The sequence below is a fragment of the Chroicocephalus ridibundus genome, chromosome 2 (assembly GCF_963924245.1).
Source record: "Chroicocephalus ridibundus chromosome 2, bChrRid1.1, whole genome shotgun sequence".
Taxonomy (NCBI): Eukaryota; Metazoa; Chordata; class Aves; order Charadriiformes; family Laridae; genus Chroicocephalus; species Chroicocephalus ridibundus.
In genome coordinates, this window is record NC_086285.1 from 101,573,017 (window position 1) to 101,861,374 (window position 288,358).

General features: G+C 40.5%; 3 protein-coding genes across 7 annotated transcripts in view; 2 read left to right on the forward strand and 1 right to left on the reverse strand.

Annotated features, from left to right (window-relative positions):
* Positions 1 to 136,442: 136,442 nt before the first annotated feature.
* Positions 136,443 to 180,831, reverse strand: ANKS6 (ankyrin repeat and sterile alpha motif domain containing 6). Of its 4 annotated transcripts, none has more exons than XR_010069980.1 (18): positions 180,341 to 180,831; positions 176,616 to 177,115; positions 172,435 to 172,479; positions 168,111 to 168,315; positions 162,778 to 162,884; positions 161,146 to 161,294; positions 157,754 to 157,964; positions 157,113 to 157,162; positions 155,859 to 156,062; positions 155,546 to 155,711; positions 154,733 to 154,902; positions 150,270 to 150,459; positions 148,744 to 148,860; positions 145,662 to 145,729; positions 144,246 to 144,362; positions 143,211 to 143,307; positions 141,572 to 142,025; positions 136,443 to 137,232 (listed from the first exon to the last, which is right to left on the reverse strand). XR_010069980.1 is itself a non-coding variant. In XM_063326319.1 (17 exons), the coding sequence occupies exons 1-17, from the start codon at positions 180,685 to 180,687 to the stop codon at positions 137,183 to 137,185; spliced, it is 2,793 nt and encodes a 930-aa protein (XP_063182389.1). In that variant the 5' UTR covers positions 180,688 to 180,831; the 3' UTR covers positions 136,444 to 137,182. The 4 variants fall into 4 exon arrangements, 2 of the variants coding, with proteins under 2 accessions (XP_063182389.1, XP_063182390.1); XR_010069981.1 differs by having other exon boundaries at positions 136,444 to 137,232; positions 141,572 to 141,958; XM_063326319.1 differs by lacking the exon at positions 141,572 to 142,025 and having other exon boundaries at positions 136,444 to 137,232.
* An 8,696-nt stretch (positions 180,832 to 189,527) lies between these two features.
* GALNT12 (polypeptide N-acetylgalactosaminyltransferase 12) lies at positions 189,528 to 240,652 on the forward strand. 2 transcript variants are annotated; one of them, XM_063326321.1, is made up of 11 exons: positions 189,528 to 190,045; positions 192,231 to 192,266; positions 205,265 to 205,434; positions 206,138 to 206,327; positions 209,614 to 209,799; positions 211,973 to 212,090; positions 217,250 to 217,426; positions 220,092 to 220,223; positions 228,559 to 228,672; positions 234,356 to 234,511; positions 237,209 to 240,652. In XM_063326321.1, exons 1-11 carry the CDS (start codon positions 189,669 to 189,671, stop codon positions 237,344 to 237,346), a joined length of 1,794 nt encoding a protein of 597 aa, XP_063182391.1. In that variant the 5' UTR covers positions 189,528 to 189,668; the 3' UTR covers positions 237,347 to 240,652. The 2 variants fall into 2 exon arrangements, with proteins under 2 accessions (XP_063182391.1, XP_063182392.1); XM_063326322.1 differs by lacking the exon at positions 192,231 to 192,266.
* A 6,208-nt stretch (positions 240,653 to 246,860) lies between these two features.
* GABBR2 (gamma-aminobutyric acid type B receptor subunit 2) overlaps positions 246,861 to 288,358 on the forward strand; it is a 491,662-nt gene continuing 450,164 nt past the window's right edge. The window contains exon 1 of the mRNA XM_063326323.1: positions 246,861 to 247,652. Coding sequence (XP_063182393.1) covers positions 247,338 to 247,652 — 315 coding nt within the window. The 5' untranslated portion in view covers positions 246,861 to 247,337. The remainder of the gene's footprint in view (positions 247,653 to 288,358) is intronic.

Consider the following 288,358-nt stretch of genomic DNA (forward strand, 5'->3'; position numbering starts at 1 on the left):
ACAAACCTACTGCCAGATCACACCTCCTGGGAAATGCAGGACTTGGCATGGGATTTGGCACAAGACTTTACAAATGTCAGCTTTCCTGTAAAAACATCAGGTCTGTTGTCATGAAAACATCAGTTATGAGTAATTTCTTTTCTTAATATTACTAGCCAATACAAATAGAGAGGGGGTGAGATGTCAGTCATGTGCAGCCATGCACTCAGAACTGGATTTTTGTAGCACAATTGCCCAGAATAGAAATATGAATTTGGGATTTTGAAATGGATGTCCACAAGTTGGCTCAGTACATGTTGTATTCAAAAGGTATCTGCCGTGTACTTCAGAATACCTGTCATTATGAAATAACTGACAATTAGGAGGGAAACGGCAAACCGTATGAGTTAGGTACTTATGTTCAATCCAGAGTTGCTGGGGTGTCACTCTATTTCATTTTCTTTGAAGATATTTGTCACTGAAGAGTATGGATATATTATTTTATTATTATTCCCTAAGAATATAAAGCACTAGAGAAAAGTTAGGATTTGAACAAGATAGTCATGGCAATAAGTTCAGCAGTCTGTGATATTATTTTTAACAGTCTGGCAAGCAATGAGCTGTATGAATGTTTTACTGAATTAGTACACATAAACTAAGCTCCTGGCAGGTCCAAGCCTTTATGTGGTTAATTAGTACCTCATTGCAAATATAGTGCCTAATCTGTGGGAAAGCAGAGAATACCTGCTCCAAGCAAATTCAAGTTAGTCATCTTTTGGAAGACGGCTATTAAGTTTGAGAAGCCAGAAAAAACTTTTTGTCTAAATGGACATCTCACTACATGCTGCCATTCAATAGACCTTATTCACTCCTGTATGTATCAACCTGTCAACACAGAAACATTCAGCCCTCTGAGTCACGTTAAATTTGCACTGGGATCTCCTCAGAAATCTCATATTGATAGCAACAGCAGTTATGCCTGAAAGTCAAAAAAATACACTGCTGAGGAACCCAAAATTAAACTTTGCCCTTAACGCCATCTTCTCTCATATTTTAATACAAAAGAAATTTGAATGTATATTTATATGTCCAGCCCTTGTGTAGAACAGTTATCCAGGAAAAAGTACACAGAGCAAACCTCAGAGGTAAAAGCTTCAGTATGGAACCAGTGTCAAAGTAGGTCAATTTTTAGGACTAACAGCCTTGACAGTGTCCCTTTAATATGTTGATCTCTTTCTGTAAAGCACATTAAGAAAAGTTTAGCGTGAAAGAAGCTACAAATGTGTTTGATATGATATGGCAATAAGTGTACATTTTGAGCATACTAAAGCTGCCCAAGTACATTTTAAACTGCTTTTCTTTACTAGCTACGGGCCCCATTCAATGAAAAAAAAATCCAGACTTCTGTACACTAGAAGCTGCAGAAAATCTTTTTCTGTGACATCTGTAACACCCTGTACATATTTTCGAGGTGGAATCTACATCTTTCTTTGAGAGATAATGAGTATTATTCGTCTGCTCAGACCCCTGAAAAACCTCACATTGAGATCAGGGCTGGGTGTTGTCCATACAGAGTTAGGCAAAATCACTCACCTTGAGGATTTAGAAGTTCCGAGTACTTTGTTTTCAGGAGTACTGCTGAATCACCTCACCTGCTGCATAGTATTACTACTGATTTGCTTCTGATGTCCATTGTACACATGTGAATCTACTTGATGAGAATTTGGTGCTGCAAGAGACATACAATCTGCATCATATTTACAGGGACTGCTAAGGAAAGCTCACTTGCCAAAGAAAGTTTTTTTCGGCGAGATCTTATTTCCAAAGACATCTTACTAGTTTTTCTTGCTTTCTGCTTTGATTAAAGCAGATGTTAATTCAATGGTAAATGTAGCCAGAAAGTGTCTAAATAACACAGATAATTCAGGATTACTGCAAAAAGGGTAAAGTTTAAAAGGCGGTCTCAAATTTTATGAAGAACCCTTCTTAAATAAACTTCAGTGAGGAAATTCCAAGCTGCCTTTATTTTTGAAACGTCTTACACAATCTCTTTCTATAGGCCCATCTACTATCAATTATTACTCTTATGAAGCACTTATTGATGCTTTACAATTACACCATGCTGGCCTCTTCATCATTCCCACTGTTGCACATTATTAAAATAAGCTGGAAGTACATCCAGTAGTTTTGTTTTATTGCTTTCCTTTTAAACAAGTTCTCCAGTAGTATTCACCACTTTTGTATCATCTGCAGTAAAGGATATAGTAATCACAGGATCTATTTTAATCTCTTTTATTACACTAACCGATGCAATTGAAAAAGCAGACAGGTTTTCAAGCACACAAGCCCTTCTTCAGGTCTGAAACGGAAACAGACAAACTTGAAGCACAGGAGTTATACACACATACAAGCCTGTTAAGTGAACACAATTAAATACATTTATTTGGATAGCACTGCATTCAAACCGTTTTCTAGGAACATTTCTGGAGTTGCTTCCAAAATATTTTCAGAAGTGTAAACATTTAAGGAAAAAGCATTTAAAAATACGGCGAAGTAATCTACTAGTGGGAGATGCTTTAAAAACTGAAATCCAATCACAAAGCAACTTCTAAGGCTTAATAAAATGAGGACTGACATTCTACAAAATATCAAAGAATGAAAAGACATAAAATATACATTAACACAAAAATATCTTTTCAAGGGATTTATGCGCAAATGTGAATTAATGGCAAATGAGGATCAAATAATTTTCTTGTGCAGAGCCACAACTAACAGAGTGTAAAACATGACTCACTGTGCAACGTCAATATAAAAACAATCAGATCAACAGTAGGTGCTTGATATCTCCAAGCGAACAACTCCCAAGATCTCATCTTCAACCAAAATATCCTTTTACCAGCTTTGATTTCTGCCAATGTATTTTTTCCTTTGAAATGCAGGGGGAAGATGTTTCTACAGTTTCTTAGTTTTACAATCGAGCTTCATCTCCTCGTATTCTCTCGTAGCAGAAGTGGGTAGATAGCAGACAACAATAAGTTAGCTGTCAACATTTAGTGTTTAAGTGATTTTTTTTCCTCCTAAAATTATAGTGATTAGAAATGTATCCCTGCACTGTTTCTTTATTCTTCCCAGAAACTTGCCTCCTGCATTTGACACAATTTTTACATTGCTGCCATGATGGAATCTGAAACAATCATTTTTTGCAAGAAAAAAAGGAAAAGGATTGATTCATAAACTAGTTTCTGAATCTAACTATACACTGAGCAATCCACACATTCCTTCTGAAATTCTTGTTACCTACAGAAACAATGATGGCAGGGCTAGTTGTCACAAATTCTCATTTTACAATGCCCCTCCTTCTTCTCTTTAGGATTCTGTTCTCCTGGAAAAGTAAGCATTACCTAGCCTTTTCTTCTTTATGTACTTTTTTATATTTTTTCCACATTTATTTGTTTTAGCTGGCATTCCCTCTATTTCATTGCTCCTTTCTGCTAACATAACGTATCTACAGGAACTTTTTGTTTAGAATGATCAAATTAGGATTAGAATTTATTACAAAGAGTCATTTCTCTAGAATTCACTCAGCAACTTCTTAATTAGCAACAAGGGCAAAGATCTGGTAAGATTCCTGTGCTTCAGGGCATCTCAAAACAGCTGCCCGATTGCCTGCTATTTCTTTCACATCAGACCCCAGTGCACAAAAACATCAGAACAGAAGTCTGCACTACTCTGATTTAATGCAGGGCAGCAGAAAAAGAGGTGCCTCATCCTCACAACAAAAATCCTTCTTCACTGAACATCTTTGATAAGAAACACTCATAAGTAACAAGTCTACATATATTGGTTTTTTAAGTTTTGCCTAGATGCCGCTCTCTGGTTCTTCTACAGAACAAAAAGCTCTCCATCAAAATTAAGAACTGGTGCTCTCAACCACTGCTGGCATGTAAGAGTCAGTCCTGAAGCTGAGCATGCAGTGAGAGAAACTGCAAGGCTACAGCAACAGTCTGCTGTATACACCTCTTCCCTACAGCTTTGTTAATGTGCAGCCAAGCAAAAATCATAAATCAACCCTACCTACCCTGAGAGCCTAGCTTTGCATATGGCTGCGTTCAAGGACTGGCAAGGTGCAGTCACAACAGACTCAGAGGAGCAGGAGAAACAACTTGAATAGATGCTACATCCCAACAACATGCCTGCCAAAGCAGAAACACGGCTACTATTCATACCACACTGTCAGGCAGCCTTGGATGGAGCAGGGAGGAGGATGCCATAGCCAAGTGTTGTTTAATTAATAATGTCAACGAGGTATCTGAAGTGTCTCTACTTTCCTTTTTTTTTTTTTTTTGCTAGCAATCACATACTGTCAGAGTTAAAGTTTTGTGCAGGCATTAACAAATGAGGTACAGAGAGGGTAACTGCTGGGAAGCTGCGGAGGGCTCCGAGTCTGGTATCAGGGCAGCCTTGCTCTAGGGACCATACACCTCTTCCTCTCATACAGGAAATTCTGCGTTCACAGTTTGAAGAAAGGAAGGTCAGATTTAGCGCAAGACCCGAATGCAACAGGTCTTGTTGGATAAACCACCTGTGCTGAAATCACATAAATTGGTGTAAAAATAGCTTTGTGCATTTGGCAGCCAGGAACCATGGGGGAGAATCACTAAGTGCACCTTAGGAAATATAGCCAATTAAGTGACAATCACCAGAACTTTAAAAGAACTTTTTTTTTCTGTTTCTAGGCACCATATCTTAAGTATTGTGTTAACTTTACATTCATTTAGTACAAAGTTAACCCATTCGTATAATTTACAGTAAACAGGGAATAAGCTCCTTACAAAGCAGATCAGAGACACTATGTACATATTTGCTAACTGCTACCCCAATCCCATACAAAATATAAGAAGTAAATGTGTTTCTTATATAACATTGCACATCCTCAGCAAAAAGGATATGACTGAGCCTGGGCAGACAAGAAAACAATCCCTCCTTCAGGGCGCCGCATTGCAGAGTTTCAAGCACAGAAGAAATAGCATAATGTGAAAAGCAATTCCTAAGAGGTAGCGCTATCTCAGAACCCAATACTGAATATTTGTGCACACAGAAGTACAAATAGGAAAAAAGGAAGAACAAGGTAGCCATGAAATAGCATTCAACAAAACAAAAAAAAAAATCACAGTGAATGACAGCAGCAGCAAAGGAGTGGGATATTCAAGACTAAGGCACTGAAAGAAAACCTTCCCATTTATAGCCAAATTTATACAAAGACAAAGTATTTAGGATTAGAGAAGATAAAAGATCAAAAGGCTGAAATTATGTTTGTTTAACTGGGTTTATGAAAGGGTATACTAAGAGGTGAGCTGCACAAACAAATTAAGTTTATGTAGTTTTGACATATCGAACAAAGGGTAATGAAAACCACAACTACCACCGGGAAACAACAGCGGGTAACCAGCTCCTGCAAGGGAGTGGTTCAGAAGATGAGAAAATTATAAAGATCACTTGATAAAAAGATATTGGGAAGAGCAAAGCCCTAATGTGTTGTATCTTCTGATACTTCAGACTTCATCCTTGTCATGGTTTACTCTAATCAAAATGCAGGTAACAACATGACACAAAAATGGAAAGCAAGCCTGAGGTTATTTTCACTTGAGACACAGGAGCTGCCATGTAAATTGCTGAGAACTATTTGGCCTCCAGAACTTACCTGGCCTCTTTTCACTCCAGGAGCTAACAAGACAAATATAATAACTCAGGCTCCCGCCAGGTGTCTGGAAGTACCTGCTGGAGTCAAAGCTGCAAATACTTGGTAACTTCTTGTTTTCACACTGCTGTAACTACTTGAACTCCTCTCTCTCATCCCATCCTGGCATCCCACACACACACGCTCTCCAGGTGATATTTCACTTACCTGAAAAAAGTAAAAATGTTTCCTAAGATAAAACCCCTTCAGCCCATCTCCCCGGCTACCGGTCAAGAGTACTGCTGAAGAAATTCCAGTGTGTGCTAAATTCTACACGTAATCCCACCATTTCATACAGTACTGGTTTAAGAATACCACTGTATTGCCCATTAATAGTACAAAACGTTATTGGTAAAAGCTCACATGCATTTCCCGCAGCAGATTGATTCAGTTGTGTTGGCAATTCCTAGCATTTTTAGTGATCTCAGACTAGATCAATCTCCCTGTTAAGCGATCTTTTTGCATGGCTTTACAGCAAACTTCTCCAATTTCTTGTTACACACATACTTAGGCACATATATTGGCATGTTCATTTAGCTACTCTGAGATACAACATGCTAATTTTGATTTTCATTCCTTAATTCTGTCATTTCTAAACTTATAGCTGCTTAGCCTCCAGACAAGACCATATTCAAAATTATTTTTAGTGTGTATAATATTATATATACTATTCAGTTGAAATAATACAATTTCATGAACAGAAGGACGACTGAATTTATTGAAAAATATGTAACAAATAATGCTGCCACTAATACAGCTGATTTGGTACAAAACATTTATAAATAATGTCATAGCTTTAAATGCATGCACTGCAATTTTCTTCTATTTTGAATATTCTGTAGCTACAATCAAGGCTTAACAAGGTTGGCACTGAACAAAAAATTTTGTATGTCCTTACAACATTTTTATAGACTAAAAATAATTTAAGGACTTGTAATTAGCTAAGTTTATGGTCTTGTTTTAATTTATGCTTTTTAATGCGATCAGTACAATCTTGGTCTGAGGTGTAAGACTTAAAGACTTCGGAAAAGCTGCAGAAGGTAAATACAAAAATGTTCTTTACCATGTTCTTTTCACCAAAATCTAATTTTGGAAATGGTTTGGGATTTTATCTGGTCCATGTCCATTCTCCAGCTGTGAATTCCTCTATTTCAAAAGATGCTTTTTCAATGTGTGTCATAACAAAACAAAAGCAGTCGAGTTTTGTCCTTTTCTGTGTTTTTGGCATTTTCACTTCAAGGAAATGCTTCAAGTGGTTTCACCTGGCACCTCTGCCTAAATCAAGATTCTCTATCACAAAAAAAACCCATATATTCTCAGTGTGAATTTTGCTAACAGGAGACAGAAAAGGCCCAGCTTGGTCTGATAAAAATTAGAAGCACAAATCAAAAATAAAAACTAAAAAAAAGTATGGCTACAAAGCTATCATATCATATGTATGAGGGATAGCACTTGTAACCTAGTAATGTTTATGATATTTTGAGTAGTTTAACAGCGTAACACCACTTTTGCTTTTGCTGCTGTTGAACACAATGACATATAAATAGCAGGACCTATGACTGGGCCATGTTTATGCTACCTTTAAATTTTTCATTCATCTTTCTGTTTCTACATTTGGTATGTACAAAAAATTCTACAATCATTCCAGGACTTCAACATAACAATGCTTCAATATTGCTATAGAAAACACTTTTATAAGCAGAGATCATGGACATGTCTGCAACACTACAGTCTGCGTTATCACACAGCCATTAATTATTAAAAGTGCTCTGAACACTGTAGCTCTACTTAGAGCTTCTGGATATTTCATTAATATTTTCAGTGGAAATAAGAGCAATTATCTTTATTACTTTAACGTCAGCATTTGCGACTGATATTTTCCACTAAAAGATGCATCCTTTAGGTCTGGAGAAAGGAGACTAGAGACACTAAGGGGAAAGGGAGAAACACTGATACCTATTTATTGCATTCACTCCATAAGACAAGACAGCAAATTTCTGATAGGAAAAGCAGCACTTGATGTGAAAATGAAAAAGAAACAAAAAAGTAAAACCTGAGAATCAGGAAGAGTGTTTCTTTCTGCTTCAGATATGATACAGGAGTTAGCTGCCAGCAGTATGAAATATCTTCTGTTTTAAGATCTCTGTTTCATATTTACATTGCACAGTATTATGAGATTTTAACTTTCTCCTTCAAAATTACTTGCTCTTTTAAAAATGAGATACAACTAAAACTTATTTTGTATCACAATAGCTTCTGTGGGATAAAATTAATCCTGGAATTGCAGTAGAAGATGGAAACAGGCATGGAAAACTATAAAGTGTTGGTGATATAGTTTTACGGCTCAGGAGAACTGCATAAATACCGCTAGAAGGTCTAGAGAAGAGTTGCAGGATTTTTTTTCTCTGGTTTTGTCTGACTCTTAAACAATTAGTTTGATTATTTTTTCCTTATCATATTTCCTATAATTAGCAGCTATATGAGAAAGACCATTAAACAGGAAATTATTTTTTCATCAGCCATATGGTCACCTCAGAGATTTAGGAGTCTAGTTTAGGCCCCATCTGTGCCCGTAAGAGTTTACTGGCAACGTCAAGAACTCCATGCTGTACACAAGTGGACATGCAGCAGAGGAAACCTAAATCTGAGATGACACGGTGCCACAGACAGTTTGTGTACAGATCCGATCTCACATGCTCAAATTCTGCCCTGGGTCATACACATGAAGTCTGACATATTATGGGAAAAAGGAAATTCATAACTTGGTTGACGTAAGGTAAGGAGAGAACTTCTAATTCATATTAAAATTTACACCAATGTAAAATGGTCAGCAGAAAAAAAATGCCTTTTGGATGGCTATGGTTCCATGTCTTGGTATAAAGAAGTTAATTATATAGCACTATCAGCTGAAAAGGAGAATTGACTGAAAAGGAGAATAGTCTTTGAGGTGGCAAAGTTGAAATCAGAACTCCCCAATTTGCAGCATCTTGAGAATCTAACCACAAAAATTCTCTTTTAAAATCACGATGACGATTGATATGACAAACTGTATTGCAGGTAAGTTTCTAAATGAAACCAAAAGTTTGGGTGATTACCTGAAATCATTAAACTAGAAATTAACTCTGAAAGGTTGGATTTCTGTCTGAATCTGTCATTGAAGGAAGTGGTTAGGAGTAATCTTTGTAAACAAAAGCTCATCAGCACCTTCGTTCTACCTGATCAGGTTTGCAGATAGGCATGTAGATTTTATATAAGCCTGTTCCTTTTGTAAAATTCTCCAATTGTTCATGCTTTTCATTACAATCTAGAAGAGAAACAGTTTTTATGCTGCTCATGATTGCTCTCACTGATTCGGGCCAGGCTGAAAATAAGAAGTAAAATGTAAGAAGTTTTTGTCCTACTGGGGTCAATAGGAAAATAAGCTTTAGTTTATTCAAAGTAGATCATAAATGTGCAAAAAGATCTCTCTAACACACAAAAAAAAAAAAAAAGAGAGAGAGAAAACTTAAAATGTCTCAGTTTCTCCTTTTTTTTTCCACTGAAACACTGGGAAATCTGTACTATTTTCAAAAAAATTTTAGAAAATCAGGAAAGAATTGGTCAAATTACAAGTAAATAATTTTGTATAAAAATCAGCTTTTCTTTTTTATTTATAAGTTTAAATGAAAGACCCATTGCACTTATTGTGTAACATTCCATAATGAAATGTGTCGGGCAAGACAGCTAGGACAAGATTTTTTGGAAGTGGCTGTAATTTCCAAGTGTACATTTTAAAGCACTGAATATGAGAAAGAGACCTTCTTTTAATTATTTTTTAAAGAAAGCACATGCTTTCAATTTCCATGCAAAGTTTATCAAATGGGTAACCAAATTTAGGGAGTGGAGTCACTATTTTCAGGCCACTAGTATAGTCACTAGTGGTACGGCAAGAGTAAAGGCAATAGTATAGTCAGTACTAGTAGTGGCACAGAGTTATTGATATTAATGTACAAAAGAACAGACTTGAATGTTTTGCACTTCCCTGTAGGACATACCTTGGCTGAAACAAGTTGTGACCCTACCAAAACCAGCTGGGTTGTTGTGATATAAATTAGTACAAAAGTTAGCAATATCATACTACAGATTTAGTGAGAACTAGCTGTTTACAGGGTTATAAGATTTTTTTTCCACGTCTCTCACAAAAAGATATTAAGGGGCAAAGGAAATATAAAGAAGCGTCACACTGTCTTTTCAATCAAGGGCTCAATTACAACCTGTGGTCCCAGCTGGAGCAAATGGGGCTGTGCTCTAGGCCAGGCCCCCTTCTCTAATTCCCTTTTAAAACTTCATACAGCAACATAGCACAAGTAGAATCACTGCTGTCCCTAAAGCACAAGAGCAATATGTGTCTTGCAAAAGGATTAAGAGTGGGTAGCCCTCATGCATATATTTATAGACAAAAATTTTCCACCATTCTATGACCACATGCAGATGGAAAATATACTGCAATGCTATACTCACAGAAGCGAAACCCTGAGAGTTCATACACAGAGTATGCATTTAAAGATTATTTCAGGAGGGTTATCATGGTCTCCTACAACGTGAAGCCATAAGGTTTTGAGTTTTAAATGTGGCTGACCACAGATTGACTTTTACATGATCTACTTGTCATCACATATCACACTTAAGGAAAAAAAAAAAAGTCAGAAGTAGGCTTCTATCTCTTTTTCAAATTTTTAAAAACAAAAATATATTCATGCTATGTGCATACTGACAGCTGAACCATCAACAGTCAAGAAACAGTAAACACAGAAAAAGCAGAATATCTGCAAATAAGTTTGGACCAGCTCTAGGGCTGCCGCAATTTCAATGTGCTGTCACAATGAGCAGGGGAGCCCTGCTTCAAAAAGCAGACAAAAAAAAAAAAAAGAAACCCCAAATTGACAAGGCCATTGGTGAAGCTTAGAGTGCCTTTTAGGTGAAAGTTCAGAAGCACTCCTCTGAACTGGGCTGATCTGGGAGATGACTTTATTGCTCATGTGTATGAACCATTGCCCTGGTGAAAGGCTCTTCTAGTTACATACTGTTAATTCAATTAGCCAGACACAGTGCTTCAGGATAAAGAGTGATAAAGCTACACTTTAAGTTGGGAAGAGCAATGTGCAAAAACTTGCATACTTTTCCATTCACAAAAGAAGGAGCATACCTGAAGAGGGAGAAGTCCTTTGTCTCCATCTCCTTTGGGAATTACAGTAAGGACATCATCAGACTTTCTGACATCCTAACAACCCTAGAAGGTGTGTTTTAACAATGCAGCTTACAACAGCCTGTTGCTTGCCCTTTCCCAAACCATTTTGTGATTGCATGTCTCATGCCTCTCACGTAAGTCCCTAACTTAAGCCATAGGAGACAAAAAAATTATTGTGATTCTATGATCACAAACTGTCTCACATACTGTGTTCAGGACACTCTTATTACAGAGTGGTAGCGACTGTTAACGCTGAAAATAAATACATGCAAAAGAAATTGTATCTAATATCCATCTGAATGTTTTGGATCTAGTCTGAGTGGTCTACACTGCCTCACTAGGCAATGGTAGATTTATCTCTAGCATCTTTGACCTTTTCCTGAAACAAATCCCACTCTATCTCCTGATTGCAGAAGGATCTTAATGAACTTAAATTCGACAGAGGACTCTAAATGTGTTAGATAAGTCCCACCCATGCACAGTACAGTTTCCTTACTCAAATTCTGGACCTTGTTCAGTTTTCCAAAGCTGCTACACAGCAGATTTGGTATCCTGAGCATGATGCTCCAGGGCTTCTATGTCAAACACTTTGAGAAGAGAAGAAAGAGGAACAGAAGTACTTCCTTCATTTACGCCATATATACAAATAAAGACAAGTGGAGATGATCTTATCATTTTAACAAGTGAAAACAAACCTCAATTATGCTAGAGCAACTAAAAAAAAACAATCTTTCCCTTTGATACAGCAATATGCTTTAGGCCAGTTTTTGAGGGCAAGTTGAAACTTTTGAGACTGTTCTCACTGATGAAAAGTTTTTCAAGACCTTGGACTCCACTGAGCTACGTACTGGACAGACGCTGCCTACTCCAGATCTCAGAAAAGGCAACATAAAGTCTAACCTGAAATGAGATGCAGTTGTGCTACAATTGTGTTTTGCCAGCTTTCACCAAACTGATTAAAAACAAAACCTTTTTTTTTGTATCCTTTTTGGATGCTATAGTTGTTACCTCGCTTGTTTTAGTTCTCTTTCATGTTGAAGAGTATGGGCACTGTAAATTTATTTAGTATGTAAGTACACTGTAAATGTACTATTTACTAATTTAAAATTATTATTCAATTACGATTAAAAAGAAATTTTTAAAAAAGTCAAAAAGGCAAAAGGCATTTTAATGAGTGTTTAAAAATTAATCATGAATTGGTATTCACCCTTAAATTGAAAGGAAGACAGATAGATGGAACTATGTCACCCATGGATCCAACAGCAATTGTCACAGTTTTCCTTTCCTCTTTATTTGCCTAGAAAGGTTACACTAGAAAGGAAAAATATTTGTAGTAAGCGGATCATAAAATTTACCCTCTTTTAATGAGCATCAAAACTGCACAATGAAAAGCAATCACATACAAATATATTCGGGAGCACTGGAATGCTACTAAATGCTGTATTTCAGTGAGTTAGGTGGTAACAAATACAGCGTTGCAATAAGGGTGCCTTTTTGTAACTGAAAGGTTACCAAGAACTTTAAAGCTTTATATCCGCAGTCCTGAGATCCGAGGAGAAAATAAACTAGACTGATCTTGATTACTATTGCTTTGATGTATCACTTTCTACTAATTGAAGTAGCAACAGTAAGTTTATCTTCTCAGCTTTGTTTCCGCTTAAAATGATAAGGCCTAAGCCACCCACAGTTTTGAAAAACTCATTACGTTACAGCCTCAGACATCCAGATGCACAACTCACCAGACCTCCAAAGCTAAAAATCTTGAAAAACCCAAACCTTCAAGAGTAAGACGTTCCCAAGCAAAACTGAGAAATGACAGGCCTGGAAATTATATGCAAAGGCAGATCTTCAAGCAATGGTCACCCCAGTAAGGGTTGGATAGCTGAGTGTCGGCACTGCAAACTCTTTATTCACAAAAATCAAGGAAGAGATACAATTTCATAAACAAAGAATCTGGTCATCACACCACTCTGGATGGGATTTCCCTCTTCTTTGGGACTACATTCAGGCTTTGACATTTCATTATGAATTCTTACCAAATACAGGTGTGAATTCCGACGGGGAAAGCAGACTACCCACCCAGAGCACCTCAAGATGCATGCCAAAGCAAATGCATAAGAAAACGCAACTGACAGAGCACAGGCTCTTTGCACGTAACTGCAGGTTTTATTTCATCACTGGTGCTCCACCTAATTCACCTTTGCCTGGGTTACTGCGGGGGGTAACGGGGACAAGGGAGAAAAATAAGCTCTCTGTCATGGTAACAGGGCTAGCTGCATCCCTCTTCCCTTCCTTACTTCTCTGAATACACCTTGCCCTCTCCAGAGGTTTAATTCTCTAGTCTGTCTACTTTGGATGGACCACTGCGCAGCTTCTCTCCCTCCTCTGCCCGTGCTCTGTGCTGGCTGGACACAAACAAGTCAGATCCAGAAGCTGGATAGCCACTAGCAGAGCACTGAGCCTCAGCTGGTAAACCCCACTGAGAGACCAACGGCTGCTGGCTCATGTCCACACAGGCGGATACTTCAGCTCTGCCTCAGTCTACAATATCCTGAGCATTAGCTGCTCTTGTGTAGCCTGTTCTTATATCGGCACCTATGAAATCCATGACCAGCAGTAAATACATCAGATAAACCCCCTAATTATTTAACAATGCCTAGACATATGAAGAATAAAATTTATAGAAAAAGATTTGGAAGCAAGAGCTTACATTCAACTCTACTGTAATTCAAGCCTTTCTATTCTTACAGTAACCAGTAGAGCAAGCTACTCTGGGTGTCTCGGACCTGTCTCCTCCTCAAAACTTCCCCCATCATAAATTACTGCAGCCTCACTGGTCATCTGGTCTAAAAGTCTAAGATCTACCCTCAGAAATAAGTCTCTGCCTGGGCGAGAGCAGAGCTAGTTCAGTCAGCTCTTTAGTGTTGTTGAGGAGTAGCCCAGCTTGAACAACTGTTTCCCTCAAAGCAAAACAGTCGTTCCCTCACTCAGCGTCTTTGCTAATGCCAGTGGACAGGGGCAAGGTAGAGATTAAAATGCCCTCCTGAGCTGTCAGCGGACAATCTGACTGACGGGAGGTATGGCCATCCTATCTTCCCTTTCATCTTGCCCTTCCTGACAAACTTTCCCATTGGAAGGAAACCAGCGTTTGTACACACTGACTGAAGCACACAGAGCAGCTGCTCTGCTCAGCTCTGTCCCAGCACCACTTGGAGCTAAAAGTTGGGGCTGCCTCATTTCTCAGCAGCAGTTCCTTCCTTCACCATCCCTTACACAACTAGGGTTTAGGTGAGTCGATACCCAAAACATGGCTCTCAGAGTCCACCTGTCAATAGCATGATTGACACTAGCAATAGGAATGGATGTTGGTAAGAGAATTGTCCTGCTCTATATTATAACTAGCTTCATATATAAATTGCATTTATGAGTCTGAGCTCTTAACTGATCAATTATGTTCAGATATTTCAGTGCTCCTGAGGAGCCAGATCTGGTCCGCCGGCTTCAGCCACCATTCAAACTGACAGCAAGGTGTCGTGTAACAAGAAAGTCAGAACAAGCTCACCAAGGTAACGCTGTAAGCACTTCAGCTAAACATCAAAGAGACCATCTCATGCCTTAAATTGAGACTGAAGTTCCATATCCATCAAATTTCACCAGGTGCTGCTTCATGAAGATTCTACTTTGTGGGGGGGAGGGGGAAATGACTACAAATTGCCAAGTCTTCTAATGGTCTAAAAAGCTTAAAGAAAAAGGTGAGATGTATTAAAAAACAACAGAAATTATATGCTAGTGCGTTATCGCCTACGATCAGCCCGCTGTGCGTTGCTGATCCGGCTCAATGTTTGAAGCCACAGCAATGTGCTTTGCCCATTACTGAGGTCCTGGACAGGACGACTCGGTAGGGGTGGGGTTATCACGGAATAATCACACCCTTGGGTATTGGGTACGCAACCACATCTCAAATCTTGTAACACCCCAGAGGTGTGATTATCTGCTGTCATGCTTTAATTCTTAATTAAAACAAGAGCTGCAGCTCAGATAAGATCTGTGAGAGGATTATGGTCATTCTTGGTTAGACAAGGGGGAACGTGTATCTTTGGAATTAAAATTCAGGTGCTTGGGTGAACTCTGCAATGCTGAGCTGTGCTTGAATCCAGCTCGTCTTAGTTTTCCCTTTGATATGATGTAACCAGGAGGCAGCACACACAAAAAGCTGCAATCCCCAGGAACCAAATACTGAATAACCCAATAAACTGCAGAGAGCTGCCATCATTCAAACATTTTTGCACTTTAAACATTTCTCAGCATTTTGACTTAAACAAAACCGTAAGATTTAGGTGTGCTTCTAATGATGCTAAAAGACTGATTCTTGTTACTAAACTTTAGTGCAAGTCACATCAGCCACAAAAACACTGTAGGAGTGTCTTGATGAAATGTGTACTAAACCACTCAACTTGCAAATATAAAGATGGATATATGGCCTGAGGAAAAATTAACATAAAGCACTTTTGTGATTTTTTTAAAAACTTAATTTTATTTTTAACAAATATTAACCCACCCAAGGTCTCTTTTAAAGGTTACATTTGCATTTACAAAGAACTTTCAAGCAATTTAACTACAATGAATTTTAACAAGGCGGTTTCCTGTCCTCACTGCTTACCTATTTTTAAATTTTATGAGACTCTTCTGGCAGAGTTTTGTAGCCGTTAAGATGAAAGCCTGGATGCATGCATACTTTAAAAGTGGAGGAGGAGGCAAAAGAAGAATAAAAAGAAGAAAGGAAAATAATCAATTTGGTATCAAATTTATTCCAAAGCCGAAAAGTGCATTTTTTTCTGATTGTGAAAGAAGACATGCAGGGAGGTCAAAGGTCAAGCAAAGAGGAGACAGTATTGTGTAGGAACTGTCACGCATCACCACCTATTTTGACATGCACAGGGCCGTTTGTTGTCTGTCGAACATGCAAATTAAGTGCCTGCTGTCATAGCTAGCCGATATCTGAAAGTGGAAAATGAGACCACCTGTAACCAGTGAATGGAGTGATGGACAAGCATTCAGAGCTCGTCATTTCCAACGCCATTCACACCACCTCCGAATTGCATATGACATGTAAAAATCTTTTCTTAATATTCACAACCGGGAAGTTTGGGGAATTATGGAGGCTTCAACTGCTGCATCTAATGGGTTCTCCAAGCAGACAGCTGTGACTGTGAGCTGGCTTGATAATTAGGTGTCCAGGAAGATTTTATGCTATGAATCAGTTAAAAGGGAGAAAAGAAAAAGAAAATAATGGCAAGCAAAACTCGCTGGAATGGAAATCATATTAACCCTTGCATGTCTTCCTCAGCACTTGGCTTTTACAATCCCTGTGAAGCAAGATTTGCAGAAATCAGACACATAATAATTTGTCTTCTGTCTCTGAGCGGCACTGTCTTCCTACTTAGAAAATTGCACTCCAACCCTGTCTGATGCTTTGTTTTCCTGAAGAGAACTTAGAAGCATTAAATCTAAATATGCCAATCCCTCTCCTGTTTGAAAGCAAAGGCAAGGCTTTATTTGAATTTCCAGTTAATATGGTGCATAGGATTTTAAGGAACAGATTCATTGTACTAAAGTCATGTTCTGTCATGTGCCTGTACGTATGAAAATCAAATAGTTTAGATAGCTCCTCTGTAATCCTTTGCATGTTATCCCTACCTTTGTATGCATATCTGTCTTTGTGCATTGGATGCCATAAATACTGCAGGCAGTATAATGCCAAGAAAAAATGGGATCTTCCTGATTTTTACTTCTGCTTGATAAATTAAGCTGCTCTAAAACACTTAGGGTAGGATAGGAGAGTTTAGATGTGCCCAGCTGCTCAATAAGCTCACAAAACCTGTTATTTTATTCAGGGTCTAACTAATTAATGCCACTGTTCATTCCTAAATAAAAAATTAAGTTCTTCAGTTTGAAACTTCTGTGCTGTGTTCTGGAAGCCATCCTGGCTGGGTTTCCTTTCAAACATAAAGACATGGATATGTACAGCAGACTGTCAACATTCAGGAAGGTTATTCAACCCACTGAGGATGAAACAGAATTCAGCCATGGAATATGCTTCCAAGCATAACTAGAAAGTTTTGGGAGCCTGTCTGAAGTCCTGCTAAGCAAAGATTGCAGTCCTGCTACAGACTCCTAAGGAGTGAAGCCAGGCTCTCAGAACCAGAAGCAGGTGAGTTACTGGTACAATAAACAAGCTTCTGAGTCATGCAACAGAAAAACCTGTATTTAAATTGGGTTTTACGCTTTCTTAGTTACATTGTGCCAAGCTGTAAAACATGGTAGCAGTTCCACCATTGCCCACAACCTGCATTCCCTGCTGTTATGATTTAGGTTTCCAGTGATTCTCTCTTCCCTCCTGTGGCAGGGAGAGTCTAGGGAAGATGAAACAGGATTCGCTGACCCCTCTGACTGGGTCTGGGAGGGGAAATCAGCAAAGGAAGGAATGAAAAGAACTACTGAACAGATACCCAAGGGGAAAGGAGCTGAAGAGGCACTGGAGAAAGAAAGATCCTACCTGCGCATGTTCAAAAGCCATCCCTATCCCATCTTCGCTTGAATAACATAGTTACCCTATCTCTTCCTCTGTGTTCTTGTCCCAGTTATTTTAGACCTGCAAGTTTTCTTCGAAGCACTACTTCTCTGAAGTTTCCATATGATCTATAGAGAAAAAAAGGGATAAGCATCCCAAGGAGTCCCATTTCCCAGCCACAAGCCAGCAACCCCCGTTTGATGATTTACGTATCTAAGACTGCTGGGAAACAAAGTAGGAGAGTCTGAATTAGATACCACCCAACCAGTTCTGCCAGGCACAGTTGAGAGGTGTGCAAAAGCACACTTAAACACAACCCCGAAATACTTGCGCTTTGTTTCTTTGTTTCTCCCAAACACCTTAGTTTGCTGCTGGGTGTACAGAAGTGGAAAAGGCAAAAAAAAAATGGCAAGCCCTCTGTTTCATCCCTTCAGACCCGCTCCTGAGAATAATCTTGTTTCTCTGCGCCTGAAATCAAGATCCACTCAGGGCTTAAAGACAGGCAGCATGAGTGTGGCATCTAACTAATCATATTCTAATGTACACACAATAGAAAAACTAAAACACCGACAGTTAAAACTATCCAGTGTGCACATTTCCACAGAACAAAGTGCTTGGCAACAAAGTCAGGTTAAAGATTTCTTCTTCAAAACACCTTCCAATTACTATTTATGTGCAACACGCTCACATGCCCTAGCAGTGCCTTTGCAACTGCCAGACTGTCAGTGTGACCAGGGTTGAAAATACCCCTTGTCTTTGAGCATATTTCAGCCTTTAATATTTTTTAACTCCCTATAAAATGGAAGCAGAAGCAGCATAAGCCTCGCTGACTGGCTTATGATATGTCCCTGAGCCAGCTCACTGCCTGCAACATCTGTGCTGGCACAAGCAGGAAGGCAACACACTGCCATGCAAAACCAAAACCCTGCAGTTTCAAGTGGGACTTAAACTGGCATTGTTGCTGAAGGACTACGCAGCATGGATCTACAACCAGGGACACATTGTTCATCTGCCTATTAGGAACTTAGATGGGAGTCTGAGAAGTTGGGCTCCGCTTCTCAGTGTGGCCTTAGGTGGTAAGTTCACCTCCAGCAGCGCGGATGCACAAGGGCCCTGATGCCACGACTGCTCTTAAGGAATACCGTAGATAGACATTAATAACTACAATTCTTTTTATATGTATTTTACTTTGTTGCTATTATACAAATTAAAGCAAGCTTTATTTTCTACATATGAGCTATTAAAATATGACTCTACAACCTTCAGCCTCTGGTAATGTACTTCTCAATGTGGCTTGCTCCAAGTTTCAAATAAGACCTAATCATTTTCAGGAGTCACAAATAGGCTGTCAGGTAACACGAGGTTCTTATCTCCATTACACAAGAAGTTAGAGAGGGATCAAGGTCCGTCAGAAAGTTCTCATGTGCCTTCAGGTTAAACCAAAGATGGATTTGCACATCACAGTTGAGCAACATCTCTGTGAGACTACCAAATCGCATTCAGGCTGGACATTTCGGCCAACTAACACATTTCCTAAAGTTTAATTTCACTGGGAATGTTTCACACAGGTCACAAGCTGGCACTAAATGCTTTCCCAGCACAGGTCTGAGTAGCACGGACAGGGGGGATTATTTTTTTTAAGAGAATTCTGTTTGCTATCACATTGCAATACCTGGAACCCAAACCAACCACATTTGAAATATCTGCCTGCAGTACTTCAGGCCACATGTTGCCACTCTTTCCTTGCAGCAAGCAACATGGCAAGCAGAACATCTGATTTGCCTGTCAACACAGGTAACAGCAGCAGAGTATGTCTAGAAGAAAAATCTCATGAACACAATTATGTAAGTCCTTCTATTCACTGTGTAGTCACAATCCTAGGAGCAGATCCAGGAAAACGGTCCATGGGGTAAAGTGTCATATTGCCAGCTATGTCTGACTTAGACATGCCCTGGTCAATATAAGCCACCAAATACTCATCACTTCTGAAAATTTATCTACTGCTTGCATTCCTTCAATAAGTATTTTGCCACCTAATCTGAGACTTTTGTTTCTGCAGATACTTCTTGTGTAGGTTTTATTTGGTTTTCTTAATTTATTTCATGTGCCTAACTTGAACCCTCATCCTGTTGGCAGGAATATAGTCCAAGGACCCAGAAGTTCTCTTCATTCTGGAGAGACTTACAACATAGGTTGGGCAGAAAAATAAGGCCTTTTGTATGATATTTTTATAGAAATCTGCTTATTCTGTCAAAAGAATCTGTCACTGAGAAGCAACGTGACTGAAAAAGACACAGTAGATTGGATTAAAAACTGAACTTTATTGAACTAGGTTCAACCTTAAATAAAGCAAGCCAATGGTTCTTTCTATGTGAATGGAATTTACTCAAATACAAGACCTGTTTACCATTCAAACTCAAGTCCATTTAACCCTAAGACTAAAAGCTAATTGTGACTTAAAAGTGGTGTAGACACACCGAATTTTCCCTCTTCACAAGGCAAATTTTCACCCGAATTAATCAAATAAAATAATAAAATTTTTCAAGAGATTTCTAGTAAAATTTCCAGGTTACATTACCTATATATTATATTATCACTAATATGTATTTAACCACTACCTGTATTATGAAAAATTACCTGCACAGGAAAAACACTTTGCTTGTTTTGGTACACACGATAATTAAAATACGCAGTTAGGCTTCATATTTAAAAGCGGCACCAAAAAATTTTATCCCTGTATTCATATCCACACAGTACTTCTTTTTCTGATTATATTCTTCAGTTTCCAAATTAATATGCTGAAGCTTTCCACCAAAAGAATTTCCAACAATAGATTGTGCCAGTAATAAGGAAAAAGAAAAGTACAAACATGCTTTTCCACTCACTTTCTAGATAAGCTTAATTTCCCCTATCATTTTTTAATTGGTGGTTTTATAAGTATTTTTCAATGTGACTTTATCTAGCTATATTAGAAATAGTCTCTTACCATTCTACAGATTTCTGAAATATATACAAAAGCAAGAGTGAAAAAACCACAGCGTGACTATAAAATGTGCTATTGGAGGAAGTAAACGGCAACAAACTAAACAGCATGCAACAAAAAAAGTGAGCACGGCGCATTGTGATGAAGTCCTCAAACTGGAGTTTTATGATGGCAGCTTAAAGTTTCTTACATGCCCTTGTGTTGCAGCACTGAATGAGCCGGGGACAGCTGCACCAATTCTACACAATTAGTCAAGGTCAGACAGTGGAAAGGGAGGACACTCACTATTTGTCAAGAGAACAATGGCAGGAGGCTCAGCCTTTCTCCACCAGGAATGACTGTTCCCTACATGCATTCAATCAGTGGTGAAATTATGCCTGGCCCTTTTTTTGTATAGTAAAGAGGGGCAACCTTTCCAGACAATCGAAGTGTAAGAACTAACAAGGCAGAGCAACAGCACAAAACCAAGCTTGTTTTAAGTACTGAAAGCATATGTTCTTGACACACATTAATGTTTTGACGCTTGCAGAGACGAAGGTAATAATTTCTACAAGCTTTGAGTAAAAACACTAAACCCACTTAAAACTGTTCCTTCATTACCGATTATTTGGGTTGCAGATTTAAAAAAAAAATCCTGACAAGTTACTGGTAATTATTTTGCTTACTCTGAGGGGTTTTGGTGTTTTGTGGTTTGTTCTTTTTTTTTAAACTCGTATTTTTCATAAACCTAGAAACATATTCTGAAAAAAAAGAGTTAAATTTTGGGCAAAGGCATTTCATTCAACATAGGTAGGCAACCTGTGATGGAAAACAAAAAAAAAAATTCCAAAGCATCAGTCATTAGCAGAAGGGGAAAAAAAGAAAAACAAAACATTTTTAACAATGAGATTTTATTTCAGTGTTTAATTATGTGCACTTGGAGCTGTATTTTGAGTTTCTTTATGACACAGCACAAATACAGAAAAGGCAGAAAAGTACTTATAAATAATGGATATGAAGTAGTAGTTTTGATACAGAATTCTCACGGTGCTGCACTGGAATAAATGGGTTTAATTGTGTAAATTCTGTCACTTGTATGAACAAGTGTGGGGATGCAGAACATGCTTAAACCATTATATGGAGACTATACTGAGATCACCCTTTTAAAAAGCACACAAAAAATTTAGATGTATTAAAAATGATTCATATTCACTGCAAACAGTATTTAAGCAAGTTGATGGCAGTTCTGAATGGTAACGTACTTTAAAGTGTTTTATCATATTTGCATTCATCAAAGGCAAACAATTTTTAGATACTTAAGGCAGGAATTCTTACAATTAAGGCGTTTGAAAGCATTACTCTAAGTACGTGTAATTAAAAACATCAAAGGGCAAATATTCTAGACACCACCTGAAAACTAGATCGCATTAGCTTTGGAAGAGAGGAATTTCTCCTTCAGGTAGTTTTTGCAGCTACTAAGGCTGCACAAGCCACACCTGTAGTTGCACACTCCCATAAAAGAGGGAAGGATGGAAATCCATGAACCACTGTATCCAATCCTTCCTCCCCAGTAAGAGAAGTAAGGCCAGCCCCAAACATACCTACCTTTTTCTCTGTTGCTGTCCTGCAGACACATCAGGATGTTTGAAAACTTTTTTTTTAAATGCTCACCATCTGTTTGCTGGTTTTTTCCTCCAAAAATCTTTCCCTCTGTGACCTGAAGCTGCATCAGCCCTGTAGTTAAAGAGCCATCTGCCCCAGCAGAAAAACTGATTCTGGAAAGATTCAATAAAGGGAGGAAATGGGAGTGATTTTACCTTGATTGAACTTCACACCCAAAATATCCTACATTCATCATAAATCTCTAATGAATTCTATCTGAAAAACAGGTTTTTAATATATTAACTTGAGAACATACATTTTCACCTGCAGCAATTTAGAGAAATCCTTTAAACTAGTACAAACTTTCTTCTTTGTATATCTAATAAAGACTGAGATTTGACTGTATGAACTGCGCTTGTTAATTGAGACAAGAAACTGGTGTACTATCTTCTAATTCTAAATCCTTAATGGCACTTTGTTATTGCATTGTTTACAAAGCAAGGCATCCTTGACTGGTTTCTTTACCATATTTCCAAAGTCAAATGAATAAATTAGAACAGGAAAACGTCAGAGTACAATGTACCTTTTCAAGCCATTTGGCTTAGTGAAGCAAGATAGATTCAGGCAAAATTACCTCTTTTCCAGTCTGGTGGCTTTGCGGGAAGTTAACGCCTTTTTCTTCATGTTTAGCAGTCCCTTCCCGTCCTCTATTTGTCTAGAAAGAAGCCCTGTGAGGTAAATGAAATTTGCAAATGGAAGTTACCACTGAGGTCATTTTCAAGCTGCTTGCCATACACCTTCTATACCGATAGGTACAGACACCGCTTCCTGTGATGAGAATTTAAACCTAAATTTTGTTCATTCTAATCTTCTTCTCCCCCAATCCAAAGCGGAAGCTTTACACCGTCCTCCCCTCACTGACTCTTGTCTATTTGCTAGAAAGTGAAGACAGGACCCATGTTTGAAAACTGTGTCAATCAACAGAAAACAGTCAATCTTGTCTAACACCGAACAAGGAAATTTATTAGAAAAAGGAAGACAGAATTTCTTAAGGTATTCCAGACTTTTCACTAAATCTATCATAAATCAAACAGACCAAAAACCCCGCTTGGGAATTACTGGATCTGAGAAAGAACTTATTCAAATGAATTCATCTAGCTAAAGGCAACTGTTATTTAACTGCATATTTTGAATTTTTCAGTATGAAAAACTAGATATTTCTATTCCATACTGACTTTTCACACATTTGGAAGGCTGAATTTTGAAGCCTCAGAGCACACTAGGAAATAATATTTTGTGGCATTATTGAGAGGGTTTTTTCCCAAATGTGTCTGCTGCCATATCTAGTATCAGTGCCTGACTGGTTTGCAAATTTTTGCACACAGCCCAAAAATGGAGAAGTATTGCTTGAAACTTTTATCAAGTGTAAACTATGCAAGTGATAGCATTTTACATAAAAGTTTTACCCACAGGGGAAAAAAAAAAAAAAGAATAATAAACCCTATATTAATGTTGAATATCTAGTAACTTACAAGCTATTTTTACAACGTTCATTTAAAGTCACTATGTCACCTTACCTCCAAACACCATTAAAATCCAACTAGAAATGTTTCAAATTGGAGCAAAATCTTTTAATATTATTCTTCCTGAACACCATGGGCTGCAGAATGTTCCAAATACATCTATTCAAATATACATGTTCCTCATAATGAGTAGATAAATGTTTTTACATGATTGCAAAACATGTCTAAAATGCTTTAATTCATTAGCATAGTTTTACGATAGAAATATTCTGCTTAAAACTAGGTCTAAATTTGATGGATGTACAGTTTACTCATAGAGTAAATAAGAATATACAGCAGCTTCAGGAAGATTATAAAACAGAAGTCACCGATGGTGTGTAAAATGCTAAAAACAACATTCAGAACGGTATCCAACCTGTCAATTTGATAGTGCATTTACGCATTTGACAGGGAGTGTTTTCTTCTAAAGAGGTTAATAGAGTCACAACTTCTGTATCACCAAAGTTGAACTGATCTACACAGACTGTCAAGAGAAGGGCAGATGGATAGGTAAATTAGAAAATACTGAAATAACTTTCTTACTGGTGTAACAAGGAGGAAAAAGAGGAAGAACTAGGGCTCTGAGAATCATTAATTCCTTTCTGATATCGCTCATAGTGTACTAACTTAGGTCCCTATCAAACCTGAGATACTAAAACACAGGAAAGTCAACTATAAAGACATGGACACAGAGCAAATTACAAACTGATGCACAGTTATTCTCCAGAGAAAATTAATGCACAGTTATATTCCAAACACACTGTTAACTCTTAATGCACATTTCTATGAACCATAAATATCACTGATTGCTGAATTCATTCATTCTAAATGCTATAATGTACTAAAAACCTTTGAAATAAAGTAGTTTGAAAGAGGGCAAATTGATCCAACACCAAGGCATTATGGACACATCAAATAAACCACCTTCATTTAAACTTAATAAATCTATTTCTAGTTTAACAATAGTCATTACTAAGAGAAAGCACTTGTGCAGGCAAAATGCAATTCATGCAAAATTTACATCATAAAACAAATTATCATTGGAAGAATTAGTGTTCTTTAAAGGGGAAAACCACAGTTGAACTAGAATTGAAATAAAAACCTTTTTTCTGGCTTTCTAAAATTAAAGGAATCGTGGTGACAAGTGTGTGCCTGTAGAAAGCAGAAATTAAAATCTAAATAATCTCTGAAATTTTATATGAATCAAGATCAGAAATTCTACTGTGAACCATCCCAAATAAAGATAGACAGAATTATACTGTAAAGCTGAAAACAAACTCTTACTTTCATAATACAATTCATGAGCATGTATTACTGGACATTAGCAGGAATTTCTGCTACTATAAATCCTATGTTTTGCAGAAACACACTTTGAATAATTTCAATTTTATCTGTTAGTTGCGTGGAACACTTGCAGGAAAAGAAGTACATAAATGTAGGAGCATCCATTAAAGCATGTAATTTAAAATTCAGTAGTTAAAAAAAATTAATTTCAAATCTGCATTTACTGGTTATTACCTCCAACATCTGCTAAAACCAATGACTAAGATAAGACCAAGTTCTCGATATTTGATAAAGGGCCTTGACTTTCAGAGGACAAGTGCTCACCACTTTCTGAATCATTAAGTAGAAAATTAAGGGCTGTGTTCCTCCATCCTGGCAGAAGCATACCATATGATTTAGGTGATGACTCACTGAGCTGGAATTTCGATGATCAAATATTCACAATGAGATCCTTGAGAATGAGCTACAGACCAAGACCAAGAATTATTCACAGAAGTTATCGGGTGAATAGCTTTGAATAATGAGCTCATATAAGAGTCTTTGCTTATACAATCTGTGAAGAAAAAAAAATATCAGTTGTGGAATAAATTATTAATTTTAGATTATGTATCTGGCTCCAAAGCATATTTACTGCATTATAGTGAACTGTAAGCCCGAGTGTAAACTGACTGCCCTTTATATTTTCTAAGTGCAAAGTTTTCACAATAGCCATGCGCTGCAAGAATAAATGTCTGAATTGAAGTGGTGGTGTGAAACACAAAAGGCATTGCTTCTTTGATCAAAGGTCATTACTAGAATAGTAATGTAAACACACACAGGCTGGGCATAGGTAAGAAGTCTTTCATAAATCCAGCAGAAGTGAAAGCTGTCACTAGTTTCTTTTTATGAGCTTGTTTGATGACAGTGGCCTGAGGTACCAATTAAAGGGAGTTACTTTATGACATTATTAGTGCAAAGTGTGTTCAAAGGTGAGCCTATTTGTCATGCCTGATTAGCACCAAGTGTGGGAAAAAATTAAAATGGTAACAAACCAGGGAAAATCTGTTTTTAACAAGATCCAGTCAAATTGATTTGACTTTCACTTGCTCAGCTACAAATTCTAGTTCCTTCCAGCTCTGTTTTGTTTTGTTTTGTTTTTAATTAATGATTCAGAATAAAATTTCTTACCATCCCACTGATACCATGACGGCTATTAATACTATAGTGCAGATTATTTTACTGAGTATTTGGGTGGGACGTTTTGATTTACTGGACTCTCTAATCATGCTGTTATTTTCCCCTTTGCTTCTCTCATTCAAAGCCACTGATTCTCCTACCAGCTCATGACTGAAAAAAAGAGCCTGTAAACCAAAATGTTCAGCCATTATACCATGTGACAACTAGACTTGCTAAGCACGTTTTCAACAAAATCTCAAATTCCCTAGACAAACTCCAAGACTTTTGCAAACTCTTCTGGAGACAGGGTCTATAACAACATTTTTCATCACAAAGTCAGGAAACCCAATGCACCTTTGAGTAGATGTTCTGTAAGGGCAACCTTTTCCCAGAGCATAATAGTCAGTGGGACTTTCCTATTTTCCCACTTCCTTACCTGAATAAAAGAGGTTTTGTTGACAACTCCTCAAAATTCATTATTTCAAAATCTGAGATTGATCATAAGTCAATTATTTCAAGAGTCTTCCACTTTATTAACAATTAACAAGCTTTCTTCTCATCAGAGTGTGGAACCAAAGCAAAAAGTTACTACCAAATTCAACTGTATTTCAGAAAGCTCAAGGGGACAGGATGCATCTGTTGATTTAAATACTAACCCTCAATTTTTTTATTTTTAAGTATAACCTAAGAAAAGTTGTTTTAAAACATCGCCATTTACCTAAAAGATCTGTTACAAGGATACAGAATCATAGAATCAGAGAATCATTTCAGTTATCATTATCTAGAACTTAAACTATGAAGCTAACTCCTCTTGCCCTCTGTCCTAAATAGGAATCAACAGAAGCCAAAAAACGTAGCATCAAACCTGCATAGCTGTCTCCCTCCCTCCACAATATTAAAAACTAACTTCTAATTTCATTACAAATCCTAAATATGAGTCTACATTACAGAATTCCATAAGGCAAATGGCATTTCTTAGACAGTAACATTGTACCTGAAAAAATGTACTTGAACCTAGTCCAACATTAAAGCACTGGTTGCATCTAATTCATCTTAAGTAATCAGGAGGATGTAGACACAGTATATGCTATCATGTACTGAGAATCTAGTCTTAATTGGTATGCAATGTACAGATCAAGCACACAATACATGTACTGGGTCCTCAGCTCACTGGCTGAGACCCCCCCACTTTACAGAGGGAACCCAACACACTGAGATATGCACGACAACACTATGCAACTGCCCACTCCGTAGCCTTGAAAAGTTTGTTTACAATTTTTACACCTTTCTAAACATGCAAAAGATGCTGCTGCTTTCATTAAAACTACTACAAAAACAGACTTTTGCCACTGAACTGCATATGCAGCTCATGTCTTTTCACAGATTCTATGGGAAGAAATCATGACATGATCCAATTCAGATACCCAGACTAGTGTTTTTTTTTCCTTAAAACCTTCTGTAAGTTAAATGTGCCTCTAAACAAGTACTTAGTTTGGCTGCCCAAAACGACGTGTTTTAAAAAATTGGGATACCAGTGTAAGACAACGGAATTCAATTCAAATCAATCAAAAAAAAAATAAAATCAGAAGTTAAATAAACAAAAACCCAGTCATCAAAAAGAAATGGTTTTCCTTTGACATAGAAGCAATAAGCAATGCTCATTTGAGATTTATCAAGTTTAACCACATTTCTTAACTGTATACCTACACATCTTCATGGGAACTTTCCCTAGGTTTCTAATGGTTATTAGATGAGTAAACCTGCAACAATTTATTTCTCTCTTTCTTTACCCTCTGCTTGTCATGAAAAAGATGATCTGATACTTTAAAAAGTAGCTTCACTTACACTCCGTCCCTCATTTCTGACCTTTGTTCCTTTTTTGTCTCTTCTTTACTTTATCATTTGTTGAGTACTACCCATGCGTCTTCCAAAGTTCTAATGCAGAAGTTAACAAGAATTTCCCTTTATATTAAAAACATGAAAGTCAAAAGAAGTGATGAGAAAAAAAAACAGTTTTCAGCTTCACCACATTAATTATGAATGATTTTTGGCTCCAATGTGGGTGTGAGTCTTGGAGCACTTAATTGAACGGGAAAATAAAATACTGAGAAAAACTTGGAAGCCAGGTGGAGACAATGTACAGACAAGAAAAAATTAGTAAAGAATTGTGGGAGGCCTATGAAATACCAAGCAAGTGTTGTGGAACTTCACCACTTAATTAGGTCAGGGCATGAATGCAAGATTATGAAAAAACAGGTAATTAAAGCATCTTGTAGAATGCTGTCCCTTCTAATAGAAAGCCAACCAAAAAGGCGATAAAGTAGTAGGAGGGAATCACACCTAAGCACTCTTATGAATTAACACAAATGGTAAAAAATTAATTCTTTCCTAAAAATGAATGGGTCTTGCCTAAAAAGATTGGGTCAAACTAAGTCACAATAGACAAAAGGTTTACAGATCCAGAAAAGAAGAGGTGATAGCAGCAGCAACAAAGTAATTTCTCACTTTCCCTCAAAGTCTTCCTCTTATTATTTACGGAAGACTGACCTTTGACCAGCTACTTCAGAGAAAATTAATCCTGCATTCTGGTATGCTGAAACTGTGGAGTCTGTCGCCGTTCTTGCAGGAAGAAGCCAAGCTAGGATCTGTCTCAGTCTTTCACCAGCTCTGCCGTTAATGCTTGACACTTCTGCTGTCCCCTTCTGAAGTTTTACCCCATCACCAACCCACCAGTGCTCTGACATCAGCATTTTTCTCCATTGACTAAAAAATAGTAGTTTTGGTACAATATTTGAATGTGTTGCACCAGCACCAGAGTGTTATTCTTTAGAAATCTTGTTTTACATTTGTACAGTACAAATATTCTCCATTGGAAACGTTTATTTAAGATATAAAATAAGATCCAAAGACTGAAAAGCAGACTGAGACTGCAGTACTTCTCATAGAAATGCTGGAGTCACTCATTCAAAAAAAGTCTTCAGAGTTTCAAGGGGATCAAAGACATCCAAAGGGGTTGGGCCAAAGAGGTTAGTCTGTTAGGGACTGGGCAATAGTTGGGCCTTTCTGTGTAACCTAAACATATGCTCTTATATTACTTCTCTATCCAGAAGATGCTCTGAACACTTGTTGTTCTATGCTACATTAAAGCATGAAAACAAGTCTTCTGTTCCAGGGTCGACTGCCTGTAGAGATGGAAAGGATTTTTCTTCTTCTTCATCATCTCTGTTAAGGTCAGGACAGGTTAGAAGCGTTGGAGACTACCTACTGACCGAGGCAGGGTATTGAGCAGCGTGAAAGAGCATGAGATGCAGCGAACGCTGAGCATCGTTCCACACATCATTGTGATATTTCTTGATTAAATAGCAAGCATCACACTGAGCATCAAAGTGTGCTGAGAAGGAATTACCGCCATTATCATCTGACTTACAGGACTACCCAACACAGAGTAATACTGGGGTCATTTGGAGATATCTTGCCCCATCACTTCCAATATCGCAGAGGCATTTGGAACTGATGATGTCGCAATCACTCCTGTTACTTGCTCAACATGTGCAGGAAAGCACCAGAGAGACCAATGTTACAGTAATGTTCCCACTGTGTCGTGGACTGGATATCCAGAAAAAGATGATTGCAGAATGCTGAGTGCATCACTTGCACATTTCCCATCGTGCAAAGAAACTCGATTTCAAGCTCATTAATATTTCCTGTGTCTACAGACCTGTGCACATTGCCACCCACATGCAAACATACAGCAAGGACTAATGCAGACTGAATACTCTAAAAAAAAATGCTTTGCTGAAGTGTTACATACAAGACATACTGAAGCTATAAGAATCATTATTCCCCTTCTTACACACTCTGTTTAAACACATAAAGGGACAACCAAATATACCAGTGTTACTTAAATATATAACATTTCACTGCCCTAGGAAGTCTGTCTACTCAAAAGTAATTCCCAGACAGCTAGATCTCCATCCATGATCTCTTCATGTGTGCTTCAGCACTTCAAAAAGCCAAAACTGCTCTGATGATTTATCTTAACATGCTAAATTCAGGCTGCTGGGAAATGGCCTAAGATAAAACTCCATGCTCCTAACTTGAAATTTAAAAAAAAAAAGAAGTTACCATCCAAAACCTACCCCAGCAATGCCTGCTGGCATTATAGCACAGAAAAGAACAGACAGTTAATTCTGGGATTTCTGCTGTTATACTCATTTCTTTCAGGTGTTTTCAGTTCTAGAAGACATACCTCTTTCTTATCAGTTGCAAAAATATCCCAAAATTCTGTTGCTTAATGCCCGTTAACATTCACTTTGAAATCTTCCAGCACTTTTTTTTCACACCAGACTTGCTGTTTTCCAGGTTTAGATTTATCAGTCCCAAAGACTGAGAGCACATCTTCATGGAGAAATCAAGACATATAAAACATAGAGGAAATGCAAAATATTCTGTACTTTCACTAATTTTTGTCTGTTGGCTTTTTTTTAATCTAATAAGAAAACTTCTGAATCTATTCTGATCACGCAGGATTATCCAACACATATCAGTTTGAACAGGAAGCTCTTAATGTCCTTTCTGCAATGTTGATATTCGAAGTGATAAAAGTCTTGCTTACTTTACTGTGCAGCAGTTGACACTAGTCAAGGTATTTATGAGTTCTGTTGAACTGTAATTCTAATTTAAGCTTTCCCATTATATTGCAAACTCTGGTATACTAAATGGTACAGGACTATAACTCTCAGATAAAGGGATGCATTTAGAAAAAGAAGTATACTTATTGCTAAGAACATGTGATATGCTCTTAAACCCAGTTAAATAAGTTAGAAACGATTTTCAGATATTGAAAAATATAATTGGCAATCTCATCTCACATAGTATGGTGAAAGCCCAGAATCATTAGGAGAAACAAAGAACTTTTTTACAATAAAACCTTCTCTCATTTACCACACAGGTTTCTAGACAAAAACACAGAAGTATCCCAACTTTCCATTGCTGCATATACCACTTTGCTGCTTAAAAGCTGGAATATTGAGTAATATTTTAACAAACAAAATACTTCATTATTTTCAAGTATATTCAGAAAATAACTCATTGCTTGATCAAAGACATATTTTACACTGCCATAAAATGAAAGTTATGTGGATGTATGTAAATAAAAACCATAGTGTGGGCAGCACAATGGAAGAGCCATTTAACCTGTGAATTGCAAGGTTATTTTTGTAGCTGTGTCCTGTCTAACCAGTGCAGCAGATGATTTATGGTCTCCAGCAGAGCTTCATCATCATTGTTCTCACCTTTATTTCCATCATAGTTAATTAAAGGGAAGGTCATTGTCACCTTATGTTTTAAACCTTCTTAACATAATATATCACCCTGGGTATGCTTTAATAAGGGGACCTGTAAAGGAATGCTGTTATAGGGAAAAAAACTTTACAGCATAATCCATCCTGTTAACAATTACACCTTAGATTTACACATAATGAAAGTTAATAAGCAGACAGAATGAAGGCTACATCTTGATACTCATTCAAATCTTGATTAATTGGCTGTGTGATCTAATGGAATAAACAGTATTATGCTTTTCTTGACTTCAGGCGTATGTATGAAGAGTCAGTTTCTAAAGGGAAGATCTTCCCTTGAAATAATTTTAGCATACAAAACACTGTGCCAGTGGGAAAGAAAAAAAAAAAAAAACCCAAAACGCAAAGCACATATTTTAAATATTACCAAAGAAACCTCTTTTGATGTTAGATGTACAAAATAAACCACCTTTAAGTTGAAGATTGGCTCAGACAGATTACAAAATATTCAGACAAAGAAGACAATGGTTCTTAATACAGTTTCAGTAGGTGTTAGCATTTTTAAACCCCCTGAGGGAAAAATTCAAACTGACTTATAATTATCTACTAAAGAGAATCAACTCACTAAAACATACACAGATCTGGGGGGAAATAAAAATAATTTAAATATATATTTAAATATTTGCTCCAGAAGATCTCAAAAAAATGTTCTATGCTTAATCTATATTAACCATTTTTTAAATGATTATGCTGTTTATACAACCAGTCAAACTATGGGCTAAACATACATGGAAAATGGAGTTCCACAGCACTACTGTACTCATTAGCCACACATCTATAGAAAACCTGAATGCTGAGCACTTTATGGCTTCCCAAGCTTATCTCCACACTAGAAGGCAAAGCTGATTTTTATTATAGTATTAGTGAACTGTATTATAAGCCCTAGAAGAGACGATGTACAAAAGTATGGTCCTTGTCATCTGCATGTATAGTGCCTCCTGTCCTCATGTTGTAAATACAGCAGCCTTCAACTATACAAACAACCTATATGAAGACAACTTGCCTAGCTGGAGGCAAGTTTTTACCTCAGCCAGATGGCCTGTGCAGGGAAATCATGGACCACAGAACCAATCTGTCTAATGATAGCTAAAAAAATGGGATCCAGGGATGAAGATCCTGTCCATCGGCTCAGCTGGAATCACTAATTTTGGCTTCCTTGCTATACAAACCAAAACTTCTCCATCAGTGGAGAAAACAACTCGTCTGTATGGAACCAAAAGTGTACCTATTCAGGACCTCCTCATCCTGACTGCAGTGCTTCCAGTGCTTCTTCCAGTGCTGGAGTATGTATCTCTGACACGTTAGTATGCTTTTAGATGGTGGCTCTAAGATTTGCCTTGTCCCTCAGTTGTTTGAGGAGTCAGGAAGCAGTTTCATGGTTGCCCTGAAGGATAAATTTTTGTCATCCCTGTCCAACGGCTTACTCGGAGACATCCGGAGAAGAATGGTTAACAAACTGCCACTTGGAAAACTTGTTCTTGACACCAGTAATAATTTTGAAAGTATACCTCTCCAGACCACAGAAATTTGATATTAATACTCTCTGTAGACAATATAAGTACATTATCTCCTTATTTGTCTCATCTTGTCTTCTGGCAGCATTAATGAAAGCCCTAAAGGCTTCAGATCCAGACCTGTGAGAACTTCCATGGAAAAGTCACAGATCGGGTAAAGGAAGCATGAAAAATGTTGCCATATATTCAGCACCATGCTGAAAAATTGTGACACCTCAAGCCAAACATATTAGCATACTCATGCAACAACAAAACTCATTCATGCATGTGCAGTGTGTTGCTGTGTAATTCTGTGGAATAGTAGATTAAGTAACTTGTACGTAGTATTCTGTCACCACAGAAGTAGACTTTATTCTTAATACACCGATGTGAAACTGTTCTTAAACAAACACCAACAAATAATTTTGGCTCATAGCATAAATAATATACTGCAACAATGTTGATCTTTTCAAAACATCCTGTCCTTATATCTAGCCAGCATTTCAGGAACTCCAGGCAAAGATGAATCCCAGTCTTATCTTTCCTAATAATCTAGCTGTTTCGCTTATTCTGCTGTGAAGATCTCAGTCTTATTAATTACAGCAGTTTATTTTGCTTCAGGACAGAAGTATTTCACAGAGCAAAGCCTAAAATCAATGTTATTACTTTAAATATCCAACTAGAAAAATGTAGCAAAGGAGACCTCTCTTCATCCACATTCATAGAAGGAAAAATCATGCCCACAAAGTGCAATCTACACCAGTTTAAACATCTGGAAACCTGAAAGAACCATCAGATGTTTTAGTTCGTGTCCCAAGCCTTCCAATTGTATTCAGTTCTCCTGTGTTTTTGTACAAAATCAGGTATTTAGCTAAAGAATATCCTTTGCATAACTAGTGCATTGCTTTCGCTCTTCCTGAGATGTGAGAAGACCTCTTAAATTTTGAGGCCTTAACACTACTCACTTACTTAATACTACTATTACCAGTCTCAAACATTTCGATATCATGAGTCAAACAAAAGAAAAAAATCATGAACTCGATGCCAAAATCCAATTGAAAAACCCTATATTTCTATTACACATTTGGCAAGTCTTCTGACCTCCCATGAAGGAAGGCGTGCGCAAGTTACTGTGCCAGCTCTGCCTGACATACAAAGATAAACCTGGCCCTGCTTTATAAGTTCCTGCTGATTAACAGGTAGTATAGAACTTACAACTTCTTATCAAATCTCAGCTACTAATTAACTAATTACTAACTGCATGAAGTTTCTCTGCTTTTCATATGCTTATCAAAGAACCATAATTAAAACAACCTTCACAGTTCCTACATGGCTTTGAACCCCTCCCTGAGAGCAATGTACTCACTCCTCCTGCACTTTCAGGGGTTCTCCATTATCCTCTTCTCCTCCCTAGGCTTGGCTTGGCAAAAATGGGAAAGAGAGAAAGGATACCTATGCTTGCTTTTTACAATTACCTTCACTACCTGTCCCTTCCATGAAAACCGGGGAACTACAGGCGTCAGGCAATCACATGAAGGGTCTTTATGGGCATGGAGGCTGGCACTTGTCTCCTCTGATGATGCCTGAAGCAGAGGGCAAAATCAAAGTTATGCAACATGTCAGCTCTGACAGACTTCCTGTAAGGTGAGAGAGATGTTAGCAAACATGAAGAGTCTGTCTCAGAAGGATGCACAGTTCTATGCAGCTACGTAAATCATTGTCTTCATCTCATTTGAACTTCACAGAGATGGATTTGTTCTGACGTGGTAGAAGAATGTCTCCTAAACAAGCAGCTTTGAACAAGGTTCACAAGGTTTGCTGTCTATACACTTGACAAAATTTTAGTGCCTCCACTAATCTGCAATAACTGATTGACCCTGACAATGATTATCCAGTAACCACTCCAGCCTATCTTCACAATGATTCTTGCATGGTTTCTCAATATAAGATTATGAAAATGAGAGAGATGTCTGAAAAGAGAGACCTTGGGATCCCCCTCATACAGCAAGTGCTGTCTAATCAGGTGAGTGATCCCCTTAGTAGCATCACCTTTCTCTTGGCACCTGTCAATAAGCCCATATGTGTTAGAAGTCTCTCCTTAGAAAGGAACCAGCCATCCAGTGTAGCAATCCAGTGACCTGAGCCTTCAGGAGAAGCTCTGGGACAGACAACAGGAGGTTTTCTTAAGCCCTCTTCCAAATACCAGGGTATCATCCAAGCCTCCTTTTTCTCCTCCACAAATTAGACAATGACTAAATATTAGGTACCTCAAAAAAGAACTTCTGTTCAAGTGGTCATCATCAGCAAGAGTGGGATAAAAAACAAACTGTAAGAGAACGTATGTCCTAATGTGCCCTAATTTATAGTGGAGGAAAGCATAAGGTTTTTGGCCTGAGGGACTTGGAGTCTTTACTTGACACTGGTATTTAAAGTGACAGATGATTACCCAGAGATGGAAATAATGTGACATTAAAATATTCCCCAAGACATACAGCATTTGAAATCCTAGCTCAAGAAACCTACTCCAAAATAATAATAATAATAATAATAATAATAATAATAATAATAATAATAATAATAATAATAATAATAATAATAATATTCAGAGTGGCTTGGGAGGCAGCAGAGGCAGCCTGGTTAAAAAGTTGTTTAAAAAAAACATGGCAAAAAAGCTAGTGAAATTACATTATGTCTATATCTAAGACCAAGATCTGGTCTTAATGCCTAACAAAGACATATAAAGGTTAAGTAGAAATCAGTAATGGGACTCACATGGGAACCATAGTGAATGAACTTTATTTACTGACGTGCATAGCTATCCCTGATATGAAAGATCTCATGATCAATACCATCTCAGTAGCTGTATATCACAGAGACACAAGCTACTATTATATATAAGAATATATTCGCAAATAATATTAAAAAAGCACACCCGAAACTCACTGATGACATTCATAGATCATAAACAAAGTTTTGCGCCCTTAAAAGTTATGGGAGTTTTCTTCCCCTACCCACTACCCCCCAAAACATACCTTTTTCTATTTCCTCCTAAGACTTAGGAAATTCACACTGTTTAAAAGTACAGCCAGAGAGTTCTTCAACACAGACAAAATATCACCTGTCAAAAAGCCCCAACATTTTCTAGATTTTTATGGTTTAAAATATGACAACAATGCCACCTACTAATAGTCGGAGGCTGTATTTACATGACTCTTTAAATTTCCCTGATTGTTAGGTTTCAGAAATCTAGCTGGTCTCACTGTTGCCTGCCAGTTCAGTATGCACCTCTCTGGTGTGAATGATTTGCTGGAGACAAAAAGTTAAGTAATTGTGAAACAAGTTCAATTTTCAGCATTACACAATGGGGTTAGAGAATAGCTAGCAATAAAATATATATATATATATATATATATTTCAGGCACTGTTTACTATTTATATCTTTATAAATCATGTATAGCATCCCACTGCATTCATATTTTTACAGCATAAATTACGTAGGTGACAAGTTGTGACAGTCATACAAAATCTGATTTTATGACATTTTTCCACTTGCTGCCTTTGGTATTAAAAAAATCAGGTTAACGTCATTCTGCTTCATATTTATAGTTCCCATAGAATGACATGGAGAAATTTCAGAGTAGGTTAGTCACATTGATATGCATTTGTTTTCCTATATAAGTGAGACTGCTTATACATAAAATCAGTAAATTTACTGTAATCCACATCTCAGCAAGCCAGTACTGTTTATACTAATTCATATAAAAATCCTGTACACTAAGAAATGGCTATAAATATTCTCTGGGATTTCTAAAGACACCTACCTTTTTCAAAACTGTTCCTGTTTCTCTAGTGACTCTGAAGAGAAAACACACCAAAAATATAACGGACTATTTCTGCTCCCCTCAAAGTGATCAGCATTGTGACTTACTTTAGTGAGAGTAGGACTACATAAAACCTTTCTAACTGAATGTAATTAACAAATCAAGACTAATCAGTTAATAATTTCCTCTGACTTCCCCTACAAAATGTTAAAAAAAAATAAAAATAAAATATGCCCGGATACCAGAACTCCAAAACAAGTCAAATTTTCCTTTTTCTTAAATTAGGGAAACACCAAAAAATGCCATTAGTGCCACTCATATACTAAAAAACACAATACTACTTATGCTGCCAATATCTCTTGTAAAACATGTAATAGCAAATACAGACACACACTAAAGAAACCACTGGGTTTTATTATTTACATTATGGCAAGCAACACACCCTATAGACTTCTCTGAATTATGGCAGGAAGTTATAGAGAAAATGATGATGTAGTTGTCTGGCAAACCTGATAAGCTTTCTTGTTCTCAGCACAAAACTGGAAAGAAAACTATTTCAGGGTGTACCAGAGTCAGTAAAACAAAAGACAGTACTCAAAAATAACCAAACCATTAGATTTGTTTTTCACACTACACTTGTTTAGCACAGACAGTGATGGACCAAAGTTTCAGTTATGACACAACTTCCCTGGACACACTAAAAAAGAAACATGCCAAGCACTTTTTGTTGTAATTCTTTTTGTCTTGTCTTTTGTTTATTATTTTTTGTCTGATTTGAGACTTGCTTTTTTCTGGCTTCATTTTAGGAGGATTTATGAATATTAGGGGGTTTTGTTTCTTTGCTTTCCATTTTTTAATATTATCCTTCTATAATGCATATTACCCTGCATAGTGCATGATACTCTCTGTCTGGAATGTAATTCCTGTTCCTTTTGCCCTGTGAGAAGACATAAGGGTTCAGGATTCTGTGCTAATAGGGTTTTAGGATCGATTGTCCAAAATGGGATAGAAGAGAGGAATCCAGGACATAGACCTCCAAAGGATCTGTAGCACGAGGCAAAAAAGAAACAAATAAAACCCTCTCACTAGCAGGAGGTTATAAAATCACCCCATTTTAGTCAAATGAACATTTCAGATTTAAAATACTAGCCAGATTTCATGTTAACAACAAATTTTTGAATAGCTAGCCCACTAAATGTAATACACCTTTTCAGGTATATTTTTGAGGCTCTTGAACAACTTTCTTTCAAAAGCTTAAGTAGTTCCTGTAGGATAACTTAGTGTTTTGATACACTTGGAATACTGCCCAGCACTGCAGTAGCATTTTTATCTTTACAGCAATACATCGTTTAAACTCATTTACACGCATCTTTTCCATTTCTAGTTTGTCATAAAGCCATCAGGATGCTTTTCCAGGCCAATGCCATATTTCTGAAATAGTTGCATGAAGAATAACGTTTTACTATGAAGCAGAGCTATACTAAGCCTTGCTGATATTCAAATTATGAGTAACCTGTCTTGTGCAAGTTCGATTAATTGGCAAGCGTTGTCCTAGACTACAGAAGGCAAAACTCATTGCTTTCCAACACTACCAACCTCTTACTGAGCAAAGCATTTATTTTGTTGTAAAATTTGTGATGTGTTTTTCACATCTCTCATTTTCTTCTGCCAAACCCCACTCCAACCGTCCAAGGAAGCTTGCAAAGGCAGAGGCAAACATGTAAAATCTACTCCAATGATGAGATGCCAAAAGATAAGAGCTCTTCTATATCCCACTATTCTGCTTTACTGTAGGTTTTTCAATATGCCTTTGCAAAGAGCTGCACAGACTTTTTAATCTTTCAACAGGTTATTTCTGTACTTTCATAACAGGCAATGGTATTCCAGCCCTTCCAGCATGTTTTTCAAAGAATATGCTGGAACATATCTTACATCACACATCAATTGTTCACAGTGTTTATTAGAAGACAATCCCTATTGAGAAAGTAAGTACCTTGGAAGAAATGCATTAAGCAAATGCAAACGAAACTAGTAATGACTATGCAACATGTTAATCTGAAAGAACTACTATCAATATCTCATGTTAATTCTGTCTCAAAGGAGCACCTTCTTGTATGACTACCATATGCTTTTATCCTTTAAAAATGTCGACCCTCTCTAGTGCCTATTAGAGGGATTTCTCCCAGGCTTTGTGATCATGTTTCAAACCACTTATATTCTTGGACAGCCAAGGGACTGCATTTGCTCTATTAGAAACCTAATGCTGAATACTCAATACTTCAATGTGTCAAATTTGTGTACTAGCATGAATTAAAAAGCACCGGGCAGTGAACTAGCAAAACTTCAAGGAAAAAACACAGTAATGTTCTTATCTAATACGTGTATCTCTGTCAAGTTGCCATCTTTCATTGGTTCAATGGAACATGACATGTCACAAAATCCCAAACATACTACATTGGCTCAGTAAATATTTTTAACTTTATGATGTTTAAATAAGACTTAGGTAAAAACTAGAAACTTATATTTCAATTATGTCAGCTTAGAAAACAGAATATGAAAGATTTGGTTTTTTCAACTCGAGATCTGTTAGGAATTTACTTTCTAATTCCAAGAGGAAGATAAGCCAAAATGAAACAATAAAACCTCCACAATTATAACAGTCGTAGATACTTTGAGACACAAAACCTAGCCTAAGTAGTCTGTAAATACGTAGATACCAGATTCTTGCTGTTTTACACACACATCTCATGATTGCAAGTTATACTTTTCATGCACAGTGTTTCCTACAGTTTTACTTTCTCTTTCGTTGAGCACTGCTTAGTTGCCCAGCCCCAGACCAAGCACAAAAAGGAATTCTCGTACAAAGTTTTCTTCTCCCCTTTACTGCGCAACTGCTTAACTCATGTCCCCATTCATTGTGGTCCGAAAGACTCTGACCTTTCAGGCCTGGGGTGTGGCTTCAGGAATACACATGGCAGAAATAGCCTCTCCCCCACTCCACACGGAGGGCATGAAATCTGGGCCGTCAGCAAGAGTTTTCTCTGCAAGGCCAGGATTTTACACAGCGTGTCCATAGTTCAATGACAGACACAAAAGAACTTGAAAAGTGCTACGCTCTTAAGATAGATGTCACGGCTGACAGTTATGGTATGGAGCTGTCAGCTGGGAGCGACAATACATTCACTACCTAAATATTCTTCCCTCTTTCCACCCGAGGGCTGGTACCGCCCAACTTTTGAATAACTGCAGGCCAAGATTTGGCGCTTAAGGAGCAATTCATGAAAACCCCTATCTTCAGATAATTCATTCCCTTCCAGAGATCACCTCTTCAAGTTTTGTGAGCTCTAGGCTAAAATTACAAGTTTGGAGCATGCTTTGTCAAGCTCGTGCTGATCAAGGGAACTGACAACATAATTGCTTTATCAAGATGAGTATCTATTTGATGTTCTTTTAAGATTCTGCCCAGCTGGACTGCTAAGCAGAAATTTATGAGGTCTTAGAACAGATGTAACTAGGTTTAGAGCTATGGGGATCCTTTTCTTCCTCCAGATGTACATGTACTCATGTACAAGAGTTTCATATTTAGTTTCAGCTCGCTCTCTCTTTTGCCCCCCACACCCTCCACCCCACACACACAGCCAGGCACATTTCTTGAGCTGATAATGGCATGGTCATTTTAATTAATCCACAAAATGCCTAAAATAATATACTCAGTTTGCAGCAGTGGGGGAATGAACAAATTAACAGTACTTTGAAATACTTTCAACCCTACTATATATTGTTTCAGACCATAGTTATCCCCTAAAGATGCTATCAAGTTGCCTGATCTTTATATCTGCCAGTATGCAGGATGTATGGAAGGAAAGCAGCAATGTATGTTCCTAAGACTAAATACAGACCATTCAAACAAGTATTAGGTAACCCACAGGTTTCAAAGGTAAAGTTTATTTCACTGTACGGCAATATTATGAAGTTTAGAAGAGCAATTCATTAAGCAAAAAAGTGTGCATCTCAATACTATACTTTTAATAAAGATATTTGAATAATTTTCTCTATGCAATGATTGCAGTCAGCCCAGATTCAGAGGAAGTTAAACTCACATTGTCATTAATTTTTTATATATGAATTTAAAATACTTTACCAAGAGAATCCCTGGGAGGAACATTTAAAATAATTGCATGCTTACATTAGTTAGTAGCTATTCAGAATGATCGTTCTCTAGTACAGGCTCTGAAAGAACTTTTATGAAGTTAGGATGAAAGCTTTAAACCCATCACATGCACAACATTCACTGAAGTCTAATGCGATTAAAGGAAAATATTTAAAGTTATATAAATAATCCAGTATTATATATATTTATCTTCCATAAGATTCTCTTGTGGAGAAACAGAAGAAAGATGATTGCGGTTGGAAGATCTCTAGGAGGATAGGTTTGACAATTGAGCTTTGATTATGTCTTGTGTTTGAGAGATAAGGGATTAGTCCTTTACTAACTAGCTTACCATCCAGCTATCAAGGGGTGATAACTACATGAAGAAATCACTCACTGCAAGATTCAGAGAGACTCTATACAAAACTCTAGCTTATTAAGGTAGACTTCCAGTTAACTAAATCCAAATACATTCTGTGATAATGCTAAATTCTAATAATACTGGTAATACAAAACACTAAAAAAATAATTACATTATTTTAAATCATTATTTCCTCATTTAAAATCATTTACTTGAAGTATTTTCATTCAAATAGTGACACTTCAATTCTTCAAATTCTTACATTCCTTCCCCATGATTTTTTCCAAAAATAAGAGGTAGCCAACTCTGGACACTCAAGGGTATTTGCTGAAATATTTTATATCTGGTGGGCTAAATTTTAGGCTACTTAGGCCTAGAGTTCTTTCTAAAGCTTTTAGGACTACAAATGTATCAGTGAGTTCAAATGTTGCTAAATTCTGAGTAGCAACAAGCTGAGGAAGAGTCATTTGGAAGAAAAGCAGAATTATTCTAAGCCTGAGGCCAAACCCTGGCTAGAGTTTTAATTCTCATTTAACAGTACTCTACATCTTGAAAGATAGTCTCAAGAGATTTTGGCGGCATCCAAACTGAAACCAGGAAAGGAGGTCTTCCAATTTAGGGGGCAACGGTAAGCAAAGAAGCAGGAGTACATTCAGACGAAGCAATGCAAAACACAAAGTAATCACCAAGCTCTGTCTCCATACAATTCAAAAGAGACTTGTTCACTTTGTTTTATCTGATTTTTTGGTTGTTGGTTTTTTCTTTTTTTTTTTTTTTTAAGATGAATAAAAACTAATTTACCTTGTTATCTCTTTCTCTTCTCTGCTGCAGTTTTTCTTTACCTCAAATAAACTCCCCCTTCCCTGCTGTCTTACACTTTTCTCACCCAAGATTCTGCCACTGCAGGTGCCTCATTCTTCCAGAGATGCCTCTTCTCATTACTGGCAAATCTTTTTTAGGTGACAAAAGAGGATTTCACAGCCCAAAAATGCCACATATGAGAGGTAGAATCCTATATTCCCTGAACTCCCACGAATAAGAGCAGTAGATTTTCACCTGTGTGCTGAAGCTCAAAGACAACTCTAATGCAAAAATTTACAATGTGAATAATTACTCCCCCATCTCTTACCAACAAAAGCTTTTGCTCTTCTTTTGAAAAGAAGGCAAATAGAAAGGCAAATAAACAATAATATAATAAAATCTTGGACTCATATGTGGAGGTTTCCCATTCAAACTCCTTTCTTTGTTAATATTCTATTAAATAAATTGTCAAGTCATTATATTATCTGAAATAAAAAGACACTAGTTCAACTCTGCCTAATTTTCAAACACAGTAGTGCAGTGAATTTACTAGAAATGCACAATGTTTAAGCCTGGGCAGAATACGGTCCATTGTAAATGCCTCCTGTTTCTATCATGGTAGTTTATTTCAAATAAAACACAAAACTGTTGTATACATCTATATTCAAACACAAGATAAAATGTATATTTGGATATTGAGCTTTGTTCTTTGACTGCTGTGCCAAGCTCTTGTTTATTTTTCGTGTGTAAACCTAAAGGTGTAAGGAATATATCGATTAATTTGTCTGAGAGTTTAACTCTGATTTCAGGATTAGCCTGAATCTAATATGCACATTTGACATATCATTTAAATTTCCATCAATATATATTTTAGAAGAAAAGGTAAGTATAGAGATCTTACTCACACACATTGTTTTCTCTCCCGCACTAGTATAAATCAAAACAAAAAAGATTAGATGGCAATACAGAAAAGGTAGGATTTCTATAAGACCCTATCTTGCAGCTATAAATGGAAAAACATATGAACGTGTTCAATGGAGCTGAAGTTTAATATTACTATCCAAATTCCTTTTTATCCCACTGTCACCTCCACCAAAGGAGGGGTTTTATGTTGAAGATAATATGATACCGCAGTATAAGCCCTCCTCAGATTTCAAACAGGTCAACTTGTCAAAGCTTTTTAAGGGAGCCAATTACATTAATTTTCCACAGCAGAGAAATACATATTTCATTTCCATCTCCCACTAGAGATGGGGCCCAGGGATTCTGTTTCGAAAGGCTCTTATCACTAAGTAACATTCGTACCCCCAAAGGAACCTTTGGCAGTCACTGGTCCATTGATATAATTGAGCAAGGTATGAGCTGTCTGACACTGCCATGGCATTGCTCAATAGCGCTGTGCACTAAGCACTCGGAACAATGAAGCTTCAGCAGACGGCCGCATTGTCAATAAATTTCAATTACACTAATTGCCAAGAGTTCAATGAGTGCACTTTCAAAGGGGAGGGGGAAGGACGGATGGAAGATTAAAAAAAGCCTATGCCTACTAGGGCTAAAGAATAGGATGCAATAAATAAACTGCAGCCTCTAATGGGGGCATTAATGTATTTTTTTTAACATGGCTTAACAAGATTTTACAAGCTGTACCAGTTTCAGGGATCCTGTTTTACATTTCTTTGTTACTGTCTCCAAACAACCTGTACAGAGACTCAATTATGTGGCATTATCTTTCAGGGAAGAATCATTTTCTTAGGTTTTTATGTTGTTCATGTTCTGTTCAGGACGGATAATGCATTTGAAAGCAGAATGCTGTAATGTCAATTCCATGAGCAAATGAGGCTGCTCACTGAACAGGCATATAGCGACCAAATGCATCACCTTACTGGAGTGACAGAGTCACATATTCCAAATTAATTAGAACTGCGCAGGCAACTTACATATACAATCACTCCAATCACTATTAATATTAGGCACACAGCAATGTGCACAGTATCGATAAAAGTAATTGATATACTTACCTCTTACCCATAGATTATTTACTACAATGTCTGAACTTGCATAAAAAAAAAATGGTGACTATTCTGAGCTAAATATGGGAACATTCAGTTTGGCTTATATGGGCCAAGAGAGCAAACAAAGTATTTCCTGTTATGCTTAGTTCTGGGGGGTTTTTCTGAATCATGGAGTCATAGAATCATTTCGGTTGGAAAAGACCTTTAAGATCATCAAGTCCAACCGTTAACCGAGCACTGCCAAGTCCACCAGTAAACCATATCCCTAAGCACCACGTCTACCCATCTTTTAAATACCTCCAGGGATAGTGACTCAACCACTTCCCTGGGCAGCTTGTTCCAATGTTTGATAACCCTTTCAGTGAAGAAATTTTTCCTAATATCCAATCTAAACCACCCCTGGCACAACTTGAGGCCATTTCCTCTTGTCCTATCACTTGTTACTTGGGAGAAAAGACCGACCCCCACCTCGATACAGCCTCCTTTCAGGTAGCTGTAGAGAGCGATGAGATCTCCCCTCAGCCCCCTTTTCTCCAGGCTAAACAACCCCAGTTCTTTGTAAAAGGGAGCTCAAAAGAAAAGGCACTTCGCTCAGTATATTTTCAAAACTTTACAGAAATTCTAAGTGAATAGTTAAATGCTTAAATTAATAACTATATGATGAAACAGTATGAGAACTTACAGGACTGTTAACAGTTCCCACTTCTGTAGGAACTGTACGTATGAATGAACTGGATAATAATTCCTGTCAGTAGGGACCAAAGGAGGTCTCTAGCTCAACCTTCTGCTCAAGCAGGGTCAGTTCTGAGGTCAGAACAGGTTACTCAGGACATTATCCAGTTGGCGTTTGAAAATGCCAAGGACAGAGTTTGCCCAACCTCTCCAAGCAACTTGTTCCAATGCCTGACTGTCCTCACGGTAAGGAAAAACTATTTTCCTCACATCTGCTTGGACTCTCTCATGTTTCAAATTGGGCTTTTTACCTCGTTCCCTCCCACCATACCTCCCATTCGTCTTCCAATGAAAGCCCTTGTTCTAAACGCTGTTTAATTGCATAGACAAAGTGCAACAGTTCTAACAAACATATAACCCAAAGAGATACACATGAAAGTATGGCAATATCAAGAAAAAGATTTCAAAGTGGGCCTCCCCCAGTCCAGTCTACTGGCTCTACCGATATTAAAAAAAAAATATCTCAACTTCAAAAAGCCATACATAAAACTTCATAGAGTTTTACTGTAGCCCAATATAGAATCCTCAAAGAACTCTGCAGCTTCAAAATCAGTCCAGGAAACAAAATACACTTGTAGTTTAATATTTTTCAATATTTTTTCCCTTAATAAGAAACTAGAGAACATAATAAAGTCACTCCTTTGGTAAAATTAGGTCTTCAACATCTCAGTGCACCACTGAGAGTGGTGACAATAATGACTAAAGCTGTAAAGGGCTCCATAAGACACCAGAAAAATTTACAGTATAGTAGCTCAAGGCACAAAAGTTAGAAACAGTCATTTATCTACACAGGAGATTTTTAGCAATTTAGTTGAGAAACACGAGCAGATGACCTCAGATTTTTGGGTAAAAAGAACAAATACTTTCCAGCAAAAGAGAGGAAGAAATGGTGGAACAAGAGGAAGACTCAATTTACTGCTCTGCTTGATTGTGTTTCTAAGTTGACTGACATCTAAATATTAACCCCTTTTTACACCTCAGAGAGATCAGATCAAGATTTGCCTGTGGTCATATGGGAAAGCTAAGGAAGGGCTGAGAGCAGGACTTAAGCCTCGTGGAGGCAATATTACCCAAACACAGTACACTGAGATTTCTGTGGCTGGCATGCCAAGTAGTACGAAATCGAGAAACACCACAGCATCACAGCATAGGAAGGAGGCTCATCACTAATATCACAGTTAAAAACGCTACACATGCAGACTAAAAGTGAATGAGGTACGTCTAAGGAAGAAGTCCAGAGGTGATGTACTTCTCAGAAAGCATGATGCTGTGGAGAATCTCCTGGACAACCCTGGAATGGAAGAAATAACTGGTATTTACACCATGAAGGTCAAAGCAAGCTTTGAACAGCAGAAGTAATAAGCGGCATTTAAGAGCTATTTCCAGCAATTTGTGAAGATACTGCAACGCCCAAAGAATGACCCCAGATATCACAGTATGTCTAATAAAAAGCTGTGCTGTTTTGGGTTTTTTGGGGTTTGTTGCTTTTTTTTTCCAAAATTACTGCAAAAATAAAAGCATATTTTGATGCATCAGGCTTTTCCCTAACCCAAAGAAACCAAATTTATGAGTACTCCCTATCAGATTCCTCTTTCCTATCTGTCCTCCCACATTACATTTCCAAAGCCAATCTGAAAGTGAAATTCAATGTGAAAAATGTGAAAATTCTAAGCACCCTGCTTGTAAAGAGGAATAAGGACTACGTGTTTTTTCCACCCAAAAAAGGTGAGCAGTGCTGTGTGCTAGCTGCCCTGCACACCTGTGGATCAGTCTTATCGCAGTTTGCATTGCTGCTTCTTTAAGGCAGGCTGCTGTGGCCAAAGGACACAAAGTTTGTTACTCACACAGCTCACAAAATAGCTTGTTCAGGTTAAGAATTCTCTGCCAGGCATTATTCTTAACTCCAGCATTTCCTTAGCAATTTCAAAACTTCAAAACAAAGTAACAGTTTCAAAAGTTTTGAAGTAAAACACAGCAGACTTTTTAGTTTCAGCTGCATTGGATGTTCTGATCACAGATTATTTTTGTTTACTGATGACACAATATTAATTAAAAAAAAATCACATTTAGACTTTAAAAAAATTTATTGCCAGCTGATAAACAGGTTTTCTGATTTTTTTTTACACAAAAATTTTACATGTCAAAATTAACCAATCAGCCCAAGTATGTCACTGTTTATCCTGCGACTCTCCCAAAAAACACCACAAAAAACTAGGGAGGCAAACTATTTATCCATCTGGGTATTTATATTCTGGTAATCGCAGCAAATGGATTATTCCAAGATTTAAAATCAGGAGTCATCATGATCCTGTATTTCAACTTCCTGCATAAGATAGGCCGTACAATGTCACAAAATCATTTCTGCACCAAGACTAGTAACTTGTGATTGAACAAAAACTGTTTTTAATAAGATACCTGACCTTAATTTAAAAACCTAGTGACAAAAAATCAACCACATTTATTGGTGTTTGCTAGCATTTCATTTTTCTTAAAACTATGTACTTAGTTTCTATTGTTGCCCTTACCCATATGCACTGGACTGTCTACCTTTTGCAATTTGTTAGGACCGTGTTTAATAGTTTTAAAAGACTAGTAGGTATGTATTTATGCAAATCAAAAGAAGAGAGCATCAGAGGTACTGTGTACACTTTTGACAGGAAAATCTACCTTGAAACAAAATCTTAACATTCATGTGAACACTATTTTTAATATCAAGTTGCATATACATTTTCTGTTTTCCATAGGATATTCTCTTTATCTGGGTTACAGGAACCCATAGGAACGTTCTATACTGAATAGCTAAATCACACATAAATTGAATTAACACATATATAGCACAATTAATTTTACTTTTATTAGAGTAATTCTGGAAAGCTATCCATCCACTGGAAATTTTTTTCCTAAGATCAAATTTTGTGTACGTTATAAGATACTGCACTGGTAAAAACAAATTTTCTCTATTCAATACCACATTGATGAGTGAAACCTGTGAGACATAACTAGTCAGGAAAAATCTCTCCATTTCACTTCAGAAATGAAGACGTTTCCTAGTGTAAAAGAAGACAAAAAATATTTGCTTGTGAAGTGTAAAAAAAGTATCGTTGATTTCATTTTTATCATTTTGGATTATGCTTTCATATGTGTCAAAAAATAAGTAATGGTTAATGGTATTTAGACTATCTTTCAAGGTATCTATTAAAGAAAAAAAATTCTTCTCTTTTGCAGGAATGCATGCTTGATGCTATTTCATCACAACAGCATAAACAGTGTGGTTTATATATCAGAACATTGTGGTCATGTGCTTTCTGAGCTTATGGAAAAATCAAGTAAATTCAATGAAACAAAATAATTTTAAGCTTAAAACTTGGTAACTTTGGAATACTAACTTTCCAGCTTGAATTTGTTTATTAATATCAGTTTTACTATCAGTTTTTGAATCTACTGTGCTGTATTCCTCAAATCACAAAAAATGAAGAACACATTTTCCTGGTTGAATGCCACTTTTGTAAGAGACCCACGAGACCTAATGATGTTGCCAAATGATTCCTGATGTCTGAGAATAATTTGTTCGCTTCCTTCTCCTTACACAATAGGGTAGTACTTCCAGGATAAGAGGACCCAGATATATGCAACTTTCTGCATGATCCAAAAGCATACTGCTAAGACGCCTTTGTTTTCCACAGACATAAATTAATTTTATAGTATTTACTGTGTATCCAGATTGGAATGAAAGTTCTCTTTTAAACTCCTAAATAATTAGTTCCTCTCAGAACTTAGGTCATAAAAAAATCTCATAAGTGTTGTTGAAAACTCTGGGAATCTATGAGAACAGTATCCTGTCCAAGTATACTAGAGAAGTATGATATATTAAACCTGACAGGATGATGTTCATTAATCTTTGAAATGTAGTCGGGACACTGGTAATTCCAAGAGGCATTACATTAAAATGAAAAGCCCCCTTATGGCAAATGAAGGTGGTTTTTTGTTTCCTGTCATCATCCATTTGTAACTGCCAATAGCCGCTAGTTAAATCAATGCACCTGATAAATATTGCTTGACTGAGGAAATCTAGAGAATCATCATTTCTTAGCACTGGGTATTTATCTTGTTTTCTTACTGAATTTATTTTTCAGCAGTACTGTACTCTGAAAACCTGCTCATACCATTTGGCTTTTCAGCAATTAACATTGGCCTAAGGGCAAATTGAGGGAGAGAGAGTTTCAGACCAAAGCATACACTACAGCTGTTGCTTTAACACTCTTCCTTACAGAGGAAGAGGTTTGTGGACAGAATTACATGATTCCTGATGGTTTTATTCAACATCTACCTCTCTCAGCTGTATGGTAACATTTGGAAGACTTTGGAACAGAAAACTCTATTTCCCATTCAACTCAGGAAAAACAAAATGAAATACTGTATCTATAGTATGACTCTAGAAATGGACCTATATCTTGGAAGCAGGTGAAGACTGGATCCAGTCAGTGATTTACCCCTCCCTCATCTTTAAACCATTACAGAATTCGAGAGAAAAGAGGAATATGTTTCATTGTTTACTGTTTAATCTTTTAGCTACAAATCATGTAGTTATCATTTGTAAAGGAAACGCAGAAAAGTGAGTGGGGGCAAAAGATGTGTACACTTGATACACACAATCTTTAAAAATTTCACTTGTTTGTTGGTTTTGCCAATAGTATACAAAATATGAAGTGCAAATGTAAGGCTTATCCGTATTTCTTTACACTAAATATTTCTACCTCTTGCTTGTAAAAAGGCAGTATTTTTCAGAAGTGCCCATTTACTTAGATTGTTCCATTATTTCACGTGTCTAGCCTGTGATCCATATATTTGGGCAATCCAAGATTAGTGATGACTAGATTTTAGAAGTACCGATATGTTTTTGTGTATTTTTCTTAAGTGGTAATTTTCCCAAAATATTAAAACACTTCCTTCAGTGACATGCAAAAACTCTTACAAAATGCTAACTTTTCATCGGGGCCAGTGAGAAGCTATTTAGTTTAACAACAGAAAGAAGCCCTTTCTAGTGATTTACTGATGACATTTATTTGCTGGACAGGCAAAAAAGCAGAGAAAGCAGTACTTTGAATGCTATTCTGAAGCATAGGGTCAGTGGTCTCTGCCAGAAATTTCATACTTGATCTCGAGCAAGCTAATCTGAATGCTCTCTGTCTTTAAAACGGATCAACAATTCCACCCTATGATGCAGTAGTAGTGGGTAGATACAGATATAGAACATGAGGTACGCATCTAGCAGCTTTGAGAGTTGTGAGGATACCATAATACAATGCCTAAACCAGATAATATCTCGAGGGGAAGTTATTTCACAAGTATGGTATTTGGCAAATGAAGAAGTAAAATACACTGATAAATTTGCTAACGCTTTTGGTCTGTAGTTGGTTATATCCAACGCCAAATCACTCTTCTCTCCCAAGACAGAAAATTCATTAAAAATTAATTTTGCCTCATTATCACAAGTAGGTTTTGATCCATGACCTCCCCACACCAACTTAGCTGGACATACCATTATTTTGAGCTGTACTCTTACCTGAGTTTTTATAGGCAGATTTCACTCAGAATTTGTACACGCACAGAATTTGTACCCATAATAAAGGCTTGATCCAGCAAAAAACTTGATTCATGCATAACTTGAAGGATGAAAATAATGTCATTGAACTCAGTCCAGCTGGCTACATATTTAAGGTTCCACCTATGTATATGCCCTTTGACCAAAGCACAAGTTTGCAAGGTTGCTCTGTGCTCTGTGAAGAACCAAGAACCACCAAGAGTATGGTTTTCCTGAAGACAAATGTCAGGGGAAAGGAGGACATGGAGACTTTACTGCTGGCTGGCACCCCACAAGTATGAAGAGAAAAGCTGCCAGAGGACTGCTCATGCTCTGCGTCCCACCCTGCATGTCACAAACATAATATTAATGCAGACAACATCACAGGTAATGGCCACAAAAAGAGCTACTGAAAAAAATCCTGCCACACTTAGAAAGAGAGAGGAAAAATTGATGTATTTTGTCAGAAATAGCCAATATGAATAGTGCCTCTGTGTATAAATGTTCCCGTTCCATTTTTGCATCATGTTTTAATATCATTTGGCAAAGTCTTACACTTTTGTCGTCACTGCCATTCAGTAGGCTTTATCATAACAATGGTCATCACCAGGAACGCTATTATTATCTCTGACATAAATATAAATCTATACTCTCTGCAGTAAGCTTTATGATCTGGTTTCAATACAAACCATACAAGCTTACTCCACTACGCTGATCTACCTCAACCTGCGAGACATGAAAGAGAATTCAGTGCCCCAACAGCCAGTTTTAGTGGAAGTGCCTTTAGAAACCTAGCCCTGGCTGACTGGCATTCACTCTGTTTCTCACATCCTCATTTTCAGTAAGGAATAGCTTGCTCTTATGTTTAACAATATATATTTCACATTTGGTAATTATTCTTCATCACATTATCATAATGTACCATGTCCTAAGGGCAACGGCCCTTTGAGATTCAGTTCTCTTGGCCTCTCCCATTAATACAGGCCTACTGGCTGTTTTACATGATTGAGGTTTGACTCACAGAAATACAAATAACATAAATTTAGGCCACTGGCTTTTTAATCTCCCCTTGGCTCCCCAGCAAGGCAAATGACAATATTCTAATCTGTTTTCCATTATAATTAAGGCTCTCATTTAGTTTATGGTTTTATAATTGGAGCACCACACCTCAAGAAAAATCACAGGTCGTTTCCACTTCACAGGCGAATCAGGGAAATTCTGCATGTAACAGAAGAGGCCATAGGCAGTAACAGAAAAGATATTTATATAGAAGAAGAGACATGGTTCAGGAAGGTTCACATTTCCAAGGTGATGAAAAGCATGTCCACACAGCACAATTGGGCACATGTCAGACAGCATTGAACAAGCTCCAAATCTGTTTGTATCTGGTACAATAAAAGAAAGCACGGCCCCATAAGCATAGCAGAAGAATTAGCACGCCTCACTGTGTAAGCTCTTTAGTCCTACCGATAGGGTCTGGTTTGCCGCCAACTCATTTGATACCAGCAATGGGTTAGCCATGCCATGCCCCATGACATGATTTAAAGATGCTCATCACAGTAAACATAGTTCATGATTTACAGTAGAGCTTCCCTTGGACTGGATCTTTCCAAGAAGGTTAAGTCTTCATGTTGGCTTTGAAGAGCTGTTTAAATTTGCTGGCTTTCACTGGGGGGATGAAGCCAGCTGAAAAGATGGTTCTCCTTACAGCATGAACTATGAACAAGGGCACTCAGATGAGAAAGACTAGAAGCAGAGAAATGCCAAAGGCTGGACTACTAATCCCATACAGAACAACCTTGGTTTTGTTCTGAATAAGATATTTTAGTTGTTAACAACACCGGAAGCCTGAAGTGTGTGTTTGTGCTTTCTGCTGTGAATCATTAACGCTATTCCAAAACAGGAAAACATCAGTTAGACCATTATCAACCTAAAAAGAACACATATAGAAAATGTTTTACTTTTAATCAGTCACAGACAGGACAACATAGGGTCCCAAGGAAGCAGAAAGTGATAATACAGGAATTTTTTTCTCAAAGTCCAGAAGAATCAAGGGAGACAAACTTAAGGCAGAAACAGCAAAGTGACACACAGATAATCTGGCACTTACTTCAGGAGCAGTGAGGACAGGACTGAATGGTAGAACAGTAGTTATGATTACTGTATGTGCCAAAAATCATCATCCATCAGCACGGGAAAATCAGGCATGATAACAGCAGTGTGCACAATGAAGTAAGGTTAAAGGACTTCCAGTTCTTTCAGGATGCCCAAAGCTCCTGGACTCCACAAGGGCCAGGATCACAGAGCTGTTGGGACAGTTATATTCAAAACAGGTGTCTGCCAAGAGAAGTACTACTGTATTGGCATCTCTGGGGGCACTTGTGACCTGCATTTTCTCAAGTAGCTGTGCGTTTTCCAAGCTGCTGGTGTATACTCAAAGCTGGTGTGTAGTGAAGCAGATGCTATTGTAACCGACAGGTGAGCTGGCCTCTCTGAGGGAACATGGAGACACACATCTTTATTAAAGTAAGCCAGTCTCTGTTGTCACAAGACTACTCCACGAGTCAGAACATGGCCCCAGCAAGGACAATGATGACAGGGTTTGTACTGTAGTCCTCTTTAAACTTTATAAACCTGGATATGTACTGCATGAAATAGTAGCTAATTGCTGTTTACTGTCAGACACACATTTTAACATCTAACTTCCACACACCATATATCATTTTCTGCATCCCCACCCCCCCACATATTTTAAGTTTAGAAGACCTGTCATTCCTTATATAACCTTTGGTTTTGGGGAAGTGGTTCCATATTGTTTTCCCTTTGGTACTCGGTGATATCAGTTTAGGTATTATTTACACGATCTATAACAATAATTAAGAAAAGCTGTTGCAAGAAATTTATTTCAATTTGCTTTCAGAGAAGGGGTTAAAATCAACTTCACAACAACTACAACACTTTAGACTAGCAAAGAACTGCACTACAAGACGATTATGACTTCGCTGCTAGGGGAGCATATTTTTACAAGAATTACATGGGAAATACACTATCTGCCATACAGATGATACAAGAGAGGCTGCACATTGCACTGAGAGTGTTCAAGGGGGATATGGAATAACTGTACTTACTGCGCAACACCTGTCCTCCAAAGAAGCCCATTGTTGAGATGGCTTCAACGTTTCTCTACAGAAATGGTTTTTAATTTTTCTTTCTTATATTGCCAGAGCAATAAATGTCTCAGGTTTTCAAACGGTAAAAAAAAAAAAAAAACACAAAAGTTCAAACTGAAATTGTGTCACAGACAGGAGAAAAAAAAAGTTTGGCATTCTTTTACCCCTTCTTTTTTCCCCATTCAAAATGATATTAAAAAATGAGAAGTGGGTACTTTTAGTCTTTTTTTTATTGTTATTCTGCAACTTCCTAAAACTGCAAGAGGTTCTGAAGTTGCAGAGCAGTAAAAGAAAAAAAAGAAAGAGACTAAATCACAGATATTATCAATTTCATTGCAAGAAGAAAGATAAGGATGAGAAAAGAACACGTTAGGCCTGCATAATTTTGATGTTACCATTTCACCAGTCTACAGTGTTTTCCACAAACGGAAAAAAAAAAGAATCAGATAAAAGTTGCTCTATTATATATCATGTTAAATGTAAAAATTTGGAAGTTGCTTCAATTTTAGTGAAATTGTTCTGTCATTTTTCAACACAATCTACTGACATGTTATCTGGCTTCATCAGACACATGAAAGACCTAGGAAGAGAAGAGATGTTTGAACAGGTTTTCTCAAAAGCAGTCAAGTATTTCCAACGACTATTTGTATCAATAACGTAAGTAACACTTACTGTTTAAGCCATAGCTGAAGTGGCTGCAAATCAGTCTGCATAACCCTAAGATCTTACCACCAACATGTGTTCAGCTCAATTTTAATAAAGTTTAGAGGTCATATACTCCAGTGAAACAGTTGACAGACCACAATTTTTGCCAGGCAGACTGCAATACCTGAATTTACTACTGACCCAAAATGGATTTAAAAGTGAAGCAAATTCCAATTTTACTGATTTTGCCACTATAAAACAATTTCATAGAAGTTCCTTTATTGTTTGTAAAAGTTTTACAAAATGGTTTGCAAAATTTCACTACTACTCCCCAGACAAGGCAATTAAAGGTACAAACTAATTCACAAAAAGAATCTGCAAAAGTGCTTATGCAAATTGATTAAAAAATGATATGCACAATAATCTGTTTGATTTAAACAAAAAGAAGGCAGCATGTTTATGTTTAAACTAGAAGCCATTGTGGCTTTGGGAAGAAGAAAATTAAAAATAAAATCTAACTAAGTCAACAATGCTTAATACTGAATATCTGAGCCATAAAATCTTAAAGTGTATAGGACAAAAAAGCACACGGAAGGCCTGGAAAGTTTAGATGTAAACACATGCTTCAGAATTCACAGAACACTACCGCATCTGTAGATCTTATGTCATAGGGATGAGATCTGTCATTCATGAAAAGTCTAATTAGCACAATTATCTTCTGCATTATGTGTGATTCATTTAGAATTAATTCACATCACACAGTGGGTATAAACACTCCAAACCCTCATGAAATCCAGGAAATAGAAAACTTACCTGGTCAATACAAACTTACTTTGCTGTACTCTTGCATAAAAATGTGATGCAACAAATGGTTGTACCATTGTTTAGCTCTTACATGGAATTTCAAAAATTGTGAAGCAGCACACATTTCCCTCTTTTCTTCTTGAAGTATTTTGCTCAGTACATCCAAAAAATGAATACAGTCAAAACACAGTCCTATGAAAGAAGTCAGGGCGTAATGGTACTGACCACACCACTTCACAATACCTTTCAAAGAATAACTGACAATTAAATCCCCTTGATAATTCCCCTTGGGAAGAAGACATTACTGCTTTACATTTTACAGCTGATGAAATAGCGAAAAAGACTGAGGAACTCCCCTCCGGGTGCATATCATGTTAATGGTTTCCCAGAAGCTCTGTGGTGCCCACTAGCTCGCACGACTTCTTCATTGCAATGATTTCAAATGTACATTGTACCATCATAAACATGAGCCTGACCTAGTACAAAATCCTGATGCAAATAAACAGAAGACGAGGCCCACTGTAGTGGAAATAAGACACAAACACAGATGAGGCACGCTAAGTGTTTTTCAGACATGAACACAGGATTTGCTGTTCTGGCTCAAACTCGTCACCCACCAGGCCTAATACATTGTCTCCAGCAGTACCCGGCACCAGATGCTTTGGTTAAAGATACAAGAAACCCCCACAGATGCGGGATAATCTGTCTCCCTTGAAGGTCTCATCCTAATCCTTTTAGTTATAGATTCCCTTAAATCCTGATGCATGAGGGTTTTTATCCCTTCAAATACTCTTTTTTAGCATTACTATCATAACTCTGGATATTCTTGTTATCCATATAAATGCCCCTTCCCTCTTTGAATCTTGTAAAATTCTTGATTTCATCTTCATCCAGAGCCAATGAGTTCCACAGTTTATATAGACATCTTTTGGTAAGTGCTTCTTTATTCTTAAAGAGACAGGGAAAACTGTAGTCTCCTCCTCTTTGTTCTCTGCTGCATTACTTTTTTTTTAGTTTTTTCTCTTAAACCACATACTTTACCACTCCCATTCTCATCTAACTCCTCAGGTAAACAATCACTTCAGATGCCTTTATGAACTAGCCTTTCTCTCTACTGTTATCTGGGCCTGTCCAGTTCTGCAATATTTTTTTCCAAGATGGACTTTCCATTAATGCCCAATAAATTTTATATAACACCACACTGCTGGCTGATACAATGACTGTGTAGGCAATTACTTTAAATTTTTTCTATATTTCTTCAAAAAAAATGTATCTCACAGTTACTTGGTCTGACTGAGTTCATGTGAAATTCCTTAAGGCTTCTCTGGACTTGATTAACAAGTAACCTACAAAGAGGTTATCTACCAATAACGTGGTGTTGCTGCCTCATTTCTCCTTCCTCTTTCCAGATAACTAATAAATACATTACACAACAACAGACCTAGTACAGAAACTTGTGGCTATTAACCTTTTGCCATGATGAAAATGGACCATTTGTTCCTGCTTTGTCTCCTGCCTCTCAGCTACTTTTTGATCCATGATATTACATTGCCTCGCGGCTACTTGGTTTCTTTTAGGAGAGATATTATCAATCCAAAACCTTCAAAAAACCATGCATGACTAGCCACAGAAGCACACGATAGCTTACAAATCATGACATATTAAGACATAATAACAATTCTGCTTCTCCTGGCGTCCGATTTCTGAGCCAGACTGATTCATGATCACAAGCTTTAATTCCTGAGCTTCTAGGTTGAGGGGTTTTTTAGAATTTTTAATTTTTTACAAAAAACTTCTCATTCCATTTCCTGACTTCCATAACGAAGCATTTGAAAGAAGAAAAAACAGGTAATATGGGATTTAAGAGAAAACCCTGCAAGCTAGCAATGCTTAGCTATATACATGGTTACCTATAGAGTATTATCTTCCAACTCCTTTTTCTATTCCAGTGTTACTCCAGCTAAGTACCCAGTAAGGTTTATCATCAAGTAGTTGCACAGAACCTCTAGAACCGTTTTAAAAGATATGGTCAGCATTTCTGCCCTCTTATCATCTGGCCAGCTAGCCCATTTTTAAGCAAGCTATTGGTTTTGTTAGAAATTCAGCTGAGACTTACTTAAAACTCCTTCAAAACTCTTGGATATATATCCTGTGGGTATGGTGACTTACTTCTTCACTGTTTTACTACACCTTTCAAAAGTATAGGTTGAAAAAACAGCCTGCGCTTTTATAGATCAGTGAACCACTGAGAGAAAATAAGTGTAAATAATCATTCTATGTTATAGGACACACGAATTGTATAGAAAACTTTTTTAAGGAGTTCAATGGTGAACTCCAAGCACAAGGACGGGGGGGAGAGACAGAATAGAAACAGAGAAAAAAGACAAGATATCATACCAAGGATTACCTTAGTAACTGCAGAAGCCATAATTATGGTTACTTCTTTTTTTAAGTAGTTCACACATTTAATTTCATTTTCTCTAGCTACTACACCCACCCTTTTGGAGAAAAAGAGAGGTTTCATACAGGGATAATATATTTCTATTAGACATAGGTGAAACTGGTAGTTTTATAACATAGCTTAGAAGATGTTTGCACTCTGTGAAAAGACCCATGCGCATTTACATTTTGAAATGTAAACTGTGAGGGCTTCACTTCTGCTCAAGTAATTGAGCAGAATTGCTTTGAGCAATTGAGTGTTGTCCTTTTCCTTTGAGTCCTGTGCAGGTGTGGACCTACGAATGAAGCTTGGAAAACATGCAAGTCCCTCTAAGAAATAGTCATACTTAAGGTTTGAAAAATCTTACAGGATCAGAGGGTACAAAGAACGTAATTAGACGCGGTCTGCATAATTCTGTTACCTGCAGCATCTAAAAACAAGACAGTAAAAAAGTTCTGCACAGACCATTGCTAGTTGCTAGCAATCAGGAAGACAAATAGATGAAGAAAGTAGGCCAGAATTTAAAGGAGGAAAAAATAAAATAAACAAACCCTCTCAGAGTTTACGGTGTGGAGAAGGAAACACGTTTCCTTTCCCAAATCCCTACTACAAATACTGGCAAGAAGTTGGGAAATATATCTTACTTGTTTCACTTGATATATCTAAAACCTTTTGTGTGACTAAGTACAAAGCTAAAGGTTTATTTTATGTTACTGAACTTGTTCTAGCATATATTTGACACGTGTGTTCTAGAAACTCAAAGTTTCAGCTCACAGTATTTGAAAAGCGAGATTTAAAAAACAAGAAAAGCAATTCTATTCTCTTGTGAACTTTGACATGGCAGACTACTTAAGTTGTACTTACCAAAGCTCACAAATCAAAAGGAAATTCTGCCACCTCCAACTTCCATACCGATCAAGAACTTCCCTGGAACTGGTAATTCCCGATGCAAAAACTGTGAAGCATAAGAGAGGACACAGGCTAAGTCCAGCCATCTTTGTAAATCTCCTGAATATGTACTGTATGTTTTTATATTGTTATTATCACCTGACAAGGTCACCGTACAATGCCATACATGATGCGGCTGCACCATTTTGGCAACGAATTGCATAGTTCTCCTGCATCTGGAACGCACACCACACGGGAAATACGGTTTACACATAATTTTAAAGCAAAAGCTGATTTCCAATAAAGCCTGTAATTTCAAGAAGATATGCATTTACTCACAAATACCAGACAGCACTTACAATTTTCCAAGATATTTTTTGGCACAATAGTTATATTACAGTGCCATCCACTGACTCTCTCCTGCAAGTACGTGCACTGACACACAGCTGCTGTTTTACACTGAGTTGGCTTAATTCCCACTGAAGGGCCAACCATCCCCAGACAGATATATTCCCAATTCATTTCCTCCTGCAATGATAACTGTGAAATTTACCCAGCTCACAAAGGAAGAGAAATAATTTCTCTAATAGCCTTAATGGGTTTTTAGAGACCTTGGCTAGCAGCCAAGAGAGACTTAGACATGGCTTTGCAGGCAGCATGAATACAGAGCTTACTTTCGTGTGTGTGCGTATGCACGTGCGTTGTGTGCATGGTTTTATTGTGAGATATGTTTCAGAAAAAAAAATGTATTAATTGAACCCCATCAGCACTGATGCGCCCACCAATAGTTTTCCCTCACTGACATCAAGGGATATGAATGAAAACTAATTGTGCTTCAAAGAAAAGGCAAATCACAAGTCTGTTGTAGGATTAGGTTTTTCTTTAATTAAGATTGTTGAAATAAACAGCAAGAGAGCTGTTATGGACTTTTTCATGTATACTTTAGTTCCAGTTTCTCTATTGAAATGTGAGACTATCATGTTATTACAAAAGAAGATCAAATAAATGAATACACTAGAAAAGCCTGAAAAGCTTTCAGGGGGAAAAAGAAAAAAAAAAAAAAAAGAAAAGAAAAAAAGCCAAAACATTAAGCTTTACTTAAGTAAAATTCCATGAAATATTCCACCAAAGAAATGTTTTTAATATTTCATTTACAAAGAGTTCAATAATAAACTCTTATAATTAGAATTTCAGAGTATGGACCTTACTCGTCCTCTCCTTCAAATGGAAATAGAGCACGTAAGGACAGATTTTGGAAGAAACAGCTTTTTGACAATTCAGGGCCTGCTAGAATTAACACAGTAAAATACATTTGCTCACTTGTCATTACAATACATGCTCACTGACTGGCACATTACATGCTAGCACAGGAGGATGTGTCTGCACACCAGCATAAACACGCTGCAGTGCTTCAAAAATCCTATACAGGAGGATCCATTTTTGTGACAACTCCCATGCTTGGAAAAGAGTGACTGGGTCATGAAGAGCTTCAAATTAAGAGCCGGAAGAAAGGAGCCTGAGGAGTACAAGGGTAGTCCAGCTGGTTGGACTCTTTAGTAGCAGTTCTGCACCACACATGCATACATGTTGCTACAGAGAGTAAGGGGGGCGGGGGGCGGGGAGGGGGGGGGGGGGTGGTCACAAAATTATGTATTCTACCATGCCTGTAATATGTGTAGTGTGAACAGAGCATTAAAAATCCTCCTCTATGGCAGATTGTCACTGCCTGGAGATGGGTTTAAAACATGTTCAGCTGCAACAGAGCTTTTAGACGCTGATGCACACACAGCAGACAGAAGAATCAGGCCGCACTCAATGCATCTCCCCAAATTATCTGCCATAGGGAAGGTCAGGGAGGAAACTCCTTTGGAGCATTGTGATTTGGAGCGCTTCAGCACGTACATGTCCTGCATGACTTGCCAGTCTCTCAGCCCCCCTCCATCTCTTAATCTTTAGCCCCTTTCCCATTCTGCTGGTGACAATCACTCATTTCAAACACTCTCACGTTTCCTATTCCTACCTCCACTGGCAATGGAGCAACAGTTGTGTTGCCTCCATACTGTGAGCTGGCTGCCTTCTCACACGTGAACTTCTAGCAGCCAGGTGCGCAATGAGCCAGGAGACAGCAGTCAGACAGGAGCTGTAGACCTTCACAAGCACCAACCACCATAGTGCAACGATTGCTGTTCAGTAATTGCCAATTGCTTCTCATTATGGCAATATCTACTATTGCTTCTCATTGCTAGCAATTAAAGAACGTACCCAAATAGCTCATCAGCCACAAAGTACTACCAAGTTCCACAATCTGTGATCTTTGTTTTCGGGTCCAGCTGGGGAAATCTACATGTCTATTACCATTATATCAAAGGGTTTTAGCACACTGATACTGATGCACATGTTTTCATAGTGCCTACATGGAGCAGTTTTCATAAAGATTATACTCTGTTACGTTATGAAAGCTGCAAAAAAATTGCTCTGGGGGGAAAAAAAAAGGAGAAAAAAAAACGTTGCAACTGGAAAGTTCTCCCTAGGAAGCTGGGTCCTGGTTAATGTAACAGTAAAACCCCACCTCCTTGGGTTTCAGGTTAGTTCAATGATACCTGACTACAGGCTCCAACTATACTGAAAGTCACCTGCATAAACACAAGAAACTGGTAAGACACAAAGCTATAATATTTGGAAGGAAAAGGGAAATCTTTTTTAACAAAGACAAGGGTCATGAAGTCTACATTTGTACTCCTGAATTCCAAGACATCGCCTTTCAAACTGTTCCTTTTAGTGTTACCTGAATAGACTGGTTTTATTTCAACTACACTTCGTGTCTGTAACCATCTTGATTTGAGGCTGAAAAGCCTCAAAATATTTGAGTTATTTTTCACAATGGCATTGGAAGAATGGACTAATTTTGTCCTCACAGAAAAGGAACAAAAGTCCAAATTCACCAATTTTGCTTTAAACAAAAAATCTTTCTCAGACCTCTAGTCTCAGCATAGCAGAGATTAAATGATGGTTTAAGCTCATCTCTCTTGAGACCAGTACTTAAAGCTGTTTGAACATTTCTGCTTTATCCCTTTTCTAAGCGCTACAGTGCTAAAAAGAATTCTCTTTCTCAAAGACCACTGAAGTCTGACGGAGATAGTATCAAAAATTTGCTGGATTTTAACACTCATGAAAGTTGGAGACAGAGCATATGCCCTAGAAGCATGCCATATAGATGCACCTCCAGAGGCAAAATTGCCACATGTCTGCAGTAACATTTTTTATTATTATTATTATTTAATATTGTTTCCAACATCTGGAATACCATCTTCTGTTTTTCCTGCTTTTTCCAATATCCATTAATGTCTTTTGCTCAGCTTCTGCAGCACATGTATATCAACTGCCCAACATATTACTGTCATCTTTTAAGGGCCAGGAAACTCAAAATAACTTTAGAATAGCCACTAAGTGCAGTAGACATCTTACAGTGCTTAACCTGACAAAACCGTAAAATGAATGGCTGTGACTGGAACATAATATGCTGCATTTTACGTCCATAACCTTTAATAGCACGTGCCCATTGTTCAAAACTACTGCAGAGATCCCAGGTCCAGCCCTGCGAGATGAAAATCTGGTGCCCACAAGTACATCCAGACTGTCATTTGAAAGGAGCTCGCCATTCAATTCCAACACCATCTATCTATGTAGCAATCCCAGACATGGAGCCCTAGGCAAAGCAGAAGGCCATCTTCTAAAACACGCAGAAACCTATTTCCCTAAGGACTCCCGAAAGCTTTGTATGGTTAATACGCTGCCAGGCATACCCAGGCAAGGTTTTCCTCAGCTGCTTGCAATGCCCAGGAGGTGGACAGAGTGCAGAACACATCATGTCACAATCATTTTTGGGGGCACTTATCAGAAAAGCAGTATAGATTTAACCAACAAAACTTAACCTTAACTTTAACCACGCAAAATCCCATTCGAACTTCTCTTGAATGTTGCTTTTTTCCCTTTTGTTGTTGTTGTTGTTGTTGTTGTTGTTGTTGTTGTTGTTGTTGTTTGTGTTCTGGTTAGATTTTCTTGTCTAAACTCACCACTTTGCATAGCTGTTTTGGTTCAACCTGGATAAAACACAATAGCAACATGGATTAATATGTCTTCCAAAGTGATAGTGGAGAGACCAAAACCACACATACATAGAGATTCCAACTTATGGGATTGCCTCCAGATGATATAGGCAGGAAAATTTCTCATTTGTCATTTCACTTTCTCAATTAAATTCATCCATCTTGTTTACAGACTGCAGTTATACTCTTCCACCTACATGAAAATAGACATGTGCAGTCCCACAGTATCATGTGCTCCAGCCACTAATAGTCACAGAAATGTTTTTTCTGCCATCCCCTTACAGGAAAACTTTAGACCTTCTCTGTTTGGGACCAGTTTCAGAATTACCAAAGTCTTCTATTAGGATCTCTACCTACATTACTTCTTCTTGAACCTAAAATTTTGACATAATATTTTAGCTTGTTTGATTCAGCAGGTGACATATAAGTGTTTCAACTTTAGATGAAATCTGACCAAACTAAAGCAATTCATGCACATTAGGTTTGCAGCAATCCCTTGAAAAGATTACGGCTTAAAAGTATTCCCTAGATTCTTGTTGCATACTCAGATTTTCCCTACTATGTGTCAATGTGTGGGTCAGCTGTGGCTAACAGCCAAATGCTCACCCAGATGCTCGCTGACAGACCCTCCTCAGTGGGGCAGGGCAGGGGGAATAGGATGAGAAATATCCCTGTCGAGATAAAGACAGGGAGGTTGCTTACCGCTTACTGTTGTGGGCCAAATAGACTCGACGGGGAAAATTACAGAATCACAGAATCACAGAATGGTCGGGGTTGGAAGGGACCTCTGGAGATCATCTAGTCCAACCCCCCTGCCAGAGCAGGGTCACCTAGAGCAGGTTGCACAGGAAGGCGTCCAGGCGGGTTTTGAATGTCTCCAGAGACGGAGACTCCACCACCTCCTTGGGCAGCCTGTTCTAGTGCCCTGCCACCCTCAAAGTAAAGAAGTTCCTCCTCATGTTTAGATGGAACTTCCAATGCTCAAGTTTGTGCCTGTTACCTCTTGTCCTGTCACTGGGCACCACTGAAAAGAGCCTGGCCCCATCCTCCTGACACCCACCCTTTAAGTATTTATAAGCATTGATATGATCCCCCCTCAGTCGTCTTTTTTCCAGACTAAAAAGACCCAAATCCTTCAGCCTTTCCTCATAAGAGAGATGTTCCAGTCAAAATTCCTTTACTCTATGGCCAATCAAAGCAGATGCAGGTAGTGAGAAACAAAGACAAACATTAAAATACGACCTTTCCTCCTTGGAGCGGCGCGGGAGGGGATGGCGGGGGGCGCGTGGTCAGCGCACAGTGGTGAGAGGATCCCTACTGCCCCGTCCCCCACACACTTTTCCACTGCTCCATCATGGGCTCTCCCTGTGGGCTACAGTCCTTCAGGAAAAACATATCTGCTCCAGCACAAGATGGCCATGGGCCGCAGTCCTGTCAGGAAGTATCCACTGCTCTGGCATGGGGTCCTCCACAGGCTGTAGCGGATATCTGCTCCAGTGCCGTGGACCACCTCATCCTTCTCCTCCTCCAATTTCAGTGTTCCCTTTGCTGCCTCTCGCTCTTTTTTTTTTTTTTTTCCCCTTCCTCCTCTCCCTGCGTGGTGTTTTCCACCCTTTCTTACACAGGATTTCCCCGCGGTGCCACCATCTTGGCTGCGGGGCCGGTCCGGGCGCTCCGGTGGGGCTGTTGGAACCGGCTGGAACCGGCTGGAACCGGCTGTGTCCAGCGTGGGGCAGCCCCGGCTGCTCCTCACAGGGGCGGCCCCTGCAGCCCCCCCACTGCCAGGGCCTGGGCACCCGCACTGGGTTTACACAGTCTAAAAGATGAGGATTTACACATATTAAGGCCAGAAAGGAACCAGGAGAAGGCTCAGTCTGACACAGAGCACTGTGTTTTACTCAGCTGCGCCCTGCTCCGGCTAGAAGCTTACATTCCTCTACAGAACACCTTCCTCCAAAAGGCAGTCCATCTTGATTTGAAGACTGAGACTGAGACGGCATCCCTCACCAGCTTACCTTGTTTCACCGTTTAAGATGCGTTTCAGCTGAACTTGCCCATTTTCCGTCGAGTCACTCATTCCCGTCGACGCAAAGACGGTATGTAGCCTCTCAGCCTCACCAGCACTGCAAACGCACTGCTTTTGGCCTCCTGAAGTTCTTAGAACATTCGGTCCCCAATTTCTCAATATTACTTAGTACTTACACTTTACCAAATCTCTGACAGCGTAACATTGGTCACTATTTTCTCAGCTGTCACCAATTTTATTGGTTTTTTCCCTAGATTTGAGCAGCTGAAATAAAGCCGTCTAGGTGAAGGGCTGTCACCTACGTGTTTCTAATCTCTCGCCTTCCAGGCAGCGTTTGACTCAGTTCAGCAGCCACCTCCTTTCGGCCTTTCGGCTGTAGGACCCCGTTCTTTTTCCTCCCACAGAGATTAGAGGCATGCGCATTCTAAGCAGTACCATTTTCTGTGTATTCATTTATTTAGTTTTTAATTCCTTGCCAATGACTCTTCTCTGATGGGCACTCATAAGTTGAAAATAAAACATCAAAATCCTTTTCTATAATATTGGCACCTATGGAGTCGGGGGGGGGGGGGGGGGCCGGGGGGGGAGCACAGTAACATCCACTCACTATTTTGTTTCTTTCGGCAAAAATAAACAGAAATAGATATGGGAAAAGAATCAATAACAGTTTTATATAAAAGAAATAAAAAAGAACACCTAAAATCTTAGCCAGTATTAAAATAAGCCAGTTGTCCCTAAACCCCACGACATCTCGTAATCTGGCCCCAAAGCACCTGCAAGAGCCGTGTGCGGAATTAGACCCACCAGCAACAGCACCCAGTCCAGCACTCGGAAGAGAAACCTCCTCCCCACAGTAAGGATGCCGGGAAGCTCCCACACTCTAAAGGCAGGCTTAATATAGCACAAGCTCTAAGGTAAGTCCTTTATTCAGTCAGGACTGCTGAATAAAGCAGCTTGCAACTAGAGGTTTGGAAACCTTTACCTGCTTTTCCTTGCAGAGATGCCTTTCCTTTTATTTTCAAGCTAATGACAAACTCCTAACACGCACAAACCCCGCAGTACCCTCTGGAGCTCTACAGCAGCCTCTTTCATCCCCATCACATCAAGGCTTAGCTGCGTGTCTACCCTGCTTTCATGCAAAGCCCGCCTTACTAAAATCCACCTCACCTCCAGCCACCCCAACCTGCACCACCCCACAGCCCAGATGCCTCTCCCAGCTGCACAACAAGATTCCTCTCAAGGGAAGGCACAATCTCCTCTCCATCTGTAGAGTTTTCCTGATCCTGAACGCAATGTGCTGCCCAGCCACAGGCTTGTTAATGAAACAGAGCACACAGGCTGTATTCAGTGAGCAAAAGAAATAGTTCAACCATTCATCATGCTGTTCTTCACAGAATTTTAAAATAATAATGGTGAGCAAGTGTGATGCCAGACTGAGGTATATGTACAAATGGACAAGCTATATGGGCTGAACATTAAGAAACTGTATGTTATACTTTTGAGAGCAATAGACCACCACAAAGAGCAGGGCAGACAACACCTGATATAAAGTGCACCTGAATAAATTTTACATGGGGCTTTGGGAAGTATCCACTGATGGAATAGCATCAGTCCAATGTTCAGTGATTTAGAAATTACACCTTGTAGTTTTTATTTGTGTGTCATCAGAGTAGTTTCTCTCTCTTTTCTTTTAAATGTGATCGTTGTTATTCATTCCATAATTACTTGTTGTTGGCTTTTTCCTTTTTTTTTTTTTTTGTACTTTCACTAAAGTATTATTTTGCCCATTCTCAGGTCTTACGTGCTCCAGCACAGAAGTGGTGTCACCCACTCCTGGAGAGCAGCGCTGTGTATGCGCACTTGAACTCACCCCATGGACAGCGAAAAGAAAACAGCTTCATAATAGAGTAGGATGCACTTAGGATTCCTATTTTATAATACAGAGAGCAATAACTAGGATGATTTACTAGTAAGTTTTAGTTCTTCTACATCGATAGTCCATAGTGGTCTGTCAAAGCACAGTAAAATCAGAACTGAATGCTGTCACCAGAAAACAGAGGCACAGAAGGTTTAAATGACTCACTCCAACTTACACAGCAGAATAATCATGAAACTAGTTAAATAATGGTTTTCTAGGGCATTTAGATCAGACTGAGTCCTGGCTAGCAGGTTCATACATTGCATTATGGCCATTCTGTTTCATAGGACACAGCCAAAATGGAGACAAGTGTATTTGAGATGAAGAGGTTTGGCTTTTAGTGTTCATCACCTCAAATTCTGTCTAAAATGTTAGGCATACAGCTTTATGTTTCACTGTGGTTCATAGAGTAGTTAGCGGTGATGCTGAGCTCTTTATTATATTACTACATCACAATATCTCAATTATGTTCTGTTATTATACTGAAATATTATAGTATTCTTAAGGCCCAAGTGACTACAAGAGACACAAAAATATGCTGCACTGTACATAGCATGAAAATTAATTGGCCTCCAGATATAGAACTGTAACTGGAGAAAAGTGGAAATGTACTGTAGATAATTAGGTCAGACTTGAGGGCCTCCTAAGCCTGCTTTTGACCCATAATATTTCTAACTCCTGGATGCAGTTACAGTAAAACTGTTATACTCCAGAGGGAGTGCAGCTTTAAAGGTCTTTGCTCGTCATACCATTTGGAATTTTCTCATAGATAGTAAAAAATAGAGACAAAAATTTGTAGGAATGAGAATTTAAATTATATTTTTATTTTGGTATTGTAACTGAGCCGAATAACATTGTTTTGCAGCTCAGAAGAGATGCTAATACTAATACACTTCAACAGTTAACAGTATATGCAATGCTGTGGGACTTTGACAAACACATTTGTAATTCCAGATTTAATTAATTTGTGGGATTTCTCAAATCCTAAACACCTCACTTCACCCCTGTGCTCAACGCACTCTCCAGTGCAAGCTCGTTCAAAGAAACCTGAAAAGTAGAATTCACAGAATCACAGAATGATAGGCTTGGAAGGGACCTCTGGAGATCATCCAGACCCTGCCAGAGCAGGGTCACCTAGAGCAGGTTGCACAGGAAGGCGTCCAGGCGGGTTTTGAATGTCTCCAGAGACGGAGACTCCACCACCTCTCTGGACAGCCTGTTCCAGGGCTCTGCAGCTGCTTGTCTCTCTGCCCTTTTCAATGACAAAGTATAATAAAACTCTAATTTGGTTCCATGATTATCTAAAGTCTAACACACAGCCAGACTACTTCCATGACCAATGAGTGTGTCTATGTTAGTGTTTTGGTCAACTGAGGAATGCACTTTTGAAGCAAATCTCTCAATCCACCCAAGTTACTGTGTTTTCATTGGTATTGTGTAGCAGTTTCAGAGAGTCTATCTGGATGAAATTAAACTGGAAGATGCTCGCTCCCCAGCAGTACACCTAATGCACATCAAACAAAACCATGGGATCATATTAGAACTAGCCAAAAGTCAACCCCGTTGAAGTGTATGTAGTAGGGATGTTGGATCCTTTAGCCCTAGAAGGCTGTTCCCGTTATGCTGGACTAATTTAATGGTTAATACACACACACACTCGCTTCATTTTCTCAGACCATACTCATTTACCTGTCAACAAGGCCAGTACTAAACCTGCTACTTCACATTGTTTCAATCCCTCTAAATCTCGTGGTCAGTGGACTGGAGCGATTGTGTCTCTCTCTGATGCCTGCTTCTCAGTGTTTTTGAGTTTAGCAGGATAGTGCGGCATGTCCTAGCTCTTCCATGTCTCTATCACTTTTTTTTACAAGCCTGAAGTCAGTCCTGTGATAAGTCTCGATCTAAACAACCAGAGATGCCCTTCTTTTTCAAAAGTCATTAAGAATTCAGTAGCTTCCACTGTCTTCTTGGACCTGCTGGATAGATGGCAGAAGTCCTGAATCTCCTGGAGAAGTTAGCCAGGTTACCAAGAAAAAGATCAGAGAACAAAAGTCTCCTAAGCATTACGCTAAATAGCCAAAACAATCCAATGGTTTATCTGTGGAGTCAGCAGTCCTGCAAACTTAATTGTCGGAAGATATTAACGGTATGTGAACTACTGCAAAATATTCACCGTTCCCTAGTTCACTGTCTGAGCAAGAACTACTCAAATAACTGGGTCTTGTGTACCTAGAGTTTCTGTGGCTGCTCAGTTGTAAGACTTTAAAATCCCTAACCTGATAAAAATAGAACTGGTCAGGTAGTCTTTGTCAAATGTATTATTCAAAGAGTACTGCTGTTATTCATCAAAACCGTTCTTCAGCAAATAGCTTTTAGCAGCATTTGACCAATTCTGTAGCTGGCTGAATATTATTCACTGAATAAATTAACTCGTGTATAATGGCAATATTCGTTGAATAATTTATTTGAGGAATATTTTTTCAAGCATTTGACAAGCTCCATTAAATTCCAATAAAATCTAAGACATCGCCTAATTAAAAATAATTAAAAGTCTGTTTACAAAAATTGGCCTTATTCTTTGGTAAGTTGTACATGCTTTATGGCATTTGACTAACTCTCCAGTTCCCAGATAAAGTCTGGATAACCCAGACAGGAAGGCAGACTCAGACTGCTCAGAGCTTTAAACTCATATTTTCACTGCTATTTACATACTCCAAGACACATAAAATACATGCTGAAAGAGGCTGTGTACATATCTATACCTGTGTATCTTGCAGACCACAGCTAAGTTATGCTATCCAACTGTGCGATTTACATTTCAGGCCATTAACATAATACACAAATTGTTAGGAAAATTATTTTTCATGAATTATTAGCAGGAATCACATTTTTATGTAAAACATAAGGTTATTTTTTTTTACTGTGATAATCTTTTTTTGTGAATTTTTTTCTTCCTACGGAAAGCTTTTTAACCTTGTGGGAAATGTTATGATTTAAATGTATTTTGTGCAGTATGTACACATACAGATGCAAGTATAAATTCCTACTCTTGTACACACTCATTGAAAGATGGCATTTAGATTTACACGTAGCTAATTTCCAGTGAAATTATAATAATGATTGCTATCGCCATAATCCACAGCTAATAGATAGATATTAATAAATCGAGTGATAATATTTTTCAGAAGCCTGTGCCTCCTTTTACCACCAGTCTTTGAGTATGAATCTAGCTTTCCATGTTGCGGTTCTTTCAAATATGCCAGTGGTGACGCAAACATCGGTCTGGTTCACTATTGCCTAGTTAAAGAAATAAGACTGAATACAAAGCATGAGGCTAGTACTTCAGAAACAACCGATTAGTCTTGGGAAAAACTATGTGTATATAGGTGAGATCCACTGATTTAATAGATCAAAATGATTCACCCCTGCAAGAATGGTGAGAAGGCAGCAGAGGGAAGCTGTTCGCAAGATTATCCTGTTGGAAGGATTTTCAGTACATGGGATTATCTGTAATGAGATTAACCACTGGGAGATCAAATTCTGAATGGATGCTTCAGGGAGACAAAATGCCCACTAAAACAAAAGAGAAGTGGGAGGTAAAAGCTAGAGGATTTAAGATAAAGTCTGGTCCTGAAAGTCCTGTTGTTCAGGCAGCAACAATAGGAAGAAGGCTGGTTGGCAAACATTCAAGAGACACGTCAAGTGCACATCAGTAAAGGTCTAACAATGTTAGGAAAGGGTTTCTAATGAATGGAGCAATGCGGAAATGTGATAAAAGGTGGCCACTGATTCTTCTGCATCAATGGGTGGCTGAGAATTCTTATGTGAGCAGCAGGACGATGCTGCAAACAATCACAATGTGTTACATTTGGTGTGCAGTTGCAGAGATCTGCTTAGACACGATTTTAAATAAGAGCCTAGAATGGAGGACAAAGCTACAAGACGTTGTATAAAGAACGGGTAACATTTATTCTTAAAACCACCTAGGAAATTTCAGGGAAAGACATTTATTTGGCAGACTGTCAGTGTTTCTAGCAACTAGTCAGTAAACAAATTTCTGAACTTCTTTTCACTGGTGCAACGTTTAGACAAAACAGAAGGTGGTTTTGGGGAGGGAAATATCAGTATATCATAAAAATGTATGGAAAAGAATTGTCACTAAATCTAAACTTAGGTCAAAATCAAGATCTAAATTTCCTAGAAGTTTCAGTCCAACCCAGTATTTTGGCACTTCTAGTGGGTAAGGTTATATTTTTGAGGCATACCCCAAAGCAGAGGTAGAGATTGTACAGCCATCCAGAAATACAACTGTTTGTTTGATGTACTTTAAACAACCTCGCCTTGGGAGAACAGCTTTGCCTCTCAAGGCTTAGGCATTATGCATATCTTTTCCTGCTCTTGGGGCAGAAACTTATGTGAGGCGTACTTTCTCTGCAGTGACCTTGGCATATCTAGTAGAGACATCTGAAGGCTAATTTTAAAAAAGCCATGGAAGACGTTACTCAGAAAAAGTACTCTGTCTATACAAGAACAATCTTCACAGATGTATTTACAGTTCCACAGTTTGTAACATATGGGACTTCTGATTTAGGCAGAAACAACTATTAGGAACAGCTGGATAGGAAGCCAGGCCTGGCCTGGACCCCGCTCCCTGCCCTGTCTCCATTATCCCTCTCTCACTCTAGTAAGATATGTCAACACGCAGCTGCAGTTTGCGGAGTGCTCCTCTGCTGAAATGTCCTCGGCTATTCTGTATGCCACAGGTGGGAGGGGATAGACAACACTGGCTCCCTGAGGAAGCCCCAGACTTGCAGGTAGCCATGAAGATTGTGGGAGCATGTTTCAGGAGCAGAGAGAAACGAGCATACGAGAAGCCTGGGTTTGTGCTGAATGGGATGGCAGACCTGGGTTGTAAGCTCTAAGTCACCAAGGGTATTTGAAAGGCTTTCTCAGGCCTCGCAGAACTCAAAGACTCTTCACCTGGAAATTGCAGGACACACCCAAGAGGCAGTGGAGCGGTGTCTGAGACCTCTGCAACTTAAAGGGATTAAAACACCCGCTCCCCCCAAAGAACTGTTTGATCAAGAGACTCCAAAGAGGAAAACAACTACTTTTCCTTGAAAAGTTTGTTTCAAGGAATATTTTAGGGATCACCATTTTAGTTTCACGTGTTTTTCACCGAGATATGTGTGTATACCTGTGAGCACACATTTATTTTCTTCAGACATACAATTCAGTATTGTAGGTTTCAACTTTAAATGATACCTGCTTAATACAGTTCCATGCAAATAGGCGCTGTAAATCAATTCGTAAAACTTTTGTCATGTATAAGTGAAATAAAATTTAAATTTAAACAGTCTCTACAGAATCCATGTTTATGAGATTCCTGTATTCTTAGCAAGCTTGTTTACTCAAGGAAATATTATTCTTACTGTTGTACTAGAGTGAACATAAATTCCACAGGTTTTAAGTAATTAAGATACTCAGGATTTGAAGATTGAAATGTTGTTTCCTAACACAACACTTCTGAAGCTGTGTGCATGCTCTACTAAGCATCTCACTACAATATTCCTGACAAACACTCTATATCCCGTCTTTTTCATTACTGAGTCTTCAAGAATGCTTGACATTGTTTTTTCAAAAGGTGACTGGATCAGGTAAGGGTAGTTTTGTTTGCCAAATCAAAAAGTGAAGTCAGATATTTGAGAGCAATTGTATATCATTAAATGGAGACACTTTACATTTTTCCTGACTTGTCTTTTACCATACTCTGAAAAATAAATAATTAGTATTCAGGCAGAAGATGTGAATCCATCATTCCCATTTCTTCATCCTCAGAGAACTGAAAAATCTCAGTCTCATCTGACATTCAATATCTAACTTTTAATAGCTGTAAAATAATCAAGAATCTTTCAACCTCATAAAGATAATCTTAGGGTGATAAAGCTCAACACTTTCATATATTTAAAGTTAGGAAAATTAAATACGTCCAGCAATTAGAAAACTCATTGCTATACAATATAATTGAAAACTTCTGTTATTTTTTCTATATCATCAAATGATGACTAATCTATCATATACTTTGTTGCATTGTGCAGTATATGAGCTAAGTAATTAGCTAGAAGCAAATCTTTTTCATTATTAATTGTGAACTGTTTTCCTCCCCAGATTAACAGTAGCATGGTAGGCACTAAATAATGAAAAACTGCCAAAAAACCTCTAATTCCCTTAAACTTACTACATTATCAAATATTTCTAATGCAATTTGATTTTTGTCTGAAAAAAGGGTGGATTATTCTTATGTATTGTTGGAAATGTGACATATTTCAATCGTTTTGAAGTATTAATAGCAATAGAGAAACATTCACTTTTCAACCAAGTTAATTGTTTCCTCACCTGAAAGAGGAGCTGGCATTTTGTTGACAATGCACAGATTTTTCTCCTTCTTAAACATAGCTGTATAGCACTCACCAAACTGGACTCATACATCAATGGGGTAGGGGTGATGCTGGCAGCATATGTCTAATGATTTTCTTAGTAGCAACACTGTTTCAATAATTGTGTTCGTAACTGTATAAAAGATACTTTTATGTTTGTATTTTTTTGCATCTGACAGTCTTTCACAAAGAATTAGGCAACTATTCCTTAATCATTGTAAACTTTGTCATAGTTATTACTATGAAAAATACTCTTTTCATCTTTCTGTAAAACGCAACATTTCTCCTTCAAAAATAATCACGCAAAAAATAGTTTTTACTTTCTATCTCGTAGAGAACAATTATCAGAAACATTTCATGTTTCTGTATTTTTGAAGTATCTGTAGCCCTCAAGTTTTCTTTGTTCAAAGAAGTCTCCTTTTGTTTTGGAAGGAAGACTGATAGAATGTTACTTTTACATTTACTGGCAAAGTATAATCCATTCACATCTTATTTACCAAATCAAAACACCTAAATAACACCTAGGCTCAGCTTCCTATCATTATCACACAATTTGTGGTGTACTGAACTATTCGTTCAAAGTATCGTGTCCCATAAAACCAATATGATAAATATAAATAAGATAGCCCATGATAAATAAATGAAATATAATCGTCTTTAGATACTCAACACAATGAGCATGCAACAACTGTTCTACACATACATTTCAAATGTATCTTTCTGAATTTCAATGGTAGTAGTATTCATATCTTCACATTTATTTTTTTTTAACTTCAGATCCTTTTTTTAAAAAAGTCAGTGCAAGTACAAAGTATGTTCAGCCTATGAGTGTAAAGTACTCCTGTTTGGGAAGCCTTGATCTTAGGCCAGGTGCGCTGAGAATATAAAGCAGCCTTCAGAGCAGCAGCTCGGTTTGAGTCATTCTGATATCCCTCTGATGGAGTGAATACTAATAATACTTCCCCCTGTTTGTTGTGCTGAGATTTTTTTTTTGCTCACTCAGACAAGTGAGGGAAAGCTTTATGCTTCTCTCCTCATATTGCCTCAATGAATGAGTCCGTATCCAACTTGGAGGAAGTTTTTCACCACAGCTCTCTGAAAACTTCAGCTGGGCTTTACTGTAAGCTCAGAAAGAGGCAATTTGTTTTCCCAGTTCCACATCCCAGCTCAGAAACTGCTCTCTACAACCCCCCCCCAGCCGCAGCACAGTAGGGCGGAGCTCCACAAAGGCTGGAGATTTCCTTCAGTACACAGGCTGGCAAAATCAAATGAGAATTCAGAAAACTCTAGTAGGGCCCTTGACCCTTAAAGTTGCAGTCAGAGGAGCTGGCTTTTCCCCTACTCGTAGCAATCACTCAGTCTTTGCAATAAAACACCGAGGGCACACAAACAGTAAACACATTTCATATGGCTGTTAGTCACAAAGGTTTCTTCCCTGCACAGCTCTACCCTACTGTGATACAAGAGAGGGGAAAAAGATACAACAAGTACAATCTCATGAATCAGCTCCATGATTTGTATTTCAGGTGCTGTTAGATCAGTACAAAGAAGCTTTTATTTTTCTAATTATTTTTTGTGTGTGTGGTTAGCATAAGGATCCTGTATGCTGCTTAAGCTTTCTTTATGCTTACTGTTGAAAACATCTTTAATCAACTCCTACATTGCTCTGCAAAGGTTTGATTGATCTTTTCAGCCTTCCTCTTATTCACATAATAGACAAAATAGAAGAAAAGCCTTAAAAGTAAGGTATTGCTTGCTCGACATGGACAACAAATTAAAGGAATAGAGGACAGAAAGTAACTGTATGTACTTTCTATTCTTCTTATAGAAGCTGTGCGGTTGTGCAGATAGGAACGAGTGATTCACGCCCTAGCTCACGTCCAGCCCTGCGAGTGTGTATAGGTGAGTTTACAGCATGCCTACAGGTAAAGACTGAACAGGGGATTTCAGCGCTGCTCATAGGGCTGCTGTTTCCTGCCCCGTCATAAGAAGATATCTCCCTGTGCAGGTGAGAGCAGGTACAAAAGGGCAAGGACAAAAGAAGAAGAGCAGGAACATGAGGAACTTTCAGGTCAAACTGGAAAGCATCTCCAATATTAGGCAGCTGCCAAGAGGGAAGTCTTTTTCAGGCCACAGTTTTGCACCAAGCTGTCCAAGCTTCTTTCCCTGCTATTTGCCTAAGTACAGGAATTTCAGTTACTTCAAGGTAGGTATTCTGCAAAAATAGTTCTAGCTTCCACAGCCCTGCTATTGTGCTTTAATGGAGAATTGCATCTTTGTGGTTAATGGATCAGTGACTGAATAAATAGCCACTAACAATGGCTTATTCTACCACTAACTAATATCATTAATTCTCTCTCCTTTTCGAAAGGCAGTGTTAGCCTACTGGCATCCTTGGGTTGCGAAGTCATTCATGGTTAAGCTCCTGGTGATTCATGTGTCATGTCAGCTCTTCAAAACAGTGTAAGGAAGATAGGTTGAATAACTGAAAAGCTACCTGGCTCTAACATTTCATAGCATTGTTCATTAAACAACTGCGATCTGCTTCATTATTTCCTTTTCAAAAGGACATGTGACTAGAATCTGTCCCTAAACCAAACTGAATAGAACGTTGCTTTCAGCACCAGCTTTCAGCACAAGATGCTGTGCTGTCTTAATTTTGTACAATTCCTGCTTAAGAAAATATGCACTATCACAGCATTTGCCAAAAAGGAACAGAGATATCTGCAGGGATATATAATTAATTTAATAACTAATAGCCGCCACAAAGAATTATCTTACCAAATTACATAACATATTGGCTCATAAAGAATAGTTTTTATGACCAGAGAATGAATTACAATGAAAAGTAAATCAGAAGTAGCTATACATCTTCTATTATTTGTGCTTCTTTTTAAATATCTATTTTTCATTTTGGAGTTTTTCATTCCCTTAGGTACAGCATGAACTTAAAAGCAACCTAGATTCTTCACAGGATTTTTAGAGTATATGATGGATCAATAATTTGTTGGTTTGTTTATGAAATATGCCAAGTTACTGGGACAGAGTCATTTTTAAGAGGAAAGAAAGATCAATATATATGTGCATAGATTTATGGGTGTTTTTGTTACAATCAAAATAAGTCTTTCTGTTTAAAGAACTCTAGAAGGCAAGCTTGGCTTTTCCTTTTCATTGATGCATCGGCTTGAGCAGGCCTCTTTAATTCTAAATGCTAAGAAATGCTACTTGTGAATCTTTCACTCAGTTAAAATCCTTTTGGAGTTTAATTTAGGTAAAGTAAGTTCTAAAAACACAAGCAACAAGCCTACTAAGACTGTTAAAACATTATAACGACTACAATTTGTCCTTTAAAATCTTTAAATTTCTTTAAATATGTGAAATGTTTTCCTAGAGCTATGAATCTTATCCACTGTCATGCTTTTTCTTCCATGAGGTTATATGGATAGAAGTTTCTCAGGTGAAAAAACAGCACTAGATGGGAGGAACAGAAGGCTGAGACACCCCCAATTCCTATTTGCATCCCCCATACGGGCCCACAGTTTTTTCCTGGCTCTTGCAGCAGCAAAGCGAGTGTGACAGGGAGAAAGATTGAGCCTGATGAGAAGACCGAAGTCTCTGACCCGGTGGCTGCAGGATCCAGCACACAGTGCATGCAGTACTGTCTGTATGGGAGTAGGGAACTTCCTGGCCCACATCAGTCTTGTGTTTCAATACACTCAGTGCCATGGTACACTCTAAAATTTAAATATTAACTTTCCCTGTCCTCTTCCCTTTTTGCTGCCAAATCTGAAGACAAGGAAGTCTCTCGGGATTTCAGTGATGCTAATACTGTTCTCTAATTTTTTGCTACCAGCTGTGAACATAGCTACCCATCTCCTGATGGCACACAGCACTCTTGCAGCCATTCTTCACACAACAGTGAGAATTTCAAACTAGGTGCATCTCTGCCTATTTCACCCTTAGGGCTCCCTTTGATTATTTTTGTATTCTCAAACTCCATACAAACCATAATGGTTACACGGAGATAGTGCTATATATACAACCTCTAACCTTTTACCTAGCAGATGGAGTATTTGCCTGGCAGAGAGGTTAAAACAGTCAATCTTTCCTCTTCCTGGGAAGGCCAGGTCACAAGAGAATTCTGTAAAATAATCCTAGGGAGAGGGATAGCATCTCCTTCTTAAAAATGCTGAGCAAACTTTTATAAATGCAGCCTGAGGACTGGAACCTGTATCTCCTATGTAGTCTACTGTAAAGTAATCCTATAAGTGATGTGAGTTTGGCATCCTCCTGCCATGAAAATATCCATAACCCTTCAAACCTATAGCGGTCACTTAGAAGCCATTACCTCACATTCATAAATAGGAGTGGATCATGTTTAACCTTCCTATAAGCTGAGTCTAGAGGGGATGGATCTGAAATCTCAAAATACAGCACTTGATGCAAATCTCACTGTAGTCAGTTGTTCTGTGAGTCCTAGTCACTGGGTAGTGTCTCACTGAACACAAGACATCTGAGATCCAGACTTTTCATGTGACCAGGCATTCTCTTTTGTCACTCCTGGTATGGATGCGTTCTCAATTTAGTGAAAAAAAATCAGAATGAACTGGCCACTCTCCACCTTAGCATATCTGTTCCATTCATGACAGGAAAGGTCTGCCTTTCAAATCAGGGTAAATGTGATAATCAAAGACACAATCATTTTTTTTCCCATTTTACACGCAAAGGATGAAGATGAGTCCATATCATTACATAAACATTATATAATCATGGAAATAAAATATATATTGGAAGAAAATTAACTATTTTATTTAGTGGATAGATAACTGTACTAACTGATAACCTCTTTTGTTTGTTTGAAAATGTCATTAAAGAAGGGAATTTAGTACTGATTGTTAAAGAAAAAATATACAATTGCATATTTTCAGACCTTCAGGGAGGTTATTTTTTTGCATAATTTATCCATAATTACAATGTAACTCCACAAACTTTGCTTAGAAAACAAGACACCCCAAAATTGATTTTTACTGCTTGAGCACCTAAGTGAGTTTATTGATCTTTTAGTTCTTTCTGTGATTTCAGATATCTTCCTTAAAATATGCTGGAACAGTCCAGGCTTGTGCGTGGAAGAGGATAACATGATGCAAGCCACCTACTAAACACAGTTAATTCAACTGTTTGCCAAATTCTGTTTTCTTCCTTGATTAATACATTCACATTCACATTTTCTCTCTTTCTCACTTTCCCTCTCCCTGCTATACCATCCAGAGATATCAAAGGCATCATTAAAGAAACAAAAAAGAGAAATGAAGAAAAAAAAGCAAGATCACCTTGTTAAAAAAATTCAAATGAGCTACAAAACCAAGAAGAAATAGCAAATAAAATCATAAAAATATTTTTCAAAAGATGCTATTACTAATATTTTGATTGTGTTGTGTCTCAGACTCAGAGTTGAGAAGTGGAACAGCCTCCCCTCTTCGGTAATATGCCAAAGATTTCCAAACTTAGCCACTTATACAAGGTAATTTATTAGCTTCAATATCTTGTTATTCTCAGAATTTAAAAAAATGTGCATATTATCTGTGAACTTTATTTTTCTTTGTTTTCATCTACACTTTTATTACATTATCAACAAAACAGTTGGAAAATCATAAAATAAATAAAGTTTTCAAGGATGTGCAGAGTTGCCTGTAACTTTTTAAAAGTAACCAGAGGAAATTTACCTTTCTTGTCTTGTTCTGACTCTTTGGCTGTCATGAGTAAAATTTTTAGTTGCTGTCCTACTGATTAAAACAAAAAAAAGACATCAAACCACAACATTCGGTTCTGTCAGGTCTGTCAAAAAGGTGGAGAAAATTACCCAAGAGTTCTGGCTGTTCTTTGAATAAAATGAAGAAAAAGAACACATTTATTTCCTTCATTTATATTTTTATTTCTTTCAAGGTACTTGTGCAAACCCAAACATAATTATTTCTTCATCTTTTTCTACCATTGTTGATTTTATTGCCTGATATTTAAACGAAATCAGTGCACCTTAAGAATAGTCACAGATTAATACCCTGGATGTGAGCGACTACACAAGTGCTGACCAGCTTCAATGGATAATTTACATGTATTTATTGTGCTCTACAAAACATACCACACTAAGTGTTAAATATTAATAATTACTATTTCTATTACAAATTATGGCTTTGTTTACTGTCATAACTACAGTGAGCTAAGCAAAGTGTGAAACAGTATAACAGACTTTTTATAAGGGACCTGAAATAATCTATTAATACGTAATCATTAATATTCCTCTCTTTTGTCCTTTACAGTTTAATTCACAAACTCACTCAGAGGTAATAAAAATGTCTATATCACCCCAGAAAATATATATCCAAGATTCTGTGCTAACAGAAAGTATGTATCCAAGATGCTGTGATCAATGTTGTATTTATTTATCCCATAAGTCTTTAGATTAATCCTATTTGTTGAATTTGAGCTGATTAAGAAGATACACGGTCAAAGATAAATATGTTAGACCTCAACAATGTCCAGTTAATTGATGAGTCTACTTAAAATTACTAAACTGTTTACATTAGCCTGTATTAGAGATATTATTTTCACATTTATTTTATGCATGACTGTCCAATAATCAAATGCATCAGTCATTGAACTATTAATCTTTTTTCTTAGCCCCTTTATAGACAAAAATACTTCTTTCAAGAAGCTCATGTGTTCTCTAGTATAGTAATACTCTGCTTTTCCAAGGTTCTGCAACATGAACTAATAATTCCTAGTAATAATAATAATAATCTGATCTAATCTAATCTAAAGTCATAATGCAGGTGCTGTTTTAGGAATCTTGCTGTAATATAAAATGCCCAAAGTAATGATGAGGTGTTAACTGTCTTTGAACTTTCAATATGAAAACTAGAAACTACTTCTTGAAGATGCTCATTTACAGATTTCATTAGGTTTGTTGAATGGAATAGGAAACTCTTGGGTTCCATGACTGAGTAGTTTTTGACTGCTTAATGTTAGAATTCCTAAAACAGTGACTAGTTTTGTTAAAACCCTTGGAGATCAGATTACACCTCACCTTCAAACTCCCAAAGGAATGAAATTCATTACTATTGTGATCCCATTCTTTGTGCGTGTTGACAATGTCTTGAGAAAAAAAACACCACAGTGATTGAAAAGACCACACAAAACAATTTCAAAATGCTTTAGGCACAAACTTTGTGAGTGACAACTACAAATTTAAGTGCTGTAATTCTTTGATTAATATAAAGAAAGTGATTTAGATTATTTTGATAACAGCCTTTAGGGAAAAAACGACACTTAAAGGAATATAAAAATTTGAGGTTTGAATTACTCACCTAAGATGTGTTTTTATAAATAACCTGTCACCTATATTTTGGAGGGAGAAGAAAGAATCTGAGTTATTGGCTTTTTACAAAGTAAACTACCTACAGTATACTCCAGAAGTGACACTTACATTTTTTCTTACCATATCCAAAACCTCAAGAACTTGAAACATGTAATAACCTATTACAGAGCCAGATTATGGACATGATAAGAAAGCAAATTCAGAATTTACTTCTACTTCACTAAAAAGAGCAAAACTATGATCTTTTCAAAAAATGCTTCCATACGAAGACTTCTCTCTAATAGCAGTTTTGAAGACTGGCTGCACAGATCAATAATATATAATCATTTAGCGTCTAGTATACTAACATGAAATAAAATTGCCTGATTTTGAAAGTGTATTTGAAGCCCAATTCTGCTCAAAGGTTCTACTTGTTTGCCATAAAGAAAACAATTTTGGTCACTTAAGTGGTCAAATAAGGAATTAGACACGTAACTTTGAGACTTCCTGATTTACCACTATTAATTTTTCATAAAGAAAAATATGGTACTTATCAGTGCTTTTAAACAACACTTTTTGCATGACTCAGTGACTCCTTAGGAAGGAAAAGCCTGGAAACTCTGTAGATCTGCAAAGAAATCCAAAATGCCTTTCCCCTCTATTCATAAACATGTGAAGCAAATTTGTATCCCACATGCTGCCCTTCTTCATTGAGGCTTGGCCCCTACAACTATTCCGCCACTCGCTCTGCTCTATCCATGGCCTGATTTTGTGTAAAAAGCTAAAAGGGAAAGATCCTGAAAAACAGTACTTTCCTCTTGGGTCACTTGCTTCACTTTCTGATAATCCGAAAGATCCTTGCTTTGGCTAAGTTTCAGCTGTTAGACCAATCAGTGCTGACACCAAGTAATGTACACCTTACCAGGAAGCGAGAAAGCATTTGCTGAAGTTGCCATTCTCTCATTTTTGTAGCTACTTCCACATCTGTTTGATCCTTCAGCTCATTATTCAAGAAAATAATTTGATCTTACCCAAATAAGATTTTTTTTTAGTGCATCTGCAGAAAACCCTTTACTGACAACTGTCAAATACATAACACTTATACAGTACATGATTTTTAAAGAAACACAAAATTTAAACTACTTTTTTTTCAGCTTTCTTGGTGCAAATAAGTACCAATATATTAGTGAATTTGCAGCTGGGCCTAACAGTGAGTTCAGACAAAAGTCATATCTGTTTTGTACCTCATAATTATTTTGCTTATAGAACCTGCAAAGTCAGATAAAAATCTATAGCGAGACTCATTGCTGAGGGGCATAAGAGACAAAGCTCACCTGGGCAAGTGAAACTGAAGATGTCACAGGCCCCTTTGAATGTGAAAAATCACTGAGTCAAACAGGAGGACGGAGAGTAAATTTTTCTGTGTCAAGGCATTAAAAAGACATTTTTTTTCTCTCTTCATCCTCCTCAGAAGAAAAGACACACATACCAAAGCATTGACATAGAGCAGTTGAGGTTTGGCCTCCTAACTGCTTCCATGAATCTCTGGGCAGTATTTCTTAAATTCCTTCTTCACAGCCTGTCCCTGCTTGCACCATCTGTGCGTACTGCCTGGCTGCAGCGGAGCTCCACCATGAGTTCTCTGCGTAGCTATGTCAGTCTCTTCACGGTGGTGTTTCCAGGCTGAGGTGCCACATGGGTACAGGAGTTATACTGATGTGTTTACAATAGAATGGCAACCTAGAAAAATCTGCATGTATCATCAAATATATTGGATGAACATAGATAACAAAAAGATTATATACTGCCCCCTTAAAAAAACCCTCAGCGGATCCACACAACCTTAATGAAACCAGAGGTGTGGGGAATGTACTTTAACAAAGCATCTAGTGAGGTACGCATTTGAGGAAAATTCTAAGATCTGCCATTTTTAAAGGTCTCTAAGGAACTTGGGCAGCTAGTCCCACGGCAGTGCCAATGGAGCTGGCTACCCATGTTCCTTATGCACCTTCGCAAATCCCAGCTCACACCCATACAGGTTTGTGAAAATTTTGTAGATTAATGATAACGGAAAGGTTTCACCCTCACATGCTTTGAAATTCAATGATAAAATTTTAAAAATTAAATTAACCCACAAACTGACAGGAAACTGATGCAGAGGACAGAGAGCAGTATTGGTAACAGCATAATCGCTAGGGACAGGAACACTTGGTTACTGCCGCATTTAAACATGTTGGAGCCAGAAGCAGTTTGTCTGACAGTGTAACTGATAAAGAAGTACAGTACTGTTCCCTCAAGTTGATCACGCGCACACCCGACTCCAGCATCACTCTCATATTTCATACAGCTCCACCTAGGAGCGGCCACTCAATAAAAGAAGCACTTATTGTGCACCTATTCTATAAAAAATTAACATCACTGAGTAGGAAACTGGCATTTAAGTTATTGTCAACGCATCACCAGAACCTAGCATGAAAGACCACTGAAGCTGGCCAGTTTCAGTGACTTCAGTGGCATTTGAATCTATCATACCGCTTAAATATTACATATTCAGGGAGAAAAGTACTCTTCTCAAGGAAATTACTGTTTCAAGCAGACTGAACATGGAACATTGAAAAAAAGATGGGTTGCACACGGGGATGCATAGGTAATATGTATTATATACCTCCACGTATACACACACACACACATATTATTGTATTTATCTGATCAACGATTCATAGGTTTTGTTCCCTTTTGCTTGAATCAGGATACTAAAACTGTAATGCTTTGTCCAGTCTACATTTCCTTATGGTCAATAATAAGACTGAAAAAAAACAGCTAACAGCTTGCATGCATAAAGTATATTCTCAGTTTTTTTACAATTACACTAGAAAGCCAGGTTTGAAAGGCACAAACAGGTAAATATTGGGAAGACTTTTGATTAAATGATCAAATTTTGCTGCACTGTGAATAAGCCTGAAGCTATTTCAGTTAAAAACACAAAAGTTCTTCTGAATTATTTCAGAAGAGGAAAGAATTAGGACAGGTTTTTTTACAAAGATATATCCATTGCCAGCTGACCTGTTGTTTTTGAGTCAAAAGACTGCTTGTTGGTAGCTAGAAGTTTAGAACTCCAAAAACCAAAAACTCTTTTCCTGAATCTCTGAGTGAGGCATATAGAAGTGGCTAGTAAAGGTCCTGTGAAATAGATCATGTAAACTTAAGGTCCGTTGAGAACTCCTTTAATCCACCACAGTCCTTAAATAAAACATCATCTATAATGAAGAATTGTGCACCAGCTGCTTTAAACTCCATGGGCAAGAAAAGGTAAATCCACAAAAGAAAACTGTATCAAAAAAGGCTCTGACATTAGTGACAAGTTTTTTGGAGCAGTTACAATGCAGATTCAAGTGCAGCTTTGGAAGATCTACGGTATCACTTGGAGGCGACTCAGGCCTCGTCTTTTCCATCCCTCGTTAAATACTTAGAAGATGATCAAATTAAAATTTTTGCCGAGAGATTTTACTGACCTACTGACAGAGTAATTTGGGTCGTCACAGAGTAATTTAGGTATGCAGGGGCCGTGGGAGGCCATCCAGTCGAACATATGGCTCAAGGCGTGCTTAACATCAAAGCTAGATCAGATTGCCTAGGGCCTTGTCCAAACACATTTTGAAGCTCTCTGAGGATGGGTATTTCACAACCTGTCCGGGCAAACTGTTCCAGCGCACTGATGCAGTAATGGTACTAAAAAAACAGCGTGAGCAATGGGAGGCGCCTGACAGCCACTGGGACATTAAGGATTTCCTCTCCTTCCAGCAGTAAGTGGTGCAGGGCTCCATGTCACACAGGACTGCTTAGACAGAGGGTTCCCAAGAGATGAGCACTTCCACAAAGACCAGAGAGTACAAGGCCCTGCAACCACAGGCAATTCCTGGCCACACCAGAGCCTAAGAAGAATGGTTGGACTCGATGATCTTAAAAGTCCCTTCCAACACAGACAATTCTATGATTCCGTAAGACTTTGTGGCAGTGGTCTACATGCCCTAGTCTGAAGGGGTAGAATAGTGTCAGTGATACAAAAGAACTGATCTGGAAAATTAGAAACTGGCATGTGTTGAAATTGCAGGAAACAAGAACAGGGTGGAGAGGAGCTGAAAAGCCGTGATCCGCCCCAAGTTCCCTTCAATTCTTCTGGATGTTACCATATGATGTCGTAAAAATGGGTGAAATCAAGTTTCTTGCACTCTGGCAACACAAAAAAAGTGCATTGCTCTCAAGAAATGTGTGTTTGAATGAGGTTCTAAATACAGATTTCATCTCAGTCATGAGACTATGATTTTATGTTTTGGAGGAGAGAGATGACTCTGTAGTAGCTGATTGTCTCTTAATAATAGCGCAGGCCTTACTTTGTGAGCAGCTCTATGACTCTAACACATACTTAACGTTTTCCACATTCTTCTTTTTACTGCCCTTCAATCACTCCCTAATGAACTTCCTTTGCTGCTTTTTTTTTTTAATCATTCATCTCCTGCTAAAAGTAATTCTGGAACTGATAGGATGGGTCTTGCTATAACCAGTTTACTCCATTTATGCTCTACATTATTTGCAACTTGTCTATTTAAATTGTCAACTCTGTGTTTATACAGAGCTTAGCAAAATGGAGATCAATAATTGGCTGACCCTTAACCACTGTAATAATAAATATGATTAATAACAATGTCAGGATATTTTTTTTCAGTCCAAGAACACGAACAGAAACAAATTCATTGAGGAAAGATGAAAAGGTTCCTACTGCTCTATTCTCTGCATTCCACCTGCTGTTTAAATCCAGATTTACAAAGCCAAATAAACAGTATTCTGCCTCAAACTTTGCTCACTTTTTTCACTGTATGAAAGATAAGCCACTGCTACTATACAGAGAGCAATAGTTCATTCAGCCTCCAATATCTGATATCCTTTACTTCCCAAAGTTACCTTTAGATCATTAAAGAATTTTATCAGCTAGACCTTTTGCACTCTGATACCCATCAAGAGGAGAAGGGAGCCTCCAGTGTCTGCACGCTGATAAGAAAGTCCTGCTCAGAAAAAATAAATGACCATCTTCTGTCTTATTTAACACTTCTTCCTTTTTTTGAACTATGGTCTGTCTCAGAGTGTGATCAACTAAGATTATTGCTTTTCATGCAAAACAAGATCATTATGCTGTCCTACCACCTTCCCATCCTGTATTTAGCTGGTTATAATCTATTGTGCTTGTCATAAAATTACCGTATAAGCATTTGTAGGCAAGAGTATTTATATTACATGTTATACAGAGCCCAGCACTCCTTAATAAGGGCAGTTTTATTATAAGTACTACCAATAAGTTGAATGTGGGGAAAAGGAAATCCGTATTTTTATATTTAAACAATTGTAATTTTTCTATATGAAAAGGTGCAGAGTGTTCAGGGACTGATAAAGGTTCCTTTGAGGTAAAAAGGTGTCAAAATCTGATAATCCCCTCCACTTCTATAAGCAGAGGGGACCCAAATGAGCAGCTTTTGAATGAGGGTGGACCTATGGGTATCTCCTGTCTGCAATTAGGCACAATCACTGCCACAGCAAGCAGTTACTATCATCAGATGCAATTTCTCATGCAAGTGTTCATATTAAAATCATAAATGTAAGCAATAGCCATCCTATCCAAGACTGAATATATGTGGTGAAAACAGTTACTTAGGAATAACTGTGTTAGATCCTCCTAAGAAATTTGCCAGAAAGGATTTTGCATAGGGAAGGGAAAAATATATCATTGACATCTGCTTTTTGCCCTCCATAGCTAAATGCATTTTCACCTCTCTTCTCTATACCTTGATATGCTTATGATGTATTCCTAAAAAGTCCAACAGCTCACAAATTGATGGATAGCAATTTTTCCCATGAAAATTACTGTGACAGAGGAGTGATGCAGGCAGGGACTTAAGAAATACATACATTCTAAATACATAGGGAAAGTGTGAATGGGGTGGGGGATGGAGAGGCAAGAGTCAGATCATCCTTATCATCAGCTGGAGGAGATGCTGGGTTTTTTAGTGTCTGGTTTTACAGCAGCTGAGATTTTTTGAAATCATCCTTCACCAATCGATTCATACCGAGGTCTGCTAACTCTTGTCACTACGCAGTTTTCCTGTGCTTCCCTCTGGACGGTCCTGCTGACCGTGATTCAGCAGAGGAAGACAATGAGGATGAAAACATAGCCATTCAGACAGAGAGAAGAAGCACTCACACTAAAAGATTTTCGCTGGCTATTCAGGCCCAGAGATGAGGTGGTTGAGTCCACCACGTTCAGAAAAGTCTCAGGCACTGAAAAGCCAGCACCTTCTCCAGCAGGTGATCCTGGTGATCTTGTTGTACATTTAGAATAGCGAAATCAGGGCCTAAGCAGCATGGTGGCTGGGAGAACTGACAATTACAAGACTGCTAAAGCTAAGGAACCAGAAGTTCAGTATCTGAGAGAGGGAAGAACTTTTAGACACTCTGTTTAAATTTTGATTTTGTTTCCGCAAAAATTATCATCTGTAGCAACATCAACTTAACTCAAAAAAGACAACCTTAAACTTTCAGTTGTCACTCAATTTAGTACAAGAATACTTACACCAAATAAGGGTAATATTTTCTATTTTTGATCCCTCTGTATTAAAAAGTAAAAAAATTCTTTAAATGCAACAATCTTTCAGAATGCTTATGTCAACAAGAAACAGAAAAGAGAAAATGAGCCCATTTTTAAGTTTTGTGTAAAACTGCAGAAAATCCAAATATATCACCTGTCTATAGTCAGACAGGCAATTTAAAAAAAAAAAACAAAACTCAATAATACAGATTACTTAGTCTAATGCCTCTGTGCAACATACTTAAGCAGATTCTTAAAACATGAAGTAGTCAGGCCAGTTTCATTTAGTTTATTCATGTAATCAATATCGTCACACTAAGTATTATTGTATGAAATGAACTGTACTTTCAAAGAGGTCCCACGGTGCTATTGTGACCATGAGAAGCAGCAAGACCTGCTCTGGATGCTCTGACCAGGACTGGTAGCACGCTTGCAGCAGGATATCTTCTCATACAGCTTTGCACAGTTAAGCATTGCTACTGGTTGTCATAAAAGAAGGGATCCAGAATCCTCACCCTGCCTTCACATAGTTTTCTCTGCTTTACTGGAAAACTGACTAACACAGGGTTAGGGAGAGGAAGACCACCATATTCCAACTGAATGCAAGGACTGTTGTTCTACCTTGCCTTTACAATTGTGGCTCAGGGGCAGATACTTGCCTTAGCCTCCAGCCGTGCCTTTCTTGAGGTTCTGGGAATACCCTGGCCTCCAGAGAGATTGCAGGCTAGAAAGCGGGACCCAAGTCCAGTGCATACAGCAGTCAATGCCTTATGCTATCAATATTCTTTTTTTAAGCGTAAGGTAGAAAGTTCCTGACAACACAGTTCCAGTAGAGCTAGTCAGTTCAGAGATGGTAAAATCTGACCACCGTTATCCGTAACGTGAATTCCCCAGGTATCCACAGGACTGGGAGTCAAACTGTGCTGCACTTTGGTAAGGGCCGACTCTGCCCAGCTCTGCCAAGCAAAAAAGGCAAAGTGTAAAATGACATCGGAGAGACAGAGAAGGTATCATCGCCTGGGAGGGCTTCTCTTTCTTATGTTGTCAACATAAGCTCTAAATTCAGCGATAAATAAAGTGTGAAGGAGAGAGCTGGATATCAAGCCTGAGGAAAGGCAAGTGATAATGATTCCATATTAGCTGTTAAAAAAACCTCATTCCAAACACAAGATCCAGGATTTTGCAGCAGTGCAGAGTGTTTCAGGCTTCATAAAGACACATATTCAAGGTTTTAATTAGCACTGTGACAGTTTCGAAACTGCTGTCAATCAATCTTGGCGAAAAAAAACCACTTGTCAAGTTTGCATGCCCAGGGAGACTTAAATTGAAATTAAAGTGAATTTTAAAAGATGGGAAATAATTAGGGCAGCCGGAAAAAGAATCCAGAGAAAAAGAAAGCTGTGAGAGGAAAAGTATGTTACTAATTATGCTTTTTACTTTTCCTCATTAATCCTCATTCCGGTCCCAGCCCACCTTTAATAAAATTAATGAGTGATTATACAGGGAGTGTTACACTGTTCAATATTTGGTTATGCAGATTTGCCACATCATGTGCACACATAAACGCATGCCCAAATGACCAAGTATGTGCCCATCGGAAATGCAGCAGAATAGCCTACTCTATACGAATGAGATTCCCAAACTCATATATACGGTTCATTAGCATATTCACGCAGCCCAGCTTCAAGTGCAAAAGCAAAGTTGTGTATTCCCTAAAGCCTGCTCAAGAAGATTACAGAGGATGTTCACATAGAACAAAAGGGTATCAGCATCAAACACTTCCATTCTCCAGTCAGTGCATCTCCCATGCAAAAGCCGAAATCTGGGAGGAATGCAAACATTAGCTCGTGAAAGAGAATTGTGGGAAAGACATAAAACTACTGTGAGACGGGCACCCAAAACAGTAAGCTAACAGACACTGCACAAAGCAAAAGCAACAAGGGAGGGAAACACGGAGGAAAACCTGGCATTGTGTTCTGCACAGACAGCTGGGTGAAGGGAATACACTAGAAACCCTCACTGGAGAAGAAAAGCAAGGCTTTGTTTTTATTTTCTAAAGGACTTTAGCAAGACTTGATTTTGCTAAAGGAGAAATTATAATCATTAATAATCATGGGTAGGTCCTGAAGCTACCACATTCATATAAACACATATATGGGTGTGAGGGCATGTACACACAAGTGGTTTGTAGACAGAAACGTACACAAAGCACACAAAATGTGATATATAGGTATATACAAAAACCCCTTTATCTAAAAGTCAGTACAGCAATGCAGTGTCATTTATACTTTCTCAAGCAACCAGCTGTTCATGGTGCATATCTGAAATGTCTGTACTGTTTTAAGGCAAAGATCCTGATACTATTGTCTTTGCAGAGAGGTCTAAGAAATAGAATGAAATGACATACCCCGTGAATAGGAATGATACCTGTAACTGCTGTGGCTGTCCTGAAACATGGTTAATACCCTATGTCTGACTCACTCAGCAAAAGTGGCATCTTTCTGCCATGTTTTGTGAACCCGACAATTAAGTGGCAAGAAAGACAGGAGAAGGAAAACTCAGCTCCCAGATAGCAAAGGGGTTCAGTTCCCACTCACTGTCCTACGTCAGAAGCCTTCGTTTTATCATTAAAGGAATATGTGAGGTCACTCCAAAATGACAGTTCATAATCTTAATGTCAAAACAAAAAACTTTGATAAGGGCAAGCTTTAGCTTATGAGATTTTATACTATAGACTGAGAGGAGCTGCTCTTGCATAGCTGCTCTGTGCACCCACGGGGTTCTTCTGCGAAACAGAGCGATGCACAGTATCCTGGAGAAGCCTATGTGCGCTCTGTTCTCTCATAGCCAAGCCCTCCACTGGGAAGGTAATATCCTTCCCAGCTCTTTCCTTTTCTTCCCCAAGAAAGCAACCAGAGTTCAGGCTTGCTTAAATGTGAACCTAAATGCTAAATTATGTTGATCTAAACAAATCTGAGACACGGTCTCTTTCACTCCCTTCATATTTAAAATTTTACTGAGCACATGAAAATAAATCCAGGACCTCTCCTTTGCTCACTAATGCTTCTTAATAATTCTGCAGCTCACCTATAAGACAAATGGGCAAGCTGAATTGGCTCCTGCATATTCACTCATTTTTTCTAAGCCAATTTTCTTATCCTTACTTTCTCTTTTATTTCCCAAGGTAGAGAAGCTGGACCATCAAACAAGAGACAGTTTCCTGCAATGCTCCCACTGAAACTGTAACTGTATTTTATCTTACCTTTTGAACAAGAAGGGTATCATTGCTTTTAACAGGCATCTAAGATATAAATAGCCAACGTCTGCACTCTTTTTTCTTGAGGACAACATTGAAACAAGGTAACTGCACTAAAATTGTATTTTGCAAAAAAGTTGTTGTATTTTGCAAAAAAGCTGTTGTATTTACAAAAAAGGCAAAGCTTATTGGAACATTTCTTGGCAGAGAAGTTCCACCTGCTTCAGAATGACTGCTGTTAAACATTTAATCAAGAATATGGTTAGATGCATCAAAACACCTATGTTCAGTTTCACAACCTGCTAATACTTCAAATTGCCAACATAAACAGCTTTCCATGCCCCCTACCTGCCTGTATGCATGTACAGTTCTTCTGCTGGCAAATATATAGTATCTGGAAATGTATTGCAAACTGAAATGGTATCAACTGCTTAACTTAGCCCTGTGCACTAAGGCTATATTTGCTGCTACTTCTAGTACGTGCCCTGTGAGAAGTATGTTTTTAAAATATACCCTTTAGTGTTTACAGTCTTGACAGACGTGTCACTGCAAACAAGTACAGACAAATATTGTGACACTTGAGTTCTTCATTAGAACACATACTGATCTATACAGTTTTTCTTTTGTGTATAGAGAGCAAAGCATCAGATAGCTTCAGAAAGTCAATTAAAAAGAGAGACAGTGCATCTTAATCACAGGGCTTTTCCTATCTATTTTTTCCAGTAGTTACTTAAAACCACTAACTTGAAATCAGTCACATGCTGTCTTCAGAAGTTCACTCAATCAAAGGGCCAAGCTCTGAGTAATCAAAGATCTTAAATCACTGGAGCTCCCAACATCAGCCACAGGAGGATTAAAAATCCAGTAGCCAGAACTCAATTCTTCGATCTAGCGAGCACCAGCGCATTATGAGAAGTCCCTAAAGCCCTAGATCACAGCCCAGCCTTTGCCTACTGTGGAGCTAAGTGGAAACCGTCTTTAATTCCTTAGGAGATCCTATCTTGCCAGATGAAAATAGATATTGGCCTCTGTGTGTAGGATGATTAGAAGAATGGAAGAGGATTAAACAAGATGCAAGGGGAAAGGCTCAGAGTGGCTCATTTACATGGTATTACCGCTGACAGATAGGTGTTAACAGAACAGAGCAACCTAAAGGCAAAACTGTATCTGAATTAAAGCTGTATTTATTTACTCAAGTTATAAAGGGATTAAGTCCTGTTTATTTTACCACATCCAGCACTGTTTTATCTATTAAGCACTTTGATGCTTACTCAATTGTTCTGTGTCACGCATTGCACAGCTGCTTGGGGATGTGTTTATCTTCATTTAAAACAGAAGCTTTTAAATGTTTCAAACATAAAATATAGATGCTAATGGCAAGTTAAACATTCACGGCTGTCTTCTTGTCTCCCAAAATGGAGACATTCTTAAAACAGACAATGGGAAAAGTAAAAAGCACATTTATAAGTACTTTGTAGATTGCTGACAGGAAGAACCAAGTACAGGAGAGTATATGTCACACATACACACGCGTGAACACAAAGGCAGTGTCACTGACATAAAATCATTGTATTTCTATCAATTTCTAATTATTCAAAAAGCTTTAATGAGGCAGGAAAATGATATGGCAAAAATTCCATCCAGCCCAAACCATCAGTCTTTCTGGGAATCAGTGAGTTTTCCCAAAAGCCAGTTTAACATCTCATGAAGTAGCTACCTATTTACTCTGAGGGAAGCCCTGTATCAGCTGCTCCCAGGTGACCCAGTTCTCCGGGGACTACAGAAACTTTCCCTTCTCCGCCAGCAACACCAGAAAACCAGTTATTTGTAAGACCCTGTCTCAGTGCTGCTTGACTGCTGTTAGACCCTTAGCTGCCCCATTTCCCATCCCAAGTTGGCACATGACCCTTATCATCTTCTGGGAACTGAAAAGCTAACTGTACCGCTTAGCTCGCCCTTCCCTGTTTGTGGTCCACCAGCCTTCCTTTCCTTCTCCTCTCTTCTTCTCTTCCTGCTTGTTGGAAATAATACCACTTTGCAAATGCTTGCGTCATAGCCCAAACCCAGACAACCCATTCTGCACAAAGTATGGTGAGAGCAGTGAGAAGAGAGGAGGGGGGTGAAGACAGACAGAGGCATAGAGAATCTTTCAGAGTTTCATTTTTCACTCCTACCACTGATCAGTGCTGTTGTGGGTTTTCCTATGTTCATACTCTCCACAAGGAAATATTTGCAAAGCCATCAGGACTCACCTGACTGCAATCAAACTCTTATTTATCCTGTCAATAACATCAAGAGTTTTGTCTTACGACGCTACATTTTCTGGTTCCAGCTGGGACAGAACTGAAGTGCTAAGACGCTGTGGGAATAGGCTTCTGCATGGTTGGGTTTTTTTCAGCAAAGAGCAGGTAAAAGACAATGGAAAATAAATTCTGTCCCAAATTGTACAAGAAACAGGAACACGTTTCTATGATCTGAACACTCAGCTCCCTGTAAAATCACAGCTAATAAGACTTGCCATAGTACCCTAGACCCATTATAAGAGGCCCATTCCAGATTAAATAGAGGCAAAGCTAAGTACCTGGCAGGAAAATCTTTCATATTTTACTGGGAAAGGCTGTGCTTCTTTTGTTATTAAGGTTTCTCACTCTTCTTTGTGGATGGCTTATTATTCATAGGAATCTGCCATGATGGCCAGTAAAATCTGTGCAAAAGCTTTTGAAGCCAAGCCCCATGCCCCAGAAAATTTATCATTAAATGAGCAAGAAAAACAAAGAAGCAAGAAAGCAAACAAACAAACAAACAACTCTCCCCCCCTAAAAAAAAAAAAAGAAAAAAAAAAGGCAAAAAAAAGCAGAAAAATGGATTGAAGACAGAAGTAATAGATTCAGTCCTGCCTTGAGAGAGCACCCGAGAGCCTCCATGTCATGTAGGGCAAGTAACCCCCTGTAGGGATAAGGGTCTAACAGCCTTTCTGTAGCTGGATTCAGATCTCCGTGTTCATCACAATTAGGTCCCCCTTCCAGTCACCTGAGCGCTCCCCAGCTCTCTCAGCATGCTCCTCAACCATCCCAAGCACTTTTTGCAGTAATGTTCTCGACCCTGCCTGCAGTTGAAGCATGACCTACTTACATTTGATTTTGAAAGACAGTGTGACCCTGACATTGTTGAAGATTTTTTTCTCGGTAGTGCAGTTCCTTGTATTCTCCTACAAGATCAGACTCTGCCATTAATACTTCAGATGTGAATACTGGCCCTGTTACGTCAGGTACACTATTATGCACAAAGGAAACAAGATTGAAGTAAACAAGATTTCCAGGCATTAAATAATAATAAAAGAACCCAGAGACTTTAACTAGCCTTTTTATAGAGCTTCAATGCCTCTTAAAATAAATAGGTCAGTGTTGATAGAAAGACTGGGCTCTGATTTTATTATTCTGTATTTTCGGAATGCTTTCCAGCATCCAAGCACAATATGAAGAAAAACCACGGGCCTATCTGTTCATGCTTCTCTAGCCTTGGTATTGATATTAATGCCAACAAAATTAGTAATTTGACAATTAGTTTTCCACTTACCTGAAAAGACATGAAAGGCAGAAAGAAAGTAGTTTAACTAGATTATAATGTGGCTGTGACAAGTCAGGTTCCTGTCATGTTATAGCCTTCCAACTTTAACATTTTCATGTCTCCTTGGCAGGTTATTAAAATAAATGAGGGTGTGTTGGACTGCTGTTGCACTTTTCTCTAATGGGAGTTCAGGAATTTGCAAGCCGCTACCGTAAATTGACCGATCGTGAAGTCTGAAAGAAGTTGGCTAAAGTGGACAATTAGGAGCATTTCTCCACAGCTGAGTGAAATATTCCTTGTTATTTTAATAATTCAGGCACAGGCTAATTTTCGGAGGCTGAGTTTGTCAAGATAATGTGCCTTGTGCTTGTCTGCTTGTCATTTTTAACTCAATCCCACATGTTACAGGTGCAGTCTAGCTTACAAAACAGGCAAATCACTCACAGTGGAATTTGCATATGGAATATAGATATATTGTACTAAGGAAAAACAGTCCAAGAAGTCAACAGATAGCTGTGATAGGAATGCGCATGATGGTAAAAACTTTTGATGTTTGATAGCTGTTGTATCCCTCTTTATACTGATATAATTAAAGGTGTTATTTGGCAGTATGCATACACAAATATGTATAATGTAAAGCATCATGTAGATTTCTTTGTAAAGAGAGATGGTAAGGCCACAGGAATCCCATGTGGCATGCAGATGTTCTGGATAGACTCAGTTACTTTTTTCAAGCTAAAACATCTCAATGTCAAAAAATGTGGAACATGCAGGGAATAGTTACTTCCTTCAACTGAGAGGGTGAAGTCTCCTTTATAAAAGATGAAGCAGCTTCTATAGACATTATTATACCCAGCTTCTGAAGGCAAAGGCTACGCTACTGAGACAGAATTTTGAAACCTCCGATTCTCTTTTCTCCTTTCTGTCACTTACCAGTTGCTTCTTCTCTGAGAGGTGGCAAGAATGGCATTCTCACAATGCATTTTTTTCTCCTTTTCTCAAGCTGGATTTCTGGCCTAACCTGAACACATATGGAAGCATGTGTTCAGGTCCAAACTGGTTGAGAAATTCTTTAACTTGGTACAAGCTGAATATGAGCCAGCAGTGTGCCCAGGTGGCCAAGAAGGACAACAGCATCCTGGCCTGTATCAGAAATAGTGTGCCCAGCAGGACTAGGGAAGTGATCGTCCCCCTATACTCAGCACTGGTGAGGCCCCGCCTCGAATAGTGTTCAGTTTTGGGCCCCTCACTACAAGAAAGACATTGAGGTGCTGGGGCAGGTCCAGAGAAGGGCAATGAAGCTGGTGAAGGATCTAAAGCATAAGTCTCATGAGGAGGGGCTGAGGGAGCTGGGGTTGTTGAGCCTGGAGTAAAGGAGGCTGAGGGGAGACCTTATCGCTCTCTACAACTGCCTGAAAGGAGGTTGTAGAGAGGTGAGGGTCAGTCTCTTCTCCCAAGTAACAGGTGATAGAACAAGAGGAAACAGCCTCAAGGTGTGCCAGGGGAGGTTTAGATTGGATATTAGGAAAAAATTCTTCACCAAAATGGTTGTCAAGCATTGGAACAGGCTGCCCAGGGAAGTGGTGTAGTCACCATCCCTGGAGGTATTTAAAAGACATGTAGATGTGGCACTAAGGGATGTGGTTTAGTGGTGGACTTGTCAGTGTTAGATTAACAGCTGGACTCAATGACCTTAAAGGTCTTTTCCAACCTAAACGATTCTATGATTCTAAGCTTCCCCAGCAGATTTAGGACCTAGTGATGAGCCAGGGGAATTCATTCCAAGATAAAACAATTGCAAACTTGCAGTGGACGAAGCATTTCTAGGACAGATTCTTAAAGGTCAGCTCAGACCTCTAAAATACAGCCTATAATGAAGACATCAAGAACTATATCATCCTAAGGAACATCTTCACACTGCAAAAACCTTGGGGAAGGCACTGTGTACCTTCCCTGACATGCCTTGCTAGCTTCATAACCCCGAAAGCCCATTATGATGACCATCAGGGATGGACACGCAGGGAAGAAACACTGAACTCATGGGAGTGTGGTTAGATGTTTACACAGACTGTAAAGAATTACAAATTACTTTTGAAGGCTGGACAATAGCTCCTTCTTAGTCTTCTCCACCATGAGATATACACGCACAGATGTATGTATGTGTATATGTATCTGTTTATAAATGTATGTTTATATAAAAATATATATTTTTATATATATGTATTTATCTATTTTAAAGTGTAAGAAAAATCAATTCATTATTCCAATTTTATCAATCAAATTTCTCCCTTGAGGTCATGCAAAAGAGCTCTTTGCTAGAAGACAACTCAAGATACCACTGTGAGCTCACCAGTAAAAAGGGCCATGATACCACCTGATCTCTGGTGGTGCTATTCAAGAAGTGACGGACCAATACGTCTACCTACTATGAAACAATACTGAAGGCAATTTTATTAACTGGGTTGAGAAATGGAGGATATGGATCCCCAGTGGCAACAAAGAGGAGACCATTAAAACTTGCAGGACCATGAAAGGTCTGGTGGAAAGAGAGTGCACTTACTTACACTTAACAGTGATGTGGTATGAATGCTTAAAAGCACGCACCATGAGAGTTCCTGTTCTCAGGCCATTCCTAGAGATATTCTAAAACACTGAGAACAATCTGAATTCCAATATCTGCATGCAAACCAGGCTATCCGTGTGTGAACACGAGCATTTATCATATATTATTCATTTCTGATTGCATTTTGAAAGTTTCAGTCATTCAGTCAGGGAGCAAACTCAGTCCTAGGCAGCTGAGGTGGCCACTCACTCAGCATGAGGAATGAAGAGCACAGAGTGAACACCTGAAGCAAACAGTTCAACAATTCACTCTCAAAGACTATTCATATAAAATTGTCCATGTAACAAAGCATATCCATAAACAAGCAACTTGCACTCAGCAATTTGCAAACAGAATTCATGGAATGAATTACATGTTAGAAATTATTCTGAACAGCTCTGATCTTCGCATGTGAGGAGCAATAGTCTTTACGTCAGACCTAAGACATCACTTCTGGTAGTATAGATTCCATGCCTTTTTGGGACTAGATAACATATAGCAAATTACCTCTGAAAATTATTGGAGGAACTTGTCTGCTTGTGGTTCAAAAACCACAGAAAATATTTATTTTTTTTTTTAAAAAGAGTTATTTTTGTTAAAGACAGGCACTTGAATCCAATGTGTGTCAACAATAGCAATTAAGTACACTGAATATGGAACTTAAAATGTCAAGAACGCTATCCTGACATTTTAAATTTGTAACAACATTTGTAACAACAGAAAACATGGCGTATGTTTGGTCCTCAAAATACATTTTAGTAGCCAAGGGGAGTAAGGACTTCACCATTATCAGCAACAAATTGTGACCACAAACTAACCATAAGCAACTCTGCAATATTTAGAGGTTAAGGAACATATTCACAAATGTTAGTATTTGTCTCATTGTTTATGTGTCTACTGTTGAGCAAATCTGAGTTCACACACACTTTGTCTTCAACACTAGAAGGAATATTTTAACACTTAAAGATTTGCAGCCATTACTTTACAAAATGAGAGCATGCTAGTGTGTGTGAATGCAGATATTCCCCATATGTACATGCAGATGTAATATTTTAATGCAGATGCAGTGAAGACGCTTTTATAAACTTAATCTTAAAATTAACTTAAATAATCTTTAAAATACTTACATTAAAATAGTTGTGTGTAGAATTGATTTTGAAGCAGTATGTGTAAATTCTTATGTGCTCTACTCTCAGTCAGGTTATTTGCAGTTCTCTTTTGCAGAAGCAGACAAGTGTTAATGCCTGCATTTCGTTACAAAGATGTGGATTCAGAATCCTGAGTTTTCCAACAGAACAACAGAGCAACGGCATTTCTGTTATCATGCTTTCCTCCTTTTTTTATTCAGCATAATTACTAAACAATCCTATTGCCTGAATCATTTTGAAGCTTCACCTGATATTTAACAAACACAGACTGAAACTGTTTGATACTTTCTCCTAAACAAAAGAAGATATGACACCTCTTTTTAACAGTAAAGCTGTAGTTCCTTCAAGGTTTCATTTATGAGTATATAGAGAGTGCAAGTCCATTTAATTCTGCATTGTTACATATAATGAAGCCTGAAATATTTCAGAGAGAATAAGCATTTGACATTTATAGACACATTTTAATATAAACCACGTCCTGTGGCTTACCTTGTATGTTTGTAAAAGAAATTTTAAGGATAGTTATCAGACAAGTTAAAGAAGTCTTGATGTTTCTAAGTCTCCTATAGAACTCCAACCTGCCAAGACACAAATGTGGACAAAAAGCATGACAAAAACTTAATGGCTTTTTAAAGTCATTATTTATTATTAAAAATAACAAATAATTTAGTAATTTATTATTAAAAATAATAAATAATGTCATTATTTGTATGTTCATCAAATATATATGGCGCTTGAAACAAGTTTATGATAAAAATGTTACGTTGTTCAGTATTTGAGAATGTACCTCAGTCCATTGTAAAAATGGTTTTCTAGCACCTAATAAGTGAGTCAGTGGAAAATGTAGAAATATGCTGAAATATGTTTTCATATACTTCCCCCAAAACTTCAAGGTGATTGCAACTTGGTTTGAAATTGTCAGTTCACTGTTTGAACATAGCAAATAAGACTGGGTATGTCATGGTATATTATACCATGATAGATATGGATGATAGTATGCAATCATACTATTATACAATTATATAACTATACAAAATACACATAATATTGTATATTAACATTAAAGAGAAACTTTGTGCATGTAACTCTTCTCTTATTGTCTTTTCCCCTTCAGGAGGCTCTTACAGAGAAACTTGCCCTTTACAGAAAAATTATAATGATTAGTTCCAATAACTTGGACAGCTAAGTAAATATTTACAGTATCAGAACATACAGTAAAAACTCATTTGCATGGACATAGGTGACCTCATATGGATTATCAATTTTTGCAATTAGTGTGTAAATAAACAAACAGGATTAAAAAAGTCAAGGATACTGCATCACAGAGTGTACTTTATTCATTTATTTTGACAAGCACAGTTTTGTTTTAGTTGGGAATAATAATGCTACCAATCATTTTGTAGTTAAAGTATTATGGGATGTCTGATGAAAAGAATGTACTTTGAAAATATATCTGCAAGGGTACAACAGGGAGGTAAGTTCAAAAGCAAATTTGATCTAACGATATGTGTCTTCTCAAAGGAGTTTTAACTTTTTCCATTTCATCCAAAATTTCATTATGTGTTTTAGTTTCAATAAACCACAAACTGTTTTTCCAGTTATCAGTTGCTGAGGAGAAATAATTTTTTTTTTTTAATTTCATGCTTCCACATACTTTTTCCTCACTTTACTCTTTTTCCGGTGTTTTCAAGGGTATCAATTTACTTGTGTAATCTCAAGAAAGCAGATTCTCCATGCCTTGGAGAACCCACCCACAAAAACTGTAACACGCTGATTGTGCAGAATTAGTATGATGTTTAATCAATCTCCGTAGAAGCACTCAGCTTCAGAATCCTAGTACCGCGTATGTAGGAAGTACCAAAACATTTGATTTCCTGCGTTTCCAGCATCGACAGCGTGGTAAAAGCAGAATGTAGTTCCACTTTTTAAATGTTAAAATTATTAATGAGTCATGCTTTTCACATTTTAGAAACAGAACATGCTAGCATTTCTCCAAGTCGGAGCTGCCATTTTGCTAATGCAGCACTGAATATACTCGAAGCGTATTAAGGCATAAATGCAGCTCTATAGTAGTGCTCCTGAGACAGAAAGACTGTCAGAGTTGTTTCAGTATGTTCCATTTTATTTTTCTCCAGTGTGTAAAAATGTTAATGCTTAAGAACAGGACTTGCTATATGTCATCAAACTGTCTTTTTAATGTCTCCCTGTTCTGAGCTATGTTCCCTATAACCAGTTTTGTTACCAGATTGCTAATGCAGCAGCTGCTTAAATAACTGTTAAAGATTAATTATTACCATTATTTCACAGGAGTTCCCAAAACATATCAAATGCTAGATAAACTTTAAGCGAGACAGGGACTGTCCCCACCCTCAACTCCCCACACACCCTTCCCCTGGTCCATGTGATGGGAAAAAGCATTCAGAAATGTTCCTAGTTCATCGCCTGTGAAAGTCAGTGGACAATCGATCAGGCTATACACTTGCAACTAGAGGTCACGATTACAAAGTCTGTAAGACTGTACTGCTTCATAGATACGATAGCAATTGTAGTGCAGACGCTTAGTAAGTAAAACAGCATGCTTTTTTCACCATTAACGTTGTTTCTACCTGCTGAAATATATCTCTTCAAATAGATTTCTTGGTTAATAATATTTCAAATTAATGTCTTGTGTTGATCATTAAAGAACAGATTGGAAACTGAAGTGGCTGTGCCTAATTGAGTAACTAATACTACCCCAGTAATGGGACATGTGAAGCATTTTATCTGCTTTCTTTGCAGATTGTTAATTTAAATGGATGGCACAGCGATAAACCAGTTAGAGTTAATCAGCTGAACAAAACTGTAGAAAGACAATGTAAGGATCATTGTAGTGCTAACTCGGAAAACTACAGCTGTTGTAAAATATAATAATTAATAATTAATAGAGTTGATGAGAAACAAATTTCTGAAAAACCGGACATCATTCTAAAGCTACTCATGGGTAAAAGTCCCTGAATTTCTTCAGCATAATGGCCTGAAAAGGTCTCATATTCTAATGAGAAAGACTGAGTTGTAGCAAAGAAAGCTGGTACTTCTCAGCCTCCGTACCTGCAATGAAAGCAACTGGAAGGGCCATGTACAAGGCAGCAGCCCCAAAGGGCTGTACTTTGAATTGTAAAAACACGGAAATGTGCTTTGTGTGTTTTCAAAATTAATTAAAAATCTCATTAGCACCTACCCAAGGTTTCAGTTGCCCTTGAACCTTAACAAAATATTCTGCTTTCAAATTGTCAGTGCTAAATAGTATCTTTTTGTACATGTTTTATCAAACATTAAGAGAAATTTGGGGGTTTCAGGTGTTTGGGATTTTTATTTTTTTTTTCCAGCAATACAAACTGAGTAGATACAGCTTAAAGGACTAGGACCCTGGCCCTATCTATTTATTAATATAAGCTTATATCTGTAGTGTGACACCAGTTCTGTCAAGGTTTAAAATTTTCTGGATGTCCTACTTCTGTTTGTCTCAATATTAACATCTGATTTTGTGAACTCAGAAGATGTGACTAAACATTCAGGGTGCTGGACGCTCATGCTGATCCATTTTTTGGGAACCTTTGGCTATGTGACCATCACAAGCTGTAACTCCAAAGACCCCACAGCTATTAGTGATGTCCCCAAACAGCACTTCTACATCAGAATGTGTGGGAAGCAAATGCGAAAATATCTGTTTTTAACAAACAACCTCTTCAGGCTGCACAATTCTTCTTAAGGTCTATTCACCTTGTGGCCACCATACATCTTGTCTATAACAACTGTTCAACAAACCGATGGAAAAATATTAACAAGAAATTTGGTCCCAAATTCTTGCCTCAAATCTGTTTAGTTTTAATCAGCAAGTCTCTTTAAAGTTGGCGTATTGTAATCTGATTACTCAGGCCTGTAGAGCACAAAGGATTACAATCTGTAAACATGGTTTCTAGATTAACATATGGGGATCTCAAAGGGACAAATCATTACACAAATACACTGAAATCAGTAGGACTGAACAGTAGTAATGGTCTGCTGAATCTTAAACAAGTTTAATAATGGTCTGGATTTTAGGCTAAATAAAATCACTGTGTCTGAATAGCTTTTACCCTGACCTCCATGGACATGTTTTAGACTTCCTATGCAGAGCCACCAACTTTAAATCTTGAACAAATCTGTGACTGATAGTTAACACTGCCACAGAATGAAATTCATAATGCCAGGGATCATTTTTACAAAACAGACCATGACTCACATATTAGCAGGTTTTATGTTCCATAGATCTATAGTAGATGATGAAACTATCTTTAATGAAATTATGAACATGACAAATATTGCATCTCTTCGGAACCTATAGATAACAACTTAATAGCAGGGGGGTTATTATTGTATATTTTATAAAACAAGAATAGTGAAAGAAAGAAAGCAGGCTTATGCTTTTGCATAAATTTGCAAAGTGGAAGAAGCAGCACCTCTGTTAAGGTACAGACATGAAAGATATTTATATGTAGGTTTTTAAAGGATGACATACCAAAGACATTTGTAGGAATACGTACCGGGTCACTCAACCTGATGGAATGAGCACTGCAACATTTCAAATCCCTTCTCCTGAGTCTTCTCAAGGTCAGAGAAATGGTTAAAATAAACTATGAGGTGAGGAAAAAAAGAAGAGCAGGTAAGCCAAGGTACTTATCTGCCTTGTCAGTCTCCTTTGAACCAGCAGGCAGAACAGCCATGAACCAGCACAACCTCAGAATGCCACAGAGATGCAGATGTCTTTGAAATGTCTTCTTCTTAAACATCTGTCTGGGCAAACACATCAGGAGGGTGTCTTGTCTTACCAGCCCTTTGCCAATCTGACACTGATGTAAAAATTGCCTTTTCCATGAAAATGCCAACCCTTATTCAGAAATGTATTGAAAGTCCCTGTGAGCACAGAGAGCTCACAGCATATATTCATTATACGCATATTGTTTGCGTCATGGAACTAGATTATTTTTGGTTTTAAGTTTATATGCTTCTTTGCTGATGTACTGTAAATGTAGGTATGTATTATTCCTCTTTCTCAGCAGGAAAATACTTTTTATTGGGAGTATTTTTCATTATTATCAGAAAGAAATCACTTTTTTCATCTGGGTCGGCTGGGTCATACTGGGTCAATCATTATTAAACACAGTAGACATGACTTTTCCAATGAATCCTATGGCAGCTTTGTTTTCATTCAGGGATCACTCAGATCTCTTCATTTAAGATTTCTGAAGTTTTTAGAATCATTGTTCTTGACTGCTTTAAAAAAAAATAAACCAACAAACTTTTCCTTTTATTCTTCTAATCCTCATAATTTCACAGCAACACCAATCGAAAAACTCGTTCCTTGCAAGGGAAGCCAGCTGCCACAGCACTCCTAGCACCAGACAGAGATCTGTGAATGGTGGTGCACTCCCCTGACTCCAACTTACTACCTGGGGATACAGACAGGCAGAATCACTCTGCAAGTCTCCACTGCAATGATATTTCACCAAGTTGCAAAGGAAACTGGGTCTGTGGTCATATTTGTGTTCCTCCGCTGTGGTGGCAGATAAGGCTAGTTGATGAACAAACCACTAGAATGTGCTAAGACCATCTGGGGAATTACAATGAAATGGTGGGTTTACTCCCATCCTGGAGAAAGAAGGAAAAGAGTCTATTGTCACTTCCATCTGTGGTGAAAAGAACTTAAGAAAACTTGGCTCTTCCAGCCATAACAGCACTCTAAGATAACATATCTTTCAATTTAAAATGTTGACATTCTTGTCAACAACTCCACAACTGCATCAGAAATCATCCTGGCTTCAGATATGAAATAAAAATTTCTTATTTCCCTGCTTACATTGTGGCATGTGATCAGTCTAGCTACTCGCATTCATGAGGGTATAGACATCTTAGCAATGAACAAAGTCTGTAGAGAAAAAGCTCCTTCTATTTAAGAAGTGATCTATAATAAGCAACAGGTGAAGAGCCGGAGAAGATTCATAATGAATCATGCTGAAGACTACATGGTACAGGTCACTCCGAATAAAAGGCAAGTTTAATTTATAAATTTAAAACTCCTCTAGTCCTGTATTGGTGTTCCTTCTCTGCTATTCCACAAGTCACAGAGTGAAAACAAGAATCTGATGTTTTGACCCCTTGGGTCCTATTCAAGCCTGGACAGAAATGTGGCTGTTCTTGATGTTGAAATATTTTCTGGCATTAGTGCCTTCTCGCAGCTAAGCACCAAATGTTGGCATAATATCTCCCTCTCTCCCCCATGCAGTATTTGACAACACAAAACGCTGCTCATCCAGACAGGAAAACCATATATGGATGCAGCCTTCAAACGAGTGCTGAGCACTCCAAATCTTCTTTCAGATCCAGCTGCTATACACATCTGTTTGTAAGTACCAAGCTAAAGCTTATTTATGCTTTGTCAGCAAGCAGACTTTCTGTTCCAGGCTTCCTCAATACCCATATTATTAGTCCACTGAATGCTGAATTATCAGAGATAAGCAGGAAGCAAAGCTGCTCCGGTTGCTTACTGCAGGGGAGAGGTGGAGAAATAGCAGGAAATCAGAACATTCAACGACTGCACACATAGGTGGCTTCTCCTCTGAAAAACGTCCAAACAAAAGGAGAGAGGAAAGATTAATTCCCTCTCCAGGAATCTTCTCTTCGCTTCCCCTAAAGGGATCATGGTCTACCTCTTGATAATAACATCAGTCATTCCCAAAACTTAAATACAATTAGTTCGCATCAAAGACAGAATACCAGACACACCCCCCACCCCAAAAAAAAAAAAGTGAGAAGACTAAATTCTATGTATTCAAATCCACAGAGCCCAGCAGAAATAATTTGAAAAGAGATTGCCAAACTTTCTGTAATCAAGCTGTAGAGAAATTTAGCACCATTCTGGACTTCTGCAGGTAGACAGCTCCTCACCTCTCCTTCCTTGCTATCTCTGTCTCAGCACGCCTGCTGTGCTTCCTCTACCACAAGCATGTGTCTGGCAATGATTTCTTAGCTCGGAATCACTATGTTATCCCTACCGCCTCAGAATATCCCTGGCACCTTATCTCTCACCGTCTGGTGAGAAGCTGGCTTTTCTGGTGAGTAATCAGGGCCCTGCAAAATTTAGAAGTCCGTGTGATCTCTAAAGCACCCTTTTTTGAGAACTTGGAGAGATTGGTAGAGTAGCAAGTATGAAACAGAGTACCTAAAAGGATAGTGGAGGGAACTACAAAACAGCCCAATTTGAACACCCTAGAACTGTGTATTAAGCAAGCAGCATTTAAGCACATAGAAGACAAAGAATTTGCCAGCACATCAAGAACCTGTAGCATCAGTGCAAACTACTTATCTTCCTTGGTGGCGAAACTGGCACAATGGACAGAGAGCAGCAGCAGATGTGATATACTCGTTTTTCTAAAACTTGGTATTTTCCCTCATGATAGTCTTGTAAGTGAACCAGCAAAGGCAGTGGAGATTAAGTTACAACAGGATGACCACTCACTTGGTAGAAAACACAGACATTAGGAATATCAGTGTCAGACTGGAAATACATTTCAGTTGGAGTAGAACAGGAATGTCTTTGGCCAAACTCTATTCAACACATTAATTTAAAACTTCAGTGGTGGAAAAAAAAATAAAATATCAGTTTGCAGATGTCACTGACCTGGAAGGGCTCACATCAGAGATAGAGGTGGTATTACAGCGAACCTAAGAAGTCAAGAAGACATTCAATAGGCAAATGCCAAGAACTGTGGCCTGAAGAAGTGAAGTGCATAGTATGATATAAAGAATAACTGTACAGCTTGAGCAGTGAGGAGTTATTTTGGTCCATAAATTGACAGACTCAGCGTTGTGATGTTGCTGCTGTGAAAGGAAAATCTTTTTTACCATATACCAGTAGGACTGTCATATACATGACCAAAGTGATAAAGATTGTTCTACTCTGCGTTCAGCCAGCCTTGGCTGGAACACAGCAGCTAGTTCCTGGCACCATACTTCAAGAAGGCAGAGAAATGAGAGAAGTGCTCAGGAGAAAAATGGTGACAAGTGTAGGCAACATGGCCTGTGAAGACAGGTGAAATTAATTATGTTTGTCCAGCCTTGGAAAAGAGTACTGAGGACAATCTCTAAAAATATTGTAAGATTTGTAATAAAACATAAAATTATCAATACTCTGTCATACTCAGTGAGAGGGAATCAGAAGACGCTCATGTTAGCTATCAGGTGAAATTTTAAGAACCATTCCACTCTGGACAAAGTTGCCTGAGAGGCTGCAGAATCTCAGTCATTAAAGCTTTTGAAGAAAATGTTACACTGGTATCTGGTTTAGGTAAGTTTATCTATAAATGGAAAGGCACTAGCTGGTCTTTTTGAAGTCATTCCCAAATTTACATTGCTGTGAAAGTTATTACCTGCTTTGTTAAGGATTTAGGATCTCTGTCAGGACCCTGAGCGCAGACCGTAAGGTGGAGGAAAAATTTTGCAGAGCCCAAAAGCCAAGCTCCACAATGCTTGGCTCAGGGCTTGAGAAGGCCTGAGGCAACCAACGGAGAGCAGCAAGGGCTGGGTGCTGCATAACAGAGGGGAGCCAGGTAGCAAGGCAGGCAGAGGCTTCATCAGCAAGGACACAGACTCGCAGTACCTAAAAAAGAAGAGCAAAGCAGCTCAAGTGGCAGCAATCAGAAGCAAGAGTCCAGACTACTGGATGAGTCGGTAATGCCAATGCAGGTCCACAGCCAAAGCAGGCAGTTAAGTCCACCAGTCAGTGTCTGGATCAGTGAGGTATGTGGCCAAGCACAGGCAGAGCTGCAATAAAGGTCAGGCAGCGGCAACGAGCAAATACAGCACTCAAGCAAAATGGGAACAAACCCCACCAAGCCTTCTCATAGCTCTTTCTCACAGAACTCCTTTCACAGCGGCTGGATCCCAGGCCATGAAGCTGTGCCATATCAGCTTGAGCCCAGCCTGCCAAACCTGCAGAGGGGAGTGGGTGCACTCAGAGACACAACAAATATTAGGAAGTGATATGGAAACCAGTGCTGCATTCATATACCTTTCTTCATTAGGTACCTCCTAATATTTTTTGGCATTTTTTATAAATATCATCCGCAAATTCCTACTCTGGCATTAATTAACATTTTTAGTTGCCTCTTCAGGGGTGCTAGTACGGTTCCAAGGTGAAACAACTGAACCAGCATAATAATATAAAAGCCTGGCACATGCATGGATAACACTAATACATTAAAAATATTGCTTTCTTGGAATGAATGCACATACAAGCAGGTAGAAAATTATAGCAAATGAATATAAATGTTCAGATTGCTGATAGTAATTGCAATGCTTTTAAATGTTAATATTGTTTTAGTAAGCTAAATTTTGTTAAATAGGTCAATTTTGAATTGCAGTAACATTGCAGTATCATTATTAAAATTAAGAGAGATGAGGTTTGCAGGTATTCTTATTGATAAAGTAAATGGAAGTTCTTGAAAGTATGCCATCTGTTGAGTAAAAATCTTAATGTAAATGTGATTAAAATTGTATTATTAATTAGTAGCAATGCACCAAATATTTCCTTTTTAAAAAGCTTCGTACGTTTCAAAGCTACTCCGTTACAGGAGCAGCATACCCGATTCCATCCGGGGATCAACTACATCCCTTTATAGCAGATATTTCACCTGACCTTCTAATCTAAAGCTTGTGCTTGCTACTTTACAGTCAGCTTTTCTTCAAGCCAACTTGTCAAACACATGGGTCACATTTTCCAAATGCCAGCAATAATCTGAAGTACGATCACCCAGAATGCCTTATCTTCGGGAAAGCAAGAGGTGGGGTCATTCTCTTCTGTTAAGAAAACAGAAATAAGTGTTCAACATGACAAGTCTCAGATCTCTGAGACTCGGCTAGCCATGCAAAGCTTCACTTATCATAACCCACAATTCCCCATTAGCTTGGATTCCTCTCTCCTTTCGAGGAAAAAAACCTAGCTGCCAGCTCGAACTATCACACAGGGCCTGGGCTTTCCCACAAACCCCCTCTAGAAAAGAAAAGGAGCTCTTCCCAAGGCCTGCAACTCTCCTACAGCAAAGTACTTTGCTCTAGTCTCAACAGAAGGGTCAGCGGTGGCCCGATGATAGACCGGTGAAAAAAAGAAATAGCAACCGCAGTACCAGTTATCGTTTTAAGTATAAGGTAGTTCCAGTGCTGCAGAAACCAGTGGCCAAAGATCCAGAACAGGAGTTCAGTTTTTAAGGTGGCCTGGTCTTTTCATCTTTATAATAAATGTGAGAAGTTCTCCACTGTATTTAGTTCAAGTGTTGCAAATTTAACGTGCTTTCTGTTGGATAAGACTGTGATTTTCAGAGATAATCTAGGCAGGTGATGGAGACAATGCTGCTTCTGCATTTACATTCTGTCTGTCCAACATTAGTCTTTACCTAAACTGTCACATACTTGAGGAATTGTGCTGCCTGTGGTAACTGCTATCAAATCATTCAATGTATTCAATATACGCAACTGAATCCTTCTAATATTCTACCATAGACTGTATAAATTGATGAATTAAGCCAGGTTGGTTGATGCTTGAAATGATGGAATTTGCCAAATTACATTGATTCGGGACAAATAAAGCCTAGAGTTTGGTGATAAATCAGGCAGATTACGAAGTGTAGTGAATCACTTTATAATTCCTCCCCATCCTTGTTTGCCAGAGCCCAGAGTTTTGGATATCCAAAGTTTTGGATACTTTGGCATACTTCTATAAAAAGGCCTTTGCATTATTAACCACATTCCAAGAGCAATGAGTGACTGAAGAAAAGGCTTAGAGTTGTGGGATCACAAGTTTGTGGGGCAACAATATCTGGAGAAAAAAACAGTGACTTGACCAAACGTACTGGACAAATGGAGAACTTTCCCTTTAGATATGAAATATGACAGCATTTTATATCATATATTAAATAATTCTCATCCGTTTCTCAACCAAATGCTTTCCTAAAAAAAAAAAGAAAATTGTTATATTTTTTCATGTTGTAGTCATTCCTTCTAGATCCTGGACTCCGGTTCTTCCCTTCTTCTTCGCTAGCAACCCTTATTTTCTTAAAAACTTACTGAAATGTTTCCTTGGGTTCGTTTTGCTTAAAAAGACATGCAAGATACTTTTGTTTCATGAAAGTTACAAGCAGGTAAGAATTTAACAATTAATAGTATGTTTTTCGTACTAGTAGTGCCAATTATATGCTGTTTAAGCTTATTATCTAATTGCATGCTAGTGCTGGCTTCAGAGATGGCATGACATTAAGTCAGACTTGTGCTGCATTCCCCAGCAGTGGAATATTCAATTATTTGTTCTGACTCATGTAATTCCCTGTATTCCAAGCTTGTTAATGTCATTACAGGGCTGAAATAAAGTGATTACTCTAAATGAGTATTTATCCGATAGGCAATGCAATTCCTGCCCCCTCCAGCTGACAACAGATGATTGCAAGTGTTCTTCTCGACTCCCTTGTCTGCACCTCCCCCTCCTTCCCCTGTCAAGGAGGAAACCATAACATTGTGGTGCTCTGTGAAATACTGTCAGATGGTGTAAAATATATATAATAAAATAAAAAGAAGCGCAACCTTCCCCGGCAGAGTTAAAGCTAATGACCACTGCTTCCACTCCCAGTCAGTGATGACAGGTTGAACTAACTGATAATGGCATGCCTGCTGTTGAGCTGGCCACTTATGTTATTTCTCTTGACATGGTTCTGGGGAAGGCCTAATTTTTTTGACATTTGACCATGCAAATTTGAGTCCTGATACATTATTCTGCATTTACATCCTCCCAGTGTTGCTGTTTAAAATGTGCTACAAGCTCCTTGAGCTCAGCTAATAAAGGCCACAGAATGAAAGAAAGTTAAATATGAATGTAAGAGGAGACCTAAATGAAGGGCTAGCTTGTACATCTCAGAGATGACCTTCTGGAAATGAGCGAGTGGAAAATCCTTTTTAAAGCAAATGGTAAGAAGTGTAACATTGATATTTTTTTTCTTCAAAAATTTTTTTAAAGATTCTAAAATATTCACAAAAAGGAAAACATTAAGTTTTACATAGACATTTCTTCAGTCAGCAATTCAGCTGAGTGTATTTTAAGCCGAGGTTCCATTAATGACTCTTAGTAATACACCTTTCCCAAAGAGCCAGAAATTCATAGTGCTTCATTAAATATAAGGAAAAAATATGGCTTGCTCTCTCTCTCTCTTTCTTTTCACTTGCTCTTAAATTTTTCACATTGTTGAAGTCCAAATGTATTACCTGTGAGCAAACTCAACTTTTTTCCATCTCTTCAAATTAATTTGTATAAATTTACTGCTTATGAACAGCAATAGCTTGACAGCTCTGAGAAAAACACATCTCTCTCTAGCTACAGAGTGGGCGTAGGCTGGACCTCTGGCTCCTCAGCTAAGGCTTTTGCATCAAACCTGAATGGGTCATATGCAACGCAGCATTGCACAGGCCTTTTATACGTCTGGAGTCGGGGAAGTTGTGGTAGAACTTTAATTCCCAGTTTTTTCTCTGTTGTCTTCTGTCTTATTGACTGTTTATTACAATGAACCTCTCAGTGCATAAGCCAATATCCACTGAAGTCAATAGAAATTTTTCTGGCTTACCTGCTCTGCTTCACTCTCACAGAAAAACTCCAATAATGAGATGGCTGCAAGAGGATTACGCTGCACGCAGCCTCCGGTGTCTGGCACGCGGTTAGCACCTGGAATGTATCAGACTTCCCCCAGTCAATCACCCTGGAAAATAATAAGTTTCATAAAGAGCATAAATCAGCACCTCTAAGCAAAATAAAACAGCAATCTACCATGAATAAGAAACCTTTGATCACTGTGCAGTCTGGGCCTCCACGTAAGCCATCCACTCTAAAGCTGCTGGAGATAGTTCTTTAACAATACTCATTTATACTCTCCTTACCTTCCTTACAGGTTGTTTTGATTTCACCTGTGTTTGTTTGCCAAAAACTAAAAACTCTGCAATGCAAAACGAAAGACACAATCTGTATGATATTGGTATGTTTTAGCTAGAAAACTTGAAAATGTTAATATTGCACTGTATCTTGTTGCAATGACATTATACTATATCGTATTGTTACCAGTTTAGGATATTCTGTTATGAACAAAGTGAAGTAACACCAAATGACTGGTTCCATTTTCTTTTTATTTCTAATATGCGCTGGTATCGAGAGCCAGTTTTCAAATTCCTTTTTTGATGCATATGTTAAATGTGTAACTTAACTCTAGCTCAGACTGACCAACACTGGGGAAAAAAAAAAATCAATGATCTTATCATCACTTGCTAGCCATGTAAATATGAAGGTACTTCCTCCAGTTTTCAAACAAGTGTTTCTTTTGCAACACCAGCACCAGTGACAACTTGATCAGTCATCTTGTAGTCACACTGAGGACAAGGAACTTGAATGATTTCCTTACTCACTCTAAATGGACGGTCCTTCCAAAAGACTCAGTATCTCTCCTCTCCTTCTCTCATGATCAACAAGGAATAGCTCCATGAGAATGAAACCATTTGCCCTATCTGTTCCCCAGCTAGGGGGACAGACTAGGGTAGAGCCAGTCACCATCCTCGTCTCCTGTGTCTGTGGCTTACACAGGCAATAGGGAAATGCTCTCCCTTGCCTTGTGGAGAGGCAGGTGACTAGCAGGCAAGTTCGCAAACACACATCAAAAAGAGGAATACAGCAGTCCGTATAACTGTCTGCATATTCTCATTTTTACCGAGTATCCCTACTTTTCCTGTGATGCCTGCTGTTCTTAAAATTTTTCTTCAAGCTACCTGGAATAACCCAGTTTCTCCTTTCCTCCATTTTTTAAGAAACCTAATTAAAAATAAGTGGTAGATTCATAGCACTGTACTGACCAGAATTTGCATATCATTTAACAGTACCAACCAAAAGAGAAATAAACTGGAGTATGCATTCACTGTGCTAAATAGTGTTGTGAGTGAAAATCAAGGGAGGATGGATACTATGGGAGTTTTTCTTCTACTGAAATAAATGCTAATGATATTTGAACAGCCAATAAACTAACTCAGAAATCAATTAGATTACTACCAGAAAGCCTACACTTGAGCAAATATCAATATCTCTTGTCTGTCAGAAAGTGGCAGTAACAGCACCAACACCTTAAAAAATCCTGTGGATTTTTCTTTTGTACAGTTGTCAAAAATATGTTTTCATCCTGCTAAAGCATGAATCATCTTGAAAATCCCCCCATCTCAAGGCCTGTTTCATCCCGTGGCAGCTGAGGCTGCAGGGGAAGCCATGTGAAACAGCTGGCTATGCAATATCCTCTCACCAATTACCTCACTTAAACTATAGAGGCTGCAATCTAAGGCACATAGCATTTCCCTCTGCAACACTTTAATTCCACAAGGACTGATACCTGAGATACAATTAGAACATCCATGTTGGAAACCCATGCTAAAATTTTTAAAATGACAGTGTAAGTATGAGAAGTCCCAAATTTGCTTTGTAATTTCCTTTTGAAAATACAACGGACATGTGCAACGTTTCCTTCACTAAAAGGAAATCACATTTTGGCACTGCATTTCCCTGGGGGGAAAAGTCATGAACACCCTAGTATTCATCACCAGTCTGTTTTTGTAATCCAGTAGCACAATAACCATGAATCCCGTAATACAGAAACCATGAATCCAGCAATATAGAAAATAAAAGATCTGAGGCAAACAGCCACCAGTTTTTCAAAGCACTGTGATGCAGACAGTTTTTAAACACTGCAGAGTGTGTCTGTCTGGGGGCAAAAAAGATCCAAAGGCACAGTGGAATGAGTGGAAACCGGAAAAGGGAAAAAGGACACTGGCCAAAGCTATAAACACCTTGAAGATCATGATTCCTCCCCTTTTACTATTGGAAAAAATTCCACTGAGTGCAAATGCTGCTCAGAGGTTATTTAGTTAGAAAGGTTGATGTCCAGCAATGTTAAGCTCAGGGGTTTCTAGACCTACCCGAGCTGTCGCCATTTCACTACCAACATTTCTCACCTAAGCCCTTCCCAGGGAAATGAAGAACTAAAAGAAATGCGAAGAGATGACAACAGACTGGGATCCTATTAACCCCTCAGTAGAGAGTAAAAACATGAGAGTTGTTAATTTGTTTCAAATATATAAGGCCCCTCCTCAAGGTCAGTTTATTACAATTCTCTTATACCAACAAAAGAAAAGTTAGAACTTGCAAATACCTTACAGTTCCAAATCAAATTTGTATAGTATATAACAGCATTGCATAAATTGCATGGGCTGACTTTCTTCTTGCAGATTCAATTTAGCCTATTTCTACAGCAAATTACTTTAATTATTAGCATTTTCCTGTTTACATCTCAGCAAAAACAAATTTTGTAGACATATTGAATAACAGCTACTTATTACACTAGTTATCACCTTTTTTCAAGTGAAAGTGACTTTATAATGCGTAATACTAATATTGTTCATATTTACTCATTAGATACATGTATATTTACTACTGCTTTTGCAGAATTGAATTCTACCACCTGCAATGCTCTATTTAAAGCCAGGGTATGCTTTTAAAGTATATACAATAGATTTAGAAGCATTCAGCTGCTACCTATATACTCATATAACTCGAAGCATACATTTCATCCTTTCTTGAGCTAGGATCATGTTTTATGAAATCACAATACATCCATTAAGATTTTCATACCGCGATTGAGAAGTATTTAGCCAGCAGCTGCATCTTTAAAAACACACCCCAAATTACTGACCAGTTATTAAAACATCAGTAAAATTCCCAAACTGGTACCTCTAATGATCAGTAGAATTTAAGGCTTATTACAAGGATTTCAAATAAACTCATAAAACTCACAGATAAGTGAGCAGTAAAGCTTAGCTGTCTACTTAGCCGGGTTATCAACAACAAAATCAGAATAACGAGTTCAGTTAATGCCTAAAAAGAGAAAACCAGTCTATGCAGAGGAAGCAGGTAGATCCCTTCCAAAGACCTCTATTTCTCAAAATCCCATCTCTTTACAAGATTAATACAGGATTAATATCAGTGCAGCTGTATTTTTGTCACTTTAGCTAACCACAAATATTCTGCTTCTACATGACATTACCTTAATGCTAGCTAAGTATAACTCGCCACGCTCTGGGGTTATTTGCTGTTGCAATTTTAGCTTGCGTTCATACTTTGTCCCAAGCAATAAATTAAAAAAACCCTACCTGACTAAAATAACTTTTGCCAGAGCCATTTTGATCTTGCCTCTCCCTACTTGCAATTTCTGCTACCTTTGCAGTTTCTGTTACTAATATATATAACCTCGATTAAGCAACGGAGTTAGGCCACAGGCTTTCTGCTCTGCTAGGCCTCGTGCTCTGTTAGACTACAGAGTTTGTGCCCAGGTTACGGAAGTGACCTGGGTTTTCCATTTTTTTTGGAGAATCTATAAAGTAGCGGTTAGCTAATTTGGAGAGAAGAAGAAACAGCAAGAAACAGTGCCAAACTTGTAACTAGGAGGCATAAAAAAAAACTTGTTTAGAGCCCAACCTGAACCAACAGAGAACAAAGTAAGAGCAAGAAGCTGGGCAGCAAAGGCCAGACAAATGACCCAAAAGAGCGAGAATGCATTCCCCACAGGGAGGCCACGACACAAACTGGAAAGGATGTGGCAATACGGAAAAATTAATAAACTCTCAGAGGCTCCTCTGCCAAATACACTCACTGGCTATTGCTTCCAAAAAGAAAAACCTACATCAAAAGTAAGAGAAAGACTGCAGGCTGTGAGTGTCCAGAAACTCCATCCCAGATTCTTCATCAGAAATTCTGTCCAGTTCTCCCTGCTCTTGTCCTGGCAAGCCTGGGCTTGCTGCTTGAATCAATAGCTATTTACTGCTGTCTCTTCACTCGCACTACCAGCAGTAAACACAAACAGGATGCAGTATGTATCAAAAGCAACATGAAAGGAGGAGGGGAGGCAGACTTGAGTGGGAAGGAGGAGAAGGTTAAACAGTGACGAATGTGGTCGAAGTTACTTCAGGCAACTCAGCAATAGTTGCAGTAAAGCATCACCGACACTTCAGCAGCTCTGCTGTAAAAGGACATCCTAAGAAGCCACAGCTAACTCTTAGTAAACCTAAAAGGTTACCATTTCTGTGTAGGACCTGACTGGACCCGCTAGGAGATGAAGCACAGGAGCTGGCAATGTAATGCAGAATATGCCACAAGCAGAGAATGTTTCAGAGTGTTGTCAAGAAGCAACTGGGTCAAACACGGTCTGATCTCAGTACAATGTATTACCAATGGCTACATCTGTCTGTCTTGAAGTGGCTCTCAGTCGCTCTTCTTTGGAACAGGCTGCCCAGGGAGGTGGTTGAGTCACCATCCCTAGAGGTATTTAAGAAACGTCTAGATTTGGCACTTCAGGGCATGCTCTAGTGACAGAGATTGTAGGTGGTTTTTTTGTGTGTGTATGGTTGGACTCGATGATCTCAAAGGTCCTTTCCAACCATGAAGATTCTGTGATTCTATGATTGATTCTTGTGTGGTGATCTGCTTACCTCCCATGTGGCTGCCATGTGCCTCATCTTCCCCCACATACAATGCCTTGTTCTCTTTGGAGCAGTTTCCACTGTTCCCCCAGGAAAAAAAGAATTCGGACATTTGTCCCAGACTACAGGTCAGAGCAGAGGCAGTAGTGTGGACTTACTTGCCTGATGCCCAGAACTCGGTCACAAATGACTACCGCATGCACGCGTGGCATGCTTTGGATTTACCACCCAGGTGGAGGAGAGTCACTCTGGGCACACAGTGCAATCTCAGTGAAACCACCATGTGCCAGGTTTGCTCCACACACAGAGCTCGCACGCATGGTGAGCCTGGCATGGCTGGTATGTCAGAGCCATTGCATGTCCGCACCACCCTGTGTGTGAGGGCACATAGCTGGGTGCCAAGCTGCCGGGCAACCAAGTCCCAGCTGCACGACAGCCAGGCTGCGGGGACGTTTGCAGGCTCACTCTTTGTATGTACGGCTGACTTGAGGGCAGCAGTAGGGCAGCCCTTTGGAGACAGTGAAAACCTACCTGTGAATCTCAACACATTCCTGACCCAACCACCCTGCAGCCATAATGGTCACGGAGGTATAGAGAGTAGCAGCTGCCATTGCAGGAAACAACCCAAAGTGACAGCCCTATAAAGGAAAATGGGACGGAGTATCTGTGAAAGCAAATATCAAATTGCTATGCTGTTTCCCTCAGTTTCATGAAACTGCTTGAATACATGGTGGTTAAATCTCCTTAGTTTTGCCAAGGATACCAAGTCTACAGAAATGTTATGTCATTCTTGACCTTGCAGTAGAAGTGACAAAGCAGCAAGCACAATGGAGCACAGTTTAGTCATAAATAAGCTGGCCCAAATGAGTTGGTGTATCTATACAAACCAGTGCTATGCAGAGAGAGTGTCCTGAAAAAAAAGTGTGTTTTCATTACTCCAGCATAGCCCTCTGCCTAGGCCAATTGCCTCTTTACGGAGCTAATTAGAGCAGAGCACATTAATCCAGACACTCTGCTTTATCTTGCCAGCTGCTCCACTGAGATGCATAACACAGTTGTGGCCTCTCAGCCAGACAGCCACAAGACAAACGCATGAATGTCTGCTGTGGAAAATTCATTGTTAATACCCATTCCATAGCTGGCAAGCTCTCATTTGTTACCAGTCTCATGGAGTGACTTCAAAAGATGATGAAAAGGTCCTTGGAAAACTAAGAATCTGGCTGCACATTTAAATATGACAAACACAAAGGTGGATGTATTAACAAGACCTTTTCATGGGGACAAAAGCAGAACAAGCATCAGGGAAATGAAGTTGGCATCCAGTCTACCCAGCTGAGAGCAGTGATGCTAGGTGAGTGAGTTCAGATGCTCTACCAGGCCATTCACACGCATCAGGAAAACAAATGTTAGTGGACACAAAGTTCTCGCTTACGAGTCACAGACTCTTCACTGGTGCTTCTGGAGCGCAAAAGTGCACCGTCCTGTTTGGGGGAAAAAATCATGAACTCCTTTTTCACAAAAGAGCTGATGGAACGTGCTCAGAACTGGCCTCTGTCTGTGGTTACTCATTTGGAAAATGATTATGTTTTTAGATAGTAAAAGAGATATAACTCACTCACTTTGGTTTTCCATTTAACTCCCAACTTCCATTTGAAAGTTGCCCTTCTGTTAACATCAGTATCATTTTGTCTTGTTTCAGAAGTCAGGCGCTGACCATTTCATAACTTTGCCATAGTGATTGTATTTTAAAACTTCTACTTTAGAAGTGGGGAAAATTGGTTATTCTAGGTAATGGAACTGTACAGCGTAGCAGCATTTTAAGGTATTGAAACCTATGCTGAAATTTGGGTTTTGTACTTTTAAAAATCTTTGGATGGCATACAAAATTTGAAAACATCTATTTACTTTTTTTAATTCTCTCCTTGCGATGCTAGTTTTCTGATGGTTTTGTGAGGATTAAGTTGAATCAAATTTAAGGCTTTTTTTTTTTATTTTTTCCAAAAAGAGCTGGAATCTGGTCTGTAGCCTCATTTTCAGTAATCTGGAGCTGCTATCAGGCCTTTGATCACACCAAGCCTTACAGATGGAAAAGTTCTAGTTTAAAATTCCCCACGTGTTTGGGGATGTCAATAAAGTTCTTTTAAAGTGTCAGAAGCGACTGCTCTGTATGTAGTTTTGCTAATACCAATTACAATGGTAATTGTAAGAAGAGGGTACGAAGAAACAACTAAAATGAACCCTTCTTATTCCCCTACCCACTCCCGACGTTAAACTACACACAAACACCCAGGCGCATAAACGGATGCGCACATGCACACGCATACCACCCTGCTTCTTTGGAAGGAATACATTACAGTATTTGCACTTTGGGATAATGAAGGAAAAATGTAAATACAGCACTCTATTCTTTCAAGAAAAGCTTTCAAAATGCACATACTCCACTCCCTCTAAATTATGATAGAAGATGGGTCATAATAGCTGATGTAATAGGCAAGAAGGGAGAATGGAGCACAATTCCCTAAACTCGATAAAATAAGCAATTACTCTTGTTATCTGAATGGCTCTGTCAGTGGAGAAGTTGTCTGTGTCATAACAGAATCTAACAAACCCTGTTGCCTTTAAGCATCAAAGGCTTTGGCCTTATTATCTTTCTAAGATGTGCATGTATAATAAGTTTTCCCAACAAATGGTGAGGAAGCGTCTCTGGCAAAATATAAAATGGTGATAAACTATGTCCAAATGATTAATTCACAGAAATTCTCCATCACACTGCAGCTACATGTGCCCGTCTCTTCTGTTATGCCCTTGGAGATTTTCATACTAAACGTATGTGCATATTTTTCATGGCCACTGATATTTGAATTGCAGCCTGCTCCCATGCAGAACATAAAACACTTCAAACTGCATAATGCTGACTAAATTATAAGTTCTCCAGTGGCCCGAGGTAGCAAGGGCCATAATAATGAGTGTGCTTAAGTGGTTTGTGTAGATTTTTTTCCCCTTTAATTTTAATGCCCTGACTTGCTGCTGCCTTTTCTAAAGCTAGGGATTGTCTCATACAATCATAACAACAGGGAAATAGAAACTGCATTATGCGTTGAAAAAATGTGGGATGCAAAACAGAAGCTTCAGTCATCAAGCACAGTGATAGCCAATTCAGCCCTGTCGGTCACATGGAATAGGAGACGCTTTGGTGACTTTGTTCATATTTGTAATCATATTTGGGTGTAAAAAATTCAGACAATTCAGACCAAGTTTACTGGATGCACCAAAAAGCTGTAATCCTTCTAATCACATTCATATTGCACATGCAAAAAAAAAACCAAACCAAAACAAAACAAAAAAACCTAAAAATACACAGCTGAAATCTCATTTAATTAAAATGATAATGAAACCAGGTAAATGAAGCCTGCCAAAATACTGAGAACTTTACTCATGGCATTACAATAGGGCAAAGTGGACATCTGTATGAGCTGTAATGAACACTTAGTGATTTTGCAATGTTTTCAGTGTTCTGGTATTAGTTATTTTTCTTGGTTTTACTCAAAAGACAAGTGGATAAAAATGCTTACACTGCAGCAATGCTCACTTCCATGGTAATTGGAAAAATATACGCAAACTGTGCTAATATCCACGGATGTTTATAGTCAGGCAGATAAAAAGGGCCTGGGCACATGTTAACTGTTTCCATCAACTTCCCCCACCTCTAAATAGAGACCATTTTTGGCCAGCACATTGAGGAGCAAGGACCTATTGACTTCAGAAATCAGTGCAGAGGAAGACAGGCTCCTTGCAAAATCCTTTTCATGTGCCCCTCTTTTGTCCCGCAATGTTTTGGGAAGCTCATTTCGACATTCCCTGCTCTACAGAATTGAGGCAGATGTTTAAACTCATTTCTCACAGGATTCAGACCGACCGCCATCTGCACCTAACCATTTCATCCGGCCTACAGTATGAGGCCCTCTTTGCAGAGGACTGAGAACTGATATAGCTCGAGTGTTCCTATATGGCTACACCAGTCTTCCTCTGGCATCAGTTTTCAGACCTCTCCTTCATTGTGAAAACACAGACTACAATTCTTTTGTAAGTAGTATCAAGACTTAAATGGGAGGAATGAACAAATGGACTTCTGCCCTACCTCCAGGTTGCTCCAGAATCATGGTGTGGGTGCTCCTGGGTCAGTAAGCAGTGAGGGTGGCTCTGTTGGCATAGCAGGAAAAGACCTGCAGTGGCTCTGCTGACTGCCTACAACAGGTAAGAACTCCTGATGCAATACCAGGACCTCGCTGGAAGTATCGACTCTTCTCTGTGGCCTGTCTTACACATCATGCTTTTTCTCTTTCCATAACTGAGAGTAATGAATACATCTCTCATTTTGGATGTTTAATTCCCCATTGTGTTTAACTGTTTTATTACTCAAAGCAAGTCCAAAGGGAGACAATAAAACTACTGGTTAGTTTTAGCACCACCTTACTTGTTGCAGTGTCTTGACGCTCAACAGCTCTTTTCCTCACTTTAATTTTACATTTTATGATTCAGATATTGGGTTGTAAATACAGATTAGCATTGTTTATTTAATCTGTTTTCATACCTGAAATAAAATCATGGCATAATTCATGGAGTCACAGCATGGCTGAGGTTGTAAGGGATCTCTGGAGGTCCTTTTGTCCAACTGCCCCGAGCTCAAGCAGGGCCACCTAAAGCTGGCTGCCCATGACCATGTTAAGATGACTGTTGAAGGATGGAGACTCCACAACTACCTAGCTCTGTCTTCTTTGCACCCTCTCTTCAGATATTCGTACACGCTGATGAGATCCCCCCTGAGACTTCCTTTCTCTAGGCTAAACACTCCAGCTCTCCCAGCTCTTCATCATACGAGAGATGCTCCAGTCCCTTAATCATCTTAGTGGTCCTTCACTGGACTCTGCAGTTTTCAGTGCACCTCACTTTCTGCTCAGTCAACCCATACATCATCACCTCCATGAGAATCTTATGGAGAAAGTATCAAAAGCCTTATGGAAGTTGAGGTAGACAATATCCATGGCTCCCCCCTCATCTACCAAGGCATTTCATTGTAGGTTATCAAGGTGGTCAAGCACGACTTCCCCTGGGTGAATCCATGCTGACTACTCCAGCAGACTTGCTTGTCCTTTGTATGCCTGGAAATCATTTCCAGGATTAGCTACTCCATCACCTTCAAAGGGATTGAGGTGAGGCTGTAGTTCCCTCAATCCTCCTTGCCCTTCCTGGAGACAGGAGTGATATTTGTTTTCCACCAGTCCTCAGACATTTCTCCTAGTTGCCATGATTATTCAAAGATTATCAAGAGCGGCTTCGCAATGACATCAGCCAGCTCTCCCAGCACTCCCAGCTGATTTCCCAGTAAAGTTCTGGGTTTTTTCCATAATGGTGCCTTGTCAGCACTTCCTTGCTTATGTGCAAATGCTTGAGGTTACCCTGCATAAGCCCTGTTTTGTTGACTTTGTTTACTATCGTTTTACCACTGTTAATATTAAACAAGCTTCTGAAAGCCCAGTAAACAGGAAGGTGTTTGCTCTCTGAGCAGTTATTTTGACCATGAGTATACATGGCTACACATAAGTAATGACATATATATTTATTCACAGTTGTTGTAGAGGGCATACCATCAAAAATAGGCAAGACTGACTTAGCATATCTGATTTGATTTCAAGGGGCATGAGGCATATTTCATAATCTCCTGGAACAGCTGCATATCTGAGTAACTGAATTTCCAATCTTTGCAGGCATAGCTAGATAATCTGTTTGGTTTAGGCACCTTTTTCAATGTATAATCTGTTCAATACATTGCCCTTGCTGGCAAAACTAAGTTGGGCATGTATTTTAACACATGAGAAGTCAAACAGATGGGTCGGTTATTCAACCTGAATTCACGTGACAGAGATTCTTAAAATGCAAAAAACCTAAAATTATTCTATTCGGATGTGTGAAGACCTTTGCCTGCAGAAAAAAATAAATGGGCGGTCATCTGGCTTCAATCTGTTTCTTTGTCTCTTTCTCTAGCGTAACTTGTCCCATATTTTATAGAGTTGAAACAGCTGCTGTTTGGTACAGTGGAAGTCTCCTGCTCTGAAGTGCTTGAGGGCACTCCAGGCCTGCAAGCACCTGCGGCACAGCAGCCTTCCTGAAGTCAAAGGTGCTTCACTCAGCCCAAGTGGACAGCTAACCTTCAAAGCGGCTTTCTGAGGAAAGTGCCAATTTTGATTTGCATCCTTATTCACAGAGCAGTGAGCTGAGAACTCATCTGTGGCTTCAGGCAGATTTAAACTCAAAACTAAAAATACTACTACTACTACTACTAAAAGAGAATAGTCAACTCCACTGATGGTGTGGCATGTAGACATCCTACATAACACTCTTCTGAGACAGCCGTTCCAGCTCTTAAAGCTGAATAAAACGTTTTCTTTACCGTAGTGAACTTTGCTTATCCCCAGAGGTTTTTCAGAGGAGGTTTGAAAACAAAGGTGTATTTTAGGAAATCTCGTTTACAAAACAGTATGTAAATTAGTCAGGTTTCGTTATGTTTTAATGAGCAGGTAAGCTTTGTTTCGACCTAGCTTCAGAAGTGGAATATTTATACCACCTTCCACAGTAAAACAATGCATCACTTATCTCTTGGGCATTCACGTGTGAATCTTGTCAAGATCTATTGCGGAGTTCTCAAGTGTCATTTTTAGGATGAAAGATTCTCAGAGCAGTATCTCACAAACAAACTTTCAAGAGTTGATTGATGTTTGAGGCATCTTGCTGTGAGTAAGACACTGTAGTTTGTTCAAATTAGTTTACAAGATTCCTCATTTCAGCTCATTAAAAGCACAAATGCTGGATGCTAACAACTTACGGAAGTAAGGTGGTTTGTATGTATCCCCTTGGAACGCACCCTGTGTTCCCTAGCCCTCCTAGGATTTAATATGTGATGAAAGGTTCAATTTAGAAAAGAGAAGGCTAAATGAACGATAAAAAGGGCTTCCACCCAGTACTTCAAAAGGACATTTGTGACATGCCTCTAAAGTTCTACCTACACTTTATGCTTTAATTAATTTCTGAGTGAAATATGTGCACATTTTTCAATCCCATTGAACTACACAAGTTTTGAGCACCTACCTCCACCAGGCCCTCTGATAAAGCAGATCTACCCTTTGCTAAATCCAAACCTAGTGCTCATAATTATGCTTTGGATAAACAGTCATAAAAACCAGAAACATATTTTTCAAGCAAAACACTGCACAAAACGGTCACTCAAACCAAAAATCTTATCTAACAAGGCCCTGTTTGTGTGGCTCAGCCTCCTTGTTAAAGGATTTCCTTTCCGCATAAGAAACAAATTCAGCTTTCCTACCAAAACCAGCCCTAATGAAACACTTATCAAGAGCAGCAAACGAGCTGATAACTTGGTAATGTGGCCACCTGTCAGTTAGGCACTGGTCCAATGTTACTGACTGATATCTTAGAGGCTGCAGAAAAAGCATTAGCCTGTGGTACCTTTCAGGTGTAACTGCCGTGGGATGAATAGATCCGATGGCCCAGCGGGAGCAGGTTGCTTCTGCTGCAAAATTTTAGTCTCCCCATCTTGGAACATCATCTCTTTGCAAGCTGAAATAAACTGCGGACACATGTTCCCTTTCTTTAAATTGCTCTCGCTTTGATGTCGTTCATGGCATGATTTTAAGACTGCATAAATAAAATACATGCCTGTGCGTTAACCAAGCGCTGGGCAGAAATATGAGTGCAAACTGGTTCCACTCATGGCTCTAAGTAAATGTAAGCATTGTAAGATTTACTTTCTAGCTTCTGTGTACCACCCTGTAAAACCCTTGGCCTGGGTCTGTGAGGAATTATCCACAGCCAAAAGGAAGCCACAAAAGTTGGGTACTTAAATTAACCCCTTACACATGCCTGAGTAGTTAGGCACTTCACTCTGCTTGGATTTACAGTAATGCCTCCCACACATTACAATTACCTAATACCCCTCCAATTTTTATCTAAAAGGCAGTCAGGCCACTTTTCTATCCAACATCTTGCCAGCAGCTGAACAAATGTACTAGCTACGGTTCTTGTGGTTCAAGAAATACCACTGTCACTATCAAATTTTCCTATTAGCATAATTGAACACTTTCTAGAGCAGTTTGGCCCACCCTAAGGAGACGTCGCTGAAAGACAAAAGGAATAATCGCTCATTACAGAAATATTCTATTGTCAGAATTATATACGGCATTTGCTCTTTCTGTTGTTCAGCTCAGTTTGGAGACTGCATCCTTCTGACGATGAAGGCAGGTCATAGAGCTTTAGTGATGAAAATGAGCACCTTCAATCCCCTTAATTTATAAAGTATTTAAATCTTTGTACTTCTGCAAGAGCTGTCACTTGCATTATTTGTCCTTCTCTTTTTAATGGATAGTTGTAGTTCCCCTACGTTGATCTGAAATCTGACACATTCTTTTCTAATTAAGGACATCTAATGGGAAAGTTACACTTTCCCATGATGCCTGCTACAATAAATCCTTCTAATTATTAATGTATCCAGGCAAGTGACATCTCATTATTTTGGGTGACTTCACAAAACCATTTGACAGGAAATAATGATGACTCAACCCCGAACACAAATTTGGAAGAATTTAAGCAGATCAGAGATTTTCCACTACCATAAAAATTTTTGATTCGTATGGCTTAAACTAACAGATACCCAACCTGGAGGGTTCAGGGCAGTTAAACTTTTTCCCACTGCAATGGGGATGCTGACTGCAATGCAGAACAACGCTGACGTGTTCTGAGGCTTATGTGAGAAGGTGCCGTTCCATTCCCATTTCCCTTCTTTGAGCTTTCTATACCCTATTTCTGCAGTAAATATATATCATAATGACTGGAGCAGAGAATGCACACAGGAAATTTTAGATAGTACTTAAAATTTGGCTTGCTACTCAGTCACCAGCATTATTTTGTGGGTTCTGCTTTCCTGTACATAAACAGGGGGGAGCTTAGATCCCCATGTCTGTTCAGAGAGCATTCGAGGAGCTCACCCAGCTTCCCATGAAGCTGTCACCCCATCATTTCACATGCAGAAATTGCATTAGGTGGGAGAGCAACTGCCAGAAGGGTTCAGGCGGTGGCATTATGGATGCCCCATCCCTGGAAGTGTTCAAGGCCAGGCTTTGAGCAGCCTGGTCTAGTGGGAGGTGTCCCCACCCATGGCAGGGGCACTAGAACTAGATGATCTTTAAGGTCCCTTCCCACCCAAACCATTCTATGATTAAGCAGTTACATCCGTGCAGGTTGGCTCCTCAGCCACCCTCTCCCTGTAAATCTGGGGACTCTGTTCAGGGTACAGCAAAATGCTTTATGAGGCTCTCCCACCACCTGAAGCTGCTGCCACGACTGCCAGGACAGTGGGCACCAGGCGAGCATGGCCTCCTCCACGCCGCCGGACCCGCAGGCCTTGGCCACGGTGACACTTCCTTGGCCTCCTGCCTGGTCCTCAGGGCACAACCCAGGGCTGAGGATCGCATCAGCTTCCCCCATTGTATTTCAGACACCCAATGTGTTTACACTGCCCGTCGTGCTGGAGGTGAGGGCCTCCTTCCTGCTGGGAAACACAGGGGCGACTTGAGGGCAGCAGCACAGTGGCTGGCCCAGGCCAGGTGAGGCGGGGGAGCCCATTAGCTCCACAGCAGTTGGCTGAGGAAAGGGCCACACCAGTGGCCAGCTATCCCCCGTCTGATACCAGCTATCCCACATCATGTACCAGTTGCCCTCCAGTTCATACCAGCTATCCCCTGGCTCGTACCAGCTATCCCCCATCCCATACAAGTTATCCCCAACCCATACCAGCTCTCCCCATCCCGTACCAGCTATTCCCCATCCCATACCAGCTATCCCCCATCCCCTATCAGTTACCCCCATCCTGTACCAGTTACCCCCATCCCCTACCAGTTACCCCCATCCCGTACCATCTATCCCCATCCCATACCAGCTATCCCCATCTGATACTAGTTACCCCCATCCCCTATCAGTTACCCCCATCCCATACCATCTATCCCCATCCCGTACCAGCTATCCCCATCTGATACTAGTTACGCCCATCCCGCACCAGTTACCCCCATCCGATACCAGCTACCCCCGTCCCGTACCAGTTATCCCCATCCCGTAACAGTTATCCCCATCCCGTACCAGTTACCCCCATCCGACACCAGTTACCCCCATCACCTATCAGTTACCCCCATCCCGTACCAGCTATCCCCGTCTGATACTAGTTACCCCCATGCCGTACCAGCTATCCCCATCCTGTACCAGTTACCCCCATCCCGTACCAGTTACGCTCATCCCGCACCAGTTACCCCCATCCCGCACCAGTTACCCCCATCCCGTACCAGTTACGCCCATCCCGCACCAGTTACGCCCATCCCGTAGCAGTTACGCCCACCCCGCACCACCCATCCCTCACCTCGGCCGGTCTCTGCTGGCGGCCGCCGCGGCGCCAACGCCGAGTCTGCAGCGCCCCCTGGCGGGCGGCCGCCGTCACGGCGCCTCTCCGGCCCGGCCGGGGACGGGGCGCGGGGAGCGGGGAGGGGGAGCACGTCGGGGCGGCGCCGGCGCTGAGGGCACCGCCGGTAATCTCACTTAATCTTTGATCATTATTATCACGGCGCTGCAGTGCGCTCTCTTGGAGCTTTTGCCGAGGGAACGTTAATTTCTGGGACTGTCAATAGCCATGAATAATTCAAGGCGCTGTCGCGGGGGCTGAGGTGCCCGTGATAAGGGTATTGAGAGATCAGAGGAGACTCAAACTTTTCGAAAGTAAAGGGGAAACTGTGAAACTCCGTCTCTGGCGCGTGCTCTGCCTGTATCAGTTTTTGTCCAGAAAAGACCTGAAATGCTTAAAGCACCCTCTCCTTTCCTGAAATGCAGCTGGAGGACGTGGGGAGCTGGCGGTGGGGTTTTTTTCCTCCACAAAATATCAAGCTTTCCTTTCGTGACGCTGCCACGAGGCGGGAGGGCGTGGGTGGCACGGTGTTTGGTGGAAGCCTTTCATTGCAGATCCATGGTTTGAAGGGTCTAATGCTCTAATCCAGCCCCCTGCTCAAGGCAGGGTCATCTAAGAGGTAAGAGTGGTCTGTCCAGGGCTTCACCCACTCCGATCTTGACGTCCTGCAAGGCTGGAGACTGCACAGCACTATGGACGGCCTGCTGCACTGCTTGGCTGTCTTCATGGTGAAAAGATATCACTGATACCCAGTCTTGTTTCAGCCTATGGCAGTTGACTCCTGTACTCCTACCCTGCACCACTGAAAGGAGCTTCAGTCCATCTTCTCAGTGACCTCCTTGTGGCTATCAGAAGGCTGCTGGTCTTCACTAGCTGCACAGCTATCAGAAGGTCCCACGAAAGCCCTCTTTTCCCCATGCTGAACAAGCCTCCTTCCCTCAGCCTCTCCTCACAGGGCAAGGGCTCCTGTCCCCAACTATTTTCATGCCCTTTGGTGAACTTGCTCCAGTTTATCCATGTCCTTCCTGCACCAAGGGTCCCAGAACTGGATGCAGTTGGGGGTCTAACAAATGCTGAGTGGAGGGGGACTGTCACTCCTCTCAGCCTGCTGCTACTACGATCTAGGATGTTGTTGGCCTTCTTTCCAGACACTCCATGCTGCTGTCTTATATTGTTATGGTTTGAAGAACCCACAACAATTTATTGTTGTTTTTACAATTATTCTCTTACCCAATGTCCCCTCCCCACCCAGGAAGGGGAACTGGGGAAAAAACAAAGAAACCCAAGGGTTGAAATATAAACATATTTGATAGAATAAGATTAAATAATTAACATTAATAATACTAAATAACCAATATTGATCCCAATACCAACATAAAATACACAAGGATTATACTCGGCCCATTCCATCAGCAGGAAGCTGTGCACTCCCAGCAGAGGACAGCAAATGTTGGACGCTGCGAGAACTATGGCTTTGGGAGGAAGGGAAGGGATCAGGGGTCTGGCACCGGAGCAAGGAGTTATCAGGATCGCAGCCATCTCGGAAGAGGAAGAACTCCTCAGCAAACTTGCTAATTTATATTGAGTGCGACGTTCATGGTATGAAATAACCCTGTTGGACAGCCTGGGTCAAGTGCCCGGGTCTCACTCCTCCTCTTCCCTGCACCTGGATAACTCAAAAACACTGAGACCTTGAAACCTGCCTAGCATAGCTGGCTATAAAGTGAATATTTTCACACATTCAGACACTAGAGTCTTCTGAAAATGCAGTTTCCCCAAGCATTAGAAGAGTCCTTCCTGAAAAGTAAAATTACTGAAAGAGAAATTAATCCTGTGTCACTCAAATCAGGACATACGCCCACTAGGCTCCACGAGTCCTTTTCCACAGAGCTGCTCCCCTACCACTCCGCCTGTCTTGTTGCACAGGGTTCTTCCTTCCCAGGTGCAGAACTTGGGATTTGTCCCTGTTGAATTTTGTAAGGTTTCTGCTGGCCCATTCCTACACCCTGTGCAGACCCAACTGGATGACAGCTCTGCCCTTGAGCATATCTACGGGTCCTCCAGTTGGGGATCACCTGCAAACTTGAGAAGGAAGCAATGCATCACCTCCTGCAGGTCGTGGATAAAGATGTTAAACAGGATGGGTCCCAGGATGGACCGCTGCGGTACTCCACTTACTACTGGCTGCCAGGTAAAGCATGAATCATTAACCACTACATCTAAGTCTGATCATCCAACCGATTTTTTAACCTATCTAGTTGTCCACTCATCCAAACTGCGGTATCTCACCTTGGATATAGGAATATTGTGAGATACAATGTTAAAGCCTTGCTAAAGCCAAGCTTCTGTCCTTGCATCCATAAATCTAGACATGTTACCACAGAAGGCAATCAGGTTAGTCAGGCAGTTGGTAAACTTATGCTGATTCTTCCCAATCACTTTCTTCTCCCACCTTTTGTCATGAATCTTGGGAAGGAGCATGATTCAAAGAATGGTGGCGTTCCTGTCTGGACACCAACACACTTGCAAATGTGTTTACAGCGTTATTACTTTCTCATTTCAACACCCAGAAAATACTGAGCAGCTCAAAGAGCAGTTTACCGCTAACGCCAACGCTAATTCTTCCTGGAGCTTTCTGTTGTCAGCGTTGGTCAGTGCACAACCAGCTAAGGATGAAATATTACTGGATGTTCGTTGCTGAAGGGAAACTCTGTCAGGAAATTGATTTATCAACATCACACAACGTGTCTGTTGTCAAGGCAGGAGCAGAACTTCAGGATGTACTCCCTCCCGGTCACATACTCATCCCCAAGTTCATCTATTGCCAAGAACACAGTCTTCCATTCAAACCCACGAGACAAACAAATACTTCCTCCATCCAGTCACCTCAGCCTGAGGTTTCATTGCATTATGAATATACATGTCTAATTTACAAACAAAAATTATCTGAATTATCTGGATTGCAACATGTGCTCGGCTCCAATAATAAGCACTTAGAGGGAACACGAGCTCATTGGGGAATGTCAAAAAACCTCAGATGACAGACTGAAAAAAGCAGGTACGTGAACTGAAAATAGCAAAGCAGGCAAAAATATTTTTGTTGGAAATGGAAAGTAAAAAATTCTTATTTGGTGTTTTTCATGGGAAATTTCTAAATGTGGGTGGGTTTGTTTTGCTTTTAAAAAATACTACATTTCAACAGAAATTAGTTATACAGATCTCATTCACGTTTCAAAACTTTCTATGCAGTTTTTAATTTGAAAATGCAAAAAGCCCAGGAGAGTGTCTTTCTCCTCTTTTCCGCTTTCTGAATCATCCTTGCTCCATCTAAGAAATCACCAGTGTGTCTTTGCCAGAAGTTGTCTTAAAGGCACAAAACGGAGAATCTAGGTTTTTCTGTGTCTGTGTGAAAGTCCACTAGAAGGAATCCAACATAACATGGGGAACCATGCATAGAAGGCGAAAATGGCATAACATGGATTTCCATCCTATCACCAGCTCGGGCTTCTGTATTTGCTTTTTCTTTGTTCTTTTTTCCTGCCTGTAAGGAAGAAGCATGTTGGAGCAGAAAGCCAAGAATGCTTTTGTGAAATGGCTGCGCGACCCTTCCTATGCTGCACGCTGTCTCCAGGAGAGAAAGGAGGTGTTAGTCATGCTGTGCTTACGCACAGCTCTCCCAAATTAATTTAAAATATACACATGTAGATAATGACTAACATACGACAAAGCTATTGCTAATTTCCACATAATAAACAGGCTAAATCAGTTGCTTAGTTTTGTTGCTATATCCATCCAAGTCAGGGTTTTCTGGTGGGGTTTTTTTCAGTTTTCTTTTATCCTTTATCCCCCCATCTCTGTGTATGAATTGCTCTTTGTGTTGCTTTGATCCAACAGAAAAGAAAGGCAATATAAATCAAGTCCATTATTAACATTTGTAATATTTGTTTTATCAAATTACTGCTTATGCGATTAGAGAGTGGCAGGACCATTGAGGTGTTAAACAATGGCAGAGTGATTGCCAACAGGGAGGTGAGCTCCCACAAATTCAAGCGGTATCATCTAAAGCATGGCCAGCAGGTCGAGGGAGGTGATTCTACCCGTCTGCTCCACTCTGGTGAGACCCCACCTGGAGTACTGCGTTCAGCTCTGGAGTCCTCAGCACAAGAAGGACATGGACCTGTTGGAACAGGTCCAGCAGAGGGCCACGAAGACGATCAGAGGGCTGGAGCACCTCTACTATGAGGACAGGCTAAGAGAGTTGGGGTTGTTCAGCCTGGAGAAGAGAAGGCTCCAGGGAGATCTTATAGTGGCCTTTCAGTACCTAAAGGGGGCCTACAGGAGGGGTGGGGAGGGACTCTTTATCAGGGAGTGCAGTGATAGGACACGGGGTAACAGCTTCAAACTGAAAGAGGGGAGATTTAGATTGGATATCAGGAAGAAATTCTTTACTGTGAGGGTGGTGAGGCACTGGAACAGGTTGCCCAGAGAAGCTGTGGATGCCCCGTCCCTGGAGGTGTTCAAGGCCAGGCTGGATGGGGCTTTGAGAACCTGGTCTAGTGGGAGGTGTCCCTGCCCATGGCAGGGGGTTGGAACTAGATCATCTTTAAGGTCCCTTCCAACCTGAACCATTCAGTGATTCTATGATTCCACAGAAACATGACAGGCACATTCTTCAGCCACTTGTCTAAGACCATACTTACAGTCTCCTTGCGTACACACCGTGCTTGCACAGAAATGATGCAATCCGATATGGTGGGTGGGATGCTCCATTTCTAGATTATCTCAGCCGAGACTCTGTCACGGCTCCCCGCACTTAAATCCAGAGTGCCTTGGATTTGGTGGAGTTACACCAGTACAGATCAAGCCGGTATTTGGCTCTTTAGTTCACTACTTATTTACTGGAAGGTACAAGGAGATGTTCCTTTATTGTTAGAACTTCTCAGCAAGTATATTTGCCTCACATAAAAAAATCATTATTATGTTTAAGCAGCGCTATCACAAAACCCAGCATATTTAGGAGCTGTCATGGGGCACTGCCTAATCCAAGAACACTGTTGTCCTCTAAACGGAGCAACAGATTGATGATATTAATGTTATAAGTCACTGTCTTTCTCTGATGATCAAGGTTAACATTTCAGGATACTTCAGAAGGTGCATCTCTCCTTAGGCGGAGGGAATAAGGAAGAGCTTGGCTGCAAGTAATTATTGCTGTGTGGAAAACAGCACCTGCAGCGATTGGCTTCCCTGAAAGTTGGACTCAGGTCTGCCGGCTGGCTGAATCATATACTAGTCAGCATGACTTCACGGTCTGTTATCTGGATAAAACACAGGAAAACACCTGTGGCTACACTAATGAGAGGCATTCCATTATTGCAGGATTTGCTATCTGTTTCTAAATCTAATAGCTTGTTTCCTAACTGTGCATTTATCTGAATGAATTTGTTTTATTGTACTCGTCAATGTGATGAGTGCCAAGAGTGATGTTAGGAAATACAGGCTATTGCCGTCTTCAGTATGTACCAGTTTTGTTTTTTTTTTTCTCAGAATATCCAGAGCCCACCAAAGCCTCCACATTTTAAAATAGACCCTCACTCGCTTCACGATGATACTGGGCTTGCTCGAATGCTGATAACACAAAAAAGGTGCTGGCAAATTTTAGCTGGCACCTGTTCACCCACCTTGTCCAAGGAAGCAGAAGGAGGACCCCAAAGCTGTTCAATCATTGTGTAGGCTAAGAAGCAACACAGCATGCCTGAAGAATCCCGAAATCACGGAATTTCAGAGTTGGAAGGGACCTCTAGAGATCATCTAGTCCAACTCCCCTGCTAGAGCAGGATTGCCTAGAGCACATCCCTCAGGGCTGCATCCAGGCGAGTCTTGAAAATCTCCAGAGAAGGGGACTCCACAACCTCCCTGGGCAGCCTGTTCTAGTGCTCTGTCACCCTCACCGTAAAGAAGTTTTGTCACCCTCACCGTAAAGAAGTTTTTTCACATATTTGATTGGATATGGATCAGAATGGGAACCATGAATACTATTGCTGTGCAACTGAAATGATGGGATGCTTGGAATATAGCTGACAAACTACTATACAGTTCGCTGGAAGAGGATGTCTATAAACCGCCAAAGGATTAGCAGAGGTGTATGCAGAACACTCATGGTATTGTCTGAGGGGGACATGTGATGACAAAATATCCTTACATGGCATTCCAGGAGATGTTGTATGATATACACGAGTCCACGGGACGTGATGGGATCCACTCACAAGTACTGAGAGAGCTGTCTGGTGTCATTGCAAGGCCACTCTCAATTATCTTTGAAAGGTCGTGGTGACTAGGCAAGGTTCCTGAGGACTGGAAGAAAGCACAGGCCATCCTTACCTTCAAAGAAGGGCAAAAAAGAGGATCCAGTGAACTAGAACCAATCAATCAGCCTCACCTTGATTGTTGGGAATGTGATGAAGAAAATAATCCTGGAAATCATTTCCAAATATTTTAAGATGGTGCTTGGGAGTAGTCAGCATGGATTTACAAAAAGGAAATCATGTCTGATCAACCTGGCAGCTTTCTGCGGTGACTGTCTCAGCGGATGAGGGGAGAACAACGGGCATGGTCCCGGACAACCAGCTCTAGGTGTCCTGCTTGAGCAGGATGGGTGTTGGACAAGATGATCTCCAAAGGTCCCTTCCATCCTCAGCCATTCTGTGATTCTGTGAAATGAATCTGTGGCATCGTTAAGGGCTACCGTTTGCGTGTGTGCTTGACACATACACCAAATAAGCAATTAAAATGCATGATAGGACATAAACGATACAATGTGTTAGGAGCATCTATAAATTGGAGCTCTATTTTGAATTTTGTGGCCCAGACGGCTGGAAAGGTGGACCTCTGCACATGCTATTTAGTTACCAGCACAGAGAACGATGCTTTCTGTTTGCTCTGTGTCTGAGTAAAGGAACACGAACAATGGATCTTGAACCGAGTCTGTGATAAAAAGTGCGTACTTTGGAGTCCTGAGCTGCTGAAGAAAGCGAGCCCCAGGGCATTCAATATTAATTCTGACTATTCAAGAAACAGCCTAAAGGAGAGGCAGAGCCTGAAAAGAAAACCAGTAATCCCAGTCTAGTAAAAATACTATCTGTGCTTTTATCCCTAACTTTTTTCAGTTTGTTTTCCTTATATTCCATCTTCCCCTTCTTAGGAAAAACTGGCAGCAGTGAATGACTTGGAAAAAACATACATTAAGAAATCTGTTGAGAACCATCGAAATCAGGCCCACGGTGATCAAATCGATTGCACTTTGCTGGCTGCTCTTGGTGCAAAGCGATTTTGTTCTTTAACTCAGCAAAACAGAAATCTCCGCTCCAGCTGACTGCAGGCCACCGATTCTGTGGTGATACAAATCGCTTGGGCTTACTAAAAACAAGAACTCACAGCCATATATCAAGTGTATGCATGAACACAGGATATTTTTAGACCATTGATAAGGAATTGGATCAAATGGGCCTGGTTCTCTACATTCACATTTACCTGTTTATCACCTTCAAGAACCCAGCCCCAGGACAGCACCAGCCACTCGACTAACGGCCATGACATATATATATGGCACTCCTCTTCAGACCAGACAGACGTATTTTGGAAGCGTTGTACACACCTGCTGATGAGAACTGAGAGCAATAAGAAGCCAATAAAAACGCAATAAATGCAATCTTGGGAATATGACAATCATACTTCAAAAATCTATTTGCTTTTGTTTTTACGACTGCCTGTTAATTCCATTAAGTTTTAACGCACACTGAAATGCTGCGAATGGCAAGTGGCAAAAAATTGCTTTGGAACAATTCTTCGCTGTGACACTCTAAGGAGGACATTGCATTAACAGTTTCTTTCAATAATACAAACTGAGAGAGACTGGAAATTAAGTATTCCAAATGAGCTTTAAATATAGCATAAGAAGTTTCGGGTTTAATGGACAAAGCCTGTTCCCACTAAATGTACCCTCGTACTGCCAAGAGGTCTTTGAAATAAAATAAGATGTAGAAGTGGCAAGTTTGAGGCTATTAGTGTCAGAGCCAGACCAGCTAAGCAATTCTAAACTCAGGTGATCTTGGTATTAAAGAAATCCGTTTGCATCAACTTTTATGTTCCCCTTCACTCTGGAAACTGAAGTTGTTCCCTTGAGAAGCTACCTGGCTTCTGAGGCATTTGGCGAAGCACAAGAAATACTACAGATGACTGCCTGAATCATTTCCAGACAACAAATCTGATCTTGATTAATGTTCAAAGTGCAGAAAAAAAGTTATTTTCAAGATATCTTAGCGTTAACAACTGCAGATTGGTCAAGTCCATAATTCTGGACTGAATCAGAAAAAGAACTGTTTCTTGTAGTGTTTACTTCTTTGGCAAAACCCAGAAGGTATCACTTTTCTTCATGAGGTAAGCAAGCTTTGCTAACAAAGATTTCCATTTAAACTAAAAAGAAGGACACAGAAAATGAACAGGACATGGGAAACAGCTGCTCACCTGTGAATGTCCGTGACGAATCAGGACAGGTCAACGAAATGATGGTCTCCATCTCTGAATGGTCTCTTTGTCCAAGCAACTGTTTGCAACAAACAAACTGATCGTAACCTTCACCCAGTGTCGTGTCTGGCACCCCTTATGGGTGCTTTGGCTGCCTTAGGACATGCCAGTGCCAGTGGATGTCTGGACAACTGAATCAAGCTTCTGGTCTAGGCTGGTCAGATACTGGCTTCTGAGGCCGCAGTGATGGTACTCAGCAGACCTCCGCTGCCTACAGTGGAGTTCATACAGGTAACCGTTGTCAGCCCTTACACACAGACACATAAATGTAGGTGTCAGTCTCAAACTTACCTCCTCTCAGGGCCACAAAAAGTAGCCACGGTAAGCAACCCGTTTTGTTTCTCCACTTACAATGGCAGCTAAGCCAGGCAGAAGGAACACACCACCTTTAAGAAATAAGTGCAGCAGAAAACACGAGAAGTCCCCAAACTCTAAAACCATGTCTTTTTCTTCCTGCGTTAATAAAGTAATTCTTTAGACAGTGGGACTTGTTGATGGGACAGGGTTGCGTTCCGTTTAAATCTCTTTGCTGCTTGTTCTTTGATGCGCTCCAGCTAACGTTCCCAAATTTATAGCACTATTTATCCTCAGTCACTATGTAGCTTAGGAATTGGTAAATACATCAACTAGAAGAACTAAAGCCTAACTCTTCCCCATCCCAGACCAATGTCTTACAGGGACACACCCCGTGAATCGTGAATTATTTTCTGCATCCAGAGGAATGAAGCACGCCCCTACCTTGCCTTATAGCTTTGAGGCTCCTAGAGAGTACCTACAGCAGCGGTATGTATGAATTGGAACCCTCTTAGATTGTAGAAAGAATGCATCTCTCAACCTTGCAAAGTGTTTTTCACACTGAATTATCATTAATGTCATCTTGAAAATGACCTAAAAAAAAAAAAAAAAAAAGAACAGCCACCCCCTCTATGTAGGTGAGTACTTCTCCTTCCAAAGAATAAAGCCCACAAGCTTTTAACAGGAACAGCTGAAGCCTTCTCACCGTGAGGTTTCCCTATCAGCGGTCTTGAGGTGACTTTCTGCAGAGTGTATGGGATGGTTGGATTGACACCTGTTGCATTAAAAGCAAAAATCGTATGGGGAACCCGTGCTGCCACAGGGCCCACAGGCACTAGGTAGTAGCCGTAGTTTCGACTCATCACAGATCACTTATTCCCAGTTACACCGCCAGGGGCTCCAAGGCACCACCGCACGGGTTTGGCTCAGAAGCAGCAACTGTTTCCTGGTCTTAATAACAAGCTGCATTTATTACTCTGCTGCATGTTGAAGTCTTTGAACCAAAACTGCCCACACGTCTCTTCAGGAAAGGACAGGGCCATTAGCTTAACACTACATGGCTTGCACCCAACATTTCTGTAGATCTGTCCTGCCGTTCCTGCCATGTCATCTTTAGTAGCAGCTCTTGAAAACTGTGAAAGCAGAAATTACATATTTTTACTCTAAAGCTGCAATTAATGCTGAAGCACAATTTTGCATAAAGATTGATTTCCTTGGGCGTAAGACATGTTGGAAACATAAAACACCACGCTAAATGTTGACAGTGTTGTAAGTTCATTGACGGATGTGCACAGAAAAACGGAACAAAAATTGCTTTGTACTTGCTATAGTATTAACATTTGAAACGTTAATAGCATGAGCGCCAAGGACCTCAGGGCACCAGCAGGCTCCGATTGCCCTAATCAGCTCATAACCATCTTTCTTCTGCAATACCCCCCTGTAACCTCTTCTCCTCTTCCTCCTGGGGATTTAGCTACCTGTGTTCAAGGTCAGATCTGACATGGCACAGCTGCACAACCTGGCACAGCTCAGCTGCTCTGCTGTTTGCTGTCAGCATCTTGGAGTGGTACCTCAGATGGCCAAACCAATGAAGCCATCACAGAACCAGCTGACGCACCCGGAGGCACCTAGGGGACAGCAGGGGCATCACCGCTTTCACCGGTGCTCTTCTCTCTGTCACTACAACCACGTCCATCCCTATTTCTGCTAAACTCCATAAAACCAGCACAGTGATGAGGGTGGAGAAATGTAAAATCTTTAGTTCTGTACAGAAATAGTTACTTCAGGTCACTCCCCTGCACTGAAGCTCCAAGATCTTCTTGGCTGTACCTGCACTAGTACTCCTGGACTCACACTGAATTCAGCCCGTGGTACAGTTAAATATTTGTGAGTATACTGTCAGAGGCTTCTGATGACTTGTATTTTAATTGCTCAACAAAAATTTTTTAAGCAATTTACTAAGCAGAAAATTATTTCCACCATAATAGTCCTTTCAAAATTATTACAAAGTTATAAAAATGTATTTTAAGGATCTGCTACTGTTGCTGTTCAAAAAACCCAGCCAGTATCAATCAGTTAAATGGCTTTATTCTCAAAACAACCAATCAGCAATATAAAATATTTTAACACTGTTTCTGTTTAAATATTGGTGACAGATTATGCATTTCCTTAAATAAAGTGCTATTTTTACAAATAGGTATTTCATATTTACTTTTACTGCTGTTCTAACCTCTTACTATTGAATAGATAAAGTGTATTTTGGTTAATGCAGAATGCAGCATTACTTTTTCTTTATATTCCTTCTCATGAAACCATTACATTTTCAATTAGGACTCCTTTATCTGTATTCAGTCAACAAAGGCATATTCAGTTTATATATTTCTCCATGTAGAAGCTCTCAGATTTTGTGGTGGTTTTCATGCCTTCTTCCACTCTTTTGTTGTTCTTGACCATGCCCCTGCGGGCCGCCTATGGCTTCTTCATCTATGGGCAGTAGTAGAATAAAAACATGAATCTTCTTATACGGTCATTCATTCTTCCTGCCCTTCTGACTTCGTTCTTCTTCAATCCAGACCACTGACGCCTTGAACAATTCAACACTTAGGCTGAACTGTAAAAGCAATCACTTTATTATTTTCTTTGATTCTTTGTGGCATTTGAACTTTAAGTACATTACTGCAGAAAATCCTATATAGCTGTACTTAGGACTTAATTTTTCAAATTTTCATTTGTACACTTGGATTTACTCAGTCAGATGCCAAACTTCACCATAAGAAAAAAGTTTTTTTTCCAGTAGCTACCTTTTAGGAGAAACAGCTTCTTGTGGTTTTACAGAGCAGCCAGGTGCTGTAAAAAAAAGAAAAAAAAAAAAAATCTGAAAAACTGCAACCAGGACTCAGACCTTTAAAGAAGACAGAGTAATTCCAAAACTAGCAGAAACAAGACCACGTTTACCAGTATCACTGTTATCCCAGACTCCAACAATTTGAACCTTTTCATTTTACTCATCTTAAGCCCTCTCCTGCAGGGAGAAGGTATGAAAAGTCAAAGTCACATGTGAAAAGGCCATCTACGGCTACAAACCTTTCCAGCATCTCTCTTTTCTCAATGCGCGTCTTTCCAGCAAGTGACTACTTGAATCCTGTATGATTTTTATTTTCAAGTCTATATTGGTTTTGCTCCTATTTTTACTTCTCACTCTGCAAACTCTAGTCTAACTCCCTCCTTTGGATAATTTCCATTTGGTATTTTTCACGTGGAATCCAACAGTAGAATATAAATATAAAAATGACTCCACATTCTCTTACACTTTATTCTGTCACATCTTTTAAAATACCTATATACCTATCTGCCGATATATACGTGTAAGTATGTATCAATATGCAACATACTATTATATGTAAAGAGAAGCTGGAACACCAGAATTACCACAAAGGATTATAGATTGAATGGCATCATATTCTTTTTTCATCACAGGCATAGATACTCTTCATTTAACTTGTATCTGGAGAATATTCAGTTTGTTCTTCTGGTATCTAAATCCTCCCTTTATTCAACGCTCCTACTAGATGTTGGGGCGTTCTCTTTCCTTCCCACCTGTTGTAAGAGAAGTGTTATGTTTAGGCGGAGCAGCTGGATGTCTATACCAAGCGATGAGGCTCATCTTTTTCTTTTGAGCATTTCAGTAAACCTTGATATTAGAAGGTAAACTAAGCTAACTGGCAGTTAGCTCCAGCTCCAACAAACCTTTGTTAATTTTTTTTTCATAATGAGGTTAAGAAATGCCCTAGGAGAAAAAGAGGATTGTGCCCCTCAGAGTATGAACCTTGGCTGCTCTCTTGCTTTTTTCATGTCATTTTTGTAGAACTGGCAAATTCTGTTACAAGCCCCAGACTTGGACAAGGGAACTCCATGAACTGTTTCCACTTTTTATCAGTAGATCTAAAATGTAACACTTCCTTATATACATATTGTAACTAGCACATGGGATTTCTCTCTTCTGGGAGAAATAATTTCAGTTGGTTTTCTCCTTTTCTTTCCATATAATTTCATAGAATTCACATGAACTTCTTTCAGCTTTTTGTTTCTGATTTGGCAAGTCTGTGTTGAGATACAGCTCTCTCCTTTGGTGTCATTTTTTTCAATGAACCTGCAGACCACTCTCAGATCTGTTCAACCTCTTCATTATCCACTTGATGACTGCATGAATCTTGACTCCCCCCCAAAAAGAAAACAACCCCAAAACGCTAAACAATTAGTTCTGGCAATTGGGCATTCAAAAAGTCTGAACTATGGTGCCCCTGAACCTAATGGCTTATGGGTCCAGTAACCACTGAATTATTTACACTGCAGTTAAGGCAGTCATCTGCCTTATGCAGTTCAGGCAAGGATTGGAATACAGAGCTCCCGCAGCCTAACCTGGTATCACTGACGTGGGGTGGGGAGGATGTGGTCTCAGTATCCTTCTCACAGAAAACAAATGTACGTCAAAGCCTCTTTTCCATAAAGCAGAATCAGCTCGCTTCCAGCCCCAGGCATTGCCACAGCAACTGATGTACAAAGGAATCTTTCTCCCAGCTGTGAGATTTATTGTAATTGAAATAGCTCATCTGCCAAAACTCAACAAATGCTCAACAACTTTTCTGCAAATTCTTGCAGTGAGTATCACAGCGAGCTCAGAAGCAATGACCTCAGCAGGAGGCGCTCAACCAGAAGCTAGCTGAGGATACAAGCCAGAAACTGATTTTGAACTGCCAAAAAATACATTGAGAAGAAACTGTAGTATCTTCTCTAAACAAGCCTGTTGCGTGAAATTGGTTATACCATCAGTCCTCTCCTTCTGGTAGTCTTGCTTTTACTTTTTCTGCCTATTGTTGTTTTCCTTCTCCTGCATTCCTTAGAAGCGTAAATGCAGATAATCACTGCAGTTCTCTTTTCCATTCCAGAAATAACTCTTCTAGAAGCTTTTGTATTTCTGTTGCCTGCCATCTCATAGCAGGTTTCACAGAGCAGCAACAGCTCCTGACGCAGTGGCAGCAGGAGAGGGGCTGAGCCTGGGCAGTGTGAATTGGGGCCATCTTGGGGGGACGTGAAACCAAGTGGAGATTGGAGCTGTGGATGGGGAAGGGTGCAGAAGCTGTAGACAATCGCAGGCTTGGTGACGGCAGTCAGCTTACAGACCTCCACAATTATAAGCCACATTTCCAGAAAGTGAGGATTTACTTTCTCTTCCCCTGCTTTTTCATTACTGAGCCTTACGGATACATTTAGATTGTTATTTCATTATCTTCTTCACACCCCTACAGGCTGGAAACTTCATCAAAGCAGAGCTTCACTGGCAGCCACTCCCTTTTAGGTATTGAGCTTTTAAAATTACTCAAAATATTGAGGAAATCACAGTGATATATGTGTAAACAATAATACTGACACAGCTAGAAGAACAGGATGCTTTTGTTATCCTGTGAGCTACACCTAGCTTTCTAAAAGGGCAAACCATGGACTGGCTTTCTTGCTAATGGTGTTCAGACAGGCTTCTAGGAAGAGCTCTACAGAAACCAGTGGTTGTGGACCATGCAAAAAGCAGAACAATTTCACATTCTACTTTTCAAACACATCAGAGGAGGCAGTTACAAATGCCATGATACCAATCAATGATCAGAGTGTAACGAGCTAGAAAAGTAAGTTCACATCAGAAAAATTAAATGTATTCACCACCGAAAAGCCCAGGAAGGTTGCCATTTCAGAAGCCGCCTTTATGTGGGAGTCCAAGGTATCACAAAGCAAATAATAACCAATTGCTAAGCAGGATGTTCTGGATTAAGCAGCTGAACTGCTGAGTACAGAGCACAGGTTCTTGTTTACATTGCCACATAACTGAGAAGTGATAAAAATGATGCTAATTTTTTTTAATGGTTCAAGAGGAGATCCAGGGAAACACAGGCCGGTGAGATAGCCAGTAGTACCAGGCAGATTAGCGTGAACAAAGAATCTGAAATTTGTGGAAAACAATCACAAAGGGATTTGAAGAGTCTTGCCTCACCAACCTACTGGAATTCCTTGAAGGTGTCAACAGTCTTGTAGATAAAAGAGATGCACTTGATTTTTAAAAGGCATTTCACAAGGTCCAAAGCTGTCTCTTAAGACAGTAAGGAAGACACAGGGTAAAAAAGAAAATTTCTTGTGTGGATACATTATCAGCTACGAAGGTAGAGGACAGGAGGTGGGAGTAAACAGTGATTTTTTTCCATAGTGGACAGACTCACCACTAGCATTTCCATAGGGATCTACACAAGGACTCAGGATATTCAATATTTGATTTCAAAAGGGCATGTAGAGTGAAGTGACAAACTTTCATAAATTATCCATGTAAATAAAAAGAAAGGCAAACAGAAGACTGGCAAAAGGACTTCATGAGACATCAGTGCCTAGACAATGAGATGGCAGACAAAATTTTATTAAGATAAATATGAATTAATATGAAGTAAGGCATACGGAAAAAACAATGTTTGAGTAGTTATATAAAATGATAGGGTCTGAGCTTGAACTCAGTAGATGAGCTGGGTAAAAGATAGTTCTAATTAGTACCAATTCAGTCTTCAGATATAGCTGGAAAAGCAGAGTACTAGAAATAACTAGGAAAGGACAAGAGAACCGAAAACAGAGAACACAACTGAAAAACAAGTATCACTGGGCCACGTGTAAATCCACAGTATGCCTACATCATGAATATTCTATGCTATGCTGATATCTCCAAATCTGAAAGGATACAGTAGAAAAGGAAAAGAGCGTCAGAAAAACTATGGTATAGAGAGTGATAAAGCAGCCTGTAAGTCTTCTGTCTGGAAAAAACACGACTGAGGAAGAGTATGATGGGTATCTGTAAAATCATCAGTAGCACAGAGGCAGTGAAGAGAGGACAATTGTCCACTGTATCTTCTGATCCAGTAGGATGAAGCAAAAGAAGTCAAGACGTGGCAAGTTCACAGCAAACGAAAGCAAGCAGCTCTTCACATCAACGTCAAATGAGACCGGATGAAAAAGCTGAACACAACTATATGGACCTTGGATCTGACTTGGTACAGCTGCTCTTACGCTCTAAAACATTAGATAATCTTGGAAATTACTTCAAGTTCCAGAGACTACATAAGGGTCCCACTGCTACTTTTTACACTACAAAGCAGCTTACCTGGTGCGGAAGCTTCTTTTATCTACGTGTTTTCTTCCTCTTCCTTCTCTGTTAGTGCTTCTGTTGCTGTTTCACAGTCAAATCTATTTCATGGAGCTCTCACACACAAAACCCCAAAAGTTAGATCTCCAATGGCAGCCTCCTTGCAGCATCTTGTCAGGTGGTCAGCAGGAGCAACTGTTGCCTCCATTCTTACAAAAGGATGTTCTCCCCAGCTCTCTGTCACCATTACTATCTTTTGCTGTCTTCAAGACACTTAAACTCCGTGGTTAGCAAGTTGCTTGGAGACACGTTACACCTGTGTGCTTCTTCAGTTCTTCAGTAATTCCAGTTCATTGCACCATGTTATCAAATCCCAAATAGCAGCTTCTGCCCACCTAGTAGTACCTACAGAAGAGGCTCTTCAAGTCTGGGATGTTATCAAGAGGCATCCAGAAGTTCCCACACATGCTGGCTACTCTGAGAATGGGAAGTAAGCTGCACAATGCATGCAGTGACACCTGATAGTGGCTTTCAGCCAAGTAGACTATAAAGAATATAGAAAGTAGCCCACACTGACAAACTACCCAGCAATGCCCAAGACAACAGTAGGAGAACACCTGCTACCAAGTATCTAGTGATATTTAGCTGACTGAGACTGCAACAACTGGCACTTGCTCATTATTAAGGCCTCCAAAGCATAAAATACCTGAAATATTATTTCACATAAACACTAAAGAAATTATATGATTTTGTGAGTGGATGCAAGCAGCAAAATAATCAACTGAAGAAGCATAAGAGGCACTTTAACATGGTGAATTTCTTGAGGACATTCAATGGCTTTCACATTCCTCCTAGAACATGGATCCAGAAATAGATGTATGAACAGGTTTTGCCCCATTCCTTAAACTTGAGTAACAGATGCATATCTGCTTTTGGCCCAGGCGGCTGGCAGGACAGAGATTTGCAACTTTTATACCTAGGGGTGACTCTAGTAAATGTATTAATTTGTTACAAGTCAGCAACACTTTTCTGTACATTTTGATTATAGATAGCACATTTTAAAGACAGTTTCTCCAGCAATGGCTTGCTTTTAACACTGCAAAGAAACCATCTATAGACAATCATATAAAAAAATTACCTATACAAAATAACTTAATGCATACATACATGCTATCATATCCCAAATAGCAATTATATTAACATAATTAACATAGCTATCTAAGCCAGTATAATAAATTGTAAACCTCGAATATATTTAATCTACTTGATCACACTAAAGAAAATTGTCTTCTATAGAGTATGCAAAAGTAAATTATCTAACATTCAGAAATGCACCTCCCACTGCTGCTATATACATATACAGACTATATACACTATACTGTATACGATAGTTTGCTATATTTACAACAATTTTCTGTGTTTAGTAATGCATAACAAAAATCTTATGCTTATTTCAGACAATACTGAAGTGTATATAAAAATCTTACAGATAGCTCTACCTTTTTACCTTGAAATCTCTAGTCTCAGCAAAAGACACAGATACCCAACAACCATTAACCCAGAAAGCAGTTAACTGGTTTGTTTGTCACGTTCTGTCTTCTAGACAGTATTAATTAAAAGTATCAACATTTCTCAATTAATTTCAGGTGCCACTTACACTGGGAATGACCTGGAGGTCGTGTGTTACTGACACTACTCTCAAAGGAAGAGTGGAAGTTGTGTATAGTTTCTTGTAAAATCTGTCTCTCTCGTCCCTGTAAAAGCACAATAAATTACAATAAGGTATTCTTAAATTTCTGTTTAAACAAATTAGTATTATGAGTTCACAAAAAAAGTGTAAATTTGCGTGTCTATGCCCAGAGAGTCACAGTGTACTATTAGGAATAATAACCAATCCTTATCTCCCAGATATGTAGAAAACCTTACAGTAAACTTTTCCTGAAAGTACCAGAGAGCAATAGAAACATTTAATGATTTTCTTCATAGCTTTATAGCATGGAGCATCATTCACCTCCCCTAATTTTTAGCCTCATCACTTGCTGCTGTTGATCCTAACTTGGGGAAGTTATGTTTCATTTAGCTAAGCTTCCAGTATCAGAGAGAGAATGAACCTCGAAACTGCAAAAGCAGCTGAGAAGTGTCAAAAAGCCTACTTAAAGAGATGCTCCAGTCCATAATCCCTCTGACAAGAACACTGCTTACTGCATGCCATTCATTTATGTCAATATAAAGTTAAAAAGTAATAAAAGTGCAAGGAATGAGAGAAGTGCTGTTTACCTAATCACACAGAAATCAAAAACGGTTAAGCAAAACACAGGAGGTCTTTCCTTTTACATTATAATCTCTAGCTGGACTATAGTGGCCAGATGATTCTTTTTAGCATCACTGAAATCAATGTTCAGTAACTGCAGTACTGCCAACGTTTATGTTACCAGTAGCTTCTGATAAAATTTCCAATAGTCTGTAAAAGAACCCTGCAGTAACTGAACTTGGAAAGAGTTCATGAAAGAGAACAGGGAGTACTGCAAAGGAAGATATTTTTCACTAATCAAATACATTAAATATTTTGTTTGGAAAACATTCATTTGGCTTTCCTAACTAACATCTGCAATTGAATTTTGAAATGTATGTTGAATTAACAATATAAGCAAACCTTGAATTGACTTACTAAGTACAGTACTTCAAAACGTACCTTTCCTGCGTTCAGTTCAGAAATAGCTGCCAAAATTTGCTGCCTTGATCCATCAGTTTTAATACCCAGCTCTTTCAGATCACCATCAGTAAGTGTAAGGAAGGCTTCCATATCAACCTGCATATGAAAAAAAAAAAATCAAAGAAAAAATATAAGATAAATATACCTAGGCAAAGATTCACTATTACAGGTTTTTTTAATTGTATCGATTTACTGTAAATATTGCGCACACAAATATTTTTAATCGATTACCAGCACCAAATGGTACCCACTTTACCACTCTGTTGTCAGGTTTTAAATATGCTGCTAATAATTCAATTCATTCTGATAGTATATTTAAAATATTAATGAATTTTTATTTTTTTTTCAGACAAGCTCTATCAGTACAAAATATATACTCTCCACAAAAATTGCTCTACTTACAGTACCAGCTAGTTGAATAAGCCCAAGACTTCTCTCTTCTCTTTTCTCCCCCCTCCACATCCCCCCAAGTATTTTTGGGATTTCAGAATATTGTGTGTACTTTTCCAGTGCCTCCTAAGGAAAACCTAGGGTTTGCTCATATATCAGGTTTTTATCATATCAACACATCCCTAAGGCAGTGATACAAACAAACATCTAAAACTTCTCATATTGATATAACCTTCACACACAGAGAATATTCATTTCTACAAAACGCTCCCTTGCCTATCGTGTAGGGGAACAAAAATAAGCCCAGTGTATTGTGATGCAGATAAAAAAATATGTGTTTGTGGTGCTGAATCCTGAACTCTGCAGCAATGTCAATTTATTGTATGTTCACTCACTACCCTCTGCCTTTGGCCAAACAAACACACAATTACTGCTCACATCTGATATCGTTTTAAACACCGTAATGAATTACTTTTACTTTTTTTCAGCAATGTTTCCTTTCATTGCATCCTTCAGGCAAGTCTCTGTCACAGACCTCATCCACAATGATGCTTAGGTTCCCCAATTTAATTCTCCTGTTGCTTATTCATAGCAGATAAAGAAGAGAGAGCAGCCATCTCAGTGACTCACACCCTGCTGTTCTCCACCTGCAAATGAGGTTCCAGCTGTAACGCCAGGGATGATACATTATGTCCTACAAACTGTTTAGCCATATTGGATATAGACATCTATAGAAAAGCAGAGTGTAAAAACAGAGAGGAAAAAAGATATCTGAAGCACCTATCTGTACCGAAACTGTATGTTCAGTGTAAAAAGCACTGGTATTTGCAGTATCCTTGAGAATGCCAGAAATACCACTTGGTCTGAGTTTCAATATCCTCTCTGCAACCAGAAATGGTTGTAAAAATTGAAATGTGAGACTCTGGATCACAATTCTAATGCAATGTGTGTTGCACCCTACCTTTTCTAAAACACTAAAAACTAAATCTTTTAAAAAAGCCATACCTCTTGTTCCTCAAAAATAGGCTGATATTTCTCAAGGGACAATTTTTTAAGGATGCCAGTCAGCTCATCTGTAATAATAGAAAAGAAAAAGAAAACATCAAAAAACCCCATGGATTAAGAAAGATTTGTGTTCTCCGCATTGTTAACTGATGAAAGTATATATTAAAATATGTATTCCATGCAGTGATATATGCTAACAAAAACCCAATTACATTTATTCTGCATCAGAAATTAAAATATTGGCTTATTGTCTTCTCACCTATTTCTGTATACTGGAATTCTATCTACTCTTAGATTGCTAGGATAAAATCTTTCCACTATATCGCTGATCTTCATTAAAAAAACAAACCACTCAGGACAACTTAGGCATTTCAACGTCTAAAACGCAGGTGCTTGGCCCAGGTGGGGACAAGCAGGTTAGACGTGCAGGTTAGACAGCAAAACTCCTCAAGCAGGCCATGAACTGAATGGCATATTTCCATGTCGTCATCCGGGAAGGCGAAGCATAGAGCAAGCGACCACCCAGTTGTTCATTCAAAACTGTGATACAACAAGGGTGTATCTTCAATTGGGTTTGCACGGCGAGGTTTTGGTAGCTGGCGGGGGCTACAGGGGTGGCTTCTGTGAGAAGTTGCCAGAAGCGTTCCCTATGTCCAACAGGCCCAACGCCAGCCGGCTCCAAGACGGACCTGCCACTGGCCAAGGCTGAGCTCATCTGCAACAGTGGTAGCACCTCTGGACAACATAGTTAAGAAGGGGGAAGAAAAAAAAAAAACACCTGCTGTGCAACAGCAGCAGAGAGAGGAGTGAGAATATGTGAGACCAACAACTCTGCAGACACCAAGGTCAGTGAAGGAGGGGGAGGAGGTGCTCCAGGCACTAGAGCGGAGATTCCCCTGCAGCCCATGGAGAAGCCCATGGTGAGGCAGGCTGTCCCTCTGCAGCCCATGGAGGTCCATGGTGGAGCAGATATCCACCTGCAGTCCATGGAGGACCCCACGCCAGAGCAGGTAGATGCACTCAAAGGAGGCTGTGACCCTGTGGAGAGGCCACGTTGGAGCAGGCTCCTGGCAGGACCTGTGGCCCTGTGAAGAAAGAAGCCCACACTGGAGCAGGTTTGCTGGCAGGACTTGTGACCCTGTGGAAGGAACTCATGCTGGAGCAGTGCATGAAGAACTGCGGCCCATTAGAAGGACTCATGCCGGAAAAGTTTGTGGAGAACTTTCTCCCATAGGAGGGACCCAATGCTGGAGCAGGGGAAGAGTGTGAGCAGTCCTCCCCCTGCGGAGGAAGGAGTTGCAGTGACAACATCTGATGAACTGATCATAACCCCCACTCCCCATCCCCCAGCTCTGCTTGGGGGGAGGAGGTAAAGAAATCAGGAGTAAAGCTGAGCGCAGGAAGAAGGGAGGGGTGAAGGAAGGTGTTTTAAGATTTGGGTTTTATTTCTCATTATCCTACTTTAATTTGACTCTTAATAAATTAAATTAATTTCCTCAAGTTGAGTCTGTTTTGCCTGTGGTGCTAACGCTTAGTGATCTCCCTGTCCTCCTACACACGAGCCTTTTGTTATATTTTCTCTTCCCTGTCCTGCTGAGGAGGGGGGGTGATAAGAATGGCTTGGTGGGCACCTGGCATCCAGGCAAGGTCAACTCATCATAATCTGAATCTCTTCTCCCTAAGTGCCTCACATCTGGGCATCTTACGCAGAGACAGCTGAAGTCCAGCTATGATGAAACCAGGGCAGAATTTAATTTTCATAAGCTTACTTTCCAAGGCTAACAGCACTAGATATTGGGTTTCCTCTCAAAGTCTAAGGCAATTAAAAGTTGGAGGACCTGATAGTGACTCTTCCCACACATTTAAAATGCAATTAGCCAGTTTAAAAGTGTAAGTGGAGTTTCAGAATAACTCACCATCACCTCTCTTAATTACACGCTACCTCTCTCAACTAAGGATTCTGTTCATTTTTATTGCTTTGCTGTCACAAGTGATTAATTTATTTTTTTTCCCCAGAAGTACCAAAGCAGCCAGTTAAACTAAGGAGTCAAATTCAAAATGAAGAACATGAATGATTACATCACACAACCAAACTATATTTAATATTCCCCATATAAACTCACTTTCGATGTAAAGACATCACTATTCCATTCCCAAATATACTTTGCTTTTATTTATTTCACTTATTTGTCTTTTGACTGTCCCTTTTCTTTCATCATCAGTAGAAATGCGAAAGAGAATCTGACTCTCTAAGCTTCCTCTCTAAGCTTCTAAAAAGAAATCAAGCATCTTGAGATGGACACACTTTTTCTGTGCACCATTCTGGAGCCTCCTTCTTTACATAGAACAGCTCACAGAAAACTGAAGTGAAAAATTCTAGTTGAGTCTTATATTTTACTAGGGCTTTGGGTTTTTACCTCAAGACCAATAAGTTTGGTATGCTTACCATGATTTGTAAAGGTTGGCGTGGTTTCAGGCTAAAAGCTTAACTGAGGTTAATTCATGAAAAAATTAACTGAGGTTAATTCACAGGAAAAGGTAGCCAGCTTTAAAAACATAGCATGAGAACTTCACCATGCAGTTTGATGAAAAATACCATTTTACAGAAAGAAAATGAAAGTTTCATTAGACACCCTTATATTATTAACCTTTTCTTCTTTTAGGTTGTTAGTCAGCCTTCTAATTTCTAATCACACTGATGTTCTTAAATTATAGGTTGTGATATGGGAAGAAGCTTTCAGGGTCTCTGAGCCCAGAGTCTCGCTGTCACAAACAACTACAACATGTAACACTTTTCACAAACACAGACAAGGCTTTCAGCTGTAGGCCTTTCATGTTTTATTTTCCTCTTTCCCTCTTCAAGTGCCTGTATTATACATTAAGTTTGAACAAAACCCGAAACCTCTCAGTTTTACAACTCTTGCATAGCGTATTGTTTCTCCTTTCCTTTTTCACTCGAATTTTGTCCCATTACCTACATGCCTGGAGAAAGCAAAGGTTCTCAGAGCTCCTACTACTTCTGCCACATTACTCGTATTTAGCACCTCTTTTGTACTACTCAGTAGTAGTAGGGTAAGATTACCTTTCTCCAAGTTTTCAGAGCCTCCTTTTACTCTCACATGGTTTCGTCTTTCATGATTCTCTACATCAGTGGTTCTCAGAATAGGGACAAGCTGTTGATGGTCCACCATGTGGTTACCTAAAAAGAAACCACACACACCTCTGAACTCTGCTGCCTGCTGTTCCTTCGCAGTAATATTCAATGCAAATCAATTTTCTAATTCATTTAAGTTTAATTGAAAGAAAAAGAAAAGTTAACATTGCAGGCCTTCTGTACTTATTCTTCCGATTACTGATGGGCCTATGAGCATTTGTACTTTGTTGCTGAATCAACTCACAGAGAAGCCCTTGAATTAAAGGACTAGTTAGCTACGAAAGCTTACTAGCACAATGAATCCAGAACTACTCCGGCTTTTGACGACCTGTCACACTGCTCCAGAGGAAACTCGCTGTATCATGGCACTAGTGGTACAGCCAGAAAGCTCGGCTTCTCCAGGTGAGGATCTAACAGCTGATAGCTTGGGGAATTCCCTTGTTACCCGACAGCAAGTTCTCTTCCCTTTATATAGTTCTAAACCAACAACTCTCATGTTATCAAGCCATCGTTATAAAATGGCACTAACTAAAATGTGAAAGGATCTTCTCCAGCAGTCAGTACAATATGTTACAGCTAAGCCAGGATAACAGGACAGAAAGCGGGTCACATATCACCTCTCTTTAGTATCAAATGGAAGTACAGGGTCAATGGACAAAGTCAGCATAAATGAAAACAAAACCAAATCAAAACCAAAACAATCAGCTAAAAAAAACCCCAAAATAGTACAAAGTGCACCTTGCAGAAACCAGATAAAATGTACCTCCATCTCTTATTTAAAACATTAAGTCGTTATTTTTTTCACTTTTTTTTTTGAGAAGTTTAATAAGAAAAAGTAATTGATATCCTGTTTCCAACACAGTAACATGACTTTTTAAATGAGGTGTTGCAATTTAGACCTAAAAGTTCAACTTAAAAGGCAGTAATCTTACGAGAAAAGTAATAACATTATATATCCTTTCTGATGATCTAAAGTTAAAAATAAGGTCAAAACAATTCTACTTTTGCAATTAAAAAAAAAATGCAATACAGCTCTTAAAAATCAATTGCATGAAGCTACAACTTGCTAGGAATCAAAGTTGCATTTCTGTAGTGATGTGCTTCACTGCATTTATTTAAAAAAAAAAATCATTTCAAACCTGGAGAAAGTGCATTTTCTACCCTCAGCAAAAGGTGAAAGACCAGATTTAAGACAGAAAAGGTGGAAGGAGAGAGGCCACGTAAGAGTGCTCTATGCTAGCTTTGAGATAGTACCAATCTCCCTCTAAATGGCAGGGCTCTCAGCTTTTGGGAGAGAAATAGCCAGTTACTGCAGGAATGCCAATCTTGCAGTAAGAGACACCAAAAAAAGTTCTCACTCCCATGCAGATACACACTAATCCAGTACAGGTATAGCTTTAAACACTTTGTGCTCCTGATGAATCAATCTCCTGTAACTACAGTGACCTACTCACCATCTTCTGTAACAGTACCACTGCTGGAACCATTGCTCTTGGCCTGTCTGTGAGAAGAAGAGAGGGAGGACTCTGTGTTGTGAACCTTAGGAGATGGGGAAGGTGAAGGGGAAGGCGTGAGAGTTGGTGATGTGCTTTTAGATGTAGATGAAGTCCCAGACGGAGGCCTTTTGTTCATCTCCAGTTTTTGCTGTAGTTAATGACACAATCATTTCAGTTTAAAAACAAAAAAGTGTTTACCTACATATGATGCTTCAATATTACTTAAGTAAGTTGCATATCATTTCTGCAGAGCATGTAGACACAACCAGAAGTTTCTGCTGATTCTTACTGAAATAATTGGAGCAATACTGATTTATCCCAAGTGAAAGTCTATCCCCTCAAATTCATCACAAAAAATACATTTAATAAGGCTGTAATTTTGGAATAAGAAAATGATTTCTATAAAGGAATACTATATACACGCAGTACAATTATTCTTTTTATAAAAGCTGAAATTAATTTGACTCTGAAAACAGGTCTTTTTGATTCAGAGATGTAATTAAATAAATAAAGCCTCAATTAAAAAGTTTTTCAAAGTGTATCAGATACTAATTTGAAGTAGCACTTCATGCTGGATTAACCAGAAACATGTAGCAAGTCTAAACTAAGTTTTGGGTGCATTTAAACCCCTTGCTGCACTGGAAGTTTCCAGTCAACCCTTAAACTTGTTATTATCTAACGTGAGTCAAATGATTCAAATTTATATTCTGCAAAATATTTAATACATTTGGAGGCATGGAAAAGAGGAAAATAGACAAATTAAAATGAGGAATAAGAACAAATATGTATGCATATCAATCTTTTCCAAAATAAGCTAGTGTACCCTCATCTCCTAAACTCCTCAATATACCTATCACTTCACACATTTCCATGTTTGCATTATGTGACATAAAATGAAGTCTTAGGTGATTTTCTCCTGGATTCCTGAATTCAGAGTTTAACTTAAAATACCTTTTGTCAGTCAGGCTGCTACAAGAAAAACATAAGGAAGAAGTTGAGTTGGGTAACGAAGCAAGAAGGCAGAATGACAGCGATTCCTGCCTCTCTACAATTTTCCTTCTGTGCTATGACATAAATAGAACATTTCTCGTAAATGATAGAGATCGTATTAAAAAGATAAAACTGAGTTGAGTGGTAACTTTTTTCCATTACTCTATCCTACACCACAATGTACCACCTCCTTAGTCCTGCATTGAATTGCCTAGAAGTAATGTTGCATGATACAAATTTAAGAGGTCTCTGAAGAGCATAGTGAACTCATTTCAATTTTTTGTCCCAGTTTTCCCTGTGTTCTGTTATTGGTCATTTGTGTTTCAGAATGGTCTTCCCTCTCTATCGTATTGTGTGCGTTTATTTAAATTACATCACCCTGTAAATTATTATTCAGTTTTTCTTTTCTTTTCTTTAAGGCTTGTCCAATCCCACCTCTCATGGACAAGTTTTGAAAAATGACCAGTGTAACATCACTGCATTTTTAGATCAGCTATTTCCAAGTTTAGACAGCACAAGTAATTCCACAATGGATACAAACGTTAAATTTTCAGCATTTACTGAAACTGTTGATTACAACAGCGAAGTAGGCTGTTTAAGCTTTTGCAGCCAGTGTGGATCCATGTCATTGGGTACTCCCAACAGACACTGATGTCCCAAAAATCACCTCAGACTTGTGATACATGAACATCTATAGCAAGATCCAAACTGATCACATGTATCGTTATTGGTGGATAGACTGAAATTATCTAGACATCTAAACAGAGAGCTCTGAAAGAGCTATTGCCTTTCCAACATACTGGCATCATTTTTATTTAAAAATCTTTTAAACAGTATGATGAAATGCCTTCCCAGAAGATGATCTGCAGGGCACTGCGCCTCACTACTTCTTTATCCCCTAATGTCTTCTACTGTGAGTGTGAATAATAGTTAAAACTTCTTGGTGGCAGCATTGTTGTAACAACAGACCCCAAGATCTGCAGCTCAAAGCTCACAGGCACAAGTATTATCACTTAATAGGCTAACTAATATAACTGGAGAAAAAAAAAGATTTTTTGGGGCACACAAGCAGCTCTTCTGAAATTATTTCCAAGATAAAAACCAGCTGAGAGGAACTGCTGAGAGTTTAATTAGAAATACGTTGGTCAGACCACCTCTGGAAAAAAAAAAAAAAAGCATTTTGTAGCTGTTCAGTAGAAGAGACTTTAATGAGAGAAGAGGATAATAAAGGGACTTTGTCTGCATGAAAGACAGACATGGATCATTTATAATCCCAGGAGCAGTTATGCGGGATAGCAAGTGAGGAAAGTTTATCATGTGCCAAAGGATCAGTATGAGTCCATAGCTTTTGGGGGTCCAGCAGAGTTATAAATTTTAGTTCCCAATCTCATCTATGAAAAGCAACAAGTAGTCCCTTCAGCATCAGGATCAGAGACAAAGTGACTACTCAGGGAAACTGTTTTGGCACTGGTAGTTGAAGAGTTTTCTTTTTCAGATTTTTGTCCTCCAGAAATTTAAATTAAATCACGGAACAACTTTGTAACTTCATTTATCATTGATATTTACTGACTAAATATATATATTGCTTACTGCTGCCATATAAGACATCACAGACTGAGACAGCCACCGTCATAATTTTATATGCTGGCCATTTTTGTTTCCTTGGGAAAAACTTCAAGAAGAATCTCATGAGAAGATGCAAAGATAACAAAACAAAGCAAAATGAGCTGTTTGGAGATTACACAAGCAAGAAGTTGAGAAATTTTGCTCTTGGTCATGTATTCTAACATTTTCAGAATACCAGGCATTAGAAATAAAACCCCAAATTATCTGCTTTCTTTCTCTTGCTCTCTGAAATGTAACATTTCCCTGTGTGAATAAACCCGCAAGTTTCACAATAATGTATCACATCTTCTGTTACGATGCTGCTTTCTAACTTTTGAAGATTTAAAATCTTAATCCTTAAAAATTTTGTACAAAGCAGTTGTTAACTTCAAAGTACATGCACAAAAATGGGCAGGACATGAGGGTAAAGCTATTCCAGGAAACTGATAGGTAAGTCAGCAGAGATAATACGGCCTGCACCCAGGAGCAAACCTTTGGTGATGACAACTTATCATTCATACTGTTTAAAAATAACACCTTTTGGAGCAGACTGGATACACGCATATTGTATCCTCAGCCTGCTTGAGCGCAGGAAGGCTTTGCAGAGGGATCTAGACAGGCTGTATTGATGTCAGGTCCTGCACTTGGGTCACAACAGCGCCATGCAGTGTTACAAGGTTGGGGAAGAGTGGCTGGAGAGCTGCCTGGCAGAAAAGGACCTGGGGGTCTTGGTCGACAGACAGCTTAATATGAGCCAGCAGTGTGCCCAGGTGGCCAAGAAGGCCAACAGCATCCTGGCTTGTACTAGAAGTAGTGTGGCCAGCAGGACTAGGGAAGTGATCATCCCCCTATACTCGGCACTGGTGAGGCCTCACCTCGCGTACTGTGTTCAGTTTTGGGCCCCTCACTACAAGAAAGACATTGAGGTGGTGGAGCGAGTCCAGAGAAGGACAATGAAGCTGGTGAAGGGTCTAAAGCACAAGTCTCATGAGGAGGGGCTGAGGGAGCTGGGGTTGTTTAGCCTGGAGAAAAGGAGGCTGAGGGGAGACCTTATCGCTCTCTACAACTGCCTGAAAGGAGGTTGTAGAAAGGTGGGGGTTGGTCTCTTCTCCCAAGTAAGAAGTGACAGGACAAGAGGAAATGGCCTCAAGCTGCGCCAGGCGTGGTTTAGATTGGATGAGGAAAAATTTCTACACTGAAAGGGTTATCAAACATTGGAACAGGCTGCCCAGGGAAGTGGTGGAGTCACCATCTCTGGAGGTATTTAAAAGACAGGTAGACATGATGCTTAGGGACATGGTTTAGTGGTGGTTTTGGCAGTGTTAGATTGATGGTTGGACTCGATCTGAAAGGTTCCTTCCAACCTAGACAATTCCATGATTCTATGATTGTTGTGGTACAAATTATCACATGTTTTGCACTCAGGTTGTGCCTTTGGATGGAACCTAGCTATACCACATCAGAGTGAAACCCAGGGATAACTAACATAAAACACCAGACTCAATCAGGGCCATAGAGAGAAACAATGAGAAACCAAAATAACAGTGCAGATCTACCACAAGATCAAGTATTACATTTACTATTTTTAAAATAGAGTAAAATTAATAATAAAGCAAAATCATGTTTTATTATTAGGCCTGATCTTTTGTAGACTTGTAATTAAAAGGAAGGTTTATGGACCTGAAAAGTTTCCACTACTGTAACAGGTGTTCATCATTTTAGGCTGTGCGGTGTCATGCAGTTATATTTATCAACCACCAATGACTGAGACATGACCTATTAAAATTAGCCAATTTGAAAGTACAAAAATTAATGTTCCTCTGTACCTTTACAACATGTCCGTTGCTAACAATTTGAGTACACTGCAAATCAGACAGAGTGGATGAAGGAGTTGACTGGACTGGACTATGCTGTTGGTTGGGTTTCTGTTCAGGTAAGCCTGCTGCTTTTCTTCTTTGGGCTGCAATCTGAGACAAAACATTATCTGCACTGCCACCTAAGGAAAAAATAAAATAAAAACAGAGTCAAGGAAAGCATAATTTTAAAATATGTATTAATTCTAACTTCACCTCTCTCCACCATCCACTTTCTTAAAAAAACTGCCTGGATGTAATAAGAGACAGGATTGTAAGGTTCAGACCTTTTTCAACAGCTTTCAGGAAAGGGAACAAAAACCAAGCACAGGAGAAAAGAGAGAAGCCAGCCTTACTCTTTGGATATAGTTTTCATGAGCTGCTTCACCATATTGTGCTTACTGCTGCCAGATACAACGCTTGCAGCTTTGTTTTTAACTGAATACCAATTTTTAACAAAAAGCAAGCAACATGGGTAACAGAAAGAGACAGCTCCGTGAAATGTGTGGTGCAATGGATAAGCATCCACCTGATCCATTGTGGGCAGACTCAATAAAATCAACATGTTTTTTCTGAGACTTCTGTAACAGATGCGAGGGTTTTGTTCCCTTTTGTAGGTGTCCAAAGTCCAATCCTGTTCTAACAAAATCTATGGAACTTTTGCTTATACAGCAACAGAAGCCCTCAGAAAAGGCTTAATATCTTCTGCCACCATCACAAACGCTAATTTTTTAGCTGAACCAGATACAAATTGCTTTCTTATTAAAAATAAGAGCAGTATGGTACCTGATCTGTTATGCAGTTCTCCTCCGTGCCTGTTAATTCCCGCAATGTTATTGGACCCACCAGAAGAATGGGGAGAATGGTTGAAGTTGTTGGAATTTGAAGGAGACGCAGGTCTTCTTGCAAAAGTTGGTAATTTGACTGGTCTAGTACCTTTGCTAACAGATGTCTGGAAAACAAAAGGAAAAATAATTTTCATCTTTATTATTTGAGCAAAACAAAGACCAAACTTCAACTGCTATTTTATTTATTCTAAGTTCTGAAATTTCCACTGAAGAACAAAAGTAGTATTTTCGCGCGCATTTTGTTTGCTTACTATATCAGAGTTGCCACTGCTGTTAAAATCATGCTTGATCGCTCTCTGTGGCCAGGCAGTTCTCATCTGTTCAGCTTTGCCATCTTTGCTGAGTCGTGTTCGGTCCGAATTCCAAAGCTCAAAACTTGAGGGTGGTAAGAAAGGTGGTATCACTGCTTTCAGTTTATCGCTGGGCAGCCTGGTAAATGGAGCACTACTTCTCAACTGAGAGAGGGAAACAAAGAAAGGAAAAAAGAAAAGACCCTCTTCTTAATAAACATCATTGGGACCTGATGATGCAGTTTCAAAATTTTAAGTTAAGTAAAAAAGATGGAGACAAATGCATTTTTAAACAAAATAAGATGGAAACAAGACACAAAAGTAGTGTTTGTGAAGATGTACGACACATAATAACAGAGAGAATCTAACGGACATTCTGGCACCCATCAGTACGCTCATTCATTTAATATAATGAATATAGTTCATTACATGGCAGAATATAGTTCATTACATGGCAGAAACTGTCTCTTCTTTCATCATGCTGAATCTTCCTTGAAATTGACTTTAACAGGAATGTTAACAATTAATTTGCAAAGAAATAACAAGGTAGTCCTCTCTGTATGCCCGGACAGGACACCTGAAAACAGTGACAACTGGCTGTTCCTGCTGTGTGTGTTCTCCAGAAACAGAAAAAAACAGCACAACTGATTTGGCTCCCTGGAGTTCTGTCAGTGAGTCACATCTAAAGTTACTTAATCTTCTTGAAAAAGACCATAAAGGATAACCAGACAAATTTAATGACATCTCCAGGGAGTAAGCTGTAGGGGAAGTTAAAGCTACAGTATAACAAAAAAAGAAATAGAATAATACAAATAAACATCCCAAATTAAATATTTCATAGTTGCCCCTACTAGTAATTTCTCACTTTCACATTGTACCGTGCTCCATCCATGTTTTCCTCACAGCACAATTCTTGTCAGCAACTAGTCAGCTGTACCATCTATTCATTGCTGACCATACAAAGGTATGGATAACTCTTGGAAAAAGTCAGTACTTGTGAACAGCTTCCATACCTTACTACTTGTAGTACTTCTTGATCTAAGAAGTACTGATGTATCACAGCGTGTGAGTTCCTGCCTAATGACTATTAAGAAACAATAGCTCTCTTTCTAATGGTGACTTGGATAGGAGGTAAAAAAAAAATAATATTAAAAGTGACGGGAGCTGCATGACCTTCAGATTTGGGCTGAACATACCAAGTACACTGCGACATACCATGGTTGTCAATAATTCATCATCCTTTCCTCCTTTTGCAGGGTTTACACCTGAAAAATATATAAGTGATGTTTTATTGTTTACACACTCCTACTTTAGTTCTCAAGGACAGCCTACTGTTTTCAAACATTCAACAGCTTTACCCTCAATAAGCACACAGAACCAAGATTTCCAGTGACACTCTCACATACCTAAATTGAAGTTAAGACTATTGACTTATTTTACATCACAAGCTGGGGGGGATTTGCATGGAGAGTGCACAATTTCAGTACATATGCTTTACAATTTGGGTTTCTCCAATCCCTCTTTCTTCTCAGTATTTATTCGCTTAAATAAATTCATTTTCACCACATAAACTAATTTATCAAAGATACTAACAACTCTTGAGTGACCTGTCTCTACTTCCAATTTAATGGTGCTTGCTACAGGACAGTAACATTGTTATATTAGCATTTTCCTGCTTAAATGACACTGCACTCAGCATGATCAACAGTCAGGAGCACAAAGATCTCTCTATATACTACAAATACATTACATGTCTCTTCAGTTATACTAAGCGAAATAAAAACTAAATCAAACTACAAACTACATCTTGACTACCCCATGAGAGCTCACTTTGCAGAAGAGAACTCTGGCTTTACCACTAGCTTTGTTATTTGTGATCCGAGCTGCAGCAGCATCAAGGTTTCCAGAGGTGTCCACATCACTCTGTGAAACTGCTTTTATGGTGGAATTTAACGATGGTTCAGGCTCATCAGGAAAAGGCACGAACTGATTGGAAGGAAATCCATGGCGTAATGTCTGAGTCAACTTCAGCTTGCGGAATCGATTGGACATCCTGCTCCACCAGGACTAGATTGATAAGAAGACACAACAATTTAGTTCCAACTAGAAGAAAAAAAGAGGAAAAGAAATGTACAATTAAGTAAGCCTTACAGCCATGATAAATCTGTCAAGGAGTTTTTGAGATAAACCACAAAAGCAATCTTAAAGTGGTTTGAATTATCAACAGAATCCTTCACCATAATTTTTATGCATAAGATTAATCTCTTTCCTTATTTTTCATCTGGCCAATACCTTACCATATTTTTCTGCACTAACTGGAAAGACATGGCAGATAAAAGTATTAGGGCAATTTGAACAGGAAATTTTTACAGCTACATGGCAAATATTTCGTCTTCCCATTAACTTCCAATTTCACCACCCATTCTTACACTCTGGCATCAATGAACTGGCATGTACATTTTCCCTTTTTTAGAGGTGTGCATAGAAGTTTCACAAAAGCGTTTCCTTAAGATTTTCAAAATCAGTGGCAAACTGGAAGAGTTCTGATAGTATTCCTGTCAAACTAAAGATCCACAATCCATACCGTGTTGTTATACAGACAACTTAAACCCTGCCAGATTGGAAAGGCTATAAACTGAAAAAGAGCAAGGCACGGAAATACCAGCTGTGAAATCAACAAAAACCTTAGGCCTACTGCACCTATAATCTCCATCCATATGTGTATCACATACGTGGAGACCCTTAAATGAGAGGACCATCTTCACCCAAAATAAAATTTATCCAAACATTTACAGCCATACGTTTTTGCAGGCAGATAGCACAAGATGCTTCAAGCATTTAGCATGGCATTTCTCTAGACTACGTGAGACCTATGAGCTATATTAAGAAGACCTATCCAAACTGTATTAAACAGTATGTGGCTTGTAGGCAAGTCATGTTATAAGTATCTCCTGATTATTTCTTAGTAAAGCTTCTTCTAGCCTTTCTGGAACACTTTTAAAAAAAAAAAAAAAAAAGTCATGTAAAAGTGATGATACTTCATGAAGGTCGCTTTATGTGATATCCAATCCAGACATCACGCTATTCTAGTTTACTCTTTATTCTTAGCCATTCCTTCTCACCATATATATTTCCCTCTCTCCTTGGAATTTAACATTTTTCAACTGCTTTCTCTTTTATGTCTTCCAAACTGTCCATACAGTAGAACTAAGTAAAATAAACTGTAAACTTATTCCCTGTAAATCAATCCTTCTAGCAGGTGATCATTAAAAAGATTTTAAATCTGCACAGAGCATTAGTAATGGACAGAGTTCTCAGACCTTTGTATCTCTTTGGAGCCATAACTAATAAAGATTTACATTACTTTCAGCAACAAAGACCTGATGGAAAAAGGCAAGAGAGACAAATAGTTCAGAGAAAGCAATAAAACCCACACTGTCCAGCATTTATTCACCTTCCAAAAGGAACCGAAAGGGCAAAAAAATCCATCTAGTTTTAACACAGAGTACAATGAGCTTACAAAAGAGACTGCTTGCACAACATGGTTGGTTTGTTACAGGAGCAAGCTAGCTTCAGTGAACAAAAAGATCACTCCTAAGTTCCCATCATCTTTGTTACTCTTCTTTACAGTGCTTCCGCTTCGTTAACACATGCTCGCACCACAAACTAACCCAAAATGGAGTAAGTACAGCCACTACCCTACAATATAAAAAACTACTGCTCTCCAGCAAAAAAAAACGAATGATAGTGGAGAGGTTCATCTTGTTCCTCTGGCGTTCAGAGTACGGTGGTCTGAGCTTCGGAGTTTCTGGTCAGCTGTTGCAGATGGTTGTGACCTCTCCATGTACCCAACCACACGCACAGAAGCTGCAATAAAGGCCTTTAAACTACACTGCAGTAGCCAAGTACCTAAAATGCATTTGTGATTACAAACAGTGTTGTTAAACAGCTGAAATCTAGTAGCAGTGTGAGAAGGCAATAGTATCAAAGAACAGAAAAACAGTATTGCCACTTGAGAAATACCTTAGACATTTGTAACAACATTAGGAATGACAGAATAAGGGGAAGAACTGGAAATCTCTGCCCTCAAACAACTTTAATCTAAAAAAGAAACTGAATGTGATTAATTCAATTCACACTGCTCCAATACTGTCATTGAGAGTACAAGTTGCTGAAGAAACACAGGCATGAAGAAAAGAGAGGAAATGGAATTTTTGTATATGGAAAAGGCACACTTTTGGTTTTGGGTCCTCAAAATGGTGAGAATCAGTAGTTAACAGTTCCTGAGTAAAAGGGGTAAAGACTGAGGTCATGGCTATCCACTACATAATCAGCAGGTAAAGCAACAAGGGCCTCTATTATGCATAAATTACAAATAAAAGAAACACACAACAAAATAAAAAGTCTACTAGTTCATGACAAAAGCGATCAAACAGGAGACACAGAAAAGGGTTTGGTTTTTCTTAAACTTCTAAGGCAGACTACTTGTAATCAGATATTTTTGTATCAATACTGTTAACAGGAGGAAGGTAGGAATATGTGTACGTTTGCTTAACAGACTAAGAATATTTAAATGAGCTCACATGAATTAAAACCAGACAAGACTGATTAAAATTACCCTAGAGTAATTACAGACAACACGACCTCTGAACAAATACTATCTTTGAGATAAGTTAAGAGGATGGAAGAAGTTACAGAACTCAGGTAAAAGGCAAATAGACAACCACCTTTACCCCAAAGAGGAAAATCTGAAAATGTACTGGTCAAAAAGCTTAACATGAAAGGGCATCATTGAAAAAACAAATCCCCATAACAATTCTACTCCAATTGCAAAGAAAAAAAAAAAGCCATAAGAACAGTCTACTAAAATTGGAGTACATTTGGATTTTAAAGACAGATTTAAAATTAAGATCATAATCGAAATTCAGTTCCAAACTTATGACCATGATACCTTCCGCTACTTAATTATGAGATCTGTGTCTAGGCACTGAAATGCTTCGATGTAAATTCTTCCTTAAAAGCTTTTCCTTTGCTTTGACATCTGACAAAAAGAAAGATGAACACATGCTACATCTCACAAAAAAGGAAGCACAGTCAACGAGGAACTCAGAACCACCCCTCCGCCCACAAAAAAAACCAAAAACCAGTTACATATTAGATCCAAAGTACTTCTTAGCAACAACTTTCTCCGCCTCATTCATTACAGGAAACAATAAACTAGTTATTTATTAAGAGTGAATATATTTACCTTTAGACCTCCTTTGTCATCTGGCAACATTGGGAGATCTAAGGATTGCCTACTTCTGGAACAAGGCAAAGATGACCTGTTGTTCAGTTTATTCTTGTCTTTGCCTATTTGCATGCATGCTGATGCCAGTAACCGTACAAGCTCTGTGTCTAAAAGAAAACAAATTAAGATAATGTTTAGTCTGTTTTGCTTTCCCAAATTATGATTGATATGCTGACACTTTCCCTATAGATCCCATAGAAGTAGTAATTGATCTACCCCTCAAACACAAAGCAGATGAATCCCCAAAACCTTCTTTCTTGGCCTATGTTTCCCACTCCTTCTCCCATGCAGTGGGCTGCAGTGTTACCACCACCTCTCTAACAGTATTTATCAATACACGTAAGCATGCTATTCAGTCAGAATCAGTCATGTGCGACCAAGTGAACTGCCTCCTCTCACACTCTGTAGAATTTAAGAACGACATTGCGATGCTCCCTTTTCTCACCTGACACAGAAGAGAGTAGAGAAAAATGAGTATTCTTTCTTCAAGCGTAGGTTGCAGAAAAGAAGCTTGAAATTAAATCCCAAAGAGAAAGGAGATGTTCAGCCTGGATAACGAAGGGACTGAAAAGACACGGTAAGAAAAAAGGTGGACCAAAAAAGTAAGAAAAAAAGAAAGGAAGAGGAAGAAAAAAGAACAAGTATGAGAGAAGGACAGGAAAGCAAATAAATATTCTGTAAAACTGTATTTTATACAGAAGTCAGGAAAGACTTTCAGAAGGGCAGACAGAACTGACCTATATATTCCTCTTGCTGAACAGGTAACAAGACAAACTAATCTGTCCCACAAGAAGTTAATTATAACGAAAAAGCATTCACAGTATTTATTTTCTAAAACGTCATACTATCAGTGATCTACTTCTGACAAAGGAAAGCTCAGAAATGACCAAAGGTCACTAGTGACCAAAAACCCCATAATGAGTAAATACAGAGAAAACAAACATTAATTCCATCAGCAGTAGTGGGTTTTGGCTTCAGATAAAGCAATTCAGGTACTATGCAAAGTTAACAATAACAAATCACATAGGCTAAACAAACTACAACAAAAAATATATGTGTTTCATTGAAGCCTCCCCAAAACATGTTTTTTTCTAAAGCACTCCCATAAAAACAGTCTCAGCCCTGAAGTGTGATTTATTCTCAACCTTTACAGACCCAGTGAGAGGTTCAGCCAGGAATTCACTATTTTTATTCTGATTGCACTCTCTTTGTCCTGGCCCTTTGCTGCTGTTTACTGAGTGGAAATTTCTAGCTCCAATTGACAGTTCTGTGATAATGACACTACAGCATACCTCGGCCACCACCGTCAAATGCCATTGAACTGGCTCTGGCAACACTAACAACACATTTTGGAACATCTTCAAAAACAAAAGCAAGAGGAATGTGCAAAATCTGTTATCCCATAAATATACACACTCATCTAACCAATTAACTCAAAACCCACCATTGTCAGGCAGCATCCTTTCTTGATCCAGTCTAGCATGAATCTCAGAGGATACTTCCTAGCAACTTTAATGTATTTTCTAGATTGGAAGGGATGTTAATCTGTTTATGTTGTACATTTCCGCAGCGGTCTTTGAAATAACATACCTGGATCATTCAGCAGCATTATCAGGTCAAAAGCTGTGTATCCATTTTTTGCACGAAGATTGACGTCAGCTCCTTGATTTAACAAATACTTTACAACGTCTTTGTTTCTTTGATGGAAGAAAAAAAAAAAGGCATTGCTCGTGTTAAAAAAACAAAAAAAAAAGGAGAAAATCCTAATACTCTATTTTCATTCTTTTATATCATTGCTCCTCCATTAAAGATCAGTTTTACCTTTTTTATAGCTAAATTAAGCAAGTCTAAAATCTGTCCACAAGCTATTCAGAAGCTCCCACGATTCCTTTGTCAGTCACTGTTTACTCCCTATGAATTATGCTAATCAACATGCAGAAAGTCAGTCTAAAAAACCTAATCTGAATAGTCAGTTTCTTAAATTGACCCTTTAGAACTGACTCCGGAATTTGCTGCAAACACCTTCCCAAGAGAAGGCCTAGGGCAAAAAAAGCAGATGGAAAGACAAAGGTCAGTCCTGTAGTCATCACACACCACCACTAATACTTCAACACAACTTCAAATTCAGAACAAACGAGAAATTGCATATAAAAAAGCCAAATTGACTAAAGATAATTTATAAATTCCAACAGTACTTCACTTAATTAGAGATATAAATTACATAATTGAGAAGGCACATTATCACTTCCTTGAGCTGTTTGTAATGCAAAACCAATCAGCATTAAATGATAACCAGGACAAACACCTTCCAACAAAAGTTCATAAAAGCTAGTTGCATAAAAGAAACTCACAATCCTATTCCCATTAGTCCCTCTCCCCTCCCATACACCTGAAAAAATAAGCAGGACTTGCCTTGTGAGTTAAAAACAATACTGTAATTCAGCCTACAAAATAAGCAAACAGACAACAAAGCTAGGAAAAATACATTTAATTCAAAACTCCCCTTGAGCAGAGACTGACCTTGTATAAAAACAAACTCTGACACACATAAGCAACACACAGCAAAAATGTTAAATAGCAACAGCTGACTGCAAACTCTAAGAATGAAGTTGACATACAGATCTCAACCACCCAACTTCAGAGCATTACTTCTTACTGTACAAATTAAGTTTTCACTTCTGAACTCACTCCAGTTAGAATCAACCTAAAATGGAGGAGGAATGTTCCTCCTCTCTTCCAACAAAAATTATGCTTATCCCCACCACAGCTCCTCTGCATTCTTCCCATTACTTTTTTTTCTATTCCTTAAAACTGTGTCATCCGCCCCATCCTGCTTTGCAGTCCTGCATCTTGAAGGTACGCAGAGACACAATCCTTTAGCGTCCCTGGCTCACACAGACCTTGCCTTCAGACCAGAGACCCTCCAGACCCCTCCTGAGGGGGGCAAGCTGAGGCTCTGCAGAGGCTAAAGATTTCCAGTTGTTAGGAAAATTTGCAACTGGCTCATGCCAACCATGGAGAAAAGCTAGGATGCAAAGTATAGAATTAAAAGGGTAAATATTTATTCATGCACATGAAGTGTCCCAGTCACATTGAGGCATGCCAAATGTGGTTTTGCACAGGGTTCTTCCACCCTTAAAGCCTTTAGGTACAACACGACTTTACTAATCACTAACACCCACACTATCGATTACTAATCATAGTAAAACTTTGCAAAGCAACCATATTTCTGCAGCATTTGTGCTGCTTGTCCATTCATCCAGATGTCCCTGGAGTCACTCTTGCTATTGTTACTTTTGTATAGTGCCAGCCAACACTGACAGGGTTTCAAAGATGTGTTAGAGGGGTTATAATGCTGCTGTTGCCTTGGTTGACTAGGGATATCTTTTATGCTTGATGGACAGCTCTTTAAGCTTCCAAAAAGCCAAGTCCTTACTTCCAGGGCTGGGATGTCCTTCTGGTCCTTCCACTGAGCTGGTGTCCTTTTGGTTTTTTTGGTTTTTTTTTTTTTTTACTTCAGCATGAATAATACCATAGTCTCCAGTAAAATTCCACTGCCTCAAACATTTAATGTACTAACAGAGTTAATACACTTTCATACTATAAAGACTGACTGATATAATAGGGAAGGGAATTTTCATAACATAATCCTCTAGGAAACTGAAAGGACAGTATCTGAATACAGGCAGCACCCAGCTGTGCTCTGTGCTTCCACAGACAAGTACCGGCAAGGGGATGTGCCAGCAGCCCTGCAAATCACTTCCTGCTCACTGCTTCTACTCCAGCTGTGCGCTGGGGTGGCTGCTGTTAAGTGAAATGGCCACACCAGAAAAACTGATCTTCAGGCACTTCCATGACATGCCTATTGCTACAATCAGTACTGTGTTGGTGAGGAAGCAGAGAACCTCATCTTAGAATCATAAAATGGATTGGGCTGGAAGGAACCCTAAAGATCATCTAGTTCCAACCCCCTGCCGTGGGCAGGGACACCTCCCACTAGACCAAGCTGCTCAAAGCCCCATCCAGCCTGGCCTTGAACACTTCCAGGGATGGGGCCTTGACAGTCTTTCTGGGCAACCTGTTCCCATGTCTCACCACCCTCACAGTAAAGAATTTCTTCCTAATATCTAATCTAAATCTCCCCTCTTTCAGTTTAAAACTGTTACACCTTGTCCTATTGCTACACTCCCTCATAGAGTCCTTCCCCATCTTTCCTGTATCCCTTTAAATACTGAAAGGTCGCTATAAGGTATCCCCAGAGCCTTCTTTTCTCCAGACTGAACAACCCCAACTCTCACAACCTGTCTTCACAGAAGAGGTGCTCCAGCCCTCTGATCATCTTTGTGGGCAGATGGCTGGACTCCTCTGGACTCACTCCAACAGGTCCATGTCCTTCTTATGTTGGGGGCTCCAGAGCTGGATGCAGTACTCCAGGTGGGGTCTCACGAGAGAGGACCAGAGGGGCAGAATCACCTCTCTCGACCTGCTGGCCACGCATCTTTTGATGCGGCCCAGGATGCTGTTGGCTTTCTGGGCTGCGAGTGCACATTGCCAGCTCATATTGAGCTTCTCATTGACCAACATGCCCAAGACCTTCTCCTCAGGGCTGCTTTCAAGCCATTCTCTGCCCAGCCTGTATTTGTGTTTGGGATTGCCCTGACCCACATGCAGGATGTTGCACTTGGCCTTGTTGAACTTCATGAGGTTTGCACAGGCCCACCTCTCAAGCCTGTCCAGGTCCCTCTGGATGGCATCCCTTCCCTCCAGTGTGTTGACCACTCCACACAGCTTGGTGCTGTCTGCAAACTTGCTGAGGGTGCACTCGATCCCACTGTCCATGTCACCGACAAAGATGTTAATAGCACCAGTCCCAATACCAGCCTCTGAGGAATGCCACTTGTCACTGGTCTCCACTTGGATATTGAGACATTGATCACAACTCTTTGAGTGTGGCCATCCAGACAGTTTCTCATCCACCGACCGGTCCATCTGTTGAGTCCGTGTCTCTCCAATTTAGAGACAAGTATGTTGTGCAGGACAGTGTCAAATGCTTTTCACAAGTCCAGGCAATATCGGGCAGGCAGCATCAGTTGCTCTTCCCTTATCCACCAATGGTGTAACCCTGTTGCAGAAGGCCACCAAATTTGTTAGACATGATTTGCCTTCAGTGAAGCCATGCTGGTTGTCACCGATCACCTCCTTATTTACATATGCCTCAGCATATTTTCCATGATCTTGCCAGGCACAGAGATGAGACTGACCTGCCTGTAGTTCCTCAGGTCTTCCTTTTTTCCCCTTTTTAAAAATAGGAGTTATGTTTCCCCTTTTCCAGTTGGTGGGAACTTCACTGGACCGACACAACTTCTTAAATATGATGGATAGTGGCTTAACAACTTCATCTGACAGTTCCCTTGGGACCCGCAGATGTGTCTAATCAGGTCCCATGGATTTGTGCATCTTCAGGTTCCTCAGATGGTCTCAAACCAGATCTTAGGCAGTACCTAACTCTCCCAGTCCCTCCCTTTACCCTTTGCGACTTGAGCGGTGTGGCTAGAGCACTGGCCGGTGAAGACTGAGGTAAAAAAGTCATTGAGTACTTCAGCCTTTTCCATATCCCAGGTGACCAGGTCTCCTGTTTCCTTCCAGAGAGGGCCCACATTTTCCCTAATCTTCCTTTTATCACTGAGGTACCTGTAGAAGCTTTTCTTGTTGCCCTTGACATCCCTGGCCAGATTTAACCCTATTTGGGCTTTAGCTTTCCTAACCTGATCCCTGGCTGCTCAGACAATTTCTCTGTATTCCTCCCAGGCTACCTGTCCTTGCTTACACCCTCTGTAGGCTCCCATTTTCTGTTTGAGTTGTCCAGCAGGCCCTTGTTCATCCACGCAGGCTTCCTGGTGTTTTTGCCTGACTTCCTCGTTGTTGAGGTGCATCACTCCTGAGCTTGGAAGAGGTGATCCTTGAATATTAACCAGCTTTCTTGGGCCCCCCTTCCCTCCAGGGCTTTATCCCATGGTCCTCCGCCAAGCAAAGTACCTACATCTGGACCATATTATGTTGGTCCCAGGAACTACTTCAGAAAATTTTATCAAAGTAAAGACAACTTGACCTCCTATTTTTCCCCCCTTTGCTGCACTCTCATAGCCCAATGAGACCTGTTGACTAAAAATGAAAGCTGGAGCAGAATATCTGCATTTGTACAACTAATGTAAGCAATACCTAGCAGTGAAGTGAATTTTTACCTTTGCGAGGGCCTCATCTACAAAAATGGAGAAAAGTTCACCTTCCTAAACAGAATATCCTGTATTCTGACAATGCCAACTGTATGACAGAGATCACATGTGAAGTACCAGGCCAGTTTCTGGGGTCTGACTCTTAACTGCCTACCTACATCTATAACGTAGCTTTAGAGAAAATGACAATCAGTTCTCCAGTGGGCACATTTCAGAAAACTCAATGAAAACTAAAGCTGAATAGGGAAATATAAGAATGGGTTTAAGACTGGAAAATACGGCACATGGAAGGGTGATTGCCTTGAAGTTTCACAACTTGATGTAGGCCTACAGCCCTGGCAGGGGGTGATACTATCTTACAACACACTAAAAAAAAAAAAAACAACGAAGGATGGAAGTTGGAATCTGCCCTAAAGCTCCTAGTGCTTGCCTGGAGCATGTTCCAAGCACTTACTGAGCAAGATTCAAGTTCCCAAATGTGCCGCTCATTCTGCAATCCAAACGGCATTGAGGTCTGCCCTGAAAAGCTGAGTGCAGTGCACAAGTCCTGAAAAACTGAGGCCACTAGTCTCTCAATTTCTTGTAAGACACCCCTGCTTCCAGAGTCAGTATCAAAAAGATATTTTTTATTGAGATGTAAGAAGAATTAAACTTCTTTACGGCTAGACACAAAGACAGCATATATCTTACCCGTGGTATGTGGCCTGCATTAGTGCTGTCCAGCCATGAACATTATCCTGTTTATCAATATCAGCGTTTTTCTCGACAAGGAGCTGGACGAGGGACAGCTGTCCAGTTACAGCTGCAATCATTAATGGAGATGCACCATCACCATTGGTAATATTGACCTGACATGGGTCTTCATCAACAATCTCTTTAACCAGCTGGAAGTTTCCTGTAAAACAGCAATAAAACATAATCCACATGAGCAACAGAGAACTGCTTAGCCACTGAATTCATATGTATTGTGATTTGCTGACATTGGTCTACATTTAGTGGAATTAAAACAGAAAAAATAAAGTATCAGGGCAACTGCAACACTGAAGCTAAATATTTGTATGAATCTTTGGTCTTTTAGTTGATCAGTACATCTTCCCAGGCTACATAACATTGTGGCATAAACATGAGGTACTGTTGTCCCTCATTTTTCCCTACTTGTACACTTATAGTACAATCCCATTACAAGAATCATTTTCTGGAATTAATGATTAAGCTATAAAGGCTGTAGAAACTGCCGTGCATCCCACACATGAAGACACAAATAGGGAATATTTATATTAAATTGTCATAAAATGATGTTGTGCAAGGAAAACTGATGATACTGAGACACCATGATTTGTCCTTCAGCAGAGCTAAAATCCCTGTTCCAATTCCATAGGCTGAAATCACAGACAGCAAAAACTTTAGAATCAAAGAGACTGGGTGTGAAGGCACTCTGAAAGGTGGTGGTGGCCATCCTTGCCTTAAGCAGATAGAACAATGCCCTATGTCACACTGACCCATAAGCTTCCCTTGCAAAGGTGGTTCACTGATTCTAAAAACTTCTACTGATATAACTCTACAACCTCCCAAGGAATTAATTTATTCTTATATTCAGAAGGGTTTTTTTAACTCTGCCTCCAGTATTTAAAATAAATCTCCAAAGCAAAACTTCCCTTCTTCTTGCTCAAGACTAAGGCATTATTCCTGCCATCTTTCCAGTTCTTTAAAAGTGAACCTAATGTTCAAGTTTCCACATAAAGAGGCTGGTAGCACTGAGTTCTTTTCTAGATTATGAAAAGCAGCATAAAATATGCTACTGAACACATTTTAACCAGGTTGTGGGGTTTTTTTCTAAACCTTAATAAAGGTAGGAACAAGCACTTTTTAAAAATGTATGAGGTAGTCAGGGTAACCTTAAGCAGAGAGCTTAAGCTCACCCAGCTCCCTTATTTTTTTGATGACATATGGCAGGCAAAAGCAGGGAAGAAGCTAAGAGCAAAAAAAAAAAAAAATCTCTGTGAGCGAATATGTAACACTATAGGAACAAGAGGCAAGAAGAAGCAAATCATCAACTGCTCAACTGCCATGCAAATGGAAAAACTCTCACTTTTAAAAAACCTTCAGATGGTAAACTGCTTCATGACATGAACTGCCTTCAACTCAATCACAGGCACGAACGTTTTCCTTGGAAAGTCAGTCAGAATCCCAGACAACCCCCTGCAGGCACCTGAATGTGCTCACTGAAACTAACACCCACCTGCGCAACTCAGCTAATTTCTTGGAACAGGAAAGATAACAAAAGCACAAAACTACTTTTTTATGTTCCAATTAAGTAAAAGACAGCAGGTGACTTTTTTAACACAGACCCACATCACAGACTTTGTTAAACAGAAACCCTGGAACCTACAGAGACTCCAGAATTGACTTTGAACTCTGGCCTACACACTTCTTAAACTAGTGAGTTGATTTTTTAACAGTGCTGACACCCATAGCAAAGCGTTTCATAAAAAAACAAAAGGAGTACGCTGACCAGTATTCATTTGGCTCCCCCCATAAGAATCCTTCTGACCTAGCACTAACATTTATAAATCTCAAAAGTTACAGGGGTACAAGAAGGGCAGCTGAACTCTCTAAAATCTAACGGACCTGAGTCCTCTGTACAAAGAGGTTTTGGTAGCTGTCATGGTTTAACCCCAGCCAGCAGCTAAGCACCACAGAGCCACTTGCTCATCCCCCCCCTACAGTGGGACGGGGGAGAGAATCAGAAAAGTTAGAATACTCATGGGTTGAAATAAAGAAATAAACACAGTTTAGTAAGTAAAGCAAAAGCCGCGCATGCAAGCAAAGCAAAACAAGCAACTCATTCATTGCTTCCCATCGGCACACAAGTATTCAGCCACCTCCAAGGAAAGCAGGGTTCTATCACGCATAATGGTTACTTGGGAAGACAAACGCCGTAACTCCAAACATCCCCTCCTTCCTTCTTCTTCCCCCAGCTTTATATGCCGAGCATGACATCATACAGTGCGGAATATCGCTTTTATCAGTTGGGATCAGCTGTCACTGCTGTATCCCCTTCCAGCTTCTTGTATGCCCCCCACCTTCTTGTTGGCAGGCCAGTATGAGAAACTGATAAGTCCTTGACTGCTTAGCAATAACTAAGATATCAATATAACAACTATTCTCATACTAAATCCAAAACACAGCAGCTACTAGAAAGAAAATTAACTCTATCTCAGCTGAAACCAGGACAGTAGCTTACATGTGAGCTAACATTTAAGAAGGAGCTCCCAGTATGGTTACCTATCACCTTCTTGTCCACTATTATGTCTGCTCATTTCTAGTTCTGGCAGCCTGAAAAGCCATGAAGTTCCTGAGATGGTGACTTATGATGGTTAATTGAAAAGCAACTGTTGAACTGCTGTACCAAACCCAGGATGAGACCTGAACACTAAGGCCAGGCTTGACCATTTAAAACACACCTCTTAGTTTTCAGTAGGAATGCAATAAAAATAAAACTTGGAAGATAATTGTCAATCTAAAGATGCATTGCTGAAATCCATTTGGACAGATGTTGGGAAAAAATGGTATTTCCCTACACAAAAATCACTCATTTACAAATAATAAAAAAAAAAAAAAAAATCTAAAAATTCATCAAAAACTGTGAAAGTTGCTGACTTAAGAGCTCTCTTCAGGTTGCAGCTTCCTGTTGAAAGCAAGGTGAATCATACTGAAGGTTTCATGATTATGTTACAGTAAGGAATGGGTACATGAACTAAAAAGCTGAAATGAGAGGCAGCTGTGCTCACCCCTAAAGCTCACATGTTCTGTATATACCTATCACAGTCAGGAAGGATAGAGCCAGCTTTCCGTGCACCGATTTTCTAGGCCACAGACACAGAAAACACAGCCCCAGTAAGGATTAGGTCCACCACAATGCACAAGGCTGTATTACCAATGTTTCCTCATTGTCTGGGACATTTTAGTCCCAAGTAAGGGCGGGATGATTGGAGAAGAAACAAACCTCTTGGGTCTCATGGGACACCTCTCATGACTTCACTGGACATGAGATTTAATCTCACATGAGAATAACATGTTTCAATATTTGGAAAAAAAAATAGATCAGGAACTTTACTGCTGAGTGGCTTTTTTTTCTGACTGTCTACATAGCTAGGACTGCTGGCAATAGTATAAACGTGCTATCATATAGCTGAAAACTTATTTAAATGGCAAAATATCAATTGTAAGAGCAGTAATAAGACAAGGTTCAAGTACTGAATCTCTCTAACCTTTCAAAGAGATAGCAAATAGTACAGAGTTTTCTGACTAGCGACATTATCAGGAACCTCAGCAGAAAGTGAATAGTCCTCTTTCTCATGCCAAAGCCACCAGACAGCAAGCCTCAAGCCAAACTCATAATTTCAGCACTTTTTCCTATTCTGGAAGATCCAGGAAAATAGGTAACCAGAAAGCAGCCTGCCATCCACCATGGGTACAACCCATCAAAGCCTGGATGAAATTTAAATCAGGATGGTACTGCCTATTTCTGCTCACCATGGAACAGTTTTAGCAGTTGTGTGCTCATGAAAGTCACTCTTGCTCAGGAAAGAACATGTAAGACCTAAGACTCTAAAGAGCAATTACAATGCTAACACGCTTTTGTACCAATTAGCACTTTTGTTTTCGTACTTCAAGTTTGCCAAGAAGGGGAAAAAAAAAAAAAAATCTTATTAAAGGTAGCATGGCCTTGGAATCACTGCAACTACTAAATCGCACCATTTTGGCATGAACGGCACAAGCAGGAATTCATAAAAGATCTTCTTATATTGGAATGTGAAAAGATATAAACTACAGAAACCAATGTATTTTTAAAATTAAAAGAAAAATAAGGAAAAAAACAAACAAACAAAAAACAAAACAAAAAAATAAGGAAAAAAAATGTAAAAACAGAACATGCCTCAGCTTCCCACGTTAACAAACAAACATGCTCTGAGGTTACAAGAACCAGACATGGTAGAAGAGTCCTACTTACCCAATTTCAAAGCATGAAAGACATCAGGCTGCCTCTTTTCTGTATCTGGAAGAAATAGAAATACTTCTATTAACCATCATCAAAAAAGAAAAAAATTCTAGTAAAATTTTTATAGCAAGGACCATTAAAATTTACATAAAGGTACTATAAAACATACATTTGGACATACATTTAATGAAAACAAAGAAAGCACGGATAACCTTTTTACTCCCTTTAGGGAGAATGACTCACCTGTATGGTTCTCTGTGCAGAATTAAAGCTACAAACTATAATAAAGCACCAGTACAGGCCTTTGCCTTTCAACTTTCATTCACTATCAGGAAATTGTATTTGGAAACTTCTGTGTTTCCTGCCTGGAAGGCTAAAATATCAATTAAAGAACCACAGTATGGTTCTGTGGTCTAGTGTAATCCTCTGTACAACAGCAAGCACTCAAATAGTACAAGATTATTTTGAAAGGTGACTCAAAAGGAGTTTTATAAGATGTCTCATTTTTATTTCCTCTTCAGTATTGCCAGGTTAATTTGTGAAGGTCACAAAAATAATAGGGATGATTTAAGTCCACAGCTTGCTATTTGTGCATTAACTGATATCCTTCAGCTCCCAGGTCATCATCCCCAAAATAATAACTTACAAATTTTAGTATTTTGAGTGAAAGATCTTTCCTTCGACTTGCCTTCAAAGTGCTTTGCAACTGATGACACTACGTAACATGAGGAAAAAATAGTGACATGTTTTGCACCTTCTACTCAAGCCAGAAAAATGTATCCTCCTCCATCTTCCAAAGCATTACTGACACTACAGAACCAATAGGATTTTAAGGAAAACAACAGGATGTTGAGAGATTTTCCGAGCCCGAATCTACCATTTTTATGATAAGAAAAGGTTAATGTTCATAGCTTGACTGCAAAGGAAGTAATTTAAAAATGCTGAACAGAAGCAATTGCTAGGAAGCCCCAAAAAACATAAGAAACTCTAATTTTAAGATTGGGAAAGAGAGCTATGGGTCATATTTTGTCCTGGTTCAGAAACTGATCTTACAGAAGGAACTGTGTATGATCTCACCACTGGAAAACAGATTTCAAAAGACTAGTTTAGAAAAGGACCAGACTCTGTACTTGGCATGTGAAAAGACTGGAAGAGAGGTAGCCTCAGGGAGCAGAAGACCATGAGGAGAAGCCAGAAAGAACGACTACCATCTGAGTAAGCTGAAGCAAAGACAGGGACCAAATACAAGCAACACCCAAGCCATTTCAGGTTGTTTTGAATTTGTTACTGAAAACAGCCCTAAGAAGAGAGTTGCTTTCTTTTGGGAGGCAATTCACCCTATCTATGGCAATAGATTAGAAGACAAGTTCCTTTTCTACTGCCTTCTGTATAAGAGAGAGGATCTTTTTTTCTTCCCAGGATATACAAGACTCAATGCTAGGAGAAGACTGAAGCCACGTTCACAAACCAATGCAGAAATTTATGTGGAGGCTTAACATTTTTTCCCCCCTCTCTCTGCCCCGATTAGTTACGACCCTTCTGCTGATGGAAACTAGCCCTCAGCAGAGGCAATAGGAATACCCACCTTCTTTAACGCAAGTCCACTCTCCTAGCTTAAACGCATTTCTTCAATACTTTGAAGTTGTATGACTACAGAAGACTTTCAAGACTCATCAGGCCAACTCTGCCTGCACATACGTTCTGTATGTGCAAACACCCAGGCAAGGTATAAAGCGCTGCACTAGCGAATCCCACAGATGTCTGCATCTCTCTGTGTACTGTAACCAAATGATGTCTATTCCTCAGAGACTGGTCATGAGCAAATGTCTACAGTCAGCCGGTTCCGTCTGGTAGCATGGCTGTATGAATGCCCTAGCTCCACCTTAACCTATGAGTCAACATCTGACTAAGTTAACACCTACTCTGAAGCAGAAAGAGATGTCAGATTTTTGTCCTTGCTTCTTAAAGTACAAGGGAAGCGCGACCTGCAGGAATGACACCAAATTTAAATAAAACATAACAATTTGGGGGATTGCAGACATGTCCACACAGCAGTGTAATACAGACATAATTAGGTAAGATTTAAAAAAGCCTATTTGGGTATCACAAGTGGCAGAGAACCTAGAGTGGACTATCCTACGTCACACACTTTCTGCCACCATGGCTGGATGGGTGGTAGCGCCTGGAAAAGGTTCTTTCTAGGGCTAGCCACATCCTTAGATTTCATAGTAAGTACTCCAAAGCTGAAAAATCCAGATGCAGCTCTTCCAAACCCTCTTGTTAAGTACCTCCCAGCACTGCTCTGCATCATAAAGCACAAATACCTTAAAAAGTGTCCCCAAACAGCTACATACAGAATAAGGTCTCACACTCTGAAATGTATTCAGATGTCCAACATAATGTCCAAACCAAACTGTCTGATTTCAGGAACAGATCTAATGCATTTCTGTTAGCATAAACAAACGTCTGCAGAAGGAAAAAGGAGCAAATCCACAATACTTTACAAAACTAACATAAGACGTTAGTAACATTATTTTATAGAACCATCTACAAAGAAAAGCCAATTTGGAAAGATATCTGGGAGAGATACCTGCAATAAGTAAAAAATTTTTAAAAACTAAATTCATTAACATTCCAAACTGGCAGGTGACAGCAAGTAAGTTTAACCTTTATCTTAAAAAAAACAAACTAGGAAATTACACATAAAAAACTGACAACAGAATACGAAGGTACTTAGTAATTTAAAAAACAAACTTGTGAAATTACTGGTAAAGACACACAGTATACTATTCTGTTCCTTTGGTTGAGTGTGCAGTACTGGGTATGCTAGTTAAGACTGAAGGGAAAATTTTGTAGTCTAAGTTTGCTCACACCTTCTGAAGCCTTTAGATCACCTAGTTAAGATATTACCTCTCTCTACAAAATCTTGGATTTCTTATATCCTTCCACGCTGATGGCTAAAGCTACATGACCACCAAATATTATTTAATTACATGGTCACAAAATGTTTCTTCATCAATTCTCTTGCCTAATTCCCTGCACCTAACAAATGCATTACAAGGCAAAACTAAAACCCATAAAAGCAGCATTTCTTAAGTTCATTACACTTGAGATTTGCATTGAAATAATGTTATTTTAATCTAGTTTTGTAATACAAGAGTACAGTGTGTGTGTTTATCTGTGTGCACACACACACAGAGGCATATTCACATTTGAGGGGAGGAGGTTGCTTATAAATTTTATGACGTCTTGAAGTTAATTAAGCATTCCCCTCTCCTGCAAGGAACAGAAAAGTTGGGGACGTGCTGACTTGTTATTCATCCACATTAATACTTGGTTTTCTTAGAATACACAGTCCACTATCAAAGGATTTTGAGGAGGTTTCGTATACTCAGAGAGTGATAGAAAAAAACATTAGGTTAACCTAACCTGGCTTTCTGCGTGTACATGCCTTGTATGCAACACCCAAAGAAAATCCAACAATGAGTTTTAGAAAGCATTTAACCTTGATTGCAACCATTAGAGATTGCACGCCTCTACGAAGTCACTCCAGGTCCAAGCTTCACCACAAAACATAGCTTCTTATTTCCCATTCAAATTCTTCTAAATTTAAACTCAGGTTTTTTCTTTGGCTGCCATATAAAAAGGGCTTCCAGTACTGGACTTCCTGCCCTTAATGTGCACTTTATTAATAATCACACCTCTAAACAACCACCTCCTCATGAAGCTGGACAGACTGAACTTCTTCAGTCTCTCCTTACAAGGCAGGTTTTCTAGATTTTATATCATTTAGGTTTTTATTGAGTTCGCAATATCCTTTCTTTGATATCCTATTCTAGTTTTGATGTCCCTTCTTTAGTGTCATTTCGAGTAGGCCTTTGCAATTGTCTTCCTAAATGAGCACCTATATCATGTGTTTTAAACGCAAAAAAAAATTAAAATATTGAAACATTTTAAGATGTTTCACATGATTTTTATTGCAGGACAGGAATGCCCTCATGCTAACGTGGAGGTAATCTGCTGAAGCTGGGCATTCCTGCCTCATCTGAGGTAGGTGTACCTACTCCACCATTTTAAAAAGAGTCTAGTTACGAATTATAAAGAACATTGTGTACATCCAAAATAATCCCTTCGATTTCTAAATATGCAATCAAAACTTCAAGAAAGCGAAACAAAAACCTAATGCTCCATACCTGCCTGGGGTCTGATCGTTGTGAGAGATTCCAGGTAGTCCTTCATGTCTTTGTGTTTGAAGCCAACAGAGATTTCAAAAGGTGTTTTATGTAGTACATTCAGGTGATCAGGATTGGCACCTTTCTCCATGAGCTGCTGTGCCAAGCTCACCTTTCCACAAACAGCTGCCAGCATTAAAGGACTCCAGCCCATAGTCTTCACAGTGTAATTACAATCAGCTCCCCAGTCTAGTAACAGATGTACCACTGCCTCATGTCCATGTTGAGCAGCTGCCATTAATGGAGTGATATCGGGAAGGTCGTCTCTGCTGCTGTTAAGTACATTCGTGCTAAAATGGTCGTAATTGTCTACAAAAGCTCCAGATTCCAGCAACAATTTCACCATGCTGACGTGGCCGCCTCTGGAGGCCATTGTAAGGACACTGGCTCCTAACTTATTCTGTGCATTTTGATCAGCACCGTTCTCCAGCAAGATGTGAGCCACGCTTAGATGTCCAAACCTTGAGAGAAAGAGATAAGGAAGAGAATTAACATCTTGTATGGCAGAGACTTTTCAAAGAAAACCAACATACTCTGAACATGGACAACATTGTTGCCAAATTGGTCTATTAACTAATACACTAGGTGGGATCATGCATGCATGACTGAATGTGGCAGTGGTCACCTTACTGCAGAGGAGCAATCAACAGCTGAGGACTGTAAATTAAACCATTCCACATGTACCAGTGACCATGCTCATAAACCAAACACCCATTTTAAGAGGATCAAAGCAGAGGTCAAAGCAGCAAGGTGCTAGACTCATTTTCAACTGCATGGCATCAAGACTTAACTTCCATAAACCACAGAGTCACTTTCATCCTCTTATTTCCAGGCCTGTGTCACATTCAGGAATCAAAGCCAGTTTGTTTGCAGGTATCTTAATTAAGTACCCTCACTACTGTTGAACAAGTAGAGAAAAACTTCAAAGAGTCAATGCTAAAGAAAAAAAAAAGAAAAAAAAAAAAGATCGTTTTATCAACTGGATAGCCAGTCTTCTGTGTTTGCATCATCCCTTGCTTTCCAGTTGTGAACCACCAACAAACCCCCACAATGGAAGAAGGCTCAGATAAGACAGGCATGTGCCCACGAAGCTCAGGGAAGTAAACAGCGAGTGGCCACAGCTGTTGTAAAGAAAGCTGAACTTCTCTCAACAAAAAGGGGACCAGAGAGTGGCCTTTGTTTCAGAGGAACAGCTCTATCAGCAGAGTGGGACAACTGGCTGTGAATGGCCTTCCCCAAAACAATCGACAGAAAGTATTATCTTCCTGAGTTGGCCAGACCAGCACGGGGGAAATGTCTTCGCAGATCAGCCCAACACAGAGCACCAAAACTGAGCAGTCAACAAAACAAATTTTGAGGAGAGCAAGGGGCTTAAGCTGCCTTCCAGTGACACATTGCTTCCTGGCAACTGGGGGCGCCCAGCATCATGATGTTGAGCATACAGGGACTGCTAACGGGCATTTTGTTAGTCCTGCAGTTCAACTGTGTGTTGCAGTTCCCACATTAGGCTTGTCCTGTCATTCGTTTCAGTGGCCAGTCCGTCCCAATCCACAACACTTGTGTTACGATTTCAGGAGATTGCTGCATCGCTAGGCAAAATCAAATTCCTGTGTAACATCCAGTATCTTCCAATAAGAAAATGTGGTGTTAAAGCATTAAACTCATCTTGTATGGAATATCTAAAAGAACTTGGTCAGAGCATTGAACTCTGACGCGAGTTTTCACCAGTAACCCAGCTTTAATACAACTTGACTATCAGAGGCTTTGGTAGTTTGTCAGTAAGCAAAAGACAATCACACATGCCATACACCCAACCAGCTAATTGACCATGAGAAAATGGAAACCTTTTGCCGTTCTTCAGCTCACTAATCCCACATTTTAATATACATAATACATTGACAAGGTGTGTACTTTGTGCTCTTCTTGCAGATATCGTGCATTTCTATACGCTTGAGCAGTGTTTAACAAAATCAAGCTTTGATCCTCCCTTTGTACACTGCAGCAAAACAAATATTAGTTGAGGAAATCCCGAAGAATGCTACTAACCACTAACTGCAGACAGGAGACCAAAACTCCCTAGTTTCCTTTCAGAAAGCACATAGTTGCAGGGGGAAGCCTCCAGGACCTACCTAGTCCCTAGGTCTATCCTGATAGCCTTCACTGTGTCACTTCAGTAGAGCCTGCAACCACTGTACACATGATTAATTTTATGCATATATGCTATCTCCTGTCCAACTTCAACAGGACTAACCACAGCCAGAAAATTAAACATGTACATAGTTCTAAACCTGCATTTGTACAAACACTATGTTTCCTTTTTGGTTATCCATTAAAAAGAAAAGAGAAACATGCTCTTCCACTTTAAGCCTTCTCCGCAGGATTCAATGATATCTACATCGCTTTTCAAATGGCAGAAAGTAATTTCTTTAAAACAGGGAGAGGGTTATAGTGATTTGAGTTTATTGTTTTTAGAGAACGAGCGTATGGTTTTCATTAAGGGGAAAAAATCTAAGAACATTTCTGCAGCTTTTTTCCTTTTTTTTAACCTTCATAAAATAACAAAATTGTTGAACCTTGTCTTCCTTGTTCTTACTGGGAAACCAGCTGTGTGACTCATTCTTTGGGAACTTTCTATGGGCTTTAATTGAAAAGAGAAATGTTGACTTTGAAAAAGACTCTTTTCTTCCAAGTATTTTAATCTGTTTTGAAACAAGAAAAAAAAAACAAACCCAAAAAACACTTATCCTCTCAATTAAACATTCGATTGCTACAGGAAAAGACTGCCCTCCAACACTGCAAAACATGTCTGTAAACCCAGAAGGTACTTGTATATGTAAAGACAAGCACAAACACAAGCATTAGCAATACGGGAACCTCCCACAACCCAGCAGCGGGTTACACGAAGCACAGCGTCACCGATGCAGAAAGCAATCCAGTTTTGTCATTAAAAAAAACCTCAGCAATAGTCTTCCATATCCTCCAGCGAGCCATTTAGGAAAATATGGAAAAGCCAAGGGAAAAGGAATTATTTCTGTTTCCTTCAGCATGTTTTATGTCAGAGGCAAGTTTTCAACAGGTAGGTAAGACAGATACGTACCAAAAAAAAATTTTTTAAAAGACAGAAAATGAAGTAAGCGCATCTTATTTCCACAGAAGAAAAGAGAGGAGCAGTGTTTTCATGTTCAGGTTACCTCTGACTGGGATTCTGCCCTGGTTTTTACCCAACAAATAGCTCCGATCACCACATCTTTAAGATGGAAGGGGGAAAATACTTAACTCCCCAGTACCATACTTACCCAAATTTAAACCCGACAACCCCTCCTCACCCATCCCCGGGAAAGGCAACAGGTGAATATTCCCCCCGGGATAACCACACCAAGCCACGACCCACCGCGGCCTACAACATGGCGCCTTCCCCCCCACCACGCTGACTCCCCTGGATCCCCCCCATAGCGCTCCCGGGCGCCCTCCCCCGGCCTGGGGAGCAGGATTTGGAGGGCGAAAGGGACCGAGCGCCGGCGGCAGCCCCGGGGCGGGGAAGGGAGGGCCGCCGAGGCTGAGCCTCGGCGGCCCTCCCTTCCCCGCCCCGGGGCTGCCGCCGGCGCCGTAGCCGCCTTGCCGCTGAGTAGGCCGGTGCCCCGCGGCAAGGAGAGATGGCGGCCGCAGACCCCGATCCCGGCCCTTACCTGGCCGCCTGCATGAGGGGGCTCCATCCGTAGTGGTTCCTGCTCTGTACCGAGGCCCCCTTCCGCAGCAGGAACCGCACCAGCTGCTCGTGTCCCCCGGCCGCCGCGAACTGCAGCCCGGTGTTGCCGGCCTCGTCGGTGCAGTCCACGGGCACGGCGGGGGCCGGCGGGACGGAGGTTTCGCCGCGGGGCTCCACCGCCGCCTCCTCGGTACCGCAGGAGGAAGGGGCGGCCGGATCGCCGCCGCCACCGGGCAGCCCCAAGAGGCGCCGGGCGGTCTCGCAGTCGCCCTGCTCGCAGGCGCGGAGGAAGAGCTGGACCTGGGGGGGAACCCCGCACTCCCCCATGGGCAGCGCCGGACGGCCCCGAGCAGCTCGGCCGCCCGCCACCACCGCCGCCCCCGCCGCCGGCGGCTCGGCGGCCGCCGGGAAGGCAGCGGGGAGGAGGGGACTCCGCCGGCGGGAGGAGGCCGGCCGAGGGCGGCCGCAGCGCCCCGGCCTCTCTGGCACGGCAGCGAGGGGAAGGCGGGCCGGGCCGCGATCTTCGGAGCCGGCGAAGGGCATCCCCGCCTGGCCCGAGGGCCTAGGCGCGTCTCCCGGCCGGGACGGCCTCCCCTGACCCGGCGGTGTCAGCCCTCCTCGCCCTGGGTCACCGCGGCTCCTGCCCCCTTCCCCGGGTGTTTTCTGTCATACAGTGGCATCTGGGCTGCAGCCGCTTTCCACGGCGCGTTCTTGCTGCCACTGCTGACCCCCACCCAGCGAAGTGTCTCTGATGTACGTGGTTTTCTGCTGGGGGTCACCACAGCAAGCCCTCACTCGCATCCAACACAACAATCCCTTTTTTTCTGCTTCGTAACATGATTTCGACAGCCTGGCACGGTGCCTCCCTGTCAGCCCCGCTCCGCTTACACGATACTTCAGCCTTTGCTTGCACCTTGTTGTTCCCTCAGCTCCAAACTGGTCTCTTCCTTCGCAGAGATACAAGACCCATAGTTGAATCATTCCCCAAAAAAACACGTTTCCCGCCTATCAGTTAGTCTTTCTGCTTAAAGAGTTTGAGCATAAAATTCCAATTTCTTGTGGCATTTATAAGTACCTTCTCTTCAGCTTTGGCCTCCCAGGTAACCTGAAATCTTTTCCAGTTTATACTGATTTACAAAGTGAGAAAAAAAAAAATAAAGCACCCATGAAATAACTCTTGAACTGCAGTTGACCAGTCACTTAAGGATATTGTGTTGTGTCCCTGTAAGTTTGGGCAGGTTGTTCTGTATTAAAATCATTGCCTCCAATGTCAGAACACGGACTTACTGCAGTGGTGGAGGGTTTGGGGACGAGAAGACTAGGAGAGGTTATGGGGAGTGTAGTGAAACCACCAAATGCCACTAAAATGAGGGCATCCCCTAGTTTTAGGCAGTGGCATCCGTATGCTCCAAGTTATATGGCTTTCTGCCTCTGGTCCACTTGCAAATCCAGGCTGCCAGACCATCATGGCCAAGGGCCAAACATGTTACACTTTGAGAAAGACTCCAGCAAACAAGAGTCCTGGCTGTGTTTATGGCCACTTAAACCAGTCCTCTGGGAAAGTATCGTTCACAGCAAAGAAAAAAAATACACTTTTTGCAAATTTATCATTACAGAAAAAATAGGACAAATTCATAGACAAACTAAATATTCAGCAATGTTCCCTCCATTCTAGATACCATATGTTAACTCTTGTAACATATGTAAATATTTAACATACGTACTTATGTTAAATAATTTCCTTAAGCATAAAGATGCTTCCACTGGTCATCTTCAGAGGCAAGATACGTGGCTAGGTAGACTTTTGGTCTAGCCAGTACAACCATTCTTAGTTTACAATAGTATGAGGAGCTTGCCATTATCAATAAAGCCAGATCGTGCAATCCATTCTGCAAGATTTCAGAGTCTGGAAGAAGGGAATGGCAAGAGTGATTAATGCAATACATTATTCATGATTCAAGAAAACTGGGTCATACTTACCATATCAAAGTGCATGCTTGGATATGGTCAAATTAGTGACAGAATCACTCCAGTTTATCTTTGAGATAAGCTACTGAACATGTTGATCGTACAAATTTATGTTATGTAGCTTACGATTACGCTATCAAATTCTACTAATGGTTTGAAACTCCAGACAAAGATATCATGAATGTAATTAGGAAAGTAACAGCAAAAGATGCAACTCTTATTTTTAGAAACCGATAAGTAAGCAATAGGAGATATTTGTTGGGGTTTACTAAATGAGAGGAAATTATTTGTGCTAAATTCTCCTGCTAAATTCTGCTGCTGTCATCTGATGGTCGTTACTATCTTCAGTCAGCATCCGCGGCATTTGTACAGATATGATCACTCAGTGATTTCTGTCACTGCTAGAGAATCAAAATATCACAAGGGCAAGGAAAAAATAATCAGATCTCTTCTGAAATGAATGAAGTGCTATAGAATATTCTTATGGTGATGCAGTGCCAAGCTGTCTGGAAAATACAGGACTCGATTTCTTCACCAATGAAAGAACAACCTAAGCCTTTCGAACGGTTCAGTAGGGTAAGAGGATGGAGAAAGCTTAGGTTGGAAGATAGTACAGGAAAAAACAAAACCAAGATTCTCAAGTGCAGATTGTGCATTAGTCATTTGGAAGATTTGTCCAAACTGCATCTGGTTTGTCCAGTCAGTGAAAAATGCATTGCTTTTGACAAGAAATTCCTTCACGTCACCAATGTGCTAATTTATATAGGTCATTGTTGGAGTGCTTGAGGTTGAAATAACTTAAAATGACAGAGAAAAACCTGATGAATGAAAAAATTACTTTAGACTAAAGGAGACAAGAAAAGTGCAAGGAACAGAGCAGGCCCACCAAAAAAAAGCAGAACAGGTAAAGCAACAGCAAGCATGTGGCCACCATTTGTGAAACTTTTCAAAGAGAAGTCTCCACTGCAAATGGTATCAAAACACCATCAGGGAGATAAATGGGCCAACGCAAGCTTTATTAAAGCTACTCATAACACAAGGCGACATAAAAGAGAAACTTAGAGACATCGTTACGCAAGAGACAGAACCCATCATCACTTGCAAAACAAAGCAGAGGAAACCATTAGGGCATGTAAGGTACCTGTAGAGCTAGTAAAGTAAGTATAATATGGCAAATGTGCAGTGATACAGAACTACAAATTGGCCAGGTAACGTGACAAAAAATTCTGTTGCTCTTAGAGTAGTAATAGGATGTAATACATTTGGACATATCCTCATACCATGACACACGAGAAAAATTTCTACCTCATGTATAATTCAGGATCATATAATATGGAAGACTATAAAGTTATCATCGTAATCAAAAACATCTCAGAAAGGGAAAAATGCAAGTAGTCAAGCGATCCATTCCAAAGAAATCCAGAAAATTAGAGGTAGCTGAATCAGTTATAATCTTCATTATGAAAGTCTGGGGATGGTGGCATCTCAAATCCCCAAATACCACGACACTATTTTCATGGCAATTCAAGGAATGAAAGGCTTATTTTCTACTGTAGAACCTTACTGATGCGAATCACAAGGAAGACATACTTCTCAGAAAAAGAAAACCAAAAGTTTTAGCATGTGTTTTGTCTGAAGACTCTCATCTCCATCTTAAAGGAAAAGCATAGACACATGTATTAGACATACCATCAGAGAAAAGGAGATGTTTCTCCAGTATCATCAGACCCATATGTTAACTTTGGTCCTTTCAGGCATAGAAAAAGAAATAATCTTGAAAAATTACAACAAAAAAAAAAAAAGTGGTGGTAAGTGCCGACGGTATAGGATGACAAAGATTAATTCCACCATGTAATATCCCCTTGAGTTTTTGGTTCAGCGTTTTAATCATGGCCTATATAGCAGGTCTCCACTTTGTCTACTATGGCCAGCTGCTATAACTTTGTGATGAAATTACTTCATTTATATGTTTCTGTATATGCCACAATTTTGATCAAACTTTCAAAAATAATTTGCAGCTCGGTATTTTGATTCACTGTGTTTGCACCAGAACGTATGAAAAGTCAGTCGGGTTTCCAATATAACAGACCTCAAACAGTCCCTTCAGTAACACGTCACGTCATACCATATCCCGCACACAGAACCGTGTTCCGATAATTTTTGACAGCGAAGCTTGCTGGCCATGGCTTTCTTTATGTACGATACCTCTTCTACTGTCTGCAGTTCATGTTTGCTATTTAACTAAAGAGAACATTAATATATCAACAATACATACTTATAGCAAGCAAATACACCGACCGATGCCTTTGGCATTCATGTCGTTACTAGCTTTAAGCTATCCTGGCTTGCATACGACCTTTTGAACAAGATATTTTGTATGTGTGTGTATGTGTCTATGTATATATGTAGACATAATATATGCAGATATATATACATAGACATATATATGTACATATGCACATACATATCCTACAGAGATCTGCAAACTGGTGCAGGTTTTGCCCAAGTAATCCACAGTCTGCCACCTGCTTTTATTGGCGTGTCACAATGAGAATTACACAGCGTTCATCAGCCCCTTAGAAGATCCCTGAAATAGCTGGCAGTTTCTATCTCACTCATCAAGTCTGCGTTTTTAAATCGACTTTATTTTTAGGCCTCTGTACCCACTGTTCTTCCTCCCAGCTCAGTTCCCAACAGGCTCTGCCTCTGCACTACGCACCCTTGACCTGGAGCCCACCCTGTAAAACAGGGTCCCCGCTGAGGCACCCAGGAGTTTGGCGCCCACCCTCCGGCTGAGCTGAGCAAGCAGGGGCTCAGCCCCTTCCACGTTCTGCTGCCTCAAATAAAGACACTTTCAACACAAACATCTTATTTTAAAAAATGCTTGCTACTGGTCGAACAATGGGAATGATATTTTAAAAATACAGGTACTCTTGTGCTGACAAAGGAGAGAAAGAGCAGCCAGGGTGGGAGCTGGTGGGGGGGAACGTTTCTTTGCAGGGCAATGCTATTTTACACCCAGTTAAAGCGATGGTGAACAATGACACCTAGATCCGAAGCAGTCTCTAGTGGGTATGTTTTATAACTTGGCTGAATCTTCTTCTCCCTGAACAAATTTCCGATCTCTCTGCAATGTATTTGTACACCATGTTCCTCTGATACTTTTTTTTCCTTTTCTTTTTTAGAATACCTAAGCGTTGGCTGTTACTAAAACTAGGAATGTTATTCTGGAACACATTATTTGGTACTTTCTTTTCCCCTGAAAGTATGAATTTAGGAAGCTATCTGAACTTTGGGTTTATTCAAAATGCAATCTCTATCAGCTGATACTTCTCCACACCCCATTTCCATTTTATAATTTTGCTTCCTTTTGACTGAACGAAAAAAAAATTAAAAAGAAAACTTTGGATGGGGAAAATTGTAAAGCCTTCGCAAAATTTAATACCTGTATTTTTTTTTTCTGTAATGTATATGTCATCAGTATAAAATAAGAATAACTTTTAATAAAAACTGATGTGTAAAATAGTTCATCTTAACTTACCGCTTTAAGTTTCTCTTGTTTGTAGACCAATACTTTCAATAAGTTCATGCATTTTTAGGTAAACTAAATATTGCCTGAAATTCAAATGGATATTTCAATGAGCAACAGACACTCTTAAGTTCAACTATTACATTCACTATAACGTAAGTTTTTACCGACAGTTACATATTGTTATGTTTAGCCTTCTCTTACTGCTTTTTGAAAGGTTTGGTTCATATTTTTTTCTTCTTTTTTGTGTGGAAAAAATATTATTTCACTTTTTAAGAATAAACTCTTCCAATGTATTAATTATTCCACTGATCTTCTGGTTTAATTTTGACAGCTAAGGGCATATTCAATCTTCCTACATAAGTAATTATTGATTTTATGTGACTTATTCTACCTGTTTCTGACTGAAACTCCTTAAGCAAACATTCTTACTAATCTTTAAAATAAAAAAAAAAAACTCAAAACCAATTGTTTTAATTTACACTGTTATTAAAACTGGGGAAAAAAAAGAATTGCTTAAAAGGAACTTTTCCATCAAAATGTCGTTGCAAGCTTTACGGAGAGCAGGAAACTAATTTACCTTATTAATTCTAGATTTTTTTTCTCAGGGGCTTATTTTCACATTCAGAGCAGAAATCTTTATACTTTAAATATTTCAGCTCAGAAATTTCAGTCTTCCCATTTTAATTAAACCCCACGAACTTTTGAAAAGCTTTAAGAAAAAGTGTCTTTGCCTTCACATTCTTTACATCTCTCCAAACTTATTTGTGAACACAACTGATTTATTCTTAATGATTTCTGCACTAACACCATTATAGTACTTTGCCTTGCCGAATTTACTCAGATTTATGTGCTTGGACATCATCCCCGGGGAACTGCCATTTACTAGTATCGCTTTCAGTCCTCACTGCGATGATGATCGCAGGAAGCCTTCCCAGCTACTTTACTCTAAGGGCATTATTTACTACTGAGAGCCGCATCCCTTGCTTTCCCACCAGCCGTAACCTTTCTTGCTTCTGTGGAAGCAAGCTGATGCTCTCCTACCTTTCCTTCAAGCCCTTTTTCCCTTTTTAAAATCTGACTTGAGAGGTAGCTATGCTGCTTATCGCTTCAACAGCCTTGCCTGATCTTACCCTGCCTGCTGCTGATTGCAGCATGCCTCCTGCATTCCTGTCACATTCTGTTCTCCGTTTCACACTTTTTTATCTCAAAACTTGTTTGAATCATGTGATCATATTCTTGTGTTTCTTCCACGTTGCTCTAATACTTAAATAAAATACTTATTCTTCTAATACTTAAGAACCCCTGCAGCAGAACTCTCCTGTTTTCTTTCTCGCTGTTCTTAATTAACACTCAATCCTACATTTTGCTCTTTACATCTTCCCAATCTCCCCCAATGATTTCTTTTGGGACTCCAGGAGGATTTCCTTCTCCTTTGATTCATTCCAGGTAGTCCTTGTTGGGCTCCTCATGTTTAACATTTCTGTTACCCTATTCTAAGTAATTTGCAACCTTACACAAAAGGAACAAACCCAAGACTATTTGTTCCAGACAACCAGATCTAAACCAGCAGCATGTGCCAGAAATGCTGACTGTGTCTTCAGGGTTTACTCCTCCACCAGCCAGCAACTAGGGAACCCCTAGTTGCTATAGGGGTTCCCCATGTATATTCCCTATATATAAACTCAGTACCCCCTGCTACAAACTCCATACCAATGACACCAGTTGGGCTTCCTTCATTCAGGAAGGATGGCGAGCAAGGAGACAGCACAATCACCGGGCGCGCAATTACTCATGGCACCTAACTTTTCAGACCCCAAGCTTGCTAGACACGGCGTCCTTTATACACAGCGTATATTCTTAGGTCCAGCATATTGGTATTTAATAGTTGTCTACAAACCATATTTACACACACATACTTAACCGCTATTATGATTGTTATTCCAGCTCGTAGCTACGCTTTGAAACTAGATTTTATGCATATGTAATTATCTGTAATAACTGTATAGTGCAATAAGAAATAATGAAATTATATCTACACAGACACACACAGTCATCTGCAAATCCACCTAAACTACTTGATTTGTGCTCGTTTGCCAGCATCAGGATGACTCATTATTATTCAGCACCCTTCTGTCCAGAGCAAGGCCTCCGCAGTAGATGCCACCCTCTGTGTTTGTTGTCACATACAATATTTATTATCATGGAAAATCAGAAACAGCTCATAGCTGTATGCTGTGACCCTGTCTGGTAGTGACGAGGATTTTCCCCTTCCTTAGCGCCAGAGGTGTTTTCATCCATTCCTCAGCAATGCTGGTGAGCACCACCCAATACCGCATACCAGGCTGAAGTCCCTCTCTGGGGATGGCCAGTGTCCTCTGCTGGGTTGATCTTGACAGGCCTCCAAGAGCAGAGGATAGTGCAGTAAACAGTCTCTTTGTAGAACACACAGAGCAATGGCACCTCAAAACCAGAGTTTCAGCTCCCTGCTGAACGTGAGAGAGAAACTGTATCAGTTATGTTACACTGATGTTAAGGTTTTTCGAATGCAAAATTGGGAATTCTCATGTAATCTCCTGGCCTCAGGATCGCAAGTTCAGACCAAGAGGGCTGCATCCTGTTAGGGTGAGAAGTGAAAAAGCAGCATGGATGTGTTCTGGACTATGAAGCAAATTTTCTAATTTCAACTACATGCTACAGTTGCTTTATTCCCATAGTTCTGTCAAGCCATGAAAGGACTGCCCAGTATCCGGATAATAAATTTGGGATTTTCACTTATGGATTTCTCTCTATGAGGCCACATTGGTTGACTTTTTTTTTTTTTTTTTAACCAAGAACACTGCTTTCTTCAGTGAAAGAGTTTGTCATTAAATCCCACGACTTCTTGGCCCATGTTCTGTTTACTTCTAAAGCACGTGCTTTTCTAGAAGCAGCAAATGGATGAAGCCTGGTTTCCTACCAACTTGTTTCCTTCCTCCCCAAAGCTCTTCCAAGTCCCATGGTGACAAATAATGGCCCTTGCTGTCCTCCTGCAGCCCTGGCTACCTCTGTCAGGAGACAGCAAGCCTTGGGACCCATCCCCATGATCTCCAGTAGCCGAAGCAGCTTGCTGTGGCCATGACAGCCAAACTTTCCCTTGCCGGGCGTACCCCTGCGTATCTGCCATACAGCCACCAGTGCTCATGAAGGTCCCTCAAGCTTCAGGGTGACCAGATCACCTCCTCCTCCAAGGGTATCAGCAAGCCTGCGAAGGGGACATGCCTTCCTCCCTCCTCCACGCATCCCAGTAGTGCATGACCCAGTAGCACCGGGCTGTCTCCGCTCCCCTCCCTCCCTCCCAGCCCCAGCAGCTTTGGGACAAGCGCCCGGGGCTGGGACGGGACCATTTCTGGCTCCACCGGTCGTGTTCCCAGCAACAGCCTGCGCCTCCCGCGGGGTGCCGGGGCCCTCGGGGCCGACCACCTCGAAACCGAGGAGCACCGCTCACCGGGGGAGCCGGCTGGGGAGCGGGAGAGTCACATCCCCCCGGTCTCGCCGACATAGAGGGGGGCGATTTCCCTGCCCCGGGTCTGCCGGCGGCAGCCGCTCCCCGCCCCGCGGCAGCTCTTCCGCGCCCCCGCGGGCCGGGCCGGGCCGGCGGCGGGGCGGGGCGGGGCGGGGCGGGGCGGCGGGAGGAGCCCGGGCGGTGTTTCCTGGCGGGGGCCAGCGCGGCGTGGGCAGGTCGGTGAGAACTTCGCCGCAGTCCGCCCGGGGCGGAGGCGCTCCCGTGTCCGGGAAGAGGCCGGCCGCGGCTCCCGCCGCCCGGCTCGGTATGGCCGGCCGCTTCGGCCGCGGGATGTGCTGGGGCAAGCGGGGCCGGGGCTGCCGGGGCGGGGGCGCGCTGCTGGCCCTGGGGCTGCTGGCCGCCCTCGGCTTCCTCGCCTGGCGGCACGGCCCGCCGCCCCGCCACGCCGCCCGCCGCGCCCCGCCGCTGCTTCCCGCCGACAGCGAGTTGCTGCGGAAGCCGGTGTACGCCAAACCGGCCCCGGAGCCGGGGTCGCTGGGCGAGCTGGGCCGGGCGGTGCGGCTGGAGCTGAGCCCGGCCGAGAAGCGGCGGCAGGAGGAGAGCATCCGCCGGCACCAGATCAACATCTACCTGAGCGACCGCATCTCCCTGCACCGCCGCCTGCCCGAGCGCTGGCACCCGCTGTGAGTACCCGCCGCGCCACCTGCCGCCCCCGCCGGGCTCCGGAGTCGCGGGGACCGCGGGGGCAGGTGGGGACGGGGGCAGGGGAGCCGTGCCCGCCACTGGTGTGGTTCCCCGGAGCAGCTCTCCCGCGCAGAGGAGTGTTTGGTGGCGGCGGTCGGCGCGGGGTAACCGGCTGTAGCTCACTCAGGAACGTGGAGGCTTTTAAAACTTTCTTTTCCCCCTCTTTTTACGCTTTAAAAATTACAGCGTTTGCTCACAAAGTTAAACCTGTTGCCGGTTTTTGCCTGGTTCTCGCTCCTCCACAGGGCAGAAACAGTAGCGTGGTGGTGGTGGGTGTGCAGCTCGGGAGAGGGTGTTTCCCTCTGGTAGCCCCCAGCAGTGGGGTTTCAGCCCTTAAGCAGTGGCACGATGCCTTGTTTCTCCTGCTGCCTCCCCTGGGTAAGTCACCGTAGGCAGCAGCATACTTTAACAGCCACTCCCAGCTTTACAAATGTTATGCTTCCCAGACCTCAGCTTTGCATTGTGTTCAAATGTCCTATGCCACACAGTATAAAAGCAGATTGTTTTATCATCAGGTTTCCCAGGAGCGATGTGTAAATGCTCTCAGAGATGCATGATGTTCTTCTGAACTGGGGCTGTGCTTGTACCCAGATACTTAGTCGCTGGGACAATTTATGTTTACAGTTACAACACTAATGCCAGATGGTGGCATGAGCAATTGTAAACGGAGGATTAGATGCTGTTTGCTGAGGTGATTCTTGTTTACAGGCAGCAGTTCGGCACGGTTGTGAAGTCGGTGCTGCCCAGCGGGTCTGGCTCCAGGATCAGTTCTGGCCTAAGGCAAACTCTCAGTTTAGCTGAGTGGTCTGTCCCACCGTGGGCTGTCCCGGGAGCAAGAAGCCAGGGGGTGAGAGGAATGGGTCGGCCCAAGGAGTCAGGACAGAGGCATGGCTGCAGAGCCCACTCCTGTGTTTCACCCGAGCTTGGCTTCAGCCAGTTTATTTCATTGCAGCAGGTTTGTGTGGTGCGGTAGTAAAGAGCTGTGGGGAAAAAGCAGGGCTCTGCCTCTACCATGAGTTGACTTCATGTCAATGTGTCCTGTCCGGTAGTTCACCCAACTCTAGTTATAAGTGCTGAATCTAAAACATGAATCCTATGATAGCTCTTAAACAACTGCAGTGCAAGTGCAAGGCCTTTTTATTGTGAATTTAAGCATGACCGTAGGCTTGTTTTTCTTTCATTCTCCCCTTAGAAGCAGCCTATAGACCATAGGCTAAAAAGGACCATTTTAGTTGCATTTTTTCTACAGGAAGAATTTAAATCATTTTGGACTCCTGCCACTTCTCTCAGGCAGGGTGTCGGAGGAAATGAAAGATTACAGTTGTTGAGCTGTATTATAGATTATTATAGATTAATTGGCGGGGGGGGAGTGGGGGAGAGTCTTGAAATGAAAATAACGTAAATGGGTGGATGGGTTTTTGGCTACAACGACACACCCTTTTTGACTTGAATAGTTGGATGTTAAAATGAAAAAGCTTATCCAAAACAAAAGCGTCACAAAGCGTCAGTGACATAATCTTGGAGACAGTTGCCTTCTGAGGCTGGGGCTGTATTGTGCTCTTGCAGTATCTGCTGGCAGGTGCTTTATGCTTTTTCACACAGTGAAATCTACATTATGGCAGAAGCATCACAGAACATCTAACCAACTCACGCAGCAAATGTAAAAAAAAAAAAAAAAAAAAAAAAACCACAACAAAAACTTCCCCAAAGACAATTTTGCAACGAAATCATTAACTACATCTCTTAAGAAGGAAGACCGTGTAAGAGATGGAAGTTTTTAAAAAAAAAAAAAGTATTGAAAAAGGTATTACCAAGCCTGTAGCAGTAGAAAATTTATTCCACTTCAGTGTAAGATTAGAGGCTATACAGGTTGAAATGTCAAGTCTAGGAAAAACATGATTTTGTTCCTTTATTTTAAGGTTGGTAATGCTTGACCATTCATGATCTTTGATGAACATTTGTGTGGTTCGTGAGGCTACAATAGTAGGAAATAAATAGTAATGATAGATTTCAAGCAGTCCACAAAAATTATGCAAAGGCTAAATTTTAGATGTGATCAATGAAAAAATCTTGGTACCTGAAGACCAGAAGGTCTACACCATTTGGTTTTTTGTTTTTTTTTAGTGGAGTCACAGAGGAGAACCAGAAAACTGTGTGCTGGTAAGCCTTGGGTCTCTTCCAGGCATATTATTTAGAAACTGTGGTAAGGAAAATAATTGGTAGCAGGTAGGTAGGCGTGCTCTATTGAGAAAGAGTCAACTTGGCTTTTGTCAAGGATGACGTGTCTCACAAACCTATTGCAGTTCTTTGAAGGTCTTAATTATCTAAGTAAGGAAATGTGTTGTTATTTCCCAGAGGCTTTTGATGAGGTCCTTAAACAACTGTGAAATAAGGTGGAAATTCCTTGCATTTATAAATAACGGGATAAAATCTATGAAGCAGTTGTGATTTTTTTGTTTTGTTGTTGCTTTTGTTTTGTTGTTGTCTGGTTGGTTGTTTTTTTTTTTAATAGTGGAGGGTCACGTGACTGGTAAAGTTCCACAAAAATGCATGTTGGACCCAATGCAGTTCAACTTATGGCATGGCTTCCATAAAGAAGTGAATAATTAATTTACAGCTAAAAGATAGGCTACTGAGAGGGTGCCTCTTGCTGAGCTGCTGCAATACCATGTCGATGCATGAAGTAGATAAATCCTGCCACCTCTTTTTTCCAAAAATCCTTTATTGTAAAGCATAAGGAAGCCCATCTACTAGAAAATTCAAGTCGAGTATTCGTGAGACATTAAAAGATACTATGCTTGGAGACTGTATTCTGGGCTATGGGCTTTTGGTCTGCTTCAGCATATTCTTATGTGTGTGGAGGTAAGTCTGGAAATTTTAGATCCCAGGAAAATGGGAGGGTGGAAGAAAGGGAAACAAAGATAGGCAACATCCCCACGACCTAATACCTATGTCTGATAATACTGTGCGGGAAGAGAAGAAGAATAGTTTGGCTGAGATTACTCTGCCAAATAATGAATTGTTTGACAAAATTTGACTATGAATCCTATACAGGTGTTAATTTACTTTATTATGTAAGTTTCTTCAACTTCAGGTGTTTCTCCCACTAATATATTCCTGCCAATGTAAGTACTGATAAGCCCTTTATTCCTTCTTGTTATTACAAACCACTGTAACGTGTTTTTTTGAGAACTGATCCTGTTTCTATCGAAACACAGACATGGGAGAACTTGACAACTTCTATTGTTTCCTTTAGACACTTCCTGCTTCCTTTAAATGTCTGCACTTGAGGTCAGCGACTGATAATACTGTGCTTCATCACGCAGGAGCTCTTCAGTTTTATTGGTGGCTAGAATTGTGTGTGCGTATATATGTACCTATACGTGTATATGTATGTACACATATATGTATACATAAATATATATTTAAACATACATAAAGCCAAATTAAATAAACCTGTAATAGATATATATATATATATATATATATATAAAAACAAGCTGTTAATATTGTTCTTTTGGTAAAATGTTATGCATAGGAATGTAAGGAAACTACTAAATGGTGACACAGTTTGTACAAGGCTGGAAGTGAAATTTGCCATAGAGTCAGAGAGTGACAGAGGCTGGAAGGAACATCTGGGGTTTCTAGCCCAACCTCCTGCTGGGGGCAGGGCGACTCTGGTGTTGGAGCGTGTTGCTAAGGGCCGTCCTTGTCCTGTCAGATTGCTGAAAGTCTCCGAGGATGGAGATTCTACAGCCTCTCTGGGCACCTCTTTCAAGGCTACATCACTGCCACAATGAAACTTTTTCCCTCACCCATCATAACGTTGTCTAGATGGCCCAGGTCATCCTCCCAAGGTCTGTCCTGCATTTCTTCAGTTTATATGCATATGGGAGGCAACAATTATAGCAGGTTTAAAACAAGCAAGCATCTTCTGTCAGCCATCGGCTTGCTGAGGGCCCTGCTGGGGCTGGATGCCCTGCAAGTGCAGCGGGGTAGGCTCTGGGCCGAGAGTTTTGGCCGCTGCTGCTCTGTCTTTCCCCCCAGCCCTGCACAACGGCACAGCCGCATCCTGGCTGGCCGGGCTTCTCAACGCCTGCTCCTTTTACAGGACTGCAGGGTCCAGCAGGCAACCGTTAGGGTGTCTCAGACAGCCTTTTACAGTTTATTACAATGTGTAAGAAATATATTTTTAGTTTTTCTTCTTGGGTTCTTTTAGATTCAGGACTGTTCTTGAGCATTGTTCCTGATTTTAGACATTCTACCTTTTTTTTTTTCTTTTTATATTTCTCACAGTAGGGGTGCATTGCACATCTATTTCAGGGATGGTTTTTGTAAAATCACATCAGCCTTTTTTTAGCTGACTTGTTACAAAAGGAACAAGGTAGGGATAGGCACTTTTGTGCCAACTCAGCATTGTATGTTGTCTCTTTCATGGCAGAAGACTGAGTGAGCTCTTGATCCTCACTTCACTTGTCCTTGCAGGCAAATGGATTTGTAAGTCTTTCCTGTCTTTCCCTACCTGGGAAATGATTTTCAGTAGCCACAAAGCCTGTGGAAGTTTGAATGTGCTCTGCATAATAATTAGCAGCTATAAACAAAGTTTTAGATATTTGTTCTTCAATTCTAGATATTTTTCTGTGTTTTGGAGAGGTTTGTTTATATCTATTTTTTTATATATATGTGTATGTTTAATGGATGTATTTAAGCAGCTGTATGTATATTAAGTGTCTGTGTATATATAGGTAGGTAGATACACACAAATACCTAATTTCCTCTGTCTCCATCATTTATGCCTATAGTATTTATTTTTTGGGCTGAGTTTAGAGTAACAATCTTGCGCTAAGATTTTTCTGACTTTCCAAACTGCGTTTTCTGCCTGTTGCCAGATTTGAACGTGATTCTCTTACAGTTTCACTTATTACCATGTTTTGTTTTGTTTACTGGGTGGTAAATAGCACATTATGTAGGCTGCTCACCCGGCAGTATCTCGCTAGCAAATTCCCAGCATAGTCTTGGAGATTAGGTTTTGGTCTCTCTTCTGCTCCCAAAATCACAGCATCTGATTTTGATGGGCACGCTGCTCCTGCCGGGAGTTTTCACCTGACCCTGTTCCAGGAAATGGCGCAGCAGCCGGGTGTTTCCTCCCTGGCACACCGTGGTGACTGACGGACTTCACCCAGAAGCTTCTCTTCCGTTCGTTATCTAAAGGTGAAAAACTGTGGTGATTTTTTTTTTTTTTTGCAATGCGTCTAGGAAAAGTGAACTCTCTGGAGAGCTTATCTGCAGAAGCTCGACCTTGATGGCGCATCCCTTCCCTCTAATCCTACAGCTGATTGCGTGCTCTGTGCTGAGGGCTTGCGTTGGCACAGGTATTCCCATGCTTTATGTTTGGTCAGAGTCCAGAAGACCCAGCGCTCTTCTACTTAGGAGCAAGTCCTTTGCATAAAACACTTGTAGGTGTATTTGCTTTAGTAGTTTTGTAGCACTATGGTCACTGGTTTGGGGCTCGCTTTTTTTTTGGTTTTGTTTGTTTTCTGAGCTTTTTTGGAGGAGATAATTGGTTACTGGTAACTACATTAAATGTAATACCTTTTAGTCATTACTTTATTGTTAGTTGGCAGGATTCTTTGTATTTATAAACGGGCTTTAGACCTGCAAAGCAGTGTGTCTCTGGGACATCTAATTTCCTCCTTCACACAGTTAAGTGAGGGAGTAATAAATCTGCAGCATTGTTTATGTTTGGCTGGGTTTTTGTTGTCTTTTTCTTTTTTAAATAGGCAGGCTTGCTTTTTAAAGCAGTACAGAATAAGAATACAGCAATGCTTCCACAAGTGCTTTAGGATCTCTTACTATTGTTTCCTATCTTCTGTAACAATGTGTCGGTTTTCTTTGTCATTATGCTTTCATTTAATAGTCACCTGCAAACATTTTCCAGAGGAGCTAACGTGATTATTTTTTGGCTGTTTTTCTTTACAGATTTTGGTAGAGATCCTCAGCTTCCTCTGACATCTAGATGAGTGGTTGATTTCTTTTTTTAACCTGATAAAGTTCCCAGATCAGTGATAGTAACCACAAACTATGATTATTTTTTTTCCCCTTCTTTAAACAGTGCTTTTACTATACACAATTGTCTGTAAGGACCAGGTGCATCCACACCCTACTATTAGCGATGGTTACAATAACTTCTTTCAGTTATTGTATTACTTTGCAAAACATTTCGCTTGTTCTGAATCAGATTACTTGCATCAAAGTAAGTTTCTGAATTTAGGCGTAGGAAATCCTATGGCTCTGTGCAAATGTTAAGTGTATCTCATGACCTTGGAAGAAAATTGCAAACATGGGTAACCATTTGAGCAAAATGAAACCACTATTTCAAATCATTGAAATAAAATAAAAAAATAATTGTGTTTTCCCCATGGACACATGCAGAAATGCCTTCTGGTCTGCACATCTGGAATCTGTGCTAGGGAGGAACTTCTGTTGCCTTTTTCTAACAATTTGGAATTAGGAGGATCTGTGGATTTCTTAGACTTGTGGACTTTAGATTAGTTTTAGATAGATTTAGTCCACTCTCATAGGTGAGTTTTCTAGGCAATCTTTTCTTAATGTATTTTTAATTTGTCTTAAACAGATTTGCTTTTTTTCCTCAACCTTCTTTGACAATATTTTCTTCTGTTTCAGACTTCCCAGCTTTCTTCCTTACTTCTCACAATGTTTTTATACTAGCCAGTGCAGCCCTTTATTATCTGTAATCTTAAAGCAGCGTTTGGCAGTCTGTCTTGTTGAGACCTTGTTGTCACTGGGAGAATCGTTCTTTAAAACATCAAATAAACTGGAAAACAATTTCACGATCTAGCTAGCCTCTGTTTTCAGAGACTTGATCATATCATGGTGTTGTAGACTGAACTATTTCCTGGGGGGCTCTTTCCTAACGAGGTTTGTTTCAGCAGATGCAGTTTAGGGAGCATTTACCTGGGCTGCTGGGCTGGGAGCGAGTGGTGGGGAAATGTGGGCCAGCATCGTTTTAACTCGTGTTGCTTACGTGTTCCAGCCTTGCCCTGAGTAATTAGCCCATTCTGGCTGTTATCAGCACCTCGCTGCTATCTGCTTCGCTAATTGGACCAAGACACACCTTCCATAAATGTCAGCACCTTTTTCTGTAATATCTGAACATGCGTGCGGTATGTAGGTGTGCAGAACCAGGTGCAGCCTTTCTGTGCTCAGATAAGACCCCTTCTTTTTCTTTTTTTCTTTTTTTTAAAAAAAACCCAGTTGGTTCAAGGCAGTTTTATGTGAGAACACAAATTATCATGAAAAATGGGGTAGTGCTGGGAGGAGATAAGAATAATCTGGTTTATCATATCCTTTAATTCCACTGGAAATGTCCCACCTCTACATAGAATGATAGGGGTTGGAAGGGACCTCTGGAGATCATCCGGGGTTTTAGTATAGTATGGCTGCATTGCTTTTGGCTCACACGCTGGATTTTATCAATAGGTTGCTCCCCCCCAAGGAGGAGTGAGGAGCAGCTGTTCAAACGCGTGTTCAGCCTGGAGTAGGTAATGTGACCTCTGTGACTCTGCAGGGTGGCTCAGAAACCATCGCTGTCACCCGTGTCATGCTGCTGAGCTTGGGATGCTTGTGGATGGCCCTGTGGAACCCTCAGCTGCTGCTGGGAACAGGAGGGAAGGGAGAAGTGGAAAAGCGGGGAGAAGAGGACCCCAGCACAGCCGTGTCCTCTGCCGTGGCTTTGGGAGGGCGGGAGGAAGAGGTGTTTTCTTTTGGGTGAAGATGCCTGGTAGACCCCTGAGTTCACATTGCTGCTTCTGCAGTTTATGGGGTGGGGAGCAGAGGTGAAATTGGATTGAGATGCCCATTTGTCCAGATCAGCTGTTTTCAGCTACAGCCCACAAAAGGCCATGTTTGCTCTTACTAATGCTGTTTAATTCAGCATCCTAGCCCTGTACGAATTCCAGCTCTGGGGCCCCCAATGTAAGAAGGACGTGGACCTGTTGTGGAAGTCCAGAGGAGGGCCATGAAGATGATCAGAGGGTTGGAGCACCTCTCCTATGAACACAGGCTGGGAGAGCTGGGGTTGTTCAGCCTGGAGAAGAGAAGGCTCCGGGGAGACCTTACAGCAGCCTTACAGTAAAGGTGGAGAGGGATTCTTTGTCAGGGAGTGTAGCGATGGGATGAGAGGTAACAGTTTTAAACTGAAAGAGGGGAGATTTAGATGTTAGGAAGAAATTCTTTACTGTGAGGGTGGTGAGGCACTGGAACAGGTTGCCCAGGGAAGCTGTGGATGCCCCATCCCTGAAGTGTTCAAGGCCAGGCTGGATGGGGCTTTGAGCAGCCTGGTCTAGTGGGAGGTGTCCCTGCCCATGGCAGGGGGTTGGAACTAGATCATCTTTAAAAGGTCCTTTCCAGCTCTAACCATTCTATGAAATTAGGAAGAGAAAAGAAGGTGGTGGTGTGAGTCAGCATGTCCACCACCCACTGTAACAAACCCAGCAAGCCTGGTTCCTAGCTCACTGCGTGCAACCCAGCCTGAAGCAGGAGCCTGACAATATTTGCCAGATGATGTCACGTATGTTGCAATGTCACGTAATGTGGTCACATAAATCATTTTAAATCAGATATAGCAGTGACAGAGGCTGTTCTGAACTTCCCGAGAGAAGTTAAAGAATCTTGAACTCTGTATTTTCAGGCATTCATAATGAAACTTCTAAACTTAAAAATTTCAGCAGTCTAGAACAATTTTGGTTTTGTGGATTGCCGAGAATAATTTTAACATCTTGATTTTCAACATATACTTTTTTCCATTAATAATGTTCCAGAATGTTATTTATAAAAATTAAGTATACCTTTAGAAAGCGTGAAATAATTTGAGCCAATTGTATTCTTAACAAATCTTTCAAAACTCACAGAACACTTCCCATTTTTTCTTAAAATATGTGCAATTTGGCATCTAGAACATAAAAATTTGGAGATTAAAAATGTATTTTCTCTTGCCGTACTGTTGTTGCAGTTGTGGTGAAAGTCTTACATAAAAGTCTGTCAGCAACCATTCCTAATTAACTCATGGCAGCATGCCCGGTGTGCACACATTCATGCTGTCTCTCCCTGTGTATAGATATGCATCTCTAAGAGAGAAACAGCTCCTTACAATGAAATAAATTGAGTGATTACATTAATTGACACAAATGTTCTCTAAAATAGCCCATTTTAATTTTGTTTAGGCATTTCCTGACTGATGTCTCCTTAGTTTCTAATAAATAACCTACTGTAAAACTTGCGAACAGAAGATTTCGTAGCGCGGTAGATTCCAAGGTTAAATTATAAAACTTGTCAGCCGTATAGTCTCGGTTAGACTGTGACTCGCAAATGCGGTGTAAAAGCATAAAACTGAAACCCCACAGGAAGGTGGATGTATATGATGATACCCCTTTACTTACTTCGCTTCAGGTTGCATTTTGTGGAGGCGGGTGTTTGAGTAGGTGCTGTAGTGAAAGATCCAGGAAAGATGGTACGCAGCCAACTTGTCTTTTAAGTTTGTCTTCAGGCACAGCGTTATTCTCTCTCTCTTTTCTCTTGTCTAGGAATTTAAAGATTCGTGGCTGAATACAATTAGAATTTTTAAAACGCAAACGCTGATTTTATTATGAGTTGATAAACAAAAGCTGGTCTCTTGGTGTTTCTTGTGTTATACCTGTCTTTTAAGCTGCGGTGATCAAGCAGGAGGGTTCCTGGAACGTCCACGCAGTGTGGCAGAGGGGGCCTGAGGGAATCCAAGGAGGTGCAGCAGCAGGGCGCTGCTGGAGCGGGGCAGTGTCCCACCCGCTCCCTGGGAGGTGGCACGGAGCAGTCCTGGCTGCATTTTCTCTGGGTGCAGCTCTGCCGTGCACAAAGACTCTGCTTGTGTGTTTTCTAGTGGGGTTGCAGAGAATGGGAGCCATCGGAGGACTGGGGAGGTGTCACTCCTTTGCATCACATTGCCCGTTATGGTTGTTATCCATTGTATATCACTGTTTCTCAATGAAATCCAAGTGCTATTTAAAACACACCTTTGTTTTGCTGGCTTTAAGAAGGCTACTCGCATGCGCTGGCAATGGGTTTTTCTTCAGTGGCTGATCCTGCTATCTGATAACTTTTTCCAAAATCAGCTTGGCTAGGGATACGTGTGCTTTCCTGAAGAAAATGAACCCACTCAACACGCACACACTTTTGAGGTTTTTTTAATATATGTAATTGTTATCTATATAAATAGTAAAGTTCCTGTGCTTTAATAAGGTAATAAATGTAGTGATGGAATACGTTGGACTACAAATGACCATGCTTCTGCATTTATCATCTATGCTTGGAAATGTCACGTTTACAGGCAACTCATTTCCTCATGTCTATGTTATGTTTTTCCAAACCGTTTGGTAGTTTTGATAACCAGGTTCAAGGTGATGTATCAGGCAGCCGATAGTAGGGACTGTAGGGAGTTTCCTGTTGTTTAACTTTAGCCACGGAAAAGTTAAGCATCTGCGCTGTAGTTAAACCTCTGTAGACCAGAGGGAAATCTGTTTGTCTGTGCCAGATAAACGTCTTAAGGAGAGTGAGGTGAATTGCCTCTGGATTAGTCTTTATGGACATGCAGAATCCAGACGATTAACTCCAAGCTAGCACCCAGCTTTTAGGTGGCTAACATGACAATTAATCTTGTCTCAACGTGATCCCCTGTATTGGGAAAGGCCGGTGTTACACATTTAGGGTGGCACTGAAGAGCACCTCAGAAGCTGAAAGCAGCTTGCTGTATAGGCATTATAAACATACATTCCCAGTATCTGCAAAAACATATTTTTGTACCGTGGTCACCAGTTTGTATTGTCCCTGTCATTTTAATGACATATTGTAACCGATACGCATTTGTTTTTCTGCAGAACCCAAAGTAGGAGTGAAATGATTCACTTGGAAAGTAGGAGCTTGGATACTTGGGTGACACACAGAGAATAAAAATGTGTCCTGAAGTTTGCAAAGGTGAATACAGAAGATGCACTGTTCAGGTGGTTCTGTTGTAAATAGGAGTTGGGAAATGGAAAAGCTGAGTTATGACCACTAGGCTTTAAGTCAGGTTTCATATTTGTAGGGTTTTTTTGAAGCTTGTGTATTGTGTTAAATGGTAGTATTTAGTGTCTGTTTGCATGCCGCTTAATTGTTATTCAACAACACTTCTAAGCATTTCCATTTTAGGGATTCATTTTTTTTTATGATTTTCTTACACTATTATTTTGCCAGGGTTTGAACACTTTAGATTTATAATGTCCCTGATGGGATTATTTTTGAAGACCGAGCAAAACTCTTTGAAATTTCTTTCAAAGCAGAAAGTTGAGGAAAACTATGCTTCATTTCATCAACAATATTTGCGAGTGCTAGCGGCTGAACTCTTGTAGTAATCTGGAAAGAAATACATGTCTTGGAAATAATTTCTGAGATAAACATGAGAATCTGTGTAGAAGTTGCACAACTTTATTTTTTTTTCTAATTCTTTAACAGTTTCAAATGTTTAGTTGGCCTGTACGTGACGATTAGTTTTCCCCAAAATAAGCTTCACGTACTAAAAAGCTAAGCTTCCAGCTGTGCTCTATGTATTTCAATGTGTATGGTGAGAGGTGGGTTTCTTTCTTTGGCGGGCCGTCAGCCTTCCCCGACGGGGCTGTTGGGGGGGCCCGGGGGCTGCGGGGGGATGCGGGCACTGCTGAGGGCAGCCTGGCCGGCAGCTTGCCCTGCCCTGGCAAGTCGCTTCTCTGCGCTCGCATTCTGCCTTCCACCAAGGAGCTAGTAAATAAAACACCCTTGATAGTTTTGGCCTTTTTCTTGACTTCAGAAACCTAAGAAACGTGTGCTCTGGTATGTCCCGTAGGAGGCTGACCTTTTCCCGCGGTGCAGGGTACGCTCATCGAAGGAGGCAGCAACGCACAGTGAATCACAAACAGTTTGGGGGATTGCCTTGCCCTGTGCCAAATTACGTTTCCCGTCTCCAGCATGTGATTTTCAGGCAAATCCATTGAAGTCTTTAACCTATAATTAGGCTTATAAGCTTCTTTAGACCTTGTGGATTTCCTTTTTTAAAGAATGGAATACATCATCATTATTCTGTGAATCTTTCTGATATATTTTCCAGAGAAAGCTTTCCCGGAGGTTTTCTGTTTATTTTTTCCTTCATTTTTCTAAAATGGGTAGGTAAAGATCCCATTTCCATCAAGAAATGAACTGAAATTACCTGGTACAAGTGACTGTGATGTGTAAGAATAATTTTTTCCTGGCAGTACTGAGTGTAAATGTTTTTCAATAATGTTTTTCCGTAAATACATATTTCTAAAATTACATTCATACAGTAAGTTTTCCTGCCTTTTTTTAAAGTTAATTAAACTGTCACTCCTCTTTTCATGTGTTACTACATGAACATCTGGCAAAATAAATCACTTCTGTCACCAGCTGATGGTGTGAGGCAGATCTCTGTTAATGCCCCTGTTGGCCTCGGGACAAGTTACGAACTGAATGGGCATTTTCGTACTTCACTGTATAAGTGTGTGTGTATATTGTATATCTGCCTGTCTATGTATATCTGTATGTGGGCATGCATGCATACGCATCGTATGCAGTGGGTGTTGTTGCATAGCATCCCCTTCATCTTTGAGAAGCGCCCTTCTGTGTGCCTCCCCTGCCCCAGTGTCATCTCTCCTTATTGCCGCCTCATTTTCAGGTATTTATTACAAAAGTACTCTACAGACTTTTTTTCTGCCTAAGAATTTTAATTTTACACCCTAATCCTAAGTAGGGTTAGACTCTAACTAGGTTCAGGCGTTTTTGTTTTTTTTTTCCTTTCTATACCACAGATCTTAATAAATACCACCTCATCTTTAAAGAAACCTAGAAGTAGCCTTTTTCCATTGCTGACAGCAGCAATAATTAGCAGTAAATATACTCCCAATGTGCTATAGGTATACAGTTTTCTTCTGATGTTATTGTCTGGGTGTTTTGAAGCATTTCAGTTCCCCTAAACTGACCTAAGGGATTTTGCAATCATGTTTTCTGTTGAGCAGTTCTGGTTTCCCTCTTCTGTTCCCAACAGCATAGGTTTTGGAGGGCTTGCTGATGTTCCTTTTTGGTAGGAGGGATGTCTGACCTGCTTCGGTATCTGTCGTGATCTACTGGATTACAGAAGCTGAAGCGTGTCCTTCTGCCCCATAGAAGGCCTGGTGACTCCAAGCAGTAAGCTGGAGGCATAAGAAAATTCAAACATCTCTAAAGTATTTCTGTTTGTTTTCAACAAAACCACTCATACAGAATGCTCTAAGAAAAGGGGAGAAACGGTAAAAAATACCACCATTATTTTAAAGTTCTTTCAGACCAGGGGAATCTTTAACAATTTACACATTTGGCTTAGCTGGAAGTTTCTTGGCATCCTTATGTTCATTTAGGGAAGTTCATATATATATATATATATATATATATATATATATATATATATATATATATATATATATATATATGAACATACATTCTGGAGCTTAATCCAAAGGTTTGCAAACTTCCTGGCTCTCTGTAGAGCCAAAACCATGCATTTCTATGTCTGTCTGTGTTTTTTTGTGGATTTCACTATTATATCTTGGCAGTTCTGTGGGCTTCCCAAATTCTGCTCAGTTCTGTAGCTAGTTTTTTTTTTTTTTCCTCTTTATATATTGCTGTTCCTTCACAGTTATGGTTTTACTGTCTAGCACTTGTTTTATTTTCCAAAGCACAAGTTATAGTAATTTATGCTACTGTTTTTACCGCACTTTGGTTTTGTATTTCCCTTTTTTTGTTTCTTTCTGTAATCTCAGGCATGTTTTGGCCATTGCTTGTTCCTCTGCTTCAGGTAATTTTGTGCAAAGACAGCTACTGCACACGTACCAGCCTAGAATACCTCCTATCATTTTTCTTTGTAGGCATTTTTTGAGGTTGCAGAATTCTAGTCACAATGCTGCTGTGCAAACGGGACTTCATCCTGAAAGTGTTTGCCTGACTTTTCCATGTGCATACAGTTTCTTTAAGATCCCAGAATCTTCAGAGTTGGAAGGGACCTCTAGAGATCATCTAGTCCAACTCCCCTGCTAGAGCAGGATTGCCTAAAGCACATCCCTCAGGGCTGCATCCAGGTGGGTCTTGAAAATCTCCAGAGTGGGGGACTCCACCACCTCCCTGGGCAGCCTGTTCCAGTGCTCTGTCACCCTCACCGTAAAGAAGTTTTTCCCTGTATTTGAACAGAACTTCCTATGTTCCAACTTGTGCCCGTTGCCCCTTGTCCTGTCACTGGGAACCATTGAAAAGAGTCTGTCACCATCCTCCTTCAACCCACCCTTTTGATACTTGTATCCAGGCTAAAGAGTCCCGGCTCTTTCAGCCTTTCCTCATAAGGGAGATGCTCCAGTCCCATAATCATCTTAGTTGCCCTTCGCTGGACTCGCTCCAGCAGTTCCTTGTCCCTCTTGAACTGGGGAGCCCAAAACTGGACACAGTACTCCAGTCGTGGCCTCACCAGTGCAGAGTAGAGGGGGAGAATGACCTCCTTCGACCTACTGGCCAGACTCTTCCCTATGCAGCCCAGGATGCCATTGGCCTTTTTGGCAACAAGGGCACATTGTTGGCTCATGGATAATTTACTGTCCACCAGGGCCCCCAGGTCCTTCTCCTCAGAACTACTTCCCAGCAGGTCCACCCCTAACCTATACTGGTGCTTAGCATTCTTCCTCCCCAGGTGGAGGACCTTGCACTTGCTTTTGTTGAACCTCATTTGGTTCTTCTCTGCCCAGCTCTCCAGCCTGTCCAGGTCACGCTGGATGGCAGCACGGCTCTCTGGAGTGTCAGCCACCCCTCCCAGTTTGGTATCGTCAGCAAACTTGCTGAGGATACACTCTGTCCCATCATCCAGGTCATTAATGAATATACTGAACAAAATTGGACCAAGTATTGACCCCTGGGGGACACCACTGGTTACAGGCCTCCAAGATGCTTTAGTATTCTTGTTCACAGTTAGTAAGTAGCATATGAACTCTTCACTTGCGAATAGTTTTCTGAAAATTAACAAATGCGTTTGCCCTTGTACCTAAATGTAATCCCTTCCCTTACAGGTGCAGAGAGAAGAAGTATGATTATTACAGCCTGCCCAAAACCTCCGTAGTGATAGCTTTTTATAACGAGGCTTGGTCAACGCTTCTGCGAACTGTTCACAGTGTTCTTGAGACGTCTCCAGATATACTTTTGGAAGAAATCATCCTTGTAGATGATTACAGTGACAAAGGTAGGAAGAATAGTTCTAAACAATGTTGATTGTTGGTGGGGTTTTCTGGTCAGACAGTCATCACAGGAGGAAAAGATATGCTGTTTGGGTAACATACTGTAAAACTGTACAACATAGGGCATCTAACCGGAGAATGGGTTTTCTTGTAGTGTGCCAGTGAAAATTTTCAGGACAAAATTTAGTTTAGAATGGGGAAGGACATCTGTTGTGTTGTAACAAGAGTGCTTCCATATATAGATAACTATGGTCTGGCTGGAGCATTTCAGGTTTCCTAATTTGAGCAAGTAATGGTGTAATGTATAGTAAGGAGATACCTGGTTATCTGTTTTCAGTTGAATTATGGGACACAAAACAATGCTGGCATTTTCCACCAGACGTGAATTGTGTTAAGGATAAAACTTCTGCGTGGAGAAAGCTTTACATAACATTTGAGACTCACTTAACAATTTGGAAATTAATTAAGAGGCAAATATGAAGCATTCAATTTCTTAAAAGTAGCTGTGATTTGTGTCCATGCAGGTTTTGTGCTTTTTCCTTGCCCTTTTCTAACATGGACAGTATAGCAGAATCAGAATTCAAGACGCCAGTATCTTTAAGGCAATGCTATAAGTAATATGCTGCTGAAAAAAGAGCTTTCTGTATCATGATGTAAACTAATCATTCCAGAACTATATTCTTCCTTTCTTTTTTTGGTTTGTTTCAGAACATCTAAAGGAAACTTTGGAAAATTACGTGGCTGGTTTACGCAAGGTGCGTCTTATCCGCGCGAACAAGCGAGAGGGGCTGGTTCGAGCCCGGCTGCTGGGGGCATCTGTGGCCAAAGGGGACATCCTGACGTTCCTGGACTGCCACTGCGAATGCCACGAGGGCTGGCTGGAGCCGCTGTTGGCAAGGTGAGGTTACGCTCTGGGCTGGTTTTCTTTCCCGTTGCAGAAGAGACAGTTTGGCACACTTCTGCAGTGTAAGAATAACTCTTTGCTGTTGTTTACCGAAGGTTACTGCAGCCTGGTCCCTGAGGCACTGCCAAGGGTTTGTCTCCTGGTGGTGGGGTAGCAAATGGAAATGTGGAAGATCAGGAGGTGTTTTTTTTTTTGTTTGTTTGTTTGCTCCTGAGGACCAGGCTGCTGTCATTCTTCAGAGAAGGGGAAATTTTATTTCCAAGAAAAGGAATCCTCCCCCAGCTTCAAAACTACCTTGGGAAAGGTGGCTACTTCTGTCGGCCTGGGTGGTGGGTGAGAAGAAGGTCTGGAAAGATGCGTGCCCTGAGACATCCCCTGTTGCAGGGCGATGTGCGCATAAGCAGATTGTAATGTAAGTCAATAAACTCCATCTTCCTAGTCCTGAGCGAATCCGTCTTTCCAAACTGGTTCTGATACAAAGCATCATGGGGTAGGATAAGGGAGGAGTTAAGTCAACACTGGCTTTTACTTGGAAGCCATCTGTCCTGGGACAGTGTACTTAACAGCTATGTAGTTTTTCATCTGTACTGCAGATCTGTCAAGCAGTTCAGAAAACTTGCATTAATTACAAAAAAACCTAAAAAACGAAGAAAAAAGAAAAAAACAACAAAACCCCCTAAGAACCAAAATACTACCTCTCTATTACAACTTAGAATATTTATGATGTTCTTGAAGCCTCGCCCACGCGTAGTCAGCAGCCATATATGCAGTTTTCCCACTATCGGTTCAGCCACTGGTACATCTCACCACAGCCCCCTGCCGCCCCCACATCAGGTGCGTGAGGGTGTATTGCTTTTGCCCCGGTTGCTGACAGCTTACGTCTTTATCCCCTTGGATGCCATTAGCAGGTACTGATAGATAGAGTATCTGAATCAGACCTCCTAGATATTGTATATAGAAAACCAGCTCTCTTTAAAACATAATTTAAAAAGTATCCTTTCCTCAAGATCAATGGTTTTGATTTGCATCCTATAAAGATTCCCACCAGGTACTGTAGACTTCGGAGAAGGACCAGAAAAAACAGCCCTATGCAGACTGGAGAGAGACTTCAAAAAGCACATTCTATCTTGAGGTGTGCAGGTCTTCCTGATTCCTAGTGGAGCGTGCATTCTCAAACTCCCCATGTCCATTTGAAACTGTATCTGGAATAATATTTTAATTTTCTTTTTCCTTAAAATTGTCATATTTAACTTATTGCTAAGTTTCACATTGAGCATCGTCCCATTAACTGTGGATTAACTTTGAACATTATAGATAATGTGAAGAAAGGAAAAGGGGTAAAAATCAAAGAATAAGCATAGTTTTAATGACTGTCCTCTGAAAAAACAGTATGTAACTCTGTAGATGATTCTCTAATTTCTTCACTTCTTTAGCAAACCACTAGATGGCAATCTTGAGGAAGGATTGGGATAATCTTAAGTGTAGTAAATAACCACCTGTAAGAAGTTAGCCCTGGATGTGTCTTGGAATTTTTGCCCTTCTTGCTGCAGATGCAGACCTCATCTCTAAGGGCATATCTGACCCCAGCGTATGGGAGCAATACAGCAGTGTTAGCATTTTGCAGTGCAAACATAGTTGTATTTGTAAGCTGCCTGCACATTGTACCATCTGGTTAATTCTTAATTTACGGAAAAGGTGATGGCTTTTCACTTACCTGATTCCTTTCGTAACTGAAATCACATGCCAGCTACCTAATTCTTACTCCTTTTCCTTTGTAGGAGCAACAAAGAATTTTTACATTTTATTGGGATTTTTATTCCTCTGTGTGTGTATCATTCTCATTGCTTTGTATGTAAGTTTTATGCAAGTGAGACAGGAGATAGCAATATTTGCATAAGCCCAACCAAACAGGATTTCAATGGGAGATCATAAAGAAGAAAACAGCTGTGTTTTTTCTTCCCTCCAGCAACAAGAGACCATTTCATACTTAAGGCAGTCTTTCTCAGCTCAGACAATACTTCTTTGGAAATGCTGCTGTTCTGCTGCATTTACCCACCAGAAGCTGCTCTAATTTCAGAGCCAGAGCCCCTTGGTCAGCCAGCAGGTTTTAAGCTTAATAATCCCATGAGGAACTAGCTCCCCCTGAATGACGGGTACATCACATCTCTTCCTTGTTTGGCAACATAGCAAGTTCAGTTTTCCTTCTCCTCTGGAATGTGCAAATCAGAAGATGCAAGGCTAAAGCAAGTACCAGCATCTTAAAGTCAAACAAGTCACTTGGTTTCGGTGAACTAACAGGAGATGTCTACAGTGTAGAGAAGATTGCTAAAGAGTTATTTAGGAGAAAGACCTTAGCTTGAACTTGCGCACTTGAAGTTGATCTCCCCTAGTACCAGGAGAGACCTTTCCATAAGTTGAGGTGAAGGCAAAGGATCCCATTGCCTCTCGTAAGGGCAAATGCTTTTGGAAAGGAATCCAGAAAACTCTACATGGTATTGAGAAATGGGAGGAAAGGGTTTATCTCCTTACAGAAGTAGACCTGCAAGAAATGTCGTCAGCTCTGATGTATTCTTAGTATGATTAAGATCTTAACTATCTTTAGATCAGCCTTGCTGATAGGTATGTCATGCTGCCATACTATCTTGCTTCTCCTTTTTATCTCCTGTGTTGCTAGGGTTTCTGGAGGCCTTCGTCATGTATGTTTCACTGGTGGACATCTAATACCGATGACGTCGCATGGTTGTTTTGTTTAAGCTCATGGCTTCTTTTTGAGTTGCTGTTGTAGTGCTTGTTATAAGGTTTTGCAGATGATCACAGTTACAAGAACAACCGTGACTTTAAGGGTGAAGAAGCTAGCCTATTTGTTATTCATCTTTGCAGAACTATGCAATTGTGCTGCTCTTTTAATATCTTAAGGCAGTTACCTGTACAAAACAAAATAGACATCTTTGTTGAGAACGTGGTGCTGGCTGTGGCAGCCAAGCCAGATGCTCAGGGTGTTATCTCAAGCCATCTGGCGTAACCTCGCTTCTGCTGTCGAGGAAGATTGATGCTTGCCTGGTGCCTACAGCCGAGTCCATCCTGATGCATCCTCCTGATGCATCCCCAGCAAGAAATTGGTTGTTATCCTTGTAGCCGTTATTTTCTTGTATTGCAGCATGAATTGAAAAAGAGCTAAACTTCATGTTTGGTAGCTGTAAGGGTTCTCTATTCTTGACAGCTCTAGTTTTTGAGAGAAGTTTCTAATGGGGGTCACCCTCTTCTTTTAAAAACATACTAGGATTGCAGAAGAAGAATCAGCTGTCGTCTGCCCTGTTATTGATGTTATTGACTGGAATACATTTGAGTACTTGGGAAATGCCGGCGAGCCACAGATCGGTGGATTTGACTGGAGGCTGGTCTTCACTTGGCATACGATTCCTGAAAGAGAACAAAAACGGAGGAAGTCCAAGACCGACGTGATCAGGTTAATTTTTACACTCTTATGAAGCTCTGAATATTACAAATGTTTTTGATTTCACTTTGAAATGCCAGGGTCTGAAAAATATCTGAGAAATGTGCATATTACTAAAAATTACATATTTTGCTTAGTTCCCCTCTTTTTCCAAAGCAGCTTCTGCTCACCGTGCACCTGGAAAAATGTTGCTCTAAAAGCTGAAATTCCCGTGTACTCTTCCATATGGAATCCTTATTGCACAAGTAGTCTCTTGACTTCTGCAGGCAAACTCCCACAGACGCTTATCAGAACATGGAAAGGTTCTGAGTGGTAACTAATACTGAAGGACGTCCTCTGTGAAAAGCGAATAGATCCACGTTGTAAAAAAAAAAAAATGTATCATGGTCAATGATGAAAAAGGGGAAAAAAAAAAATCATCAGCCAGTAAGACGGCAAAAGTACTTTTGAAGACTTCATCTGCACTGTGACAATAAAGGTGGTTCCCTGTGATGTTTTCACCACAGTGTGCCGGTTCTTTATTCGGAAGAAATGATACAGCTTTACCCACCATAATTTCTGTGAATATATGCTATGTTCGACTTGGAAGTTGCTGTATTTCAGCAGTGTATTGTAAAAAATGGAGCAACTGTGTGGCATTTTTAACATCACAATTTTATTAGTTCTTGCTTTTATTTATAGTCTGTTATCTTATGGACTACAGAAAATACAGAATGATTAATTTTTCTCAGTCTTTTCTAGGTTGCTTATCATGATAATAATACCCAGTACTTCACAAATATTAATGAACTTATCCTCAACTGAGAGAAAATGTTGTTATTTTTTTTAAATGGGAAAAGTGAGGCAGGAACTTAGTCCTTCTCAGCATATATTAGTCCACATCCTCCTTTAAAAAAAAAAGTTTCAAAATAGAGTAAATATTTTTAAAACCTTTAGTTTAAATATGATGCTTTTCTTCTCCGCGACAAGAAGAATTGTCTTTGGCATGCCAAGGGGAAAATGATGAGGGATAAAGCTTCACAGTAGCCCGAGGACTGTGAGCTCGGCCAGTGTCTGGAGAAAGCAGCGGTGCTGAGAGTGGTGTCACCGACAGCTGTATTTGGAAAGACGAGATCTGGAGTGAGACAAAAGAGTGCTTATGGAGTTTGGTTTAGTTTTGTTTTTTTTTTTTTTCTTCCATCTCACTTCGTCTCATTCCATCCTTTGAAACAACATGTGACAGCGTAAGACAGTGTTGCTTCAAAAAGATGGCTGGTAAAATTAGTTTTGACGGACTAAGAGTAACTGATCACTGCACCTAGCATTTGTTAGCATTTACCTCAACAGCAATTCAGTCAAATTCATGAAGTGGCAGCTGAATTTAGTTCCAACCAGCATTATATGCTTGGCACTTTAAAGAGGATCTTTTTCTAAGACTGTAAACAATTAAGAACAATGTTGAATGAATACAAGTTCATATATGTGTGCACACGCTACCCTACTGGAAGTACATCCCTTAAGTGTGCTGTTGCTCTGGGTCTTGTAGTCTTCAACGAGGATCTGGTCTTGACCCCAGATTTTTTTACTTTTTTTTCCCCTGAACTTAGTAAAAAAATTTTAAAATACAGTAGGGCAAATCTTCTTAGAAAGAAAAAAAAAAATAAATCTCTTTAGGGGCTATATTAATTCTGCTCAATTGATGTCTGAGAGTTTTTTCCACTTGATATTAATGGGATCAGGAATATTTTTATTAATTACTGAAGCACAAACATTTGTTTATTTATTACTGAAGTAAAACATATAAGGATACTGCACTTACAATTTCAGAGCTAATATTATTCTGCCATAAAAAACCTTATGTTCTACTATGTGTGGAGGTAAGAGACTAGTCACTTATTGTTGCTCACAAAGGCACTGTGATTGCAAAAATTTATATTAACACAATGTTTATCTTCTCTGATTTCATCGTTATTTTTATTTTTAATACATTCTGGAGCTTGTTTCAGATACAGTTTTCTACAAAATTAAATTTAAATGGCCTGATGATAACTGATCAATGGCTGACTGTTACTTTGTATCCAGAAAAGACTGAGAAAATGGAAAATTAAAATATACTGTATTTTTTATCTGTTGCATTGGTTCATTAGTTTATATCTTTTTTTTTTTTGCTTTCTATTCAATTTAGAGTTACTATTCTCTTTTTTAGGTCTCCGACCATGGCAGGTGGACTGTTTTCTGTGAGCAAGAAGTATTTTGATTACCTTGGTTCTTATGACACAGGAATGGAAGTCTGGGGAGGAGAAAACCTTGAATTCTCATTTAGGGTAAGTGGCTCAATTAAAAGGTTTTTTTCCTGAGAATAAAAACAAGTGTCTCATTTATTTCTTCACACCCTTTTACTTAATGAGGTATCTGTAATGCAAGCGAGCATTAAGAGAATATTTTGGGAGATGTTTATATCAATCTCTTTTCCTTGTTCTCACACTTTGTTATTGCTGTACTTTCCTTCTGAATAGCCATTTTAAAACGGTTTTTAAAAACATGTCTTTGTTTTGAATGCCAGTATAAAATGTAAGTAGTGGTGTGGTATTAGCGGATGAAGTTTACATTCGGTGCCTTGAAGAGGATCGTTGGGAAGAAACATTTGTAATTCTGTAATGTGACTGGAGCTCTCACCGTGGTTGATGGAGTGTGCAGGAGGCAGCTGGTGGCAATTACCAGTGGGGTGGGACAGTCCAACCCCTGCACTTCTTTAAGACTTTATTCTGTTTCACTTCAGGAAAAGTTTGTGTGAAGGTTGTAAAAGGTGATGGGGAAAATCTCCAGGAACCGTAGAGCTGTATGGACCAGTGCTCAGGTGTGAGGCAGATAGCTGGAATGAAAAGGATTTATGGTAGGGGAAGAGAGAGGAGATACAAGTCAGTCCAGGCTGATGAGCAAAACAGTCTTGTCCTCCTCAACTCTGCCATGACCTCTGCTGCTGCTGATTCCCACTGAGCGCTGGCTGCCTCTGGCTTGCCCTGTATCACCTTTAGCAATCCAGTGGTGATGTAAGAGATACACTGCAGGGATGTTTTTGGCTTGCAGGGAGTTCACAACTTAGTATCCTGAATTTTCCTTGTTTTCTGCTCATCATCAGGTATGCTTTATGGTCACATTTGCATTTCTATGTGTAGATCCAGTAGCTCTCTTCTGGGATGCCAGCATTTTTGCAGGGTGGACTGTGCAATGGCCAGCGAATATGCCAGGACGTGTTAATTTTCCTAGTGCAGGTTGCCAGCAGGATCTAGGCACTTGGATCCAAATTGTGCACAACATGCTTTCCTCTGTTTGATTTCAAGCCCTTGTACTCGTGCTTCCTGCCGTGAGGGTTTTTGTGGAAGAGAGCAGAGCGCTATGATGTTGCTTAACCGTGTTCTTCTGGCTGCCCACGGTGCTGAAGAAGGTCAAGTGGAATAAATCAGTGTTAATTCTGTTGTCTCGGTGGCTTCCAGACCTGCTAGACCTGAAAATTAGGAGCAGGGATACTGAAAAACACTGTAAATTAATTCATTGTTCTTCTCATCTCTGAAAATGCCACTCTCTCCTGATGACATGAAAGGACTTGTCCTCAAGCCTCCTCTTTCTCGTACTTCGATTATTCTAAACGGAAGAAATTCTCTATGGTTTTGAGAGGTGCAACAGGGACAAAGCTTCGGCTAAAAGCATGATGACTAAGAGAGATAGCGGCTGCGTGCTGAATGCAGGATCGAGTCAATGTGCCTTGATTTCAAATTGCTTAATGCTATTTGGCTGGATAAAATTTCACTTCATGGGCCATTAATGGGCATTGAAACTCCTCTTTCTCAGGGATGCAAAACACACCCTTTAATCTTCCCTCTCCTGCGCATGGAGTGAGGGGAACCTGGTGGCAGCTCTTTTCCCCACTCTCTGCTCTTGGTTCTGCTAGTGGCACTGCAATGTAAGTTTGTTTCTGGGGACCACTGCTTGATCTGCCTGCGGTCTGTCCTTTCAACCCACCATCACGGCACGAGAGATGCTGTGCAAAAGGGAAAATTATTTATTGCTAAGTCATTTCTTTGGATAGAAATTTCATTGCCTATGGGGCTGGATGATATGCCTGCGATCACCTGGCATCTTCTCATTTCTGATGTTTTTGTATGGCTTCTTGCTGTCCGGATCTGGAAATCTGTCTTGCGGTGGGAGCAGCCAGGATGGGTTCACTCCGCTGGGGAGGTTCCTCTGCCCACCCAACTCCCAGCAGATCCGGCACGAGCCCCGGTCAGGGGGGCTTAGCCACAAGCAAAACTGCAGCAGAGAGAGGGGCAGGAACAGAGTATTTTCTGCAGTTTGTTCAGGAGGTAGCATTCTCTTTTTTCTATTTTTTTTTTTTTTTTATTTCTTCCAGAGAATCCTAAAATGTTAGAATGGAGGTGGTAGAGCTTATAGACCTTTTCTTATTTAGCGTTTGTTCATTGACCCAGTGATTAGGTCAGTTGTCCAAGGACCCTGGCAGGGATGAGGATGCCAAGGTGACATCTGTACTTTTACTGGAGCGTTTCATAATGCCACCATCTGTGTCTGAAAAGAAAAGAAAAAATATCAATAGTCTGCATGCACCAAGATGAAAGCGAAAGTAAAAGTGAATGTCACCTTGTTCTCTTTTTCTGCTGAAGGAAAAAAGTACATTTTTATAATGAACTGCGAGATAGCCAGACCTAGTAAAAAACCATATTTGCATGCACGTGAGCATGCAATATATACATGAAATCTAACATACTTCCGTGTTAAAGGAGGTGCAAATAGTTTTAGGGTACAACATTCTCCAGTGTCACTTGTTTAGCATTTAGTAGTCGACTTTGGTTTCTCTAGCGAATTTCTTGCTTTCTCTCTCTTTTCCTTGCTCTTCGTTTGTACCCGATTTTAGGTGGAGGTCGAAATGTGTTTTCCATTCCAAAAAATAAATAAGCCCTTTGAGGCATTGCTTAGCTGAAATATGCTTAATTTTTTCATAACAGAGGAAGACAAGAGTAGTTTTGAACTGTTTTAATAAAGGAAGCAGAAGTTAATGAGCATTCCTTAGCAACCTACAGTTATCTTTTAGAGAAATTAGTAATTTTAATTATTGAAAAATTAGCTGTTGTGGAATTCTCTTTTTAGCAGCAATTTAACAGAGATATGGTTGGTCTGTTTTAGTCCATTTAAATCTGACTTTATGACAAAAGAGTAGCAGAATGTGATTCCTCTTAACTGTACATTTTTACTTCAGTAATCTTTGTGGTCTGTTCCTCATATCTTGTTTAAAAACAGACTGATCAAAACAATGATCAATTAAAAAATGCTTGTATGGAATATAACAAATACGGACATTGTTAAACTTTTAAGAAATTTAATGTCGCTTAATATTTGCTGACGAACAAATCTTGTGTGATAAATTTAAACTTTAGAAAAGTAATCTGGGATATAGAAATAACAACGTAAGAAGGCTATTGTTTTGAAACAAATCTCAAAAGGGGAGATCTTAAAGTGAAAGTGGATAGCTGGTGTCTTAGCAGCTTTCAAAATGGCAATAGTGTAACTTTGATGTGAAAATATGCAAATTGTTTAAAAGATCAGTACAGAATTCTAGCTTTCTTGTATAATTCATTTAATCATCTTTCTATTCACATGACAAATATACTGCTTCCCCAAAAAGCGACAAAAAAGAAGAAAGAAACCTCTCATGAAAACCAAGAAATTAAAATTTTAAATCCAGGAAGTGAAGATTATCTGGTGGTCCCTATAGTAGAATAACAAATTGTCTATACCTTTAAGGGAACCGTTTGTTTTTTAAAGTGAACACATGTGTTAGAGTGCTTACAACTTCGTTATTAAGCACAGTATTGCACCACATGTGAAGATCTGATGTCATTATCCAAAACCAAATCAACAGAGACAACACTCACCGATTTCTAAATTAAGATATTTGAGAGAAATCATCAGTAACTTAAAATTAGTCTGAAGACAACGTCCATCTTGTGTATGCTGAAAGCCTTCATCAGTAGTGACTTTCTAGATCCCTAGAAGTCCCAGGGAGAGAGATGGGAAAAGTCCCATCGCTGATCTGTTGTAATTGGTATGATTTGCTGCCTCGTAGCTTTCACTCCTGCTGTGTTAATTTGAGTGACGTGTAATTAAAATGTATGTGCTATACAAGAAGGCTGTCAGGGAACAAACCTCTCTACCCCTTAAACATGTCTCGGCTAATTTCCCTTGTCCTCCATCTACAAAGGAAAGGTGAGCTGCCAAGTACGCACAGTTGAACACACAAGGAAAATTAGCTCACTGGAGTGCCAGTTCTCAAAAAAAACTTCCACAGAAGGTCTAGCGGAGCCTTTGGTGACAACCTCAAGTCTGTTAAGTGCAGCAAGGTGTGCTGCCTTTTCTCCCATGTGCCAATTTCAGAAACCTTGTTTCAGGCACCTGTCAGAAACGGGTTGTTTGCCACAGTGTACCTAGTGTTAAATGGATAGTATCTAGCCATGCTTTCCTTTCATTCCATCAAACTTGAGGTCAGGGGCTGTGTGGGTGAGGCTGCCAAAAGACCACGGTTTTCAGGGGAGCTGAGAATAATGGCAAAAATTTCCACAGAGTTCTGAGACTAGTGTCCCTGCTTGGCAGTCATTTATGGGCTTGGTCTCCAGGGTCATGTATTTCCAGACTTGGAGAGACAGAGGCACGAGATGGAGGCAGAGTGAGTTCTGCCAATTCCACATTCAGGTTCAGTACTTTCCTTGACAGTAGGAATATTGTTTTAGAGAGGAGAGGCTGTTTCACTAATCTTGGCTGGACCACCATGGGTCAGAATTACTTTGCTTTTTCTTTTCATGCGTTGGGTCTTGGGTTCTTTTCCCAGCTTTCCAATGAAAAAGGTTAGCTATAATTTATGACTGGGCACCCATACCTCTCTTCTGAAATGGTGAATATAGAAATGGAAACACAATTTACTCTTCTCCAGTAGTGTGGTGAGCTTATATGGTTTGTCAAGTCAACTTTCCTGTAGAATGCAAGAGTAAGTTTCTGGTAAGAAATCAGTCATCGGTTTCTTTGAGTAGGCTATTCATATGGCTAATTTGGACTAGAAACATGGCTGTTTTGTTAAAAATGCATATATAACTTCAATTGTTGGCCATAGTGGGACCTGCAGAAATATCGTGGACCATTTCTTATCATGCCTTCAGAGAAAGTAAAGCTACGAAAGGGATAATTGCACACCACGTAAAACCAGAGATGGGGTTATCTCATTGTTGCTCCCAATGATTTGCTCTCAGTTCACAAGGATGTCGTTTAATCTCATCAAATGAGACGCTCAATTATTGTATGTGTTGCTTATAGTATGCTGTGATGTTCTTGAGAAGGTATTATGCTTGCAAAGACTTACTGTTACTGTTTCCTGCTGGCAAAGATTCCAATTAATGATGCGCAATGTCAATTCTTTGTTCAGATATGGCAGTGTGGAGGAAGTCTTGAGATCCACCCATGCTCACATGTTGGTCACGTTTTCCCCAAACAAGCTCCATACTCACGGTCCAAAGCTTTGGCAAATAGCGTGCGTGCAGCTGAAGTGTGGATGGATGAATATAAAGAACTTTATTATCACCGAAACCCCCACGCTCGCCTGGTAAGTTCAAGTCCATTGTTCTGGGAATTTCAATAGACTTTGTTTTCAATGAAATAACTATTAATTTCGCTAATATTTAACATAAGTGCTTTTTATGTTTCTTACTTCTTCTGAAACTTTTTCCCAAACATAGAATAAGTGTATATACAGTTAATTTTTAATTCCTTGGAAAAAATCAGAAATTCTGTAAGACTAAAGAAGGCCACATTTGTGTCAATATTAAATGAATGAATGAATAAATGAAAGAATGAAGTTAAGCAAGGTAACCCAACTAAGGAGGAGCTCTTCAGTCTGAAATTTATGCTTCTGTGAAACAGCTGATACAGGATTCTATCAATAAAGAATTACAGAAGAGACACACAATTAGTGAATGTTAATCAACAAGGTTCAATGGACAGTAGATCTTTAAGTGAACAACATGGTAATAATATTTAGCAAAATTACCTGTTCTTGTGATAATTGTAAAATGTTGGACTGATGTAAGACAAAATGGATTTTTCTGTCTGATTTACTGCTACACAATATCTGACTAAAAAAAACCAACCAAACAAAAAAAAAACCCAAAAAACCCACAAACCAAAAAACCAACAAAACAAAATCAATATTGCAAAGATTAAATTAATTAAAATCAGTTCTGGGAACTCAGGTGAAAATGTTTCTAATAAAAGGTTTGAAGTATCAGTTCTGGGTGTTTGTTTTTTTTAAAAAAATGTTACTAATTGCATTTTCTGTGAGGAAGAAAATACAAGATCATTTGTTTGCAAGACTTTTCAGGAGATAAATACTGTGAAAGTTGAGTAGGTCAGAACAGCAAAGCGGTGTGCAAATTCATAGCTTGGATATATTTATCGTGAGGGGCCTGTAGACTGGAAGACAATAACACTGAAATATCCTCCCAATGTCTAGAAATGACTTACATGAACGTCTGGCACGAAGTCCAAAATTCAGGCCGAGAAGAAATCGCTCTCTGCTGTTGCTTGTTTCTGGAGGTGCTTAATCTTTGCATGGAAAGTTTTCTGAGTGGGGGCTTTCTGGTTTTGTGCATGGAGGGATCTGCCCTGAGGTGGGTTCCTGGGCACCCACCTCCGGCTACACCAGACCAGAGCTTAGGGACCAGGCAGGGTGACAGGGACCTCCCTGCACATTTGAGTGGCCTACCCCAGTAGACATGCTGGGAGAAAAAGCGCTCTTGAAACCGTTAACGCTTTTAAAAGATGTGCGGGAGGACACTGGGGAAGCTGAATTTGGTTAGCTTCCATCTCGTGTTCCTTTGGATTAAACTGGGTAATTAGATTATTATAGTCTACACATTTGTAATAATTGTTTTACTTTAACATCATAAAAGCCACTTAGGTTTTATTATTAGAGTCCGACTTCGAGAGAAATATGGGTTTTGTGTATCCGAAGATGGGAGCTCACAGGCAATGCCAGGCTGGTTCTGCTTTTCGTACGCAAAGAGAAAACAGCAATAAATGCTGACAGTTTTTCTTGTAAAGTTCTGGGCAGCTGATGTCTGTGATGACAGAACTTCAACTTTAAAGGATGTTTGTGTGTTAGCATCGGAAGCTGTGCCTGTTGGCTTATTGTGAAACAGTGGATGTAAGGTGAGACTCGAGAGGTTTGGTTTTTTTGCACATATCGAAGCTGCTGCCAATGCACTCTGGTTTCTGTAATACTCTCTGCACCTCTTGTCGCTGCGGTTGAGTTCAGACCCTTTTACTTCATCTAACCCAAATATTCAGTTCCATAGCATAATGGAAAAATGATTGATGCTATGGCTGCAGAGTTTGCTTCCGTAAAGTTTTGCTTCAAGATTAATGTTCAGACCTCGGAGCTAATATGTCATGCTGTTTGTTTATTCAAGCAGGCATCTCTGCCTCTATTTTGCATCTGCTTTTTGTTTTCAGTGATATTTCCACATCTTTGAGAAATGCAAGCGTATTTGTGGTTTGATGGAGTGCATCAGGTGACCTGTAAAAATCTGGGGGCTACAAATGGTAGCTCATGCCTGGCTGTCTGAAGTCCCTAGCCAATACAAAGACAGATTTTTGAAGACAAACATGAAAAGACGTGAACTCTGCTCCAATCTGTAGACAGGGAAAAGTCCGCAATGAAAGCTTGTCTCTGGAGGTTTAAGATTTCATACTCCCCACCCCGCAAAACTATGAAGTTCAAAGGAAACATTAGCAGATTATACCAATTTCATCAGTTAAGTGTAAAACTGTCTGTACAGGTAACTCGCAAATGGATGGTGGGATAATTTAAAACTCTCAAGATTCATTCACTGCTTTTGAGGCTTTTCAATTACCTAGCTAAAGGAAGTTTTATTTTCCAATACGCCTTCTCAGTTCCCAGCAATCTGTATTCAAGGACTCCCTTACTTGCAGATTTAGGGAGTTTTCTCAGGCGAACTGTTTTCTAGAATATTTTAAAGTTTTACATGCACTGTTCCAATTCTTTTTTGTCAACATTTAACAAATATAACAATAATGAAATCAAATCCAGCACCCAAACATGGGGATTTTTCCTGGCTAAAAGTCCTACTCATCACTTTAGCATACGGTTCCTAATAACGTATACAGATAATTTAAAAGAGAGCATCTGTTCTGGTTGGGGTGGTTTTTTTAATCATTTTGTTTCTTTGGTATTTTTTTTTTCCTTTCAGGAACCATATGGAGATGTGACAGAAAGGAGACTCCTTCGAGAGAAGCTGAAATGCAAGGACTTCAAATGGTTCTTAGAGAACGTGTACCCAGAGCTTCATGTACCCGAGGACAGACCGGGCTTCTTTGGAATGGTACGTGGCTGCTGAGATGGGGCCTCCTCGTGGTTCTCTGAGCTCTCCTGCTAACTCAGTATGAAGGTATTTTCATGCCAAAATCAGTTTGGGATTTTGGTAGAATTCAGTTAGAATTGGTAGGCTTTAAAATGTGGTTTCTGTCAGAATCTTTATTACAGGGGATGCTGCCGTTTATGAAGGAGTTCTGTGAGAGGGGAGGAGAACAGGTACTGGCGCCATGAATTACACCTTCCAAGTGGTGACATCTTGAGAGTGTTAAAGGCAGCAAAGGATGACTTTTTTTTATTTCTTGAAACACTGCATAGCAAAACAAAGAGAGCACCAAAGTGTGTTAGTTCTTAGTTTTCAGCTTGAAAATAAGAGTGTGCTTTGAAACATGTATTTGCACATTTTATCTAATGCAAACTATGACACTCTGATGATGGGAGAGAGTGCTGGTGCTGCGCGCTCCCAGATCACACGGGATTCTTTATGTCAAAACCAACACGCTAATTTTTAATCTGGAGGTCACTTTAGACCGGCAGAGGTTCACTAACAATTATTCATTGGTTCAATATCAGAATCCTCTTCCTCTTTTTTAAGAGTTGACAACTTTCTGTGCTATTTGCAGTTTACTTTATAAAAATATAAATTGTAGCTCCATGTGTATATCACATTACTGTAATCTCATTTGGAAGGGATGAAGGCAGAGATGATGCAGCGAAATACCCTCAGAAAAATCAGCAGATAACTGCTGTGTGTCTTATTAGAAAGACAAGACCGTACCTTTCTGCCAGGCAAAGATGTATAAAACGCCTTCCTGATTACCAGTGCCACGTTGACTTAGAAGTACTTTTGCTGGTAACTCGGTCACTCTGTGGCTGTAGCCGAGCCGCGTTCCCGCACTGCTCCATCGCGTCCGGCCCGTATCGTATCGCAACAGTCTTGCCTTGCTGCCATCTGCGCTTCAGTTGCTCAGCCTTCGCTGGGTCTCCTTCAGTGGAGGAAAAAACCTGATGGCTGTGAGGGTACAAAACAAGACAGGAACCGAGCCTCCCCTCTGTCTTCCCTGAGACCTTTGTTACCTGTTGGATGAAAAAGATCCTGATGTGGAAATGTTGCCGTTTCCCACAGGGAGCTGCATTTCCCACAGGGAGTTGTCAGAGCTCCCACAGGGAGCGTGTCACTTGGCAGCAAAGCCCTTCAGAGCCTTTGAGGGAGCAGCCGCCCTCCTCCGTCTGCCTTGAGTTGGTATCTCTGTGTGATCGCTGGCATGAAAGGTGATACCCACCCGTTATCCAGTACCTTGAACAGACCCCGGTACAACATCGCTTCGTTTTTTGTTGTTTTGTGCTGGATCGTGAACTGACAAGGTCAGAAAGAGTTGAAGAGGCAAGATGTTATAAGACTTACCTTCCAGGAGCATTTCAGTAACCTTATCCTCCCCTCCACCTCCATCCTTCACGCTCCAAAAGAAAGCCTAGGCTGGTGGCAGTGATAGCGCCTCAGCCCCCTGGGGAGGGGAAGGGGTTTATGCAGTTTCTTTCACAATTTAACTGCACGTGTCATCCTCAGGAAAGGTGTTGACAATACCTAGAAATAATAATTCTTTTTCAGAGCCTCTTGAGGTATCCATGGTGTAATTTAGGTGTGCTCTATATGTTTCTCTAAAAAAAAAAAAATTCTTAAATGCTGTCATCTAGTTGTGAGCATAATAAGAATATACCAATTTTTTTTTTCAGGAAGAATTTAAAATGTGATTAAAATAGTTACACTCTTAAGAAAGTGACAGTGCAAAATGACACCAACTGATTTGTGGATATTGAGTCCCACCTGCTAACTTCAATGAATCATTGATCGTATTCTTTACTCCTGCTTTAGCTGTGTAGTGCTTTTCTGGTTCACAAAAATACTGTGTTTAAAAGTGTCAGCTTTGTTAACAGCTCAGCTTAGTGTGAGGTTATTTAATTATTTAATTGTTCAAAGAGATTGCAAAGGGATATGGGCATTTTTCCCTCCCTTGAAAACCTTTGCACTGAAGTTGCAAAATCTTTCTAAGATTACCCGTAGGTCAGCCATATGTTATTGAAATAAGTGCAAAAATTATTGAGCAGCACTCGGTGCCATGCACTGACAATTAGACAACTTGTGCTGATTTTTTTGTCCCTGATACATAGATAAATTTTTACTGTCTGTACTAAGCTTCGTTGTCTAAAAGGTTGGCTGCCTAAAAATTTATTTAAACATACAGAATTTTGAATATTTTTGCTGAACTATGTTTGCATTCTTATAAACTGCCTGAAGCCTACAAATGAGGCCCTACTCCTTACTAGTAAAATTAGTACACTTTATACCAAAATCAGGTAGCATAAGTAAACCTGGAATGCCACAATGCTGACTTCACTCAGTACCCTAAACAAAATCATACTTTGAGAAGCGGTGCTATCAATATTACAAGTGTTCTCGCTCATGAAATGGTTTTGTTTGGTTTGTTTTGTTTTTTTTTTTAACTTAAGTCAGATTTTTCCATAAAAGTTCCAGTACTGGAATAGTGGAGTGAAGTTCAAAATATAAAATTTCAAACCTTAAGGCTACAGAGGCCATTATGAGATGAGATTTTTGACGAGATAGCAGCATTAGATATAAAGATAACTGCACGGACAGCTTAAAAAAATAAATTGCCACAACTTCAAGGGCTATTCCATTTTTTGCACAGCATCTTTGTGGGTGCACGTCATAAGTCCCTATTCGCTATTTTAATGAAAGAGCAAAGAAAATTTGGAGAGGTTAATGTGACTTCCCATATGAGGTCCCAGTACCGTTCTGTGCAGTGGCATATTAAAGCAAGGTGAATGAGAAGCTCCTAGAGCTCTGAATGAGCATGCATCAAATTTTTTCTCAGGGACAGGGTAAGTGCATAGGCACGGTCTATCTTATATCTATATAAAGGTATAAGGAAGAAATTTTTTTACAATGAGGATGATGAGGCACTGGAACAGGTGCTCAAGGTCAGGTTGGATGGGACTTTGAGCAACCTGATCTAATGGAAGATGTCCCTGCCCATGGCAGGGGGGTTGGACTCAGTGGTCCTTAAAGGTTCCTTCCAGCCCAAACCATTCTGTGGTTGTATGATTCTGTTTCCTTGCTTGGCTGGAGCAGGTGCCATTTTTGAGCCATGCAGAGCCTTGGGCAGCTGTACAAACAGCGTATTTCTCGTTCTCAGGCTCCACACAGCTTTGAAACTTTATGTGGGACGGGAACTAAACATTTTGACTGTCATTTTTAATATTTTTTTTGTGTGTGTGTGAATGAAGCTGGTAGGCACTTAGTGGGCTAAAATAATAAGATGTCAGTGTTTCTGGCAAGACTGATGATCCCTTTTAGGTCCTTGTGTAGTGCACTGATGTCTCTCTGACATAGTATCTGCTTTGGCCATCCTTGAGTGTGCACTTACCAGCAAAGTGTGTGTTGTACTTGTGCTTCGGCTGGTGTGAAATCTTAAAAAGACATGAACCCCAGGTCTGTGGGGCTGTCCACCTACATAGTCCAGACTAGGTCTGTTTACAAATCTCCGCTGCCCTGGGGAGGGATAGTGTGGCCACGGCTGGGAAAGAGTTTGAGCCATCTTGTGTGTTTAATATTAGCACTGTGACATTGCCGTGTTGTGCAGCTAGGTGAAGATAGGGGAACTGGGCAGTGCTATGGTCTCTTCATGTTACTGGTGGCTGTGGAAATGCACAGCTGCAAAGCAAGGGAATAGTCAGGGTTCCTCTCCCCTCTAAGGTGTACTAAGTATAGCTGGAATTCAGGGGACACATCTGAGGATAAAGATCATGGTCAGTTGGTGAACTTGGCATCCAGATTGCTTTTAAAAGACAGCGTTGGCACAAAAATCAGCATTTTATCTCCTTTTCTCTAAGTTTGATCACTTGGAAGTAAGACTGTATTATGTTCTGCTACAAGGAAGTTTTTCTTTGTACTTCTCAAACTGTTTCTAGCTGATCTTTATTCCAGCTGAATGTGAAGCAACTAAGCTGACAGATGTCTGTTGTGACTATCTAGCTGATGGCTATTTTCACCACCTATTTTTAAAGGCATCTGTGACTGAATCAGTTGGGAGATCAAAACTAGAATTTTTTGCATTAGGGCCTTCCTTTCACATTTTCCCCCAAGACCATCTTGTCTTCAATGAATTTCCAAATGCTTAGTCATAATTTTCTTTTTTAGACCAGATGTAACCTAAAAAAAAAAAATTCAGGAAGAAATATTTTAAGCCTTTAAAACTATGAAGAATTTTGTTTTGCTGTCACATGAAAGAGAGCATTTTGTAAATTATCTAAGTAGTACATGACATATATGGACAGGATTACAGCAGAAGAGAGCTTCGCTGTGTGGCTTAAGTTTTGTAATCAAAAAGACTATTGCATGTCTGGTGTTACAAGTTTTCACAGGTAGCAGGCTCCAAAACAGCCTTCTCTAGGGTATACCTATAAAACTGCATTCTAATACGATTTGTAGAGCTGCCACTTGAGATTGAATTGGTACCCAAGGTTATAGCTGACTAGACCTGGAGATCTGATGCCCATTGCAGGCAAATATGTACCGCTCCGTCGGCTGTACAGCCTCTGAAAGCTTGAGACAGACTTCTTAGAAGAAAGTTGGAGGAATTCAAGTGTTTGATATTAATCTCGAGTGAACACATCGTCACTTGAGACATGTGCTTGTATGTTCTTGAGGCTCCCAGAGAGAGATGGACTTGCTGGGGTGAGCAACTCAATTCCAACAGCAGTATCCCATCATCCATTCCTTCAAAGGATCTTAGTCATCAACATTGCGTACCCATTTCAGCATTGCACTTAATAAGTTAACAGAAATCTGAGAATATTCACTTCTCTCTTCCCCCCCCCCCCCCCAAAAAAAAAGGCTTGTATGAAATAGTATACAGTCAGTAAAATTGTTCCCTGTGACTGCTCAGGTTACCTTTGAGGTAAAAGCTTATGCCTGGTCAGTACAATGAAGCTGTTGGCTTGCTACAAATTCATATCTTGCTGTGTCCCACAGTATCATCTGCCCATACCACTAATGCATCGGCACCAACGCCGCTGTGGCGGAATAAAGAGGATTCTGATCTATTTTGTGGATGAGGAGAAAGGTTGGCTGTGCTCCACTGGCCATATTTATCAACTAATGTAATGAAGTTTTAATGTCAAAAATCTGTTGTTGATGCTGTGCTTACAGTTATATGAAATGGATTTTATCTTAAAAAAAAAAATCAAAGAATTATTTACATAATGCCATCTGCATTGCGTTGTTACAGGCAAATGTCCGGATGTTAAGAAACAACAGATTTAAATTTCTACAAGAAGTAAGGGGTGAAGGTCTGAGGTGAAATATCTCAGTAGTTGCTGCTTATTACCTGTCCCAGCCTCTAAACAGAGTAGTAATTAAAAGGCACGGTAGAGTACACCTGCAACACTTGAATGAGAGGCAAACATTGTAGAGACGCAGTCAGTAATCTTGCATGGGCAGAACTTTTTATAACTGAACTATGTATTTTAATGGCAAGGTGATCAACATTTTTCTTGCTTCTGTTTCTCTAATGCAGCATTCTGCAAAAGAATTAAGGTAAGTCACGGAGAAAATTTTGTTCTTTTTGCATGACTTGTTTATGGTGGATATGGGAACAAAGATAGCTTCAGAAATCAATGGATGATTGCTGTTTTGATAGAGCTGTTGCACGTAAAGGAACTTAAACTGTGTATTCTCATTTAACAAGAGAAAAATATTACTTTCACAAATTCATACTTTTTTCTGCCTTGGAACAGAGGGATGATTTTTTTTATATCCTTTTTTACCCCCCCCCATAAATGGTACTACGATCAGATTTTCAAATCTGATTACTTTCAAATCTTTGTTATTTCAGATCAGGCTGTTTAGCAGTTTAGCATGCACTATTCCCACAGATTAGGTCTCGAACATCTATTAGGCTTCATGATGAATTGTGAGTATAAAAGAACATCTACCAATGTCTGATAAAACAAACTAAAGAACCAGGCTGAAATATGGACCGTGTACGTTTAAGAATATGTGTGCATGTATCAGATGCATTTATGCATGAAAGAGGAAAATGAGAGAACATAGGTGCTAGCATCCTGGGAGAACAGGCTCAGTTTTAAGCCATCTGAAATGAGGCTTAAGTTAATAATCTTTTACACAGCTTTCGTCTTGTTGAGTGCATTTGGGCATTGCGTAACGTGTGTGGGAGAGTTACAGTAGTTCTGGTGGTGCACGGTGTTTGAAAATAGGTTATTTGAAATTCCAGGCCACAAAAGGGAGCACGCGCTGCAGCACGTGCCGGGGGCTGACAGCGAAGGGCACAGGCTTGGAGCGGTAGCGAAGGCGTTGGGTTGCCTGGAAGGGCACCACCGATAAGTACTTTGCTACCTTTATCTTCTCGTGGAGTCAGGAGACAGTCAGGCAAAGGCATACGTTGTTAAACATACTAATGAGAGACCCTCTGATCCTGAGGACAGTCGCTGACAACAACTAAAACTGATTTATATTTTTAGAGATACAATTACCCTTTTTAAGTGGTTATGACTTCAAGTTGACATTTCTTGATGTAGAATGTGAAAACATGAGAAGCGTATTTATTGTTTGGTTTAGTTAGTTCCATGGTATTAAAAATAATCTGTAAAAGACACTTTCCTGGGTTTTTTTAAGGGTAATTCTTGCCTAGTGTTATGAAGGTAAACAAAATATCTTCTTTTGACAGCTCAGGGAGGGCTGTAGTGATTTAGTGTGTTCCCATCGAACCTTTCTGTAGAAAGGGTGCCCAGGGGATTTCTTTTGCTTCTGGTAAACTTGGATGCTAAAACTAAGGATGAATTTTTATCATACACCAAATTCAGACATTAGTTTGTCCTGTACTGAAAAATGACACCAAATGCATAGTGCAGACATATTCAGAGAGGAATTAAGAGGCAAAGCCTATAAGAGTAGGGCTTATGTCCTGCGTTTATAGGTTTGGCTCCGACAGGAGAGCCTCACAGCTCCAGCAGCCCTGCAAGGGGCCCCAAGCTGTGGTGGCTCGGTGGTCCTCCCCAGCCCCCCAGTGTACGGGTGTTGCCTTGGGCTGTCAGCCCAGGCGTGCCGAGAGCTTGGCTGTCTTTCAGCGGGAGTGGGCACAAAGCAGTGGAAAGAAGATGTCGGGTAGCAATAAAAAGTAGAAGCTGGGAAAGCGAAATACACTTAGAACACAAATATTTAATTTTCCAACTTGTGCAGTTTGCTCTGTGGTGGGTTTGGGTCCTGCGGGGTTTGTCTTGTTTGGTTGGTTTTAGCCTTCTGCAATCCCTTTGTGTCCGTTCATTCTCCGCGTTTGAGAACTGAGGATACAATTATCACGATGAGGGAAGAGTGTGGAAATTATACCTTGCTGGAACAACTCTTCCGAGATTTACTCTGCTTATTCTTTTTGTCTGTGATATAATTACACTCAGTAACAGGGGCATTCAGCTTGAACCTATGTTTACGGAACCTTTTTTGCTCTGTGTAATTTTAAATTTGGTTAAGTGGCTAATACTAAGAGTCAGTAATTGTTATGGCGTTGTTTAACTTATTTTCAGGTTTTTTTTGCCTCCTGAATACTTAAATGCAAATCCTTGTTAATTTGCCTGATGTTTTTAAAATCAGGTAGTGTAATATTTTAAAATTTAATCTAGAAGTTATGTACCTGTTGTGTCGGAGATCAGCAACACTCGTAATGAATGTTTAATATCACACTACTGTCTCTTTCCAAAGACATACCTTGCCCCCTTTCACGATTTCTGGTCTTAAAATCTGCCTGCTTGTTCAACCTCAAGAGGGTATTGGAGTCCTTTTGAGAACAAATCCTTCTAACGTCTCCCATTTGACAAACTGAGAAAAGTATGTAGTCTTCTTTTCCTAAGAAAATTGAACAAGTAGATCCTGGGGGGGGGAGGGGAGGGAAGCTAAAGACATGGCAGACTCTTTTGTTTTGCATGAGTTGCTGGCTTGTTGGGTTTCAACACAGCTTTTTATAGTTCCTACTAGTTGCTTCATTTGCAAATACACTGGAACACAGTGTCATTCCTAGGGGAAGCCGTTGTGTCTGGCTGCTTCAATGCCCAAAGTCAGGATGGTCCCAACAGTTTTATTTCACATTATTCTGAGAGAGATGTTGCCGTTGGATCTGTTTGATCTATTCCAATTAGTTTAAACCAGCTCTGGGGTATAAACCTCACATCCCAGCAGGATGGGTATAAAATGACTACAGCATATCTTCCTTACTTTAGATTAACGCTCTAAAATATTCTTTTGTTTTGATTAGCTGAAGAGTAGAGGAATGGCAAACTTCTGTTTTGATTATAACCCTACAAATGAACATAAGATAACCGGACAAAGGGTCATACTGTACCCATGTCATGGCATGGGACAAAATCAGGTAAGGTTTGTGTTTTATTTTCATTTTGACTAACGCTATGGCTGTAATGTAAGAAGTACAGTACAAAACATTGCAGTAGGACTTAGAGAACATGTTGCCACAGTGAGGTGATCTTACATGTAAATTTGATTCTTGCACTGGATGCTTTAATTTTGATGTCTCGAGGCCAGACGTAGGGTAAAAGGTGAAAGCAAAAGAGAAATATAATTCACAGGGAAATAGTTCTTATGAGATGACATTTTTAAAGTTATCTCTTGTTTAGCTAGCACTAAAAGATTAACTGAATTTACTGCAAAGGTACCAAATCACTGGATATCAGTGCTCTTGCGTCTCTGCTGATGGTGCGATGTATCTGCATTCCCTCGACAGCAGGCACCAGGCTGAGAGCAGCGATGCTCGCGGAGCTGTGCAATTAGTGCTCCCTCTGCTGGCATCCATTGGACAAACTCCCTGACTGCGATATCAACCGGTAAAAGAAAATATGAGATGACACGAGAGAATTGCAGAGCCCGAGGAGGGAAGGCGAAACAGTGTTAGAGAAATGGGCACAAGGCTGATGGGACACAAGGAGAGGGGGCCAAGGTGACAGAGGGCAGAAGTTTGGGACAGAGGTAGGGCAACAGGCGAGGGAGCAGGGCATGTGTGATAGTCGAAGGAGTAATTAGGAGGTACAGGGATGGATGGAGCGTGAAACAAGCAGAATCACTGGAGAGCTCTTTAGTGGAAAGGGGCAGGGGACTGAACGTGGGAGCAGAGTTACCAGTTGTCAGACAGGGGCATGAGTAGGGGTGACAGGTAGTAATGGCAAGAGAAAGAGTGGACAGCAGGAAGAGCTGTGTGGGGGCACAGAGAGAGGCTAAAATAAGACAAGAGGTAGAAGAAGTACAAGTGAGATGGGAAATGGAAGTCAGGATTGCTGAACTTGCACCTCCTTTTCCTGGCTCACAAATAGCTGTGAAACCTACCAGCAGGATATGTCTCTCCATTTCCTTCCCATCCCACTGCCCTTTTGACAGTCATTCTTAAAAAGTAACGGGCTGCTCCTGGTGGTGTGAATTCCGTAGCTCAGTTGGCAGGCGACAGTGGCAGGATGGAAACAGTCAAATCTTCCACGCATACATCCACCGCTGTTAGCTGATGGAACTGATGGTGACAAGGTTGGTCATCCTCTAGCTGTATTGATGCTAAGGAGAGCAAGGCACTTCACAGAGTTTCACGGATGTGTGACATCTGTGACAACAGACAGCCTTTAACTTCTGTTTTGTCCTTGGAAGGGAATGTGCCATCCTAATCCCAAGCTCTTCTGCCTGCTTTCCTCCGGTCTGCTCTCATTACTCCACTCATTACCAATACACAGCTTTAGAAGCAGACCCTCATTAGAAAGCTTCACTCCAGTCCCCTACCCTGCACCACATGTCACAGACAGCTCCAGTTTCTCCACTCCATGCCATTTAACACTTTCTTTTCCATGCTGGCTGGCTCCCAGTCTAACACCCTTGCTCTGTCTTTCCTCTCGCTTACTACCCCCACTAGATCACGTTTTGCTCCTTTTCACGCACCTTTCTTCTTTCCTGGCTAGCTCCCATTTTTAATCCTCTAGTCTTCTCCCTTCTCGTCCCTTCCTCCAGTTGGAGAGTTTGTTCCACCATTCATCAGTTTCTTCCTCAAATAACACTCCCTGCTGCACATTCACAGTGTCTCATGGTATAAAGGAATGAAGTTTATTCTCCAGAGTACAGCTCAGTAAAGTTATTCTCCAAAAACCTCTTGATAGGATTTAACATTAATGAAGGTTAACTTGGTCAGCCATATGTGTCTTACACTCCAGTACACCCATCCTCTGGCATGATATGCTAGTGGCAGGTGGCTGTTTATGTAGGGGACAACTGCAAAAGCTCTTTTCACTGGAAGCAATTCTCCACTTAAAGTGACCTCTGAATATCTGTGTGCACTGTGCCGAGAGGAGAGAGCTCTGTGCTCTCGATTATTTATAAAGTCCAGCACCTGCTCCCATTTTATGTCTCAGTAAGTAAAACCACTCTCAGAAAACTGAGATCTCTGGTAATTTGTTGCTATTTTTCCTTGAATCCACGGCCTAAGTGAGAGGGTTCCCTTTTGTGCTTTTGTGTAAGCAGTAAGAAAACTAACTGTGGGTTGTTTAAAATTAGCATGTTCATTATGGCAAGAAGATGAGGATATGACTGTGGTGATAGGAGATGAGCGTGTATAGTAAGAGAGGCAGAAAATACGCAAAACTCTGCCTACTCGGTGCTTGCACCTCAGGCTGCTGATGTTTGTGGATGTGTCTGCCCTGGTAGATGAGAATGAAAGGCTTTGAAATTCAACACCATTAAAGCCCGTTGCCCTTCTTGGTATGGTCGGGAAGCAGTACAGAGAGCACCAATGCGCAATGGCAGGAAGCCGACCTGATGTGGTAAGAGGATGGGAAACCACTGAGCAACCTGCTTTGTCTGACAGTACCTTCCCAGAATTCCCATTTGCAGCTGATAGAGTTGAGGCAAAGAGGGAGAGGCAAACAAAGAGCTCAGCAAAGCCCTTGGGTTTTCTGCAAAAGGGGTATCAGACCTGTTAACGTCTTTGCTGGCTCTTCCCATCGAGTGCAAACTTCTTGTATGCAGAAGAGTGGTACCCAGGTACGGAGAGGGATGGGAGCGTGTTTCAGGGTCTGGAGAGGTATCCAAAATCTGCCTCCATCCCTGGTACCACAGAGCATTGATGTAGCTGGGGCATATGCTGTAGATCGCCCAGAAGGGGTAGGCACTGGATAAAAGGCCTCATCAAGTTTTCCAGTAGCACTTAAGGGAATCTACTGGCTCTCTGAAGGAAAGAAATGCAGTAAGGCTACTAGTTATTGGGCCATGGATCAGCTTGAAAATGCTTCCTTTCTGCCCACAGAACCCATGGGGCAAGGAAAGAGCACTAAAAACCCTTTCTCCTTTTGAGGAGGAAGAGATTTATCTTGTGTATTACTGGAGCTTGAAAAAGCCCAAAGCCTGAAGTACTTCTATTTGAAGCAGTGTAGGGTAAAGAACGGTATAACGTTCATTGGGCAAGGAGGCAGGAATGCTTGATTGCTAATACTTAGCAATAAAACCCAAATCCTTAATGTTATTCAGAAATTAACCACTTTACTTGCTCTTCTCCTCCAAAATCTGGTGCGAGTCCTTGAGAGGCCATTCAGGAAAGATGTCAGTAGTAAGAACTGCTCTGACCCAGTAGCTGCTCCACCTACTCTTGGTGCATCCAATACAATTAGCAACTTGCAGGCTTTCACTGATACTGAATACAAACTGCTAAAAAGAGTTGTTATATCTTATAAATCCACTAATGAGCAAAGCTCTAAATGTGGCCTTGTAAAAGTGTCAGCTGTAAAAAAAGTGTCCATCCAGACACAAATGAGCAGGAGTGAAGCTGCTTCTTTATCCATGAGTCATAGGCTTAAAATGAGCTCCCTTCCAGCTCCCTGTGGCTTTCCATGTGCCAATCAGATATTGAACCTGGGAACTAAAGCCTGGAGACCATGGAAGAGCCCCTGCCTATTGGGGTAAGAAATAATAATAAAATTGGGCCAATATTACCACATTTGACTTTTGTTGATGAGACATTTCTGGCATAAAGCAAATGTCGTAAAGGCAGTGCAACCTACGTCATAGGAACAGGTCCTAGAAATAGGTTTTGGGGAAAATCAGAGTCTCCTGGATGTTATGTCAGCAGGTAGACTTCAAACTTCAAGTTGCCTTCTTGAAACACTCAGTTCCCTTTGAAGCATCACAAGTGAATGGTGGTGAACAGGTTGGTTCTGGGGTGGTCACTTACATCACTGCCCAAAGCCATGGAGGTCTACAAGCTGAGGCAGTGGACAGCATTGGGCTGTGTACAGCTGCGACAGCCACCTCAGCAGAGAAATTCCTGATTATGGTAAAAGGAGGGCCAGAGGAGATTTCATAGAATCATAGGATTGCCTAGGTTGGAAGGGACCTTTTAGATCATCTAGTCCAACCATCAGCCTAACTCTGCCAAAAACCATCACTAAACCATATCTTGAAGCACTATGTCTACCTGTCTTTTAAATACCTCCAGGGATGATGACTCAACCACTTCCCTGGGCAGCCTGTTCCAATGCTTGACAACCCTTTCAGTGTAAAAATTTTTCCTAATATCCAATCTAAACCTCCCCTGGCACAACTTGAGGCCGTTTCCTCTTGTCCTATCGCCTGTTACTTGGGAGAAGAGAGCGACCCCCACCTCGCTACAACCTCCTTTCAGGTAGTTGGAGAGAGTGATAAGGTCTCCCCTCAGCTTCCTTTTCTCCAGGCTAAGGAACCCCAGTTCCCTCAGCTGCTCCTCATGAGAGTTGTTCTCCAGACCCTTCACCAGCTTCATTGTCCTTCTCTGGACTCGCTCCACCACCTCAATGTCTGTCTTGTAGTGAGGGGCCCAAAACTGGACACAATACCTGAGTTTCCTGAAACAACTACCATCAGCGTAGTCTAGATCAGAGCTCTTAGACCTGAAAATGGATGACTGCAGGCTTTTTAATCACATGGTCCTGTTTACATTAAAACTCCATTTCCAGTTTCGCTTTCAAGGTTAATTAGCCTTGGTGCTTGTTAAGGATGGTTTTGTGGTAAGTTCAAGTATGTACAACATTTCTGAATTGCTACAGCCCCCTTCGCAAAGCCTTACAGTCTCTTTCTCCAGGGGTGAAACAAAACAAAGGAGGGTTCCTTCTCTCCCTCATCCTTTTATTGCTTTCCACTAATGCAGCTATACTATTGGTAACAAGCAATTTTCTGATGTGTATAAAACTCCCCTACTGAGAATAATCTAAATCAGATCTAAACACACATCCGTGCACTATAGTAATCTAAATTATTTACAAGCGTGCTAAATACAAACAGCTCTCAATCTCTGCCGCTCTTTAATGAGGTCCAAAATTTGGCAAGTATCCATGATAAATATAAAAATTTTAAGGAAGTCTTCCGCCATAATTGCTACAAAAGCCAAGATGTTTTACAGCATGTTCAGAACACCTCTGCAGAATATTGTACAACAAGCAAAGCCAGTAAATTGTCTTTAACAAAGTTCTGTTCTTGTTTAAAAGCAACTGTAGCTGATTTGCTCCAAATAATACCTTAAAATGTTATATGATAAAATGCTCATCCCCATGCATCCTGAGTACTTTGTAACTGGAAATGAACCTTGACCAAACTGCGTTTGAACTATGCAGTGTGCAGCTCCTTAATTAAAAGTAACATTGTTTTGTGACAACTGAATTAAGAAGGCATAATGTCAGGCTAGGAGCTGGTTTCCGTCCTGTCTTTGAGGGTGATCTAGAATGTGAAAGTAGAATACTGCAGGCAAATTTTGCAAGTTCCTTAATGCTGGAGTGTCTGTTTTCCAGGGCATTTATTCAGCATTTCATACATTTCAAGTGCTACCAAAGTAAAGCAGTGCTGTGGTGAGATTGATTTTTCTGTAAAATAGTAAGCAAGCGACGGTAGTTAAGGCTCCTTGAATATTCTTGGCAGGATTTCTCTCCACAATAGCAACTTTAATATGTGAACTTAATTATAGTATCTTAGTATATCCTCCTTATAAATACTTTCTTGTCTACATATGAAATGACTCTTGTCCTTTGTTTCTTCTCTTGGGTTTGTAGTTTTTCGAGTACACATCCCATAATGAGATACGTTACAACACCCGACAGCCAGAAATCTGTGCAGCAGTCGATTCAGGGACCGACTACTTGACAATGTACTTGTGTCAAGAAAATGTCCACAGTATTCCTGAAAACCAGAAGTTTGTTTTCAGAGAGGTAAGTGTGCCTGCTTGGTTTTGGGTTTGGTTGTTTTGGAAGTGGGTGAAAGACAATTGTTGAGGGGTTTTTTCTTTTTGTCTTACTGCCTAGACATCATGCAGGCCACGACATTGGCATAGATCTCTGAGAGAAATACGCTGTCTTGTCTTTTAATATCTGAACGTAGAACCAGGGTAGCAGCAGCGTGCAGGTGAAGAGTATGCCAGTCATAAAAAAAATAGGAAGATGAGAGGAAGGAAAGTGCCTTTTTTAACCTCAAAGGAGCTGGGAAGGTTGTCAGAGGTGTCTCTTTGCCCTGTTCACATCTAGTGCCTTCTGCAGGCTGCTCAGTTCTCTCTCACATCTCGCCCCTGTTGTCTTCTTCTGAGAACTGAGATGCCTCCATGTACCCCTTCCCCAGCCAGTCTCATGGCTGGCCTACTTCTGCTCTCCTTTCATTGACCTCTTTTATTTCCCAGTATTTACACCACCATATATCCCTGATACTTCATGTACCACCATTACTTTATGCTCTTCTCTGCTTTCGAGCAGCTGCTTCTCCTCTGCAGACCATCTCTCGTGACCCTCCGCGTGAGCACCAGAACTGCTCCCTGAGCTTTTCTGCAGCGTAATGTGCAGTTGTGTAATTTGATGCACCATCAAAAAATACCTTCTGCTCTACTCCTACCCCTACACAGGACACATCTTACTGGCTGTGGGGACTCAGCAAATCTTTTTTTCAACCGCCTACTCTCTAAGGGGAGAAATACTGAGAAATATGGAGTATATTTAATAAATATAACATAATCTTAGGAAACGTTGTATTTAGTAGTTTTTAATCTCTGAAGGAGTTCCTGGGTGCCTGAGAGAAAATAAATTGGATGAAAAATGATGGCCTTGGTCAGGTTCTGGAGTGTTATTATTTGGCTAAGGGAAAAGGTCACATAATATATCAAAATGGTATATTTACATAATGTGCCTGCATAATGCATCTAAACTCTACAGGCTCCATGGTTGACAAATTTCATGCTTAGACACTACCACCAGTGATAGGTGGCAGAATAAATCCTAAAGAAAAATATGAAAAATACTGTCCATTCACTAAATCTAGTCCAGACTGAAGCTCACAGTGGTATTACTGAGTAAAAAAAAAAAAAGCTACTTAAAAGGTTGACTTTATAAATGACGTTTCATTTTTAATGCTGACTATTAAAAAAATTTTTCAAGGTCATATGCATTAATCCCTAAGATGACACGTATTGAACGACCCTCAGTCGCTTCGTGAAATAATTGAGAAAACACAGGTTTGGAATACATCTATTTCCACTGCACTCCTAACCATTAACTTTTAGCATCTGAAACTTTAGGAATTATTTTAAGTCTTCTTTCCTTCTTGTAATAACTTTGTGCCTGTGTGGGATTTGAACGTACTGCTCTGCTCCGATTCCTCCTCTTCTATTGCATTAGATCAAAATCACCAGTCCCCACCTTTCAAGACAGGTGATGGGTGAGGTGTCGGTACCACATTTCTCTTGCTTTGTGCAGAGCAGTGTCAGACGCTGGAAAAGCTGTCCTTATAGATGTAGCATAATCAAAGATTTGAACAGCCTACCCAGCAGCCTGGCAAGAACTAAGTTCTTACGGGCACCGATTCAAAAACGAGTGAGGCAGATATTGATTAGTCTGCTCAAAAAGTTGAATTATCACGATGGAAAGAGGAAAGTCATTCAGAAGCTAAGTCTGTCAGCAAGCCCGTGGGCAAGCGCACACTGCTGGGCTTCAGGGGCTACGGCTCGAAGTGTAATTAGTGCGATACTCCTGACGATGGAAGGAGCAGACTTCTAAAGGAGTCAGGATTATGCTCAGAAACAGGGCGTTGGCATTTTTCTTTTGAAGCCACCAGAGGCTTTGGAGATGGTTAGGTGTGGGAATGTCACCTGGGCCAGAGGAAGGGTCTCGGAGCAGGGTGGTTCTCCACAGCTGGCTATGCTGCCTTTTGGCAGGTCGCCCTCCTAGTTGACCGCGCTCCTGGACTGGAGCGAGCAATGTGAACTGGAGATGAAATGTTCTTGGAGATTCCCATAATAGGAGGGCCCAAGGCCTCAAAACGTGTTCTTTAAGGTATCTGACTGTGGAGGCCTGGCAGATCCGACACCCCTGCGGCAGCTGTGCTGCCCTCCAGCAAAGCAAACGAACTCCACACACATCTGCAGGCTAGGGGCATGCTTAGATATTTTTTCCTTTTCCACTAAAAATATACCCTGTGAAGAAAGGGGATTTTTCTTTCTTTTTTTTTTTTCATGAGAATATATCCAGCATCTACACTTAGCTAACAACACTTACATTTTACTTGCAAGATGTGCAATAAGTTGGTGTATTTGGGCAATGCCTGTACTTGGCTTTGGTTTTCTCTGCCTGTATTCTGGTGCAGTAACAAAAGGCAATGGAAGTGAATGAAGTTAGCACATCCTTTACAAGCTTAGATGTCAAGACACAAATCACTCTAAAGCAATGTTAATCTAAGTTTAAAAGCAGGGTCTTTTGATGTAGTTTCAGAGCTCCTCAAGGCAGGCAAGGCAGGCCACTGCATGGCCCCCTGAGAAGGATATGCGTGATATTTATTTGTTATAGATGTCTTCAATGACTTTTAAAATACAGTGACATGCCTGTAACTTTTAAGACCTGAAAAGCAAAAATTATTTCTGTCTTTTGTAGGACGGTACCTTGTTTCATCTACAAACCCAGAAGTGCGTACAAGCCCAGTCAAATGCTCACAATGGTAACCCAGCACCATTATTACGACCGTGTACTAACTCGGACTACCAAAAATGGTTCTTCAAAGAAAGAAGTTGATCCAGATGTCATCTAGGATATAGCTGAATATGAAGATGTTCTCTTTCTAGTCAGCAGTTAGTCATCCTTTTGAAAATCATCACCTAAGTGATATATTTTTGTATGGAAAGAACTGTAATTAGTTTACAAGCCCTGAATTTTGTTTTCTGGAGCATTAAAAGGAGCTAAGCATTGAGAGCCACATAAAGTAAGTGGTGTGGTTATATCATGCCCCAGACTCTGCTCCTCTTCTCTTTATTTGGCAGCTACATAACTGCTTCTGAAGTGTCTTAGGTTCTTTTCACAAGTGACAATATATATATATTTTTTTTAATCTGCTGTGTGAAAGTAAGGCAGTCAAAATAATTGCACTAATGTTACCTGCTAATGACTTAAGATGTTTATTTTTCTACTAAAACATTCTGCAGTTGGGCCTTTTAACGGATACTAGTTAATAATTCTTCTTGTCTTTTAAATACCAAGAAGGTGAATGTAGGCCACATTCTGCCCCAAGTGACTACCACAAAACCCTCGCTGAAGACGGTGCGGATTTGCACATGAAGGCAGAGTAGGTCTGCATGGTTTTGCACAAATAACGATCTAGATGCATACAGATTGCACATGCTTGACAATGCTATACATAAAACGTTGTGACAATTTTAGATGCTCATGGCACTTGCCAAATTTCTAATCACGCTTAAGTCTGGTTTTGGAGTAAAATGGGGATTTTCTCATTTTTCTTAAAGAAACAATATTTAAAGGTGATGCTCTGGGAAAAACTATTTGGATTCACATGGATCTAGCTATGCAGCTGTGTCACAGACTGCATGACTGACTTTAACATTATGTGGATTTTCAATGTGCATCAAACTTTCAAGATCAGACCTAGCAATAATTCTTTTGACAAATTTCGAAATTACCGCTAGAAAAAACCTAATCTAAGAAATCATATCTTTCATTAAATTGTGTTTAAATGTTTCATATAAAAATTATTATATGAACAAAAATGGTTTTGCAACTAATTGATATGCTATGCAGCTGATATTAATACAAAAAGAATTGTCTTTCAGATATAACTTGCATTTTGTCTAGGAGCTCCTTTTCTGATAAGTTGGTTGTGTAAACACATAGAGTCCTATTGAAAGCATGGGGTTTGATCTGCACTGGTACAAGATGTTTTCTGCTGTGGTGTGTGAGATCTGCCTTACCCAGCCAGACAAGTAGCGTGTATAGCAATATATTTGGTCGTTGACCACCATCATTACAATGTTGATTAAAATGGTTTCAGCTCATAAGGAAAGTTTCTTTCTATATCAGCTGGAGGTGTGCTTATGTGTAGAAGCATGAAGATTTCAACCTTTTTCCCCTCAGAAGTCTTGGCATCTGTTTCAATTAGTTTTGGATGTATTCTGCTATTTGCCTTTGTTCATGTTTTCTATAAATAATGTACAGCCTTTTCTTTGAATCCTCATAAGCTCATGCCATTTTGGCAGACCTATTTATATGATTAGGGTGTGGGGGGAGGGGTTCCTGCCTGTAGGAGATGTGTATGTAGGTTCTTCCAAGGTCCTTCTAAACCCATGTAGGTAGAATGTTTTTGTGAGCACCTTTGATGTTTTGTCTCTGTGGGCTGGACTGCTGAAAATGATGTTAGAATTAATAAAATATTTTGTGATTCAGTAGAGTGGGAACTGTCTTTACAACTTCTTTTTTTTTTTCTTATGGTCAGTGTTTTTCTTTAAGAGATGAGAGAAATGATTAGGCTCTGATCCCTAGATGTGGCACTTGGGAGAAGACAGCTTTATTTTACGGTTTCTCACATTCCTTTTCCTGAACTCAGTAATTCCTCTGTTCACCTGCTAGCAGCAGTGGTATGCGCTTTGCAGAGCCACAAATCAAAACTGAGTGGCTGCATGAGAGAACTGTGAGAGATCTGGCAACACAGCACGGTTTTTCTGTCCATTTCTGCTTTGCCTTCTTGACTGTTTAAATTAATGAGAGCCCAACTATTACAATTGTAGACAAAACTCTCGTTGACCTCCCATGGTCAATGTAGTTTTCTTAGTTTTGAGACTTCAAGATTTCATCACCAGGTGGTGGTATGCAAGTGAAACTTGGTAATTAGAAATTATTTTCCATATGTCTTCCCACTCTGCACTTGTTTAGAGGGAAGTATTGATGTTTTGGGCTTCTGCTTACGTGCAGCTGAACTGTTTTCTCATACACCAGCAAACCTGCTCGCCTGGGTTGAATATTTGCTAGGCAAACACACTTATGTTGAGTTCAAAAGCAGACACTGAATGAAGCAACGTCACCGGCTTGCTCCCGCTATGTTGGACTGTTAGTCCATCTACTTACCACTTTGCTCCTCGAGATCCTTTTCTTCTTCTCAACCCACTGGACTTGTATTAATGTCTGGCTTCAGGTTTGGAGGGTGAAGGACTCCATCAAGCGTCTGAGTAGCAATGCACATCTTCAAACTTCCTTTTGCAGGAGGTCAGGGCTACCTGCTGAGAAATGGACTGTGGACTTCAGGCTTCTCCTCAGCAGAGAAGGGGCTGGATGCCTCACAGAAATGGAAAAATTGGAGGACTTCTGTCGCAAATCGATACTTCATCTGGTTCTGGCCTCCTAGGGCTCTCTTTGAAAGAGGGAGAGAGAGAGGAACATTTTCCACAGGGTACAAATCGAGAACCAGTAGGTCCCCCCTTTCTTGGTATCCATCTTCCTGTTATACTTAGAGCCACGTGTTTCCTTTCCCTTTTGCCACTAACCATGTGAAGCACCCATAAAACCAAAACTTGCAACTCAAGCTTATTGATAACCTTAGATTAAAATAATGGGATGCTGACAGTGCAAACTGGGAAATCCCAAGAGTCCTCCTTCCATTTTGTACCATCACTCCGTTCAAAACAAGAAAGTACGTTTTTTAAATATAGAGAGATCGACTGAACAAACTGTCCTAAGAAGGTATTGTCCCGGTGCCACAGTACGCTGTATAAAATTCTAGGGTAGAGATGATGAAATCTGTCTTCCAAATGGATTTTATTCCTTCCTCATTGCCTAGCTGTGAATACAACCCCTCCCAGGTTTACTGCCCATTTTTAGACATTATACTGGATCAGCGTGGTTCTGTGTTCTCCCATGTTCCTTCTCTTCCCCTTGTCCGCTGTTCCTTGGGTATCCCCAGGTACGGGGCATATTTGACACAGTTGAGGCGCAAAAGATTAAGCCAGGAGAAGTACTTCACAAAACTGAACTGTGCAAAATGTTTTCCCAGTTTTCCATATCTTGTGCCGAATGCACCTCATAAGGGGAATAGAAATATGCAAGGAGTCTTTAACCTTTAATAAATTACCTGATGGCATTATGTCCAAAATGAGAATTTGGCATTGTAAGTCCTGATTGAACTTGCTGATTTTCTGGAATAAAAAAAAAAAATCATCATTAAAAAAAATTGTCATTTAAAAAACTGTTTATTTCTTAGTCTTTGTATTCCTTTATTTAAAAAAAAAAAGAAGAAAAATAATTGCAATACAGATTGCAGTCTGGTGCATAATTCTTTATCGTATTTCTTTGAACTCATCAGGTAACTGTTTTGCCATTTTTTTTTTCTTTTACTCTTCCACTGTTCTCCTTCCATTTAAACATTGTGGGTCTTCTACATGGGCTAGAACTTACTGGATTTTCACTTCAGCAGAAGAACGTATATGAGCCTTGCTTCTAAGAAATAAACTGCTAAAACCTTTGTACGTGTAGTCTCGACTGAACCTTTATGATGGGATTGTCAGAGTTTACACAAACGCCCTGGAACAGCAGTCGTCATTATATACACATCGGTCAACATGAATTAGAAGCAGTATTTCTTGCTAGCTCTGCTGAAACAAAGACTCAAAATGTGTTCAATTTTTGTTATATTTATAGGAAGTGGTACGATTTTACTGGAAGGGGAAAGTCATGTTGGTTGGTAACACCGGGACTGATGGGATTGTGCTCCTATTCCCTGTGTATGAAAACCCAGGCAGTTACACAGTGATACTGCTGGGTTGGTAATTCACAGAATCACAGAATGGTCGGGGTTGGAAGGGACCTCTGGAGATCATCTAGTCCAACCCCCCCCTGCCAGAGCAGGGTCTACTAGAGCAGGTTGCACAGGAACACGTCCAGGTGGGTCTTGAATGTCTCCAGAGAAGGAGACTCCGCCACCTCTCTGGGCAGCCTGTTCCAGTGCCCTGCCACCCTCAAAGTAAAGAAGTTCGTCCTCGTGTTGAGATGGAACTTCCGATGCTCAAGTTTGTGTCCGTTACCCCTTGTCCTGTTCAAACTCTGATGTTCTTTTAATTCCATTTGGCTCTCTCCATTTGGCCTGTAGATTGGGAAATTTGAAGTTGAGCTTTGTTCTGATACCCTGATATAAAGACATAGCAGTCAAGATGTCTAGAGAGCCTGTAGGATCATGCAGTTGTGTATATACGCTTGCAACTGTGGGGTTTTTGGCAGTGTTTGAGAATGCTGTATAGGCTCATAACAAAGACAATATTCCCACCTATCTCAACAACTTAGCTGAGATAGGTGGGAAAGTCCTTGGGAGGGAGGGAAGAGAGGGATCGTGGAGCTCCCCCCATCCCGTTGGGGTGCTAGCCGTTGACTGCAACAGCAATAGCTGGGTTGGAATTAGCGCATTGCAGTATTCTTCCACTCCCCATTTACAGAGGAAAACAATTATGTATGTATATGCAGTACTAAAATTACCATGCCTAGATCAACAGTTTTCAGTCTTTTTTTTTTTCAATCCATTACTCACTGACATTTATATGAATAGACAAAGCCTGTTTAGACCAGTCCTAGTCAGCACCAACAGGAATGACATGGCTGTCGATGACATACTTTTAGAGGCTTCCAGGATTTCCAAAGGCGGTTGGAGACAAAAACAGGGCAGGACCTTCTCAGTGAATTCTCCCAACTCAAAAGCAAGAAAAAGAAGATGGAAGATGCAGGAAGCGAGTCACTGGCCTGACACGTAGCGTGGCATGTTTCATGCAGCATCAGACCATCTCCCAGAGTGGGAGTGGGCTTGCAGCAGATGCAATTTCTTTCTTGGTGGTAAGGGAAAAATAAGTTTTCTGAGTTTCTTGAACTTATCCATGCTTTGGAGGTGTTTAACTTGCAGCTGAAGAAGAAAGTGGTCAAGGGAGTCATACCAGTACAGATACTTAGACTTGAAATACATGAATTAGGTACTCTGTGATGAGCAAATATAAAGAATATATAAAGAACAAAAACGTTAACTGTGCATACACTGGGAGAAAACCTAGTAATAGCTGGGAGAAACTGGAAATGGTCATTAGCAGGAAGATATTTGACATAACTTTTTACTGAACTATAGTTGAAGAATTCATGTGATTGAAACACTGAGGTGACTGGGTAACATTTGATTTTGGAGCAAAGAGAACAGGATTTACAATTCTTGGGAACTGATATTTTAGCCAACAAGGAATAATAAGGTACAGAGGGTGTCTGGTGTAGACCACCAAATAAGAATATAAAGCCTTTTCGCATAACAGATAAAGGATGCGTGCTACTTCAGAGGATTTCATCCTAGGGGATGTACTTTACTGATTTCATGGTAGCGAAACATTCGGGGGTTTCTTAGGAAAAAAAAAAAAAGGCATCTGGGCAAGTGGCAGTGCCTGACACAATCTTTAATGAGCAGTTTGGTGCAATTCTCCTTTAGGCCTCCTTTTATTTAAAATGAGCTGTTACCTGGGCATCTGTTACGCATAAACAAAGGATAATACCTATGAAAGAAGAAATTTCTCGGGGCCGACAACTGGAAAGAAGCAGGGTTTACAAAATATGACTATATCTATACATCATGTTGAAAACTTACAACATGAAAGCTTTCCATAGGATTGCAAATGAAATATTTTAAAATATCAGAAATATAGTTCTTTGTTAAATCTAAGTTTAGCCTCAGTGCATCTGTTACGATATTGTCTTTAATTACATGATTTTCTTGCATTATGTTCCCTGGGGTTTTTTTTACAAAAGATGTGGAAACTGTCTTTTTATGCCTCACTGAGGAAGGATTTTGAGAGGCTTACTTTGCCTAATCCTCATTGTTCAATATATGGCCTTATTTACTTCTCCATAGTATATCCCTAGCCTGAAAAATAAAGGTTATTTTCCTAGCTTTTTTTTATGGAACTCGAATGTCACAGTGTCTTAGTGCTTCCCAAATATTTATTACCCTATCTTCACAATATGACCATGAAGGAAGAGCCCCCCTGTTTTACTGTCAGGGAATGCAGTGACAAAAAGATTAAAGTCAGAAGTACCACATTATTAAATAGGGTAACTTGAAGTGTAGCTTTGCTTGGTTTAAATGATACCCGGCAATACTCCAGACTTCTGCACTTCAGACAGGGGAGCTGGGGTTCATTGGACCCAAGGTGGTCACCTTCAAACCAGAAACGCGGATACAGATGAACTGGCACCCCAGGGTTCCCATTACGCCCAGGATGATGTACCGAAAGGATCTCCTGCCAAGTGCCCCCCCAACAATGAGGAAGCCCTGTCAGAGACTACCTCTGAGAAGTCTGCCTTAGCTTTTTGGGCAAACAGGGGTAAATCTTGGTCTCCTGGGCCTACTTTTGGAACTGTTTTTGTACTCCATGGCCAACATTAGCTCCATAACGTAGCACTCCCCAGGTGTGTTTCTTTGACCTGTTTCCCCAGCATCCGACTTCCCGGTGCTCTGCGCGGGCACCAGCGGCGGCTGGGCTCTGCCTCCCATGCGAGGGCAAGCCTCCAGCTTTACGCTGAGTGCAAGTGGACAATAACTCTTTCCGACCCGTGCTTGGAAAGAAGCAGGGAGATGCATTTGATTCTTAAAATAACAAAGGGGCATTTGCTGCTGCATCAGCAACAAAGAAGGATGTCAAGCAGTTGCTAGTAATATTTAAGGCATCAATTCTGTTGTACCACATAACTTGGACTCCAGCTTTCTTTCAGAAAGACGGAGTTCTCAAAAACTGGGAAACTGCTTTAAAAAAAAACTTAGAAAGCTGATGACATTCCAGAGACAGTGTGAGTGCGTGTGTTAACATACTGCCAATATTGTAAATTGATAACAAAAGTGATCCAAGTAACTGTAGTCCTGGTAGCCTGGTAGTACTGGAGAAAATCACAGAAAATCACAGAATGATACAAGCGGTGAAGAATGATTTTCTGTGGAACAGATTTTGACAAACAAACTTGGTATCAATGGCAGATCAGGTTGAGAATGGTGAAACATCATTTAGCACATGAAATTCCAATTAAAAATAACATTATACAAAATCAATATGGCACCTATTCCTGTTGGCATCCTAGGAAGATCTGTTCTTGGTGTCACGATACTTTCTGGAGGAAAGTAAGTTACTAATAAGTTTGTAGAAAAAAAAGCACATAGTTTGATTTATCCTAATTCAAGATCACGTGCACAGGAGCAAAGAACTAGGTCATGCTTTTAGGGAGAATGGATCCAAAGCATGGTGTAGATTATTCCATAAAAAGGCAGCTCCACAAGGACGACAAACTGGCTGGTTTCCCTATCGGGATTAGCTCTCCAGACCTGCCCATCCCTCGGAAGTGGCTGGTGCGGAGGGAGATGCTGAGGTTGCTGCTGGTGCCCCGGTGCTGATGGGTCACAGAGTCAGAAGGGACAATTCCCACATAAAGGGGAAAAAGGAGAGGTGCCTTGGAAATGCCTCCAGAAATGATTCCTGAGGTGAGGGAAAGTCGGTCTAATTATTTTACAAAAGCAAAATGCAGTGATTAATCTTTGCTCTTGTGCATGGTAGAAGATCACTGGTACTACACCCCTTAAGCTGAGAAAGGCATGATGAGAACCAGTGATTGGAAGCTGGTATAAGACAAATTGTTACTGAGTATGAGATACACCTCTTAGCAAACTAATTAATGATTGAAATGATTTATCAAGAGATGTGGTGGACTCTTCATTACTGATGCCTTTAAGTCAATGCTGCTGGATGTCATTCTGAGGAAAAGGCTGCAAAGCAGTGAGTGTTATGAGATTACTGGTTGAGGCCTTTTAGCTCAAGGTCAGACCATGATGATCTTAGAATTTATTAATCTCTGAAGATTCTTTCCAATTTATTGCACAGATGCCGCCGTCGCATATGCGACATAAATTAGATGTACTAGGTTGATCTTCAAAGGTTTGCCTTTGAGTGACTTCAGGAAAATTATGCAGAGGTGTAAAAAGTGAGGTGCCTAAGGCAGGGTTAAGCAAAGCTTTGCGTTTTCCCAGTAACGCCTCCCATGTGGGATCCACCTGCCTTTGCAACACGCGGTGGAACACATGGTGTCGCCTCCCTGGTCTTCTCACCAGGCTGTACCACTGCTCAGGGACTCGGCAAGCCACGGCGGAGGGTGGGCAGCAGGAATGTGCTCCCCGGGGTGCGGGGACACGCTGGGAGCCGGGCGGGAAGCCCTTGGCCAGTAGGCGGGATGGCGAGGCAACCAGTTGGGAGAACAGGTGCGGAAAGGGCTCACCTGCCCCAGGCTACTCGCACAGCTGTGGCGACCCACGGGGGAACTCCAGAGCCCTGCTGCAGCCTTATTTTGCTTTATTTTATTTTATTTTTGTAGCCACAAGCGGTGCCAGGCTCCAAGAAACCGCCAATTCTGCGGGGGGGGGGGGGGAGGGGGGGGGGCAAGATTAAAAAAAAATAATAATAATCCTGACTTCTGCTCTTGCAAAACGCCCAACTCCTGCTTGCCGCAGAGTTGCCACGGCCCGGGCTGCGCGTGTGCGCGGGGCTGGCGGAGGTGCCGAGCCGGAGTGGGAGCGTGTTTGCGTGTGCCGCGGGGTGCGTGGGGGAGGGCGGGCTGTGGCGGGGAGTGTGCGCGGGGGGGGGGAACCCCGCCTGCCTGCCCGCACCGGGCAGCGGGTCCGTGTGCGTGGGTCTGTCTGTGTGGGGGGGGCGGGGGGAGGGAGGGAGGAAGGAGGGGGGGGGTGCGTGTGCGCGCCCGGTCACGCGTGGGGGGGGGGGGCGGCGCGGGCCCCGGGGACGTGCGGCACCCGCCGCCCGCAGGCAGCACCTCCGGCCATCCGCGCTGGCCTTGGGAGCTCCACCTGGAGAAGGTGCCCGACCCACGGGCACCGAACGCTGATGCCGTGAAGGGAGCTCGGCCCGGCTCCACTCTACCTTCCCCCTCCCCCCCAACCCCCCCCGCCGCACACTTCACTCTGCCCCCGGCCCCGGGGCCGCGCATCCCGCCCGGCGGCTCTGCCGGCTCTGCCAAGGGCGGGCGCAGGCGGCACCTCCCGCCCGCGGCGGGGGCTGCCCCGACTCCCGGGGAATGCGGCAGTAGCACCCCCCGCCCCGGCTCAGCACCGCTCCCCTCCTCCGCCTCCCCGGCTCTAGGGGGGGCTTTTTTCCTCGCCGGCGTTTTCTGCCGGAGCATCCTATTTTTTTTTTTTTTTTTTTTTTTTCTTTTGGAGGAGGAGGAGGAGGAGGGGGGAAGGAGGGAGGTGTTCAATGAGAACTGCTCGGGCCCCCCCTCCGCGCCTGAGAGGTGCTGTCCCTCCCTGAGCGGAGAGGGGGGAGAGCGGCTGGGGAGGCAGAGGCAGGTCCCGCTCCTTTGCCGCCGAGGAGAGAGGAGGAGGAGGGTTAGCGGGGAGTGTGTCTATGTGTGCGTGGTGGTGGAGGGGGTTATTTATTTATTTATTGCTCCTGGTGGTTGCAGCTGGCAGACCTGGGAAGGAGTAGGCGCCATTGCCAGAAGGATTATTGCCAGGGGAGGGGAGGGGGGGGGAAGAGAGAGGAGACCCCGAGGCTCCTGGGGAAGCAGAGAGAGGCGGCTCTTTTCCTCCCGCCTTGGCTTCTGCCGCCGGGGGATGCGCCCGGACTGAGAGGGGCTCGGCTCCCTTCCGCCGCTCTGTCCGTCCCCCCCACCCCTTCAGCCCTCCTCCTCCTCCTCCTCCTCCCCCTCATCCAGCAGCATGCATCCCTCTCCGCGGAGACCGGCCGCTGCCACCTCCAACCCTGCCATGCTACTGCTGCTCCTGTGCCTGGGCTGGGCGCCGCCGGGCTGGGGCTGGCCGCGGGGCAGCTCCCGGGGGGCGGCCGGCTTGCCCCCCAACGCCACCACGCCGATCTCCATCATGGGCTTGATGCCTCTCAGCCAGTCCGAGGAGGACCAGAAGAGCAAGATCGGCCGGGGGGTGCTGCCCGCCGTGCAGCTGGCCATGGATCAGATCCGCAACGAGTCCCTCCTCAACCCTTATTTCTTGGACCTGCGGCTCTACGACACGGAGGTAGGGACGGCCGCGGGCCCCGCGCCGCCCGGGCGCAGGGGGGGGAGGCGCCGCCGCCCAGTCCCGGGGCGCTGCGGGGCGCAAGGGCAGCGCGGACGCCCGGGCCGGGGCTGCGGCTGCCGGCGGGGGCCGCGAGCGGCGCCTCCGAGCCCGCCCGGCTCCGCAAAAGCCGCCGGTAGATGTTAAGGGACTGGCGGAGGGAGAGGAAGCGGAGCCGGCGGGCCGTATCCTGGCTCGTCCCGCATATCCGGAGCGGCTCCCCACCGGCAGCCGGCGGCTCGCTCCCGGGGGAGCCCCTGCCCGACGCGGCGGGGGTGGGGGCCCGGGCGGCGGGGGTGGCTGGCTGTGGCTGGGATCCGCTGCCCTTGGCGGGCACGTACACGGGTGGGAGGAAGGCTGCCTCTCGCTGGCCCTCCCTCGCCCAGCGAAGCGGCGGCCGCATCCCTCTCGCCAGCCGCGACCCCGTTCAGCAACAGATGCACTTCGCCGGCCACTTCGCTCCCCCTCCCCGCCAGCGGGCACACGCTGCCATCCCCGTTTATCCCGTGCAGCGCCGGGACACGAAGGGCCGTAGCTTGAGGAGGAGGCGGGGAGGCTCCGGCAGGGTTTCGGCGGGTCTCCTTCCCTCCATCCCTCCCTCCTTCTCCTCCGGCGGGAGCGGCTGGGCGCCCGGCCGGGGGCTGCGCGGCGGGCGGGAGGGAGGCGGCGGCGGGGCTCGGAGCCGCTCCTCGGAAAGAGTTAAATTTGCGGTCCCGCTGCCCGGCGAGCGGCCGGCAGCGCGGCGGGAGGGCTGCGAGGTGCCCCGCTCCGGACCGCTGCCTGGCACCGGCGGGCTGGGCTGGGAGAGGAGCCCTGCGCCGTGATGTGCCTGCCGGGAAACGTCTTCCTTCCTACCTTTACCTGGTCGGGAGAGAGGCAGGGAGCGAGGCGAGGGCTTTGTTAAGTTGGTTCCCACCACCAGCTACCCACAACTGCGTTTGGTTTTGGTCACAACTTCAATAAGCGTGTGTTTGCGGAGGGTACGTGCTGCTCCAGTGTCGAGGCTTTCCTGAAGATGGCAGTCGCTTCTTGTGTAATGCCAGCGGCGGGTGCTCATTTCCAAGACAACCCTCGGTAAAGCGAGCGACTACCGAAAATCTTCCTGGCTGTAATTTAAGGAAGCCCCTGTCTTCTCCCCTTCGATTCTCCGGGTCCGGGGGGAAGCAGGAATGACGGGCTGGACCGCTTTGCGACAGTGTCTCCGTCCCCAAAATTACTGCAGAAGTCTCTTCTTCTAGGGTGGCTGCTTTTTATTGACGTGTATTTGTCATACGATTTTTTTTGTTCAGATATCCCTGGGCAGAAATGCATGGAGGGCAATATTGCTGAAGATGTAGTTTGGGAGAAAGTGTGCTGCCATCATGTTGCGTTGCGTGAACAAGGCTGAGATATTGAAAGGGAACACAGGAGAGCTCAGCCTAGATAGAGTACCTGTTCTGTTTCCTTAAAAAAAATGAATCTCAGGGAACTCTGCAATCATAATGAAGAGAATTATGGGGGATTTTCTGAATGGCATTACCTGTTTCATAAAGTGAGGTACTTGTTAGAAAAAAAATCACAGCTCTCCTAATCCTGTTTTCATTACATTATTCTATTTAAATCCTTCCCTTGGATGAAATTGTTACAAAAATAACACATGCATAGGAAGTAGAGAAGCCTAGGCAAGATCTTCCTTCTTCATACGGAACATCATAATCAATAAGGTGCTGCACTTCATTGCAGTCAAAATATTTTGAAGTTCTTAATACAGATTTTGGGTTCTGAACTAGGTAGTTAGCATTAAAATATTCAGGAAAAAAATGCCCTATTTGTTCTGGAATGAGTATCAGTTTCTTAAAAATTGTGTTTTTACTGTTTTGTACTCTAGGGACAAAAAGAATCAGGGTCATGTTGCCAGCTTGCCGTGTGGCTTTGAATGCTTTTAAGCAATTAATAAATGGATGGTTATGGAATGCTAAGTCAGGCGAATGTATATATTCGGAGTACGGTTGGATCATTATTGCATGCTTAATAGTGACAAGTAAATAACTTAGTGTTCATGAAGAGCACTAGATTGACTGCACCGAAACAGAATAGACTAATGGCTGGAATAGCCATTAAATACATAATGGTAGTGCAAACTTTTTCACTCGGTTCAGACATTACCTTATTTCTTCAGTGCACTTACCGTAAGCAGAAGGGTAGATGGCTCATCATGCCCACTTGGTCCTCAGCCTGTTTTCTGAGGTCGCCAATAAATAGATACGCCTGAAAGGCCTGGATCCTTATCATTGCATAATCACAGAGCAGGGAGTAGTTCTCTGTCTCAGGGCTTCGCAGGTGATACTTGTGACATTGTTGACTCTTCAAAAGAGAACGTGGAGCCTTGAACGTGTGGGATTTTTTGAATAGCTTGAGAAATAACTGTAGTGTACTTATAATGCTTAGGAAATGTATGGCAGTGATTCAGAAAATCATATATTCTCCCTCACGTCTTTCCAAAATCTCCCATTGTTGCAATCTGATGTTTGTGTTGCAATCTTGCATAATATTTTAAAAAAAGTCATGAAAAATAATAATGAAAATAAACAAATTGATTTCTTTTTTTTTAAATTTATTATGCATTCAGGTAGTTTTCTGTCAGGATTTAACTGAATATTTTAGTTTGCTTGATGTTTCTGATTTGTATAATGAAGCATTATAATGCCTTTACTTTCTGATCAACCACTTGAAGAACTGCAGCGTGCCTTCTAAGTTAGACTGTTGTTTGTCAGTGCTTGAACTCGCTAGCCTTTGAGCAAGTGAGCAGGAGCCCTAGTGTTTTTCAAAGCGTTTAAACTGAATTAAGCACTTAAGTACAATCCTTAGCGTATGTCTCAACCAGCTGTGATTGTGTGAATTACATCTTTGTTACAAAAGATGACCACAGGTTACAGCAAGTACAGAAAAATGTACAGGCTTCTGTCTTGAGTATTTTTGATGGTTAAGTGTGTTTGGAGTGCGATCGCGATCCAGTTTGGTGAACTCTGTTTTGCTACCCCTTGGGCATGTCTTTATTTATTTGGACGTTCCTACGTTGGCAGAGTGAATAAAACAAAGCTCAGGTGTTTGCAGAACTCTGGTCTAAGTTAGTGACTTTAATTTGTGCTGCTCATTTCAATGAGAGCGGGAGCAAACTCTAGATGAGACTCTTAGGCAAAATTTCGTAATTACGCTATTTTAGAAACTAGAGAATTTATAAAGCGATCATCTCTAAAGAGTCTCATCCAAAACCCATTGAAATTAATGGCAGTAATTCACTGATTCCAATGGCCCTTGGACCAGGTCCTAGAAGTTAAGGGCGCTTGATAGTTTATGGCTTTGGATCAATAACTGTGATATAATATTTCTTCTTTTTCCCATCCCTGTGATTGTAACTTTAATTGGTTGAAAATGCAAAGAAATGTTTTGCAAAATAATGAAATGAAAAGCTCCACATACACTAGATGTAATTTGCAACTTCATGTAAATCAGGAAAGATGATTTCTACTTAAGCGCCCTGACACACATCTGTTACAGGAAAAAAAAAAGCGGAATAACCCTAAAATAAAGGAATGAAACATTCTAGGAGAAAAAATTATCAATTTCAACAGTATTTAATTTGCATCAGGCAAAAACTGACCATGCAGAAACTAGAGGAAGAGGCATAGTGGAAGAAGACAAGGGCTTTAATGGAAGTTGGATATCTGCCCTTCTGCATCTGGACATCTTCCCTCGAATATGGCATATTTTCTCTGATTTCTTGTAGGAGCAGTGCTGCAAGCGGTGCACAGATAGGCTGAATTTGTTTTGAATCTAAACACGTATAGTCAAGAAAGCTGTGTATGCAAGTTAGAATTCTGTCACTTGTTTCTGAAGATCAAAGTGAGTCTTGACAAGGTGAAAAAAAGAAATCTTCCAGAAGTAAGTGGGGTATATTATCACAAAGAGGGAAGAATATTCGTACTATGGGGATGAGATTATTTCATTTTCTCTAACTACTACAAATAACTTGTGGTAATCCTGATATAATCTCATCTTTGTGCCATAATACACTCTAATAGCTTTAAATAGCAGGTTGGCATAGAAGGGTGAGCTCTGGAAAATGCAGAGGACTCCACAAAATCTGAAGGAACGTGCGAATTTATTGACATTTAATACGTATTTGCCTACTGCTATTCTGTAATTAAGTAGAAAGTGCCTTGCCTAATTTATCTGACAGGACGTTACAGTCTAGGTATATTATAAATAGAACTTCACTTTATTTTCTTCTTTTACTAAAACCTTATCTGTATTTTCAGTAAAACCCTCCTCCCTGAAAGTCTGAGAAAGTTGTACAGGTCGTGCACCAGTCTGGGTCGTTCCTACCAGCTATTCTAAGTTAAAAAAGACCCTCAGCCTCCAGATAAAGATGTCTTTTCCAGAAAAGTCCAGTCATAAATGATGTCGATGATAGGGTCAACTCATGTCTTGTTCCTGCAAGCTGAAGCAGGAGTCACATTTACTCTTACTAAGGATGGGGAATATATTCTGGAAACAGGAGAACAAGTTTGTGTCAGTGGTGCAAAATAAGGTGTCTGTCCAGGGGCGTGGAGCTCAGTGTTCAGTAGCACCTGATGGTCCTCAGAGAGGGACAAACAGCTGCTGGTTGCCATCTGTTGAACTCTGCCCTAAGAGAATTGAGCTAGGCCCCCCACACCCCGAAAGAAATCACACGATTTATAGGTTAGACCCTTTGTCTTAGGAGGCATAGACTGAAGTCTCTCTGACAGCAGCTGGATTTGCTGAAGAGGGACTTTTTACAAGGACATGTAGTGGCAGGACGAGGGGTAATGGCTTCAAACTGGAAGAGCATAGATTTAGATTAGCTATCAGGAAGAAATTTTTCACTATGAGGGCGGTGAGGCACTGGAACAGGTTGCCCAGAGAGGTTGTGGATGCCCCATCCCTGGAGGTGTTCAAGGCCAGGCTGGATGGGGCTTTGAGCAGCCTGGTCTAGTGGGAGGTGTCCCTGCCCATGGCAGGGGGTTGGAACTAGATGATCTTTAAAGTCCCTTCCAACCCAAACCATTCCATGATAAATATGGTGTACCAAAGCCAAGTTGGGACTCTGGGGGTGAGCCCTGACATGCTTGTGAGTCCTCTGATGAATAAATTGTCTGGAGTCTTATTTTCAGTTTTACAGCAGTACTCAAAATGGGACAGATAGGTGGTGTTGTGGTCGTCTGAGAGCAGCAGTCAGCTTGCATACACGGGAGATGTCAGAGTCTAAAAGAGGGTCCAGTTTACAGCAGACTGAACTGGCAGACATTTGTTCTTGTATCGTCAGATGAGTTCGTGTCTGGCCTATGTTGAAGCAGTTGGGTAATATCTTACCTTTAAATATTACCAAGTACTTGTGCTGTCTGATATGTGCAAAGAGTGTAGCATTAAAATGCAGTACGCTACGTGTATGGATGATGATCACTGTCTACTCTACTGGCGATGTTCTGCTTGGAAGGGACATAGTTCTTTAAATAGTCAATGTCCCCTTTGACTTTTGCATAATATGGCTCCATTTGCAACATAACCTCTTTTTGCTCTAGAGTTTTGGAAACTTGGAGGGAATAATCTAAAAGTTAAGTGTTTATGTTAATTCTATGCTGGCTTCTCTGCTGATGCTAAGATGTGGGTGGGGAGAGGAGAGAAATCATGTATTCACTGCACCCACTCCTCTGGGTGCGGATCCCAGACCTGCAGAATGTATATCCTCTAAATATCTCTGCAAAGAGATTAAAGCCAATGTATCATTTTCTGGCATATGTCTTGCAATTTCAAGTATAACTTATCCTATACATACTGCAAAACACACTGTAATGGAGTCTTTTGATTCAAATGCCAAACATGCTCCATCAGCAGGGAAAAGTTGTTTTTTTGAATAAATCCAGGAAGGAGTTTCCATTTACATTTGAAGAAAGAGGGGGAAGGCCCTATCCTCTGATACGGTTATCAACCAGAGTGAATTACTCAGGTTTGTGGAAAAGATGGGTTGTAATATCCTGGTGATAACTGTGAAGAAAATATTTGCGATAGGAAAAAGGAGAGGAAGGAGCTAAAACCGAGAGATTTCATGGCGGCATTTACACAAATAGTTGTCAATGGAATATTTCTATTGTTTTAATTTAATACACGTAACTATTTGGGATGACATTAGCATTGCACATCAAGGCTAACAAAACACCATCTCACATAAATTGTCTGAGCATTGTGATGCGTGTATGTCTCAAGCTTTGTTGTCTGCTTTCAATTTCATTGCTTTATGGACATTTTCATGGCATAAGGTGGAATAACAATGCATTTGAGCAAACTGGAGAAGCTGGGAGCCAAACAGTTTTTCCATGAAACTCCCGTGGAGACCATTGCGATCACAGGAAAGCAGATATTTTTACTTAGGAAGGGTTGAACCATTGCATACAGAGGTCTGGCTCAGGGAATCAGGTGGAAGTTAACAGAGGAAAACCCTTCGTGATCTGTTTTGGCTCAAATAATTTTTGGAGCAGCTGGGGCTAGCAGACAGGTACATTGAGGCCAGTCAGCAATTGTGTGATTCAATCCTGTGGAGATGTATGTTGATATGTGGCAACCCCATGTAGTCCAGGATACATATATATACACATGCACACATGCAGACACACACACATATATATATTTCAGGCTGTGGGATTCCAAACTGAGAGGGTACAGTGCAGTACATCACATTTTTTTTTTAATTTATTTTTGTACTAGGAATCCTGGAACTAAATCAGTGACAGAGCCTGAAGCTTTTCAGGAGCCAGATGCACCATTCTCTGATTTGTAGGTCTGTCTGAGCTAGAAATGAGATTTGCAGTGCTTTCGTGGTCCCCTGGCTCCAGCATTAATGGACCAGTAGCCTGACTCCTGAAGCAAACTGGTTCAGCCACAGCATCACTCTGACTTAAAGAAGGTAGTGCCCCTAAGAATAGCTGGAATATGTTTTCAGTCATGCTGTGTCTCCCCTTGCCATGCTACTGACATGTATGGGATGACAGTCTTCTGTCCTAGGCAAGTATTCCTCTGTTTGCAGACGATTTTGCTGTGGGTAAGGCCTGCTGAATTTGAGGGCTGCTTGATACTACCTGCTAATTGCAAACGGGACATACCGACTGAGCAGCACTTTTTTTTCCCCATTTTTTTTTTCTCCCTGTGATGGAATAACCACATAACCTCATTGCCAAGTCAGTGATTGATGGCCAGTTTCTGTGCCATTAGTTTTTCATTATCATCGGCCTTTAGTTCTGACAGTTTTACCCATAGTCTTTTCCAAATAAGTATTCTCAAACGTGAAAATGAAAGCTAACAAATTAAAGGCAAATACCCTCCTTCTCTCTGAAAATAATAGTCACAAAGAGCGCAGAATGTGAGGGCTAATTCAGCAGGGCTGTCCAAATTGTTGTTACTGAGGCTCCTGAGAGATGAAGGCCCAGATAATGGACTAATTGCTTTAAAGTGAACATCTCGAGTTCGAGGGATAGGATTAGAAAACTTAGGTTTCCTACTATGGCCATGGTGCTTCTCTTAAATAATGAATGAGTTCTAAGATCAGAGGACCATTAGGATTATCCAGCTCTTAACCATATAGGCCGTATATTTCACCTGGGGATTTCTGCCTGCTCCCCTATGAACTAGAATATGTACTTTAGCAAGCCCTCCGATCTTGTATTCAGGATCCCCCCCCAGATCGTCCTCCTCCTCTCTGGCAAACTTTTCCCTGTGACTTGCTTGAAATTCTTCTAAAAGTCCAGTGCTATTTCCAGCTTAAACTCTGCTGACCCTGTAACCGCTGATGCTGGGCGAGCAGCAGCTCGCGGCTCGCTCCCTGCAATGCCTTCCCAGCTACTGGGTTGGGAAATCACCGGCAAGGCAGGCTCTGCAGGGTTATCAAGGCTTTCAGGCTCTTTTCTGGCTGTCCAGGGGTTCCAGCCTCATATGAAGGGCTCTAGGGTGGGTTAGATCCCGCTGGAATCAGAAGCCTTCTTGCCTTCTAAAGAATGTCCCAGACCAGAAGTGAAAAGCTTGTTAGCTTCTTTCTTGGCAAGCTGGGTCTGCTGGATTCATCTGCTCCTTCGCTGAGGAGCTAGTTCTGTGGATTTTTTTTTTTGAATTCTTGGCTGAACCCCATTTTCTTTTCTATATCCGTCTTTTTTGTAAGACTGTTTTGCCACAATCCCTGTTAGAGGAGCTCATCCTGTCTGCCTGGTTATTTCCAGAATCTCAGTTTTTTTGATTAAAGAATCACTGCCATATATCTTTAAAAGAATGTATTTGTTCAATCTTTTGTTTCCTTAAAGTAGTTATGTATTTTAATTTACCTAATTTAATTTAATTTACCAGTCACCTATGGTGGGCCTCAGCTTCTGCTGCAGCTTCACTGAACTACAGGATTATGTGAAGATTCATACACACAATAGGTGTCTAAGTAACCATTTTACATCCAAAACCTCCAGGGAGAAGTAGTAAGAGGCCCCTTTTGGGATGTTAATTAACTTCCTTTCCACTGTTTACTGCTCCTGCTTTCACAGGGAATTTAATGTTTTTCTAGCAAAGAACAGATACCTTTCTTTAAAATTTTTACTCTATATATAAAGTGACAGTTTTTGACAGATTAACAGTTGGTGTGGTACAAAATATAACACGTAACATTTTTCAAGCATTGTGATTATCAGACATGCACTCTTGAGTATCTTAACAGCGTCATAAAGAGATATTTTAGTATACCCATACAGTATAAAAATATTAAACTCTTCATTTCTGTGGCATCTTTCATATAATTTCAAAGTTCTGTAAAAGCACCTTGGGTTTTGATTTCCCCTCTCCCTTGTGAATTTGGAGAAGCCCTGCGTATTAATTATTTACAGGAGGTTGACTGGGACAGAGACCCAACTTTCTCTTTTTTTCCCTTCCACTTTCTCCCTTTCTAAAAATTCTATGCAGGACCAAATTCCATGTTGTTGGTAAGAATCTAAGCTGGAGGGATGTTCCAGTGGCAGGAAGACTTTATGCAATGTAGTAAAAGAAATGAAATAGGAATAGCTACCCCTACATAGAGAAAGCGATACAGAGAGTTTTGCATTCCACATCTTTAAACTTAGCCAGGCTCCCCTCCGCTCCTCATTTCTTTCTGTGAAGAATGCTAATGGTATCAGCTCCAGATTGCTTTTTTTTTAAAAAAAAAAAAAAAAAAAAAAAAAAAAAGAGTTTCAAGTTAGGTCCCTGAACTGAAGGTTTGCTTTCCAAAAGCACGGAGTGATTTGCATTTTCTGTCAACATCGGTGGGAATTGCTGAATGCTCAGCATTTTAGAAAGCCAGCCCACCTATGAAAATGCAACGTGCTTCTACAAGGAGGAGACCTAGAATTGCCACTTTTAATTAAGAACAAAGGCATTCATAGTTACTTGCTTTAAAGTTTCAAATTGCCTGGTGGAATAAAATGCTGATTTTGTTCAGCCTTTGGGATAACAGACCCTTTCAGGATCGGTGTCAGTATTTTCAGAATTAAGTATATTTTACAATTAGATTATTGCATCACAAAGATCTCGTAGTTGAGAAGTATGCAAGGTACAGGTATTTTTAAAAACCAGTCATTTAAAAAATGATCATTTTTGTGATTAACGCATATCTGGAAATGCTCTGTTTGACTTTGGCAAAAATAACAGCTTGTATGAGGTAAACAAAAGGAGTGACTCGGTGGGAGTACTGTGTCCCTTGGACCTTGTTACTTGAGGCAGGTCTATATGGCTGGCACAATTAATGTCACTGGTGGGTATCAAGGGGTGTTACCGCAATGTCAGGAGAAGCCCTTCGTGCAGTTACAGCAAACAGCTCTTTTTAACTGAACTTATAAAGGTTATTTCATTTAAAGGGGATAGTTCACTGAAGGGTAGAAAGTGCATTTTCCTTGACCAATGAGTTTGAAAGTTTGGTATTATTAGAAATCATTTTTTCATCCATTATAGAGCAAGTTACAGATTAAGTTGCCTCTGAACATTGAACTAGACAGAGTGAGCTGCTGCTTCCCCCCCCCCCCCCCCCAGCTTTTTATGCATTCCTGTGGCTTTCTTCTCAATCTTTTGCAGTTTGTCATCTTCGTTCTCAAAGTGCTGCCACTAGAATTTGATCTATTACTTCAGAAATAATCTCACTGATGCTGTATATACTAGTAACTTTATCTCTTTTCTTCAAGCCTTCTGTTCGGAATGGAGGAAATTAATTTGATCTTTGTGCTGCAACGCTGGGGAAGAGGGAAAGGAAGCAGAGATGAGATTTTTCAGGCTACATATGAGGAGTGAGACACTAGGATTTGCGTCAAAAATAAGTTAAGTTTTCATTTGCCTTCTCCAGATGAATCTCACCAGCTACAAGCAAATCCTGTCAGTCTTGGTAGAGCAGTTGGAAGTAGATAGCCTGGTCATTTGGGTGATGGCTGTGGGAGGTAAATAATTTTAGCTGAACAGCCAGCTACTTAAAAAGCTGGGATACGCTAGAGCAGATAATAGTGTATCAATATTGAAGCTGTTCTTGGCGTAGGTAGAGGCTTGGTCTTGATGTAAGAACAGGAGTTACCATCCAAAATAAATCATAATGGTTTCCAGTGCATTACCAAGGCTTCTTAGGGTGTGTGAGTGCTCCCTAGTCTAATTACACTGAGCGATTAAGCGGCAAGAGCAGAGGCACATGGGACAAGAAGGGTGAATGATAACCTACTTCGAAAAAAACCTAACATTTGAGGCTGGGATTAGAACATCCTATAAATGTTAATGGGTGTTACTCAAGGGGGGGAAAGTTTTGTGTGGGAGGCGTGAGGTGACATATAGCTTAAATATATAGCCCGCCTTTAACACAGTTAATACAGTATATAGTCACCTTTTACATGAACTAATAACTCTTTAAGTGATTCATGGTTCAGAAATACTGATCAGGGGATTGAGAACTCAATTTAAAATGCTATAAAGGCAGAGGATAATGTGGTAAGGAGGACAACACAGAAAAGATTTCTCCTTTTGCCTTTGGAAAGTATTGGCTATAGGCAATAAATTATGCCAGGTGTTTGTTTTTTTTTTTTTCTTTTTTTAAGTTCTCAGGAATTGTGCTCCTATGAGGGAGCACAATTTCCTCCTACGGTTTCCCTCTCTGAAAATTACTCGGTTTGTGCAGATCTCACAAAGGAGATGCCAACAGTGAGTCATCTGGTCACCAGCTCTGTCCTAAGGCTTTCAGCTAGCTCTTGCAAAAGCTGCAGAGATCCTTACTGTGCTGAAGAACAATTAATTACCTTTGGTAGGGGCCTTCCAAAATAGTGGGGAAAGCAGGGTTTAAAATGAAATGGCCTTCATTTTCTGACACTGAAATCAAGTTTCAAAATTGGTACTATTTCAAGTAATTGTAGAAATTCAGCTTCGCATTTCAGAAATGCATATAAAATGCAGGGAGTTGATTTATCAGTTTAAGATTTCAAAATTGATATGTTTGGATAGTAAATTCTGAGGGTGTTGAGTAAACTCAGTTGAAAGACTCAATCTTCAAATGTGTGACAGGAGCATAACAATGTGCTTTTGTAGGTATTAAGCCTCAGGAGCTGTAATTGTAGACCCAAAAATTATACCTGTATGATCAATCACATGTATGGCAAACATGGCTATTTTTTTTTTTTGTCAAAATGAAAACATATGGGCATGTTTTGACACAATTATTACAGGATTAATTAGCAATAAAAATACTATGTAAGAAACAACCGACTGGTTAGATAGTGAAAGATTTCTGTCAGGAAGCAGATTTTAAGGAAGCAAGTAACGCGAGGCTGCAGTAGTACATCGTCTTGTTTGTTCCTTTGCCAGGCATGGGTTAAATGCAGCAGTGCTGAGGAGACCCAAAAGTAGCACAAGGAGAAAAAAGAAGGCTGGTCTAGGTTGAAGCCAGTCACGTATCTATAGAATGAGGTGATGCTCCCTAAAATGTTTGTCCTTAAAATGTCCATATGGTACTGAAAATGATTTCATAGCCTCTGAGACACCATTGCTCTCTCATGAATTTAAAGCCATTGGTTAGGCAACGGAGGTTGAACGAGGTGTGGTGGCAGATTTGTTTTTTGAACGCAGAAGAGCATATTGGATATTCAAACCACGTTCTTTTTGTTACCTAAATATGAGCCAAAGCTATGACTCACGGAGCCCCATGTTCCCACATAGTTGGTGAAAAGATTTAGGCATAGGAAGAAGAGCAGTTGAGAGCACCTTCGCTGCTGAGGTTTGGCAGCCATGAATGCCTCCTGCTTTCTTGCTCTCCTCTCCCTTAGTGTAGTCAATGCTGAAATAATGCTAGTAAAGGCAGCTGGTCCAAGGACTATTCACCAACAAAATCCTGTGTAAGCCTCTGAGAAAGGTATTAAGTGGGATTTAAGCAACATCTTGGCCTATAGTGGCCTTCTGCTCAGGGTAGAACTTCATCCTGGGTTTAAAAAATGTTTAAAAAATATGTTTTAAATAATCACATTATGGAATCATAAGACTAAGCAAGAGAAAATACCCATTAAGTCATCGCATTAAATTGTTGTTATGCTGGACTGTGCTACCAGAGCGTGCTTCCTACTTAGTGTGGTGCCCAGCTGATATGATGAATTTGTCAGTCCAGGGAACTCCCATAATAAATTTTGACCCTGCTGCATTTGATTTGGGCGTAGCCTTGTACAGGAAGAAAACCAGCATCTCCTTCCCCACACGAAGGGCTCTGTGAGGCCTTGCTGCTTTCTGACTGTGGGCAATGGCGACAAAGAAAAGCCAGGGTTATGCATCAGGTATTTCTGTTTCACCTCGTGTTTGCGTCCAAGAATGCATGGAGAGGAAAAATAATTGATTGGGCTCCTTTCTTGCCCACCCAGTTCCACAACCGAGTTGGCAGAAGAGTCGCTGTGGACAGTTAGTAATAAATTGAGCGTATCTCCTGCTTGGGGCTGTTTGCTGGGCCCAAGGCAGACGTTTATTGCTTCTTTATTCAATATATTTTGCTCTTTTTACTTTTATTTATCTATTTACTTCCATGCCCTCATGTCATGCGATATATAGATTGTAATTATAAGTTAGAATGTTTATAATTAGACTTTATTTGGAGATTTTCTGTAGAAGCCTTTTAGTTGCGTGTCAGTTTCAGAATAATTTATTGACCTGGAACACTGTGTTTCGAAAATTAAAATTAAAAAAAACACCCTTACTTTCTGCAGCAAACTAATACTTTGTTTTGAAATGTCAACTATTCACAAAATAAATTGCCAAGCTCTGAACATATAATTTCAAATTTGATTTATACCAAATTAAACTTCTGCCTATGAGCCCTTCCATTTGTTTTCCTTTCAGATTATTGAGTCATGAAAACCTTTGAGGTTTTGGGTTTCCGTCCCAGCTTGGCACAGGGCATTTCTTTTGAAATCTTAAATTTCCACAAGAGGGCAAACCAATTTGCTATTCAGCTGCATGTATAATGATACTACGCTGAAAACCGGAGCTTTTTTCTTCTTGGGCAAATAAGCGTCTCCCAGGCCAGATGTTCTTCGTCTCCCTGTCCTTGGGCACGGCTTTTGCATGTCCCCCCCTTGCCTGTGACAGCATCCCGTAGGTGTGGGGGGCTTTCTGTGCGTGGGGAGGGCTGGCTGCTTAAATGGTGGGAAGGGGTCACCCAGGTGGCTGCGTACAGGAGAGCAGAGTGGCATTGCTGCCGCCAAAGGGGCAGGGAGGACGCTGCTTGCCTGAGGGGTGAGTGCTGGGGAGCAGAAGTGCGGGTTCTTCTTTGGTATGGTGGTCCCCTGTATTATCCTGCAGCGGAGAAGATTTTTTTGCCAGCGTTACTGGTTTTCTCTGCATTTCTGCACACACGGCATCCGTTCCATTCCGTAGCCTGGCATATTACTTGCAAAACCGCAAATAGCGTTGATGACATCACTTAGCTGGCTGTGACAATATGTGAGATGCCTGTCAGAAGTTACGTGACTGCACATGGGAGGAAAAGGCCTGAATTCTGTAGATGCTCCCAACTGCCATTGATTTTTAAGGGAAGCAAGGGGTTTCAGAGAAAAGCAGAGGATATACAGCTTCGAGCTGATGCAGCTTTTGCACTAAAAGTCTGTAAAATATTATCAACACTCAAGACTGCGTGTTCTCTCTTTGTTCTGTATGAAGCCAATTGAAAATGTGATCCGTGCAAGATAAAACAAACTGAAGCAATCTTCTGACCCAACTCGTACAGGTTGCTGCAAATATGAGTTCAGTGTGCAACCACTTCGATCAATCCCTAGAATATCTATTTTTGAAGGGATCACACTAGTTTGTTTATTGATTTTTCACCTATGGATGAATATTTCTGCCACGGAAATGTTTAAAATGACACGTGTTTAAAATTAGACTTGGCAGAGCAATTTGCCTAGAGATTATTCTTGTGAAGTATTGATTCACAGCACTGCTGTGAGCTGGATTACTGTCCAAATTGGAAAAGCCAGCCGTAGAGAGGTCTTTATCCTTTAATAACAATTAGCTCCTTTCTTAGAGGGACACAGCTGACTGAAGCAAAGGAAAGCTGCAACCGGGGAATCTAAGGCCTGCTCTTCAGTGATGTGGGCTGCAGGGGAAGGGGAGGAAAAAAGAGAAAAGCACCAAGAAAGATGGTTTTCGGGAACGGGAAACTAGACACGCTGGTGCTGTTTGTGCTGCTAATCATCAGGTGCTCTGAGGAACGGGATCGCACCCGCCTCTCTCTTCTCGGGCTCTCGCCCACCAGCTGCCTGATTGATCGGAGAAACCTGACGGCAGGCGTGTTGCCCGCTGTCCATTTGGCCTTGAAACATTTATACAAGCATTCGTGGATGCTGAAGAACTATGAACTCCAGGTGTCATTCCACGACACGCAGGTAAACGGACGTAGGTGTAGAGTTGTGTAACATTTGAGCCTCCTCCGTGATTGTGCTCTTGAAAGCTTGCGACCAAATCCCTTCCTGGCAAATTCTGCCCTGTTGAAATACAGGGAATGTGGCTGTATCTGGAAAGGTTCGGGCTGTTAGTTGGCTGTCTGATTGCGGTGGGCATCTCGCAGTGCAATTGTGTCCTGCTGGTGCTAGAAGCAGGAATAAAGACCGTGTGAATTAGGAGGGATGGCAAACATCTGCGGCTCTTCTGGTTTCAGAGGTACCCAGAAAGCGTTCCCCAAAGCCATGGCTTGCTGAGTTGCTCTGTTCTTCTGCACTGTCTTCTGTGTCTTGCTCTTCTCCAGTGATAGCTCTGAAGATCACCACCTTCTATTTCTACTTCTGCCTGGGCAGGAGCGAGGTCTGTGCTCTGGCATCGGGGTCATGGAAAGCCTTGCTTGCTGGTTTGGGGAAAAATTAAGGGCTGGTACAAGAGGTGAGGGCTCTGAAGAGCTAGATTTATAGATTATTGAGATTATATCTGTCATCATAATACTTTCAAATTTGAGAATAGCTGTTTTTTTTACTTTCTCTTCTAGTTCTGGGATACCTCTTTATCTTCTGTGCAGAAATTAAAGCAGGACAATTAATTTCTAAGGCCCTGTCTTTTAGGCTGTGACCAACTGTGACAAAATTAAGAGGAGGGACTCGCATATCAGGATTATCTGGGACAGTAAACCTGTTCTTAAGGAGATTTTCATTGATTTGAACTTCTCTATCCTGCATCAGAGGCGTCTTGTGGTGCAGATGCCCTCAGACTCATACACACTTTCATGCACATATAGGCTCCATATACAGTAGTAAACTGCTTAATATTTTGCAAAGTGGTGCATCTAAACATATTTGCTTATCTATAAAGCTTTAAACATGGACTATACTGTTACAATTAAGTTATTAAAATTTGACATTATTACACCAATAACAGTTCCACTACATTATATAATGGGAAGAACGTATTATATGTCTTCTTTTGAAGCTGTAGAAAATTATCCAAGGGAGAAATTCTAATGTAGTTTTAATTGTTCATTTGGTTCATAAGCACTGGTGTGTAATTTCTGAAATGCTTAACATACAACAAACATGATCCCATATGCTATAAAGTTACTTGAGGATAGCTTCCATGTTTAATAATGTAACATAAATGTACCAACTGCATATATTCATTACAAAAATGTCTGTCTTGTAAGTTATTTTTAATACAATTCACTGTTTTATTTATTCATTTATTAGTTCCTACTGGAAATGTAATTATAGATATGCAGTCCTGAAAAATGCATATGTCTTAGTTTCTCATGTAAAAAGATGATGTGCAGTAACATTTCAGCTTCAATAACTGGGAAGCGCAGATGTGAGTTGAAGTAGGCAGCAATTAAAACCTACTGGTATTTGCTCAGATTCGGTGCTTTTAATCCTGTTTCATTTGGGCTGGGGTAGTTTGTTTATTTGTTAATTGTTTTTGCATAGTTTCCAGTTCTGGAGCAACTCCAAAATATTTTTCCCTACCTACATTTTCAATAGATATGAATTGCAGAACTTCAGCTCTGTTGCACTGACCTCTACAATTTGAATTGAAATATTGAAGTAATCTATAATTATCTTTTTGAAACAACCCCAGGAAAAAGACATGTCATCATGACTTGTAAGACGTTAACAAAACGTGGGGCATTAAGATTTCTGATTTTTCTTCCTCGTTCCGAGAGTAGAGCACCCAGGCTCGAGTTTTAAGTGCTGATTACAGACAAGTTACAGAGGTCTTTGGATTTAATCATTTCTCAGGGACAGTATGGATGCGAGAGAGATGATTCTGTTTATTAATGTTGTGAGCCCAGATCTGCCATACGTGACCTTACACAACCTTTCAATTAACTTTCTTTTAAGTAGAAAATACAGATGCTTGGCCCTTTGGATGTGAGAACTTTCAGGAGTGGGAGAGATATTTGACTTTTTGGCATAGTTAACTAGGAAGAAAGAAAAGTTACATCCAAAAGCATTTGTATTGCTTTTGCTGAAATAAGAAATGGAAAAAAAAATCAGTATGATGTTGCACAGGGCTGGAACAGCCTTGTAGCTTCATTCATGAGCACAGGGGAGCAGGGTGGCATTCTGTCCTGTGCCTCTGGGGTTTTGAATCCATGTCCTCCCATGAGAGGGCACTGCCCTACTGCCTGGTGGGGGGTTTTGGGGAGGGTTTTCAGTCTTTTGCTTTGCTGCTGTTTCATTTCAACTAATTAAGCCGTCGCTACTCCAGAATGCGAATGGTAACTGTGAGGCAAAGGGAGCACTCTTGCAAGAGCTGTGAGCTGTCTGAGTTCTTTGTATTAAATGAAGCTGTTTCAGCAGGAGCCTTTGGGAAAACTTTCTTCAGCAGGGTACTTTATAACCTGGTGGCTTTGGCGCTGAGCTGGGAACTGAATGCTTTCTTTGACTCGTTTTTTTTCAGGTCTCCTATGATTTAACGTGCGTTTCCTAGTTACCATGTTGTCAATTCCTTGGAAGTGGGAATCCCTTGAACACTCATAATGCAGCGCTTCCACGTAAAAAATTGCTTAAAATATTCACTGAGAATGAAGAGCAAGCGAGCGAAAATGATCTTCTAGTTTGGTAGATGGCTGCTTATCCCTCAAGTGGTACATCTATGGCTGCAGCTTTTGTTTATTTGTACCAGAAGGACAGAGTTAACAGGACGGGTATGTCCCCCTTTTCCAGCCCCTCCAAGCAGGGGTGTCTTGGGAGAGGGGTGTGATGTGTTTCCCCCCTGCTGTAACTGAAGCAGGGCTGAACTTGTGTGGAGAGCCCTGACCCTCGAAGTGTTGGACAAAGGGTGTGGGAAGGCAGAAAAACTGCTTTGGCAGATTTGTGAATCCAACCACGGAGCAGCTTTTTAGTGTCGTAAGGGAAATTATGCCCTTGAGATTTTTACCCGCGGGGGTGGGCAGCCAGGTATAATTGAGCTGTCTGCGCACCGCTTTATTTCTGTCTTTCACCGTATGGCTGACATCTGGAGGCTCTCCTTCTACGCCATCCTCGGGGTGAGCAGGCTGGTGGATTCTTACAGGCTTAAGCACATCTAAAAATAGTTTTACTGGTGAATAAAGAACAGTATTTTGGTCCTTCAAAGTTACTCTGTTCTTAGTTTTCTGTGGGCTAGTAGCCAATACAAGGACTGTGAAGCCAGTGCTTTGATTAGGGATGATGTTAACAGGAAACGTTCATGTGCCGTAGCTGGGACATAGCTTGAGCATACAAATAGACTTAACTCTACCACTGGGATTTTCTGAGTAGTGCTGATTTGCACTCAGATTGCTTGTTGACACTTGGCTGAGTCTATCCTAATGTGTATCATCTCTGACAGGGATGATACAACATGTCCCAGTCTGACTTAAAGGCTGGCTGTCTTTTCTTTGGTAATAAACCGGTTCCTTTGTAATGGAATGACACGATAACATGATAGCTGTGTGTCAGCTTATTTAAGGCCTACCTTTATGTGCTTATTAAAAAAACCACAAAACAAACAGTAACGAAACACTCACCGAAAGTGACATTGATAAGCAAATTATTTCTACAGCGAAAATCTCAAGGCATGCTTGTTGTCTTATCCTACTTAAATAGGAAAAAAATTTGCTTCAGGCTCAAGATACAGTAAACTGAAGCATTGCATTAAGTTTTTTTGGATTGTATGTGTACAGGAATTTCTACTTAAACGCAAGTAAAAAAATAGACATTTTGTAATGGCATTAACATACATCATCACTTATTAATTACAGTATTATTTAATAAACAAGAAAAAGTAGCTGTTGGATTTCATGTGTGCAACTCATTGCATATGATCTGTAACTCCATCTTGTACATTCGTGTCTTCTGAGATGCTCTAGGAAACCATCTGCCAGGACAGGCATAGGAAACAAAAGCATCTTGTCATTCAAAAAGTCCATGTTTGTTAAAAACTTGACATTTTGGAATACTCCTGTAAACTGGTGTCCTGTGAAGTTATTAGAAGACCGTGTGTTCGATAAATCAGTCCTTGACATGTAGCATTCACATGAGCGAGGTGTTGTATTTTGCCTCTTAGAAAATACAGTTTCTCAGTACATTACTGTAGGCATGAAAATTGTGAACCATAAAATACTTGACAAATGCTAATTTTAACTTCCCTAAACTGCCATATCACTATCCCTATTATCAGAACTGTCTAACTGAAAACAAGAAGGAAACATGTTACCTTTCTTTTTTTTCCCCCCAAGGAAGTCTTTATTATGATTCCTGGCAATAGCTTTTTGTTTTTTAAATCATATATTTGAGAAAAAGAATAAGCCTGGCTAAATTGCCTCTAAGCTATTCTTGTGAACTGTCATGGAAGGTATGCAGTTTCAGTTTTATTCTCGGCTTTCACTTTTCAGTCCAGTAGAGGTTCGGAGATGTACAAAGGGTGCAAAACAGTTGCCTTATGTTAACCCTTTCTAAATGTTGTTTGAGCTAATTCTCATACAGCACAAAGAAATGCAGCCTTTACTGCCTTTTGACCCTAAAGGACTCAGTCTGTTATTCATTGATGTAATTCTTTTTACTCTTTCTTCTTAGTGTCACCCTTCATTTATTTCAGGCCTTTGAAGTTGCTCGGTGTAATGCACCTTATATATATCGATGGTGTCTGTGCAGGCATCTGATGTGAGAAAAGTGATTTGGGCTTGGCGGTTTTTGTTTTCCTGTTACGGCTTCTGAGCCACAAGGAATTCGAGCAGTGGAGATGGTTGGTGGATCCAGCGAGGGCTGACAGCCCCCGAGAGGGGTTTGGCACCGTGAAGCCGGGGGTGTTTCCAGGCATGTCCAGGGCAGAAGGGCTTTGCTAGGGCTGGGCTTCATCTGACCTGGCTTTGGAGGTCTGGGCTGGAGATATGTCCCTTCAGCTAGTGCGGTGGGGTTTCCTGTACCGTCAAGGAGTTGGCATTTCTACGTGGAAAAATTAATCTGACCTAATTTAGGTGACTATTTTAAGATAAAAAGAATTGTATCCTAGAGAAAGCTTATTTCTCTCTGTGAAGTATAAAGGGAGACTCAGCAGGATAGTATAGATGTAGATGTCTCCTATGTGGAGATCTGTATTGCGTCAGCTAGAGCCTACCCTAGATGTCTGTGGGAATGTTAATGTAAAAAGCTGTAGTAACAATGCGTTTGCATCACCTACGGCTTTCAGTGGGATTTCAACAGACGGTCCAGAGAACTCACTTCCCACCACCCCCACTTCATCTTTATTGGTTACAGAAGTTCCTTCTTTGGTCTCTCACGTCTAGCCAGAAAACCAGGCCAGCAGAGCCATATCGTGTGCTGGGAACCGGGGTGGTGGCAGCACTGTGGACAGCAGTGAAGACTGGGGACACCCTTCGTGCCACCCCCGTGGGTACCCGGGCCACCCCTCACCTGAGCTGATGAAGGACTTGCTGCTGCCGCGTGGCACGTGGCCGTGGCATGGGTATGCCTCCCCATTTATAGCTTTTTCATAGATGGCATTTTGTGACGCTGGGGAAACATATCCTGCTTTCTGGTCTTGGTTCTAGCTCTTGTATAAGGAGAAAATTGTGAGGACAACTATTCATGCAGGGCACAATTTCTTTCAAAATCACAAGGATTGTGAAATTACATTACTGTCACCAAGTCTTAATTTCCAAAGGTAAAGGAAGGATAGTTTGGATAGTCTTGACATAATTTTTGAAATTTTATGCGCTTGTATTTTCCTTTTAAAATTAATTTCAGTTGAGATGGTAGAGACTTTTGAACTATATTACACATTTAAATTCAAAATAAAAAAGAAAAAAATACTGTTTTTTATGAAGATTAAAAATTTCAGTCAACACAAAATGGATTATTTCCAGAATTCTCTTTCATGGAGAAATTCAATGTTTGGGATTTTCTGTTCCTAATAACATGAAAACCCCTTGCAAAATTCTTCACAAAATCACATGCCCCTGCGCATGTCTCCTCATGGATGTTTTGCTTGTGTGAAATTCTACACAAATATGTATTTTATAACCTTTATTGTGAAGGTTTCATAAAATGCCTGGTTTTAGATTCTAAAATGAAAATGAAGATCGGTCAGAATAATCAGATTCTGGAAAAATTAGTGCATTTAAGTACACTTTGTTTAGGGCAACTTCAGTGCGAGTTTTTATGCTGTCATGGTGTGCAAGTCTCTGGTGAATACTATTGTTCTTGGAGCAATTTACATTATTTTGATTTGTGACTTGTGCCGTCAGCCTCTAAAGAAATACCACCAGTGATGTCTTCATTCTGCTGTCATTCTCAGACACACCTTGCCATTTTCTTAGCTTTCACTGCAAAGCAGTGATAAAGCAACGCAGGGACCTGTTTTGCTTTGGAAAGCAAGGAACTAAAAAAATATAATTATTAAGGTCTGGATCATTTGCAGCTAGGCTAAAGTGTGGCAGCCTCACAAACTGCTCTAAAAATGGTGAACTGCTGGAAAACTAATACAGTATCAGGAGAAGTAAAACAGGGTTTCTTTCAAAGTAAGTAAGTGGTGGTCAGATCACTTGATGGATTTGAATAGTTTCAGTGAGAGATTAAACACTTTGGTTTTGGATAACAATTAAAGTTTATTCAATTTTTTGCACAGGCAATCTTTTAAAATAAAAATGTCTTTCACTTTCAGATCTATCCATTTCAGATACCAACTGGTACCATACCGTTAGAAGCATTTTCTTGTTTGACACAGAGGCACAGTAAATATTTTAAACATACAGAAGGAATCTGGCATAAAAAAGGGAGTGAAGCCCTGTTCTCTGCGGCTGTTCATACCCAGTTCTTCTGGTTATTCTCCAAGTCTTCTGTGTCCATCATAGTCAACGTACTGAGTTCTGCTGTCCATTTCCTCCATCTGTGACTCTTATCCTCATTGCCCGCAGGAGGGGGGTCTTCTTGCTCGCAATTAGCATATGCATCATCTGGGGCTGATATCATTGCTGCTCCAGAGCTCCATTCTCCTGCCCGTGACTGCTGACTCCGAGTGCTCTGTGATTTCTCATCTGCCCACAGTAAGCGGGAGAGGCAGGGATCCAAGAGAGAGGAGTCATCAACAGGAGGCTGATGAAATGTTGTGAAGAGGAAGTGGGCATTTCACAGGTTTTTGAAAAAAGAGAAGGAACAGGAAGAAGTGTCGCCCCAAGAGCTTATGAGCAATTCTCAAGCACAGGAGTCTGTCCTTTAGGAGGGCATGGCTTGGTACCATCTAAACCACAAGAAATTCAAAGACCCAAATGTCGTGGACAGGGATGTATTTGAAGAAGTGGGGTTTGAAGCTGCAGTGAGGGATGTTAACTCCAGAGGTATTTAGCAAGAGGAGGAAGAGAGAAATGCATTTTTATTCACATTTTTGTTTGGAATTCCTCCTTGTTGCTGAGTTGATCCGGTATTGCTGCAGTACTTTACCGAGTGTATTTCATAGACTGCAGGCTGGAATTGAAAATTTTCTGAAAATAATATTAAATGCATCGTTTAAGGAGAGTAATGAGGGTTTTGTGATTTTTCTCAGTTTTGTGATGAAATGGTGTCCAATTAAATGTATGTTCATTTTTACTATGAATGCAGGGACATTGAATTTTATTCACCATTTTTTCCCAATGATGTTCCAATTCTGAACCAGCACTAATGGAAATAAGAATTCCTCAATACATAGGAAAACTCACATGAAGATTTGACAGGTAGTTGGAATTGGTTTATAATATTTATGGGATACCTATTAAATTATTAAAACCTTACTGATACAAGCAATCACGTAGGTACTTGTACTATGGTGGGAAAAATACTCTTGATCTGATTCTTGTTGACACAAAGGACTGTTTTACTGAAACCTGACAAGGTAAAGGTGCCTTAAAAAGGTCTGATCTTTACGTCTGCATAGACAGAAACCACAGCCACAGCCAGAAGAGTGAACATCAGTGTAAACTTCTCTCCCCAAAACTTGAACAGTATTAAAGTAAGATGTCCAACCTTAGATGGGTAGAAATGTAATGATAAGATATAAAAGATAGAGGGTTGTTTGTCTTAAGTTTGGTGTGCTGGTAGCTGCAGCCAAATTGGTGCCATTAATACAGGCATGCTTTTAAGCCAAGTGAAGTGCCAAGCCTTTATCCTTGCCACTAAGATCTATTTATTAAGAGGTCGTATGGAGAGCTTTCTATGTGGGGAAAACAGGGGAGGAATTGGCAGGAATATCGGAAAGCCTCTCCTTTGTAGCACAACCTACATACCAAACAGCAGAGAACACTGGATGATTGAAAAGCAAAACAAACCATGTAGGCCTTGCAAGGGTTACTTGCATGTAGATATTGGTATATTAATAATAGTTTTAATACAATAATCTTGGTAGTGACAGGTATGGTGGTAGAAATGCTAGTAGGCTGAGTGTGGGGTGCTTATAACAAGGACTGCTAGTTCTTTGTTTCTAAGTTTTGTTGTTACTGCTGTCTGTCCTAAGTTGGTCAAAACCTACCAGTAGAGTCATTTGTGAAATACGGTAATCTTGACTTCCATGGACCGCTTACTCTATCCGTCAAGTGATTCCTATGTCAGGTTTACCAGTCTCTCTCAGAACTGTAATCTGTCTTTTTGAAAGATGTGCAATTTTTACTCAGAGTCTTCCAAGGGCGAAGAATTTACTGCATCTTTTGGCATGTTGTACCAGTAGGCAATTTCACATGCTATTTCTGGTTAAACTTTGCTGATTTGATCAGTAAGTTTGCAGACGACACCAAACTAGGTGAGAGTGTTGATCTGCTTGAGGGTAGGAAGGCTCTACAGAGGGACCTGGACAGGCTGGATCGATGGGCCAAGTCCAACGGTATGGGGTTTAATAAGGCCAAGTGCTGGGTCCTGCATTTTGGTCACAACAACCCCAAGCAACGCTACAGGCTTGGGGAAGAGTGGCTAGAAAGCTGCCCAGCAGAAAAGGACCTGGGGGTGCTAGTGGATGGCCAGCTTAACATGAGCCAGCAGTGTGCCTAGGTGGCCAAGAAGGCCAACAGCATTCTGGCTTGTATCAGGAATAGCGTGGCCAGCAGGAGTAGGGAAGTGATCATGCCTCTGTACTTGGCACTGGTGAGGCCTCACCTTGAGTGCTGTGTTCAGTTCTGGGCCCCTCTGTACAAGAGGGACATTGACGTGCTGGAGCGTGTCCAGAGGAGAGCTACCAGGCTGGTGAGGGGTCTGGAGACCAGGTCATATGAGGAGAGGCTGAGGGAGCTGGGCATGTTTAGCTTGGAGAAGAGGAGGCTGAGGGGAGACCTCATTGCCCTCTACAACTACCTGAAAGGAGGTTGGAGAGAGGTGGGTGTTGGCCTCTTCTCCCAGGTGAATAATGACAGGACCAGAGGAAATGGTCTGAAGCTGCAGCAGGGGAGGTTTAGATTAGATATTAGGAAGAATTACTTTACTGAAGAGTGGTCAGGCCCTGGAACAGCCTGCCCAGGGAGGTGGCTGAGTCACCATCCCTAGAGGTGTTTAAGAAACGTCTAGATTTGGCACTTCAGGGCATGCTCTAGTGACAGAGATTGTAGGAGGGTTTTTGTGTGTGTATGGTTGGACTCGATGATCTCAAAGGTCCTTTCCAACCATGAAGATTCTATGATTCTATGATTTCATATTTCAGTTGCAATATTGTAATGCCATTTCTGTTAGATTTAAGACCATACTGTCATCTCCGTATACTGATTGTGGATCACGTTCATTTCACCACTTTCTATCGGCTGTGAAAACTAGATGAAGTGCTTTTATTTTCTTGCTGCAAGGCAGAATTTCCAGGAGTTACATCATTCATTGAATTAGTTTTCTGGAGAAGGAACAGAAGAATATCACCATTCCACGTTCCCCTACTTGACTCGTACTTCACCCTCACGCTGTAGAAGCATGGTTCCCATAGCAATTGGCTCTGCTGTTCCTACTGACATGCTGAGGTCCAAAGAATGAGGGATACGAATCTGACATAGGAAAAGAGCTCTATTTATTTTTAAATCGTATATGAAGGTAGAAGCGTCTCTAGAAACTTTGTCATGTTCTTGAGTTGTCAGCGCATAGAGAGCACTTACCTTCCCTTCTTGAAATAATGCTGAGATACAGGCTGTCTTCATAAAGCGTAAGGAGTTTAAACTGTAATTGTTTCCATCTGAATTTTCTTGATAGACAGAACCACAGTTTGACCTTTTCTGCTTGAGAGAAATTTGAAACCCATCTCCCTGATGACAAAAAAACTCATTAGCATGAGAAACTGAGGATATTTTAAGATTTTACAGTTTCACGTATCAGTGAAAGATTGTTAATCTTTATTTACAGAACATTGCATATATAAATATGCAGTTCTCTTAATAGAAATGACATGACAGACGTTGCGTACTTTGACTTTAAGCTTACCCAAAAAGCCTGTATGTGTAAATATGTGTACCCATGCAGTACTATAGGAAACGGTGTGGGATTGTGGCTAGTTCTGAATACAAAATACAAATAACACTTTTCTTGCTTTGGCTTTCACCTCTCCTGTATGAGAGCTCTTATGATTTATAGACACTTCTTTAAATCTCTGGAAGAGAGCTACAAATAAAATTATCTCATTTGAAATGATGGTATTTCTAAAGCTCCCATTACTTTTTATTTAAATAACTACTTTCTAATACACTTAACTTGTAGGCCTTTCTGCCTTGATCGTTATTGAGAATGCTTTCATTCTGACTTTTATCTAAGTACTGATGGTTTAGCCATATCAATACTTCCTCTTCCTTCTTAAGACCTGATCCATAACCAGGATCCCTATATATGGATAGGACCCATCAAGGCTGAACTGAACTGAGATAAGTGATGATGGATACAAAGTTGATGTCTGATTCATCACACCTATTTTTAGATATGCGTGTCTGAGCTGGTCAGCCTTTATAGTCTAGACATTTAGATGTGTGCACCCCAGGATGAGGTGAATCGTGTCATAGAAGAGTCTGTTTCTTTCCACTGACGATAAAACTAACCTAAACTATTTAGCATAAATGCCTGAGTCTGGTCAAATGAATCACACGATATATCTGGGCATATAGATACGGATTTATTGTTTTTACTATTTGGATACATGAAGATCATTACCTTGTTGACGAGCTGCTTTGCAAAGTCGTGCATTTATAGTTTTCTTACTCTTTGTGATTCATGACCTGATGCTCTCTTAATCGAGGAAATACCTTCAGGTCTGTGTGTGTGGTAATGGAGTGCCTGGATACCACCTAGGTTTTTACGTGAGAGACCATCCGCTTAGTGTCCGAGAATTAAACCCACTAATGGAAATACGTCTTTGCACCCAAGGGAGTTCTACCTCACAGCACCTGGTACCATTAAGTATATGTTACCTAAAACGTGTTCTCTTTACCTCTACTGTAGATTTCATGTTTGTCTAATTTCTGCTTCCAGTGCTTCTTCTAGCACTGTGTTCAGATTTGTGGTTTTTTTTTACTGAATATCTTCATTTTGCAGGATGCTTTTGCTCATTAATGATTTTGCAGCTTCAAAAGTTTAATCTCTTTTATTATTTTCTAAACATATTGCTAAACTAAGTTCCGTGCTGTTATTTCCATGTCTTCGTTAGTATTCTCAGTAGCACACAGTTTAATAGCATCAGCAGATTTCCAGAAAATTAACCAGTTGTTTATTCCTTCCATATCAAAATTAAAATGTTAAACAGGACAGGACTGTTCTGACACTGATCCTTTGACAGTCTAATCATAATCACCTTTCCCAAACTTAGCAATTTGTTGTTTATCATCACTGTGGTACTTCAGCCACAGTTCAGACTACCCTGTCACACATACGTAATCATACGTAATTAATTTGGTGAGATAATATAAAATGATATGCTAAATTTCAAATATTCTAAGTGAGTTCAAGCTTAGTTTTCAATTAAAATTCCCACTCAGTGGGCAGATGCATCACGAAAGCAAATACATTAAAATCAAAGTGCAATGCATAACAAATGAAATGGAAAATAATGGATACAATATTATAAACAGACATTAGATAAATCAGTGATACGTCTATATATGAGCTGTACTCTACTCCATCATAAATGTGAATACAAGAGTAGTAGAAGGGGTTCAGAGGTGGCTGGTCAGAGGTCTGCAGATGCTTCAGTCAGAAAAGACGCTTGCACAACTGGGATCCAACCCAATCCCCATGCTGCCTGATTTGAAAGAGGTCAATCCTAAGTATTACATTCCAGGAGACTTACTCAAATGAGTTCCCCTAAAAAAAAACCAAAAACAACCCACCAAACTTTCTGTTTTTTACTGCGGAATTGTACTTGGGTTAGTTAAATATTCATTGACCCAGACATCACAAGTGGAACCCCGTGACTGCGGTTTCTGGCTTCGCTGGAGTATCCACATAGATTCTCGGCATTGCCTGTCTTATTTGAGTCAATCCACTTTTTGTATTGCCCGATGCATAATGCACGGGTGAGTCACACACAGGCAGTTCTGTCCTGTGCCAGCTCCTCAAGTTTGTTTGAACTGATGTATAAAATTTCACCTTCCATTATTACTTCATGTAAAGGTTGCCCCAGATAATCCTTTTATTCTTTTGATTCAGAATTGCAGAAACGTGGCTTTTTTAGAGCATAAGGAAGTGCGGGGAAAACTCTGGGTCCTCAAAATGAAGCTGCTGTCTTGGAGACTTTCCATGGCACGCAAGAAAAAAAACAAGTGGGAGAGCTCTGAAGTGAGTGCTGGAAGCGGTGAGGAAGGTGGTGTGATGAATGGTCAGGAAGCCACTCTAATGCCTTCCTTTAAAAATAGACTTGCAGTCTCTTGTGTGGTTGCAGAGCGAAACTCCAAAAGGTAATAGGAATGCATTCAGAAATCAAAAGGCAAATAAGCAATAAAAATTTATTATGATTAGGTTCGGTTTCATGATAGCTTGGACCCTGACTCATGACTTTTGAATATCTGTAATGGATGATACTAGAAAAATATGAAAGAGATTCATAATGTGTATCAGGCAAGTAAGGAGCGTAGTACCCGTCATCCCTTTTGCAGTGGAACTTAACCTCCTGCCTTCTTTTTTCCTGTTCAGAGCAGACATTTTCTTCCTATTGTTCCCTTTGACTTTCAAGAAATATACCTTGCTAACAACTTCAGACTTATCTTAATGAATGTAGTTTATCTATCTGAAACTTTATTTTGGGTTTCTTCTCTGTAATAGTAAGAAATTGAGCATATATTTCTGAAGAGGCTTTTAAATTTACCTCTGGTAACAGTGTGCAATTCGTGTAGGTCTGTGGTGAAGCAGAAATACAAGCTGAAATTGTGCATATCACAGAGCGAGTAGTTGATAAACAAAGAATGAAGTTGGTCAGCTAAGAGTCCTCAAAATTTCTGAAAAATTTCTGAAATAGTTTATTATACTAATTGTTATTAGTGTAATAACAATTTATACTTAAACTTTGCTGTAGTGAATGGATTTTACAGGTCAGTAAAAATACAGAGACAGATCCTTAAATAGAAAACCAAATTATAATATTCTTTTTTAGTTCTAAAACATGTCACTTACAACTTTTCCCTCTAATTAAATATATTCCTCCTAAAGTCTGAGAAGCCTAGGCAGTTAGCAGTGGTGTCCTTCAGAGGTCGACCAACACTGGAGCTGATTTTATGTAATGCCTATATTATCGACCTGGAGGATGGGATGGAGTGCAACTTTGTTGATGACACCAGGTTGGAGGAGTGGTTGATGACTGGAGGCAGTGCTCTATACAGAGGGAACTCAACAAGATTGGGCTGAAAGGAACCAATCTGCGGCTCTTGGGTATAAGACATTGATGTAATGGTATGAGTCCAGCAGAGGGTTACCAAGATGGTCAAGTGGTTTGGAGCACATGATGTACAAAATTGAGTTTAAAATTTAGTTTTGAAATGTCATATGTAAGGGAAGGCAAACTAGATGATATTTGGTGAATCACTAGTATGACGGTAAAGTGCAACTGCCATATTGAACTATCATCTCTTCATCTCATGGGCGACTTGTGACACTCTCATGTCTGCTGGAGGTACAACACAGAAGGCCACAAGCAGCTCAGGATGTTTCTGGAGGGCATTAGTGATAACTTCCTAACAACACAAGTGATCAAGGATCTCACAAGCTGATGAAGTATGGGCTAGTGAAGTGGACACTGAGGTGGACTGAAAGCTGTCTGACCTGGCAAGTTCAAAGCATAGTGATCAGCGGCACAAAGTCTAGCTGGAGGTCAGTCACTAGTGGTGTACCCCAGGCATTATACTGGGGCCAGTATTGCTTAACTTCTTTATTAATGAGCAGGGTGATGGGGCAGACTATAACCCTCAGCAAGTTTGCAGATGATACAAAACTGGGAGAAATGCCTGACATACCAGGTGAGTATGGGAGGGATCTTGACAGGCTAGGGAAATGGGCAGACAGGAACCTTATGAAGTTCAGCAAAGGGAAGTGCAAAGTCCTATCCCCACGGAGCAGTAACGCCGGGTACCAGTACACACTGGGACTGACCAGCTGGAAAGCAGCTTTCCAGAAAAGGCCATAGGGGTCCTGGTGGACAACCAGCTGATTATGAGCCAGAAATGTGCCCTTGTGGCAAAGAAGGCCAAGAGTCTCCTGGGCTGGCTGCATTAGGAAGAATGTTGTCAACAGGTTGAAGGAGGTGAGCCTTCTTGTCTCCTCAGCACTGGTGAGGCCACATCTGGAGTGCCAGTTCCGAGCACGCCGGTACAACAGAAATACGGACTTACTGGAGCAAGTCCAGCCAGGGGCTACAAGGATGATGAGCAGGTCTCATACGTGGAGAGGCTGAGGGAGCTGGGATTATTTAGCCTGGAGCAAAGAAGGGTCAAGGGAAAACCTACTGATGTTTATTAATGTCTAATGGGAGGGTGTAAAGAAGAAACAGACTCTTCTTATTTGTGCCCATTGAGAAGACAAGAAGCAATGGGCATAAATTGAAACACAGAAAATTCTATCTGAATATAAGAATTTTTATTTTTTTTTTTTTTACTGTCAGAGTGGTTGAACACTGAACCACGCTGCCCAGAGACGACGTAGAGAGTCAATCCTTGAACATATTCAGAACACAACTGGACACAGTCCTGGACAATTTTGTTTTTCTGACCCTGGTTTGAGCAGGGGAGTTGGATGAGATGATCCCCAGTAGGTCCCTTTCATCCATTCTGTGGTTCTGTGATTGTCTAGCCAGATGAGCTAAATTAAGCCCAGGTGGGAAGCACTGAAGGAATTTCAGGAATATCTGGGTACGTGAAGTATTGGCAGACTGATAATTTCCTGCTTTGTCTGTGGTGAAAATCACTGTATAAGAACTAAGTGTGAGGTTACCTAGATTTACTATTTAATATGAAACCTGAAAGATAATTGGAATTGCTAAGGATTGAGTATTATTTAACCATGTTAAAGAGTCAAAGTTACACATGTTACCTCACTCCCTTTCCAGCTTAAAATTTGTGAAGTCTCAGTAACATGAAATAGTAGAGCTTAAAAAAACCCAACACCTAAACAAATGGCAAGACAAGGGAAAAAAGCGCATTGTGAAATGAATACAAGGAGGGACATTATAGTCTTATAATCCATACATAACGTGAATTCTGTAAGAACAGTAGATATGAAAACGGATTGATGTTAATTGGTTATGAGCAGACCTGCATTTTGTCAATATTTATGCAAATCTGCATTTTTGCTGTAAATATTTTGCAAAAGCACAGTGAAGTAAATGAGGGAATTGTTTGCTATTCCTGCACTGTGTGCTGCAACAGTCACCTCGCAGATAAACAACTTCTCTTCATAACAGGAGGGTGAAAAGATGTCCCCAACAAAGCAAACAACCTGAGAAGAGTTCTGTGTTTCAGTATGTTGTTAATTCCTCAGCCTGCCAGAGAAGTCATTTTTTTGCAACTTTTACAAGTCACTGAACATCTTAACATAACTGGAGCTGGTCAGCAGTTGGGTTCATTTATTATATTAAACCTGCCTCAAATGTCAATCTATATGTAAGATTAACAGTGGTAGAATCACAGTTACTCATCATGAGGCTCCACGTGTTTTTAGGGCAGAATTTTTAAGATACATCAGGAAAAAATAAAAGGTCGAAAAATCTTTATTATTCGAAAACAAGTTATTTTATAGGAAAAAAGAAAAGAAAATAACTTTTCTGGTTATTACGAAAGAGTCTCCAGTCTGGAAGTCAGGGTTGTTTTAAATCTGAAAGAACGGCATTTCAATATAAAGGGAGATCATTATTACATATTTATTGTTTCTGGCAGTAACAGCAGGAGCAGGAGGAGTAATACTAATTGTAGTAGTAGTAGAGTAGTATATTCTCGCACAACATGTAGTCCTGGGGAGAAGCAGCTGTCAAATTCCCCCTCATCCTGCATCGTCAGACGAGTACCGTTCAGTTCCTCGACGTCCACAATAACGGCACGTGTCGGTTTGCAAGCAGTGGCTGGGGTGAATACTCCCATGGGCCACAGAAGTCTACAGAGTTATTTAGTGCTTCACCTGCGGCACTGGTGGTGCCATCATCTGGTATAATCCGAGGTGAGATCTGATACTCTTCTTCTGTGGGGCACTGCAGGATGGGAACTCAATAATGGGTTTACGCAAGCCCGGTAGGAGCCTGCATGGGCAGTGTTTGGAGAGTGAAACAGGGGTGTGTCAATGAGACGCAAAACAAACACAAAATCGTGTGAAGGAAATTCTGCCGATGTGACCAGAGCCTGGAAACCTATAGATGTATCCTGTCCAGTGAATGCCCAGTCCAAAACAAAGAGTCTGTGGGAACAGTGGCTGTTCCCTTTGTTTATTGAAGACTCCACACGTAACAGGTCTGGTAACTTGACTTTTGGTGTGATCCTGTAGCTTCAAGTTGCTTTTGCGGTGGGACATCCATAGCTATTGAAGTGAACTGAACAGTTTAGAGTAATATATTTAAATCCTTCGGAAAGTCAGAAGCAGGAAGACTTGGGGCCGTAACCTGTGAACATTTCTGCTGGAATCTGAAAATAAAAATGCAACATGTTCTTCCTATCTGACATCTGCACAGAAGTCCAGGACACGATCTGTAGATTTCTGTTGATGTTTTGTCCTTGGTGTTAGCTGGGGGATGGAATTAAAATTTAATATGATCTTGATGAATTGGAGAAACAGTCTGGAAAAAATAGGTACAATTCAATACGGAGAAGTGCGGAGTTCCAGCTTTAGCAATAGACAAAGTACTTTCCTTACTTATCTTTAGGTCTTTGATGCATATGACTTAATTTGACAGTTTTCCTCAGTTTTAGATAAAGTGTTAAATATATCTTTGTTCATTACTGACAAGGGGACGTATATTTTAATAAAAAGATGATTAGAGAAGGTTTGGGACCATCAGTTCTTTCCACACCAGTTGTCACATATTTACATTGGCTGTAACATATCAGCTTCCCTAAATCTTCATTAATATATGTTTTTATTTATTTTTTTATATATTTTTTTTCAAGATCTCTTACCTTAAATGCATCAAAATCTTATGAACTGTCATCCAATAAGAACAAAGATCTATAACAACATTCACTTAAATCTAAAGTATGCTTGAAAATGGTCATATGAAGGATCTGCTATTTTTTTTCCTTGCTTATCTCTTTTACGACTCACTTCTGCTGCTTTTTCTCAGTTCTTCCATATTGTGCAGCCCGCTCACCGAAGATCTGCATTTCTTACCATGCATGAATTCACATATTAACATCTGGCAAATTCTGCCAGATGTCACTGAAATTCTTCCTTAGCTTCAGTGCTGGAGATATTATCTCAGCTTCACGTACACAGGAGGTTTGTGATTGCTGTGATGCTCTCTCCTGCTGCTTCTGTATTCTCCCTGTGCAGGGCGTTCTGTGGGGGAGCTGCCAAAGGAAGGGAAATGCCAGGGGTATAAATGTACTTGCTGCATCATACAGAACAAACAACGCCACGTTCCTTCTCCTTTTTCGTTGTGAAACAGCCAGGAAGAAGATTAAAAACTATGGAACAGACCTTCAACCTGTGGAACTTAAAGTATTAAATATAGTGGGGTTTTATTGTGCCAGGAGTAGTGAAACGTGGAAACTTGTCAAATCGGTTCCTTTCTAGATTATTTAAAAAAAAAAAACAAACCATCAGTAGGGGGCTACGCTTTTACCTGTTTAGAGGGCGATCATCTTTTCCGCACCTCCTCCTGTTCCTTTTGCCTCTGACAGCAACCCGCCGTGTTCTCACTCTGCTCGTGACTTGGTATCCTTACTTTTCGCTGTATCTGCTTAATTAATTGTTCTGTCTAGTTCTTGCTTTCCTTCTCTACACCTTTTCTTTCACACGCACTGCCATTTCACCTTGCCCTTGTAATCAGCCAAATGATTATCTACAAGGTTTTATATTCTGCCCATAAAAATAATATCAGGAAATTAGCTTTAAACAGCCCCACTGCCCTGTAACAGCCTGCTGAATCAGTCGCTTGAAATATTACTGGAAACCTTGATTGCCGCACTATTCCTAAATGAAATACAAATTTATGTATTTTATCTTCCCATGGCAATGGTAGTCTTAAATTATACTTCTGAGCATACTTTATTTTACTGTAGTTTATTTTGCGTAAATGGCTTTCACACATAAATCACACCCTTGTTCCTCCAGCCAGCCTCGCTGGGAGGCATAAACTGGATATCGTTAAGGTAGAGTTGTAAATATTAGAAGATAGGTCGTCACTGAAATTAGAGGTGGAAGAAAACTGTTCTGCTGCAGTAGTGATCAGGTAATCTCCTACTGAGGACATTGTGACAGTGCATTTTCATGCTTGCTACTCAGGAATATGGTTATTCAGATCCTCACACTTAATCATCTGATAGAAGTTACATGCAGAGGTAGCCTATTCCATGTAAGAGACTGCAAAATATTACCTCTTTGCTGCTGATACAAGATCCAGAGTTAACATTTGGCATAAAAATGCCAAAGGAAGTGGCTGATCTTTCAATCAAAGGACACAGATAATTTTTGGCAGCAGGAGGCTGATTCTGGATGATCATGTGTTAGAGTTATACCAGGGACTGAAAAATTACCAGTCAGCCAAACAAATAAGCAAATAAATAAAACAAATGTCATTATGAAATCATCTTCAGGCACTTGGCTTAGATTTTATAAAATATGAGGTGGAGAAAAAAAAGCAGAGTCATTGTGAAAGGCTTACATGTGCCTCGGTGAAGAGAAGAAAATTGAGAAGAAGCATTTGTGTGTAATATCAACAGAACGTAGAGTCGATCGTAGGGGCTACCACACACATTTTACACAGCAGCAGTTCCGCAGGCATTCAAGCAAACAAAAGTGCCATCACTGCTTTTGTGGTAAGTTTTCGTGTCCCATGGATTTTTCTCAAGAAATTGAAGTGGCATCGTTGTTTAGAGAGCGGTGTGATCTTTCACTGATATAGTAATAAAACATGTAGTCCAGCCTCTCTGCAGATCTGATAAGAAAAAAAAAAAAGAGAATGGATACTTTGATGTATGCAGTGGTGTCAGAAAAGACATAAAATATATACGACCTTAGACTTTGCAACCTCCATTTCAGTCTTCTTGGCAGATTTGGGAGGTAGACAATATGCTCCTGCTTATATTTTTTCCAGATCCCTGATTTGTGTATATTTAATAGCACACTGCTATCAGAAGGTTATCAGACCTAATGTTGTACTTATTTTTTTCTTGTCTTTGGAGTGATAAATTGGGGATGGAGGAATGGGAAAGCAAATGAATCGGTCTTTCTGCAATCGGAAAGAATGTTGCCTACTATCCATTTGTACCCTGCGAGGTGAAAACACTCCCTCACCAGACAGAATTTGATCTCCATAGTCTATTGAGCAGATATATCCATCAAACAGTTTTTCTTTATTTATTGGGAAAGATGCTAAATATTTCTGTTGGAAATCTGTACTCTAAATCTATGTGCTGATTCTGATATGCCTAGAATAGGTGTTGTCCATGCAATACATTAGCACAAAGCAGACAACATAGCTTGTCAATCACACTGATATGCATGTTAATCACTACTTTCCTAGATTCCTTGTCATCCACAAGAAATGCCTTGATGGCATTGGGACCAGCGGCATCAACACCAGTACAACATCCAACTCAACACGCTGTCAAAAACCCTTCTCATCTTCCTGCAGCTCTTGCTCCAAACACTCCTTCCCCTTCCCCCCACACAACAAGATCCTGATGTGAGATCACAGGACAAGACCAGGCATCTGCGCATCAGGTCAAGAGGAGATGTAGGAGAGGCATCAGGTATGAACAACCCTCCTGCGATAAATCCCCCCCTTTTTTATAACTGACATTTTTATGTGCCACGTTCATCACAGACGGATTAGCTGCCGTGACTGAACAGACTCAAAGTGTATCTGAACTGTGCCTGAGAGCTGGTCGGCTCCACCAGGAAAGCGACTCCAGGCTACAGATCTTGCACTTCATTACTCCGAGCGGAGGCCAAATGCAGCAGTTAATGTGATGGTACGGAGGGGGTGTTCCTGTCCCACTGGCATGGAGATGAACGGAGACCGTATTGCTACCAGAGACTGATGTGTCACAGTGGGGCACAAGGCGCAGTTGCCTTCTGCTCTACCTCGCAATTGCTTTAAATGCCCTCGTAATCATCTGCTCTGCAGGACTCTTTCACTTCTGTTGACTACTACATTTCCTCGCCTTCTTTCTTTCTCGAAAATAAGCCTTCAAGTCCATCTGTGGGCTGGTGAAAGAACATCAGTTTCATCTTCTGGAAAAAAAAAATAATCCAGGAGGTGTCACTTGAATATTTTTCCTTATTTAATCAGATACAGTAATGCAACAGCATTAACTCAGTGAAGCATAATTTAATAATAACTTACATTCTGTAGTGGTTTTGATCCAGCTGTCTGAAAACACTTTAAAACATTAATACATTAAATTTAACACTGTCCCTCTTGTGAAGTAGGTAGGCATTATAGCCTTAATTTTACAGATGAGAAAACACAGGCACAGAGAATTTAAATGCCTTGCCCAAGGTCAAATGAGAGATTCCTGCCAGAACCTAAGAAATTGGGAAGAGGAAGGAACAGTGTGCTTCCATTAGCGCTGCAGCAGTCTATCCAGCTGCTAGCTTTTTATGGAACAAAGTATGTGCATCAGTGAAATCTACACACATTAAGAAACATATTGTTTATCTTCATAGGTGTATCAAGACACTAATATAAATGACTTCATAATCAACAGCAGAGTTTTAAATTGAGAGAGTGCATCAGAGCGAGGAGTAGGCCAAAGATGACATTTTGACCAGCAAGTTTGTTCTTTTTTTTCAGTGTTACACCCTAATTATTTATAGCATTATTATTTTTTCTTTTTTCTTTCATACAGTTGTTGTCTTTGAGAAATAAATGCACAAAATAAATAAGTAAGCGTGTAACCCTTGCAGTGGCTGACACAGGTTAATATGAGTCTGGAGTGCTGCCTCTGGAGGTGAACACAAACCCAGCTCTTGGGCATTCCTGCCGTGGTGTTAAAAGAAAAACAAACCATAGGGGAGTACCAAGTTGAGACAAAAGCTTGATTACAGAAGGCTGTCCTGACTTTAGGGGATTGCTGTTAGAAAGAAGAAGGTCTGGAGTGCTGATAGGGGGCTGCTTTGCAAGAACGGGGACCTCTGAGATGTGCCTGGGTAGGTCTAGAAATGTTAGCCAGAATAGAGGATGCGTAAATCAAACTTTATTTCAGAACTTTCCGGGGTAAGTTTCTGATTAAGCACACTGGTCAAGGAAGAGCCATGCCATGGATCTTCTGATTTGAAAGAGCCTAAAGAAGGGTTTCACCACGGTATTTAGAAGTAGTGCTGATGGGTGTGTGTAGAGATGTTATTCCTAGGTTTCTGAAGGAGGCTGGTAACAACATCAGAGGGTGTGGGCTGAGAAGTGACTTGCCCAAGTAGCCAAGTCACAGCAGAGGCAGATTGTCACACAGCAAGAAGGCAGGACATGGGCAAAAAAATGATGATGCCAGTCTCAGGATAGGTGACAAATGATCCTTGTCTTTATGTTGCCTGTTTCTAATCTTAACGTATTCCTTAGCTCTGCCTCTTGCAGCATGTTGGGGTGCTCCCTTTCTGGCTGTGCTGACTTGGGCAGATACAAGAATGGGTTTCAAGCCACTTTACTCTGTGAGCCTAAGTGCTTTTCTTCAGAAGACTAGGTCAAATCTCCATGCACAGCAGGTCTTAAACAAAGCTTATTTAACAGTATCGGGGGCTGAAACAAAAAAATTTTATTTTAGTGTATTTTAGGTTTATGTATGAGAAGGTTACAGTTAAAAATTGCCTTATATGATCCACAGAGCTGAAGTCAGTTTTCCATTCAATTAGTGCTATATTCTCCCCATTGCATAGGATAGAGTGTGTGTGTGTAATCTAACTTCTGTTCTCCCTGGGGCCAAACAAGTGATGTTCTCCTAAAGAGATTTTCTTTGGGGCTCTGGAAAATCACTTTCTTCTCTTCCGCTGTTCCATCTTGTTACACGGACGCATATATCCTAGAAGCACTTGCAAATTTCTGATTTTCCTCCCCTCCTTTTCCTGTAATCAGTTGCCGCCAGCCACTTCCATAAGTGTATATTGGCTTGTTGTCAATTTGCCCAGCTTAATCTATGTAAATACATATAAATGCTTTTATCTCTGCTCTCTTTCCCTTCCCACTTAATTTCTTCTGGGATTCTCTGCATCTACTCTGATTTGTGTTGCATGCAGCTCTGTTCCCAAGTTTTGAATAGATACGTGCACTTGCCCTGTACATCTTTGCTGCTGCCTGATACCTGCACATTCCATTTGTCTTTCAAGCAGTGCCTGCTGCATGCATTTGCCCCTGTAGAGAGGTTTTAGATCTTTTTAGGAATCATGACCAGAACCCTTTGTGAGGCAGAAAAGTCCTGCTAGATTGATTTTCCCTTCTTCTCTGTGGAGAAGAGGACCAGAACAATGTAATACTGAAATGGAAAATACGGTCTGACTGCACACACAGCGATCACAGTTCTTGTTTCCCAGCTGTCAATAGCGAACTCCCAGCTCCTCAAGCCAGAAGACAAAGGCTCTGTTTCTGTCCAGGGGAAGTCCAAGCTGTGGGCTAGCAGAGGTGGGGATGATGGCAATGATCCCAAGTTAGGACTTAGGGTAAGTTTCTAGTTATCATTTACTCTTCTTTTGCATATTTTTTCATACCTGTTCCCATTTCTTAGTCTGTTATATGATGCCCCGCAAATGTAATTTGTCCACAGCCCATCTCACTGTCCTTAGTCATGTAAAAGCACCTCAGGCCAGGGCCTCCTTCCCTGAACCCTTCTTCCTTCTCAGCCCCAGATCCCTGGCAGAACAGGAGAAAGGGGAGACTCCTTCTTTGTCCATGTAGCTGATGAATACTCTGTCCCAAACAAACCTTTTTCAAGGGGTTGCTTTTTGTTGCTGCTCCTGAGCCGTACTTCAGAGTGTCTTGGACTGAGGGTAGCATGTGTCCTTGTGGTGTTATTGAGGAATGGACAGTCAGAAAAGCTGGTTAAAAGCAAAGCAAAACGAAAACCTCCTGAAACCCGCAAGAAAGAAAAAAGAAGTCATCTGTGCCTTGCCTCTTGCCTCATTGAAAGAGGCAACTGTTGGCTTCCTCCTGAAGGTTTATGTTTTATGTGGACGGATGCGTGACATGAGTGTGATTCGTACACTGTGCTAGTTGGTGATGGAGGAACTGAAGGCCCAAGCCCAGGGTGGTTTTTTTTAGGGTGTGAAACAGCAAATTATTTTTTATAATCTGATCTGCATAGATTGGCTTAATCTGTATCGATTTTTATATAAAGATCCATACAACAAAGGACACTTCTTGTCCTCAGGGACCAACTTTACGTCACCTTTTAGTCCTGCGTCTCCACAGAAATGGCTTTTATCATGGGAAGTCATGGGAAGTGTTATCTAAATGAAAAATACAGAGGGTTGCCTGATAGCTGCTTAGAAGGTCCAAGTGTTTCTTTACCCATAAGACAAGAGTAATGGGCAGAGAGTAGATATGGCAGCCAGAGGTTTGTGCACAGGCATTTGCTACATTGCTCTCATGAACCTTTTTTGTCATTCATAATGCACTTAATGGTGTATTGTTTTTCTCACTAATATATTGATAAGTCAGAAGATATAATAATAGTATGGTATATACACCATGTACAGTGTACTATATTGTAGCGTTTATTATAAAATAAAAGAATAGTAATATAAAATAATAGTGTCAGAGGTGGCCTCAGACCTTCAAGCACTTTTAGGAACTCGTTTAGAGTATATTTTCTTTCTGGATGTATACGTGAGCTCATACAGGAAGATGGCTCAAAGGTGGTTACGATTCTGGTTATGACCAGAACTAGGTTTCCTTTTGTATGCAGTTAGAATGCTGTGTTTTGAAGCAGATATGGTCTCCAAAATGTTGCAATTTTAAAGACCGGTATTAGAGAACCAAAATAGGAGTTTAGTTACCACTAAGGGGAAACTCCTAATTTCTCAGTCACTCAGGGGTGAGGTGATGATGGAAGGAGAATGGGAAGGACATGGATAATCCACTGGTTGTCAGAAAGGATGTATTATCCAGACCAAAATCTCAGGAAAACAGAAGGCAAGTCTGACAGTACCAGCAGCGTCCAGAAGTGTCTGCATCGTTGCATCCTCTTACAAGTTAAAATCTTTCCAGGAACGCTTTATGCCTACTCCTGCCCTTGGGGGCAGTAACGTTCCTCTTTGCAGTTTCCTTGCGCATCTTACGTCAGGTCTGTTTGGGAGGCTGAACCTGGACCTTTTGGCATCAGAAGTATAAGCTCCCTGAGTTGCTGGATGAGCAATGGCATCAGCAGGTTGCAGCGCTAGGCTCTTGCACCAGTTCATCTGCCAGCAACAGAAAACTTGTCCATTATCTTTCTATTTTAAGAACGTCCAGGATGTCTTTTTTGAGAATGTAGGTTTTGATTTTGAGCTGAGAATATTTTCTGAGTGGTTCGGTGTGGTTTTAAAATTGAAGTGTTTTCAGTCAAGCTCTTTGCCAAAGGGAAATCTTTTCTCCAGTTGCTCTCTGCTGTTTTGGGAGCAATTTCAGTGGGCAGAAGTTGTCTTTTCCACAGGCTGCTCTTCAGTAGTTGTTTGCTGGCTGCTGGCTAGATTGCAGAGATCTAAGTCCAGACACACAGATGATGTGAAACTAGAGCTGTTTTCAACATTTTTCTCATCCTCCTATTTGGTTTTAATGCAACCTTAATTTTAGTAAATATATGAAAAGGATAAATTCTTCGATAAAGTGGAAATGATAAAAACCTTAGATCAAAGGTTTTGGTAGAAGATGGAAGAGTGGTTTTGGCAGACATAGTAGGATAATGAGACTTCACAGATTCATTATGTCCTATGCTCTGTTCTCAAGGCATAAGTTATTTAACAGCAATAACAATCTTTGTGCTGATTTTTTTTTTAATTGACCCATTAATAATAATTTCATTATATGTTACCAGATTCTGGCATAATTTTGTATTTGCACAGTCTGTTAAAGTGCATATATGCTTTTGCTTTCGA

Excerpts from the sequence above, each read along its gene's own strand:
- ANKS6 (XM_063326319.1), bottom strand. The coding sequence starts at position 180,687 with ATGGGGGAGTGCGGGGTTCCCCCCCAGGTCCAGCTCTTCCTCCGCGCC. Across the intron at positions 154,903-155,545 it reads AGAACTGCATAACAGATCAG|GTGGCAGTGCAGATAATGTT; the intron begins GTACCATACTGC and ends TTTTTTCCTTAG. Across the intron at positions 144,363-145,661 it reads CTATTTTTGAGGAACAAGAG|GTTGATATGGAAGCCTTCCT; the intron begins GTATGGCTTTTT and ends TTTCATATGCAG.
- GALNT12 (XM_063326321.1), top strand. The coding sequence starts at position 189,669 with ATGGCCGGCCGCTTCGGCCGCGGGATGTGCTGGGGCAAGCGGGGCCGG. Across the intron at positions 192,267-205,264 it reads AACCAGAAAACTGTGTGCTG|GTGCAGAGAGAAGAAGTATG; the intron begins GTAAGCCTTGGG and ends CTTCCCTTACAG. Across the intron at positions 205,435-206,137 it reads AGATGATTACAGTGACAAAG|AACATCTAAAGGAAACTTTG; the intron begins GTAGGAAGAATA and ends GGTTTGTTTCAG.